We start from the raw sequence: 288358 nt of genomic DNA on the forward strand, positions 1-288358 counted from the left end.
TTCTTTTTCCATTAGGCCAATGATGAATTATATTGTTCTCTTGTAACTATTTCCTCTGCATTTCTTTTTATTACTGATTTGCCATTCCATGGAACTGCCATTTTTAGAAAAGGCAGCAGTGAATGTAAAAAATGCATAATATGTCCTTAGAGGTCTGTAAGTAGAATGCTGGTGTAGGATCTGTAAAAAATAACATCTTTGAAGGTCACAGAAAATAAATGCATATGATAATTTTTTAAATTTTTGCTTCAGCCATCTCCAGGTCTTAAATTTTAATATCTCCAGATGATTGTGTCTATGCATCCAGACTTATCAGGGAACCAAAACACTTCTATAAAATAGTCAGATGCCTTTTGTCTAACTACAACTTTTTTAAAAAGAACCAAAGAATAAGGGAAGTTATCTCAAGTTGCACTCCAGACCTGCATCAAACACAGCTTGACATCAACAGCCCTTCCTCGCAGAACAATTGCTTGTCTTACAGCTTCTGAAAGCAAGCCACAGATGGAAAATCCAGCAAGGGAGGAGCACAGCTTACATGCTGAAATTGCTTTTTCTGGAAACCCAAAGAAACTGCGCAGATGTCTTTAGCATAGTACTGCAGACAAGAGGGGGGAAATGGTGAGTATATACACTTTAACAGCTCCCCTCTAGAGTAAGAAACCATACTATGTTGTCATTCACACTCTTAACATCTCTTGAAGAACTGGCATCATAGGAAAAGAAGTGAGAGCTCATGGCTAGATCACTTCTCACTGTAATAACAACCATCTGGATGTTATGAGATAGATGTCTCCATGATACTCCTATAGTGGAGTTGCCTCTAGTGAATCAATCCCAGGACCTGAACTAAACCCAGATGCCAGGGTGTGAGAGCTTTCTGGTGAAAGACCACTTGTAGTGAGAATTAAGAGGGTTATTGAGACTTCATGTATATCTCTAGTAATACAAAAGGCTCAGGGCTGTGGAAAATGCTATTCAGACTGTCATATGCTGTATCCCAGAATTCTTGGTGAAAGAACTGCATTTACCCTGGGTGAGGTCTCAGAGACTGTGGTCTAATGGGGTCAGACATGGTGACTGCATCCAAACAGCAGTAGTGTCTGGCCTATACCTCTTCCTGAATTACACCCAGGAATTACTTGGGAGATAGCTCACTAGCCTCAGCCACAGCCATCACAGAGACTATTCTGGCAATTTAACAGTGGAGGCAGTTAATTTCCTGGGAACACTGTTTGATTTACTAACCTGGACGGAGACATTGGATACTATTTAGAAGAGTGAATGAGACTACCAGCAAATGTGCTGAGGAATATGGCAGAGATCAAAGGAGTGGAGCTCAGGTACTGACCTGGGAGTGGCAGAGGATTTGTGGGATCCTTGATTTCAGATGATAATATGGATTGTCACTGCACTTTTTTTTTCTTTTGAGTTTTCATTTTAAATATTTTTCCACCTGCACGAGCCTGTTACAAATCTAAGGGAAAATTTTTCATTTTCATTAAATGTTTTTTTACTCTGTGACTGATACTACAAGTATTTTTTCCAGGGTGTGCTCATGTTCAATGGGCAGAAAAGTAGAAAAATATGTCCTTCAATGTTTAGGGAAGTAAATTGGCTATCCTTGCAATCTCAGTTCTCCTAGACACATCAAGGAGAGCTTTGATTGCATAAGACAAGCAGAATCTGGACCAGTGCATGTGTAACAAATTATTTAATCATCATCACTTTACTTGGCAAATAGATGGCTGCTAAAAATAATAGTTGTTACTGTCTTCCCCTCAATTCCACAGTAGTTCTACAATGAGTACCAGAGATGCATTAGTACAGCAATTGAAAGTTTCAACCACAACATTCTCCTCAAAGGTATCAGTGCTAAAAATGCCAGGGACTTAAGTGGAAAGGAACGAGACTTATTCCACTACATGAACCACAAACTTTTTCTGAGCTAAAAGTTTGCAAAAGTTGTCATAAAAAATAGCTACTGTGCACCTCACTATACATTGTGTTGTCATTGAACTGCTTCTCAGCCAAATAGTTCAGACTATTGCTCAAAAAATATTTTACTTCTGAAAATTAGAGTGAGATAGAAAGTCTCCAGTGATGAAGGGAATTTATCATTAGCTTCAGTATCATCTTTTGTTTTACTCAGTATTTATTTAGGTTTACATTTACTGACAGTTTAGGTAAAATGTTTTACAATCTGGTGACAAACTAGTAAGTAAAATCTCATTAAGTAGTTGATGTTCACCAGTGTATTGAAGAGATCCACAGACAATGTATAGGATTTATTTGGTACTGAATTTACTGGACTTGATCCTGCTCAATACATTTAATTTTTATTTGTATAAATTGCAAGGGTTTGCAACACACTGCATATATTTTTCCAATAAATCAGAAGCAAGAGGCATATGTTAATGTTGCCCAAAGTGTTAATATTAAGTCATCTAGAGCTATACAATGTGCTCTTTTCACCTCTGAGATAATTTGCATTCCATAATTTTGTTATGAAGAGAGAACATGGTATATTACCACCACAAGTGGTTTCTTAGGTCATCCTATGGGTCGCACAGTGTTCTGATGTGATCCTGATGCATCAAGCACAGTTTATGTATTAATGAAATGATGGAATGCTATATTTAGGCATTTATAGGAAGTCTAAATGAAGTGGTTTCAACCTGTATTAAAGGGGGCAGTGTTTAGATAGAATATGTTTTACTGTCTTGATTCTTCCTGCTAGTAAACAGGAAAATTAACATTTTCATAACTGTAAAAATCAGGGAATGTCTAAGTTCCTTAGAAATTACAGCTTGGGGTACTAGAGGTGGTATGAGAGCTCTTTGTAACTCTTGATTTGTAATTTGTTCTGATTTATGTACTTTTACATATAGGTAATGATATGAGTTCTTAGCAAACACAACTGAAATTTATAATCTAGGTCAAACCTAGTATGCATGGATATTCCACCACTGCCTTTTTACTGTTCTCATTATTCATTTTTATTCAATAACAAAAAATGCCTTTTTTTCTGTAAGTAAGGATCTGCCCCAAATCCTGATGTCCCATGGATGCCAAAAAAAGTTGTACCCAAATGTCTGTAATAATTATAAGAAAGACCTTAAGACTTGTGCCATACTTACTTTCATTTTACAGTCCAATCTCTTCAGACTATCAAAATGTCCTCATTTTTCCTTCCCTGCTTGAGAGGCAGATAATCACCTTTTACTTTTCTGAAACTGAAAAGAAAAATGTGTGGAAGTAATATAAAGCAGAGTAAAAGAGCTCTTTTGTTCTGTTAGGAAGTTCTAACTGAACCTCTTTAGTCACAGCTATGAGAAAACCTGGCTGAAGTTTGAAAACTGAGATGCCACTGCTAAATTGACTGGACAGCTATAATGGTTACATTTGACTGAAAAAACACTTCTGAAAATACTCACTGGACATCTGTCAAGAAGCAGCTCCTCGCTCATGATCTCACATAGGAAATGGGATTGGCATACATTATTTATCTGCTGAGTTTGATAAAGCCAAGACTGAAAAATGATTGCATAAAGAAGACTGCAAGTGCCTTGTTGCTATGTTCAGAACAAATTTCTGCACGAAATTGTTGCCTTATCCTGAGGGACTGGGAGGAAACTCCTGCAGGAGCTAAATGCAGTTAGTCAGATGCTGGACTACTCGGTGAGCATTTAAAAGGCCAGAATGCAGAAGAAACTGTCTGTTTGGAATATCGCCTTGGCCTCACTGTTCTGCCTGTGTATTCTGTGAAAGCAAACAGGACATGGGGGAACAAATACATACCACAACATCTACACTGCAGAGGTCAGAGAGTGGTAATGTCTTGCTTGCAGGTGTTTACAGTCCACTTTTGCAATATTTCACTTGTAGGGAAGAGATTAGCTTGATTTTTTTGGTGTGTGTGTAACATTTTTTGTTTCATTTTGAAATCTACAGGCCACTAATTTAGCACAGAAATTCAGTATCACTATTACTCTGTGCATTTAATAATTCCAGTTCCCAAAATTAACTAGCCCGTGACACAAGCAGTAGGTCCCAGCTGAAGTAGCCACTGTCACTAGTACAATACAATTGGTTGACTTTTCCCAGAGCTTTGAAAATCTTGAATAGCTGTACCAACCAATGAATACTTTGTAAAGCCTTTGGCCCATGAAAAGCAGAGTTTTCATACATTATTTTCACTGTTACCTTGTATCTTATTTCACTGGAAATAACTATGAGCTTGTGACTGCCCTGTACTTGACATATATGTGCTTGGCCAAACAGAGCAGCCTATCAAAGGAAAAAAGAACACTGTGGTCAGTGGCAACTTTCACCACCTTCTAGAAGGAGGCAAAACTGAGTCGCTGGGAAACCACAAAGGTAATCCTCCATGTGTTCCACAGCTGTTGTTCTGAAGGAAATGAGTCCGTCTTGTGGGTACTACGAATTATAAAGATAAGCTTGGACAACCACAAGAAAGCATTAAAAACGAAATGCAGCCTGACTCCTGTTTTGTTTTCCTTCTGGAGATACACAGCTCACTGTCTGTGTCAGTGTTGCTTAACCACAAATTGCCTTCTCATCTTCTGCAAGCTGCATTGCTGTCAAACGATAGTGATGACCCAGCCACACTGTCTAAAGATGTCAGGGGAAGAGAAAAACCAGACTACTACAAGTGACACAGCGAATACTCCTTTCCTGTTACAAATTCCACATTAAATCTAAGTAATTACTTGGCTGCAGTGATACTTAGTCTACAGGACAATGCATTTACAGGCATTTAGGAACAGCAGTTTACAATAATGCTTGCATATGGGTTTGATATCTTGTGTTGTTAAAACAAATCAGCAAGTCTAGACTGTAATTTGCTGAAGCAATTTATGTTTTTTTCATGACTTTTTTTCTCCAAGTAGAGGTGAATACATTCCACTATCTCAAGAGGAAAGATGGTAGTGCACATTCTTTTCACTTCAGCTGTAAGACTGATCTGAAACAGAAGGATTAACATTGTGATTTTAATACCACATTAAAAACTGCCCTAAACTATTAAAGTTTTTTTCCACTACAATATTCAAATACTTTGGGAACCGCTGATTAATCATGAAAAAAACACTGTTACAGCCATTTCTTCACAAATTAGTAAATTGAGACTGTCAATATAGTAAGTCAGTAGCAGAGCAGGGAGCAAAAACTTATATGAAAAACCCTCAGCTGTCTTACATTCTTACTGAAGTCATCAGAGTATAACAATTGGCAGAAGCTGAGGGTTTCACTTAGCTTTTCACTCCTGGATTCCTGCTCCACTAGCACGGCAAAAAAAATTGCTTTTTCGTATTTCTGGAAACATTGCAACATCGCTTTCCGATAATCCTGCCAATACTTTTCTTCCAGGTGAGCAAGTACTTGCAGGTGATTTTTTTCACCCTGTTTTCCAACCTTAGTGCAAGTTTCACAGAGCATCAAAAAAGTGTAAAACACAAGAAGACACTGCACTCGTTCTCCTTAGATATGATTGCGTTTCTGAAGAAAGTAGCATGATATAGAGATAAATAAACAAAAAGCCCCCAGGCTTTCCAGAGCTAGGAAATACTATCCCAGTGAGAGCTTGATTTCCTAGTACCTTTCATCCAGAAAAAACAGTCTCCATTTTTATATGGATGGTGCCAGGCTCTCCTCTGTGGTACACCCTGATGCCAAGTTCCCACATGGATGAAACTGTTCCCAGATAAAAGACCCAGAGGGGCTCTGAGATTTACAGTGAACTTTACAAAGCTATCACCCACATGTCTGTCCACAACTGTCTGTCCCCCCCAAAATGGAGCCTCCTCAAACAGTGTGGACCATAGTTTCAGGGCATTCACTAGCAAATGAGCACACTTAGCACTGATAGAAAAGGGATTTATGCAGATTAGCCATTAGATGACTATGAATCAGAGGAAAAATTAGGTCATATCTTTGTTACAAAGTTTTGTAAAAAGAAAGCAGGAATTTAGCCAACAGAAACCTTTTCATCTGCATGGACTGATATGCTTTCCAAAGCTATTAATTTATTGCACTGGAGATCTTTATGAACATGATGAAGTCTTGTAATATACTACTATCTTTTTTTCTTTATTTTTTAATGCTTATGTAGACATACATGAATTACGTTCTAACAACATAATGTTTAGCTAATTGCTTTGGTTTACTGTAATTGTCATACTGACAGATGGACTTTGAAAAAACCCAATGCATTTACTGTTCCTAGAAATCACCAGATTATGAATTTACAAGGAAGAATGTCTTTTTGTTAAGAAGGTAGAATGTCCATCATCCTCTATTAGTACAAAGTGGCATAACTCCACTGAAGTCAGTGATTTGCTACAGTACCCTGTTTTCATTAAAAGTAGAGGTTTGTTATGAAAGACATAACTATATACAGGCTGTTTGTTGACCTTAACTAATACCCAAGCTCCCAGATGTCCATCTCACATTTTCCAGTGGCTCCTAATTTCAGTGCTTCAGACAAGCATAAATACATTTTATGGTAGAAAATGAAAGAGTTACTGTTTTAGAGAGCACTACATGAGAATCTCACTGCATTTTGCAGAGCATAACTAATCAAGCCTTTGAACCTTCCAGGACCTGGGAAAAAGAAGTTGGATTGAACTTCTGTTTCAAATAGACTGCAGTTTGTAACAAGCCACCTCATTTCAAATTATTGCTCTTCTGACATTATTACACTTTGGGCTGTATTTGGTTTTATTTTGTGTTGCCCATATGGACTGCAGTTTCTCTATAATTTAATGCTTAAAGCATCAGTTCTAAGAAAGGATCTTCCTTCCTGTAAGAGATATGCATGTTTATCGAGGTTATTATGAAGCAGACTTGAGATTCTACAGGTTGACACTTAGAATTCACAAAATGGGTAAAAAAGCCAGTTTTGATGATCTAAAAAGGCTGTAAAAAAGAAACTATGTGATTATATTGGGACAATCTACAAGTATCAGATGAATTTCTCTCCCCTAATTATTCAGAGAGATGTCCCAGGTTATTGACTTGACAGTCATAAGTAAAAATGTCATGGGGCTCACACTGGTGTTTGTAGGAGGCCACTGCCCACTTAAGATGTTTTTGAAATTTCAATGTGCCATTCCAGGATGTGTGTCATGGCCTCTTCTCAGAAGAATGAAGTCACTTGGCCTTTGGCCTCAGGACTTCCAGCAGACTCCAGGAAAGGACTTTCTCATCAGAAGTCATAGTTACAACGTCTTCAATTACCCTCCTAGCTGTGCCAGACTATATTAACCCTTACTAAGCACATAGATTGCCTTGCTCCCTTGAATGCCTACACTAGGGAAATCTTTGGAAAGGCATATGGCAATTGTAACAGGGACCCCCAGCAGGAGTGATCTCAGTCTCTCCAGTAAACAGTTCATGCACAGAATCTGGTTTATTCTTGTGCCTTTCAACACCTTTTCTCTAACACAGAAGGTTTTTAGATGGTATAAAAATCAACTAAATACGAAGTCCCTACAGTCAAATCAGAAGTAATCCTCTCATATTCCTATCCTCCTATGACTTCTGTCAACAGTTTGCTCTTCAGTGCAGGATGATGGTGCTGGAATGTGACTGTGACACCACAACCACTGACAGTCTGATCAGACCAAAGCTGTTACTGTCACAGGCAGGGTAGATCTGGGCTCAGCAGGGATGTGCATTTAACCTCCTTGAGCCCTATGCCAGATGAGAAGGTAAAATGAGTCTTTCAGATCACCCCAGAGTGCTCCCAGCAAGCACTCACATTTCTCAATATATGACAATCACTATATCTGGCAAGAAGCAATGTATTCAAACAACTATTTCTAACTAGACCCTTGACTCTTACCACTGTATTAAAGGGCTAAAGGTATTAGATTTGTGAATGTATTCAGATAAATATTTTACATGGTGTTTTTTCCATACTCCTAAACATTTCTGACAGCATCTTTCATGATCTCCAGTCCAAAGGTTTTTCCAAACCTCTTAACATCCAGAAAGTAAGAGAGGTCCCAGGTGTCATCTTTTGCCCTTTTCTTTGCTAGACTATGTAGAAGATCAGAGAGAATTTATTTTCTAAGAATTTGAAAAACTAGCTAATACAAAACCAGAAGTACTGATTAATGAACATCTCCATGTAATACAAGACTTCTTTGTTCTTCCACTTTCACTAAGTAGTGTGCAAAATTACCACCGAAAACAATGGTTTGGTATGTAGATTTACTGCAACAGGCGCCCCAGGGAAGTGATCAGAGCACCCAGCTTGACAGAGTTCAAGAAGAATTTGGATGATACTCTCAGGCTCATGGTGTGACTCTTAGTGGTGGTCCTGGGCAGGGCCAGGAGTTGGACTCAATGATCCTTGTGAGTCCCTTCCAACTAGGCAGATTCTGTGAAGTGGCACTGATGTAAATGCAGAGCAATTATATTGAATTTCCACTAAGAGTCACACCATGAGCCTGAGAGTATCATCCAAATTCTTCTTGAACTCTGTCAAGCTGGGTGCTCTGATCACTTCCCTGGGGCGCCTGTTGCAGTAAATCTACATACATACCCGAGCTGCTAAGGAAGAGGTGGGTTTTCCATCCCAGTTCCTCATATCTTCTCCATGCTCATGGAGGTAAAACCACAGATTGCCGCGTGGAGTGTACCCTTTCTCCTTAGCCGGAAGACGCCTACTTCTGATGGCAGAGACTCTCGTTTGTTCTGGAGAGATATGGAAGAGTCCTTCCTTAATCTTCTCTTCCAGTTCAGCCAGTTTTGTTTCCACAGCTGAGACATGGGCTCGTAATGGAGCAGTGACAGTGTCTTCATAAATCCTGAGTTTGCTTACCAGTGCACCCACCTTGTCTTCTCCCTCTCTCCACTGCAATGTTGCAAGGTAGCGAGAATACATTTCTGGCCCAAGTCATGCAAATTTTAACCACATCTGGGATGTGCACTGGACACCATCTGGACTTTTAGGGAATCTCTCATCCTCTGAAAAGATTACCTCCAGTACGGCTAATTCCCTTAAGCACCGGATACCTTGTTCCATTGTGTTCCACTGTCCTTGCTGTACGTGGAGGTCCTCCTTACAAAGATATCTCTCCCTCACGCTTGACAACAGTCACCGCCAGAGGCTGAGAGTTTCCTGTCTCTTTCCAGTGCCCTGATCAATGACCACATCTCGAGACAGGGATCCCAGCTGCCTTGCCTCACTCCCATCTAGAATTGTATCATTGGCCGCCGCATCCCAGATTCGAAGCAGCCAGGTCAAGATGGACTCATTTGCCTGTCGTGTGAACTCTCTCCGGAGCTCACGCAACTATCCCAGGGATAGGGACTGGGTGATTATTTCTGGCTCCATTTCTTCTGCTTGAGGTGAAGGTCCTGACTCTTCCTCGTCATTCACTATATGAACTGATTTGTTCTTTGATTTTCTTTTCTGGACAGGGGCAACTGCTATCAGTTTCTGTTGTCCTTCCGGCTCAGCCGTGGTTTGGGTGGGCATGGTGCTGGTTGATGTATCTCCTTTCCTCTCTGGCTCAGCCGTGGTTTGGGTGGGCATGGTGCTGGTTGATGTATCTCTTTTCTTCTCTGGTTCAGCCATGGTTTGGATGGACATGGTGCTGGCTGATGTATCTCTTTTCCTCTCTGGCTCAGCCGTGGTTTGGGTGGACATGGTGCCTGTGGATTTGCTCCTTTTCTCCTCCTCCTGATGATGCTGTACCACACCAAGCAGTGTGCGGTAGGCAGTGGCCAGGGCCCAGCAGGTTGCTGTGAGCTGCACATCTCTGGGACTGCCAGAGCATCTTCCTTTCACATAGCTTAGCATTTTGGCAGGGTCCTGCAGTTGTTCCGGGCTGAATTTCCAGATCATTTGAGGAAAGAAGTTCTCCAAATACTGGCCCATATCTTCCCACTTCCCGTGACACTCAACATCATCCGCTCCCAGGGCAGGCCTCCACTGGGTTATACTGCTGGGTTTTTGTGAGTTGAAAGCAATTTCCCTTTTGTGTCAGTGTTTTAATTGTAATATTATTATTAAATTTTAGGTCTGACTTATAATCTCTCTTGTGGTGAGTTCATTTCCCCTGCCGGTTCGCCTTTAAACCAGCACAAGATGAAACTGGAAAGTTATTTATATATTGGATCCTGGAACCAAGTATTTGGTGGGAAAGGACCAAACCTTCCTGGGCACTGCAGCCACCTTGGGCTGTACTGAGCCTTAAACTAGCCTGCCCCCTCCAAAGTTCATATTAAGCAATATTTGAAACTGCTCAGTGGGTTATTCTGAACCTATTACTGTGCCAGTCGTGAGAATACTTCCGAAGAAAAGGACATCTAGCAGAAAAGCTTCATTCCTTCTCTATGAATATGCTTTTTCAGCTGCTCTTTAGACTTGAACTCCCTGATCAGGTAATGCTTACAGATGTCTATTGAGCGTAACATTTTCCTTGTTACTAAGAGTTTCACTTGGAAACAATCACTCGACCGAACTCTGCCCTCTAGAGCCACAGTTTGCTGCTCAGGTCCACAAGCAGCTCCCGCATCTCCACTGTAGGGTCTGGCTCCACAAATGGTGATTCCAGTGCTTGCTTTGTCAAATTTGCATTCCTGTCCTCAGTCTCTGCCTCGTGGAGTGTTTGAATGAGCTCAAGTACATTGAGGTGCTACTGCACATACTTCCCACTGCATGGTGTGCACACAGCAAAGACCCAGTGGGGGCAGGCAAAGGGGGAATGGCTTTGTAGATACAAAGTATCAACTCTGGCATGCAAAGGGAAGAACTTTTTGTATGTCATTCTGTGGCTGTAAAACAAGATATTCTTTGAATTTTTTGGCAGGTCCTTTAAAACTAACTGGAGAAAGGCAGCCACTCCTGGAGGGAGCTCTGTGTTATTCTGGTACTCCCCAAAGTAACTTTGAGTTGAAGAAGGGTGGACCAGCCAGCTGGCCTCTGCCTGACACCAGAAGAGTAATGAGGCAGAGAGGGACAACAAACTGCAGGCAGACTACACACAACACATAAGAAACACGAAGCAGTAGAACCAGAGAGAACTGTGTGAGTGCCTGCTCTCTGAAGGACTTCAAATACTAGTATGATCCCCATCAGATTTTGGTTCATGTTTCCATGACCTGAAGCTACCAAAAATTTTTCAATTTACATAATGCAAGATTTGCAAAGTATTCAGCAAGATATCCCAGGGCCCACCCTACAGTGTTGATATAGGTGTAAGTGCAGCTCTTCAACGTAGTCTTGTGCTGGTAAGTTCAGCTAATCAGCTCTGCGTTGGAGGAGCCAGTCTATATTCAGATGCTTAACAGAAATAAACTCTTCCATGAAAATAAATTCTGCTCCTATTCATATAGGAATAACACAGAAACATAGCAAGCATACTTCAAAAAAGCCTCCTGACTCTTTGTATTGGAAATAACTCCTGTTCAGTAGCAAAATTTACATTAGACCAAATTCCCTTGCTTGCTTCCACATCTGCTGTAAGGCTGTTTCAAAATTCACATGGATGATGGTAAATGTCTTCCTTCAGATTCATAAAAAACAAGGTTGGTTAGTACAACCTTCATGTTTTAACATATGTGATAAGTTTCTGACAAGGCAGAAAGAAGCTGATTTTAGTAGATCACTGAAGAAATAATCCTACATGGGATACAAATTTTGCAACAGGAATTGAAGAAATAAATATAATCTGATACCAGACTGAGAGAAAAGGAGTATATAACAATGCCAAAATTATAAAAAGAGAGGAAACAGTCATTTTTGGAAAAGATAGTCCTTGATATAACTACTTAAGTTTAGTTGGCAAATGGAGAAGTGTGACACTGATCTGGTTTACTCTTCCATCAATCCAATAGATATTCCTATAGTGCTGTTTTTTTTCTTTAATTTGTTATTTCCACTTGTATGGCTTGTGAAACACCATTTGATTACCAGGGCAACTGAGATTTTGGCACACACTGTTGCCAGCTGTTTTGGAATTAAAAATATGACATGTGCTACATCTGGTGACGCTGGAGTGGAAAACTACGATGGAAAAGCACAATTTCTCTTTTGGAGCTGCTGTGAAGGGTTTACAATATCTAAGACCCCTATTCAGTAAAGGGACTGTTTAATGACCTACCCATAGAGATAGTCTTATAATCAGAGTCAAAGATTGATTTGAATATTTCTGCAAAGCTGGTCCATTCTTTCTAATTAGGAAAATTTACATGAAAGAAGAGAGATGCTTAAATGAGTGACTAAATTAAATTAATGAATCAATAAATGGCCTAAAAATATTTTTTCATTAATTTTTGTGACACAGCTATGACTATGCCAAGCAAGGCATCATGTGTACTCAAGCCCAATCAAGTCTCATACCTATGACTCAGTGCCAGAAGTAGCAGCTGGCCTTCTGGAAACTGCAATGAATAGCCAAGGGATATTCTGGTGTAAGGCTAACACTGTAGACTCTACCAAGTAAAAGAGAATGAAACAAAAAATACTGTACTTTTAAAAGTTTGAAACTTAACAGCCAGCTGAGCAGCATTATCTCTGCCAGCCCCAGAAGTGACTATTTTTCAAAGTGGATTTTTGTGTGTATGTATGTGGGTGATCAAGGTGTCTACATTGATCTGTTTTTCTCCTAGTCCTATTGTTTTATCAAGAGAAAAATCATCCCCAGACAGAAAAACTAAGCTAGTAACAGAAGAGACTGACATGCAGTCTACAAAAAGCATATGTTTGCTTTTTACTTTCTTTTTTAAACAAAGGTAGGAGTCTCAGACTGTAGAATAAGACTGTCAGACACAGTGATGATACTCTGGATCCCTGAACTGATTCAGAGTGACCATTCAAATATGTGAACTTCAATATAGGTGGGTGCTTGGCACTCAGAGGACAGTGCCCTCAGTACTTACAGGAATCTAATAGGGAGTCTGAGAAATCACAAGGTCATTTATTAATTCAGACACAAATGTTCCTTTCAAATTATGTCTTAGATGGCAAATTTTTCTCAAGGCTTAATGTTGATACACATAGGATCATGAGAGTAACTGATAGAGCTGAAAATAAGGATTTTTTTTTGATTGTGCTTCAGCAATTTGGTTTCATGAGTAAGCAAATCCACAGTGAAAAAAAATCCAAATAATACTGATTTGGTTTTCCCCCTCTAGAAAAGAAGTCTCAGGTAAAAACCAAGAAATAACTGGAGAGGATAGTAACAGCACCTCCCGGGAGCAGTATGTTTCAAACTCTTACCTGATACAGACTTGCACAATCTTTAGATAACTGCTGCCTCCTTTTGCTTCAATATACGTTTAACCTACCAGATTCTCAGAGCCTTTATTTTGCAAATTTGCTGCACAATAAGCCATCTTTACCAGGAGAAGAGAAAAACTGCTTACCCTTCCCAGCCTAAACCAGGAAGTCCTTGGAGTTGTGAGATATAGTCTTTGACATAAATACACAGGGATGGATCTGCACTTAGGTATCCCATTTTCACAACTGGACTCCCAACTGCCCAACAGACATATGTAAAAATGGCCTTTTTTTGCACTGCTTTGACAAAGTGAGCTGTTTGTCAGAACCTAAGGGCCTTATGAGGTGCATTTGAACTGTGACTCTCCTCAGAGCAGTGAGTTAGACAACTAAGCCTGGGATGAAGGGAAAAATTTGGAACAGTGCTTTTCCTTCCTTAGCAGTCTACCTCTAACCAAAATGAAATCTCGGCATATTCCTTTCTCCAGTTACATCTTGCAATGGAGATTCTCCTTGGCTTTTCTGCTCAGTTTTCTATGGTTACAGTTGGTAATACTACAGTCAATCTGATTTTTTAAAAGTTTGGCCAATGCCTAACCTGAGGCAAATGGCCAGGTGAGATAGTAAGTAAAATGCATTGTGACCAGAAGATACTAATTATAGAAGATTCCACTGTGATTCATAAGTTTTTGCCACCAGATAATTAAAACTAAAAAGGACTAGAATGCTATTCCTCTGGCATTGTTGTTTTTGTATAGGAAGAGAAGTAAGAACAAGTTAAAAATTAGCAGTATCATGTAGAAAGAAATCCTTGGATGCTTTTGAAACTTTTACTCCAAGTCCCTAAGACACTAAAGGCTCTGCAGCAGATGGCTTCCACCATAGGGGTCCTCAAGGCCTCCTGGAACTCTGTATTTGCAACCAAAGATAACCATTAGTTTAGTTAAAAAATAATATAAATATAAATTTAGCTTTTTCTTTGCAATCTAACTTTCATCATTTTAATTTTTATATAGATCAATAAATTTTGGTAACACAAAGCTAAGATGTAGGGAAAAAACAGCTGGAAAAATGTTTACAAACAAACAAAACAGAACACTGAAAGAGTCCATTGATGATAAATAATAAAGGACTAAAGACTTACTTTTCCATGGGGATGGAGGAGGTTCATGTGTACACTCATGATGAATAACCAGTGATTGAAACTCTCTAATTGCTGTATTTGAGTGATATTTTAAATGTCAAAGCTTTATCAAATGTTCTGTTCTTTCTTCCAAAACCTGTTAAGCTTCACTGTCCTGGGCTCTATACCGATGCTGGAGAAGAAAGTGGCATCTCAATGCCTTGCCAGCTTCTGTGCTGAAAAGGGGATTTGTGGAACTGTGCCAAGTTGGGGAACACTCCATTGACCTCGAATAATGTGACACAGTGAAGTCAAGCTGTTGTTACATGGCACAAGACAGCACTGAAGAAAGATGTAGTGTGGACATGAATGATCCTCAGCTGCCCACTGACCACACTTTTGCTTCAGAGATGCATCCAGGGTTCAAGGCTTGTAACCGAGGGAGATGGGTTTTTGGACCTGAGAGACGACTCCACAGGAGTTAGCAGCAACAGGCCACTTTATTCATACGCACACACACTTAATATACACCTTGTAAACTGTATTCTTCCGAGGCTGCTTGACACTTTGGCACTGATTATTGGCTAACAATGCTGTTTACATTACAAAACTTCTTGTAATTGGCTAATTATGTGCATCTGCTGAGAAAGTCGGCAGCAGCCATTTCTGATGTCCTTAATTAGTTCTTAAAGCTACATTACACTAATTTACTTAGGCAGTTCAGCATATAGCTTGCTTTTTAGGTGAAATACCATATGAAATTCCAACGAAGGCTGGCACTCAGTTCATTGGAATCACCATGCCTCCAAAAGCCAGAAGGATGAAAATATTTGGGAAAGAATTCAGGAAATGCCAATAACCAAAGCAGTCACCTTCCCAGCCAATCCTGTGACCTCCTTATGCATTTTAACATACCATTAATGCTTTTAGTTTAGGAGGAACATTCTAGGTACATAAATAGAAATCAGAAATATTTGAAAAGTACTATTCTCAGGAAAAAGTGTTGCAGGTGGGAGGCCTGCACTTCCAAAAATGTATCACTCCTTGAATGCTACACTGTGTAGAAGAACTTGGCCACCTTTATTTTTAAAACATACAAGTGTACAAAGTGAATTTCTACTTTGCTCTGAAATTAAGCAATATTGATTATGGTTTTATAATGTAGTTAAAAATTTAAGATTTCTTGTAACTATAGAAATACACTGTTTTTATGTGACACAAATGTATGCATTTTTCAGAACAAAAGTGTCAAACAAGCAAGTTTTAAAAATCAACTTGGCAATCCCCTTCCACTCCACTTCTTTAAGACACACTGCATCTTAATTAACTAGACTTGAATTTCTTGAGATTGATAGTATTACCATTTTAGCAATTCTCCAGTCATCACAAAGTTTACTATGAAGATTAGATTCAATTTTACAGTGACATACAATAGAAGTAAACAAAAGCACATCTTAAAAATTAGAAGAAAACAAGACATGTATGTTCTTTAACATACGCCATCTGGCTGCTATTTCAGGATAGTATAGGCAATGTTAAGGAGTTCTCCAATGTAGTATTTAATTTGTTTTTATTTACCTTATTTTGTAGTATCACAAAATGTGCCATAGTCTTTGACTTTGATTTTTCAACAGCATCTGCCTGAGTAGATCCTTATTGAGTCCCCTTCCTGAATGAGAGCTTGGATACTGTAAATCGATCCCAGTCATCTCTAAAGAGAAATTGGACTTTTCCACTGTCTGCACTCGAAACTCAGCACCTCCAGATGGAGCACGCATTGCAGCCTTCGCTTCAAAACAGCTGTCAAGAACATGTGCCAGACTTTCAACTGTCATGCCATACAGTCAGGATCCCACATGACATACACATGGCAAAATAGAATTAAATAATGGTACATGATATGAGAAGAAAAATGCAGTGAGTTACAAAATGGTGGTGGCTATGCTCACTGGCTTTACAAAATTCAAAATTTCTCTGCTGGAGTGAATTTAATGCCAGAGAACTCTAAAAATCATGAGGTTCAGATGTAGCTGCGTTTATTCAGAGAATACCTGCCTAACAAGTAGTTAAATGCCACCCTGACATCTGATCCTGTCAGATCTCGAAAGTCAAGCATGGTCAGCCCCAGTTAGTACCTGGATGGGAGACCTCCTGGCAATACCGAGGGCTATAGGTTCTAATCCCATGGACTTCCCTGTCACTGTCCAGGCTCGCTCGGCCGTGGCAGATGAACCTTAGGAGTTAAAGGATGGGGCCAGTTCTGTGCACGCTGTGCCTCACCTAAAAAATCCACTGCGCAGGCTCAAAGGTCACATCCACATGGGTACAGCCCTTCCAAAATCTTCATTCAGAAAGCCTGGCCATGATGATGACCTGCCTAACATATTTTTAAGAAAGGTGTCCTAAAATTTATCTGGACAAAATACCTCCTCCATTTAATTTATCTGTTGCTTACCGTGCATGTAAAGCTCTTCTGTTCATGGCTGATGAAGCAGACCATGTAACTTGTGGCCTCCACATTGTGGTGTAGAAAAACCCTCTGAAACTGGCTTTATGTGAAATTTGGAATGATTTCATCAGTTGCTAACACTCTTCCTCAATATAAGTAGAATTTTAGTTAGTAGTGTTTTTGACGAGGCAGCTTAAGCTGACAACTTGCATTAGTCAGACATACAACCATTGTAAAAATCTTCCAAACCAAAAGGTTTGGCTTAAGAAATGAGGAACTGGTGTTGGCAGGTTCAGAGATATTTTCTCAACTTTATCCAACAGTTCATCTGTGCCATTATAAGTGACAGAAAGTAATACACTGAAATATATACTGATGGCCTGACACTGAAAGAGTCCAAAGAATAAGGAAAATGTAGATGGTCCTGATTAAGCAGTTTTATTTGTCAAATGTTATGACATGAGGAGCAAACCAGTTGAACTGAAACTCAGGTAAATACTTTTGCATTGGATTTTGAAATAAATGTCATCATAAAATGAGTATGCAAGATAAATAAATTGTGAGAATTATTCCATTAAATATCTATATGACAAAGCATTTTGTTTTGTGTGAAGGCACTGTATGTTATTGGTTATACAGTGTCAAATAAGGAAAAGTCCTCTCAGAGTCTCTCTAGACATTCTAGACATTGCTTTTATACAAGATCAAGTGAGATGATCTAATAGTCCCTTGTGACAATAACATTTAGAAATCTATGAAAAATTTTGAGCTTCAACATTTCCTTATCCCCTACCCCTCCACTTCTTGATTTTGTGTTTATTTCAAAGTAATCAACGTTTTTATTTCAGATTTTCTTGTATATTTAAGCACATTCGTAACCGTGGTTGTCCACTTTCCTATAGTTATTCTTTAATTCAGTAGCCTACTAGTCACAATTTATATGAGGGTGGTGGTCTAAGTATTTAAGCTTCTCATATACTATTTGCAAAATTAAATATAATGTTTAAAATGAATAGACCATCAAAATCCATCCACTTTATATTTCAAATGAATACTGTATAGATTTTTCCCTACCCCCTCATTATCCAACTTGCCTGTTACCTTAAAAACTTATCCCTTGTCCTTACAGCAGCCTTCCAGTACCTAAAAGGAGCCTGCAACAGAGCTGGAGAGGAACTTTTTACAAGTACATATAGTGACAAGACAAAAGAGAATGGCTTTAAGCTGAAAGAGGGTGGGTTTAGATTGGGCAGTAGGAAGAAATTTTTTACTGTGAGGGTGGTGAGGCACTGGAAGAGGTTGTCCAGAAAATGTGTGGATGCCCCATCTCTGTAATCATTTAATGCCGGGCTGGATGGGGCTCTGAGCAATCTGGTCAAAGCTGTCTCTGCCTATGGCAAGGGGGTTGGAACTAGGTGATCTTTAAAAGCCTTTCCAACCCAAACCATTCTATAAGTCTATGAAATAAGAATCCCATTAACTCCTGATGGACCTAATGCCCTGCCAGGTTAGGTTTAAGCAGTGAGATAATTTCATTACTACAGTATTTTAGGTATGCCCTGCTAACACTAAATTTAGACTCTTACCACTCATTATATTATTTGTTCTCTCTTAATGTAGCCTGTCCTTTTACTCCTGCCAAACAGGACTCATCTACTTGTTCCAAATGAGAACCTTACATGTCCCAATTAACTACTATTTCTTGATCATCAATTCAGTAATATTTCACTCTTTCAATATTTCAGTCTTATTGAACATCAGTAATGTTGGTCAAGGCATTATGAACAGATCTGCCTAACACAACAGCAACTTCTTGGTTATAGGCCACCTAAAACTGAAAATGTAGCTTAGTGGCAGGGTGGGCTTGGGGTTTTTTTCCTGTTTTTGAAAGATTGTAATAACTATATAGAGCAAATACAAAGTTTGGACATTTGTTTGTGTTTTTTAATTAACTCAGGGAATATACTGCAGTAATAAGAAAATGTGTATGTTCAGGTGCTACTAATATCAGTTTAAGAATGCACATAAAGAGATGGGCTGAAGTAGTTTTGTTTTGCTATGTATCCACTTAACAGCAACTGGAAGCACTCAAAGACAATTGCACTTACGTGACTTTTGCATACCAGTTTCACAGACCCAAAGAATTATGTTTAAGCAAGCTGCCAAACCTGGGTTTGGTGCCAGACTGAGTACTCTTGGTTTATCACCAGCTGACCAACTGCTGCAATTCTAATACCCACTTTTTTGCTATACGCTCATATTTCCTTACAAATAAGATTCCACAATCACTGCAACACATCCCCCTTTTCCAGGGGTTAAACTGTGACTGAAAAAGTCTCTAGCCTACAAAGCTACAGCTAATATTCACCTGAGTTTCTACCTGTGCTTATAATCTCCATAAGGCATTGGAATCACTAAATTTTATGGGTATCTGTATCTAAACTTACAATATTCACTGCAGCCTGACACTATCCCAGTTGGCTTCCAGCAGAATTCATGCCAGTGGGCACAGTCTGGATCTGATTTGGAGGATGCAATGGAAATAGGGATCATTAAAACACCCCATTATCATATGGTCTGGTAGTTGGCTACAGTGCTGTTCTACAAACACGATTTAGTACAGATGTTTCATTTAAACTCTAGGTTTATAAAGGTGCACATTTTTTTGGTTTACTCTCTGATTATAACCACAGTCTACTCCTCCCGGGTAATCAACTGCTAGAATTTGTCAAATGTTGTCATTTAATATGTGGGTCTCTTCCAATGCTGTGTTCGTTGCATGGAATGCTCCACTTCCATAGAAACAGATGTTTTAACTTAACAGCAGAAAGAGCTAAACAAGTGCATGTGAAAGCTCAGTGCAAATAATGTGTTTCATTTCTGTTATTTATAGCTGTCCACAGCTATCATAATTTTTTATTTGAAAATTATTAAATCAATTACAAGAAGTTTATTTGCAGATACTGCCAAGAATGACGCATGCTAGGCAACTGCTTCTGGAGGAAAGTGTCTTCTTCTGAGTCATTACAGAGACACTTCAGTGGAGTCAATCCATTTCTGAAAGACTACGGTATAACAGGGTCTATACACCAGGCCTCACATTATACACAGAAAAGAACTATCCTCTTTAGATCTCCCAGCCCTTCTGGCCGATATGTCAGGTGTAGGGGCAGTGGAGCTTGTACATTCTTAACCCCTCTGAATGTTTGAAGAGGGCAAGAGCAACTGAAATGATGGTTAGAAGGAAGACTCAGGAGAGGGCTCTGGCTGGAAAAAGGCTGAGCTGAGAGGATGGGTTTCTTCCTTCAGTTTTATTTGACTGAAATACATTCCACTTAAACTGGGAATTATGATTATATGAAAAACTAGTAATAGTCTTATCTAAAATACAAGGGGAAAATGCTTTTTTGGAACAAAGAACTATTTACACATACCACAATGAAGAAACAAATCAGCCATCCGAGAAATTCTTTGCTCTTTTAAATCCTACCTGACTAGTTTCAGGTCACTGTAGGAGCCACTGATTTTTATAACAAAAATGATGTTTGAAAGCAAGCCATACTGCATACTTTCCACAGCACACAGACAGAATAATTCCTAACAGTGCTGTAATATTCCACATCCAGGGGCAGATCATGTGAAGAGCGAGCTGTGTGCAACCAAGGTAAGGGCTTATAGCTGATACTGTCTAACATCATTTCCCAAACAAATCCCATAATTTCTACACTTGAGCCATGGGCAAGACTGAAAGCCTGAAAAGTTCACTGTGTTCTCTTTCAAGGCCACCCAAAATGCCCCGAACATGTACTCCACCCACCTATCCAGGGGTTTCTGTGCAGTAGTCAGAGCCAGACCAGATGAGAGAAATATCTGTGTTTGGAAAGCCTCTGCAAATGTGGGACACAAAAGCAGTAAACAAATCAATGGGATGCCAGACCAAATGTGTTCCACATTTGTGAAAATAGCAAAGTTGAGTCAGGAAGAAAGGTTTATGTGTCTTCTCCTCATACAATCCTTCCCAAGGTACTTTCTTTCAATCCTCCCAAAATTAAATCCATCCCAGACAGCAGCAATATTTGTGAGTATGCAGCATTGACCAAATGCATTGCAAAGCCACTGACAGCTCCACATGGCTTGGCATGAAACTCAGCTCAAATGGCTGAGCAGGTGTTTCCTCCCACAGTCCTCCTCTGCACACAGGCACACCCTGAGTGACACGGATGTGCCACCACATGGCACCGCTGGAAGGAACACATGCCACTTGCAGTGGACCCAAGCTCAGGAGCCAGGCTGGCAACTTCTTTCCATGCAACTCCTAAATCTCTGCCTCTGTCATGAAATCCTGCATGGGAAGATGTCTGGATCATTTCTCTAGCCATGAGGAAGATGTTGGGACACCTGTCTCCATTTGTGCCATTGATGGAAAACCTCTTCAAATAACTTTTGAGGGACTTGTAAAACCATGGCAATGAGCTCACCTCCCTTAAATAGGTCATATAGCATCTAGTAGCTCCACAGTTTGGTCTCCAGTAGCTATACTACAGCAACAGGAAGCAGGCATACAGGCAGTATAGGACAGAACTGCTGTTCAACATCACATTCATATTAAACATTAAATGTAAAAAAAAGAAATTACTGAAAAGTTTGTTCAAAGTTTCTAGTAAATTGTATTTCTATTAAAATCTTGACATTAAAAAAACCCAAAACACTCAGGGCTATTAATTAAAACTATGTCTTGGCACATCCTTAGTGAGAGATGGGAATTTTTGAAAGCTGGGATATCTGGAAGGCTTTTACAGCTCTTTTCACTGTATTCAAACTAAATATTTAATGTCCCCACTTAATAAGTGAGCACAGACCAACCCAACCCTGCAATAAAGAAAAAGAATGACGGCTGATGGCTTAAAAACTTACATTTTAGACAAAAATAAATAAGACACCATGACTGTTTGGCAGCAGTTCAATATGAAGATATATTTTATTAATATATTATATATTAAGGGGCATGACTATTTTATTTATTTAGTTGACTCAGCATTTTCCTTGACAGCAAATTTTCTACAGAGGAAGTGCTATAAATCTGTTTAAAATTAATTTTTATCCTAAGAGTAAAAGGTCAATTTATGGTACAATTTACATGAATGAGAGTAGTAATTTCATACTTGAAATTTAGAATTTCATTGTCCACCTGAGTCACATACAATTTTCTTAATCTTTGTTGAGTGACATAACCTTTATAAAGTGGGAAGAAGTGCCTCAGTAATTTACTGGGACTTTCATTCATTTAGAAGTATGGTTAAGAAGGAAGGTGTATTACACTAGCACTGGATAAGCAGATTAAAGGAATACTAGGGCATTACATAGTTTCCTTGCTTTCTAAACTAATAAAATCATTATTTTCCTAGATAAATTGTCTTCATATTAAAAAATATGCTCTCTTCCTGAACAAATTAACAAAAAACCCATATTGTAATAAAACTCAACTGATTTGGTAGACCTCAAAATCTAGAAATCCTTTCATGCATCAGCTATGCACAGTTTTGCCTGTACATTATGGCCACATATATCTTTCTCCCCTGATATGGTTATTTGCCATAGAGTCAAAGTCCAGAACAAGGATTTGAGGATCTAGCTTGAAATATTAATGAGAAAAAAGTCTTAATCTGGGATGTTAGGTGTGGCCTCTTCATGCTGTTCTTTCTATTACACCTATTTTCTGTTCCCTAGCTAGCTAATCCTCCAGACAAACCTAAAATGTGAGGAAAAAGTCTTAACAAATTTACACCTTCCTATCTGTACCTGGCATCATAGCCATGTGTCTTCTCCCAAGTATTTCCACATTCTTCAACTACTTTATTTGCTGCAAAAATTAATGAAAGTATTGTCCTGCAGAAATCCCAGCCTTTTGAGGGATTTGTGCTCTGAACATGCAGGGCTTCAAGAGAGCTTCTTGCCATCCTTGTCTTCTCCAAGGGGCTCCTTTTACTCTTCTGACGTGCATGCCCATGTCTTCAAGGTAAAGCCTCACAAGCAAGTCTTTGCTCACTCCCCTTCTTGACTATTTTATCATTTTACCTACATTTTTATCCTTGTTCTCAATTCCAAAAATGTAACAACCTACACTGCAAGCTCCAATGCCTTGATCTGAAAGTCAAGACAAAGAGAGAGCTTATATGGAAAGCACTTGTACAAGGCAAAACTATCTTATTACAGTAATTTGATAACAACCATTCTTACACAAAATTGAGTTTGTCTATCACTCTCACTGTTTCCATTAGCTCAGTTTCTATTCTTTTTTCTTCTTCAGTTACCACTCCTCAACACTGTTATTTTGCAGCAGAGTTAGATGCAAGAATAGGCATTATCTGCACATATGCTTGTGTCCTCTCGGCAAAGCCCTCCTGCCCCTTTTAGCCTGTGCTTGCACTCAAAATGGAGATGAGGAAGCTCATCTCCTTTGTGGAGCACCCAATGGCGATCCTGGGAGGGGAAGCACCCAGGCATGCATGGGAGGTACCACCGGCAAAAGGTGCCAGACAGCTGCAGCCTTTGAATTGTCTCTGCTACTGCTGCACACCTTCCTCAGCCCTGCCCCAAAGCACCACCTGCCAGTACTGACACACGTTTAAAATTAACTCGCTGATCATTGTATGAGTCAGTCTGATCCTCCTCCACTACTGTTTTTAACATGCATTCACTGAACTGCAAGATTCAAGACTCCAGGCATGACTGTCATTCCTCTTGAGACCTCTTCACATGTCCCAATCACATAATGCTCTCAAAAACATTAATTACATTAATTGGGACACTGCTGCAACCCATAAATAGATGTGTTTATATTTTACAAACAATTTCGTTCATATTAGTGGTAGATCTAAAAAATGTAAACAAAATGTGCAGGATGAACATTAACTCAGGTAAGTCCTAGACAAGATGTCTTCAAAATCTTGAGTTCTATTTCCTTCACATTTTTTACTATCCCCAAGGAAAGGTTTTGTGTTCTGTGAAAAAACATTTGCCTCAGCATGCCATTCCCTTCTAGTGATTCTCCTAAAATCCAAATCCTCACTCAACATGCAGCACTGTCAAATCTGGTAGTGCTGCAGTGGTTTTGATGGGATGATCAAGCAGTTAATTCACAGGAGACAGAGGTAAATTAACTTTTTTCTAAACTACTAAAGAGAATGAGGTAAAAAGCTTTTTTTTTTCATTTTCTGTTTAGAATTTCAGAAATTAATTTGTCTATTAAAAGTCACACAAAACTAAATGCTGTTTTGCTGACACCGGCATATCTGGGAAAAACTCAATTGGACAAAAGTCCACAAAATATGTATTTCCAAAACAGTTGCTTTTACACTAGACAGCTGCCATTTTGAGGGTTTCAAGATAATATTCTGTGATATTCTATTTGATATTTTATTTTAAATTATTTTATCATACCTTATTAAAAGCACAAGAATTACTTTAGATTTTCAGAATCTTTGAAGGTATCATCATTCAGTGCATGTAAAATTTTCACTGAAACATCTTTTATTTCCTTCCTTAGCCAAAAGACCTTTGTTCAAAATAATGAGGCAGCTGGACACATGGATATTGCATGTGCAAAATACATCTTACCACCACTATACCTAAATTAAGCAAAAGTAAAAAAATTCAGAAATATTGAAATTAATATATTACAAATGCAAGAATTATGTTCATAATTTAAATTAAATTTTAACATACCCTTAATATCCTTTTCCTCAAAATAAAATTTAAAGTAAATATTTCAGTATAATCCAAAGCAACATTTTAATAAAATATATTTTTGTGAAAAAAATTTTACTCACTTGTATAGGGAGTAATCAGGAAATAAGTTTAGCTGTTAGCCCCAGAATTAGGAGACAGAAAAATCCACTTTTCCTGTATTACTTATTTAGAAATATGAATTCCAGTAAACTGACATTATTCACTTTTACTCCGTGCAAAATTTTATAAAATAAAAAAATACATATAAATGAAAAAATATTGCAATGTAAAACTGAGGGAGCTATTTCAATTTCATACAACCTTTTTTCTTAAATCTTAGAATCTGGAATTTCTGGGGTTTGTGAGAAATACAGAAACATCGACAATTTTTTTTTTTCTGGGAAACTCTTTTTACCTGTTTGGGTTACAATGACAAAATTCCATTCTGAGATTCCAAAATCCTGCTTTCCACTGCTGGAAAATTAAAGCTCTGGTTTTAATTCAATGGATCTTTGGATTCCACCCCTCCGAGTTACCAAGACCTCAGTGCAAATCACTCATCTCTCTGTCTCATCTTATAGAAGTGCAATGAAAAATGATTTCTTTGTGCATTTTAGCTTAGGATAGAAGTGTTCAGGTATTAATCCGATCCTCCTTTCATTTTCATGGCTCAAAGAAACAGTTTATCCTTTTAAGGAACGGACTAACTGCTTCTCTCACCTTACTTTTTGATTTGACCACTTGTGATTACATCTGCAATCTTTCAGTCTCCCGCAGAGCCTTCCCAGTGTGTCCCAGGAGTCAGCATGTTCTCCTGGCTGGACTTGCAGCTGCAGGACACAAAGCAATTCAAAATCCTTTTGAGTCAAAGCCACCTTGTGACATATCAGCAGCAATAGCTATGAATTTCTCTGGAATTATAGTGCAGGCAATATTTGAAGGGACATTCAGAACTTGATTTACAGGCAGCTCACAGTGTTACAATCACTACATGCTTCACACAGCTCTGTTCAGGATTTTCCATGTAAAGTACTTGGAGCCATGTTACCCATGCAAGATGCATTATTGCAGTCCTCTGTAACACTTCAGCCCCAGGAGCTGCGGGCTCATGGCTCAGCCAGGAGTTTTACTTTAATATATATATATAGAGTTCTTTAATACCTCGAGATAACATCAAAAGAATAAGCCACATACTGGTTCACAAGGGGTTTCTTTATCAGTTGAGGGGAGAAAATAAGGAAACTTGGCAAAAGTTCAAAAAGGGCACTACACAAGCTAGACAAAATGTTCCACCACAGTATCAACCCAGCACATATTGATCCACAACACTGAAGTCAAGATCCAATCAATCCACAATGCTTAAGTAAAAATCTATTCAATTCACAACACTTAAGTCAAAATCCAATCCCTACAGCTCCAAGCCACCCGAAGCAGCAAGAAAAGAGCAAAGAAAGAGAAGCAGATGGAGCAAAAAGAGAGAAGGAGAAAGAGGGAGAGGTAGATCATATAGCTACCACTGGAACCTTGTGGCAGACCAGCTCTCAGACATTCAGACAGCAGGGCCGTGACACATGCCAAACATACGCATTTGGGTTTATCTGCTCTGGTCTCTGCAGCCAAACTCCCCAGATGGCACCTCTGACTTTGGGATTCCAGGGCATGGTGAGAGGCCATGTTCTCACTGTCCCTGCCAATCTGAGCTGGGTCAGGGGCTCCTGATTTGCAGAGAAAACACTCTATATGCAATAAGGTTATAGAAAGGTATGTTTATACAAGGCCTGGGTGCATGGGGGATAGCTTCTTCAAAAACATGCACACCTGGCCGAGTTAGCAAGTAAGTTATACATATTCATTATTTCTTCATGCATGAACATTATTTTCTTAGGAAAAGGCAGGGTTATTATAATGAGTTCTAGGAACTGATTTCCATCTTCTCTGCCCCGTACACCTCCTTCTTGCGCCTGCGGCTTTCCTCCTGGTAATTAAGGGTGAGGGTCTTCTGGTGTTCTTTGGGGATGAAGTTTGTAGTCTTCCTCATGTGAACTTTTTACCTTTGGCTCAAAACTGCTCCAAACTGGATCTGTTGGAAACTATAACTAGTCTAATTGGCAAATTTCTCTAATTATCCTGTTCTTATGACATGTCTGCTGATTTATCTTTGTTTCATATGGTGTCTAGCCTATTTTAGTTAGCATAAGAAATCCCTAAGCCCCCTTAGTATAGAAGCTTCAGGGACAGGACTCACGTATCTGTAACTTATGATTTTTGCCATATGCTAAGCTACTTCATATAAAGTGATTTTATAACACCTATTAAGCAAATTCTATAATAGATGTATTGATTAATAACATTACCAATCAATAAGGATAAGTCCCTCCAATCACTCCAAGAGCTGTGGGGTGTTACTGGGCTGTTTGTGACTGACAGCAGGTCCAGGATGAGGAGACAGCCGGTCTGCAAGACACCAGCATCCCAGCTCACCTGTCAACAGCACAGTGGAAAGAGAGAGAAAAACCTGTTCCTGCTGGGAAAAGAGAAACACTACAATCTGACTTTGCTTGTTATGAAAACATGGCCACCGTGTTTTGCACCTTTGAAAAATACAGAGGCAAATCAAAATGTTATTATTTGTTCTGACAGTTATAATGTCCTTTAAACCTGAAATTTGGCCTGCTCAAGCACTCTGGCCTTACAGTTTTTCTTAATTCCTATGCAAAAATGCATTAGACGTGCATTTGGAGCAACTGGAAGTATTCCACTGTGCAGCTGCAGACAAAGACAATTTGTAAGTTGGTTCCATCATCTGACTTCTGTTTTAACTTGGTTTAGAAGAGTCAGTCCACCAGCTGGTGGCCCTGCTTGCTCTGACAGTTCATCACATGCAATACCCAGTTAAATTCCCTACCTGGTTCAGAACTTTGTAGAAGTCAGCCAGGAAAGTCATCTTCATACCAGTGAGGCACTGCCTGCCCTGCACTTCCATTAATGGCCTTTTGGAGAATTCAGTAGCTGTCTCAAGCCTTTTAGGGAGAAATATGATGCTCTGATTTAACAATGTAATTTGATTACATAGAAATCAATCTCGTTCAAGGATTTGATAACTGCAACAGAATTTCCTACCAAATTTAACAAAACTTCTACTTAAATCATTCCATAAGCTTGTCGTTAAACACTTTGTTAAATGAAGACCTAAGCAGAAGAAGACAGTGCCTTTTGTTCTCTTTGGAATAACAATCTGAAATGCTTCAAATTAGGTTTGCAGCCCCTTACATCTTTTATGTAATTCCCTAAATCAGAACAATCATCTGCAGAAAAAGAGAAATTATGGAAATTTCTCAATCCAGAACCTGTTTCCAAGCTGCATTTTTCTTGAACAAGATTCTAAAGTTGTATATTACAACTAAATTAAAATTAAATGTTTGAAGCCGTGAGGAGTCAAACTGTTGCCAGTGTGCTTAGCACACTACTCCTGGAATGCTTGCAGTGTCAAATTTATTTTTTGCTAGATAACTATGTCTATATGGGGAAATTCTTGCATATTTGTAAGGTCTACCTCTTCTTTAAGATGTCATTGTTTTGGTGGGAAGAAGGTTATTTTAAGAATAGGAGATAATATAAAAGTACAATTTCCTTTCATCAGACTTATCTCTCTCCCTCACTCTTCTGCTCCTAGCTCTGCATCTAAATCATCACTTTCCTCCACAACTTGGAATAAATGTGTACAAGTTGAAATACTTGTTTATTTTTGTGGATGTGCAGAATCATTTCATGACCTGGGATTTAATGATGTCCATAGATTTTATGCAGAGATGGATACATTTCACTGGAAATAAAAGGCAAGAGGAAATCTGGTTATCTGTGTATTCCTTTGTACACCCTTGGCATGTCTCAGTATAGTAGATGGAAGCCCCATATTTAGATTAACACCTATATTATAGTGTTGGGTAAAACAATTGTAAAATATGCTGTGTAACACTTTCGTAATTTTTTTCATTCAGCTAAAAAAGCCTGTTCTACAACACACTGCTGATGGAAAGGCTGTGTTTTGAGCGAGACATTGCGTTTCTCAGCATGCCCTCACATTCCACAACATTTTTTGCTGGTCTAAGAACAAAACATTAATTTTCTTGTAGACTCACACATTATCATACTCAAGCCCAGGCTCCCAAGGTGCAGTTCAGTGGTGCTTCACCTCAGTCTTGCCACAAAGAAGGGCTTTGCATGCAAAGACTGAGACAGCATGAGATGCTGGAGCGCAGCAGCTTGACCTGAGTGGAGAGCAGCTTGCATTGCTGTTGCAGTGCTGATCACACTTCCTTTTAAGCATGGTGCATAATAATGTTGTTTTTCATGAAATTATGAACTATTAAATCTGTGTGACATATAGATGAGAGGAGAAATGTTCACAGGCCCACTGTCATTTATGGACATGTGGTGCACAGATGTTACATGAGATTTTTCTTTCCTTTACTTCTGAAAATTTGGATTCCATTTTCTCTCCTTCTCTCTAGTGTTCAAACTCTATATTTGAGGCTTTATTAGATGTCTCAGCAGGGTAAATGCATGATTAATACTTATTGATGACAGAAAATTGGTTTCTATAAGCGGTGGAGTGAAAAATAAATATGATGGGAACACTCGTACCTACGTAGGACAAGTCTTTAAGACTGTGTTAGGGTTACCCATGATTTATGGGGATGTCACCACTGTCCCTAGATAGGGAAAACCTCTTAAATTTATCTATTGTAATCATCACTTTTCCTTCAGGAGTCTGGGGGAAAAGTATCCTCCAAGAGAGAGAGAAGAAAGAAAGAAAGAGAGAGAGAGAGAGAGAGAGGAAAGAAAGGAAGAAAGGAAGAAAGAAAAGAAAGGAAGAAAGAAAGAGAAAGAAAAAGAAAGAAAGAAAGAAAAGAAAGAAAGAAAGAAAGAAAGAAAGAAAGAAAGAAAGAAAGAAAGAAAGAAAGAAGAGAAAGAAAGAAAGAAAGAAAGAAAGAAAGAAAGAAAGAAAGAAAGAAAGAAAAGAAAGAAAGAAAGAAAGAAAGAAGAAAGAAAGAAAGAAACGAAAGAAAGAAAGAAAGAAAGAAAGAAAGAAAGAAAGAAAGAAAGAAAGAAAGAAAGAAAGAAAGAAAGAAAGAAAGAAAGAAAGAAAGAAAGAAAGAAAGAAAGAAAGAAAGAAAGAAAGAAAGAAAGAAAGAAAGAAAGAAAGAAAGAAAGAAAGAAAGAAAGAAAGAAAGAAAGAAAGAAAGAAAGAGAAGAAAGAAAGAAAGAAAGAAAGAAAGAAGAGATGAAGAAGTGGAAAGGTGGCTGCCAGGAGGCATTGCATGGACACCCAAATATGCTAGTTTTTTGTAGAAAATCTGAGGAAAAAAAAGCAGAAAAATCTTTTAGGCTAAAAACAGGATATAAAGTTCTTTTAACTCAAACTTGCTTGCTGCTGAGGACTGGGAGAAGCCCTGATGCCCTGTCAGTGTGTCACCCTTTCGCTGCACAGTCTGCACAGAGTGTCCTTACCACCAGCTGTGGCAGCTCCTCTGCAGCCTTTCTTGATGATGGTAACCTTCTTCACATACAAGGATAGTCATTGTGATGGTATCAGTTTTAAACTAGTGTCTCCAGAGCTCAGAGCACTGTTAGTTTTAGCTATGCAAGCAATTTTCTTCAGGTCTGTTGCTAGCAGATCATCTTCCATCTCTGCCCTTCACTTGGCACAAAGAGGGATTGACAGAATTATACAGGGGAGTAGAATAAGGCTCCAATTGCAAAAGCCAGATACAGGTGGGAACAAATATGTTTTAATTCAGAGATGTTTCCCTCTGAAGCAAATCTCTCCCTTGACAATCTGAAGCAGGATGTGCCACTGAGTGTTTCCAGGCTGAAGAAGGGGAGTCACCCAACCCAACTGTCCTCCAGTTTCCTAGTGCTGGAGCAGGTATGTCAGGTTCAACAGCAGGGATGAAGGGATGAAACCTTTTGAGTTTCTCCACCTTCCAAAAAATTCTCAAACAGGCATATTCTCAGACATACAGAATAACAACCTCCTACCATCTGAGATTACTGAACAGATCTTAATTTCTTTTAGGGTTATCAGTAATTTTCAAACCAGTAAAAAACTGGAGAGACAGTTGCCCCTGTATTTTGACAGAGCATAAATTTTCATGCCATCCACAAGGCATTTATCTGGACTTCTGTAAAGCCTTTGACACAGACCCCCACAATACCCTTCTCTCTAAACTGTGGAGAGATGGATTTGATGAATAGACTGTTAGATCGATAAGTGGTTGGCTGGTTGCATCCAGAGGGTAGTGGTCAGTGGGCATCAGTGCAAGTGGTGTGGGCATCAGTGCAAGTGGTCAGTGGGCATCAGTGCAAGTGGTCAGTGGGCATCAGTGCAAGGCCCATATTGGGACCAGTGATATTTAATAGCTTCATTAATGATGCAGATGAAGGTATGGAGTGCACCCTGAGCAAGTTTGCAAATAACATCAAGCTGAGTGGTGCACTTGACACACCAGAAGGTCAGGATGCCACCCAGAGGGATCTGGACAAGCTCAAGCTCAAGCTCAAGAAGTGGGGCCATGGAAATCTCATGAGATTTAACAAAACCAAGTGCAAGGTGCTGCTGCTGGGTTGGGGCAACTCCCAGTGTCCATCCAGGCTGGGGGACGAACAGATGGAGAGCAGTCCTGCCAAGAAGAACTTGGGAGTGCTGGTGGAGAGCAGAGACTGGACATGAGCCAGCAGTGTGTGCTTGCAGCCCAGAAAGCCAAACATATCCTGGGCTGCATCAAAAGCAGCACGGCCAGCAGGTCAAGTAAACTGATTCTCCCCCTCTACTCTGCTCTGGTGAGACCCCACCTGGAGTGCTGCATCCAGCTCTGGGGTCCCCAACAGAGGAACGACATTGACCTGTTGCAGTGAGTCCAGAGGAAGCCACCAAGATGATTAGAGGGATGAAGCACTTCTTCTATGAGGAAAGGCCGAGAGACTTGGGATTGTTCCGACTGGAGAAGAGAAGGCTTAGGGTGACCTAATTGCAGCCTTCCAGTACCTGAAAGGAGCCTAAAAGAAAGAGGGAGAGTGACTTGTTCCAAGAGCATGAAGTGACTGGACAAGGTGTAATGGCTCCAAACTGGAGAGTAGGTTTAGATTAGATATTAGGAAAAAAATCTTTACTATGGGGATGATAAGGCACTGGAGCAGGTTGCTCAGTGAAGCTGTGGATGCCCCATCCCTAGAGGTATTCAAGGCCAGGCTAGATAGGGTTTTGAGCAACTTGGTCTAGTGGAAGGTGTCTCTGCCAATGGCACTAGATAGTGTTTAAGGTCACTTCCAACCAAGGCCATTCTATGATTCTGTAAAGGCTGAGATGGGCGTTCATATTAATTCCAGGTCAATGGTGTTGTGAACTCAATGAATAACTAGATTGGGTAGGTTTATGGTGTTACCATCTGCGATGGCTCTTGTGATGGCCTGGAAATCACTTACAACCTCTGAATCACATTATCTTATAGATTAGTCATAGGCATTTATAGCCAACCATCTTATAGTTTAGTTCCATAGGACAAGGATAGCTGGAGAAATGTGCTGGAAAGAATTCATGTCAATATATCCAGATCAAACATTCAATGTGCAAGACAGGTGTGCACAGGAATACCTTTCTGCCCTTCCAGACCTTATTGCTGTAAATTCATATCCAAAAGCTGACTGACTCTGCAAATGTGCATATTTACAACACTGAATAACAATACACCAGTATTACAAATATTAACAACTTGCCCAAAATCAAATCTAATTTTCTTTTCTACTTCTCTCTCTTCACAGTAGCTCAGGCAGTGTAGTTCTCCCAGGTGGATCAAGATGATGGGCAGTGTATTTTTTTCCATAGAGGCTGACTCATTTATGCTAATTATGGTTAGCATAAAGTTATAGTACATAAAAGAGTTCAAATATTCTTGCTTTTTCTGGTACACATCAAATACACTGCCCTATGTTAATAAGATGAAAAACAGGAAAAGTCCTCTCCTTCCCATAGTTGATCTGAGCTGGGCATAGAGATGGAGCTCTGAAACAATGTAACTGCTTCCGGCTGGATCCTACAGAGCCTACAAAGGACTGGTTCCTCTTAGGCAGACTAGAAGAATATAAATTCTTCTTATGTCATGACAGTGGCAAGCACTCAGAATCTCCACCATTGGGAAAAGTTGTGGAGGGCATTGTAAGAGCATGTAATAGAGAAAAGAGAGATTCTCTTAGGAGGATTTACAGACTTATAAAAGATTATAGTAACTAGATGTGCACGAGAGCAAACTTCATCAGGAAAGTACAGAGAACTGTATGCCATAGGTCATTAAAAAGTGGACAGGACAAAGTAATGGAAAATACACTGTACCGAACAATTTTTCATTAGGAGCAGGAAGGACACGATTAGACACTATCAAGTTGTAGCAGGTTAGGCTTAGCTGTTGCCAACCCTGGACTGGCTCCCCTTCCCCCTCCCAGAACCTTCCCAGCAAAGGAAAGGTAGAAGGAAAAAACCAGAAAAGACACGCACTCTAAAGAAACTGAACTGAATAAAAAGAATAAATTATATTTACTAACATTTACAAACCACACTGTATACACAATACATAGGATCCCACCCCCCAGGGGAGAGGGGAAGGGAGAAAAGGGGATTGATTAGCCGGAAAATAGGGAAAACACCAACCCAACCTAAAGAAACCGAATGAATCAAAACAAACACAATTAAAAACCTCAAGGAAGGGGAACAAGAATGAAACAATCTCACCCAGGACAGGAGAACCACCAGGGACCAGAGGGACCAGACTCCAACCACCTCCCACAAGCTCCTCAGCCCAGCATGGGAGACAGCAACCCAAACCACTCCCCCACTGCTACGTGGAAGACACCTGTGGAATACTTGTAACTTCCTTAGATACAATGGTTACTGAGGAAGCCATGGGTCAAACCATTACACAAGTAATTTTTCTCACTATGCATGTTCTTTATTGCTTTTGAAAATAATCTGGCTTTTCAGATAGATCCTTGCAGTGGGACGGCAGCCTCACATTCACAATAGCAGTTCACAAAGAGTTAATGGGGAACCCTTTAAAAAATGCATCTTTGACAAAAAATTGCAGGTTGAAATGTGTTCCTTTTGTTTTATCTTTCATAAGCAAATACAAATCCAAACTGTAACTTTTAATGGCATGCATGTTGTGCATAACCGGAGCAGTTTCATGTAAATATATGAATGTATTTAAACAAACAATCTAAGGCAGACTTGACACAGAGAATGAAAATAGTGAAAATCAATATAATCCAGAGTTATACTAGTGTGTGCTCTTGCAATATACACCTACAGGGACTCGGTTTAAAAGTGTTTTGAAATATTTCTTTCTCTAATATTTATTTTAATGGAAACTTTTCCAACTGTTGATGGCAGATATCATAAGCTTGTGGTGATAAGAAAAATGGTAAACTTTCTGTTCCTGTGGAATGTCTTGTTTTAGCTGCATGCAAAGAAACACCATATTGTAAAACTGAACTGGACGCCTGTCAGTGACACAAAAATATGGAAGAAATGTAATTATTTCCATAATTCCTTCTTTGAGTTAAATAAATCTACTCAGACATGTAACGCCTAAAAACCCAACAAAGCTGCAGATGTTAAGAAGTTAAACAGTTTGTGCTTCTTCTGATAGCAAACCTTACTAAATGTAAACTGATATGGTTTATGCAAACATATGAAATACAAAATAGTAGGATCTTTTAATTAATTCTGATAGCAACCCTTGAATTTAATCTGTAAATATTTAACCAGGGACAAAAGGTACTGGTTTTTACAGCATTTCATTAAAAACAAACCAAATAACCTAGTACACTCAATTATATTATAGTGCTGGCAATGACTGCTGCTCTATCCAATATTTTCTCATAACGTCTGTTACTTTCTCCCATTTTGTGATTGCCCTGAATTTCTCCTCTTATTTTATCAAAACCAGACATGAATCAGTTTAGTTTATTTCTTTCTCCAGGCCAAGGATGAAAAGGTAGTATAATTCCCACTAAATCTTGGAATACACTTTCTTTTGTACTAGCAAGTATTTTCTTTTTCTAAAAATACAACATTTATCCAATGTAAAATAGAAACTGAACTGGCAATACTGACTGAAACCACATCTCCAACACAATTCCTTTACATCTGCTTTTATTTCTTGGGCTTCTTCAACCTTGCTCAGATTTTGGCTCCATGTAGCAAGTAAGCAAGAATTTAGCAAAGGATAAAGATATCAACCTGCAGCAACAGGCAGAGTTCCTTGGGAAGGTTCCAAAGATACTGTCTGCAGGGTCAACACAGACATGGTGATGTTCTCCTCGAATGTACTGTCATGGAAGGCATCTGAGCACAACGGACAAGAAGCCACTGTGTAAAGACAGCTACAGCACACTAATTACAGACAGTTTCACAATTATTATTTGACTAGTATTGCTGACTAGTAGCTCAGCTATTACTGACACTGTCACAGTATCACAGTAAAACACAGCATGTTCTGTACTTTATGTGGCACATGAAAAAGGTGCAGAAATGTAAAAGTTTCTTGTCCCACCTGTATAAATATAATTTTATTTGGCTGTACGTGTCTCCAGAATATCAAAGCCTTTTAAAGCCCAAAACAGTCTGTCTGCATCTCACCTAAAGAGATCCTTTGCTAGACAGATTCACTGCAATGAAGAGGACTTTCAATACTCTCATATGAGGATGGTACTTAATAGCAAGAGAGAATCTTCTCTGCAAAGTTCTCCTGTAAGTCACTACCAGCACCAGAAACAAGCTGGACTAACTCTAGCAGTTCCTGAAATAACTTTAATTAATACAAGTTTGTGACAACTACTGTGGTTTTCATGTTGCCACTGATGGCGTTTAACTGCATGATTGCACTTAATAACACTAATAACAATCCCCCCAAAACCAGAAGCATGCTCCACAAAACAGCACAACAACCTAAGCCTCAATACAAAATCCAAGCAACATTATAAAAGTCAAGTCAATGCCTCCCTCCAAGACAGATCATATTACCAAGACTAGAACAAAATCTGAACACATTAGTTAACACAAAGCAAAAAAGAAAGAATGTAGCTGCTTCCCACTAACACACATTTTAACTGAGATAAGGAATGGAACACCTTAAAGCAAACCACTAACAATGAGTCAGCAATAAAGTGCAGTGTAACAAAACAAAACAAAGAAGCAAAGAATATAAAGAAAGATATATATTTATACATATACCCAGTAATTTACAAAGTGTAGGGCAAGGTAAAATTAGTATCAAACTAATGAAGTATAATTAGTCAATAAGGTATCTATGAGGTAAAAGTGAAAGATGTTAATCCATAAAATATTAGGCATAAGGTGCATAAGGCATATAATGTATAAGGTATAGGTTGCAAGGTAAGGTATAAGACATAGGAAAAAACCATAGTAAATGGTTGCTCATTTCTACATTGTCTGAGGGAGTGGGAGCAGACAGGGCAGCTCACTGGTTACCCCTGCAGAGATGATGGAACTTCTCTCCCCAGTGTTTGCTCATTTCCGATCTCTTTTTATACCTTTTCTTTCTTATGCAGTTTGATTGACTATAGCCAATATTAATTTTTGGGTAATAGATGACATAGGCCTAAGGGTCTGCTCCCTGTGTTCCTGTAGGATGTTGTGAAGAAAGGCCATGCTATTTCCATAACACTCCATGCATTGTTAATCCTATCAGTCTGTTGCTGGGAAATCTCCTCATTTTATTGAGGACCTTTGGGAAGCCACTGGTGTCTCTTTATCCCTTCTTGTGTAACCCCTTACCATCTGACAATGGTTTCTGGAAATGCCCCCTCCAGGTGCTGAGGTGCTTCCTGTAACCCACTCAGAACAGTCATCATGGCCTTGAATGGGTCTCTCCCCCTACATTATGTATGGATGATCTTTTCATACATATCTAAGGAAAGAGCCATCTTTAGAAAGGAGGTAAAATTGAACCCAAAAACCTGAACCCATCAGAAAAATATGTACAAACTCCAGAGCTCAACATGATTGGCCCCTGTGTGCATGGCTAGCTGGAGAGAGGCAGCTGAACAATAGCTCTGAGTTTGTCACAAACACAGCAGTCCCAAGGCAGCAGGAACACTATTCCCAAGGGAAGACAGGTGACCATGGCTGGCACATAGTGGAGACTAGTCCACAAAGCAGGAGGAAGAATCAGACCTGAGACAGAATCCCTCATTAAATCAGCAATGCATGTACTCATCACAGTCAACACAGCAGAACATGAATCCTTTATCCACTTTATAGAACACCAGAAAGTGATTTTTCAGAGCAACTGCATTTCAGATATTAACTTCAGGCTCTCACTTTTCTGCTTTGTTCTCCTCCAGTCAATTAAACAAAGACATGTAGAGGAACCAAGAAAACAGGAAAGCTGAAACAGGAAAGTGCTGTCATGATTGTACAATAGGCTGCTGGTATTTACAAAATTCCATGTATTCAGATTCAATAATTTCCATATGAAGATCCTCACTTAGTATTAATTCTGAAGCAGTATGGAGGATAGGGCCCCTCTTCTAATAAATAATTTGCAGATACAAAGAAAAGTACAATCCTTGCCCTGAGGAGTTTGGAAATAATATCCTGCTTGTATAAAGTGAAATAGAAATGTGTTTATTTTTACTACACTAAGTGCTTAACACACAATAACTAAACCAAAACTATTATTTCAAAAGGATTTAGAATAATATTTTAGTTATCTCAATGTTTATAGAATTGAAAAAGCAGCAACTACTAATGACAACAGTCTCAAATACCTGTATTTTCAATTTGGAAAATCCGGAGACTGGTATAATGATATGCACTTGTGAAAAAGAAAATAGTTGGACAGATGAGCTCTTCCATTACAGGATTTGGCCTAGAGGAGTACAAACAAACCAGCATTCTCTTCTGGGCAATTTACACCTATCGGTCTCCAGAAATTTATATTGTTGAGGAACTTTGGGAGTTTTATTATGCCAAGTCAGAAAACACAACAAGCTATTTATGAGACCAGCAAGGAAACAGGAACTACATAAAAGATTGAATAATACTTTATTCAGGTTGTGTAGGAATACAGAATACTAAAAATAAAGGGAAAAGGGTAAGATCCAAGCAGTAAGTATTATGGGAATTGACCTACTCTTTTCAGATAATTTTTATCAATATAAATGGTGAGAACCATCCATCCTTCATTATCTGTCAACACAGGCTACGTCTAGCTCTGGAGCAATGTTATCACGTCTGGTTATCTCATTCACAGAGTATCTGCGACATTCACAGAATGAGGGCCTACAAGTTTGTTGTTAAGTTACTCCCCACTCTCACAGCCCTCCATAACACAGATCAGCACAAATAAAGCACATCAAGGAAGAGATTCAAGATAGGTGCACATACGTTAAAAAAAACCACCAAAAAGTCCAACAAAAACCCAAGATATGCTATTTCATAGAATTATTTAGGTTGAAAAAGACTTTTAAAATCAAGTCCAATTACACAATGGCACTAAGAGCCGCAACCAAACATTTCTTGAACGTCTCCATTACTTCCCTGGGCAGCCCATTCTAATGCTTGACAACCCATTCAGTGAAAAAATTCTTCCTCATGTCTAATCTGAACCTCCCCTGGCACTGCTGGAGGCCATTTCCTCTTGTCCTGTTGCTAGTTGCCTGGGAAAAGAGGAAAACATTTGAAAAATTCTGCAATATGGACAGCATGGAATAGCTAGTGTGAGGTGAATATGAGGTGGAGGCAAGACCATCCCCATGCACAGAGGTGCTGGCCTCCCCAAAAGTGATCCCTAGACTCCCTCTTTTCCTTGTTGTGCTCTTCTGCTGCTGCAAGCAGTACCGGAGTCTCACATGCATGGAATTGGCTTCCATGTCTGTCAGCCAGAGCCTTTGCAGGATCATCCATCCCATGGAGGACCTCCAGAATAGTCACTATAAAAGAGCTAAAAGAGGAAAAGACTCAGAAGAGAAAGGAATACAGAAAGCAGAGGAAATCACTGTTTTAATCTACACCACATGTACAACATGGCTGAGCTACAAGCTCCAGGGAGTCGTAACTCTGAATGTCCTGACTTATGTGCATTTAAAATCTCAACTGTAGCATTACAACGTGGGGTGGGTTTTTTTTGCATTTAATTTCACTTTTTACTTTGGGGAAAAAGAAAGTATGAAGAAAGTACCCTTTGCCGTGCAGTCAAAGAGACTACATGACAGACAGTCAAATAAATATCATCCTCACATTTATTTGCATGATTAAGCCATCAGACAGTCAAGTAAATGGAATGGAGTGCATTTATTTGAATAACCTCCAAGGTATTTTTGGGGCACATAAATAAAATGGTGATGGCAAGCCATGACCCTTAATTTACTCATTGTTTAAAACAGTGCAACTTTAGAGTAACTCCTCTGAAATGAAGGTAAAATCAGTGTAAGAACAAATTAACATACATGAAAACCTCTCTGCTTTTCCCATCCTCCTCCTACACAAGACAGTACAGTACCCATACATTCCTGCTCTGTAAGGAGATAAGGAAGCTTAAACAACTTCTGAAGAGATAAAGAAGAAACATGGACAACTGGTTCTACTGCTCTCATAACTTCAAGACATTTTCTTCTTCAAAAGCACGTAATACCTGCATCGTGTGCTGACATTTCCACATCCACAGAAGACCAAGATTACAGCATTGATAGACCAGAACACACTGTATGGAATACTTGACATCCACAGTATACACATTTTAAGGTTTGGGGTTTTGTTTTTTTCCTTGCTTTTATCTTGGGTTTTTTGAGAGACTTCTGGACTAACTCTAAGCTTGATCCGTAGACTAAGTGCCCTAGTGTGACTGGAGTGCATTAGGTGTACTCTTGGAGTCTATACTCCAATTTAGCTTCATCCAACCCACCCCACAATGAGTAGCACAGTTATTAAGGATGATCTGGGGTGTTTTTTCAAAGTGCACTCCTTATTTGCATGAGAATATCAACATTGGCACACACTGTGAAGAAGAGGAAAGACAACTTAAGCTGATGAATAATGCCTTCTTATATTTTTCTCAAAGCAAAAGAGTAAACCTTAGAAAAAGCACCCAGTTCTCATCTCTGCTATGGTGTGGACAGATTAAAGCATCTATAGCTGTGAAAGCTTCAAGACATAATTGCAGAAGTGCTTTCAAGGAAGTGTATATTAATTCAGACAATACTTATAGTCCTTTATGACTCAGACTCTGATGTGATGCTTAGTCATGAGTCCTGTGCTTAGGGAGTGATGACAGAAAATGGTTTAGTATCCAGAAGCATCCAAATACCAAACAGATTGTATTTTTACCATCTGAAACAATAGGTTAATTCAACAATGGTGAGAAATATAGACTGAGTTTTGTTTTACATCAATAGTGAAGGGAGTTTAGTTCAGTTTTGGAAATCACAAAAGTGGAAAAAATGTGAAAATTACCAAAATGATGATTATAAGAAAAGAGATAGTATTAAAAAGTTTTATCAAGTTAAGGAAAATATTCTTTAAGTTTCCTGTGCTGCCTTCAGCCTTATTTTCCTTGTGGGCAGGCTCATGATCAAGGCCATGAAAATGGCAATAGTCATAATTTCTAGACATGGTGAAACCTGGTGACTTACAGTGGAAGCACTAACGACTGCAGAAAACTGCCCTAAGAGCTGGGTTTTCTGCTTTCTATCATGTAAGTTTCCTAGAAGAGCAAGATAGATGATTGTCAATGGACCACATTACTCTTGACCCTGAGCAACTATAAAGAGGAACTCCCATATAGGTCTCCCGTGGAGAGGTGATCTGTCAAAGTCTAGCAAGCTAAGCAACATGGCAGGGCAGTGATTTCAGTGCCAGGTGGCTTTAAATTTTCACCTGTGGTACCAAGGCACCAGCCTGTAAGCCCATGAATACAGGAAGCTTGTATCTATCATGTTCAACTGGCACGGCACCTTTTGGGTGATGTGTTAAATATTTCAACTTTGACAAAACAAATGGTTTAATAAAGAGATTTATTCAAATATTTATGTCAAATATTTAGTCCCTCTGAGGACTAACTGAGATTAAAACCATTATAATTAAGAATTAAAATTTAATCCTGAAATGAGTGGGACTTCTGCATGAGTAAGAATGTACTCCAAGCTACACTGCCATGCACTTTTACAGACTAAAAGTGGCAAATGCTGTGAAAAATAAGAGTGTACTTTGTCAAGAAAGGAAATTAAACCACACTGAAAATATTTAAAGCAACATATTTTATCCTAGTAACAAACCTTAATTATTCTATCACATTACCAGGAGGGCTTTCATTAATCCCTCTGAAACAGATCATATCAGTCATCTAATAAAATTTTTAATGATCCATCTAAAATGAAAGTGAATCAAGCCATAACTTCTCAGGATTTCTTGTAATCCTCACAGAACATGATCCTCTAGTAACACCTGAACTGTAAGCTTAGCATATAGGTTGTTACTTTGAAAGTGTCTGAAATTCAGTAGACATCAATTTCAGAGCAGTTTTAAAAACCCATTTATATCTCCTTGCTGAAGAGGCAAAAATTCATTTGCCAAAAAGAAAAGTCAAGGGAGGGCCAAATGCAAAGAAAACAAGAAAAACTTTTGTTGCAAAAACCTTAAAACCCAGTTTTGTTGTTCACTACAAAATTAAAGCCTGATCACTTACACTTGTTTAACTTCACTACTGTGAGCTTGCAATCAGTTAAGCAGATGCCCTGTGGCAAGCCATGAGTGAGCTTTGCTCAGTGGGGCACTGACTTGAGTCTTACTCCTTTAGTATCAATTTTCATGAAATGAGTAAGACCTTAATAGTTTTGAAACCTCTAATCCTCAGTCAAATTTGACTGAAATTGGCTACCAGTTCAGATATTATTAGACTGTTAGGCGAGCACATGAATGGATGGAGGAACAGAAGAGCACTATAATCGAGTAATTTCCTTGTAAAGAGTTTAAAATAAAACAGGCATATTGAAATTAGACTGCAAATCAAGGAAAAAGTTTATACTGATGTTCCTGTTTGATTATCAAGAGTCTTCAAAAGATGATGATGGAAATGTCATTCTTTGAAACATTTCAAACTTCACTTGTCAAAATATCTGTGAATATATGATAACAAATTACCTATGGTAAAAGCATTCTTACAGTGAATAAGTATTTTCAGTAGAATTGTTAGACTATACACAGAAATAGTTCTTTGTCATATCTCTCTTCAGGTAGCAAAATACATATGCATATATAGCATACGGAAGTTTATAAGGATTCCTTCAGAAAGTCTTCTTAAGGTATGAAAAATTATCACTACATGAGAACGGAAACTCATCAGGTTTAAAAAGGACAACATCTGTCCCTGTTGAGCTATATACTGAACCATCATTTCAGAGAAATACAATGAAAATAATTGAGTTTTTTACTATTTGTATCTGAATGACTCACCCTCAAAGTCAGCCTGGGTGTCTGGTTCTATGTTCTTTGTCATTAATCATTCTGAGGAAAAACAATCTTAACTATCTCCTCAAAGCACATGAATAGCTTTATTGTAAAAAATGCACCCTGGCAGTTAATGAAAATTTCTTTACTTGTACAGGTATCTTCCTATGTTCATTGTGTGTACACTTACAAACAAAAAAAGAAAATACCCTTTATTCAGTCTGTCAGTATGTAACAAACCTGTTTCCTTATGAAGAACCCAGTTCAGATGAGTTTCAGATTAGGAGCTGTGTTTTATTTCACAGACCTAACTATAGCAGTCTTCAACTGATCTGAGCCCCACAGCACTCATGGATATATAGTGATGAGATCTGGTAATGTAAATGCGATGTTCATTACAGGATCACTGGCTGGTAAGTGGTGTTAAAATTCTGGGATCACAAAAGCTAAAAGTATGATCATGTAGTTTATTGCAAAAAGACTCAGAAACATACAGTGGTAGATATACCCACACAGCCATACATACTGATTATATTCAGCAAATACTACCTCTCTTTTGAAAAAAAGGCAAAAAAAAGCTCTTCGTATATCAGTTCTGATTTTCACTGGTTTATTTTTATACTGAGGTTTTTATTAACAGCCAGGGCAAAAAGAGAAAGCAGGGAATAATACAGCAAACAAAAGGAAATCCCAGCTGGCAGCTCACTGGTAGGCAAGAAAGAACAGTTGCACTTTCAGCAAATGGCTAAATTGCTGTACAGTGATGTGGGCTTTCTATATGCTTACCTTTGTAGTAGCTACAAGGTAGAACAAGTACTACTGCTTTCCTTAAATTAATGAAGTAGGTGAAAGAACAAATTTAAAAGTCTAAAATTGCTCTTAAATTCTTACCAGAGGTAGGAGATAGTTTGTCTTTTGAAATGTGAATTCAATCCTATGAAGGTGCTACAGTAGTCAATGGGCACCACACATTTTCAGCATCTTTGAAAATAATGAGAAACTTAATTATAAGCCAAGTATAGGACCACAAGGCAGAAGTCCAATCCTGCTCAAGACAGTGGTAACCTCTAGCCTTCAAACCTTCCCATTGATGGGAATATGATCAAGATTTCACCAGTCATTTAAAAGAGGCTTCACAAGTTACTGCAGCCATGTCCTTCTGGGTTGAGCAAGCTCTCAATTCCAAAAGTTGGTTGGTTTGATTTTAAAGCTTAACAAAAAGCCATGTGAAAACACAACACTGTCATTGAGAAGAAGATAGAAGGGCTCTACCCAAGCAACTCCGTGCCCCCATACAGTGCACTTCTCCCATGTGTGCCTGCGTGGGCCTGGCACCAGGGCTAACGTGACTTGAATAGACAGCAAGTAATTTCCTTCTCTCTTGGCAGCACCTTGTAAGAGCAACTGATGATTAGATGACAGAAGGAATCCTGCTTGTGAACCATGCCAGACTTCTGACAACAGTGTTTAACTACCCATGTAAAGAAAAGTTTACGGGATACAGAGACTTAGTTACAGTACATTGTAATGAATCTTCCCATCCATGCTGCCTCCAAGACCATTAAAAGAATTTTCTTTCAATGCCAGATGATGAAAATTCACCAAAGTTTCCAGATTTTCTATGCGCATCTGGCAAACTGTTTTATGGGACTTCTAGTCAAAGACTCCAGAGAACTGCTTGGTTTTGCAACTCTTCTCTTAGGGACAAATTCATAGCATCATCACAGATTTTTCTCTTTCTGATCACAGTCCTGCACAGATGTTCTGACACCAGGAACTTTCAAAATAATCAAGATCTGCAGTCCCAAGCCACAGGGGACACAGGGATGATAGAAAAACTGGAAAGATTAATGATGCCTCCCTTAGAACAATACAATGGAAAATGAAATCTAGATTAAAACAAAGGAGGAAATGAGGAAATTTTACTTGCGAAGAGTATTGAAAGCCACCATTTCAGCCAGCTATCCTGCATGGTGCCTTTGTCTTAAGTTACCCAGTAAGAGTGAAAACAATTTTTAAATGTATTCTCTGCATTTTGGCGAATCAAATTACTCAACCTACTACTTAATTACAGTTACTATTTTGTGTCATGAATAATTCTAAAACTAACCTACTAAGAACAACTTCCTCCAGTTTAAAGGCAAAATTCTTACTGGCATGCAGAAAGATCTGAAGGACTAGTCAACAGGGGCAGCTGATGAGTCATTTGATTTCTCGTCCTACTGAAACAGTTACCAGAGCAACAGTGAAAGTTGTTTTAGCATGAATACACCTGAAATGAAATTTTTCTCCTCCTTGATCAATGGTACATCAGAAAAAATATGTCCAAAATTCTCTCTCTTTTGAGGGAAGTTAGACTTGAGATGTCAAACTCAGGATGCTGTGGCACATTAAACAGGGTTTCAGAGATGGCCGCTACTTCCCAAGCTCAGGTTTCAAGGTTTTGTTGGAATTCAGTCATCTGGTCTTTTTTTGTTGCTAAAACCCACCATGATGATTGTGCCAACAACCTTATTGATGGCCAAGGTGATTAGAACACCTAAAACTCAGAAGAAACGGGCAAGGTGACACCTGATCCAAGACTGCTCTCCCATATTTCCATGGGTAAGTTGCACATACATTGTACTTGAAGCATGTAAGACATATTCTGCAATCTGCCCTGAATTCCAAATCACATTCCTAAAATCACTGAGGAGAGGGCAGTTTTTAATACTGCTTTGGAAAAGGTTCATCTCTTCCAGGATACACACTGGCCTGAAAGAAGAAATATGCCACTTCCAAACATGTGATAAGTAAAGACAAAGGCCTTCCAAAACTAGAGGGAAAATAAAAATGCCGGATGGTTCTTTCTACTATTCTGCTTCAGGTTGATTGTGTGAGATATCTGCTCTAAGTCCTGTGCTAAACAGCTGGAATTCTCTAGAAGCTGAAATGCTCATCTCCATGATGCTCCCACAATGCAACATTTTACAGAGTGCTAGATCTACTGCATTACCTCCGAGCTCTGAAAGACTTTCTGCAATACTGGAATGTGCTTCCTATAAAAATATTTCTGATTTTCTACAAGGGAATCTGTGGATTTCTAAATCAACAGTTTGGATTGTTATAATAAATCTGTATTTGTCACACTGCCTTTCTGTTTAGTATGTTTGCTTTCAGTGGTAAAATCATTTTTAAGGAACATTAAAGCAAAAGGTGATCAATCAATCACATAAAACACGAAAAAATCTTGCAGAAAGATGGGTACATACTTGTAGCATGATCAGGGCCAAAAAAGTATTTCTTGAATTAATTTTTTTTACACTCCTTTCTCTCAACCTATCAAACAATTCCTTTTTTTACAGTACTGGAAAAATATCAGGAACATTTTAATCATTAATTAACATACCCTGAAGTTAGTTATTCCTCATTTGCAACAGATACAAAGATCTGCAGAAACAGAAGGACTTTCCTTGGTATAATTTTTCATCAATAAAACGATTACATTTGAGCCCATGCATTTAAACGTGCATTAATCAGTCTTGTTCACACTAATTCAGCGAGTAATTCCATTACAATTAATGAACCAGATACTCTTTCAGCTTCATCTTGATACAGATCCTACAACTCTTAATTTCAGCATAGCTAATGTAAATAGGATGATACACTGTGCTGTGAGCAGTGAAATTGAAAATACAAATATACAGAATTGTATTCCCAGCTAATTTGAACTGATGTTTAAAATCTGTAAAAGTGAATTTCATTTTAGTAAACTGAGGTGGCATGTTGTTTATAAGGCAGCCTGTTGAATCATCCCTTACTTTCAAGTCTGCAGTTTTAGGATACAATTACAGTTCTGTAAGCAAACCTTAAAAGTATACTGAATTATAAAGGGACAGAATAGCTAGTAATACGCATGCAAACATGAAGATGCTTTGTAAGACGCCCTATTGCTGTTTTGTATTTTGCACAAACTAAGGTGTATTGTAAACTCTGAAACCCTACTATCTGCAACATGTTCTGCTTTAGGCTGTTTCACGTGAGTTTCTGTTATCAAGCGGGCAACCAGTCACCTTACTGACTCTTCTATGAAAACCAGATATAGCTTCTATTTATGTCAACATTGTGTAAAGCAGGTTCAGTGCTTTCATTATGGATATCATTTAATTTTGTATCTTCGTACACAGCCCAGTGTTTAAAAATCTACACCCTGTTACCCTCAGGTAGGACAGAACAACACACAGATGGAAAGAAATTTTAATTTCTACAACAGCAATAGCTAGAGCCAGACAGTTTTTGTTAAAGCTCAGCGTTTACAGCTATTGAAGGCATCTTCAGTTCTGGTAGTAACAGCTGTGATTTCTACACACATTTTGCCAATCAGAGGACAAGCATATTCATCTGAGTAACTACTCATGCCTCAAAAGGGCTGTTTTAGCAAGACAGACATCCTTTTAAGGAAATAGAGAACATTATCTTTGCTATAGTCTTGACCTAAACCTCAAAGAGCAAGGCCCCTGGGGTCATGATTTCAAGCAGAACAACCCACACCTTTCCCCTCAGTCATGTATTAGATCTTTACTTTACCACTATGGGAATAGAAGTATGAAGAGGTTCACTTCTACTGTCATATTTCTCATGAGTTCAGCAGTTCCTAAAGTCTGATACATAGAAAGGTCTTGTTGCAGACTGATTATAGGCTGGTTGCCAGAAAGATCAAATAAGATATTTAAAGCTTCATCAACCATATGGATGTGCCTTGCTGTTTTAGAGGATGTATTTTTCCCTGAGGATTTCCAGCATTTGAAAGTTCTTATGAAGTAGATTTTTTAAATAATTTCGGGTAAATTTTGGATGACTATGAGACTCAGCACAGAAGTCCACAAAACTGACAGTAATCATCCAAGTGCTAAGTTCTTTGATGTTAAACTTTTTTAACTTGTGTATGTTCATAGAATGGATAAGGTTGGAAGAGAATAGAGTGGGTCATCTGGTCCAACCTCCCTGCACAAGCAGAGTCATTCTAGAGCACATGGGACAGGACTATGTCCAGAAGGTTCTTGAGGGAGACTCCACTACCTCTCTGGGCAATCTGTTCCAGTGCTTGGTCGCCTGCACAGTAAAGAAGTTCTTCCTCATTCAGGTGGAACTTTCTGTGCATCAGTTTCTGCTCACTGCCCCTTGTCCTATCACTTGGCACCACTGAGAAAAGCCTGGCTCAATCCTCTTGATACCCTTCCTTCAGATACTTTACAGACATTGATGAGGTGCCCTCTCAGTCACCTCCTCTTGAGGCTGAACAAACCCAGGTACCTCAGCCTTTCCTGGTAAGAGAGATGCTCCAGATCCTTAATGATCTTCATAGCTCTCAGCTGGACCAACTCCAGGAGCTCCATGCCTCCCTTGTAATCAGGAGCCCAGGACTGCACATAGCACTCCAGATGCAGCCCTCCAGTAGTGGGGTACATTTTCAACTGCAGATATATTTGATAGCAATTATTAATAAAATTGTGTTTAAGGTTTCTTGCACACTTGATTAGCTACAATCAAATATTTCTTGAAAAGAAGCAGCTGATTTTGTCTTTTTGTCTCACGGGTGAGCACCAACAGATCCCTCCTGCCTCTCAACACACATATTTTGCAACTGTATCTTCAAGTCTTCCTTGTATTTGTTTTCTGTATTTGTATATCTACTTGTATTTGTTTTCTGTTGGACTAGAGACATAACGCTCTACATTTTGCCACTAGTTACATACATGATGGGCTGACTAACATGTAAGTGTTGCTCTACTTGGCTGCCAGGAAATCCAGATGAAAATCAAGTCTCTCAGCCAGTTCAAAACTCCAGCAAGGAATAACCATCCTTGAAGCTCTCCCTATTGATACCTGAAGGAAGAATGTGATGAATAGAACTAGGAATTTCTCGTGAAATAGAAAAAATGTTCTGAAAACATTCTAAATTTTAGGGAGGAAAATGGAAAGATAAAATACTATAAGAATACATACAGTATAATGAAAATCAGCCCTTAAAATAAAGCCCCCTAATCCTCTAGAGAAAAATATATATGAAGTGCATGATGACATTCACCAAATGTACTTCTTCAAAATGTGTGATCTGAATAATCTCAAAAAGCAGGAGCAGAAGATAACAGTGCTACAGAATCTAAACTATTATCTCCCATAATCTTCAATATAAACAGCAGTTTCTTCTAAAAGCAAGGCTGTGCTCTTGCTTACGTGCTATGAAAGATATGTACACGGTAACCCTGAGTGCCAGAAATAAATGTCAGGAAAAACCCTACAGTTTCTATTACTTCATAGCAACTTCAGAGCACACAAGCAGCACAGGACCAGTGCTACAGTCTTTATATTCCTTAGCAATGGCATCATTAACTTCAGAGGAGATACTGGCGTACCCAGTTCCATTTCAGCCCCCAAAAGTCACCTTATAAACTTTCAAGATAGCTGAACACTCTTTCATATGAATTATATTTCCCCTGTAGACTGATTCGCATTTTATGCCCAAGTTAAATAGTATCAAAACCCTGAGAGACACAAAATTTCATAGAGACTACATCCTGCCTTGTCTTTATTCCCCAAAAGCGATACTGAGTAGAGGCATACAAATGTAATAAACTAGATTTTGGCAAGTTTTGCTCACCAGTTAATATCTTTTAAAGTAAAACAAGTATGTTCAATCAGAACTGAAGCTTGGAAACGTTACTGGGAACCTAGGTCTAAAAGGTCTACTGCAGAAACACTAGTGCAGTTTTGTAGTAACTGCTAATTTATTGCACATCATAAGTTTTTCTTGGAGGAACACTGATGACAAAAATTTGCAAGTCAGTTATATTTTTACTGAAGTATCTGGAAGACTTAGGGATAACTCCTACCCAATGAGCAATACATGATGCAACACATGCATTTCAGGAATGGCTGTCCATGTGCACAGCCTCCTCCATTTCACCCACTTCTGCATTTGGCACTGGCACAAAACAGGGTGTTGGTAAAGGCAGAAGTTCAAAAGGAAACCACAGCCTCACTAAAGAGCAGAACAAGCACCGCCTAGAAACAAGTGCAGAGGCACAGGCCATCCACAGCAACAAGTATATGGTATAGAACACATGTACATTCAGTATCTTCTCTGGGGACACCCCCTTGTCGTGGGGGAGAAGCTTGCGTGCCCTCTTGCATGCAGCAAGCTCCAACAGAAACTTCGAGACATCCAGAACAAATGGTGGCTCAGCCTAGCAGAAAAGACACAACTATGCACAGATTTGGGTGACCAAAGAGGATTCTATGAGGCCCTGAAAGCAGTGTACGGACCCACACACCAGGTTCAAAGCCCCCTACTCAGTGCAGATGGTCAAATGCTTCTAACAGATAAAACCTCCATCCTGAACCGATGGTCTGAGCACTTTCAGACTCTCTTCAGTGCCAACCGTGTAGTACAAGGCTCAGCAATTCAGCACATTACACAAGAACCGGTGAAACATGAATTGGATGCAGCCCCTGCTATGGGAGAGATACTCAAGGCCATACAACAGGTGAAAACTGGCAAGGCAGCTGGGGTTGATGGAATTCCACCTGAAATCTGGAAGCATGGAGGTCAAGCACTCCATGCCAAATTCCATGAGCTTGTTGTGCGTTGCTGGGAACAAGGGGAACTACCACCAGATCTCCGTGATGCAGTCATCATCACTCTGTACAAGAAGAAAGGAGAAAAATCAGACTGCTCAAATTACCGAGGTATTACTTTGCTCTCCATTGCTGGTAAAATCCTTGCAAGAATACTTCTGAACAGATTAGTACCCACTATTGCAGAAGACCTTCTACCTGAAAGCCAGTGTGGTTTCAGAGCCAATAGGAGCACCACAGACATAGTGTTTGTTCTCAGACAACTGCAAGAGAAGTGTAGGGAACAGAACAAAGGTCTCTATGTAACCTTCGTTGACCTCACCAAAGCTTTCAACACCGTGAGCAGAAAAGGCCTGTGGCAGATCTTGGAACGTTTAGGATGTCCCCCCAAGTTTCTCAAAATGATCATCCTGCTACATGAGGATCAGCGTGGACAAGTCAGATATGGCGATGCACTCTCTGAGCCCTTTCCAATAACCAATGGTGTGAAACAAGGTTGTGTTCTTGCACCAACTCTATTCACAATCTTCTTCAGCATGATGCTCCAAAGAGCCACAGCAGACCTCGATGAAGAAGACGGCATCTACATCCGATATCATACTGATGGAAGCCTGTTCAACCTAAGGCGTCTGAAGGCCCACACCAAGACCCTGAATCACCTTGTCCGTGAGCTGCTTTTTGCTGATGATGCCGCCCTTGTTGCTCACACAGAAGCAGCTCTGCAGCGCTTAACATCCTGCTTTGCAGAGGCTGCTGAGCTTTTTGGGCTGGAAGTCAGCCTAAAGAAGACGGAAGTTCTCTACCAACCTGTACCTCAAGAAGTCTTCCATCATCCTCACATCACCATAGGCAATTCAGAGCTTAAGTCAGTCCAGCAGTTCACCTATCTGGGAAGTATCATTTCCTCAGACGGTAAGATTGACAAAGAGATAGACAACAGGCTAGCAAAGGCATACAGAGCCTTTGGAAAACTCCATAAAAGAGTCTGGTCCAATAAACACCTGAAGAAAAGTACAAAGATTAGTGTTTACAGAGCCTTGTACTGTCTACTCTTTTATATGGGTCTGAATCCTGGGTCATCTATCGCCACCACCTGCGGCATCTTGAACGCTTCCATCAGCGCTGCCTCCGTTCAATCCTAAACATCCACTGGTCTGATTACATGACCAATGTGTCTGTTCTTGAACAGGCAGGGGTCACCAGTATCGAGGCCATGCTGATGAGAACGCAGCTGTACTGGGCAGCACACGTCTCCAGGATGGAGAATCACCGCCTTCCGAAGATTGTGCTCTATGGTGAACTTGCCACCGGCTGCCACAAGAGAGGAGCCCCGAAGAAGAGACACAAGGACTCCCTGAAACAACACCTCAGCCTTGGCCATATTGACTGCCACCAATGGTCCACTCTGGCCTCCAATCGGGATTCATGGAGACACACCATTCACGACGCTGCTGCTTCCTTTGAGAATGCACGCAGAGTCAGTCTTGAGGAGAAAAGACAATGCAGAAAGAACCGTTCCTTGCCAATGTCACCTAGGGAGATGTTCCGCTGTGCCTTTTGTGACTGGACCTGCCTATCCCGTATTGGCCTTTTTAGCCACCAGCACGCTTGCAGCAAGCGTGGGTAGTGCCCTTCTCAAATCTTTGTTCGCGAAGCCTAGCCATGATGATGACATTCAGTATGTGCAAATCTCTTCCCATGCATGAACACACAAACCTCCCAAATCCTTCCCCTACTTTTTCTGTTTTGTTCAGGGAGCTCATCGTTAGCAGGCAAGACTTCAACCTAATGCTCTACTTATATATGATCATGAAGAAATTTACTGTTAAAAGTAATACCTGAATGCATGAACCCCTGCAAGCTTAATTACAGGAAGAAAACAGTGAGCATCATTTGCTCACTTAGGTACCTGCACATGCATAAACCTACACAATGACTGCTGGGATAACTACCGTTTATTGAAAGTGTATGCCACAGCTTTTAGATGTAGATGTGCTTACACAATTTGAAATGTAATGTCAAAATACTGTTGCTGTTGTTGTGTTGTACTTCCTGACCAAATTTGCTTAAACTGTGATGCATCACTGAGATTTCCCTCCCCTCCTCCAGGGATATATTCAGTATCTTGGGAACACACTGCCATAAGCAATGGTTCTTTTCAATATCAATATATAACAATATATTCAAGAGTTTTCACTATCTGGATTTGTTCCCAGAATAATTTCAGGAAATTTCTAAGCCTTTCTGTACAAGTAAGCTTTTCTAAAATACTCTTTGGGAATAGTCTGCAGAAGCAGATGGATCACAAACACTGGAGCCCAGCAGGAAGTAGATTATTAGCAAAGTCAGCATTTGCACTCCTCTACTTCTTTAGGACTTTTTGTTAAAAGCTGATGAGTTTTTGGTGTGAAAATAATATCATCCATTTTGGTCTTCTGAACAGTCTCTTAGTTATATCTGTGGTATCCAACTACATTTGTTCAATACCTTCATCCTTACCTTCACGACATTTCCAGAGTTTGTGCAATTGATACAATGCTCTGCCTCATTTGATTATACAAAGAATTAAAACTCACATTGCTTTCTTGTCCATGTCAGGACACCAAAATGATTCTTGAACAAAAATGTATCTCATTCTTTTTTATGGAAAAAGAAACTGTCCTCAGAGATGCAGTGAGAGGGTTATTGCAGAAAATAAATTGGCAAAATGCAGAAGTCAGTAATATATGAAGACATATTAATTCCCATTCCCTCGGGAACTGTACCATGTTTTACTTGCTATTACAAAAGATCAATAGGTATGAATTATACTATGCTGGAGGTGAATACAGAAGCATATTAAAACCAGTACCATTTTAACTGGATTTCCCAGGTCCTACTCACTGAATCAAGTTTTATTCTACCTCACATATGTTTATCAAAATTTTTCAACACTGAAAAAAAAGGATGGAAAATATTAACAGGAAAATTGTTAATAAAAAAACAGGTGTATATTTGGGGAATAGTTTTTGATTCTTAAATATTTCTAAAAGACTGTAACAAGAAGTGATTTTTAAAAGTATTTCATATTAAAATACTTATTTACTGTATTTGGCTTAAACTTATACTGTAACTACAGTAAATTCATATTTACATCTGATGTAACTATGGATCAAAATTTATAAGGAAACATTTGCTTGAACATAAGTACACTTGCAAGCATTCTTTCCCACTAATATTCAAACTTAAATCTCACACTATTCTGACACAAACCATTGATGCACAGCTAAACAGCTTGGCAGGCAGGAAAAGCAGTATTTCAACAATTCTTCAACTTATTGTTGTCTCAGCATAAAAAAGCCTGTACTTACTTTATGAAAAATATTACAAATCTCTAGAGTGCATAAAACAAATTGTTTTTAATGCAGCAGTTTTGGCTCATATTAAAAGCATGTGGAGATTAATTTCTTTCTTTTTGAAGGTTACATGATTTAGCTCTGCCAACACTTAGAGAAAATGTTCTAATGCTCTTACACACTCCATAAAAACACCAAGATCCCAAAGTTATCTTTTAATGACAATGTAGGTATTATGTGAAACACTAAACACTTAATAATTAAAATTTATGTACTAGATTACTTTTTGCAAGCTTTATGATATAAGCATGAAACTTAATTTCTACTTTCATTCTAAATAAGTTCTGTTCATAAACCAGAATTGCTTTTAGGATACAATCATACAGTTTGATCTGATATCAGCAACAAAGTGTCAATAAATATGTGCATTTTAATACTGTTTTGCAAATGAATATTGAATAGAATACTGCCACCTTTTGGCTATGATCTGGCCTTAAAAATGAGACTTCATAAAATTTCTAAAAACATTCAATATACAATGATTGTTCTGAAGAAATCAGTCTGTCAACAGGCTAATGTTATGCTTATCATTAACATATTGTTGATGTAAGAATAAAACTTGTCATACTTAACTGCATAGTATCCTATTATTTCTCGATAATGAGCAAGCACTTTCACAAGGGCTTTTGTCTTTAGCAGAAAAGATGCGGGCATAGCTTTGACAGCAAGCTAATGGAATTACTACTTTACAATCATGGCAATTCTTCTACTGCTTAGAGTAAAATAATAATACTTTTGTGCAGCTCCTACACTCGACTTCATAAATACTGAATCACAAACTGATTCTCAGAAAATTCTTACTGGTGAATTGTTGAGGCCAATCATAACATAGCATTTTAAAATGCTTATATGGTAAAAGATGAAAAGCACAGTAGTCTGTCAAGCAGCCTCCAAAAGAAGGACTTTAAACTCTCTTACCATGAACAAATGATGCTACTAGAAAAGGCAATGCAGAAGAATACAGTGCCCAGGATTTGGGGTTAAACCCTAGCAAGTGTTCCAAGTCATTGCAAATTCTCCCAACTGTGGGATAATCGGGTTTCAATTTAATTCATTTATGCTGAATAAATTACAAAAGAGGATTTGATCCATCTTTAGGGAAGAGTTTCCTGATTAAACAGTTCAATAAAATAAGCAGTCCCTTTTTTGTTTCAGTATTTGTTTTATGAATTGGGGTGACTGGTTATCAACCTACACAGGAAGACTATAATTTCTCTAAAGGCCCCTTTAAATCAGATCCTATAAGCCTGCAAGAGGTTTACTGTGAACTCAGCTAGCTAAACTCTCCAGTTTTGCACTGTCAGAGAAATAACTAGTAAGCTAATGAAAAATACAAAGAAAAACCTAGATTGCTCTAATTAAAAGGAGAAAGGTTCTTACTCAACATCCTGTAAAATGTTAATGTCATAGTTAAGTGGAATATGATTTTCATTTGTAAACATTGTCATACAATTATGCTTTAAAGAACATGTTAAAAAGCAAAAACCACAAATCCTTTTGCTACTGTAAATGCACCATTCTTTTATCAGCCTTTCCCCTACTACTGCAAATACTTTATTAAATTCTAACAGAGTTAAGTAGGGAGAATTCACTGGACTGGAAGCTTAATTTCCACCTAGAAGTATAAAGATTTGAAATGTATACTGACAGCATTTTGGAATTGCAAGACATCATTCACATCCAGAGAAGAACAAACAGTAGGATATACTTTTAGCCAGCACTACAGTAGTTTCCCCCTTAAAACCAATCTTATTTAAAATATCTGTATTTTTCCAACAGCAGCTATTGACACAGGGAGTTTTTATACACAGACTATCCTACTTTTTTGACTAGAACTGTGCAGGCTCAACTGAAACTATTCATACAAAAAATCAGTTTTTCATAATTAAGCAAGCATATGAACAATTCACTTTAGACTCTTGCTTCCCCATCTATCCTATTCAAAACTATTTTACCAAGATAATCTGAAGAGGACAACTAGGAAAGTTTATGTAATGCTTGTTTTCTTGGATGCAAAATTTTAACCAGCATTTAACTATGACAAATAGCCCTCACTAACCTTTAGAAATCTGCCTGTAGGGATAAAATGACAAGTTATTCTCACAATGGGATTTATTAAACTCTTAGAATGCTGCTTTAGCAGGGCTCTTCAGGAAATACTATTTCAGATTATATCAGCACTTCCACTTTTCAGGACCTAGTAACTCAGCTTGAAAAAATAACCAACCAAATAAAACAAAACAAAAAATCCCACCCACACCTTCTCTAGGGAAGGATCAAAATGAATGAACATTGCTTCAAAATTTAAATGGTATATGTTTCACAACATTCTGTGCCTGTATGTAGCTCACAATGCCTGTATTTCTGAAGTACCAATATTGTAAAAGATTAGCATAGGCAACTGAAGTGTTTTCAGTATTGTGGGAGGGGAAATAAAATTGGACCTCTTTAAATATCTTAAGGTGATTTAGTATAGAGGGGAAATTGCTGTGCTGCTGCATGCAGTATTATCTGTTATGTTAATGCTGTGGTCCAAATCCTCTATCTGTTTCTGACCCTCTAAAAACCACTGAAGTCAACTGACAAATCCCACTGGCTTCAACAAGTTTGGATCAAACTCTGTAAGACTGTATCATGCCACAGAGAATTCGTCTACAGGATATAACAGACATTTAGAAATGCCAGTCTTGTTAGGCAAGAAGGGAATAATTATTGTGATCTAAGACATCGTAGTCTGTTTACTGAAAACAGTAATGGCGATCATACAGACCAAGATTGTGTTAGAAGCACAATACTGAGAAAGGAAAGGCAGCTTTCCCTTCACCTTCCTGGCTGAGGCTGCATTTAGATGGGGATTCTGAGCCAGCTTAGAGATGCAGGAACAGCACTACTGCATAGCTGTTGTTCTCAGAGGGAAGAGAAGCCTACAAACACAGGGTGATCATTTGACAGGAGTGCCTAAACCATTGCTCCTTCAACTGCATAATCCTAAAGCAGCCACGTTTATTAGGTATCTGCCAAAAAACTTGTGGGAAACTCAGTAGATGTTAATAACAAGTTAGTATAATCACTTCAGATTCTTCTTTAGTAGTAACAATTTCTTCTCACTGCAGGATGCATCTTTCCTTTTTTACCCACTCTTTTCACTTGTTATAAAACCTTTCAAGATGCCCTTAAAACTAAATCCACTGAGAGTTCAAACTGTTGAGGCCATACAGTATCGTTGATAAACAGCAATAGAAGAGTTGGAATATGTAAGAAATCCTGTCTATCAAAAGCCTTAACATAGAGCTGGTAACAAATTTATAAAGTGTGACTCAGAAACAAAAGGGAAAAAAAATAAAACCAAATCCAACTTTGCCTGCTCACTGATTTCTATATCCTACACCCTTCAGGCAGGTACACACAGATGTGCTCTGCTTCAAAAGCATTGAGTTCACCTCACATTTTGTAAGGCAGCAATCTCTCTACTGTGGTACTTTCTTGCCCTGTCAGATGTGTCCAGACTGGTCTGTAAGCTTTGTGGTGTCTCTTGGTTCAAACAGTCTAAAGAACCAGACCCTGTCTTTACACCTGGATTTCCCATGAAAGGAAAAAAGTGGACTTGATAACTCCTTCTCATATGGAAAAATTGTGACAGGGGGCATGGAGAATACAGAGCTCTTCATGAGCACAGAGAATTTGTTTCCTTTCCTTTCCATGAGCTACTTACATCTATTTGTAATACTTCAACTCATGTCCTGTTATGGGACTTGTTTCAGCAAATGTTTTAGTTGCTGTTTCTCTTATCCATTTTCATTCCTATTTGGATCTGCTGTACATCTCCCACATCGTACCCCACTAAAATTGTCCTTAGCTTATTTCTTTGAGCTGACTTTATGTAATTTATTATCTCCATATGATCATCCAGTAATATTCTTACACAACTTTATCTCATGTATCAATCATCCATTCTACGTATTGTCCCACAATTATCACAATGAATGTAGGCTACTGCAGCTGTGGAAGAACAATGCCTTCAAAGACAGCTCTCAAACAAAAGGAGAGAAATGAACATCTTCACCACAACCCCCGCCCCCGTGAGAAATTGTGCTTTCCACTGTCTTAGACTCATTACCGACTGGAGGCCCCTACAACAATTAAGTACTCCAAGAGACCAGAGTGAGGTCAGATCTTTTCCTCTTTCCCTGGTCCTGCCACCAATCTATTGTGCTAGCTCTCAGTAAGTCTTTATCATCTCTCTGCTTCAATTTTCCTCCTCAACAAATGCGCCTAAAATGTTATCCCTCCTAGAGAAGTTAATTTGAAATGAGTACAGGGAACACTGTAAGACTGGAATGTTTTTCTTGTGGTTAGCATGGTGACGCAGTCCACTTCCCATGGACAAAGCCCAAGAATAGCGATGGTTTCTTTTTGTATTTTCAGGCATCTTTGGTGCATTACTGTGGCAGGAAAAAATAAAGAAAAAACAATTAAGCACTAGGAGGCAGGTGATAACTGTGTCTATACCTACGTGAATATGTGAAACTGAACTTTTTAACTCTCAGGAAGACTGTTGCTTCCTACTGGCAACCAGTACAGTCTGGCTATAAATTTTGATAACATTGTGACTGAAGAGTGGCACAGCCCAACTCCTTCAATTAATGCAGAGACAAAACCCCCAATTAGGAGGCTGATCATGCATTGTGCTTTCACACAGACTGCTTGAGAAAATGGGAGGCTAGGGGCCTCAAAGAAGGGTTCCCTGAAAAAAAAAAAAAAAAAGAGATGGCTTTGGAGAGAAGAAAGGGGCCTGGAAAGAAGGCAATGGAAATCCCAGCTGGAGGAGGGATCCCAGGGGTCAGGAGGTATCGGTGAAAACAACTGCCATGGGGAGCTCAGGGACCTTGGTGTCCGCAATGCCTGAGGCCAGTAGCCATGAGGACTTTGTCCCAGCATTCCTGGATCAGCCATGACCTCCCTGCTGGGAAGGAAAGCGAAGACCTACCAAACATAATACTGTGGGCAAGCAAGTGCGTGTTAGATAATCTAATAAAGTAAACTCCCTAATCTTGTTGATTCTTGAATTAACTCAAGTAACCAAATCCACTATGGGTTGTTGGTTTCTTTCCTTGCCCATGAGCATTACAGGGTAGTATCCTGCAGCCTGTAGCAGAGTCTCATCCTTTCTGAACAAATGCTGCCTCTCAGACACTGATGCACAAAGCTGTGAATGTATCAGACTGATCTGAATACAACTTGTAGATTTCGTCATGGTGACCATGACTATTACCATGATCTCCTGAAGACAGGAACAATAAGGCACCCGAATGTGAAATGTACTGCCTGTATTTGTACCAAATGCTCATCTGATATTCCCAGATTGCCCTTAAATCCACTTTATATACCCCAGAGGCTCCCACAGCAAAGGCATCTAGCACTACCCACAAGTATTCACCATCACCCTTTCCCAAGCTCTTCACCTCTGTGAAGATACTGAAAGCAGGCAGGACTAGAATTGCCAGCCCCAGTCCTGTCCTACAAAAGAGTGGGGCAGGAGAATGGACACAGGGCTGTGGTCTATGAGACCCTGTCCTCCATGCTACTGGGGCCAGCCTAGACTCGACTGAGCAGGCTGACAGCAGAGTGATTAACAAGAATACTCACAATTGACAAATTATTCCTTGAGTAAGCGTAGGTACATATGCAGCTGCCAAGGAAACATAGTTAAAGAGTGCCTCTGTTTTTAATTGTAAGACCTTCCTAAGTTACCTGAAATGAATGTCCACACCATTTGTCCACAGTGGCACACATGCCTTGCCCACTTGCTTGGACAAAAAACCAACAACTCTCTTCTTTTAAAATTTAGTCTTGCAGCAAGATCCTCTATCCTTCTGGGAGATTAAATGACCTATTTAGCAACCTAAGCCAGGGTGCAGAGTGGTTTAATTTATAAAAAATAAAAATATATACATGGAAAAGTAATGAGAAGTAGAGGAGATGATACAGCTTTCTTCCACTTTGTTCTGATTCTGAACTGTTTTTTTGCTGTGAAGTTTTTGGTCAGGTCCACCACCTGATTACAAAGCTATGGATTTTGAACCTAAAACAGATGGAACATGTATGAAGCATTATACATCTCTCCCTGTTTCTCCCCCTAAGCTCTTGGGCCAACTTACTTGAACATTAGTTTATTGTGGGATTGATCCATCTATTTGTGCTCCAGTTACCAGGGCATCCAAGAAGGTTGTGCCATGCTTATGTTAAGAGCTGTAGACCTCTGGGTCAGAGCTGACCGGTTCCTAATGAATCTAGACGGCAAACAGGGCATGCAGTGTTTAAATGGGGGTCATGCTTTTGCTCCGGTATTTTACAATACTGTACTTATGAATCAAATTTAAGGTTGTGAATGTTTCATATTTGCAGGCCTTATTAGAGCAATATAGTCTCCATGATGTGCAGTAATTACTGAAAGGATGATCAATAATGCAGTAACAAAATAAAGAAACTAATGCAATACTAAATAAAGCGGCAATTAAAAAATACAATTTAATAAAAAGATGAAAATACAATGAAAACTAATTCCTCACTAACTGGTAAACTTCTGCAGGTACAACCTCACATACATGAATGTGACAAAAATTTGTTTTACCTTCCCTTACTCATAAAAAACTCAAAGAAACTTCAATTTCAAGAAAAGCACCTATTTGTTACATAATGCTTAAAATTTACAACTCTTTTATTCAAGTCCTTATAAAACAAACATCTTCTCTATTTTCTATATTGATGCCGTGAGAGATCCCAACAAAGCAGGACTCTGAGCCCAGTTAGTGTGGGATAAGATAAAAAGTGAAAGTCCTTTAATATCAGGCCTAGGGCCTACAGGAATACATACCGACACACACGTGGGCAAGCTCTAATTTCCATGGCTTTTATAATATGGTCTACCCAATCCCCAGTTCACACAGCTCTTGGTCCAGCCCCTTCCCACCTCAGTCCTACCCCCTTAGAATTTGAGTCTGGGGTCGGTGAGACCTCCTCTTCATCAGTCTTCCTCTTCCTCAGCACACATAGGGCTCTTGGAGCTTTTCCAGTGTTCTTAGACTCAAGGTTGTTGGCTCATGTTTATGTTTCATTCTGCAGGCCTTTCTGATAGTCTTCAGTTTTCTACCTTGAAAACAAGACTAAACAACTAAAAGAATTTGAGCTACTGATATGTGGCATAGGTTGGCACGTATAAACAGTGAACTTAAGCTGTTAGAAATATTAGCACACTAAATTTGCTTTTTACTACAGTTACAAGTATTTCTAAAATCTATAAAAATCAAAAAATCAAAACCCCCTTAGGCATCAATATATTAAAACGATTTTTAAAAGATTTTAAAATACTGAAACTTGGAGGTAAATGTCTTAAGCTAAGATAGTTTAAAGCCACACTCCCTGAATAATGGAGAGGGAAGCAAATTTTCAAATCCACAGTCAGAAAACGTATCTGAGACAAAAAAAAAAAGACCACTTAACAGAAACAGGGGTCATGAAACTTATGGCTATAACCAGATTTATATCAACTTCAGATGGTTTTCAAAAGATTGTTTAAAAAAACTGGTGATATAAATAACTGTATCATCTTCAACTTAGATTTTCAAGTACAATCATTACACAAATGTTTCATACTTCATAAATGAACCTCAGCTAATCCAACAGTCAAGGACAGAGAACAAATATAGAGTAAGAGCTGCTCACTGTTCATTGGCACATAGAGTTCTTCCCAAATGTAACTTATAAAACAATATTCACTACAAGTTGTTGTACACTCATTATATTAAAACTCTTCCATAATAGTCTATTATTTTTCCCAAATACTTCCTGGACATATAAAATATAAAAATATTTCCCACTGGGAAAATTCCACCCCCCACCACCGACCCCACCCCCTTTCCCTGTTATTTCCCTTTTCTTCTTCTTTCTTTTAATAATAAATCAAAATGGAGCAACAATTTCAAGTTACTTAATGCATGACTTATTGTAGCCCTTAATCTATTTTGAAAAATAGCTTTAGAACATGCTTATTTTGAAAAGCCTAATTTTTGATCTGATCTCCAACTCACATGTGTACTTGAAGCCCAATGGTTTTTCTCCAAATCTTTCTCCTGTGAACAACTTGGGATTGGAAAGCAAAGCTGGTTTCTTTCATGCTCATCCATCACCACCAATAATAAAGATCTGAGATTAAATTATGCCCTTCGTCACTGATTCCAATACGCGGGATAAAAAGCTTTACTTACAATTTCTTTTGCCTTGTTTTGTATATTTGAAGTACACTATGTCATACTTACAGAGCCAAGTTAAACTATAGTTCTGCCTATAATAGTTCCGCCTTACAACAAAACTTTAAAGTCTCTCTTGGAAGCACCGAATTGGACAAGCTGGTAACACTGAAGATGCATTTGTTATTTTCAAATAAAAGTATACTTTTTCTGCCTTTTCTTGTTATCTTGGCAAACAAAATCAAAATTGTACCACAGAGGGGCAAGGTAGAGACTGTTTCTGTGCAAAGGTTCCCCACTCCATTCCTTTGATATTATCTAAAAAAAAAATCAAGGTAATAGACCATGAACAAGCCCTAAGCCATGGATCGCAGTTTTCATCACAACTATAATTTTAACCCTATCATGTGCCAGTATATTAAGATACACAATGTAATCTTTAAGAGGACATCAGTCAGCAGAGATATCGATGTGTAAGAGATTCACCTCTTAAATGTCTATTCTGACAGATATTTTGTATCTTATAAGCTATGAGAAAGGGAATATTTTTCTGCACAAGTGGAATGTAAACATAAATACCCTTTTCCTATAAATAACTATCTCCTTGCTTTGTTCTTCCCAATCAACTTTATGGAGAGAAGGGGAAAGTGTTTTATTTACTTGTTTTACAAAAACCTAAGTTTGGCTGAAATGTTGACAGACAATGTACTAGAACCGACTGACTGATTTATATTCAAATATTCACTTGATTCAAGTTACCAGTGAACCTTGGAACACAATAGTTTCACAAGTTGTTTGGGGTTTTTATGAGAGAAATATTTCCAAAACCACAAAAAATATCACACTGAAAGTTGAGGATAGAGTCTAACACCGCTCTTTAGTAAAGTACCACTAGGTAAGCATTGCTGCCCTCAGCTTCTTAATATGGTCAAACTTTCAAGTGAGGAAAACATGCCTACACATCCCACAAGTACAAATGCAAAGTAACTCCACTAATTTAATTATCATTCCATTATACAAACTTTTTACTAACATTCTTAAAGCAGAAAAAGTGTATCAAATAATTATAAAGTTTTTATGTGGTACAGAATGACAGAACCAACTAGGCTGGAAAAGATCTTTGAGATAATTGAGTCAACCACACCACGGCATGAAGTGTCACATCCAGTCTTTCCTTAAACACTTCAAGGGATGGTGACTCCACCACCTCCCTAGGCAGTTTGTTCAGTATCCAATCACCATGTGAAGAATTTCTTTCCAATGCCTAACCCAAACCTCCCTTGGTGCAGTTTAAGACTGTGTCCTCTTGTCCTATCACTTGCTACCTGGAAGAAGAGGTCAACCCTCACCTGGCCACAACCTCCTTTCAGGTGAAGAGTGATAAGGTCTCCCCTGAGCTTCCTCTTTTCCAGCCTAAACACCCCCAGCTCCCTCAGGAGTTCCCCACAGGATTTGTGCTCCAGATCCTTCACTAGCTTTGTTGCTCTTCTTTGGATCCATTCCAGCACCTCAATGTCCTTCCTGAATTGAGGGGCCCAGAACTGGACACAGTAATGAGGTGTGGCCTCAACAGTGATAAACACAGGGGAAGAATCACTTCCCTAGTCCTGCTGGCCACACTATTCCTGCTAGAATGCCATTGGCCTTCTTGGCCACCCAGGCACACTGCTGGGTCATGTTCAGCTGACCATCAACCAGCATCTGCAGCTCCTTTTCTGCTGTGCCACTTGCATTTTGGACTTTTGTTTTCCTCATTTTTTTTTCCAAATAGTTTGAAAGAACAGCAACAAAGTAATTTTTTATGGTGATTCAGCAGAATTGTGAGATAATCTTAGTGTAAATTTGAATGCGATCCAGACATAGTTGACAGTAATGGATTCTTGTAGATGTCACATTCTGGATTTTAGAAATACTTCTGTTTTAACAAGTATAAAAATATTTATGGAATGCAGGATTTAAAACTTGTTTTCATATATAAACAAAGTCAAAAGAAAAACTACAAATGTAATTTCTAAAAACAAATAAATTAAAAAAAACCAAATTTCATAAGGCTTGAATCATATCAAAGAATGTAGAAGTTAACAGATTCAATTTCCCTTTGATAATGTGAGAAGAATTATATTTTATTATGATCTCTTAGTGATTATTTACTTCTAACAATTCAAAGAATGTTGGATTCCACTGCTGTGTTAACAATAAGATAAATTACAGCCAAACATGTAAATGGAATCCTTTAGACAAAATTTCCTTGCTATTTAAGAATTATGAAATCAAAAGGCTAAGTCCAAACAAGATACATTCCTGTTGATTTTCTTAAAATATTCTTCTAGATAATTCCAGCCAAATGGCTTTTATTTCATGAACCAAATTTTTACCCTAAGTACAGTGAACTGATTTTCCAGAAGAGAAGAAGTTCACTGCGTTAAAGTACTTCAGCCTCAATCCTTGTCTATGTCAAAAATAAAATTTGGCCTAAAGGTTACTATGCCTTGTAGAATTCCTCCGTCAGGTGTCTGTGCAAGATTTCAAAATAAGTTCAAATTTCCTGTTATTCAGTTAAGTCTGGCTCAGACTGTTTTGCCATGAAAGTCTAAATGTATTTTAGAACAATTTTCACCAAGGGGGCAACAGCTATTTCACTAGATGATATGGATGAAGCAGTTAGACAATCTATTTTCCCAGAACAGTAGTCCTCAGCACAGAGTATATTTTACTTTGGGAATTTACAACAATTTTCCTGACACTTCCCCTCAGCACAGCGTTGTATTGGTCTTGCTCTAAAAAGCTCTCCCCACATAATTCTCTACACGTTTTCTCTCACTCTTCTATTTTCTTGCAGTCACTCATCAACTGCAATATAGCACTTCCCAGCGCCTTGGATGCTTCAGCCTTTTGTAGGGCTGAGGGTCTTCCCCTGGCAACTGCTGGCAGCTCTGTAACTCAAATCCCATGAGGAGGAACAACCAACAGCACGTTTCAGAAGGCCTTGGTGGAAATCACACAGTTATTATGACAAAAGTAATACAGGGGAATAGTTTCCACCATCTGAGATGATGTATGTCATCAGCCATACTTAGGTACCTTTTCAAGTAAATGATATCTACAATTACTATGAAAAATACAAGGATGTCTTGCAGATAAAGAAGGATTCTTTCTTACAGATGATATTCTGAGAAGAGCATTACTATTACACACACCACAGATCTATATATATACAAGTATTAATAACTGGACTCATGTGAAGAACAGACTTTATTCATTCTGCATGCTTTTTTCCTCTTCCAGGACACTTTGGACCACTGTAATAACTGAGCTGCAATGAAGACTCACCTCTAAAAACCAGCCTGTCACATCCTTAATTCTGTAGCCTTTACATCTTTGTGTTAAGATAGGGAAAAGATCACTAGCTGCCTGAGGAGTGGCTTCATAAATGTATGACTTCCTTATTTCTCATTCCCATTAAAACAAACCAGCCAAGTTCAGAACTAACCTGTACTACAACTATATTAACTCATTAGTCTGCATAAACAGCTGCCATAGACGTAGTCTGTAGTTGTATGAATCACTAAGCAAATTATTATGCTCTGCTTGGGAAAGAAAAAGTTTCCTTGCAACAAACATTTTAGTCATGCTTAATAAAGAGTAAAGAGATATAAAGATGTAAGAGATATATAAGTGTAAAGAGATGAACCTTGAGTCACTAGAATGAACTGTGTGTCCCCACAAAAAAACAGTAGAAAACTTACTAAGTACAAAATCAAAACATACTTTTTAGATCTTTCAGTGTTCTGGTGAGTTAACAACATGGTGAATCATAAATTCATTTAGGTTGGAAAAGACCTATAAGATCCAGTCCAACCATGCTAAATCCACCATTAAATCATGTCCCTAAGTGCCATGTCCTTTAAATACCTGCAGGAATGATGAAACCTCAAACACTTCCCTGGGCAGCCAGTACCAATGCTCCCTTATTCTGGCTACAAGAAATAGGTAAGTTATCAGCAACATTAGCAATTCTTCTGTTTCTGTTGCTGCATTCAGCAACACATTGGTGCCCTTGCTTGGATTTCCCTGGGCAACCATTGTCCAGCAGCTCCGCAGCCTCCTGACTGCATCTCCTGTGGCATGGCCTCACCACCGAGGGTTCAGAACCATGGCCAATATGGACCAACACTTAACAACCTTTTCACTTGGTGCCAAGGACAGCTTAGACCCCTTTTCAGATCCTCTTTACCAGATTAAATCAAGCCAAGCTCCCACATGGAGCACAAAGCCGAGGGGCTGGACTCACACCTCACAGCTTCTCTGTAACACTTTCAGGAGACATTCGCTTCTCCAGAAATCCCACTCCATTAAGCTGGACCTTCCTCAGGACACCAAACATCCTCAGCACCTGCTCACACGCTGCACTGGAGCCTTCGACCAGCCCCACAGGGCCCGGCCACACACCAAGCACCCGGATGGGCCCTACAGCACCCAGGGGCACAGGAGGGGGCCTGGCAGGACTTAGCCAACCCAGGGGCACAGGAGGGATTGCCTCAGGACTGAGCCCAGCCGTTGCGCCCACCCCGGGGGCACAAGAAGGGTCCCTTCAGGACTCAGCCCAGCCATTGCCCCCACACGGGGGGTACAGGAGGGCTCCCCTGAGGCCTCAGCCCAGCCACTGCCCCCATACAGGAGGGATCCCCTGAGGCCTCAGCCCAGCCATTGCCCCACACGGGGGGCACAGCACGGGCCACCTCAGGCCTCGGCCCATTCGCTGCTTCCCCCGCCCCCCTTTGGCTCCTCCCCGGGCCCCGCCCCCTCGCCCCCTCTTAACCCGCCCCGGACAGCACTGCGTAGGCGTCGCCGCAGCCGCGCTGGGCAGGGCGTGGCCGCGCAAGCGCACCGCGCACAAGAGCCGCGTTCTGCCGCTGCGCTTCCCTTCTGCCGGCGCCAAGATGGCGGAGTACGACCTGACCACCCGCATCGCGCACTTCTTGGACCGGCACTTGGTCTTCCCACTGTTGGAGTTCCTCTCCGTCAAGGAGGTACGTGGCTCTCCTAGAGGCGGGAGAGCGGTCTGCGGGAGCGGGAGAGCGGCAGGCCGTGCAGCTGACTCCGGTGCTTCCCATGGGCCTGGGCGCCGCCCGGGCTGGGCCCGGCCCGGCCCGTGAGGGACTCGAGGCCTCCGCAGGGCGGAGCGTGGGATGAGGGCCTCATGGGTCGAGGGTGAGGCGTGTGGGTCTGCCCCGGGAGGGACGGGAGCAGGGCCGAGAGGAAGCCGGGGGGAGCCGTGCCCTGCTCCTGCCGCTCCTGTGCGAGGCAGCGTAGAGCTCCTTCTTCGCTTTCTCGTGCCTTTCCCTCCCTTGACGTTCGGGGAAGGGAAGAATCAAAACTCTCCATCGCAGCCGCACCCGCAGTCCCATAGCCTGGGACACCCTTGACAGCCCCGCGGCCGCCGAGATCAGGGCGGTCTGGGGGCTTGCCCCAGTGCCACTGATTAATTTGTAACCCTTGTCATCGCAAATCTGTGTTGAAAGCAAATGCATGTCCCTTTTAGAGTTGTCCCTTGTTGGTTTTCTTACATATGTAGTTTGAAGTTACACTGCTACATAGAACCCAATAATCTTGAAGGTAGCGTAGACGGATGAGAGTTTAGCCTAAAGTATCTGAAGCGCTTGTCTGACCTATTGTAAAATGAAAGCAAAACGTGTAAAATGATGTAAGTTTTGAATTTAAAATAGATGTTATTTTAGGCTTGAGAAATGAACTGGCTGACCATGCATATGTTGAGACGTGACCTAGCCAGTTGTCACCTCTAGTGTGTGAATGTCTGTCATCTTGGGGGCATTTTTACTCTTTTAGCATTTGTAAGTCAGCTCAAGTTAACTAAATTACATTTTTGTAGTGTTAATCATGAATAATACAATGTTCAGAGCCCAATTAAACTTGCAGCTTCTATATTTGAGATGTCCATAAGTGTGGCGTAGCGAGTTGTAATACAGCTCTTGTGCAGATGTGTTTTTGAGAAATACTCTGGATTTGGCCCTCACCTACGTTTTGAAGACTTAACAGCAATTTTCAGGTTTCTGCTAAACTATGGGGTAGGAACTCTTAACAGTTTGACAAGTTTAAAAGCACACCATCCAAAAATACAGCTACTCTAAATTTGTTCTTATGCTTTAGACCTAGCAACATATTTTAGATTAGTCTGTGCTAAAATTAAATTATCTGCAGTCTAATTTAAATAATTTAACTAGTTTTAGTTAATAATAAAATAATTTAACCAGTTTTGTTTTGTGGAGAGTATTCAGTACTTTAAAAGAAAAGTATGACAAAAGTTTTATCCTTTTGAAAAATACAGATATAATTTTTGCAATAGGAATTACTGTTCCTGCTAAGCCAATAGTAATGCTACTTAACTTCTAACTAGTCTTTGAAGTTCCTGCTTGCATAAGTAGCAGGAAGTTCTGGTATCTTGCCAAGATGGAAAATGTAATGCTTTATAGTAAGCACACTTAATGACAAAGCTGTGAGATTTGATGTTCTTAACAATTCAGTTGTGCAAAAGTCCATGAACTGTGCTGTAAAAGTAACCAATTAATATGAATTGAAACTCTTTAATGTTATTCAAATAAATGTGTTAATAATTCCTTTTTCAGATATACAATGAAAAAGAACTACTCCAAGGGAAATTGGATCTCCTCAGTGATACCAACATGGTGGATTTTGCTATGGATGTGTACAAAAATCTTTATTCCGATGAAATTCCACATGGTAAGCTGCTCATTTAGCCTTTCTATCTAAAATAACAGATAGCTAGTGGTAATTTCCTTGTTGCATTCAAAAACTGGAATACTGTTTAGTTTTGGCCTTAACAATACTGAGAGAAATGGAATTCCCCAGTCCTGGGAGGTTTGGGTTTGTTGGTCTGTCAGGAACTTCATCTTTGAGTGATGTCTGTAGTTTTCAATGCTGATTTAGAAATTCCAAGCTCTTTAAAGGTGTAGCCTGATGTTGCATGGCCCTAATTTTTCATCTGTCAAGTTAAATATTATTGCACAGTGATTTGGTGTCATTAGATTCTTTCTTTAAAGCAGCTGTTAGTTAAGACTGGAGTTCCTCTGTAAGTAACTATTAATCTGGCTGATCTTTACACTTTGGAGAGAGAAAGATGTTTCTGAAAATGTGTGTTTTCCTCAGTTTTGTCAACACATAAATTGATATTTGTCTAGAAGAAAATAAATTATATTTAAGATTATAATGAATATAAAATTTAATCTATTACTGTCTTATCCATGATTTTGGGAACTTTCCTGTTTACTTAAATTTCCATCTTCTTGACAAACATTTGTGGAGGGGGAGAAATCTGTGGTATCTTCTTTCTCTAATTTTTATCCTTTATAGCTGCTTTGGTTTTGAGTTGTTTTCCTGTTGTTTCTTTTTTCTGACTTGTTTTTTAGTTTGTTTTGTCTGTTTGTTATTCCTGACTTAGTCTTTGAATATCCACTGTCTTCCCATTTCTCCATTTTTTTCATTTGGAGTAATTCCTCACCTTTTTCTAAACTATGGGGATTACAATCTGCCTTGTCTGTGGCTTAGGAGGAAGAGACAGTCATCCTTTTGCATTCTGCCTCTAGGTCTTACTTTTTCCAGGCTCCTTAAACTGCAGAGGTGTCGGTTCACCTCTTTGGAAAGACATGAAGAGAACTGATAGACTTGGGACCTTGGAGTCAGTGATTTGACCAGGTCTTTACCAGCATTAGATGGTGTAATGGGCACATATGCAGTGATGGGTGGACTTGTAACATTTATTGAGAACCAGGGTTTTGAATGTCTCTAATCTAAGAAACAGTTGCAATGATGCCTTTGCTGTCAGGTTATTTACCAGTTCTGCTGATCAAAAATGTCAGGCTGTATCAAGGCTGTAAAAATTCTCGAGGTTTAGTTTCACAGAACCACAGAATATGCTGTGAGGGAAGGGACCCACAAGGATCATGAAGTCCAAGTCTTGGCTCTCCTCTTTCTCTCCTTGCTTCAGCCTTTCTAAACTGTTCAAGATCATTACTGTGTTCAGTAGGAAATAAGTAGTAAATAAGGAGTAAAATACTAAAGTCGTAAACAGCACAAGAAATAGCAAGCGTGTGTCTTTGGTATTCTGATTATAGCCAGTTATTTAAGGAGGTTGCCTAAGGACTAAAAGGTTATAAGGTCACAGGTACAAGAAAATTGAATGAATTTGGTCCCTGGGAGAGCTTGGGCTTTATTATAAACCAGCAGTTTCCACACTTGTAAGGTTTTTCTTATGCTCTTTTCAAACACATCTTAAGATTTTACACCATTGGTTTGGCAGGTTTTTTTTTTATGATGACTTACCATTGTTTGATCTGTGGCTTTTATTCAGTTAACATAAGCAGAGCTAGTTCTTGCACATGGAGTCAGTTGTTCAGGGTCCTTGCTTGCACAACTTCCTATGCAAAGGTCTCAACTTACTCTGGGATCTTTCTGGGATGTGCCATCCTTATGTATCAACACCTGTCAGAATGTGTGTACAGACTGGTGGTTCTTGTGGAATCACTGGCTTCATTAGAAGTTTATGCTGGGGGTTTTTTTTAAGACCTTTCCGTTTAAAGTACTCAAAGCTAAGTTCAGTTAATGTAGTTATACTTAGAAATGTTCCTGCGCAATTTATAGTTGCTTTTGTCTTGTTTTCCATGAGATCAACTTACAATTACACATCCAGGAGATGTCACAGGAAAAAAATTTTTGTATTCTTAGTAAGTCAACTGAATGGTATTTCTTTCATCTGTTTCCGCTTCCTCTTTTATAATTTCAAGAGTCAACTGAAGCTGGAGGTAATTTCTCCTTATTGGAACACTTCCTATCAGGCAAGTCGTTCTTAGATATAGGTTGGGTCACCGTTATGGTGTTGGCCACTTTGGATGTCCTGTTCAAATACCTATGTAGCCAAATCACAAATATCTGATAGGTTCACTGTGGCATCAGATGTTCTGGTGAGTGGCTTTCATGTTTTCCTGCACTTTCTGCCGGGTATTTGTTTTTGGCTTCTCTGATCCTGTTTGTTTCTTGTGTCACATAGCCAGTGTCAGGGTGAATTTTTTCCCTTTCTTATTTTTAAGATACAGACTTTTCTGAATTTAAGTCTTCATTTTATTCCATTGTAGCACTTGGTGAGGAAGTTTGGATCTGTGTAAAATAATCACCCTGAACTGTTAGTTGTGTTTTCTACCAATTTTTCATAAAGGGCTTACTGTTCCTATGAAGCATATAGAGTGTTCAAAATTATAGTTTTGGAGATTCAGCTGCTTGAAATTTTTCCCTGTCAGTTTACAGTTAAGTAGTCTGTAAATGTGCTTTCAGAACCTGATCATCAGTGAGAAGAAAATCAATCTGAATAGTATGATGGGACTGTTTACTTTTCTCCAAGTTTACTTGAAATAAGTGATCTTAGTTAAAAGGACTGTTTCTTCCTTAGTGGAAGCCTGAAGATGCCTTGTCTAATACAGACTCTGCTTCAGCTTTACCTGCTCTTAAGTGGTCTGAGGAGGAGGAAAAGAGCAAAATGTTAGAAGCTTTTTATTAAGTCAAAGAATTGTTAGATACCTCTGGGTTTGTGACTTGATGAGGGGACAAATGAGGTAGGAATTGGGAGATGTGTTCAAAAGTCAGCAGTTCAAAACTTCAGACATTATGTTAAAATCTCTTTTTTTGTGTGTTTAGCTTTGCGTGAGAAGAGAACAACTGTTGTTGCACAGCTGAAGCAGCTTCAGGCTGAAACGGAACCTATTGTCAAGATGTTTGAGGATCCAGAGACCACGAGACAAATGCAGTCCACCAGGTAACTTCTAACATGGTTTCTCAGGACGGCTTGTTGGTACCTTTTAGTTGTTGTTGATAGGAATGCTTTCTGTCTAGCGACTGCAAAGGAGGACACTTCTATTTTGATACAGTATTTAAGTAGTGCTTGTGGTCAGATAATTCATATTGCTGGACACATTTTGCTCTTTTCAGTGCTTTTGCCTACTGTGTAAAAGACGTATCTGTTGATCATAATTGTTCCTGAGTCATCTTGGAACAAGTGACAGTCATCATTCAGTGCAGTCCAATCACAGCCAAGATTGGTTTGGGGGAGGTTGAGGGGCTTTTTTATTTGGGTTTTGAAGGGGGTTGGTCTTTTTTGAGGGGAAATATGGGCTAAAGTGATTCAGTCTCTTTTCTGCCTTCCACGAAGGATTATGGGGTGCCATCTTAGTCTGGAAGGCTTTGTGGATAAGCATCTGTTGAGCCTCAGAGCCTTCAGGAGTTCTGTCCTCTTCCCTCTTACTCTCCCCACCAGCAAACTGTTCCCAACTTGTTGGTGTAAGATGATGCTCATAATAGTCTTTTTAAGATACTTCCAATTTCTTCTTAATTTGCTTATGGGAGTAATGAAAGTAAAACGAGTTGTCTGCCCATTATATCTAAGGATTATGAGAGTTCTTTCATGGCTAAACTTAATTTGACTCTCTAGAAGAGTTCAGTCACTGGGGAGTGACTGCACCTTCAGCAGAGGGCTGGGCAAGTATTGGCCTAAGTTACTGCTTGTTACCTTTACATAGGAAACATTGTTTAACTGTTTTATATGCCTGACAAACTCGAGAATATTAATTTGATCTTTTCTTCAGCCTTACCTGCCCTAAGATTTCAAATCGAGCATACTGCACCAGCTAGAGCACTTACTGTTCAAGTTGACTTTGAATAAACTCAGGTTTATTGTTGGCAAGCTTTATGCATCTGTTGATATGGAAAGCTGTAACGTGACTTCTGCAATTTCTTAGAAAAAAATTGAATATACAAACTCTTCTTTCTAGTTTGCAGAAATCTTTATGAGTATACCTTTGGGAATAAACCCCGTGGAGAATATGGTTCCCTGAAGGGGGAGGAACGTAAATAGAATTTACTTTGTTTCAAATACATGTATTTCTCTTTTATTTCCCCTCTTTTTTTCTCCACAATGTTTTCTCCACTCTTCACATTGTTTTCAGAATTTGTTATTTAGTTACTTAGAGCTTGGTCAGTGCAGAAAAGATGAGGTGCAGTGTATTGTGTCTCAATGTGCACTAAAACAAGATGTCAGTAGGAATCATGAGATCTGTTAGCTTTGTAGCACATCAGAAAAAGTTTATTTTCTATTCTGATATCACCAGAATGTACTTGAGCTTCTGCTTTAAGAAATGTTGTTAACTGAATAAGCTGCCTTGGTATCTGATTCAGAGTGGCAATTCCTGTCAGATAGTTACATTAAGAAAAGGAATTGCATTTGCTTTATGAATTGGGGTTATGGAAAGCCAGAAGCTACTCACTTTTGGAAGTATAGCTTTGATGAAAGGCCCAACTGCCATTAGTTAACTGTCTTGTAGTTATTAACTGGGATTGTCTTAAAGGAAAGACTTCTGTGTTATCACAACTATTCAGATCTAATGGAGTGTATAGAGATTTTGTCTGATTCTTGCTTTGCTTTTAGCCAGCTTTTATAATAATACTTGGCCTACAAAAAGAAATTACTCAAGTGCCAGCATTTCTTGGGAAATGTGCTCTGTTACTTCACTTTTGATACATGGAAATTGGTCAGTAGTACCTACTTGAAGTTAGAAGTGCCTTGTTTGAAAACAAGAGATAGAGTCAAAAAGTGCATGGAATATACCTTGCCTAGTGCTCCAGAATATTAGCTCTACTACTCACATGCAGCAACTTTTGTTTTAGAACTGGTATGTGATTCTTTTCGTAAAATGTCTGGAAGCTTCACAGCTCAGAAACTCTGGTTTTGGTTAATGGCCAGTAGTTTTTTTATCCAGATTATTTGGGTTAGATAGTAATGAGCAGAATCAGGGTGATAGATGTCCTTCTGTCTAGACCTTGAGCAGTGTGCTGTAAATAGTACAAAGCAACTTTTAATTCTTTGCCTTTTACACTGATGATATGGAATCTCTGTCAGTTCAGAGCTACATGTTATCAGGGCTTTCGATCACAGCTTTTGATCCATGGCAGCACTGCTTGGAATATCAAAATCTGGGACATGATGTGTAAAGGAGACTTTGCAGGTAGAAATTCTTTCCCAAATAAGCCAAAACACTTCACTTTTGTAAGCAACAGTTGGAGGATGTTGACTTTAAAATTTTAAAGGAATACTAAGTATTCCTCATTCTTCAACTATGTTCTACTGGAGTAAATCCATGTGATTATTTACTTGCTTTCACAAGTATTACTAGGGATTGTCATTCTTGGCTTACTTGTCAATTTCCTTATAGAATCTTATAGCATAAGTTCTAATGAAACATACTCATGTCTTTGCCATCAGTTGACTTCACAGTAAATGGGGAAATACTCCCTTGCATTTGCTTTTTGCTGTATTTTTGTCCCAAGGAATTTATGGCTTGCGTTCTAGAGGCTCAAACTTTCCTTTGATCTAGATAATACTGCTTGTCATTTTAGTATTAATGTTGAATAAAAAAATAGTGATTCAGAGATGTGATCATGGGGGAATTAGATGTTTAGAGCTTGTTAGTATGGTTATTTTGTATAATTTTGTGTTCAGGTTCTTGCTAACCACTGTATCTCAGTGCTAACAGTGGGATAAGTTTCCTTTCTGCTTCTGTTTACTTGAGTCTTTGCTGTTTCTTTTCCTGTTAAAATCCAGGCTGTCCAGAGTAACTGCTCTCAAATTAGAACATGAAAGTGGGAAGAGCTCTAATTCAGAATTTAACTGTCATACCAAAAGCTAAGGATGCTACCAAAGTTTAAACAGCCTTCCACCCTGTAACAGTAGTTATTGTTGCAGGTGCCATTCTTTATTTAAAATTAGAATAATTTTAAGATTTTGAAACAATAACACTTTAGGAATAGATGGCTCTATATTTCTGCAGCTGCTTTTGACCAACAAGTGAAGGAATATCACTTTAAATTTATACTCAGTTTTGTTTCCGTTACCTTTAAAATTGTCTTGCATTGTGTACTTTGTTGCACGGTAAATATCAGTTTGCTTTGTAAAAACACTTAATATCCTTTTATTATAGAGATGGTCGGATGCTGTTTGACTATTTAGCTGAGAAGCATGGGGTAAGTTTTTTATCTGTTGAGTTCAGTTCCAAGTATCTCTACCCAACCTCTCTCACAGCTGTCAGCTTTGAGCAGTTATGGACTTGTATTTTGCCCTGTCTCCTGTCAGTGTAACTAATAGGCAAAATTCCTATTACTAACTCATATATGCCTTTGAACTTTCAGTTTTTATCCAAACAAAGCTGAAATTTAATGTTAGTTGGATTTGTGTAACTAAGATGTGCTTTACTTTGCAATGCACAATTTCACCTTTTTCTGGTTTTGGTTTAATCTTTCATTCTGTGGCATGGATTGAGAGTAAATAGTTTTCTATTGTGTTTTCCTGTGTACAATGTCTTTGGAAAAACTACAGATTTTGAAGCTTGCTCTAAAAATTGGCTTGTGATAGCATGTTTCTTTTTTCCTGGTGAATAAAAGCTTTTATTGTATTCCTTTTCAGTTTAGGCAGGAGTACCTGGATACACTCTACAGGTATGCAAAATTCCAGTATGAGTGTGGTAATTACTCAGGAGCTGCAGAGTATCTCTACTTCTTTAGGGTTCTGGTAAGTTTTGGTTGGTTGTTTGTTTGGGGTTTAGTTTTGTGGTTGTTTGTTGGATGTTTTTTTAATTAAATACTTGCAGCACTGAATTGTGTGTATTTTTTGAATATAATACTTTTTTGAGCTTTTTGAGGCAATTACTGTGCACCAAAGTTGGCAATAATTGTTAATAATATTTACTATTGTCCAGCAATTCTGTTATTTTCAAGCTGAATTCAGAATTGTTCTTCAAATGTGTAGGGCTTGTGGTAACAATTTTGGAATACAGCAGATGAATACTTGCTTTTGTGAATACTTTTTTTTGTGCACAGATGTAATCAACAGTAGTGAGAAGCTTGCAGGTGGATTTAATGTAATTGGTGGTAATGGTGGACTGCCAGCTTCTTATCAGAACTCTCATCTGCCTTCTCTTGAATTTTGTGATGCATTTAAGAACATAAGTCATCTCCCTAGGAAATGTAAACAGATTAAATGATCCATCATCTCTGAAGCAATTCTTTTCATGTTGTTGTAATCCATATCATTTGTTACTGGTGGAACTGAATTTTGAGAATGAAGATTTAATGTCTTGTAAGAATCTCAACACAGTAAATTTATTGTTGGTGGTCAGTGAATGTGTTGTATTACTTACAAATGGAAATTTAAGGTAACAGCTTGGAAATCCAGATACTGTAGCTAGAACAGCTGCAGTACCTGAAAGCGGTTATTGTAAACAGATTAACTAGTTTTGTGATTTGGAACCAACACAGAACATGTGAACCTCTTAAAGTGAAAGTATCTGCTAAATGGGCACCTTGGTTGTCTGGAAGATACTGACTTCCAAACTGTGTGTCTCTGGACATGTGGAGTGATTCCTGAAAACATGTACTGATTCATATGTTGATGCTTTTCTTGCTGTCTACTCTCTATTCCCATCTACAAGTAATCTTAACTCCTTGAGATACTACTGGAGTAAAACAGAATAATTCCTGTAATTCACTATAATTAGAGAAATTGGGAAATGTACCTTCAATCAGAAGAATAGGGTTTAAAGTAGGAATGAGTTGAATTCTTAGTCTAAATTTTGATGCTGAAACTAAACTTTCAGTGTTACAGGTTCATTTTATGCACTGAGAAGGGAAATGAAAGTTGCATATGTAGATTTATGGGCAGCTCTCCCTATTACTTCATGCTTTAAGTCTGGGCTCAGTGTTATATTCTTATAGCGCAGGTCACTAATTTAAAAAAAATTATTGGTTTTGTGCTGGTAATAGCTTGGTATAGATAGGACTTTGTTACTAATTCTGACGGGGAAAGATTTGTTTAAAGTTCTGTGTGATGAAATATAATCTATGAAAGAACTATTGTAACTGGTCTGAGAAGAGAATTTGACACTGTGAATGACCTAGTGTAATTCATTCCTGTATAAAACTAACACAGCTTGACCTTAGGGCTACCCTTCCAGGAAACAGATTCACTGCTGCAATGTTGCAGTTTTACCCAACATTTCAGCAACAAGTACAGTTTTGGGCACAGCGTTAGCAGAAAGAACTTGGAATGCTAGTTTTTTTTAAGGTGGTTACTTACTCTCATGAGTTCTTGAGCAATCTACTTTGCAGTAACCTTGTTTAAGTAGTTTAGAAGCAGTTCTATATGGTGGGGAAAAAAAAGCTGTTTTGGAACCAGTGTGTTACCTGGTTCTCAGCCATTTCATTTTTTTTTTAACTTACACTGCAGCAGCATGGAGCTTTATTTTGACAGAATTTCCTAGTTTCTACTTCAGAAGCTTTACTGCTGTTTTCTATGCCTAAACTGCTGTTTTATTTTTTTTTAAAGAACACTTAATTGGCAAAGTTAGGACCATGCAGATTTGATACTTTTTAAATTAAAAATACTGCCAGAAAATACCTTTCTTAATTTTAAACTTAAATAATATTTTTAAAAAAAATTCTAAGAGTGTGATTTTGTTACTGTTGTTAAAAATAGGTTCCAGCAACAGACAGAAATGCTTTGAGTTCTCTTTGGGGAAAACTGGCGTCTGAAATCCTGATGCAGAATTGGGATGCAGCCATGGAAGATCTCACGAGACTAAAGGAGACGATAGATAATAACGTAAGTAAAATCTTAGTCATGTTATTGAGGTGAGAAGTTGGAGGTACCAGTATGCAAATTTTATTATAAATTACTTGTAGTCTTGTTTAGGAGCAGTTTACCACCTTTTCACTTGATACTTTCTTATTAGCAGTGGGAGAGTCGAAGGGTGCTTGTGAAGAAATAATGAAGCCTTCTTTTCAAATTTTTCTTCCCTCTCAATACCTTAAAAAGAAGCTATGTCTTCAAATCTTTTTCCAGTAAACAAAAAAAAGTCTTAAGGATGTGTTTTAGGGTCATGGTGTCACTGTGTGAAATTGTTTGCTTAAATTTCAGATACTTCTAACTATTCATTTTCTGTAAAGAATAAAATGCATGTAAATAAGCTATGTTATTATCTCCTAAAGATGGAGCTTTTGACAAAAATGTAAGACAGCTTATGTTTTGAAACAGTGTTCAGCTATTCAGCTTTCTTACCGGTTCCTGAGCTCAGATGAGCACCAAGAACACAGGGAGAGAGGCTGCAGTACTAATTGAGAGCAACTGAAAGGATTAGGGACCTTTCAGTGTTCCTCTTTGCTCATGGGCTGCATCTGAAATGGGACAGTTTTAGTTTCCTGAACTAGAGCCTTACAAAGGTGTGAGGTATTTTGGTTTTTGGTGTCCCTCTGTTGTTGTCTGTGTGGCAGATAAGTAATGTTAATAAATTTTCTTTTGTAATTTTGTCATCTTTTTGACTCTATATGGTTGTAATAGACTATTTGACTCATGCATTAAACTCCAAGATATTTTAGGATATAATCATAGTAGTTGTCATGCTCTTTGGAGTGGTGATTGCTTGCTGTGCAGTTCATTCTCAACATGTTGCTTTGCAGTCTGTTTGAAGTGCTGCTGAAATTTTGAGCGCATACAGCTACTTGGAGCTGGACCCTTATTTGTGCATTGTTGGCTGATTTGAATGAAGTTATTTACGTTTTTATTTGTTGGGTGAAAGTGATTATGGTGTTTCATCATTGTCAGAGGGTGTAGGGCAATAAAAAGCATTCGTGAGGCTTTAAAACTTAAAACAGAAAGCCTGCAGAAGCAGAGTAGTTTCTCAATCACATCTGAAGAGGGAATGCAAGAAAAAAATTCAGAATTAAAAAAGGGAAGTAATAATATAGGTTAGTATGGTGGTCTTGGAGAGCTAAAATCTCTGCTCTTGCTGTAACAATGCAAGTTTTGGCAAATTATTTGGAATAGAATACTGGAAAAATCATTTTACTTATGACTTTCAGGAGATTTATCATTGAGATGACAAGTTAAAAAAACTGGAGGTCAAACTCGGGCTGAGAGTGATGATAGTCACAAGGAGATAGTGGAAAATCATAAAATTTTGAGCAATTACAGGTTTATGGATTAGTATTCAAGCAAACTTTGTGTTGTATTTGACTTAAACTAATGTTACATTTTCTTTCAGTCTGTCAGCTCTCCGCTGCAGTCTCTTCAGCAAAGAACGTGGCTCATCCACTGGTCTTTGTTTGTGTTTTTTAATCATCCTAAAGGGAGAGACAATATCATTGACCTTTTTCTCTATCAGCCACAGTAAGTTGTGTTGTACTATATGGGGGAGTTCTTTGATCTGAATGAAGGCAGATGATGAATACGTAAACTTGTTGAGCTTAGGGCTGCAGGGGAAAGTATTGCCCTATTTTGTTTCTATAACTATTCTTGAGGAAAAGCTGAGACTAAAAATAAGAATTGTAACACTATATTTGTGACAGGACTGACTTATATGTAGATCTAGGAGTCTAGAACAGCTTAAGACTGAGAAAGAATATCCTGAGTTGGAAGGGACCCCCAAGGTTTCTGCACAGGATTATCCCCAAGAGACACACCATGGGCCTGAGAGCATTGTCCAAACACATCTTGAACTCTGTCAGGCTTGGTGTTGTGACTCACTTCCCTGGGGAACCTGTTCCAGTGCCCAAGCACCCTCTGGGTGAAAAACCTTCCCCTAATATCCAACCTTAAACCTCTGCTGACACTGCTTCATGCTGTTCCCTTGGGTCCTGTCGCTGGTCACAGGACAGTCAGTGCCTTCCATCCTGCTTCCCCTTGTGAGGAACCTGCGGACCAGTCCCCTCCAGGCTGGACAGACCAGGTGCCCTCAGCCACTCCTCGTACACCTTCCCCTCAAGGCCCTTGACCATCTTCTTTGGCATTCTTTGGACACTCTGTAATAGTTTTATATGTTTCTTATATTGTGGTGCCCAAAACTGCACACAATATCCCAGGTGAGGCTGCCCCAGTGCAGAGCAGAGTGGGACAATCCCCTCCCTCGACCAGCCAGTGGTACTTTGCCTGATGCCTCCTAGAACACGGTTGGCCCTCCTGGCTGCCAGGGCACTGCTGTTGACCAGGACCCCTCCGGGTCCTTTTCTATGGCACTGCTTTCCAGCATTTCCTTCCCCACTCTGTTCATATATTCAGGGTTGCTCTGTCCCAGGGATTGCCCAGCCTTCTGGTTTGTCAGGATCTCTCTTCAGGGCCCCTCTGCCTTTGAGGGAGTCAACAGCTCTTCCTGATTTAATGTCGTGAGCAAACTTCGGTACACCTTTGTGTCCTGCATCTTCTCTGTATTTTTTCTTTCCAGGTATCTCAATGCAATTCAGACCATGTGCCCACATATCCTCAGATATTTGACTACTGCAGTCATAACAAATAAGGATGTTCGTAAACGTAGACAAGTGCTCAAAGATTTAGTCAAGGTTATTCAGCAGGTAAGGTTTGAAGTATCTGATACTTTCTGCTTTTTTTAATGAGACTTCATAATAACTTTCTTCTAATAATATATGCCTGGCTTATGACTTAAGGTGTTTTGATACTTGTTTTTTTTTAGTAAACTGATTTCTTCACTGAAGTAAAACGTGTCAGTCAGTGGGAGGACAGTATTTTTTTTTCCTTCTTTCGTGTAAAAGAGCAATGAGTACAATAGAGTATGCACTCATTTTTATTTTATTTCTGTATGATTAAATGCAGAAAATTCAGTGAGATACATGAAGTGGCTTTGGATCTGATTCTTCTTTTTGAGCCATCCCTACAAGGAATTGTGTGACTAAGGGTTCTTTCTTGCATTTTTAAACCATTGAATTGTATGTGTTGATTTGTGTTCACCTGTATTTTCTTGGAAATTGTTATATTATTACAATTAAATGAGGATGGTAGACATGTGTATGTATATATATATATATGGAGAGAGAGGGGAGACGTATGTATGTACATCTATATCTATGTGAGTGCACAGTTACTACAACTACCAGTCAGTTATATCCACTTGAGCCATTGAGGTAACTACCTATGCAAAGCACGATCAATGCATGAATCAAATTCTAAGGACACCTTAATCTGTTTTTAACCATTAGTGTTCACAAAAGGTAGTAGCATGAGAAGCCATTAGTTAGTATAAAGTGTTGAAACTCATCTTTTATTTTAATCTAAAATCTGATTGTAGCCTTGAGCTTTAATGTAACATAAACTTCTAATACTTGAAGTAATATTTCACAACTTTTGTTTATCTTGTACTATCAATATGAACAAAAAAGATCATTAGGGTGTTCCTCTTGAAAATACCAACTTGGGCTTTGGTTTATGGTTCGTTACATTAACTCATGATGTGGTAGAGGTTTTATAGATTTGAAAGCATATCAGACAGGATAACAGGATAACTGCTTGTGTGGTAGGCTGTTTGCTCTAGTGATTATAAGTGATTGTTTATTGAACTGATAGGTAAGCAGTTTGTTGATCATCTCTATTAAATATAAAAGATGATTAATCCAAAACTATTTTGCACAGTGGATGTTAATTATGTGGTTAACAAGTACAATTTTGATGTGAAAAACATTTACCCATAAAACTGAATTTTAAACCTAAATAATGAGCCTGTAAGTACAGTTTCTTGGGGGAGGAAAAATAATTGATTGATAAAGAAAGCATCTTTCCTAGTACCTCCCTTAATCTGCTGATTTTACTGTATGCTGTAGCAGATATTGACAGATACTGATTTAAGCTGTCTTAAAATATGCATTAGAGACACCTGAGGGAATGTTTTATTGCATCTGAATTTACACAGTTGTGTATAGATCCAATGTTACGTCTGCCTGGTAGTTGAGAGGTTTGAGTAACTTGAGCAATGTCGAAATAAATGAAAGTATTTTGTGTGAGAAAGTAGCATTTTTGTTAACTATGTTGTCCATATATGTATAAAGGATTTGGCATTGGAGTAGTCTTTGAATACGAAGACTTTTCTACCATATTTTAGAAATTTGGATGTTTGATACAGAGCCAGTTCTAGTCTCTTGACACTTTGCTAATCCAAAGATTGCACCATTAAATGCTGAAGGTGGAACTGCACTGGTGCTTGTTGAACCAAATGTGGTAGGAAGTATGTTTATGCAGCTTTTATAAGAGGAATTAGGAAGTTCAACTTTTTCTTTTTTTCAGGTGATATATGGACTTGTTTCTACTCTGAATTTTTTTAAGAATATAAGGAATACTCAAGTGACCACGTGGCTGTGATTTCTATTATTGTTCCTGGTTTGTTTTGACAGGAATCCTACACATACAGGGACCCTATTACAGAGTTTGTGGAATGCTTGTATGTTAATTTTGATTTTGATGGAGCACAGAAGAAGCTGAGAGAATGTGAAACAGTAAGTTTCATTTTCCTTTAAGTAAAAACCTCTAAAATTCACAATGGCCAGCTACTTTGTTAGAAATGGTGTTTGATTCCATTGCCAATGTTTTATGATGAGCTTTAATTCGTGGTTGTGTGGCGTTGGGTTTTTTGACAACTCATTTTCTAACACTTAAATGAGTCTTACCAGTAAGGATACAGCTTTAATGTTACATTTAAGAAGTTCTAGAACAAGAAGCAAATAAATTGTCATGCATTTGGCTAAGCTTCAGGTTTTCCATTAATGCTTGAGGAATACTTGAAGAAAAGCTCAGATCTGTCTTTTGTTGTGAAAGATACAGCATCCTGGAGTCATGAATTTCTGAATCTTTTCAGCTTCAGTAGGATGTGTGAAAAGTGATGTGAAATAACATTGAGATAGTTAAATACTTATTCTTGGATAATTCTTACTTAATGTAATATGAACAGTTGAAAGATACCTAACACTTGGCTGGAATGGAGTAAAAGTTAGTATTTTGATCAGGTGAACTGTGGGGGTGACAGTGTGTATATGGCTCTCTTATGGTCTGAGGTGATTGATGAATGCATCCTTAAGGACCAGAGAGGCACCTGTAGAATGTGGATGCCTTGTAACCAGTGGAATCTTTCCTTGTATGTTGGGTGAACTACTGACCAATAGTGTACTGGCATGTTACATGCAGGAGTAGATAAAAGTGAAGCTGTTACTAAAAATAAGGTCCTTTGTATTCAGTGAGCCTTCAGATCACACTGCAGCCCGAGTTGTCTCTGCCTCCTCTGACCGCTGCTAAGCTAATCTACATTACCCCAGTAAAAGGTGACCCCAATACTGAACATTAGTACCAATTCTTAAAGCTCCTAGTTTGTTTCCTTTGATTGGTATTAGTTACCTCATTGAGTAAATAACAAGGCTTATAATTTTCACTGCGTAGGGCTGGTGGCCATACAATCTGAACATCAGAGACACGTGTGCACTGCTAAGGAAGCTGTTTTGCATGGTGTGGAGAATGCTGATCAAATTGCAGATTGAGAGAAGAATCCTACAATAATACGAGTGCAGAGTCAAATTTTGCATTGAAGAGTTCTTCAGTAGAGTTAATGACAACAGTAGGCCTTATTCTCTTCCTGAATCTGACCACAGTGGTCATGTTAGTGTACGATTTAAATGTAGTAAGATGCAAAACAAGGAAAAATTTTGCTAATCAATCGCTTTTTTCCACATCTTGGAATGTAGCAATAATTGTTTTGGGTGTGCTGTTGTTGATCTTAGTTATTGAGAGTGTCTACCAGCAAATTACTATTTCCAGTATTCCGTTTCTGCTTACACTTGCAGGTGCTTGTGAATGATTTCTTCTTAGTGGCCTGCCTTGAGGACTTCATTGAGAATGCTCGTCTCTTTATATTCGAGACTTTCTGTCGCATCCATCAGTGTATCAGCATTGGGTAAGATAATGTCTTAAATCTGTCAGTTCAGAAAAATCAGTCATGGTTGACAGTGTTCCAAACAGTGTAAACTTTAGTAGTAAAATACTCAGGTGTCAGATAAACTCCTAACTGAAATATCATTCGGATAGTTTTCTTTCTAGTTTTATATACTTAAATTACAAAAATCATATTTAAAGTTGAATTACAGTGTTTAACTTCAAAACAACCTCTCTCCTCCACCCTGATGCCCTAAAGAAGCAGGGCTTTCACGTTAAAACTTTGCCATAGTGTTAACTTGGATCTTTACTGGGTTTAATGAGAGCTTTCATACCCACCATCACCAAAGTCCTGTTGTCTTCATTTGAAGCTCAGTTCCACACATTAATGTAGTGAGTTGATATTAAGTAAATTGCAAATACAGTCATTGCTTAAATTTATTTATATTTATATGTCTGTCTTATAGGTATGTTCTTTGAAAATAATAAGAATTATATTGGTTTTTTTCATTAATTAAATAGAAAACAATGGATGTCCTTCCCTGTGGCACAAAGTGAATGAGCCAGCTATAAGGGCTATGTTCTTATATCTGTTGTTTACTCAGATTAATTTTATAAATCCAAACTGTTCAAATGGATCAGCTCTGATGTCTCTTCAGAAAAACCCAAAACAAATGCTAAGTAGTAAGACATTATGTGTGTTTGAGATCTCTTTCCATTTGGCCTTTGCCACGTTCCCCATATTTCCACATCACTTAAGTTTAAAAGGAAAAAGTGAAGAGAGAAACTCTGAATGCTATAAAAATCTCAATGGTAGAGAACAATGCAGAGATCCTTGAGAAACAAAAATTAGGACTGTTAAGTTCATCAAGATCAATGGAGTCTTGTTACCAGTCTGCATCCAGAGCAAATGTGTGCATACAATCCTCTGAGGAAGTGATTTAACACTGCCTAGTTTCAAAAGAAAAGGACTTGAGAGAAAGTTGTCTTAGTTTTGGAAGGGTAGCTTTTTTATGGATAGATAGAGTTGGAGAAGGGACTGATTCTTGCTACTTTTAATCTCCAGTCACTGGGTGAATTTAGTCTTCTTTACTTTTGGAAAATACATATTATCCTTTGTATCAGCTTAAAATAGTCAGTGGTTTTGATGTAGAAGGGAAATAGTGAATTGGAGCATTTTAATCAGCTGTGGTGTTGGATTTTAAGCATAGTCATAACAAGAAATGAAACTAGATGGTATGAACAGAACTTTTCGATACTTAATGTGCATTTCTATAACAGGGCTAATGTTTTAAGCAGATGACTGCACACAGGCATGAAAAGGGTTTGGATAAGTATTTGGAAGAAAAAATGTAAGGATGAATTTCTGGGAAGTAGAAAACACAGTGTAGTGTCTTGCTATTTTTTATAACTTACTTTTAGTGCTGTGAATACTGCACACATTCAAGAACAAGTTCTCAATGAAACTTGATGTTCAGGCTTTTTTAACTGGAGACTTGATATCTTTCTAAGAAGTCTGCTTCTCTTACCTGTCTCCAGTCAATGAGCAAAGATTCTAAAGCATGTGTGTTAAGTATTTTTCAAGTCGTTGTCAGAAGATACTGATAAACTGTGGGCAACATACCAGTGATTCATTATGGTAGAAATAGAGCTTGCTTTAACAAACCAAAGTTTATGGTAGGTGATTGTCATTTAGTTAGTGTTTATTGCTCATTTTACAAGTCATATTTTTGTGCTGTGTGGTATTTCAACTTTAAATATGATAAAAAATAGTGTGGTTGGCCATCCTTGTTGTATAAGTGATTCCTAAATATAGGTATCAGTGCTCTTATTTTGTAAGCATTATAATTTGTTCTGAGACAAGTGATAGATTTTGAGTTGAGACTTTTGTCTCAGACTAATACGGGTATTCCTCTCACATGGAATCAATTATCAATAATGAGGTGTATCTCAGTAGGACACTGTTTCCAATAGTGGACATATGTCTTACATTTCTCTGCAAGCTGTAACAACCACGAGATTTGGGCTGATTGAGTGAGGTGCGTAAGTATTTCTTAGAGCATTTCAGACTTGCTTTTGAAGAAATTAGCCAGCTGAAATGTTTTAATTGGGTGTTTGACTGAGGCATAGTTCTTAACATTTCTTTGTCCACAAGTGATCTCCACTGCCCTTCCTGGAGCTGAAAACTAGAAGGTTGTATCACAGTGCTTGATAAGTACTATTTAGCTACTGAGAATGAATTTGAAAACAATTAGTGGGAAACCTGCTATTCTTTATATTAAATGGGAAATAAATGTATGTTTATTTTTTTAACTACTTAATATCTGCTAGGCAGCTGACATTTTTCCAAAGAAGATAGTTGCTTTATCAGTTTTAAGTTAAAATTTATACATCTTAAATCATCCTGCACTTGGTTTACTGTTTGAAATATCATGTTTAACAGGGAATAATAGTTGAAGTTAATTCTGAATATGTTTTGGTTAGTTTAATATGCCTGTATTTAAATTAAGAGCTGAATGTGCTTCATTCCTCTTCTGTACTGCACACCCAAGAAAACCATATAGAAGATGGACTGGTTCATATATGAAAGATGTGTGGAGTTCAGTAACGTTGCCTTTTAACTAAATGAAAAATAACAGTTGCTCCAGCATGACCCATATAAGTGAATTTCCTTATAAAACAGAGGGACAGAAGCTATTCAAAAAACTATTTTACAGCTGTTTTGGAGAAACTACCCTTTGAAATTAATTGTGACTCGAAATGGTAGACTATTCTTTCAATACTAGTAAAAATGTTCCATTGTAATTCACTTATTTTTATTGAATTAAGGTGGCAATCTTTATAAACAATGGTAACCTATAATGCAACTCTTGTTGCACCCGTTCCTTAATGGTATTTGTGTGTATATGTAAATCTAAATGTGTCACAATTACTTGAACTGTTCAACATATGTGAGACTAAGCTGTAGTTTGTATTTCTTCAGAGTATTAGATACATACTCTGACAGTGCAATAGGAGAATAGTAGTGTTTGTTACAGAATTGTAATCAGGATAGATCTTCAGTACATTTACTCTGGAAGTATTGAGAATATTTTCTTGGCCATATGTATTACTTTACCAGGCAAGTACCTCCATGTGGTACAGCCATGGACTTAGGATAGTACTGGCTGCTTCAGTGTAGGCCTGCAAAGAGACCCTAAAATGAAATCCAGTTGCCGGAAGTGCCGGAGGAGGGTCATGTCTTGTGTCAAGGCATGATAAAGTTTTAGAAGATTTTCAATAGAAGATAGTTGTTACCCAATAACTTTGGTTATATTATAATTTTAAGTTCATTTAAGTCTCAAAGCTAGAAGTTGAAATTAAATATATTTTTATATCCTTTTTATTCTGCCATTTTCATTCCATGATTTTTAATTTTTCCAGATAAATGTGGTTGAAAAAAACCACCTGTACAGAGGTGTTATTTCTGTTGTGTTTCTGCATATATACTTAATGTTTGTTCAGTTAGCTCTTTTTGGTTTTTGTTTTTTGGGGTTTTTTGTTGTTGTTTTTTTTAAGCCACTTCTGAAGAAGCTGAGCTAACAGTAAAACTTAGACATAAGAGAAAAAGGTAGAATTATCTGATAGGTGATATAAAATACTTTATAATTTCTGACTTGGAATGACTCTTTAGAAGTCTGTACCCTCTTTCCCTCCCATTAACAAAGGGATTTTATGTTAAAGAAAAATACAGGTGCAGTAGGTGGAAGGGACCTCCTCAGGAAGTCACCTGGCTTAATCCTGTGAATCCAATTACACCTTTGAGCAGGACCCACTGCAATATTCTGTTATGCTACTTAAGGCCTTGACTAGTTGATTCTTGACTATCTCCAAGAGTGGAGGTTCCATACTGTGATTCCCAATCTATGTTGGTTACTCCCCAGTGTAGTGGCAGTAGCCTTTCTGTGGCATCTGGAAAAAGTGTTATTTTATTTGCATCCTGTTATATTTCTAAAAGAGAAGTATGAGAATTACACACTCCACACTTGCCCCCCCATATTCTTTAAGTTTGAAATGTTTTTAGTGTCAAGTCAAGTGCTTAACATCTCTGATTTGGAGTAGTAAAGCAGTTTGTGGCTTTTTTCTATTTAAATACCTCATGTCCTGCCTAGATGACCAATAATTCCAGAAAAATTTACATCCCTGGTATTTGTTCTCACTTGCATTCACAATTGTTGATTCAACCTCAGATTAACAGTTTACTGGAACAGTATCGGCTGAGATTTTGGATTTTGCTTCCCCTTACTTCCCACCAGGTCAGACACTGTTACTCATTTGTTGTGTGATTTTGCTGAAGTGAGTCAATGCAAGTCTGGTCCTTTATTCACCCCTCTTCATGTTTATCTATTACAAAAAATTGAATTTACTTTTATATTTGGGAGAAGGGTGAGATATCAATACCGTATAGGAGAGAAGATTGCATATATACTGGCAGTCAAGCCAGGTAGATGAGCTAACAACTGATAGATTACAAAGTATCTGCTTGACACAAATAATCAGCAAGAAGAAAATCAATTCTTGAGTTGGAGAAAAGTATGTTTAAGCAAGATCCTGTAAAATGGTGAGAAACTAACCTCTTGTGCAACTCAGCGTATCCAGCTGGCTCTTTGGTCCTGTCTGTAGCGCTTACCTCATGTTTGTTACCTTAGTCTGAAAGCTGATGGAAGAATGAGCGTTACAAATGCCTGGTATGAGCCAACTGCCAGCAGGAAGCTGAAGGAGTTAGCTGGAAAGCCACAGGAAATGCTATTAGAAAGAATTATTCATGGACGAGAGTGCTTGGTTTCATTAAGAATTTTCCTTTCTCTGCTCTCCTCCACCTTCCTTCCTTGACTTGCAAGTAGTTTGAGCACAGTGTATCTGTCACATCACAGAGCTCTGTCTCATGGCTCTTGTTCCTGAACTTCAGAGTGAAGTTTTCTTGCTAAACATTTTCCCTGAGTAATTAATCTAAACTTTCTTGACTGCATTTAAATAAGAATAAAAGCAATTCAGTTGTTTGTTTTATAATGATGATGATGGTTTTATGTTAATGGTGAAATTACTTGCATGAAAACAAAGAATGTTCATATAGGCAAGATTTTTGTAGGAATATATGAAAATTGTGCTCATCAAGATTTAAATGCATTATGGTGCAGTTATGAATGAGTAACTATGTACTTCAGAATATGAATTTCTTATTTACAGTGTAAACAGTGAGGTTGGGAATTGTAGAGGAGAGCATGTATGGAAGTTTTAAAGTCATTTTAAGTCAAATGAAAATAAGCTTCTTTGGTATGTGATATTTACTGAATGCTAATCTTGAACTGTGCCAAATTTTGTGTTAATTGGTGTTCCATAGTCCCTAGTCATGTGTACCTACGGAGAGGTTCTGCTTCAGCGTTTGATAAGTTTGCTATCTTTTAGTATGTTGGCAGATAAACTAAATATGACTCCTGAAGAAGCGGAAAGATGGATTGTCAATCTAATCCGAAATGCACGATTAGATGCCAAATTGGATTCAAAGCTGGTAAGACTGTATATGGAATCACAGAATCATAGAATGGTTTGGGTTGGAAGGGACCTTAAAGATCATCTAGTTGCACCCCCATTCCATGGGCAGGGACACCTCTCACACTACCAGATTGCTCAGAGCCCCATCCAACCAGGTCTTAAACACTTCCAGGGATGGGGAATCTATAGCTCCTCTAGGCAATCTGTTTGAGTGCCTAACCACACTTACAGTAACCTAATCTTAAGCCTCATCTCTTTCAATGTAAAGTCAGATGGATTTAAGTGAATTTGTTGACTTTTTCCTTATATTTCTTTTACTTAATGGGCAAAGAAAAACAAACAGTAGAAACCAGAGCTTTTTGTTTCTATATAAAGTGTAGTGGACTTCATTTATTGTGTTTTGATCCTGTGTGTAAGATGATCTGTGAAAGTTCTGGAAGCAGAGCATTACATTAAAGGCTTTTGCATTATGAGTGATTGTTAAATTTCTTCTGTCTTTGCTGGATTTTAGGGCCATGTAGTCATGGGCAACAATGCAGTCTCACCTTATCAACAAGTGATTGAAAAGACCAAAAGCCTGTCTTTTCGTAGTCAAATGTTGGCTATGAACATTGAGAAGAAACTGAATCAGAGTGGTAGATCTGAGGTTGGTAAAAGCTATGTTTTCCTGAATTCCTGCTGTCTTTTTTTGTGAGAGATCAGTTTAAGTATAATTCTTAATTTTTGCCTTTATTTATCAGATGTACCTACTTCTAGCTGTAACACTAGGAACTGAATTAGAAACTATTTACTTTCTTATGGTGAGAATTAAATAGTGGTTCTTGCTTTCTTCTTGCCTTCCTCCTTATCACTAGACAACTTCTTTTGTCACATAACTGTTTCTGTCATTTGGTGATCTACTTCCTTTAAATGGTCTCCTTCACCACCTGAAAAAGGCAGATTGAAGTGTGACACCTGGGAAAGCAGTTGTATTACTTTTTCTGAGTGGATCGTACTTTACTGTATGTGCATATGTAGTATTGAAAGAAGAATGAATGGTGCTTAAGACTGGAACATGGGGGAGGAGTTGTGCAAAACCATAACTGCTAAACCTATTTAATGAATAGAGAATATAATTAGTCACTGAAAAGTTTAAGCAGAATCGGTGAAAACGAGAAAGTTGGCAAGATCATCTGCTTTTGCCTCCCTCTACATTACAATATTAGAAGCTCCATGAGGGAGGACACTGTTAAGGTGGATGGCTTTGAGGTCCACTGGGGACCCAGCCATACATCTTTTAAGACAAGAAAAGCCAAACAAAACAAACCACACAGTAAAAGAGCTTAAACATTAAAAGTTTTATTGGGTTCGTCACTGTTTGGCTGAAATACTAATGGAAGTTGAACAAGCAGTGGTTCATTAGTTTATTCTGTTAACAGGAAGTCATGTGACATTTATGTGCTGTTATTTTCTTTTAAAAATATAGCTGCAAAATTATTTAGATTTATATTGGAATCTTCTAGAACTTTTTTGTTTTTGAAACTACTAGCTTGGAGGACCTAAACTGTTTAACTTAATTACAGTATATATTTCTGCTATATCAATACTTGCTTTAAACTTATAGGATATCCTTTACTAATTAACAACATCCTCACTTCATAGCTTATATATACAGTGTTGGAAATCTTTAATGTCTTACAAATTTCAGTAAATGCTAGATAACACAGTATTTTTTTCTAATCCTTATTTATTCATTTTTAGGCACCTAACTGGGCTACTCAAGACTCTGGCTTCTATTGAAATATTTCTGCAGTGGGAAGAAATCAGTTTATTTGACTGAAAACAACATAAATATGTAACTTTTTTGAGAGAAGGTAATTACATGTTAGCACTAACATTATTTGAATAAAATTGGCTACTTTTAACAGTCTGTGTGTCTGACTTAAATACATCCTCATGGGGCTTTTTAGCATCATAATATTCTACATCATTTTGGGTCACATTTTGCAAAATATAAATGTCAGTTCTGTTGGATTCGTTTATACCAAAGGATGCTATTGCTTTCAGAGCTGTCTGAGTTTGGAAGCAGGGATTTACAGCTTTTTATTACCTATTTGAAATATCACATTTTTAAAAAATTAAAAGCGGGTAGTGCAAACAAATGGATCCCCACTGAACATTTGGTCAAACCAAAATCTTTTTCTGCACTTCCATGTTTTTGTTACAGAAGAAGTAGCCTACTTACTACACCTAACATAGTCAACATGTAGAATAGACCTCTATGTTCTTGCTTTGTAATCTTTCCTGTTTCAAATCTCCTTTCCTGTTTTTTCATCTTGTCCAGTGTTGTAAATTTTATGGAGCAGAGTTTTTTTGATTGAGAGTTTTTTGATTGAGAGTGGGGATTATAAAAGACCTGATGAATAAAAGCTGCATATGGTTTAAAGCTTTTATTCTGAAATCTGAAGTTCTTAAGATTAATGATGCAAACATAAGAGAGCAAAACTCTTGTTCAACTACTGGAATTAGAAGGGACCTTTTAAGTTTATGGGGGTTTCATCTACTGTTTCACACTTCCCTGGGTTTTCTTAGCACCTTTGCACTGCAGAACATACCATAGCATCTTCTAGAGGAAATCAAAAATCCTTTTTTTAGAATTCTATCAAGTACCATTACTGATCACTGAGGTGATGAGGATGTTGGAAAGGGAGAGACACTTTCTGCATAAATATTCTGTATTTAATGTTGAAGGGAAAAATCAGTGACTCACCTTTGCCTTATTTCAACTCTGTACCTGTTTTCCCCTTCACTGCTTAAATTCTGGGTTTCATCTACATGTGTAAAGTTGTTTTAACTTGCCAACCCTCCTGCACTGTCTAAAATTCCATGTTGGCTGGGAAAGGAGAAACTGAGCACTCAGTAATGTTCAGGCTTAAGGCTAAGACAAGTTTTTACTGTTTTCAATCCCTTTGATGAGAGAGTTCACAGCAAGACTGGTCTTCAGGGTGGATGGAGGCAGGATTAGTGGCAGTGGACATAAATTGAAATGTGGGAATTTCTATTAGATTTAAGTGGGAGTGAAAAAGAATATTTTCAGGTTTTTACCTTGAAGATGGTCAAGTTCTGAAACCAGTCACCCAGAGAGGATATGGAATCTCAACCTATGGAGATCCATAAGTACCTGACCATCCCAATAGATGTAGACCTGCTTTGAGGAGGAAGTTGAACTTGGACCTTCAAAGGCACCTTCCAGTCTAAATTAATTTATGATCTAATATACATACAAATAACTTATTTTAAAATATACTTTAATACAGCAGAGCAATGGAAATGGCTTCCAGCAGGTGACTTAATCTGACTTCTCATTGTGTCACAGTCTAATTCTGCAATGCTCACAGTTTTAAAAAGAGAACGGGAAGCAAGGGACAAAAACTGTATCTTCATAATTTGGAAGTGTTGTACCACTTCCTAAGGGACTGTAGAGGAATAGGTAGAACTGGGATATTTGTGGGTTGGGGATGTAATTAATGATTGTTTCTCTAAACTTTTTTCCTGGAAAGTATTAGGTTTTAGTAACCAGAATGTTCAGTAGGCACTCTGGTTCTGCAAGCAGCTTCTCTTACACTTTTTCCTGTGTAAGCTTCTAGGCCAGTTGTTCTTGCTGTCATGCAGCGCTTTTGTGCAAACCCCTTGTGCTACAAAACTGTGCCTTTGAAGAACTGATCTAGTGATAATAAACTTGGTTTATTGTGTTTAAATTATGTTTTTTGCCTTATGACTGTCAAAGCATTTGTGTTGGCTGAGCAGCTGGAATTTAAGATGTGGTGGAAATTAGCAGTTAAAGGTAGATTGCTGCTGAACTATAAACACCAGTGCAAACAAGCTAGTCTACAATACAGGGATTCACTTTATTGTGTGTAGGATTAGTTCCTATGATGGGGATAGAGTCTGACTCAGTGCTGAAGTTAACAAGTTGCTTTTGGAGAGCAGTTTCCCAAGGCTGCGCATGCTCTGTGCCAAATTTCTTATTGTTCCTCAAATTTTCTCTCAAGGGATTGACTAAATTGCAAACTGTAGATTCACGATATCATTACAGCCCCCAAACTGTCACTTTAGAACAATCCAGATTGCGTAATAGCCATGATCCTTGGTAACACAATCACAGAAGTGTGGTTGTGTAATAATTAAAGAATTTTTAAATGAGATAAAATTGGAATGTTTTTTTGTAAACAGCAAGGAAAGGGCCCACATGCAGCTTTCCCCTTGACAGGAAAAATTTGCTTAAAAGTACAGTTTTAAAATCATCTCAAGAGTGCAGTACTGTGTTATCATAGCTTTCTGTTCTCCATTTTTCTAACATTTTATTCCAGGTGTATGTGCACAGAAGAGGTGCATGCAGATTGTAGCACTGCTGAAAAGCTTGTTAGTTTCCCCTCATACTGAGTCACATGTCAGTTACATGAAGGTTTTAGGCTTGAGAATTTAGCGTGAATGTGTAGACTTTAAAGGAAAACCTCAGTTCAGAATGATAATAGTACCTTCTGTAAAAATATTGGCACCAAAATGTATTTTAGTCATCTCTGAACTTTAATGCCTGCACCAATAAGCTGCTTTAAGCTGCATTAAGGGTTCAGTCCAGCTCACAAGAAACCCCAACACTTTTACTACCCTCACATTCAGTAAAAAAACCCAATCGTTACTTTGTTTCGTCCTTAGGAAGCTCCAAGGGTGAAGTTTATTCAACTTGTAGATGAAAGAGTAATGCTTTGTGGGTTGGTTTTGATTTTTTGAGGGGATGGTGCATCTGGTTTTGCACTGGCATTTAAATCCTGGTGCAGTCACCAATGAAACTATTGATTTAAGCACACGGGTGGGTTGCAGAACAGGAGTTCAAAATAATTTGTCACTTTCCAGAACAGACATTTGCTACTCAGTTTACTAACATAGAAATCATAAAACAGATGTAGAGTTCAGAGCAAACTGTATACACTGGTGACATCTCAGGTACCTGCAACTATGTTGTACCTGCTGTTTCCAATTTTCTGAAATTATGATTTCAGATGAAAGGAGTTTTAAGCAAATGATTTATTTTTAGTAGTTTGTCAGTCACCCCTTGTTATCCCTGCATATAAGTTCTGAAAATGTTCATGTCACTCTTTAAAATAAAAACCAAACTATAAAGGTGGTTATGTGGTTGGAGAGAGGAGTGTGTGTGTTCTGATGTTAACTTGCTGTTACGCAGTTGGGGTAGTGTTTCTAAAAATCATTTTTGTAAATTGATAGATCTCCCTGTTTTTGATGGCTGAAAGGGGAATGCTTCATTCAAAATGCTGCTAGGAAGGATTTTATTTCCAAGTGCCTCTTGGTAAAGTAAATCTTTTTGCTTTCAGTGACTCAGTAAGAATGCAGGCCCCTCATTTTTTTTCCTGTTACATGAAAGCACTGCTGTTCAGAGAGGGAAGCTTGCTTGAACCTGACTCAATGAGCCTATCATGGGCAGCAAGCACATGCTGTAACTGCCTTTGGTCTGCCCCTGCCAAAGTTCACCTGACAGCTTCTCATGGTTAAATGTGTGCTTAGCTGAGCTTGTTGCCGTAGGTATTTGGTAGCATGCTGTCTTCCTTGCATGGGAAATCTGGGAGGTCTTCACAAAAAACTGAGTTATGACTGAATTACACAGAGAGAGGAGAGCAGAAACAGGAAAGCAAAGGGTGAAGCTGGCCAGAGTGTGAGTTTGCAGTAGGTTGGCAGTAGATGAAACTTACTTCAAGCACAATTGCAATTCCGTCATAACTTTCTATTGACTAAGCTTTAGCAATCTCATTAGTAGCACTATTTTATAAACATCCAAGAATAGTTCTCTGAATTATATGAAGATAAGGTCCACTTTGTGCCTCTTGTTTTGGCTTGGTTTTTACAAAAATATTTGTAGCAACTGCTGAAAGAAGCCTTGGAAAGGGGAGAAGACGACCATCTTAAGACTTCGCTCTCCTTTATTTTTTGGAATGGAGAATGAATGAAGGGTGGAAGGTGGGAAAGTCTTGTATTTTCCATGCTGCAATGACTCTTTTGAATGAAGTTGAAATTGAAATTGAAGTTGAAATTTGTTGATAACTTTGTTATCAAGTTCCCTTCTTTTGTAGTAAATAAAGATTATCATTTTCCCTGTAAGCAACTAATGTACAAAGCTGTGAATCTCCATAGGTTAAAATACCTCATCTATCTTTTTTAGAGAAAATGTGTTGCCATGTTTGTAATAATTTCAATAAGCGTGTTCTCCATTTCTATTGTAGAAATGCCATCAGAAATTAAGCCTGCAAAAACCATTCAAAGATCTTTAATAGGAGGGTTGTGGTAAAGCGAACAGGACTGCTTATGATAAAGGGCTCTTTTTGTAGCATGTGTGAGTGGAAGAATGGCATGAGTGACTTCTAATCTTCCCTCCAATTTATTTAACCTTTAATATCCAGGAGGAAAGCAAAATCAGATGCCTCTGAGCTGTACATTAAAGTAAAGGTTTAAACTATATCCCACCTGCAGCTTGGAAAGGCAGACCTATTTTCTACTTCAAGTCGTCACTAGGTTTTATAGCCTAAGACTCTGTTGTGGCAACAAAAGGCACTGACTGCTGGAACTGTTGTGAGTCAGGAATAAGCAAACATAGGAGATCAGCAGAAAGCACTGAGAGCACAGCATGGCTAAAAAGTGGACTTGGCTTCCCTGATCCTTTTTTAACTGGTGAGCAGAGGCTTTGGAACATGTAGTATCTTTGTAAATTAAGATGCCAACAAGCAGGTGCCTGCCTCCTTAGAACAAGGACTGCTGAGGCCAGGGGATAGCAGCATGGTAAGGTGGTTAGTACCAAGAACAGGCCACCCATAAACTACACAGGAGGTGCATGTGAGCTGCCTGCAGCTGGATTCATGAATATGAGTGTCCTTAGAAAGGATGGCAACTGGCACCAGGAGCTAAGTTGTGAAACAAATTTGTTGCCATGTATGAGCAGCCAGCTGACTAACTGTAAAATAACTTCCTTCTGTACTTGTATTATGCAGCCCTGACTAAATAAACTATAATTTAAAGATGTGAAAATATGAATCTGCAAGCCTCCTAATTAGTGTTTTCATTTTGTGTGAGAATGTGCAATTCTTTGCAAAGAGCAAAACCACCACTGCTGTACAGCTGTCCACAGATATTCCATTAAGTTGTTCACATAGAGAATGGTCATTGTTCCTTAGCAGCCTGGGTGAAGGAGTAAGCTACACACCTTCATCTTCCTTAACTTCACATCACACACACCTTCAGAAACACTGTTTCTTCCTCAGTGCATTCTCAGTGATAGGGAGGGTATTTTGAATTCAGGCAATGTACAATTCCTATCTCCCCATATGAGAGTAGTAAGCTACATGGTAGCAGACTAGAGCAGGCATGACAGACTTCACCCATCTGCAGTGCACTGGTGGAATAACCTAAACTTCTCCTTCCTCTATGTCCCAAAGTATATTCTGTTTGAGAGTTTGTGTTCATTATGTGCAGTATGACCACTGGACAAAGCTGAACTTAAGTAACAGGTGAAATCAAAATGCAGTATGCATATATTCTACAGCTTAAGGGGTTTAAAAATGTATAAATTAGATGATTGTCACATTGAATCTTGTCTTCATCGAGCTTACCAACACTGAATATACTAAGATGGCCATGAAGAGAAATTTTAATGCAAAGAATGTAAAAGTTTAGGCTTGTTTCAGTAGATTGAACTTGTTGCAGTGAACATCCTCTGTAAACGTAAGAATTTGTCCTTAAAAAAAATGGGATGCTTGTGAAAGCTTGCACACACTGCAGTGGTGGTTTGGAAAAGTGGTGGCCAAGCTGCTCAGCTTTGACTGCCTCGACTGAAGTGGCCACAGGCAGGAAGCTGCAGTGTGGGAGTTTGTGAGAGGTGAGAACCTGCAGGTTATATTCCTTTCATAATGACCCTGGGCAGTATATGCAAAAGCAACTGTTTAGGAAAACTATCTGTTCAAACTTATATTGAGAAGGTTGTGTTACCAGAGAGGTCAGAAGTTACAGTATTTAAGGCAATACTGTGTTGCACCAAAGAGCCGTTCATTGAATGTGTACAAGTATCAACCTTGTGACTGGCTACTTGCAGAAGGATGAAGATTCTACATATAACTTGGACACAGATTTCTTGTTTAATCTCACAGCAAAGAAGTGTATTATTTGTGTTCCCTCTTAGGAATTAGAAGTCAAAGTACCTTTTTGGAGTTTGGGGATGTTAGTTTAGTTATTTCTATATGTTTTCATGTTGTTCTATGGTAGGAGCCACATAAATGCGCTGTGTTATTTGATAATAACTGTTCACAAAATACGTGATTTAGGGTTTTTTTCCTATTTCTGATGTTTTAAGAAGCATTTGTCTTCCCATGATGCCAGATTGATGTATTTTTGAAGGGAAGAAAGACTTTATCCTATGTCACACTGCAGTTTATTCTCACTTATACAAACCTAGTGTTGTATGATTTCCTTGATGTAAAATCCCTTTTCCTAATTATTTTTTAAAAAGAAAAAAGAATTTTTTTTTGTAATACCAGAAATTGTGAGGTTTGAGCAGTGCATAGAATAAAAAGCAATTTGTTTGTTTCTTTTCTGCAGGTTTATCTTTGGCCTAACTAACGCTCTTTGTTGAGTGCTATGTTTTCCTTATTGCATATGTAGGAAAAGACTTATTTGAAATTTCTTTCCTCTCTATTCCTCACTTTATAGTACTTTATAAATCTCTGGAGGTTCTGAAACTCACTCAGGGCAGACAGCTTCCAAACCTTTGAAAACATTTATTGGAAATTATTTGTAGGAAAAATATAGTCCAATATGTTGTATGATTTGAATGTAAAATAAGTGCTACCAAGATTGGGAAAGGTCAGATAATTTCTGTGAGTCTCCAGAAGGTTCAAATTAAATTAGAAGAAACAAGGACATTCATCTATTTTGGCTTTCAACAAGGTTAGATATTAGTATCTTGTACCAATTCAATCAGTGTTTTCAAAGAATGTACAGTTTCAGCTAAAATTACTTGCACAGCTTAAAGGTACTAATAATTTGTAGTGTGCCTGCTAAGTGAACAGGATTTATGAGAAGTCAAACACTTGTGAATATTGAATAGTTACTGGTATGGCGAACTATTCATTGAGGAACTTAATTTAGACAGCTATGTCATTTCAAGTCTTGGCTACATATTGTGGAGTGCTGTAGGAGCCCTTTGGATCAAAAGTGCTTTATGTCAATAGTACGTTGAAGGAACACCCCTAATGTGAAATGAGCTTTCCATTTTGACTTCACTCAATCCTCATCTCCCCAAAAAACTATCTGACTGCATCTCGTGTATATAATTTATCTGTCAGTTCTGTCAAAAAGGGGAGCTTATATTACTTGGAGAGCCTTCATGCCAACTTCGAAATGAAAAGCAATGCACACTGCCAGTACAGCAATTGCCTGCAAGCTGATTGAATTTCTTTTTTCACTGCTACTCAGCACCAAAACCATCTTGATAAAAAAACAAAAGTCATCCTCCTAAAAACCTTGTTAGAAGTCAGCAGAACTGAAAGCTGATAAAATACTATTTTTTTTTTCCCGGGGAAAAAAAAAAGGCAAAATTTTAGGTTAAACATTATTAATGGGCTATCATGTATTGCTTTGCTCATGTATAGAGTCAGACTCAGCAGGACTGTTGAATGTGTAGGCAGAGGGAGGCACAAAGAGGTATATGTTGTGTTAGCTTAAGCCCACGTATTCCAGTATCCCACCATGTTCTCTTTATCTTCATTTGCCATACAGCGACTGAGCTGGTCCCATGGAGGGAGCCAACACAGCCCTCCCCTTTCACTGCTTCTGTCTATTAGTGCTCCACTTGTGAGAAAGTAGGATATAGAAGGGTATCTGTCAGCTGGCAGGCTCCATCTTGGTAATGAAAAACATCCATCCATTAGTTAAATACCCATGATGCAGGATCCATCAACTCAATGTCACTGGTTCCAGAGCAGCACGAAAATTGAGATGCAGTGATTTCCCGTGGTGGGTTTTTCTGTCTCTGTTGTTCTCAAACTCAGGAATCATGGACTCCTATGAGGAAGTAAAGACAAAGGATGTGAAGAGAAGATGTGGAGGAAACCTCCACTTCAGAAGAATGCATGAAAGGGATGTCCAAAGAAACAGGATATGGCAAATGGAAGAGGAGGCTGGGGAAAGTACAAAGACTGAAGCAACATGAAACATATGGAAAAGAGAGAGAAAATCTGTCAGATAAGAAGAATCAAAAAGTATAGGCAAAGTTAGGAAGAAATCAGAGCAGAGATATGGACAAGATAAAAATTCTAGATAACTCCAAATATGGGGGAGAAGTATTCAATTTGCATCAATGTGCAGGGCTAATCAGCTAATGACTTTGGCTGAAATGTAATTTCTAAATATCTGTTGTTGGTAGTTAGTGGTAACAAATGGAATGTAAAACCTGGGCAAAGCCTGATGGGAAAAGAAAGGATAAAATATGCTCTGCTGTTTTTCTTAATTTTATCTGTTTTCTGTGTATTGGCTCATTAGGAATCCCGCCTGCCTGCCAAGACACAAACCATTTTGGTTTTGCATAGCTGCAGCCATATGGGGGAAAAGAGATACGGTGTCCTCCCTGAAAAAAATTTGTTTTCTCTCTAATGTAAGATAAGATATTTTGGACACACCGTGCTGTTTGCGTGGAAATATTACAGTTGGGGAGTTAAATGGCAAAAACAGAAATGGAATAATAAGCTTGAGGGAATTAGTCTGGTTGGCAGCTTATTGGAGGTTTTGGTTAGTATTTACGACAATCCAAAGGTTTCTGGTACCACAAGCGTCTTTCTTTTCTTTTTGGTTTATTTGTGATGAGAGAAAAATGACAGAAAAGATCCAAATTTAAATTTCCAACATACTTATCTTGTGTTTGGAATGGTGATTTATTAAGTGACACCGAAGCAGGCTTGCCACTGGCAGAACGGCCCAATGCTGCTCTCGCTATCCATCAGACAAAGGCTCCAAGATATAATTTGCATAGGAACTCTTATACAAAATGCCACAAATAAATAACATGATGTGGGGATGGCCGAGAGGAAGAAGTTGCTGCAGTCCAAACCTCCTAGAGCTAGAGGAGGTCTGGCTGAATGATCCTTCATTTCAACAAGGGAGAGAATGCTTTTCATACTGGGGCAACCTGCCAGGAACGTCTAGGTTGATCTAAAATGAGGATAAAAATTTCCAGAGCATAGTTTTCCAAGCACTATAGGTGGCTTGTCTGTCTTGGTGCTGTCAAATGGCCTGGAATATGGAACTAGAAATATAGTTGTTGTATTAGTCGGGAGCTTCCAACTCTAGAACTGCTTTCAAAATCCTTCCACGTGCTGCTTCCAGATGCATCTGTCAAGCTGGTCAATGGAGATGGTAGAAATAAGGGCCCTAAACCTATTCTTTACCTTATCCTGATCTGCCCCTAAAAGTTTTAGTAAATAGCTGTGTCTGAACAGAGCTTGGACAATCCAAAGTGTTTGCAAAGCTATGGATGTGCTTCACAAAACAGAGGTGTAACCATCACCTCTGAGGGTGTACCCATGCCAGCCTGAAGCTACCTGTTAAAGAGATTAGTAGCAATGAGGATGCTTGCTACCTTGCAGAACCTGGTGCAGATGAAGAATCTTAGGAATGTCTCGGTGTCCTCAGCAGGTGTGGACAGCCCACAGTGAAGCCCAAACCACTGGTGCTCTGCTAGCACCTGTCTGCTGGCTTACACTTGGACTTAATCTGTGTGTTAAAAATCCCCTTAACTATAGCAATGTTAGGATTGCCCTGTAAATACCAGAAAGTAAGGATGTGCCCAGACTCCTACAGCAGTATTTTCCTAGCCACACTGTGTGATCCCAAAATTGTCTTGCATTCAATTGAACAGCATAACTTCTATACTTTTATATCGGCGGCATCAAGTCTAAGGGAGGTTTCCTGCAGTGTTTACTCAGATCCTGTAAGACTGAGAGAATGATGTTTTCTTCATTTATAATTTTTTGTTTCAATCAAAAATCAATAATTATTGATAAGGAAAGAAACCAGAAGGAAGAGAAATGTTAGTTAGCAGACACGTTTAGTTTAACAGGCAGAAATATGTAACAACACAGCATTCAACCACCTTTCTTCAGCCAGGCAGTGAGATCGCTGTAAATGGGGAATCTCTTTGGTAACTGTTACTGCATTTATCACCACTAGTGTCCATTTGTAATCCCATGGGTTGAAATAGTGATAGAAAATCCTTTCACTTTTGGATGCCGACATCCCAGATTTAAACCTGCTATGCCTTCCACAGCTGCAATCTAATCCTTGAGACTTCTGAATTCCCCACATGGTTAAATTCCCAATTTCATACATGTAGGCTGAGCTTTGCAGGAGCTTATGGTGTGTTCCTTCACCTGAATTCTATCCTACATGGTGGGCACTGTCTGAGACCTGGCCTAGCAGGAAATCAAATGAAGAATATGAAGAGGGATATGTCTGCTCTATAGCCTGAATGCATGCCAAAGACACTCAGCAGCAGGCTTGCATCCCCCTTCTTCCTGGTTTAGAATACAGATTTGAACCTCAACATCTCATCTCTCAGAGAGCACCAGGGTGGCTTTTCCTTTCTCTGATTTTGCAGTTCCTAAATGATTTTTGGATCAGGGGTGCCCAGGCAGGTTTGAGAGACGTTTCCTTATAATCATTGTTTAAGTGCTTTGTTCAAAGCAAACCCCCTATCTCTAAGAAAAACAAGAATGTATTGATTGAGAAGCCAGTAACCCAAACACAAGTGCTTTCCATACCTTGTGTACAAAACAGTTTATGGAAAGGGGGTTTTTATTAACCAAAACTCCCCAGCAGTGTAAACAGAGCGACAAAGTGGATTTGACTTAGGTATCAGCTAGTGATATCTGAGACATGAGATATCTGCAACAAGAATCATTCTTAGCATAGCTATGCATTTGTTTACTTCAGGTAGTTGGCTTAAAGGATGTTTTTCTTCTACTGCTTGTTTGAAGAACTTACACAGTATTGCAGGATTTTGTATGATGTACATAGTTCGGGGTTTAAAATTTTTTTTTACTAAAAATACTGTATTATTTTCATTAGCTGCTCTGATGTGCTCTGATGGGTTTTCTCAGTGAAGGTACTACTTGCTTTTATGAATAACTCTCTGCTTACCGAGTAACTTGGCTGGAAGACTGAAAAAGCAAATCATGAAAATTAATATGTGTATCACAGTGTCAAATGCAAAGACAGTTGCAGACAATTTGGGATTTAATTAAACCTGCTGCAGTGTGGTCAGCCAAATTTCTCACCCAGTATAAACAACACTACCAAGTAAATGTTGAAATAATATTTGTCATGTCATTTTTATGTGGCCTCTGTTCTGCTGGGTTGTACATTCATGACAGTTTATCAGTCTGATTAGACTGTCCACAACGAGGTCCAGATCTTTGTCCTCAGGCTTCCTGAGAAGTCTCAGACCTACCACCTCAGAACAAATGTCCATCCCACTTGGCCCTTCTGTGCCAGCTCAGAAGAACCACCACTCATTTTCCCAGTTCACATGGACTTACTGGAGTCAGCCCAGCAAAAGGATATTTCACGGACTAGAGCATTTCACTTAGGAGGAGAAGCTGAGAAAGCTGGGACTGTTCAGCTGGGTGAAAAGAAGGCTCAGGGGGATCTTACCTATATGTAGGAATAAACACTCAATGGGAGAAGATGAAGAAGAGAAAGCCAGACTTCTCAGGGGTGTCCAGTGACAGGGTGAGAAGCAATGGTCACAAGTTAAAAAACTAAATTCGATCTGAATACAACCCCCCCCCGCCTTTTTAACTGAGTATGATCAAAAACTGGCATAGGTTGCCTAGACTGTTCTTCTAATATATTCAAAAGCCATCTGGGCAAACAGCTGTTGCTACATGAGCAGGGAGACTGGAGCAGATGACCTTCAGAGGTCCATTCCAACTTCAGCCATACTGCAATTCTGTGATAATCTCTTGTACATGAGACCACTGAATGGAAATGTGCCAGTACCAAACAGTGTAACTTACCCATATTTAATAAAAAACTGTGACATTGCTATGCAGCTGTGCCAGAACACCAGAAATTGCTAGGAGTGTATTCTCCAAGATTGGCATGATATGAGTCCAAGATCTTCACTAATATTAACCATCCACACAAGAACAATAGTTAGAAATGTCCAAAATAAATTGCTCCCTGCAATTTCAGTATGACTGCGGCCAGGATCTGGCACAGGACTGGCCAGGGCTCAGTTCTGACGAAGATCTGGAAGAAAACTTGGTTTGATGGGTCCTCTGAAGATGGAGTAATATCCTGCTTCTGTTGCGAACATCTGAATCATACCTTGGGCACAAACATGAGTGGAAGGGGTCTTTTAAGAATCATCTTCATTTAAAGGTAGTTTGCATTTTGCATTTCTCAGGAGCAAAGTGCGATATACAAATGATATATGGTCAGAGAAAGAGAGAAAAGCGTCAGTGGTATGGAAAGGTCTGGTCTAAGTCTTGCCAACAGAGTTTCATACTTCTGCTCTATTGCTGCTATTACCACTGGTAAGAAGGATGTTTTGCTGCCTTCCTTACCCAAAAGTTTAGGATTGGCACTTCAAACTTCTCCGCTCTTTCCATATTCCTTTTCAATAATGGCTGATTTTACAGTTGTGAGCTGTGTGTTTCCTTTCTTTTGGCAGCTGCTGGATTCCCTGCTTTTTGCTCTGGGTAAATCACATCTAGGCACAGAGAGAATTCAAATTCAAGAATTCAAATGCATGCACAGGCATGGCAGATATTTCTTATTAAAAAAAGAAGTGCATGGAAAAACTTACCTAACTGGACTGGTTTTATGTGCTGTTCTGTGTCTTTTCGATCCGCTTCATGTGGATGATCATAATTGAATCATCAAACATCTGACAAATAAATCTAGTGTTACATGTGAATTATAATCTGAGATAGCAAAAAAATGTCCACACAGGCTTTCACAGAATTGCAGTCTCTTTGGCTGACCCAGCAAGCAGTCACTTGGCTGCATCATCATTACATTAGAGAAGCAAGTAGCAATACAAAGTGTCCTGATTTGGATTTCCTTTAGCTTGGATGAGAAGACACTACAGTCTGAAGGCTGCCTGAGGTGTGTCAGAGTGCCTGAGTGAGGATCAGCAAACACTAGTGCTAGTGCTGGTTCACTTTTTGACCACTCTCTCATCCTTGACTTGTGAAGGGCATTTTTTAAAAGTCATGAAACTCTAGGTGGCAACTTCATGGATATTGCTTGCAGAAAGACTGTGTCATGGGCTGATTCCAAAGGCAATGTATAGCTCTGGGCTCTCAGGCCCCCATTCCAGGGTGGTACCTTGACATATGTAACATTTTATGCAGTGACTGATGAACATATACATACATATTTTGGGGGTCAAAAATGAGGAAGCCATGCATGGATCTTTCCTAGACTGTGGGCTCCTTTCTCCTGCTTCTCTCTAGTCTAACAAATCCTGATTTCCCGGGATGGTTTAAGTTACTTCCGCTCCACCCTGCCTTCCTCTTCTAGTTACTTAGGATAGTTTCAGAGATGTAGGTTTTGATATCATGAAGCAAACTGGGGGGAAATAGTCAGTTGTGCAGTATGAGGATGCTGTTGCTGGTCTAACAAAGAATTTGCCACAGCTGTGTTTTGCAAGGAGACCATTCCTGAAGATTTTCTCCAATTCTGTCTAATAAACCACACTGGTAGGGGTAGAGCCGTAGACAGAAAATAGTGATGCACATCTTGTGCTTGTTCTGCATTTAATGTTTGAGAATGTGTCTGTCAGAGAGGGTCTCAGCCTTCCACATTTGCTGGTTTGAGGTAGAAGCAAAACTCTGTTCCTCCAGAATTTTTGGAATCAAGCTAAATGATGCCAGAGTTCAACACCCCCATCTGAGGAGCAAACCAAGAGAGGGTTTTATTATTATTACTTTCATTTTGTATATAGGTGCAATAATTGTGGTGAAATTTAGTTTCAGACATTCAGATATGTTCTACTTGGTTAATCCTTAAATTTCTTCAGGGATTTAGCCCCTAGTCTCTATCCCATTTATATAGAAGGGATAAGATATAAGGTATCTTATCTTTTCCTAATATTTAAAAAACATTTGAAGTTTTCAAGGTGACCCTTTTTGCTGGTTTAAAGGTAAACCAGCAGGAGAAATGAACCGAACACGACAGAGATTATAAATCAGAGTTACAATTTAATAACAATATTACAATAAATGCAATGGCGCAAAGAGAAATGGGTTTTAACCCACAAAACCCAGAAGTATAACTGAGCACCCTGTGGCACAAACACAATAGTGTTTGTTAGCCCCTGTGCTGAGACCTATGTGGTTCCTCCGAGTCCAAAGTAAAAAACCTGTTGATGCAGATGACAGTCGCCGTCTGGTTGAGAGTGGTGGTCTCCTCCTGTCGAGGTTCTGGTCCTCCTCTGGGTCCAGTGAGTGGTCCCAGAAGTCCTCAAACCCCAAGATTCTATATGCTCAGGTTCAGGTGGGAGCACCCAGTACCTCCCCCAGGGCAGGGAGTTCCACAAAGGGTGATCTAACTCTGTGAGTCAAGGGGTACTTTTGGAATTGTTTCTGGCCCATTAGCAGACACGCCCCCTCAGGCTGCAGTGTGAAGGTGCTAACAACTCCACTGAGGGGAGTTATCACAACTCCTGTCTCACAGGCTTCTTCAACACCCAGTTTGTAGCCTGAGGGGTCAGGTGTGCCCTGGGTAGCTGCTGCAAATTGTCCATTGTCAACAATTCGTGAGAGATTACATAGAGGGTGGAAAATACAGCTTTGGTCACACCCACACAGTGGTCCTGGTTGCTGAACCAGAACACTCTTTGAAAAGAGGGCAGCAGTAGCACAAGATGAATTCCCTTCTAAAAATCCCTTGTCTGAAATTGTCCCAGCCACATCCCTCTGAATCCCTCTTGAGGGGCAGATAAAATGTGGATTTTGATACTGCAAAAATTGCTTACTGTGCAAGATGCTGTTCCCCAGAAGTACTAAACAGTGAGGAGTGGACTTGGGCCCAGCAATATTATTAGTTGTATTCACCAAGCCAGCTATCAGTCAGAAAATATTTAGCTGCCAGCTGTGGGCCAAACCATCAGTGGGATGAAGGAAGGTTTGGGAGTGTCATGAGGGCATTGCATGTAATCAGTAGTTGTTTTTAGACTGAGACATGTGATGTGTAATATTCCCTTTGTTAATTGTCATGCTGGCTAAAAAAACATCCAAGCTTAGTATTTTCCCCAAGGAGAGAAGCTGACATGAAATAATGAAAATCATCACTGAGGTCCAACTGATTTTAAAATACCCCTTAAAGTGATGATAAAAACTTCAGTGTTGGGTTCAGGGAAAGGAAAGTGAAATATATGCATTTGGCATGGCCTCACATATTATTCTGCTTTAAAGGGCTCAGTGGAGAGAAAAAAAAAAGTCCAAAAGAAAGTAGAAATTAAATCTCCTAGATTATCGTATGTATTATTTTGTCAATGCAGGACTGAGTCCTTTAATACTTATTTAAGCTTCCCAGCCCCTAAGGAGCATGATTTATGGGCTTTCTGCTGATCATCAGAAGGTAGGCATAGTTAAAGACTACATCTACTTATGTACTGTGGTTCATGCTTTTGGCTCCAACAGTCCACTTCTCTGACCCTCGGGTACTGGTGAAATGGCAGACATCTCAGTTTCTCTGCCCTATTTTCTAATTTAATTTTACTCTGAAGAATGATACCTTAAATTTGCACCTTTTTTCCCCTTATGGTTTAGCTCTATTTTACTCTAAGGACAGAAATTAGTCAAATTTTTGTTCCAGAAGAAAGGTATGATATACCTTTCCAAAACTTGGAATGAAATGAAAACTGGCATTCAGCTCCCATCATGAATGGTAGGGTATGGAACGCAAACAAAACAATATTATACTGTGGCTTATGCACTTTTTAAAAATTAAAAGCTGTACTTTGTGGTTCTCAAGGTCTGAAAATACATCCTCGGTTACATCTGTACAATTCCTCTGACAAAACTGATTGTAAGCTCTTCTGTTGCCCTTTCACCGAAACCCTTCATTTCTGTGCTTGGATATTTGTCACAAGAACATGTCAGGGGCTGCCATTCCAAGTGCAATGAGCTCATGCACACCTTTCCTATCACTGTCACTATCTACAGCTCCTTTGGTGCAGGATCACTGACAGATCCAGGCTCTCCCATGAGCTGGGCTAAAGGAGATGACAGTGTTTCAAGAGAGAATGCTCAAGAGTTCTCTTTTAATTTGTTTTCCTGAACTTTGTTTGTTAGATATATAAGACAAGGGGTAATCAACGATGTGACAGTAGAGAAGTATAATATTCTGCAGACTATAAAAGTGTCTTGAACATGTGTTTTTATATTAATGGAGACAATTTTACTTCTGAAACTCAGTGTAGATTAACTACACAAATTATCAGGATTTTATCTAAGAATTCGTAACTGTCCAAAATTCTTTTTAAACTCCCTTCTTTATTATCATTTGGCAGAGATACTTCTTGTTTATTCCAACAAATATTGCAATCACTTTATTGCTAAATAGATACACTGGAGAAACATGCGCTTAACATCACAACATTTAACACTTAGCCTTTATTAGCATTAAGTAGTAAAGGTCTCTAATTTGTACTTGGAACACATCTCTAAAGCCAGTTACTAAATTAGAAGGTTATTCAGACAAGATGTTTAATACAACACATGTCTATGCTGAACAATGCTTCTGTTACAAGAAAATAATCTGCAAATTCTGACATTCCAATTAAAAGTTTCCATCATATACTTTCATCTTAGTGAGGGATCATTCTGAGTGCCACTTTTGATCACCTGGGCTTCTGGTGGTAACAGTTCTGTGTTTACAGATATCCAATCATCTCTTCTCCCCTTTCCTTCTGCAACCAACAGAAGCAGTGGGAAAACAAAGTGGATGTATCAAAGTGATAGTGTTAATCTCAAGGACATAATTTTTAAAGAATATCTTAAATATTTTTCTCTATTCAATGTATAGGTGTTAAGGACACAGAGGAAGAGCAAAGTAAAAATAAAAGGTAAACATACATTTAAAACATACTATATTAGCATATATTTTAATATATTTATTTTATATATATTTAATTAAGCATATAAATATGTAACTGACACCAAACATATAAATATATATATATTCAAATATAAAAGAGAGCTTATAAGAAGATGGAGCACACAGAGAAAAGTGAGGAGCAATGACCACAGCTTGCAATGAGGAAAGTTTTCTTTGGATATATGGAAAAGATTTTCACTCTGAGGATAGACAAGAACTGGAAGAGGACACCCAAAAAGCCTATGAAATCCTCCATCTTGAACATTTTCCAGCCTCAGCTGGACAAGGCTCTCAGCAATCTAACCTAACTTTGAAGCTGGCTATGCTTTGAGCAAGTGGTTAGACAGATGATCTTTCAGGTCCCTTCCAAATTCAGTTACTCTATGATCTTGTGTGGGTGGGTTTGTATGTATATGAGAGATAAAGCAGTGATTGTATAAAGCTTAGGGCAGATGATGTGAAATCTTTGTAAAAGAACTATGTAAAAACTAGTTCAGTTTTCACCTTTGCATTCCACAGGTCCTTGTGAAGCCATTTTGCTGAGGCCATATTGGAGCATGTTTAAACCTACATATACATTTTGCAAACCTCTACTCTATAGTTAGAGTGCCATGAAAAGTGTTGCAAAACAGAAAGCCTGAACTGGCTTGGCATACATTATATTTTTAGTAATTTTCTGATCTATATGCTGGCAAACGAAAATCACCATTCTCCAAAAGAAGTGGATTATCTGCAGCTGTCAAACTGGAATTTGAACTCTCAGATTTAGACTAGGATATCCACACATGAACACACTGGCTCTTGCACACTCCAAGAGAAATATGATGTCCACAGCTTCCAGGCAGGAACTGGTTGTCTTATGCCAGTCCAGACCAGGATAGGAGGATATACATGATGTAGAGCATATTATTGTTCTTATTTTTTTCTGTGTTTCTTTCCCTTTTTTTTTTTTAACAGAAAGAACTGAAAATTAAAATTGAGAGATGTTACTCCTTTTCATTTGCTTCTCTGAGCTGTGAATGAAAACATACAGCTCTAATGAATTGATGAATTTGTTCCTCTTCAGGCAGAATGCTCCTGGACACTGTTGGAAGCAAAGTCTGCACAAGGAGGTAAAAAGCTGAGGAGGGTGATCATGTTTCAGAGAGGGAGAAGAGTCAGAATGAAGACAATCTGTTGATCTCCTCTGGGTTTGAAAGGAAGCTGCATGGGTGTCTAGAGGTGCATAGGGCAGTCTTCTCACCTTGTTTTGGGAGCTCATGGGGTTTGTAGGATTCCCAGATCATGAAGGTTGGTGGGGACCTTGGGAGGTCCTGCAGCCTCTTGCTAAAAGCAAGAAGAATCAGCAGAGGCCAGACAGGCTGCTCAAGGCCTTGTCCAAAGAAGGCAGGTTCACAACTTCTCTGGGCAAACCTCTTCCAGTGCTAATTCATCCTCAGACAAAAAATGTTCTATTATACCTAGCACAAACCTCTCTTGACCATCATAAATAGCTAGCTATGTGCTTGAGTTCTTGTCCTTCTTTAGCTCCATGTTTTTTTCTTGTTCTTCTCACCCTTTGTTTGTTGTTATCATGCCTTTAGAAGCTCAGCCAAAGGGGATACTCTGATGATCCTCAGCCACCTTTCAGCTCTCTGACGGGGCTGACTAGTCTCTTCAACATATCTCTTCTTTTCTCCATCTACCCTCTGTCTTTGTGTAGTCTACTCTGAAAACACAAATTAAGATATTATTTCTGTATTTGTAACTAATCACCATCTGAGACTTACCTGCAGATTTGACAACCAAACTATATCTGTCTATATCTAGTAAGAAGACTCTTTCCATGCAGCCTATTTTAAAACATTTTTCCAGCCATCATAGTGTCAAAGCCATGATCATATTCTTTTTGCCAAATATCTTGCTTTTTGCAACATTGCATTCTGTGAATTAAATCCAATTTAGCCTGCTGTCTATCTAGCATTGTGTTCTTGGCCATTAATTGTAGTGCTTTTTGTCTTGCATGCTTCCACTGATTCCTCCCCAAAACAGGAAGCATAAGCTGTTTTTCTTCTCTTTGAAAGCATTTCTTGCCTATCATACATGATGCATTACTGAGAGTTTACCTCCAATCATCATTTGATCCAGGAGGCAGGTCTCCATCATTTAAATTCTGGATCATTCATACAAGTGCTTTTATGCTGTCTCCTTAACAGCCCAGTATGCTTACAAATAGCTCTTGGTAAATATTTTTTAAAAGTGTAATTGCTTATAATCCTTTTAAGTCATCATAGCTATGTTTCCTACTAAAGTTTTGAAAATGCTGCTCCAGATCATCTACCTGCCTGTTGCAGTCTGACAGCGTCTCACTGCCTGCACATGTTTCTGTCTGCTCCCTCTGGATGTAGCACACATCAAGCAGTCTCAACAAAGCAGCTATGTCCTGTACTTAGATTGCATAATAGGATGCTAGCCCATGGCTACTGCTGCCAGGTATTGTGTGGGTTGCTTGTGGGTAATCTAGCGTGCCTGTCTCAAGCTGGAGGTTGAATCCCAACGAGGATCGACTGCAAGTTTCCTCCACAGAGCTGGTTCCCACCAGGGCTATGGCCTACCCCGTTGCATACAGGAAAAACTCAGTTCTCTGGCTTACTCCTGCTAACAAAGCCTAGGAAATTCACTTGGAGATACTTTGCTCATATTTATTTTCCAAGTCTGGGAGACCTTCAAAGGAGCCTAGGCTGGAGAAGGGTACAGGCTATGTTTCCTTAAAAAACAGGGAGACATCCAAAGCCTTTTTCCCCTGAAACTCTGTACTACACTGTGAGAGACCTCAGCCATCATCAGTGTCAGTAGGACACCTTTCAGAAAGTTCATTTATGATTTCATATATTTCAGATACATCCAGAAATGGAGTTGTGTTAGTGGGAAGGTCCTGATACCACTGTTTGCTCAAAGGACTCCAAGACTCACCTCCAGGTAACTGTTACAGAGACAAAACCCCACAGCTATGTTTTTTTTGATGTGAGACAGAAAAAGATCAGTTCCTGGAGTCCTCACAAAGGTGGAGCTAACACCTTTGTTTGATTTCCCCTTCTTGTAGTCTAATCTCTCTATTCCTTGCATCTCAGCTTGGGAGGAGGAAGGGTGGTACACCTCTTATTTCTGTATCAGAAAACTGTGAGAACATACTCTAAAGATAGTCCTTCTGCAAAAAAGTCTTAGTGTGAGCTGTCTGTGCATATAACCTGTAACATGAAGTTAGAGTGGATATGGGGACTGCACAGCTTGGACAGCTCCAGTTGTTGGTAAACATTCTTCACTAAAATAAATTATGGCCTCTGTTGCAACAAGTTTTATCAGAAAGTTTCACTGTGTAAGTACATTGGGGAAAATAAAGTCCACAAACCACATACACACATGCCTTATTTTTTGGCACTCTTTCCCTTAGAATTCCACTCCAAATCCACTTGGATACCACTTACACTGAGCTGGACTGACCTTGACTGACCGAGTTCTTAGGTCTGTGTTAATTAGTTGACAGGTCACATCTCTGTAATTCTTCGATTATGACAACACTGAAAGTACAGGCAGTCTGCATAGCACAATAGGATCTCATACACTGTTACCCCCTAATAGAAATTATAATAAATAAAGATTTTTCATCAGAAAATACTCATATCATAGAATCATTGAATGATTTAAGTTGAAATGGACCTTAAATTTCATCTAGTTACAGTCCCCCTGACATGGGCAGGGTCACCTCCTGCTAGACCAGGTTGCTCAAAGCCCCACCCAACCTGTCCTTGAACACTTTCAGGAAAGTGGAAACTTCCCTGGAAATTTCTCTGGGCAATCTGTGCCAGTAGTCTCACCACCGTCAGAGTAAACAATTTCTTCTTAATATCTAATCTAGAACTACTCTCACTTTGAAGCCATTCCTCCTTGTCCCGTCACCAGAGGCCCTTGTAAAAAGTCTCTCCCCATCTTTCTTATAGGCTCCCTTCAGGTACCAGAAGGCTGCAATTAGGTCCCTCCCAGAGCCTTCTCTTCTCCTGGATGAACAAACCAAGTTGTCTCAGCCTTTCCTCTTAGGAGAAGTGCTCCACCCCTCTAATCTTCTCTTGGTGGCCCTCCTCTGGACTCACTCCAACGGGCCAATGTCCTTCTAATGCTGAGGAACCCAGAGCTGGATGCAGCACTCCAGGTGGGATCTCACCAGAGGGGAGTGGAGGAGCAGAATCACAACCCTCAACTTGTTACCCATCCTACTTTTTATACAACCCAGGATACAGTTTGCTTCCTGGTCTGCAATGCATATTGCCAGCTCATGCTCAGCCTCTCATCCAGCAGAACCCCCAAGTCCTTCTTGGCAAGGTTGCTCTCCATCTGTTCATCCCCAAACTGTAATGATAGTGGAGGTTGCACTGAACCAAGTCCTGTACCTTGTACTTGGTCTTCTTAAACCTAATGAAATTCTCATGGCTCCACTTCTTGAGCTTGTCCAGGTCTCTCTGGATGGCATCCCATCCTTCAGGACTGTCATCTGCGTCAATCAGCTTGGTGTAATCTGCACTCAATCTCTACTGTAATGTGACTTTAAAAAACCTTTACATTTGATACTAATGATTAACCTAGTGTACTGCTACTACGGTACAGTAGGTAAGTGTACAGAAGGGGAGCTCAGGGGCTACAGAAATATCTGAGAGCTTGGGAAACTCAGGATCCAGTTTTGACACTGTCTCATACACCCCTTTGGATTTCAGGCATTATTTACCTTCTTTGTAACTCAGTCTTCAGTCTGGAAAGTGATGATACTAATGGTTCTCTGCTCCGGAGGAATATTATACTGATAAATACAGTCAAAAGTTCTGAGGTCTCAGGATGGGATGGCAAACACCATACAGTCAGACTTCATTTATCTGTGGTTATATTGTTCACGCCATGGATGAAAAGCCAGCTTGGGTCTAACACGATGTATTAGCTCAGGCACAGTGCCACATGAAAGCAGTTATGCTCTTTCTAGGGCCAGCTCTGTCGTGGAAAGAGTACATCTGCTTTTGTGAGAACCGAGCTGGCTCCATCCCGAGGCAGCTCAGGTATTTCATCACTAGAATTATTGGGGTCAGAGGCTGGGGGGAAGGAGGGAGGAGCAGAAGCACCCAGCACAACCCTGGTGTGGATCCCGATGGGTTTATGAGGTCTGACTTTGCACCAGCTGTGCCAGATTCACAGTTTCCCAGCTTTTGCACCAGCTTCACAGCGCCCCAGGTCCTGTGGGGCTTATTAGGTCAGGCACAACGGGTCCATCTCCTCAAGCAAGGAGTCATGGTCTGTCTATACCTGCAGTGCCGAGGAACTGGTTGTGAGCGAGCAGCAGAGAAATAAATGGCACTGTGGGGTCAGTGTAGCAGAGGCTGTGAGGAGTTAACAGACACTGCATCAAAGCTGAATTCACCTGGAACCTCTTGGCTTCTCCCTTGTTTGAGCCTTCCTTATCTGTACTGTTGGGGTTCCCATTTTACTACCTCTACAATACTTTTGCCAAGTAGACATGTGGCTAGAAGGCACTACAAATCACTTACTGAAGTCACACTTTAGGACTTCTGAGCCATCTTGCCAGGACAATGAAAGTGGTGTTTCAAAGAACAGACTTTGGAATATGTGAGATCAGATTTTAGGAAGCCAGAAGGAAAAGCGGGAAAAATAAATGACTCAAGGTCTTAAAACTGGGGTTGGAAGAAATAATTATCAAACACTGCAGGAAGAAAAGCAAAGAGAAGGAAGAGAAAAGAAGGGAAAAGGAAATAAAAGAGGGGGAGAAAAGTGAGGAGGACTAGCTTTCCCAAAGCTGTGAGCAGGGAAGAGAAAGGGCGAGGAGGCTTTGCGAGGAGTAGGAGAAGCCCGCCGAGGAAGAGCCTCCAGGCAAAAGCATCAGGGGCTCTCGGGCCAGCCCGGCGCTCGGGCCGGCGGGGGCGGGGGCGCGGGCCGGGGCGGGCGGCGCTTGGGCCGGTCGGCGGGAGGGCCGGGGCCACAGCACCACCCACGGACCACGGACCTCAGACCCCGCCGCCGCGCATCCCTGCGGAGCCCGCACGGCCGCGACGCATAAAGGAGCGGGCGGAGGCGGGCGGGGGCTCGGCACGGACACCGCCTGCATGTGCCCGGGAGCCCCCGCCGAGCCCGCGCACCGCCGGCTGCCGCCGGCCCGCGTAGGGCTGACCCGCGGCGCGGGGCCGCGCTCCGGACCCGGCGGCGGGACGGGATGGCCGTGGGGCCGCGCCGCGGGAGGTACGGGGGGGCTGGGGGCGGCTTCGCCTCGCCGTGCCCGCGACCTGAGCGCGTGTGGGCGGGGAGCCCCGCGCCGGGATAAATAGCGCTGTCCCCCGGCTGACAGCCCGTCCCGGGGCGCGCGGGGCACGGGCGGCAGCGCTCGCCCGCCGGTATGGGACATAGCTGAGGCTCTCGTTGGCTCCGCGCTGGAGTTTCGCTCCTACCCCGACCTGGGCTCTGATTTTACTCTGTTTGTTTTTGGGGAGAGCCGGAGCAGGGGGAGGACCGCGAGAGCCCGGGGCCAAGCCTTTCTCCTCTCTCTCCCTGCAGCACAGGGAAGATGCTGGAAGCGGCGGTGAGTTCACAGTGCCCGAGAAGGGCTGCAAGAGGCGCGTAAACTCCTGCGGTCCCGTGCGGCAGCCGCTGCCCTGCGACCCTCCGCCGGTCGCTCCTCGCCCTGCACGCCGCCGGCATCGACAGCCCTCGCCGCCGCCGGAGGAGGCTGCCCACTCCAGTGGCCCAGGATGCAGTTTCGTCTCTTCTCCTTTGCCTTGATCATCCTGAACTGCATGGATTACGGCCACTGCCAGCCCGGCCGCTGGAGACGCAGCAAGAGAGGTGAGTGGAGCCGCCGGCTCACCCGGGACATCTTCGGGGCAGCGGCGGGAGCGCTGCGGGGCAGGCGGGCATCGCAGTGGGGCTTGCGCGCCCGTCCCTCCCCGAAGGGAAAGGGCCACTCCCCGGCAGGTGAGACGTGCCCCGGGCCGGCACGTGGGGCAGCAGCGGGGGCGAGCTGGGGCCGCGGGGCAGTGCCGGCGTGGCGACCCCTCGGCGGGGCTGCCCGCCGCCCTCCTGCTGGGGAGGTCGGGCCGGGAGCAGGAGAAACGGCGTGAGCTCCGATGGGAAAGGACCGGCCCGAGCGTGGGGCTGCTGGGGACGGGAACGTCCGGCCCGAGCGTGGGGCTGCTGGGGACGGGAACGTCAAGGGGTGGGCGCACGCCCCCCGCGGCCCCCAGTCCCCGCGGCGTGTCCTCCCCGACGGGGCCGGGGTCTCGGTGGGAGCTCCTGCCGTGGGAGGGGCCGCAGCGAGCAGGGGACGTCGCTGATGCCGCCGTCGCTCCTCGTCCAACAGCTCACAGCGGCCAAGGGCTCGCTGTTAGCTCGCGCAGTTAAGACTCAGTGTTCATGGGACGGACTTGCAGGCTGCTTTCCGTGGACCATCCCTAGAGCGACTGCGTTTCCAAGGCAGAAAGGCGGCTTCTCCCCTCCCATCCTCCGCCACCGCCGTGCTGCTCCCGCGGGGCTCGGCTAGCGGGAAAACCGTGGTGGCGGAGCCGACCGAACCTTCCCTAACGCCCAGAGGATTTCTGTGCCGCCAGCGTTGCTGAAAACGTGCAGATGCCTCTGAGGAGAAGAGAAAGATGGTGCGTTGAGGCTTGATCAGTTTACCTAAAGGGCTGGTGTCGGGGTGCCGGAGCTCGGCAGCTGGAGCGGTGCAATGTGCCAGTACAGCTCCCGTGTGGACGGAGAAGTTACTGCAGCGCTTCCCGGCTGGCAGCCTGGCCGGGGGCTCGTCAGTTTCTTTCTTTACCTTTTTTGTTTTGTTTTGTTTTGGGTTTTTTTTGGGCCAGTTCAACTTGTTATAAAATGCTTTTGTTATCAACATATTTTGAATTATTTTGCTATCCCTTTTCCTGTTATCTTTTCGGCCAAGCGTTCCCTTCCCGTTTCTAAAGTTAGCAGAAAATCAGGTGGCTCAAGCCGCTGAAATCCGTATTTCTGAAAGAATTGCACTTTTAGTGGTATTATCTGGAAGGGAAGTGACTTAACATCTCCAGTGTTAAGCTGGAACAAATAGTAACAAAACCATGAGAAGAAAATAGTTTGCACTTTCATGCATATATCACCTTCAGAGTAGGTACAAATAAAATTGTAAAGCAATTTAGTTTTGACGGCTTTTCGACAGGTGGTTTCCAGAATTTAATTTTTGTGTGTGTGGCTAAAACGATAGTAGTCCTTTAAAGTGACCAGACTATCTGTGCTAACAAAGGGTATACTGTGTCTTTAATTAAATGTGGAACTACTTAGAGTGCTGGCTAGACAGCGGAGGGTGATAGTGGTATTTCTGCTTTACAACAGAGCTTAAGGACTGCATTGTGGGAGTACTGAAATGAATAGACATCTAACTCTAGTTGTGTGAATTGTCCTTTACGAAAACTTAAGCTGGTTTTAATTGATCTCATGTTCACTGGTTGATCTTAGACCAATTGTTGTGCTTGTTGAACAGTTGGCTTTTCCAAAGGAGATTGATTTAAATTAGTTTTTAGTTTAATTATTGGATAAATACCATCTGTATTGACAGTTGACTTACTGGCACTATTTTGTGCTGTCACCTAAGGGTTTTGTTTTGAGCTTTGGAGAATGCAGTCTTTTTCAGCTATAAGTCTAAAGAAGTAAGCATAGCTAATTCTAAGCACTGAAAGCAAAATCTAAGAATGTATTCAAATTATAATAGACATTGCCATGACACATGCAGTCTGAAGTAATGCTTTCGTACAGGACCCAAAATTCCAATAATTTCACAATTTTTCTATATCCCATCTGCTAATAATCAGGCAGTCACTGTGGGGTACTGGCAGTTAAAATTTCTCTGGCATTCTCTTTTGTCTGTTACATGATCTCAGATGCTTCATAATATCATTTTCTTAATGAAATACAATTTTTGGCATAGATCAAGTCTCCTGTGTGGTAGGAATCAATTGCATTCAGTCTGGAATTATGGGCAAATATCATGTGTAGCTGGTTTTTTTAAAGCAGCTAAATGTACAGTAAACTCTAAGTATATATGTCTGTATTGGCATTTGTGGGGATTTGTAGCTGGTGTAGAATAGTAAAGAAGAGTTAGTAAATTTGGAGAGATGTTCCCAGAATTCTTTATTCCTCTTCTGCTTGCAACTTTTCCCCAAAAGAAGGTTTGCAGCATAACAGTAGAAGCAGAATGAAAAATTTGGGTTTAGAATATGATTTCTACCTGGCATTGGATTGTATTTTGTTAGTCAATGTTATTTAATTTTTGTTTGTTTGTTTTTTTATAAATGCATAATAGTGAACAGGTTCTTCTAACTCTGCTGCTGCTCTTGGTTACTTTTGCAGCTCATTAGAATTTTGCTTTGCCTAGTTGCTCAGAGCAAAACCTTACTTTCCTTACAAAACCCAGCAAATTCTCCGTCTAGAAGTCTCTGCCCTGAGCTGGTGCTTACAATCTTTTTGCCTTTCTTGAAGAAGAGCTTTTTAAATCTATTTAAATGCTACCTAACTTAAAGGTCAGTGGTGTAATCTCACAGCTGGTTTAGCCTAATTTTTCCTTTCTTGTTGAATTGTACAACTTGATTTTTTTTGTTTATCTTGGATACCTTCTTGCTTGTTCATTACAATGGAAATTTATCTCTTCTTCAGGTTTCTCTTTAGCAGTCGGTATAAGATGGTTAACTCCATGTCTTAGCATTTCACTGAATATCACAGGGTTCATGAAAGGCTAGTATTTTTTCCCTTGTTTTTGAGGCATAATGAAAACAACTTTCCTAAAGAGAACCACGAATCAAAATGGGGGTACATAGAAATCAAGACTGCCAGGCTGGCTTCCTGTGAGGAGGGGTGGTGTTCTGCAAAAGCATTGACAGAAGAGAATATAGGGATCATTGGAAAAAGCCATCAAAAAACAGATGCTAACAAACTTCCTCAAGGGAAAAAAAAAGTCAGCGTAACAGCAGTGCCTGAATTGATGGGAAGACTCAAGAGTAATACAAAGAGGCTCTCTGGAGTTGGTGAGACCAAGGTTGGAATAATGAGATGTGTGAATGGAACACATTGACACCGGGGAAGTGGAAGTTGCCTGTATCCAAGAACTCAAAGAAAACCTGTGTTTCTCAAATACTTGTCATTTTATTTAGTCCATATACATGGAGTGTCATAAGGGCTAAAGTGAATACTCGTCTCCTGGATGCTCACACTCTGTATTAGAGATACATAAAGGAGTAATACCTGTGGCAATGGGTAAATACTAAGTGACAGTGGTGATGTCAAAATATCCACAGTGGAAACAGGAGTACCTGGGGAAGGAAATGTCTGAAGTGTTTCTCAGACCTCAATATATCTGTGTGTAGAGTGTTTATAGGAGAATATAGATATATGGAGGGGCTCAGTCACTGGGATCAAAATTTTGTCAAATCTTTGTCCTAATGTAAGATGGGAATCTAGATCACAAACCTATTAATAATACAGGAAGCTGTTACATGGATTTTCAACTAAAAGAAAAACCTGTTTCAGTATTGGGGGTTATCATTTAGCTTCCCTAACAAGATATTTACCTGAGACTGGTATAATCTTGGAGCCTGTCTCTGCTAGATTTTGTGTTCAGGCTTTGGCAAAACTAGATGATTTGAGCATAAGGGAAAAAGAATCTGTGTTGGATTTTTTTTTTTACTTGACTGAAGTAAAGACCACATCTACTTTTACAAGGACTGTACTAGCTCCTAAAAGGTAATTTATCTCAAAAACAAACAAATCCAACAATATCCAAGTATTTAATCAATTCTGTCCTCCTCTCTTTGAGCTTGAAACACATTTTACATTTGGAGGATGGTAAACTTCTCATCTGTGGGTTAAGGCTTAGAACCTTATGTGAAAGCTGTACTTTGAGATATGTTTTTTTCCACAGGTGTTACATTAAATACTTGTAACAGAACTTGTGAAAGAACTGAGATGTGTTAGCACTTTAAGGGTTAATTTTCCAGGTACTTGTGATCAGTAAGAAAAGCTTTAGAGGGTAGTTTATGTTCCTCAGACCCTTACTTAAGATATTTAATTGTTGAGTATTATACATACATCATTACTACAGCGGTAAGAATATCCTAACATTGTAACCACTGAAAAGTCAAAACTTTTAAACTTTTGGCTACTTATACCTTACGACTGAGCATCTATGAGGAAGTTTCTTAATCTGCCAGAACTCAAAACTTAGATGTGAGTGACTGAATATTGAACTAATGAATAATGTAGCATTACTGAGGGTAAGCAACGTTCAAGTGAATTGTGAAGATTTGCAGAAAAGATGCTCAAAACACCAAGAGCAGGATTCACCATTGAAACAGACACCTACGTTTGGGTGTTTGATTCAACTTCCCAAAGTAGGTTTGTAGTGCTGCTTATGATATTCAAGACACACTTCTGGGCTTGGTATGTACACGACCTTCCTGAGCAATCAGAGGCCAGGATATCCTGGAGCAAGTCATATGCATCTGACATGTTTATGTATCTCAAGGTCCGTTATTTTGGAAACTGGAAATGGGGAGCATGGGCTTGCACATTGTTATTGTGGGTGTGCTTTACCTTGCCTGTATCCATCCCTTTAGCTTCCATTATAGGTCACTTGGGGTTAGGATGGATGTGCCTGCTCAGACCTTGAAGTCTATACTTACATCCTTTTGTATTAAAACCTGCGGTAAAATCGACATTGGGATGAAGAACTCATATTTGTATGCTTGATAAACTTGGCTTAATTTTACATTTTACCTTTTTGGAGGAAGGAGAAGATGTACATTTTCCAAATGAAAACTGTCATTAAAGTAGCTCAAAACGCATGACAGATATCCTAAGTGAGTTTCTACACTAACATAAGGACAGTATGGTGATAACAGCAATAATGCAGTTTCTCAATTCAATGTGTCATTTACAATATACAGGCCAGAATAATTACTGTGGTAAAGTATGTTAGTGTGGTATTGTTTACATAAGCTGCCTTTAATGAAAAATAGGAAATTATTTAAAAGGTAGAAAGTGGAAGAGGTGTTTGCTATCAAAATTCAAGGCATAAAGAAATAGTGGTCTTTCTGTAGGCTGTTTGTTGGATTTTTTCTTTCTCTTTCTGCCAAGAGTCTGACTATCCTATGGAGGACTACATTTAATTTGTGATTATCTACCTACTTTTTAACACCAGAAACTTTAGCTAACCTTAGATTAGAGGGACTGTTTAGTCAAACCTGCAGACCATCACTGGCTGAAAACATTTCCCAGTGCACTGAATATCAAACTTGAAAGCTTATACCTGACCATAGCATCCTTTCCAAAAGTGTATCCTTGATTATAAAGTCAAGGATAGGATTCATGTGATTACATGAATGTCTACATTTTCTTTTATAATTCATGTAGTGCTAGTTGGTACAGTTCACTGAGCTGTTGGTACAATTTTACTCATCCTACAGTAGATGCTGGCCTTTGATCAGTTAAAACATATCCCAAATTCTATAAATACTAACAAAGATGACTTGATTTCCTCTGTCTATAGTTGAAGTGTAGTTCAGATGTACACATTTTCATTATTAGCTCCTGAATTAACCTGAAATCAGCCTGAAATGAGAAGGGATCCACCACATTCAACCTCCTCACCTGTATTAAAATTATGTGTTGATGCAGCTCTTAACATTAACAAATAAAGCCCCTGAAAGTTCTAATTTCTCCTGCATTAGAGATTTATTTAGTTGCAGATATTTTTAAATAAATTAAATTCCTCAGGCATGCCCTTTCTTTTCACTTCAAAGTTTTGTTTGGGCACAGTTGGAGAACCTTCTGTATTTGTCTAGGCTCCAAGTATTTGCTAATCCGTTTCTTAGTGAAAAGCATGACTTCATATGTGTTGGTTGTGGATAATGCAAAAATGTAACAGCTTGATCCTTTCATCATGGGCTGCCTTAGGCATTGAAATTAGGTGCTGCCGTGGTTTGTGTGCTCATTGTCTTTGTAGTACTTGTTTAGCAAATGCAATGCTTTGGTAAGTGTCAGTGTGGTGCTGCAAAGTAATTTTGTGCACGAAGAGTACATCTATCACTTTTTGGGACTGTACTCTTGGGTTTAAAACCTGTTTCCAAGTAATTTTTAGTGTAGAGCATGGAACATGTTTTGTATGTCTTTGTGATTCTTGTATTCTGACTAATACATCTTAGAAAGTGAAGTGTCAGTTGAATATTGCTTGTAAGAACCATAAAGCAGATGCAGAGCTATTTCTCCTGTCTACATGAAGGTTTTGTACAGCAAGCTCCATGGATAAAGGCCACTGACTGATCAGAGTTTAGTGTTACACTCGTTGAACCTTGTGTAGCTGTGGACAGTAAGGTCGCTCATAAGCCTGACTTGAATTCTAGCTGTGCCGCTTTATTCTCTCTACATCAGGCTGTTGAGCTCTCACAGGGTTTGAGAGCTTTGATGAAGTAAACCATCCTGTCCATTTTCACTAATATTTTTTGAAAACTGAGGAGCAATGAAGTTGAAAGGGATCAGGGTGGTTTTCTCTCCAGTTTATGTGCCCAAAAGGCAGATAATGGTGCAACATGGTATCAAACACAGGAGAGGCAAGAGGGAAGGAATGAGTTTGACAACACTCTAATTAATGCCACCTTTCCAATGCAGTTTCTACAGTGGAGATGGGGGGCAGGAAGAAGGAATTACAAGAAATTGGTATTTCATAATACTATTTCAATATTCTTAATTGACACGAAGTTATGTTCTGAACATAGAATGGAGATGACAACTGTAACTCATAAAATGATAGAATGTCATGATACTTTCTGCTGTAGATCTTTTCCTGAGACTACAAGGATTTGAGACCTTAATTGTATGTCTTTAAGATTGCTACATCTTAGCACCTTGATTTCAACCAGCTACAGATATCTCTGACCTTTGTCTGTCAAACTGTGGTTCATGGAGCAGCTGCTATCATCTTCTGGTACAGATCACGTTGCCTCATCCTTGTATTTGTACCCAAGTACTTTTGAATTAAACACTCCAGTGAATTTATATAGCTGCTTTCATCTTACTATATTTTGAAACAATTTCTTGTTGCTTAAATGCAAAGCTGTTGCTGCATGTGACGTTTCTTCTTGTTTATGTACTTGAATGGGCAAATTGTGAAATGTAAAAGGATACAGGAAAAGGAGGAAAACTGCAGTGTGGGGAAGAGAGTAATTTTTTTAAGTGAAAGCAAAGATGCAACTAATATTTTAGGTAGGTCAATTACATGATCCAGGGGAGTTTTTTAAGATTCCCATCTGTTAAGATCTGATGAGAAATGCAAAAAACCTTCATGCTCTTTTTTTTCAGTAATTAGTTATGTATTTCTTTTTGAAATGCCAATTTCTTTACAGCCAAGCACTTGATGTATCTGTAAGACTGTAGTTTTATGAGGGAATGCTGTCTGCTTTCACTCCTTTTGTGTTGTTTTTATGGGATGTTTGTGTCACTGTGTCTGGGGATATGTAAGTAATTACAGGTAACATACAGAATATTTAGAAGAGGCATGCAGTTTTGTAATTGTGTTTCAAAAAAGCTCCCACTTTCAATGGAATTATGTGATGGTATTTGAAGTGTATAATAGGAAATTTCATGTATGGTTAATGTAGAACCAAAATATTATGAAAGTTCCTCTACTAAGGTTTTCTGTTTTTAAAAACATTTCTTTCTCTCTAGGATTTAAATCTAAAAATAATCAAGAACATATGATTTAGGGATTGAATCTCAAATTTATCTTGCAGAAACTTTTGTCTATATTTTTTTGTGAGCATTGTCATGATTTTCTCCATCTTGATGAAAAACAGACCCTAACATAGATGTAGTGAGATAAAGGGACCTGAAAGATAGGTAATGTTTGTGATGTTGGCTTTTAGGTTGGTGTGGTTTTTTAATCACTGGGCAGTTTCATGAGCAATAATTCCCAAGCAGCAATGAAGACAATGTTTGTGCCTTTGTATATCTTGGAAGAAACTTGTACTGCTTTTACACTGCAAAGAGACAAGTGTTTTTGTGTTAGAGAATTGCAATGGTGTGATAAAATATAAACTTCCTGATCCAGTCACATTATTTTCTTTTTGAGCTGAAATGCTGTCTGAAATATGTCCCACACAAATATAAACTCTGCAGTAATGTATGGTCTTCTCAGCCGTATGGTTGCCACCTTGGGAATACCGAAAAATCCTGAACCAGCCACATCAGACAAATGGCTGTTGTGCATGCACAGATTAATCCACATATGTATAGCAGCGCTGACAACACCCATCAAGTCTGTACTAAAACTTTCTGGGAAAGATGGAAACTACCAAAACAGCAACTATGCTTAGTAAAGATAGATGTTACTGATTCTCTCTTACTTCTTTCTGGAATTACTCAAAAACTTTGGGAGATAAAATACGGTCTTACTATAAACTTACCAGCTTACCTGGTGATTCCACTGGCAAGCATGTGGCTGTGACTCTCTTGAATGGGAGTTAGTTTTGTCATCTTTTGTTTTATCTATATTGAGGTGGTACTAGAGGGTCCCAGCTGAGGTGAGGGCCTACAGGACTGGCCCTGCTTAGAGGACAACCGCTGAACTAAGATTGCCAAAGCAGAAATCAGAAATCTGTCCTGCACTTCCTTCCAATGGCAGAAATGTTCTTTGGCCTCTCATGACTAGTTTCGACCTGGTTTACATCTTCTTTTACACAGTGCATGCTAATAATGTGATGGTCATAGATTCAGTTTTGACTCAGCAAGAGTAACTGTAACTTGGCACAATCACTGCGGTGCACCCAAGGCACTCCGAGTTGTGTTCACAGCACAGAAACACAGCAGGTTTTAGTTTGCTTAAAGCTTTCACCAATTTTTGCAAAATAATTCCAAATAACCTCTGATCTGAGATACTTCACTCACCAAAGAGCATTTCAATTTCCTTGTTTGTTATCATCAAATTACATGTTTTACTTTCATCTACAGTATTCTCAGGAGGTGGTTTAATGTCTAAATTTGGTTTCCTATCCTCTCTAAAATGGTCAGTTTTCTCTCCCCTATTTTGTTGAGTGGTCACTTGTGAGCTAACTTTCTGAGGGGCATCTGAGGGAAGCCACCTTTTGGAGTAGGGTAGTTGTGTGCCTTTGCTGTTGTGATTGACATCCTGCTGATGACAGGCTAGTTCTTTAACTTAGGCTCCTTTCCTGGGCCATACAAAATATACCTGGCCTGCACACATCTCTCTTGGCCTTTAAGTTGTTCAACAAATGATTTTATGTGAATAGATTGCCTGTTTAGTTCTATCTGACATGGTTCAGAGTTGGAAATTTTGCATTCCTGGTAAGAGGGTACCTTCAGAATGTCAGAGGGTTTGCTTCCATTGTTAGTCTTTGCACAGGTAAAACTTCTGATTGATACATATGTACATCAATGGCAGTGGTAATAGGAAATAAATCTCTCTTTTACGTAAATGCTAAGCAGCTTTCCAGTGTGCATTGTTAATATTATAGCATGGATGTTAATAATGTAAGCATTTAGTTGAAATGGTGCTTCTAGACAGGCTCTCTGGCTTCACACTCTGTTATTTACAGCACTATTGCAATATACTGGAGTGCAGTATCTTTACTGATGCTGAGATGACAGTAGGTCATGGTTTCTCTTTTTAACCATAATAAGACATCAGAATTACAAGTGCTTATCATAACTCTTTTATTCAGTCTCAGGATTTGCTGAATTTCATCTGCTGCCCTGGGCCTTCAAAATTTTTTTGGGAATTGAATTTTAGGAAATGCTTTTAGCTGTAGTTGGGAAATAAATTGAGAAGAATAGCCTACATTTATGGGGCTGTTTTCTTTTGTTTTGTTCTTGGATTTGGTTTTTTTATTTAAACTAACTTTTTTTGCTATAAAGCTTACTTTGATTCAAATTTACTCTGTTTTGTTTGTGATTCTTTTAATATAGATTTATGTAGAAACAGATAATTATGAACTGCTTCAATGAAAAATGTGTGGTGTGAAAGTGAGAAGTAAATCCATAAAATCATATATTTAGGTTATTGCAACCTGTAGGCCACCTGGTGCTACACACCAGGGTATCTCTATTGAGTATCTCTAGTGCTGTACACATGTGCAGTAGTCAAAGTATATACACATTTTGAAGGGTTCAGGTAAGCAAAACTGACACAGGAAGGCAAGGAAGAAGAGGCATAGAGTAACCTTATTATTAATGTTTTGGGACAAAGTTGGGTATTGGATCTCTAGTTCTGATTCTCAGGTTTGTCTGTGTTCACTGGAATATGTAGCACCTCTCTGTTAAGGACAGGTAACTGTACACAAAAAAAAGTATTCCCTCCATTTCAGATTGGAGTTCAGCCTCATCTATATCTGAGCAAAAAAGCCAACAATTTGTCAGTTACCTGCCTGCATTTGTGTTGCATGTGCTCCATCTGTCTCTTGCATGGTTTCAGCAACCCAATACAGAGACTTCTGTATTGTGTCAAAGGGAGTTTAGTTCTGCTCAGTTTTGAGTACAAGAAGAGGAGGGTATTGTCTGTTCTTCTGCTAAAATTGTCTTGTTATTTGCATCTTGTGCCAGCAAGTATTCTGGAAAATACCTCCCATAGAGGGGGACCTCAACAACCTGGAAATCAAAAGAAATATCACAAAGTTAAACAAGAAGTGCAAAGTCTTGCACGTGAGAAAGAAGAACCCCACACACCGCTATACTCTGGGAGACATTCAACAGGAAAGCAACTTGGCAAAAAAAGGCCCTGGGGAACATGGTGGATGCTGTGTTGAATGTGAGCCAGCAATATGCCCTTGCTGCAAGGAAGGCTTATGGTGTTCTGGGTTGCATTAGAAGGATTGATGCCAGCAGATGATTATTCCCCTTTCATCAGTGCTGCTGAGGCACACCTGAAATTCTTTGTCTATCTCTAGTCTTCTCAGTACTGGAGAGAGTTCAACAAAGGACCATAAAAATGATTGAAGTACTGGAGCATCTCTCCTGTGACGAAAAGTTGAGAGAGCTGGGACTGTTCACCTTGGAGAAGGATCAATGGGATCTCAACAATGTGGCTGAAGGAAGGGTTCAAATATGTCAGGAGCAGCCTCTTTTTAGCAGTCTTCAGTGACAGAATAAGAATCAATGGGCACAAACTGAAACACAGGAGGTACCCTCTGAATATCAGGAAATGTTTTTTAGAGTGAGGGTGACTGAGTACTGGCACGTGTCCAGAGATGTTGATGAGTCTCTGTCCTTGGAGATACTAAAAAGCCATCCTGACATGGTCTTGGGCAACTGCATCTAAGTGCCCCTACTTGAACAGGGTTACTGGACTAAATGGCCCATTCCACTTCCAGAAGTCCCTTCCAATCTCAGCCATTCTGTGAAAAGTGGTCTGGAAATGTATTGGGGTACCTAGCTTTGCCTACTTTTTTTTCTGGTAATGGTCAGCTGTGGAGAGGAAACTGAGTCCATTCATTCCTTAAGGAATCCTTAGGATACGTGACTGAATCATGTTTAGTTGCAAAGACCTTAACTTTGTTTGAGTACTAAAATCAACCCAGAGGAGCTTCCTGGTATTTAGCAGTGAGACAGAACTTCCCAGCTCTGTCACTTTCCCTTAACAAGAGTCCATTTCTAGCAGAAGTCATGAAATAGCACCTGCTTCACCTCTTCCCTTTCTCTTATATTCTTGCTTCCATGCAGGAGAAGCTCATGATGCATAGCAGAAATTAAAGTTGAGAGATGAAATCACAGGAACAGTGAACAGTCAAGTTTGGGTGATCTGAGCCATTTATAATAGGGTTCTATGTCATGCTAATTTTGCATCATATGAGTTCCTTGCTCCCCTATTTTTCTTCTCTCAAGTATGTGCAAATAGCAGAGAGTGCACTGTGAATGTAATGATAAAGATACTAGACCTAACTCTGATCTCACTCATTTTGTTCTGAGTCTGGGAGTGGTGTCAATGTCTCAGCCACAGTGGATACTGCTGAAGTGGTTCTTGCTCTGGGCTATTGTTTTCTCATACAATATTTCTGTCAGATGCTTCAGAAAGACTGACAGTCAGGCACTTCTCTCTTTTAAGTTGTTTGCTTTGCTAATGCTGTATTTGAGAACTTTCTCATTGCTTTAATTCTTTCATTAGACTCCTGGAAGAAGTCTTGCTGCTTCCAACTTTTATTTCGGTTATTGTAACATTAGCAGTAGGATCAATATGTAGGGTTTTTTTCAGCATTTGGAAAAAGGCTGAAAGGTGACTCTATTAAATCTGAATTTAAAGACAGAATTGGTTTCATATAGTTCTCTCTTAATAGCTTTCCAAGCAGCCGCTAAGTGAAACTACTATATATTGAGCCTGATGTAACATGAGGCTCATTGAGTAAAATAACATTAGTCTGTGCTACTTAAATACACTCTGGAAGGCTTAAGGAGGAGAGAAAGGAAAATATTTGAAGAGATCAGCTGGATGTGGTTGAATACATGTAATGTCACCTGAGAAGGATTAGAATTTGCCAAAGCTTGACCTGAATGAAGACCTCCCTTTAGGGCTTGTGTTCTTACCAGATCAGCTGCAGGAATTTTTCTATGCACAGTTTTCTACCAGCAGTCATATAGGGAAAGAGTCCAGTGATTTAACTGGCTGCTGTATCTCGGCTATAATAAAGTTAAAAATAAAAAAAAAATAAAAATACCAGTTTCTGGTCCTTATTAGCTACACCTGGCTTTTCCTAATTATTAAAGTCAATATTTTTGTCATCTATCTTCTGTTGCTTTTTCTTTTTCTGGGAGCTCAGTGTACATACTCTAGCCAACAAACAGCTACACATGTAGTTCACATCTGTAGATGTGGCCAGCTTCAAAAAAACACACGTGCTGACACTTCAAATTCCAGGAGAAATTCCAGGAGAAGACCCAGTGGAGTGGTTAGTAGCAATGTAGCAATGGTACTTCATCCACCATGGTATTTGTTTTCTGATTATATGGGATTAGCAAACCCAGTGGCCTTATTCTTAATAACATGACTACTGTGGTTGTGTCTTGAAAACCACGTGTTGTCCTGTTTTGTGAATGTGTTGGAGTGCTCAGGATGCTTTCCCATGCATGTCTCTGAAGTGATGGATATCTCTTATAGGTGTAGAAATAGAGTCCTGGGGTTACAAAATAAAGAAAAAGAGAATGACAAGTGGGGATGCTTAATATCTTTGAAAAAAACAAGTCTCTAGTGATTTTCTTTTTTCACTCAAGCCTGCTATGGAATTGGGATAGGGGTTGAAGAGAATGAAATGATTGATGTGCCAACACCTCTTGACTAGACAGATGTTCACCACAGCAGGCTTTTGCCATTTCTGCTAAATCTGAGGTTTGACCTTGAATTGTAATACTTTTGTATTGCAATAATAAGATATAAATGTTCTTATTAAGATTTTTTTTTTCCAGAGGAACTACTTAATCTCATGCTTCTATGTTTAGACTTGAGCATCGCAGACTGGCAATACTCATACTGTGAAGATGAATTTGCCTTTACAAAGAAGGGGTTTCTGATACCTTTCTCTAAAGCCATTATGGGCTGCTGTTGGAGTGAGCAGTGCTTTTGCTCAGTATATCAATTTTCATGTAAAATTTTCATTGCAAAGTTTTTTTTTTCTACAGAAAATGGTAATTGATTTTGGATTTTTGTGAGGTTCAGCATAGCACGTGCCATTCTGGGCTTGATCTTTCTTAAAAATACCTCAAGTCACAATTAAGTCTGGCAGACATATAATGAGTAAAAGCATACAATGAAATGTAACTCTGTGGAGGAATAGCATGTTTCTCAAGAGATTTATATTGAAATGATTTAATGTCAGAACTATTTAGATTTATCCTTCTCTTGCATTTAAATTTCATATCTGTTGTGAAATTGTAACTAAGCTGTAACCATTTTGTTTAGCCACAATCATAGTTGACTTGTGTTTCATCACTGCTTGTTATCAGGTTTGTTTCTTGATTTTACCATTCATTCTTAGTTTGTTACAGAAATGCTATCTCCTCTCTCTTTGTGGTAACCATGTAGAGATCCCCATGATATTCTGCAGAATAATTTCTCTTCTGTTTGTGCATGTTTAGCTAAGAAGAAATCTGATTAGTTGAATGCTCTTGATGGTATTCAAGTACATCCTAGAGCTTTGCATTTGCTGTTTGATGTTCCATTTTACAGCTTTACTTAAATGCTCTGCAGGGATTGTGGTTTAGTTGTGAGAGCATGAAATTTGAATCCAAGGTGCCTGGTTCTCTTACCAATAGAGCTGGTCAGTATGTTTAAAACCAGATTCTTTTACCCACCACCCCATAATGGATTTCTGTACATGTATCTACAAAGAGGTTTTTTGCCTTTTTTTTTTTTTAAATAAATGTTGAGCAGCTTAAGCAGGTGTTGCAAGTCACTCTTTGCCTCACTTCCTCTGGTGTAGAGAGTAGTGTTTTATCACCGTCCAGTTAAATTATATCAGAGATTTGCATGGCTAAGATCTCCTAACTTGCTAATCTCTAGTCATGTATATTATGTTAGGAAGGATAACAAGAAAATAAATAAGTTTCCTGCCTCCAAATTTATTGATTGAATGCATACTGGCATGTAGAACTTTGCATTTGTGGGAATGATCTCAGAACTCTAGAAAGTGCTTTCTCTGTCTGATTGAAGCCTTCTGTGTTCTCATGTCTATATGAGATGGCAAAACCTATATGACTCTGCATCACTGCTCTTCAGGGTGCAGAAATTACTGCCTTGTTTTCATGACTAGATAGGTGTCTGAAAGTATTTAAATGGGGTTTTATCCTGACATTTTATCAAGTTTTAGATGCAAAGGGTGGAGCTCTTCCTATGCAGGGAGGCATTTGACGTAGGCTGACTTAATTGTTGTAAGAACAATTTATATATTCATAAAACCCCAAATTGTTTTGTTTCATTCCAAAATGAGGTAATTATGTTATCAGATTTTGAAAATTACAAGGCTTGTGACACCTCAGAACTGGGATGTGAAACTAAAATGTTTCAAAGAGGCCTGCAGTTGGTTATTAAGCTGAACACATTGTTAAATTTCAAAAATTTAAAGCATTCTCAAAATTAAAAATGTATACTTCTTAAAATTAAGAATATAAAAAAGTATATAGCATGTTTGTCTTTGCCTCTTCAGCACTTCCACTGTCTTTCCTTTTAATTCTACAGTCTCATTCATACTGCAAACATAATCTATGTAATATGAGCCAAGTGGCTTTTAGATTTTTAGAAACATATGACCTGTTTTTAAGACTGTACTTGCATTTCCACAGTATTAACAAAAAACTCCCTCGATATGCCTTTGCCAAATACTAACTTTAATTTCTGTTTGAAATGTACTGAATGCTGAGCAGCCAAAATGCACTGTAAATTCAATACATTTTTAATTTTTGCCTTCTTTATAAGGGAATTCTGATTTGAATTTCAAAAAGCTCTATAGTCATCATTCTTTCACGATGAGACCCAGCCTGCTGCAATTTAAGTGTGTCTGAAATACAGAAGGTACTACATTTAATTTAATTTTTAATGGTATTCCTGCAAGATGTGGAGATAAAGCTATATGTATCTGAAAATCAGATATACTCCATCTGTTCTAGTTCAAGATTTCTATGTCTGGTCCACTGTGTTTGTTTGAAGTCTCAAACTCTGATGCCTGGGGTTCACAACTGGAAGGATGACAGAAGATTTGGTGGATATTTTGAATGTGGCGAGTACATGCAGGATGTAAAGTATGATTGATGCTGGATTAAAAGAAGGTGATGTCCTGCAGCTAAGTGTAAGTTTGTGTAGGGTGGAAAGAGTCAGTTTGGGTTTCTTTTTTCGTATATCTTTCTGTAACTCAGATACATTAATATTTTCAGAGTTCTAATTTTTCAATCCAGTGTTTTTCCACTATGTTTAAAGGCAACTATTCTGCTCATTTGTCTTCTCCATTTCTAGTTAAATTGTTTTGCTCCTCCTTCTCTGTCATATGCAGCTGTGGCAGCATGTTTAGCATTTATTCTTTCTTCTCTGTTTTTTCAAGTGTCTATAGGCTCTTTTGTCTTGCCTGAAAATCCAGGATTTTCTTTAAGCTTTTGCTGAAACTTCCCTATTTAATTGAAGTACTATCTTCTTCTCCCCCAACCTCCAAAAAACCCTGTTCTTATTGAAAATGGTTTCATTGGTTCAGTTTCATTTTGGAAGATAACTTTATAGGAAGTTTAGAAGAATTTTAAAATTTAGTATTTTGAATTTTTTTAAGAGTTCTGTGAATTATGGTTTTTTTCAATGGTTATGTTCAGTCCACATCCTGTATCCACCTTTCTTTTTCTTGAAAATGGGACTGCACATTTGCTCCTGGCATAGGCTTGTCGCAGTGTTACAGTGGTGAATATTCTGCACAACTTAGAAATTCAATTATGTTATCTAGTGTTCTGCTTTTGTTTGCACTCTGTTACAGATTTTTTTGTTTGTTTGTTTGGATGTTTATAACTTGGAAGATCCATTCCTTAGATTTACGTATGTTCTTATTTCTGTCCTTTGGAATCTTTCTTCCTAAACAGCAACATGATGGACTTTAGAGCAGAGTATTTCTGTTTTTTTTAAATATGCTCTGTAAGTTCCTTGCATCAAAGACATAAGGAGAATTCTGATCCTATGAAATGAATGGCTCATCTTCTTCTGACTTGAGTGGAATGAGAGTATTACCATTGGTTTACAAGAGGCATGTGAAATGCTGTGACAATTGGATATATGTGTGAAGACTCAGCCAGTGCTCTGCCAGTACTCAGCCAGGGTTCTGGTAGGACCATTTTCTTATTTGCTCAAGACTTTTCACACCATATATACATTATTAATGGCGCCTTAGGTACATTAGATATAGCTGAAGTGAGCTGGAAAACAGGCTGTTTCCAGTACAGAGCCAAGCTTGTTACTAACGCTCAATAAAAATGAGAGAGTGGCATTTCCTTCAAGTTTCTGAATTTTATTTACTCAGCTTAGTCTTAGCATGTAAAATCTTATGGGCATGAATGAGATTAAGTAACACATGCTCTAGTTAGCATTGTTTCAGATTTGGCAATAAACAAACTGCTCTTTCCAGCCTCTCAGTAGATAAATGCTTCATATTTTATTAGAGCAATTTGGCTCCTGACATGAACTGTAAGCCCATTAATCCTTCAATATAGTGATTAAAATTGGAAAAATACAGGATGTAAATATGTTCTTCATTATGCACTTTAATGCCAACCAGATACACAGTGTGCAGTCTAGAACATGATAGTTGGAGTGTACTAAGCAACTAGTAAATTGTTGACAAGGCTCATCTGCTGTTGGTTTATGTTGGGGTTAAGAGCAAAACACCTTAAGAAATTTCAACTGTTTGACATTGTGTTGATGCCTGTCACATCTTGCTGGATGGACATAGATTAAGTAGATAGGGCCAGTACCTTTATTACCTTCAGCTCAATATTTTTCTTTGAATCAAGAAACAAGACAATGTAGAGAACATGTGAAGAGTTCTTCACTAAGTCTGGCAGAGGAAGACTCCTGAAGTATCAGAGTGGCTACATTTTTACATTGGCAGTAATAATAAAAAGTAATTCTGTTGATGCAGCAGTAAATCCAATATCTTCTATTTGACCATGTTCTTTTAATTTAGGACTAGTTTTCCTTTTCAAATTTAATCTGAGAGTTGCATGGATCACTTAAAAACGTGAGAAAGAATAAATTCCTATTGATACCATAGCATCTGCTGCAAGAATCTTGGAAGTAATAATAATGGTCTCTGTTGCCAATAAATGAGGTGTTCAGTGGGGAAAGTGGTCCTCTAAACACTGGTCTCCAAACTGGAATGTGTGCTCTAGGGAATAACCTGTGTATCTCATCTGCATATGTAAAAGAATCTTGAAGACCTTTTGAATACAGTTTTAATTTTCCCGTGTAATATTTTCTTCTTGGATTGTCAAAATGCTAGACTTCTCAAAATATGGGAAGAGAAGAATATTGATGAAAGGTCCTCATAATATCAAAATCATAAAATCATTCACCTTGGAAAAGACCTCTAAGATCAATGAGTCGAATTGTTAACCCAGCACTGCCATGTCCACTGCTAAACCATGTCCCTAAGCGCCACATCTTCAGTCTTTTAAATACCTGCAGGAATGGTGACTCAAACACTTCCCTGGGCAGCCAGTACCAATGCTCCCTTATTCTGGCTACAAGAAATAGGTAAGTTATCAGCAACATTAGCAATTCTTCTGTTTCTGTTGCTGCATTCAGCAACACATTGGTGCCCTTGCTTGGATTTCCCTGGGCAACCATTGTCCAGCAGCTCCGCAGCCTCCTGACTGCATCTCCTGTGGCATGGCCTCACCACCGAGGGTTCAGAACCATGGCCAATATGGACCAACGCTTAACAACCTTTTCACTTGGTGCCAAGGACAGCTTAGACCCCTTTTCAGATCCTCTTTACCAGATTAAATCAAGCCAAGCTCCCGCATGGAGCACAAAGCTGAAGGGCTGAACTCATACCTCACAGCTTCTCTGTAACACTTTCAGGAGACATTCACTTCTCCAAAAATCCCACTCCATTAAGCTGGACCTTCCCCAGGACACAAAACATCCTCAGCACCTGCTCATGCACTGCACTGGCGCCTTCACCCAGCCCCACAGGGCCCAGCCCCACACTGTACACCTGGACAGGCCCTACAGCACCCAGGGGCACAGGTCGGGGCCTGGCAGGACTGAGCCCAGCCATTGCCCCCACACCAACATGGCAGAAGCCGTAAGCTCCTTGCCAAGGCTCCATTTGCATCCCCTCTGCCAGGTGTCCCAGGACCAGACTGCCTGCTCACACAACTGCTCACAGCCATGATTTGTGATGTTTCTAAAAATTTTCAAGTCCATAAATGGATCTGTTATCCTGAAATTGGTTCTTTCAGCCGTTGTACATCAGACCCACTGTGTTCTGCAGAGTTTCATATTGTTTCTATTGAAAAGCACCACACATTTTGGTGAAGTTTCCCTTTCTGCTCCATGAAGTTTGTCCTGAATATATTTCTATGTATTGACTTCCAAGCTAGACAGATGTTTATTACATTTGTGTAAGTGAAAGGACAGTGCCTTTATAAATGGAATAATTCTTTTTTGAGATCACCTAATTAATGATTAATTAATTACTCATTTAATAATAAAGCAAATTTTGGGTATTTTATTAGTGTGCTGCTGTATTATTTTCTTCCTCTTACAAGACAGCATAGCAGAAATTTCAGATCATCAGTAATGGCTTTTGTAAGAATGAGTCAAGTTCCATGGCACTGGCAATTGAGCAGTAACATGCAGTGAAAGAGAACCTGTAGCCTTACTTTGTCCCTTTCATAAGCCTCAGACCTTTCTTTTCAGACTGAGATACCTATGCTTCCACAGTACAGAGATGCTAATTTCAAGAAAGAATGAGGGAATCAGTGTAGTTGATGAAGAAAAACAAAAAAGTGTTTTCTATTGGTTGTTGAGATTAGGCAGAGAAATAGGAAAAAAACCCTTTTTCATGAAAAGCAGACAGCTATTATAGAAAGTATCATTTAGTAAAAAGAAAAATTAATTGCCAAACAGGATGTCAGTCTAGAAGCTTACAAGCAGCCATAGAAAACAGTACGAAATTCATTGGTATGGGATTTTGGGGTGGAGTTTTTATTGGATCGGACAAAGTGCGCTGTGATCTCTTTGGAATGAGACTTCATGGAAATATTAACAGCCTGCTCACAGATTCAGAAAACATTCCTGTATTTGAAGTGGTTTAGCAAAATTCATTTATCCATTAAATCGAGAACTGTGTTTAGGCTGCAGGACCTGATGGTCCACATAATGTGCACTGGGCTCCTAGCAGTCATATGTAAACTGTCTAATTGCTCTCAGCTGTGTTATAACAAATAATTGGAAACTGAATATCCACCAGCAGCGGTACCTGTAGCTGTAGCAGTAGTAGACATTCTTCTTACAGTTCCTTTAGAAAAAAATGAGATCCCTCAGAAAAAAAGTTGTTTAGTTTTCTTTATATTTTTTCAGCTACTTTTAAAAACTGCTGTTGCAGCATGATTTGACTGCCTGTTGTCTATGTCGCACTGTTTTCTTTGAACAAAAGCCAGTCCTTTTTTATGGCAAGTACCTCTGCCATTTGAACTACTGTCAGTGGGGAGAGATACATTTCTGTGTTGATACAATGATGATTTTAACAGCTCGCTGATGCAGTGGAGGATGCTCCAGAAATATTCCTGGATACAAAGGTCATTGCTATGAACTGCACATTGTGAATCCCAAGGTGTTGTAAGGTGGGCTACTCTGTCTTGTCCACTGGGTTGACTCTCATATTGGTTAAAAGACAGTAAATACCTACAGTCGCATGCAATATTACCTCTTGCTCACTTTATGCATGTGGGATGCAAAAGAATGAAAAAACATTGCACTCTGTGTTGTGTAGAAGGATTGTTTCTGTCTTTGTAACATTACCTGATCTGTTGGAATTCTCCAGATACTGAACTGAGGAATCCAAATCTGCTCAAATATATTACAAGACCTAGGAAAGTACCGTGAAGGTAGGGGTATGGCATTAGTTAATGGAGCTTTGCAGTCCTTGCAAAAACATAAGGGACTTTTTTATGAAAAATTGTGAATAGCTGAAGCAAAGTCACAATGAGATCCCTCGAAAACCATCACTATGTGCATTTCCATTTTAACTCAATTATGAAATGAGATTTTTTTTCTATAATAGCTGTGTCTGAGCAGATGTAAGTATTTTGGTGTTGCATAGTTAGCCCAATAATTAGCTGATGATTACTCAGCAGAGAAGCCAACAGATCAAGAATGTAAAAAGTACAGTGACTCATCTGAGAATATTTTCTGTGTGTTATATTTGACTGTTAATTCTTGGTGATATGATTGATGGATCAAGTAATCAATGTTTTATAACAAGACAAAGGATATAGTGTGAAGACCTAGTTTTCAAAGGAAAGTATTTTCTTGGGTTCACCTGGAGAGGATCCTTCTATGTATCTCTTTCACATTCAGAATGAGCTGATGAGACCTAAACAAGAAGGATAGTGCAATAGTGTCACTGTAAAGTTGCAGGTGATAGTATCTAGTTGATTAAGCATTTAACTGGGAATCTTACATTTCCCTAAGTCTAGCATCAGCTGTGTTTGTAGTATTTAACAGGTGCTGACATGTATTAACTGTTAGCATCTTTTGGGATACTGCTTTGCTCTTAGTTACTTGGGTAGGATGCATTGCAAGAACATGGTCCCTTGAATCTTGATCATGCAATCTGGTACTTGCTTCTTGGGTTCTTTTATCTTATCATAGCTCTTACCTTGAAGTAAGATATAGTGGTAGGTACTTTGTAGGTTTGTGGTGAATTTCACTGAATTCAGGAACCACATGTAAGATTAAGGCCTAACTAATCTGATCAGGAAGTTCTAAAGAGCATAAATAAAGAATTGAAAGAGGGAAAAGATGATGTTGGTGTAAGGCAGCAGAATGTGGCACCAAATTAAAGGAACTGCGTAGAAGAGAGTTTTATTATGGAAGGGAAATCAGCTGAGTTGATTAGTTTCATATGTGGGGTTTTTTTAAAAAATGTTTATATATAGAATTAAATGGGCTTTCCTTACTTGGGAATATTGTGGTAGAGCATGATTATACATGTGTGACAGAGTGTAATAATATATACATAAAAAAAAGGACAAAATATTCTAAATATTGGGGGGTTTACAGGAGAAGCACCTCTTCATTGACTTTAGCAGCAGCTAAATTGTGTGTGCTTGACTTAATTAGTGTCAAAATTATTTGGATGTTGTCATATTAATCTTTTATTTTCTACAGTTAACTGAAATGCAGTTCTCAATAGTGTTTAAGTTTTAGGAGCTGATGAAAATGTTTGTGCATCTTATAAATTGCATGCACTGTGTAGAACTCTTATTAATTGGTGGTGGAAGTTACAATCCATATTTTAAATAAGTAGCATAATACAGCCATTCAGAATTACACCACAAAAAAGAGAAGGGTTTAATGGATCCCATATGTCTGCTTTTAGAACTGGTTAAGTAAAACTTTGTTATACCACATAATGGTAAACCATCAGTGCTATAATGTCCTTGGGGTCTTTTAAGAAGCCTCTTTATAGACACTCTTCTGACAAAGATTAATTCATTAATGGATTAGAGCTAACTGTAATATAGTTTATATTATTACAACAAGCAGACTTCAATGTTGGTTGCAATGTCTCTTTAAATTCCTGGAAACTGAAATGCAATAGCCTTGCTCTTGAGCAAAAACTAATTTTGAACAACAAGCAGCTTTTCAAGTACGTTATTTGCATTTTAAAACAATGTTTCAATGCATGCTTTTGTTTATGATCTTCCAGAATAACGGTGAAAAAAGAAGATATATGTAGCAAAACATGAATATAGAATGCAGTCTTCCTGTGTCAGTGATAATATTTTATACAGCAATGTTAATAATTAGTTCTTAAAAGTTGTTTCATGTCTAAACACTTAAATAAAACAGCTCTATTTATAATTTTTAAGTTGTAAATAGCTTAGGTATCAATGGGTATCTAGCCCAGGGCCACATTATGTAAGTGGTCTGATTGCCTGTGTCTCCTCCTCACCACTATTCCCGCCCCCCCTCCCAAAATAGCTGTATGTGTGTGCTGCCTGGCTCGGCCACTGACTTAATATTGAACATCTGATCACTGGATTCTCTATCAAAATTCCCATGGGAGCATGTTAAACACTGTAGCAATGCCTCCTTTACTTCCACCGCTCAGGCACAGGCTGGTGAGGAATGTGCATACCCACATCATGTCAGGATATGCTGCTTCTTGATTCACGCCTAGCTGGGTCTGCTGCTCTGTGGATCAAAACTGCCAAGTGACATCAACACATCCTCAAGAGTGGGGACAGAAAATATCAATGAAACCTGAGGTGGGAATTCTGGACTTTCGCATAAGTGTTTTGGTAGAAAACAAAGGCCATGGCTCTATTAAAAGGGCATGGACAGGAATCTAATCTAGTTTGAAATTATATGCCTTAAAATGACTCATGCTTTTCAGGAATGTGTGTGTTTATAAGTGTGTGAGCACATGCAGGGGGATTACTGCTTACTGTTGAAGTTCTTACCATGATCTGTCTAGCGGTCAAAATGAAAAATTTTATTAAAATGCATATAAAAATAATATTTTCCATGACTTTTGGGGAAAACTAATAAATTTCAACCTTTTCATTACTTTCATTAAAAATTTCTTTCCTATTGAATTATTAATTCCATGAACTATTTAGCTCCTTTAAAAACAGTAGACTGACTTTGAAAGGAGCTGTTTTTACTACATATAGGTGACCCTGCCTCCTAAGTCATATTCAGAGCATGTAGTTCTTCTGTTCAAAGGAAGCAACCCATGTACAGATGCTTGTCCCACTTCTGTGCTCTGCATGGATGTTCACATTTCATCTCAGGGTTGTTACATGTGTCTAAGCATATTGGGCTGACCTTGGTTGGGTGTCAGATGCCTGCACAGCCGCTGTCTTGCTCCTCCTCATCAATAGAATTTTGTAGGGGAAGTAAGATGAAAAAGCTCACTGGTTGAGGTCATGTAGGGAGATCACTTACCAAACAATGTTCTTTGCTATATGGGAGTAACAGCAGCGGTCATCTATTTTTAACTGCTGGAGAGACAGAAAAGGCATATGGATCATCTTCTTGGGTGATATCAGTGTTGCCTTGTGATAATGAAGTAAAACAAATTGGAATTGCTGATATTTCTATAAAGCAGGGAAGATAAAGCAAGAAAAAGGAAAAGTTCTTCATAGTCTGTAAAGTAGTTCATGCATTGCAAGGCTGTTTTACAAACTGACTGTGAATTTAGACCCTCCTTCATCTATTTTTTTTTAAGAAGAAGAAGAAAGAAAGAAAGAAAGAAAGAAATCCTATTGTTTGCTCTTTTTTTTAATCATAAGAATCCAGGACTTGGGTATTTGGAATCCCATTCTCCCAGCTCTTAAATGTTGCTAATACCATGTCTTGGAGATTCTGCATTTCATCCAGATTGCTGCTGGAAGGGAGTGTGATATAACTGCCCAAAAAAGAAATGAGAGCTCTCATCTCGTCAAAGTTTATGTCCTCATTTCTCCTTTCAAAAACGGCAGATTATTAATTAATTTAGTTACTCTTCAGCTCACTTTTTTCATCAAGAGGTAGTTACTTTAGCAACAAACATGCGCTCATTATTTCAGATGTTGGGATTTAATAAATGCTTGCAATTACCTTCTGCACATATGTAATACATTCTAGCTTTTTATAAGGCTGTTGGTTACAAATGGCTTTGAAATAACTACCATGCCTTCCAGCTATAAAATCCCATAATAATTATTCATTATATCACCATCACTTTTATTATGTCAAAAGGGATTCTTCCACACCCCCTCCCAAAGCAGAATAATGTTATAGAAGGGGTGTATTTTGCCTATATTAATTCAGGATTGTTCAGCCCTGCAAAACAGCTATATCATCTTTGTTTTAGGGGAAACTGAATGGAGTGAGACAGTTGCTCCATGAAACTTCAGTAATTGGATTCATGTTTAAATAACTTGGGCAAAAAAACCCCCTTCAGCTTCCTAGCTTAATTCTTTTTATTATCTGCATGTAATCTGAGTAGGTTCTAACTAGAAGTTCTCTAACAATTAGGCTAGCTGGCTTTATAGCTATAATTTAGACATAGTTATACATACCTCTGACAATTCCCACTTCCTGTTACATATTCAGAACATAAAAGACAACGACGTTGAGATGGCAATTTGTTTCTGAAAATGAATTCTGATTCTTTTAACCCCTCTTCCCCTAAATTTTAGAAGTAGTTCTGGAGCTTAGGGCATTTATTTGTGATTTGTTTTGTTTTGTTCTCTTTTATGTTTAAGACTTCAGAAAGAGTCTGATTTTAACTTAATTTTAATGTGGTATATGCTGTTATAGCATCCAACTGCTTAGGCATAATTTAGGCTTTAAAATATGCTCATTTAAACTGCTTTGGTTCCAGAGCATCTGATTTAGATACTTGTGAATTCACTTCTTAAATAAAGTGAAAGCATATTGTGTCATACAAGATTACTTTTTTCTTCATTATCTGATCCCTATGAATTTGAACTTGGGCTTCTGGGACAAAGACACAGTTGTTTGTCTGCTGATTGAATTTAACAAGAATCTGGTGTTCTCTAAGTACAAGTGCCTCATTTCCTATAACTTAACAGTACTGTAATGCTGAACGCACATATGTACAAAAAAAAGCATTAAAACCTAGAAAATCCCCTTAAATCTCAAAGCTGGAAATTCAACCATTGGAAGATAATTGTACTGAAATTTAAGCCCAAAGTAATTTTCTTACATGGTTAAGGCGTTTTAAATGTGATTAATAAACTGCGGTAAAAGGGGTCTTTAAAGGCAGCTTCAGGGAGATGGTATGAACTCATGCATTGAGTGATCATAGTTCCCCCCCAAATGTACAGCACAAAGATTTTCAAAACTCTTGAGAAATAATAGGCAAAATAATCTGTATTTTACTGCAGTTTTTCCATTCTTTCTGTTAGATATTTGTATAAATGAGGTATTTTTGGAGCTGCTGGCCAATAAACTGGTACTATGGCAAGCATTTACCCTAGATGTGTACCACCCTTGCATTACAGCAAACAGAGTACAACATTATCATAGATAAAAGTTAAGAGAGGGACGCATTTCACTTAGCTGTAGCCATCTGAAGGTTAGATGCAGGCTGACCTGGCCGTTAGTCAGTGAAACAAAATGGACAGCTCAGCAGGGCTGTTCCGCCTGCTTAGCTTTTAGCTTCTTCTGTAGGCTGTGGAACGTGATGAGCATCTCCAAGAGTAATTTGTTGTATCCCAAAGGGCTGACCAAGGAGTGAATCCTTAAGGTTATAAGTTAGGTGAGGTGACTTCCACCCCTGGATCACTCAATATTCTAGCTTGTTATTAGGGTGTACTTGGTTTATGACTTGAGAGTGATCCAGGATCTTTGTGCTGGAAATTAAATCATGTTAGAAACTTCATTAAAACAGAAAATTTCTTTTAGTGTAGATGCATAAAACAACATTTTTAATTTGTGAAAACAAATACCCTTGTGAAGATCGTATCAGAATCCCCACAGCTGTGCCCAGGTCTGGGAAGTTCTGATAGAGTCTGAAGACTGAAATTTCAGTGAGGTTTTTTTTTTTTTTTGAAGTATTATTCCATTGTGATAACAGAAGGGATTATAGTAGAAAATCAATTATAAGATGAAACTTAACCTTGTATTTTACAATGTACAACCTGCCCAAGTCCTTTCTTGTTCTTCATTCCTATGTTTTCTAAACCTTGACTTCACAAAAGCAGATTGGAATCAATACATCCTGCAAACCTTCAAGTGCTCAAAGCTAACAGAGTTCCTGTGGGTGACGTACTTTTTCTCACAACTTGCCAACAGTTGACAACTTAGTCAATACTTACCAAAAGAAATTTGGTTTTCTCCAGTTCTGTTAAAGCAACTTAAAATTTTAACATTATTCAGCAATAGTGTTTGTGGAGCATCTTGCCATGGTATGTTGAATTTCAGGGTTGCCTAGAAAAATGTTAGGATGTTCTGCCAACTTCTAATCTTGGTTTATTCACTTGCACAGCAATATTAACCTCTCCATAGTATTCTATATGTGTAAATAGGTTATTGTTTTTCTTTAGTTCCTGTCTGGCTCTCCACAGTTAACACCCTGGGCTTTGTTTTCATAGGTGGATGGGGCAATGGTTGGACTCTTAAATGTTTTGCTTTTGGCACTGCTGCTTGACTGGCTTCTGCCTCCTGTTTAATTCCTAATTTTTTAATTTGCATTATAGTTACTGTTCTTTATCACTAATAGTTATATTGCGGTGATGTGTTTGTTTTAGAGTTTTCCACAGTGTGCTATGGTTTGTTCTTTGTATAGTCCCATATGTTCACTTACTGACTTGGGCAGCAAAAAAGGAAAAGAAAAAAAAATTAAAAGAACAGAGTATATATATATTTTTCCCAACATTTCTAGTCAACGCAAAATACACTTTGGAAAACACAGTTGTTTCAACAGACGCTCATAGCTCAAATCTGGGTAAAATTTATGGTTTCAGTGGGGCTCCAGAGAACACGTATTTTTCTGCCAACTCTAAAAAGACTTGAAAATGTGTTGAAATCTTATATGTATTGTATTTGTTTTGTCTGTGTAGGCCAGTGCTTCTGTGTGGCCCCTGTATTTCTTGATCTTGGTCCTCTACAGCTGACCTTGTTAGGTGGATTTTATATCTCCAGTACTGATCAAAGGGAATTTGTAAAATGCTTTATAAAAGTGCCTTAAAAATTGGTCTGACTCATGTTTCATGGATTTGAAGGATTTATTGAAATTATGTTCAGCAAATTAATTTTCATTTCTATGAGGAATTTGAATTCAGTTTCTTGAGTGTTAGGATTTTTTTCCCCATCGTTACTGCAAAAAATAAGTTTTTCCGAGGGTATTTATGTCTTAAATAAGTGGAAACCTGAGAATTCCCATTTTATGCTCTGATTTCTTATAACTGAATTTGTAATTTTTTTCATGGTAAAGTTACTGGTCATGTGCAAGGGAAAATACTTACCTTGCATGCACATGTACATTAAGGTAAGATTTTTAGAGTGGCATGTCTTTCAACTGCTTACACCTCATTAGATTAATCATTTCTTCTTCTAACACCTATTATTACTGTTAGTAGTTGTTAGTAACTTTTACTCAGCGCAGCTAGGAAATTGTTAGGGTGTTCAGCTGTGCCACTTCAGTTGTCAAGGAGGGAACAGATACCTGTTATTTGATGTTAAATGAAAGAATCTCTGGACATGGTTTGACTGATTGATTGATTGATTAATTGTCCCAAGCATATATATTGCCTAAACTCCCCTATCATTTCACTTTGAAAGTTACTTTCCATACCCATATTTCCAAACAAATTCAAATTTGGACACATGTAACTGGTTTTAAATATCTAGTCAAACTAAGCTGGTTTCAAGACCATTGGAAGTAAGGAGTGTCAATACACTATCCATTTTGACTGTGGTAGAACTGTTTTCATGAAGTTCCTTAGTGAGGTGGATTAAAAAAGTGGAGCTGAGCTGCAGTCATCCTTGTCTCTCCATGATGGTGCCTTCTTCAGAAAGTTTCTGTTCCTCGTCTGTGAAAATGTTCTGCACAGTAAGTATGTTAAGATGGGAGATCTTAGAGGAATGTACTTAAAACTGCACCACATATGTCGGCAGATGTTATTTTGTGGTTTAGAAACATTAACTTATTTTTTCTTCTCTCCAGCTGTATGCCAGGATCTCACATTTGCGCACTTTCTGGATACAGTCAGAAGTTTATGTATCAGTTTATCAAGATCCAGTCTGTTCTCTCATGAATTTGGGCCTAATGTTGCCAAAGACACTTAGATAAATTTGGATGAGCTTTTTCACTTTTGGATACGTTTTTATTTGTTTGTTTTGATACATGATATTTTTAGATTGCAGGTGTCTGCAAGACTAGCAACCAGAAGTAGAGGAGACTAATCCTTAAACAGTTCAAAGTCTAAACTGATACAGTAACTGCTGTTAGACTCTCTAAACTACTTTGTAACCAAAATAATATATTTAACTCTCTGCTTGTTTTAATAAATGCAATTTTAGTTAATCATCATCTGTATTTGAGAATGAAGTGATTTCGGGTATTGAAATAGGAGTCCATGTCAGTTTGGGCTGTCATCGGCCTTTCTCTTTAGTCATACTGAGTCATGGTCTCCCCCTTTTTCTGTTAGCAAATAGTTGACCTGTTCAGCTACAGAGATTGTGTGTGCATGTACAGCTTTCCTTTTTGGACATTGTTTCCTGAAATTTCTGTTAATTGCTATCTGTAAGGTCAAGTGCTTTTCCTTACAGTGTCTTATATTGCAGTGAGAAAACATACCTGTCAGCAGGTGGAGATCAATGGAAAAAAGAAAAGTCAACTGATTTGCTAAATCCTTTTTATCAAAAGTGACCTTTTCAGAGGTTTTCAGGAAACCTAACTTAATTTTTCCCGTTCTTATTTCCATTTCACCATATCCTGTTAATTTCTGCTGGTGGAACAGTTTCTGCAGAAAGGGAGTTCTGCTGAGCTGCAGAAACCTTTTGTGAAAAACATAAATGGACGGAGAGGTTGCAGCTGCCCAGTAACCCTTTCTGTGCCTGGGAGGGCCTGACAACTCCTTGCCTTTCCAGATGATTGTCAGTGTGGGAATCGGGAATCTTCTCCAGCTGGATGAAAAACTTCCAAGATTTCTCTGAGCCATGCTAAAGTGTGATCTATCCACGTGTTACTTCTAAGCAAGAGGAAAACTTTGACGATTCACATTTGCAGTTAATAGTTTCAGTCTTTCTGATCTGGTTCCAAAGAGCTTTTTTCTGGATCTTCTATTTAGAGGACTTCACAGGTTGATGGGAGATCTGAAGGCTAGGATTTTATTTAGCCTAAGGTGGTCTCATCTTAATTACTGGGCATGTGAACTAGATGTCAGTTTTGGGTTTCTTCTTGGGAGATAGCAGCAGCAGCTCAGGACAGCTTGAGCTGTGTTGGATACCAGCCTTTTCCATTTCTGTCTCCTTTGCCCCTCTGAAAAACAGCAGCCTGCTGACTCCTCTGTCTTCCTCATTTGAAAAAACTGCAATGCTCAGATTTCTCCAAGGCTGTGACTCTGTGAGGTGGCAGATGCTCCCAGCCCAGCTGGGAAGAGGCATCTGGCTGGGCTGTGCTGGCTGGTTTGCCTCCTTCAGGAAAATGACACTGGGCCAGATTCAGGTTAACTTCCAGATGATTCTTACTAGCTAGTCTGTGCCAACAGCACACAGAACTGGCAGCTGACATCTAGGAGGTGAGCATGGAACTGCACATTGTTAAAGGATATATGAAATTTGAAGAACCGCTTAAAGCATTGACTAGACTTTCACAATATACAGAATGGATCCAATAATTCATCATCAGTTCTGCAGCTGCAACTGGGATACGTTGGCTGATTTCAGGGCCTGCATTATGAAAAAGAGTATTAACAAACTCCTTTGCTGGCTTTACCTTGCTGTTTATTTTACCTTCCCTGTTCCATGAGAACTTTGTTCTACATCCTCTCCTCTGTACATCACCTTCTTCAAGAATCTTTCCTTGAAGCCTGAGGAAGTGGTTTAACATTGAATACAGATGCACGCACACAGACACGCACAAGCGTAACATCCCCTAGACAGAAAAGGGGTTTGACTTCCTGTACACAGTGGGATTGATGGGGGTGGGAATGGCACAGTTGCTAAAATGCAAACAGCAGAAAGGCAATTCCTAAGGTATATAAAATTCGTATTATTTAAATGATTAAATCAGCTGAATGTGAGTGTGTCCCACTGGTTCAGGACAGAGTCTAATTGCACAAGCCACAGCCTTTCCAACAGCCAAAGCTGGATTGTGGGGGCAAGCATAAAGACTGAGGGGGTGGGTAAACCCAGAAAGCAGTAGGAATGGTTTTAAGCACCTTACTACTCAAGCGTAATTGCCATTTTACTGTCAAGTAGAAGTAAAGATAAGGAACCTAACTGCAGCATATGAAATTTCTTTGTGGAATTATTAACTGGGCTTCCTTGTTACTGAATCTCTGCTTCTCCTTGTTAATACACATCTTGCACAGTAGAGAACTGAAGTAAAGATCTCAAATGCATCCTGGCCTGGAGTAAGGTTGCCTGTGGTACTTTTTTTCTCTGATAAATGAGGTGAAATAGCAGTGGTGTGAATGTGATAGATTAATTTTCAGTTTTGAAACCTTTATTGTCAATAACTCCCTCATATGTGTTCCCCTTTGGTAAAATTATTGCATGCTAATCTCCTTACAAACTTGTTGAAATTTCTTCTGAATGCCCTTAATGTTACTAAGTGCCTTCAGACCAGCCAAGCGTATGGCTCTCTGGGGTAAAAAGCTGATGTGACCTGCTTCTCTGCTACAGAAGCCATTTAATTGAATACTTGGCCATGTACATGTTTGAGTGTCTAGCTTCCTAACTGAGAGATTCATAATTCTCTCTGCACTTAATTAGAGAATGCAAGCCTTTCCACAGAGGTCCATGCCATGCTAGGTGGTTGTACAGGGGCTGCAGTAGGACCTGGTAGGACAGCATTTGTCTGGAACTTTCCTTCATGAGGAAAGGAAAAGTATCAACTGGTGCTGGTACAACAAAGAGTTTTCTGATGGGCCAGTTGAAGGCCCTAGAGGTGTTTGTCCCTGCAGCAAACTCTAGTAGTACCTGTGCCATCAGTAGGAACAAAGCTATGAAAAAGATGACATTCATTTTTAAATAGAAAGGAAAAGGGAGTTACCAACTTGATGGCAATCAGCTGAATGAACCCAGAAAAACACTTCAGCCTTCTCATTATCAACCAAGGCATTTCTTGCTTCTCAACCAGGTATTTATGGAGAAGAAATACATTCTTGAAAACATGTGGTGTTGAAACTACTGTCTCTTTATCTGAAATTGCTGCTGAGCTTCTTGGTGGTGCAGATTTCTAGGAGCACAACTGGGACTGAAAGAGTTATGACAAGCTTTTCTTTCTCTCCTAATTACCATAGTCTTCAAAAAGACTGCCCCAGTAAGCACTTATTGTTCTGTATTCCTTTTCTCTTGCATTTTTGAATATGATAAACTACGTTTCGCCCTTAGATAAACTTGTGTCCCTACAAAATTTTATTTAGATGTCTACATCCCTAAAAATAATACATGAATGAATCATTCCAGGCAAACCACAGCTTCCTGAGGTAGCAGTGGCTATAATGCAGTTTCTAGTTCAAAGATTTTGTTTTATGAGTGATATAACATTGCAGACTACATCCAGTTTTACCATATTGTTCTGTTTGTGTTTTTTAATGATTTTTGGATGCAAAGCATGTGTCATTAGTTGACTAATATAAACAGAAGATCACTAAGGTATAATTTTTGTGGTATGGTATGTATGCCCACTCCTCTACTTAGCAAGGCATTTTAACCTATATATTGTTTCTAGTCTAAAATGATCAAAATACTGCCCACAATTTTAGTCATATATTTTATCACTTACATACTGAAATTGCTTTTACTTTTGCAGACTATATTTAAGACTGAATATTTTGGTATAGTACCTGACTCTTGGTACTAATTGTTTTCCTGGTATCTAAAGCCTTGTTTGCTCAAACTCTTGTGAAAAGGAATCTAACTGGGATTCAGTTGCTTAATGTGTTTAAAAAGGCATCATAAATAAGTTATGATTTCAAGTTCATTTGTCTGGGACAAAGCCAAGCATGATATGTGTTATGTTTCAAAATTAATTCTGCAACATAGAGTGGAGGAAGGTAAGGGAGGAGGGTGAAATGGTAATTTGGCAATATCAAAGCACTTAATTTTCTTGACAGAGTTCTCATATTTTAAAACAATTCCATTGTTTGGACAGAAACCATACACTCTCTAATTACTGGCTATAAAACTAAGGATTTAAGAGCTATGAGTGTTACAGTTGGAGGAAACTATAATTAAGGCTCTGTTTCCTTAAGGAAACAGATTGTTCAGACAGCTTTTATAAGGAGATGGTAATTATATTTGAACTTATGTGTATTGATAAATGTTTGTTCTCTAGTATTCAACTAAGTTAAGCAGTAAAGTATATCCTAATTAACTTCTTAATTTGTGTTTTCCTATGTGCTGTTTCAGCTCTAAGGTGATTTATCCAGTAGTAGTTATAATTTCTTTTGATTGTAAATCAGAATTCTTCTGTTCTACATCTTTTGTCTTCTGATGAGATGGAGATGTGTAGAATGAAGTAAAATTTAATGGATACAGTTAAGTAGTTCTAAAATACTGCACTGTGTATGTATTTGCAACCTCTTGTAACCTGTCTGCTTCCACAGAGTCAGAGAGACTCTTACTACTGAATACAATAGCAGGAAGATTGTTAGTCATAAAATAAATGTGGGTGTACTCGAGCATTGTCAGTCAGCAGGTCATTACATGCAACCAAGTCTAGACCATCTTGGAATCACTGCAGAAACCACTGGTATATAAATCCCTCTTTGTCTGATGGGCTTCCTTGGGGCAATATTTTTCAGTCAGAAAAGATACTGTGGAGGCTGAAGCTGGGAGTGGTGATTGTGGCAGCTCCTGCGCTCTGAATCTCTCACTTTACCATGACATTCTGATTTTTTCAGGACTTTGGCTGCTCCACTGTGGGGAGAGCAGATTGCATCTTGGTGCTGATCACTGTGGGCTTCCCATTAGCCCACTAAAATATTATGAAAGGACATGAATACCTGGGAAGTCCTGTGATGCCAGTTCCAACTGCTTGTATTCCTACTCTTGGTGCAATGAAATACTATTGTCAGGTGGGCAGCACCAGAGCTTGGCTTATCTATGAAATATTTGTTCCTACTTTATTCTGCACTGGAATGAAGACTGACTTATGAAGATCTTCTGTACAGTGGGATAATATTTTCTGTACATCCTTGCAAATGAGAAGGACCATTTTTGTATCACAGGAATTTTAATTATGAGGTAGATTCAGAAAAAGAATTACATAGGCAACAGAAAACCTTAGAAAACTGTATTTAGGAAGTCATCACATTAGTGATGTAGAAGTATAGCATGATATATAAAATTCCCTTCTACTTCATATTACTTTTTCTAATCAATTCCCTGTTTCACATTTGTTGAATTGGCAGTTTAGTTGCTTGAAGAGTCAAGCATTTGTGGTGATTTTGTTTGAGTTTTAGTGGGGCAGAATTGATGTCTCTAACATTAAATTCCATTTGTGAGTTAGTGTAATCAGAACATTTTGTGTGAGTTTGTGTAATCAGATAATTTTGGATGGGAGATTGTTTGGTTTTTAGTCAAATTCTTCATAAGCTAGTTAGATCTGTCTGTAGATAAACTGTTTGCTGCAGTGCTGTGAAGAGGACATGTGGTCAACAGGTTAATGTCCCAATAGACATTGGTGACAAGTGGTACAGAATCTCAGGGGCCTGTACTAGGAGCAGTTGTGTTTAATATCTTCATTAATGACACAGTGGGATCAAGCGAGTTTGCAGGAGACACCAAGAATGACATGCCCAAGGGAAGGGATACGACCCAGAGGGACCTGTGAACTCATGAGATTTAACAAGACCAAGTGCAAGGTGCTACACCTGGGTCAGGGCAACCCCTGGTATCAGTTCAGGCTGGGGATGAATAGATCGATTGCAGCCTTGCCAAGAAGGACTTGGGGGTGCTGGTGGATGAGGGACTGGACGTGAGATGGCAGTGTGTGCTTGTAGCCCAGAAAGCCAAACATCCTGGGTTGCATCAAAAGCAGTGTGGGCAGCAGATCAAGGAAGGTGATTCTGCCCTTCTCTACTCTGATGAGACCCCACCTGGAGTGCTGTGTCTGGGTCTGGGGCCCCCCACATAAGAATGATGTGGACCCGTTTGAGAGAGTCCAGCAGAGGACAACAAAGATGATTAGAGGCATGGAGCACCTCTCCTAGGAGGAAAGGCTGAGAGACTTGCTGTTGTTCAGCCTGGAGAAAAGAAACCTTCAGGGAGACCTTATAGTAGCCTTCTCATGCCTAAAAGGGGCTTACAAGAAAGATGGTGACATGTTTTACCAGGGCCTCTAGTGGTAGGATGAGTAATGGTTTTAAATTAAAAGAGGGTAGATTCAGACTAGACTTTTTTTTTTTTTTTACAATGAATGTGATAAAACACTGAACAGGTTGCTCAGAGAGGTGGTGGATGCCCCATGCAAACAGGCTCCCCAGAGAAGTAGTCATATCACCATGCCTGCCAGAGTTCAAGTGTTTGGGCAAAACTCTCAGGCACATGGTGACTCTTGGGGGTGGTTCTGTAAACTCCATGATCCTTATGGGTTCCTTCCACCTCAGCATATTCTGTGATCCCTGGAAACATTTAAGGTCAGATTGAAAACAGCTCTGAGCAACCTGCTCTAGTTGAAGATGTCCCTGCTCATTGCAGGGGCTTGAAACTATATCATGTTTAAAGGTCCCTTCCAATTCAAATGGTTTTATGATTCTCTGAGATTGTTTAGGCATCCTTCTGTCTGTTTTAACAGATATGAATTAACTAATTTTTAAAAACTAAAGTGACTGTGTTTTACAATACTTGCAACAAAGCAGAGCTAAGCATAGCATAATGTTTTTGTGCAGGTATATGCCACACTTATGTTTTTCTCTCCATCTCTGGAGATGGAGGCAGCTGTTCAATGAGGACCATAGTGGAGAGTGAGGGAAATATGTGCTATTTTGTCACCTGGGATTCTTTTTCAGTTTCTAATTTTTACATTTAACCCACCCTGGAAAAGCTCACAAAATGTTAAAACACAAAGTGTTAAAAATTACTTTCCAGGTCACAGGTTATGTTTTAAACCAGACTCATGTTGTTATGGTTCCTGATAATATTTTTGGAATTAGAAACCTGTCAGTGTTTCCACTTGGAGAGGGAGCTATAACTGGCTATAAAAATATATTCCCAGCCAAGACATGCCATGTGAGGTCGTTGCTGAAAAGCAATTAAAGTCTGGCAGCTTTAAAATTAGAGGCACACCAACAAGATTGGGAAATCTGCTGCTTTCTGTCTGTGCTACATTTCTAGAAGTCAGAAAAATGTATGACAATAGGTGTATAGTGGCTGTTTAGGGTCTGCTTTTATGGGTTGCTGTGCAGAATCCAGTCTGGGTGGATGATTTTGTTTTGTCTTTAGTGTTAGGTTTTCTTTTCCTCTGGATGTCATTTCACAAATTATGCTCTTGATAGATATTTTAACACCTTCTATCCATTTCCTAAATATTTTGTACAATTGGTCCTTTTCCTTTGGTTCACCACAACTTTAAGTAGCTCCAGCACATTCTTCCAATTTACGACGTCTCCCTGACTCACCAGCTGGACTCCACACATAGCCTTGGTGCTTCAGGAAGGAAGACTTGGCATCAAGTGAGTCTGGGGTTAATGAAAGCCTGGAGTGGGAAGTTGTAAAAATCAGATGGTTATAGTAATTGTAAGGGGCTATACACCAAGTTTAACAGCTCCACAGGGAATGGTGATATATATGCGGAGTGTAGGAGAGAGAGAATGGGCATAGAAAGCTCACATTATTTTTATGTATATATATGTTTGTTTATATATATATATGTATATATACTTTCCCCCCTCCCCTCTCATTACTTTTTTGAAGGATATTTGATACCTTTTTGCCAGAATCTTGGTCTGACTTGACTGCACTGTATAGCCAAATAATCCCTACAGAAAGCTTGCAGAGAAGGGAAGCTGTTTCCAAGATCCAGTCTTCTTCTCTGGCTGCAATGAATATTTAATTTTGATAATCACACGTGATTATCTCTCCTGCATTTTCCATGGTGATTTTAAATCATCTACCTTATCTTTTATCTTGATCAGTTACTTATCTGTTTTGTGTTCAGGCAGAGCAAGATGAACTTTTTTTTTTTTGAAGGAAAACTGCCGCAAAGTTAACATCAATTTGTGTTTAGGGGTGCCTCAGATTAGGGTCAGAATCACATGAGCCAATGCTCCTGCTCAGGAGGTAAGTCTGCTGGTAAAGGGTTTACTGTAATCACAAACTTTTCATCACTGGCTATCTATGATGAGCAGTGTGGAGGCAGTTGTGCTAAGCCGGGAGTCGGCAGCTCCACATGGTGGCACTGGCAGTTGCTGTGTGTTCAGGGCCTGATGCTTCCATGCTTCTCCCTTCATGGGGATGATGCCAGGTGCTTGATCTTAGTAAGCTGGACCACTGAGTCCTGTTGCATGACCCTAAATGTAAGGACACCCTGATGTTACTTACTAGGCATAAGAGGACACTAAAATTAGGAGTTGCTTTGTGTTTAGGGTTATGCTGTATCTTAGAGTGTAATATTAGTTGCTAAAACTGAGTGTTTAGGTGACAGTTAACAGTACTGTTTTGAGGCATGGTGATCATATTTTAAAATAAAAAAAAAGAGATCTTGCAAATACTAAAAATCTTTAATAAGATGAAATCTCCTGTGAGACTGTCTTGCATACATTCTCTGTTATTCTAGCTTCATAGTGTTAGAATGTGGTTGTCCCAATGGCTTTGCAAATTTCACTATCAACCTAAATTTTGTTTTTCTTTACATTTTTAATTATGAAGGCCATGTTTTTAAGTGGTTGAATAGAGAGGATAATGAGTATAAAATCTAAGGGAAATACAAGCACCTTGTATGACATGATTTGTTTTGTGGCGCCAGTTCTGTCAGGGATTATATATGCATATGTGTGCATGTACATATGTATACACCCTTGCTCATAACTTGAGGAAACTATTCTGCAAGTCCTTCAGACACAAGTGTGGAGCACCACCATGTTGGTTTTGCAGTCATGTTTCGGAAAGGAGCTATACTTTGAAGAATTTTCTAACTGTCTCATTTATTCAATTTTTTAAAAATGTGCATGTTTTCTGTATGCTTCACAATGTCAGGAAAATAATAAAAGCAAACAAAAACCCCCAACACCATAGAGATTATGTAACTTGAGGTTAAGTAAAGTGTTCAAATGTAAATTTAAATATAAATGTGTTTGATGTTGGTTTTTTCAGAGGCAAAGAAAATGTCAGAAGTTCCTAAAACTGTGCCTCTGGTTGTGGAGATTATAATGTGGTTATGGCTCTCAGCTGAAGGTTTATGTGTTACCAATATGCATCTAAATATTTTCTTTTCTTCCGTGAAATAACTGTGAAGAAAACTGGTGTATGAAGGATATTTTGAATGCACTCTCCTTCCCAGGACATGAGCTTTCATTACTATATGCAATGAGATAAATTTGTTCTCAGTCATTTTGACTTCTTATTTTAGATGCCAGACCTATCTACACAAAGACCTTTTTTTTGTACACACAGTTTTGTGAATGAATAATGTTAATTTTTGAGGGGGAGGGTGGGTCATAATATGGGATTTTGGACAGATATATATGACAACACATTTAGTACGACTAAGTTTTTAGGCTGCTCTCGTTAAATGACAGTGTGGCTAGGATATTCTTTACTCACATGATGTTAATTTGGCTCTCCACAGGCTTTCCTAGTAATCCTGTTCTTAAAGAGTTTTTGCCCATCATTACAGAGAACTCATACCATTTGCTGTCAGTGAGAAGATAATTTTTCTTTCTTCCAGTTTATCATTTTGAGTAAAAGAAAAAATCTAGTATTGGGAGTTGTAATCATGAGATGACTTAGCAAGTTGAGCTAAAGACTATAGTTGCACCAAGGCTGTACTACACAGTCCTTCCTTTCTGGAAAACTATCAACAAACATTTATCATTCAGAAAAATGTACCAAAAGACTCAAAACTGGAGTGTTTCTGGCTGCCACTGACTTAGTTGAAATGATTGGAGCCTATTAATGTACAGCAATGTTGAAAATAAAAACCTGTTTGAATATCAAAATATCTATTTAGCTGCAGGGTTTTCAGTGCCTCATTTTAAAATTTTTATGCATTTTTCAGTAGCTGTTTTTTTCAGGGACTTATGCAGTATTTACTTCTGCTGGTCTCAAGAATGAAGGGGTTTGCGAGCTGATGGAAGAACTTTAGAGGAATAATTTCTTTTCCATTAAATACTCCAGAAATTTTTTTCTTTTTTTTTTTAATAGACTGATCTCTTCTTCTCTCTGTCTGACCCTCTCTGTTTCTCTAAAGTAAAATGTAAGCCCATGTAACTTCCCACTTTAGAGCCACTGATACTCTTTTTCTTCTGAGATAGAGAAGCTCTATTATCTCAATTGTAAGAATGAGGAGAATAAGAAAAGCTAAGCTTTTTGCTGAAGTCATAAAAACAGCTGTGCCTGAATTATTGCTTGAACTTAGGTGCATCTTATACTAAGCTGAGGACTTCCTTGACTAGTTATTTCCGCCTCTCAGAGGTACAGCCTTTGTAATAAAAGGAAATAAAAAATAAGGTGATTTATTTAGCATGTCATAATTTGTTTTACTAAGACCAGAAATGCTTGTTATTAAAATATATTGACAAGTATTAATACCTTTTACTCAGATGTATGCAGACTAAAGACTCAAACTGGCGCAAAGTGCTTAAATTCCCAGGTTACTAAACTATGTGTCACAGCCTACAGCAGTGACCAAGTAGTCATAAAACATTTGAGGTCCTTGGAAAAGTGAGAATTAACTACACAAAAAAATTCCAGACAGTCCAAGCTAGTAAAACATGCCACATGCTGCAAGTCTGTGCTGATTAGATGAAAGAAAATTCCTTTCTGGGTGTAATCTGATAACTAGCTTGAATCTAAGTATGTTGAGGACATATATAAATTAGACATGGGGTTTTATTTTGATTATTTCCCTCTCCTCATGGTCAGTCTCTGATCATTCTGAGGAAGAAAAACAATTTTATTTCATTCTTGGGAAGCTTTATGTGCTGATTGCTTGTTAAAGTTGGTAACCTTTTCAGGTTACTGGCTGGGACCCTGAAGTATGAGACTGTATGTGATTTATAACTAATGTGTCCCTGCTTTTTTCAAAAGGTATCTCTGGGGGAAGATGTTAATGGGTGTCTTGGCTTGCTTGTATTGGCCTCTGGTGGATATTGTCTTGTGCTTTCCTGAATTTAATCTCACTTGAGCTGAGCTGCATTGCTACCTAAAGGCCTTTTCCTCTGGTGAGCTTTTTTCTCTTAAGATGACTCACTTTGTGTGGGAAAAGATACTTCCAGCTGTGAAGATATCCTTTTAGTTTCCTTATATGCGACTACAGCATATTTCCAAAATGCTTTGTTTCCATTTCATTCATTGATACTTTGTAGATCACAGAATGTGCTGAGTTGGAAGGGACCCAAAAGGATCATTGAGTCCAACCCCTGGCCTCTGCACAGGACAATCCCCAAGAGTCACACCATGTGCCTGAGAGTATCATCCAAACACATTTTGAACTCTGTCAGGCTTGGTGCTGTGTTTACTTCCCTGGGGAACCTGTTCCAGTGTCCAACCACCCTCTGGCAGAAGGACCTTTTTCTAATATCCAACCTTAAACCTCCCCTGACATAACTTCAGGTCACTCCCTTGTGTCCTGTCACTGGTCACCACAGAGAAGAGATCAGTGTCTGCCCCTCCTCTTCCCCTCACAAGGAAGTTGTAACTGCAGTGAGGTCTCCCCTCAGTTTCCTCTTCTCCAGGTTGAACAGACCAAGTGACTTCAGCTGCTCTTCATATGGCTTCCCCATAAGGCCCTTCCCCATCTTCATTTGTCCTGCTTTGGATGCTCTTTAATAGCTTAATGTCTTTTTTATATTGTGATGTCTCCCTTCATATGTAGAGGAATATAGCTGGACATTCAGAAAACTTTCCATATCTCCCTATGTTAACTGTTCTCCTCCATCAGAAATGTATTGCATGTTGTGTAGCTCAAGCTGCCTTCTACTTCAGACAAGTGCAATCGGATATCTGAGATGCAGGTCATGGGACCACAGGGTAAGTCAGCCTGGAAGTGATCTCTGTGGCAGGAGATTGGACCTTCCTTAGCAATCTCCTACTCAAAGCAGGGTCAGGTGTGATGCCAGACAAAGTTAGTTGGGACTTTATCCAGTTGAGGCTTGAAATGGCTGTGCCTTCCTTTATGTTCAGGAGTATTGTGATGCCATTTGGAGTCCTGGACTTACTGAAACTGAGCAACTGTTGGAGTAACTACATCATTCCTCTACCTTTGAATTTCCTTCTTGGACAAGGAGAAAACAGTATTTTCTTCCTACCTAGTGCTTCAGTAGAGTTTAAGTGGATTCAGCCCAAGAAACTAGCCTGGAAGCTTTGTAAGTGCTATCAGTTTTCTAGTGCAAACATAATCATTAACAACTCTCTGTCACCTGTTGCAGCTGAGAAAATGCAGAGCTGTGCCTACACAGTACCCAAATCAGTTTCAATATGGACTTATCGTCTCTATCAGGTGATTACGAGTTCTCTACAATACTGTGAGAAGCAGTTTTACTTCTATGTACTTCAAGCTTTGTTCTCGACCTAATGCCTAACCTGAAACACAGGTTGCCTCCATCAGGCTTGAACATCTGGCAAATCTGCTTGTACAGATCCCTACTGAAGCTTTGCCCAGACCTTTGCTCAATGAAAAGATCTGCACAACACTTTTTCTGGAAAACTTCGGATACTGTCAATATAACCTTACGGGCATTTTAAAGTTTTCTACTCAGCTACTTATATCTAAGGACATTGATCTTACAGACCATTCACAGCTACCTAGATCTTGAATTTCTTCATTCTTAGAGGCTACCACTTTCTGTAACTTTCAGTTTAATCATGTTCTTAAAAAAAGGAAAAATCAAACTGCTCCATTTACCTGCTGTTCAATATTTCAGCTGTTAGGTATTTATGAAACACTAAGCAGTGTGTTCACTGCTTTATAATCTGGAGGAATAAATTATGTTCTTCACTATTCAGATTTACAATCTCAATCAAACATGCCAGTTCCTGTTGATCAATACAATGTGATAGTATCGACAATTAAGCATGTGTTCATTAGTTTAGTGGTACCTAATATACCAATGAAAGTAACTGTGTAGTCTTTGCCTGTGTTTATTTCTGCTGGAATTTCTGTATGGGTTGTCTAGTTTCAGAGTACAGATATATGACTTTTAAAATACATTTAATTTCATCTTCCAGGAATTGAAAAGAAAGACTTGAACTCCTTCTCTACCTTTTTTCTGTTCCTCAGTCTTTTCTACCTTTTTAGGAACTGCTCAGTAAAAGTATGAAAAGGTAAAGTGAAATATCATGCATCATACATAAAGTTTTCTTGTATGTCATTGTACTTTGTGTCTTAAGCAGTGTTCTGGATCTTCACCTCTTTAGCTCCAATGCTACCAATAATGTTTTGTCTTCAGTGGTTTGGGTGAATCTGGATTTGGAACTGTGTTTTTGTTGGAGTGGCTTTATGTTGGATCCCTGCAGTTTTAAGTGCTTGGAAAAGTTATAACTTACAAAGTAAAACCACCATCAAAAGGAAAAAATTAAATCACTGTTTATTCACCTGCATGCTAAAGATGAATCTTATTCACAGCAGCTAGCTGAAATATTCTAGATATTAAAAGACTTGGGAACAGTGATTTTTTTAAAATGCCTGGGACTTTGTTCCAATAGGATTTGCATCCCAGATGTTGATTTGCAGTAGCAATAGGCTGGATGAAATTTTTACTGTTCAATGTGCTGTCAGATAGTGTCACACAGAACATGTACATGGGGAAAATGCATTTCTGTGCAATCTGTGTAATTACAGAGTAGGCTGTGACAGCCTGTGCATTTGTGAATGATGATAGCATTGCAATATGAAATGAAAAAATTTGAGACTGGTGTCCAAGTTACTTTTAACCACCTGGGAGGTAGAAATACACTGCCTTTTGGTCTCCACTGGCCAGGTCTCCCCACCAGCATGGTGTTATGAGGAAAGTAAAGGAGTGGTTATTTTTATAAATTTTGGTTTCCCCTTACAACTTTCACACCAATACCATATTTAAAGAGTTGATCCAAGGTATAGTAAATCTCTGGAAGAAGTACTACAATTATTTTTCTGTATTGGAAGTGGAACTACCAGCCTCTGAGCGTCTGCTCATGCTTCCCAATGATATTTATTTTCAATGGAAAACAAATGAAATTCCTGCTTGAAATAAGCTGGGGGATATGGTGATTTTTATGTATTGTCTTTCCTGCTTATCTCTTCTCACATAAAAAGTCTAGAAAGAGCTCTTTTGCCTCATATATAGGTAAGATATAGCGGATATAAGTGAAAAAGAGATAAAATCTTAGCTGAGGAACTTGATTTTCAAAAGCCTGTTTGAGAGGACATAGTGATTGTTTTTGAAAACTGACGATTCCTGCTGTTGGTGGTATAAGGTGGGCTCTGTGCAGGCACAGAACTCTCTGCTGAGCAGCAAGGCTTTCCAGTAGACGCAGTCCTTTGTGCCTTACTGTCCGCAGTGAGAGCCTGGTGAGCTACTGTATGGTGGCCTGGTGGAAGGGAGCTGTAGCCACCTCTTCATTGAAATCAGCCTGCTATGCCACTAAGGCAGCAGAGCCCCACCACTGCATGAAGGGCATTCTGGAGAGAGCTGAGCATTGGGGTAGATCCTGGGGGAAGGGCAGACTGGAGGTCTGGCCTCTGCCCCATCAGTTGATTTGTGCAGTTTTCATCAGATGCAGTGAAATCTGTAGTGTTGCCAAAGGTAGTGATTGTGGTGCTTTGCCTCCATGTCTGAATTGCTGGGGTCTGTAGAACAACAATATCTTCTTTTTAAGGAGTGGCTTTGGGGTATCTGTGTGTTTTAATTTATAGACTTGTAAAAAGCTGGAAGTGTAATTAATGTAAAATCTAAATAAACCAATTTGGAAGACAAGTTATCCTTCAAAATTACTATGTTAAAAATCCTCTTTAGTTTTATAATTGGAGTTTCTTGAAGTTGCTGTACATGAAGTTTCTGACATTTAACCAAATTGTCTGAGGCTTATAAAGTATCCTAAAACCCAGTGGAAGTTTATTCAAAGCTTATATCATGAATATTTTTACAAACTGAAGATGACAGATAAGATAAAGACCTCTCAGATTTGGAGTAGACAAAACTTCCCAGAGCTGTGTAAACAGTACAGCAATGGGCAAGTATTGTCCATGTTTTGGTACTGTTAGACTATAGGGTTTCTACAAAAGCATCACTCTATCAAATCATAAGGAGATGAAACAGAGGCCTTGAAGGGACTTTTCAGTGTGATGACAACTGAAGCAACCAGTTTACAAATCAACAACTTGAATGGATTAAAGGAAATAGCTGGTTAATTTTTTGGAATAATGCAATTTCTTACTGTATCTAAAATGGCTTGGCCTATACATTAAAACTCAGGATTGGGATGGGCAATGTACACATGACTGAACATCATGCAAAACTTTCAAATACCAAATGTGAGTACTTGAAGGGGAATGAAGAGGGGGAACTAGGCTGCAAGATAAGTGACTTGTGAGTGGTATTTGTATACTGTTGGCTGGTAAGAGGGGTTTTTTGGTGGTTTGGTTTTCTGTTTTTATTTGGTTGGGTTTTGTTTGCTTGTTTGGGTTTTTTTTAAATTTTTTTTTTCTCCTGAATGGGCTTTTTAGCTGGCCTATTTGCATGAAGACAGCGAAAGCGTGATTTTTTATTTTATTTTATTTTACCTTTTTTGTTCTGGGCGCACTTTATGGCTGTGATGATTGAACATTTTATTGCTAGTGTTTCAAGGGTGTGTTGGGTTACTCTGTCAGTTACAGCAGGAAGACCTAGAATAAAACTGGTGAATGTGTGAACAGAAAATAGAAATAAAAGCTAATATTTTTACAGGAAGTGGGACACTTTCCTCTCTGTCTATTTCTTTACTTGTTTTTTAGGAAGGCAGGTGATGGAGTTGTGTTTGTGACCTGCAGCAGATGTTCCATATTTTTTTTTCCATCCTGTGAATTGAATGAACTTCCCATGGCTAAAATGTAAATTTTTGACAGCTCTGGATTTCTGGACTGGAAGGGCGAGTTCCATCACTGGGGAACACTGGGGAAATGCAAGAGGTCTGAGTGAACAAGCTGCCCCTTTTTCAGGGGAAGAGGAAAGTTTCACACAAGGAACTAAACAGAGAGGAACTGTGGAGGAGAATTCACATCACAACTAGAAGGAGGAAGCAACATTCAGTAGAATTGCAAAATATCATGTTGGTGATTTCTTGAGACTTGCCAGGGTGCTGAAGGAGAATGATATCAAACTGATCCTCATAGTGACTATCCCTACCATGGTGGTGGGGAAAACAATACAGAGAATTCTGAAAGTATTCAGCTGGATAGCTGTGAAGCAACAATAAAATGTTTTGATTTGAAAGTGGAATAAAAGGCCACTGTGATTTGAATATAGATGGACTGAAGACAAGTCTTTTAAAGCCTACAGTAGAGTAGTTTAAGCAGAAAATTATGATTGAAAATACAATGAAGACCTCCAAAGGAAGGGAAGAAATGGTTCCATAATAAGCAGGAAAAATTGCTCACTTACAAGCATAAGTTTGGTGAGATTTATACCAAACTTGTTGAAGAGAAATGCCACCCTACAGTTAATCTGTCTACAGAGGAAGAGTGGAGAACGTGGGTTTTCTTATTTGTAGACAGCTTCAGAGAAAATGATCCTGAGTGATGAAGGCTCAGTGTCCTGAGAAAGAACACTGAGTGATCTCGCTGTAACTGGCTGCTTCCTACCCAGAGCAATGTGGTATTTGGGAAATGGTATCTGTGGTCAAAAAATTTCCATAACACATGAGTGTTTAAGGAGAGCAATATCTAGGAAAAGTAGAGAAGTTACATCATATCTGTATTTGGCACTTGTACAATTGCTTTTCCAGTGCTGAGCCCTTTTCTTTTGGTAGCCCTAAGCCTGTTGATAAAATGGTAAGGCATTGATCAAAGGACTGGATACTTTGCCTTGTGGTGAGACATTCTGGAATCTTGCTGTGTTTATCTTACCCATGAGAAGACTAGGACTTGACCTGATCAGAGGGTCTGCATTGGGAAAAAAAACATTTAAAAACTGTTAACAAACTGGCAGGCAAAGATATAAAAAGGCCCAGTGGTTACTATTTGAAGTTCAAAATTCCACTGCAGATTTTCAACAGTGTGAGTGATTAGCCCCTATGATATCTTAGCAAAGGTTGTGGTGGTTTCCTTACCGCTGACAATTTAAAAATTAAGATTGAATGGTTTCTTAAATGATATGTTTCAGTAAAGCACAAGTTCTGTGGCTTCTTTGTACAGGGCATTGGCCTAATTGTTCTTAAAAATCCCCTTTGACCTTGAATCTTTTAATTCTCTTAAAGATATTGCTAGAAAGAAACTAGTCTTTTTTGTTTTGTTTTATCATTGAAGTTTTCTGTCTAAAACTCCCTTTGCTTTTACAAAGTTCTAGTGAAAAGTAGGTATTTTGCTTGGCCAGCTTCTGTTCATAGCCCATCAGATGTTTTTTAACTATAGTGAACTTGCAGTGTTCCAGTCTTAGTACATTGGCATACTATGTAATATTGGTGTATCTATAAGGCTGTAATCCTTGTTCCATTATTTGGTACTCTGAAGACATATGCCAAGCATAAGTATATTTTAGTGCCTTTTATTGAGATAGATATGGGGTATCTTCATAGCATTAATTGAATTCAGGATTATGAAATCTACTCTTTCTGCAATAAGTGCAGCTTGTAATGATCTTTTGGTTGCTTCCCTCCTCTGAATACCATCAGAACATCTCATGTTTAGAGTGATAAGTGTCTTGATCTGTGCTAAAATCCAATTACCAGTATTTATGTGGCTGCAATCCCAATTGGAGCAGGAGTGCTGTTAAGCTGAATGTTGCATCAGCAAGCCCAGTTTCTGACTTCAGAGAGCTCAAAAAACCAAAGTCTGACAATGACCAGACAGCCAGCAATGTTAGAGACATGAGCATGTTAGCCTGGCTCTCTAAAGAAATATTGTTCAAGGAATGAGTTTTTCTAGTGTTTGTTTCTCTGCCAGGCTCTCATCTTTCTCCAGGTGATTTTGGATTAATTTGTCCATTTCAGCCTGTTTTTTACAGAAGCACAAAAATACCAGGTTCTTCTGGTGGGCTGAAGCACGAGGTTCAAAAGAGCTTTGTGACACCCAACAAGTGGGTATACAAAAAAGACACAAATTAGAAGCAGTTGTGCTATGGGCTGCAGAACAGTAAGATCACAGAAAATCAAATGCTCTAAGTTCTCTTGCCTACAGAACAACTTATATTCTTGTAGGGAACAGGCTAAACTCATTTTGCACTGTTGATTCTCTTGTAATTTCAAATAGTCATAACAATTCACTTAAAACTGCTTCAGCAATGTGGATTAAATACATTTGATCTAGACAAGAGTTAAAGTAATTAGCTGACATTTGATTTTACTTGATATGGATCCAAACCATGAAACTTTGAACACCCTTGGGTTCAGAAGTGTTTCATTCAGTGTTTGGGTACTAGTCTGTGTTCTCAAGTAACCTTTTCAAACTTGGCAAATTTAATACCAGATTTAAAATAAAACCACTACATAGGGAATGAATTCTGTAAATGCTTTTTCTAGATGTTCTAGACAATAGTTGTAGAAGCAGAAGGAATAGAAAATGTGTTATATGTATTAAAGTGTGTGTTTGTGTTTTTGTGCAGTGTTCACACTTGTATACTTACTTATGTGGCTGTACAAAACATTACTTCTGCTGCAAGGTCCTTACAGTCTTAATAGACAACCAGGGCAATCATGTACTTTGAGAGCCAGAGGATGGTGCTAACTTAGAGCATGTGTGCATTTTCAGTTTTATAATGTGATGACAGCAGCGCCCTGACACTGGTTAACATTTGTGGGCCTTGTGGAAGGAGCAAGTCTCCGCGAGGGATTTGGCTGGAGAAAACCTGCCTGCCTGGCACACAGAGCTGAGGAGGGTGTTTCAGGCAGGGCTGAAAAAAGGATGAGTAACACGAGGTTTTACATTGCAAGTGATGCAGTAGGTAACTTGTAATGTGATAGACCATGTTTTGTAAGCTTGTGGTTTTTTTTTTTGCAGTCTAATGTAGAAGGAAAATGAAGTTATAAAGAAATTTAAAGGAAGTGTATAGATGTTTCTGTTGAATGCAGAGGCGGTCACTTCCTCCTTCAAAGAGCAATTATATGCGAACTGAAAAAAGCTGTATGTGATAAGAACACATTCCATTTACTATGTTAAGGAACCAACAGGGGAAGGGAAGACTTTGAGGCAGGGAGGATTTTGTAGGATTTAATAACCACCTATGTATATAGGTACAAAAGAGAGACAATTAAGTGGATATCTTCAAGATGGCATGCTTATGGGACACCAAACCAGTGCTATGGTATTTGATTTGTTAAAGTATATGTTTATTGTCCAAGTAATTTATTAGTAGAGCTTATAGTGATTTCCTTGCTTTGGGGCAAAAGGAAGTAATAGAAAGATTTCAAAGTCACAGCTTCCCATGAAGCTCTTAAAAGAATATGATCAACAACAATGTGGAAGAACTCTGATTCAGTCATACACACCTTACAATAACTTAGGCATATGTTATACACAGATTTTTTTCTGTTTATTGCCTAAGAGCACAGTTTTCAGATTCTTTCATGAGGTTTACTCTCTGTATTACAGCATACAAATTGTATTATCTTCCCCTTACCACTGTATAATTCTGCAGTGATTTTAAAAAAAAAAAATTCTTAATGTGTTGAAAACAGAAAAGAAAAATATCTGATGCATTTGGGGGTTTTTATTATAACTTAGTAATTGAGAGACTAACAGGAAAATTCATTGCTATGTGACCATTAATTATGTCACAATTTTAAACTCTGCTACCCAAATTCAATGTATGAGTTAATAATCATTCATTTAAGTAAAAATAAATGTGTCATATATATAATACCTCTTATCTATGGATTTCAGAGCAGTTTACAAGTTTTAAATCTCACAGTGTTCCTATAAGAGGGAAAAAAATGCAGACATAGAAATGAAAAAAAAAATCTTAAGGCTGCTCACGAGATAAAGAAGGAGGGGTCCAGATGCTATGGTTGGGGAAACCTTTTTGTAAGTTACAATTATGTGATCAATTTATACAATTTACAGAATTACTATATTACTAAAATCCTTCATATATTTTGAGTTGACCTTAGGCTATGAAAGATGTGCCATCCCTCTCCTGAATAAAAAACAGCACAGGATAATGGAAGATCATTTTATGCTGTTAGCTCATTTTCTTGTGAGATCTATGGCTGAAGCCCAGAGAAGTCAACATAATTAAAGTTGCCAGCAGAGCAAAGAGTTATCAGCAATGACATCTTACCAGAAACAGAAAAAAAAGGTGCTTGAGGAGAGTAACATGTGGGCAGTCATAAAGGAAAGTTGGACAGTAGAGTTAAACTGAGACAGGTTTTGGAGCCAAGAAGTCAGAATTTTCATGGAGTTCAGTGAGAGAAGGTGAACAAGATACCTACAAGAGTACCTGACATGTATTTGCTCCAGTGCCTAACCCCTGCTCCCCAAGCCACGGTACTGAAAATCATAGAATTGTTCAGGTTGGAAAAGACCTTTAAGATCACTGAGGACAGCTGTTAACCTAACACTGCCAAGTCTACCACTATACCATGTCCCTAATCCCCACATCTACACATCTTTTGAATAACTCCGGGGATGGTGACTCAACTACTTTTCTAGGGAGCCTGTTCCAATGATTGACAACCCTTTCAATGAAAAAAAAAATCCTAATATCCAATCCAAGCTTTCTCTGGCACAACTTGAGGCATTTTCTCTCATCCTGTTTCTTGTTACTAGGTAGAAGAGACTGAAGTCCACCTTACTAGAACCTCCTTTCAGGTAGTTGTAAGGAGTCATAAGGTCACCCCGAGCCTCCTTTTCTCAAGGTTAAACAACCCCAGCTCTTTCAGCCGCTCGCATGGATTCCTTGTGCAACAGGCATCGAAGTGGTCACAGAGTCATAGACTATTCTGAGTTGGAAGGGACCCATACGGATCACTGAGTCCAACTCTTAAGTCAATGGCCCGCATAGGGGATTGAATCCACGACCTTGGCATTATTACAATCAAGTTTTAATTGACTGAGCTAATCTCAACTCCTCATGGGACTTGTGTTCCAGACCCACCACCAGCTTTGTGAGCCTTCTCTGGACACACTCTAGCACCTCAATGTCTTTCTTGTAGTGAAGGGCCCAAAACAGAACACAGAATTCAAGGTGCAACCTCACCAGTGATGAGTACAGGGGAATGATCGCTGTCCTAGTCCTGCTGACCACACAAGTTTTGATACAGGCCAGGATGCTTTTGGCCTTCTTGCCCACCTGGACACACTGTTGGTTCATGTTCAGCTGTCTGTCAACCAGCGTTCCCAGGTCCTTTTCCACTGGCAGCTTTCCAGCCACTCTGTAGCATTGCATGGGATTGTTGTAGCCCACGTGTGGGTCCTGGCACTTTACCTTATTGAACTTCATATGGTTGGTCTCAGCCCGTGGATCCAGCCTGTCCAGATCCCTTTGCAGAACCTTCCTACTCTCCAGCAGATCAATGCTCTAACCCAATTTGCCATTTGCAAACTTATGGTCATTGATAGATTATTGATAAAGATGTTAAACAGGATTGACCCCAGTACTGAGCCCTGGGAAACACCACTAGTGACCAGCTGCCAACTCCATTCGCCACCACTCTCTGGGTTTAATCATCCAGCCAGATTTTTTATCAAATGAAGAATAAGTCATGAGCTTGAAGCCCATTTCTCCAGGAGAATGCTGTGGGAAAATGTCTAAAGCTTTACTAAAATCCAGGTAGACAACTTCCATAGTAATACATATACATGGATCAATTTGTCCAAGAAGAAGATGAGGTCAGATAAGAAGGACCTGACTTTCAGAGCATGCTGGCTGGTCCTGATCCCATGGTTTTCCTGTGTCCTGCATGATGGCGCTTAATGACCTCTTCCCCAGTGCTGAGGTCAGGCTGACAGGCCTGTAGTTCCCTGATTCCTCTTTTTGAACCTTCTTGTCCAGGGGTGTCACATTGGCCAACCTCCAGCCAGCTGGGACTTCTCCAGATGACAAGTAAATGATTGAAAGTGGCTTGGCAAGCTCTTCCACCAGCTCCCCCAGTCCCCTGATGTGGATTCCATCTGGCCTCATAAACTTACATGGGCCTAAATCGTGTAGCAGGTCACTGACCATTTCCCCTTGGACTATAGAGGCTTTTTTGTGCTCCCTGTCCTTGTCTTCCAGCTAAGGGAGCTGGGCATCAGAATACAACTGGTCTTACTCTTACAGACTGAGGCAAAGAAGATATTAAGGACCTCAGCGTTTTCATTATCCTTTGTCACTGTTTCCCCCCACATCCAATGAAGCATGGAGATTCTCCTTAGCACTTATTTTGTTGCTAATGATTATAGAAATATTTTTTTATTGTCATTTATGGCAATAGCCAGATTAAGTTCTTGCCTCACACTCCAGGAATCTCCTAGGCTTTTTCCTTTCTGCTGTGCTTTATTTTGAGCAGACCCCCATTAAGTTGAAATCCCCTACAAAAACAAGGGTGAGCAATTGTGAGACTTCCCTAATCCACTTGCAGAATATTTTGTTTGCCTTTTTATTCTGGTTGGGTGATCTGTAGCAGACTCCCTCCATGATACCTTCCTTGTTGGCCTTCCCTCTGATTCTTGACCACAAACAGTCAACCCTATCCTCTCCATCATCAAGCTCTAGACAACCAAAACACCCCATAACATACAAGCCTATCCCACTGTCTCTCCTTCCTGGCCTATCCCTTTTGAGGAGTTTATAGCTATTCACTGCAACATTCCAGTTGTATGACTCATTGCACAATATCTCCATGATATCAACTGTGTCATACTTTTCCTGCTGTATAGAGACTTTTTGCTCCTCGTGTTACTCACGCTGCATGCATTGGTGCACTTCAGCTGCTCTATTGATCCCAGCACCTGTTTTGTGGGGGAGAAGCCCTAATTCCTACATGGTTATTCTCGGGTGCTTCCGTGGTTTCTAACACAGGAATTACCTTTACATCTTTGCTACTAAATGGATTTCCATCCCCTACCTCCCCTGAGATGAGAGACTGAAGGATCTTGCTAGTACCTTGTCCCTCAGTCTTATCTCTAGTGAGCCTTCTTTTATTCATTTCTCCCTTGAAATGTAGTTTAAAGCTCTTTCAGTGAGCCCTGCTAACTCCTTTGCGAAGATATTTTTAAGCATTTGAGACAGTTTTACCCTGTCTGTTGGAAGCAGGCCTGTTGTTTTGTTACTGTAGCTATACCCATATGTATAGCCTTTATCTATATCCATATCCATATATATATATATGGTAGTCTTTAGAGACTGAAGTTGTAGCAAGGGTTGGACTTGATGATCTCAGAGGTCTTTTCTAACCAAATCGATTCTATTATTTAGCTATATTTATGCTGTTCAGCAATTGGCCCTGCACTAAGTCAGCAACATATACATGAGATCCTGATTTCAGCTGTTTCAGACTCCAACAGCCACTCTGAGTGGTATTTGCCTTGTTTCTGTTAATTTTTTTGTTATGATTCAGCCTTCTCTGAGGAACCTTGAATAAGCCATAGGTACAGATCTACTGAAAATCAAATCGAAGGAGGCTAAAAGGCAATGCAGAAGTCTACAGGATTGCCCACCATGTTTTAAGCAAAAGTTTCTTTGGAGTATATGATCGCATATTATTTGATGTGGTTACATATAGGTAATCCCTGCTGACAGTGAGATGAACAATGCATCAGGCCTAGCTCATCACCTGTTTCTTTCTCTTCTTGACTGTCTTTGAAGACGTGGATTGTGAATGAGAATAGCTACAGGTCGAACTGAAGGAAACGTTATATCTCAGGTCTTATGGGCACCAGGAGATGGAACTGGTTTAGGAGTATAAGGCAGTTGGTCTGGTAGGGTGTCTCATTACAAAAGGGTTAACAGACTGCTGAAGAATCATACATACACCAAAAAGGATAAGGACGCTATTCCCATCAAGAGGATCTTGTCAGGTGAGGCGGGTGCCAGAGGACTCCAATACTCAGAAAGTGTCCCACTGACTGAGCTGTTTCACACCAGATTGCTTGGCTTCATCCTGCCTGCCACCACTAGTGTTATTTTCTACAAGATCAGACTTGAATGCTGTCATGCTGAACTTAGTGAGTTGTGTGTGGGGGATGGAAGCAGAGAGGGAATGTGAATGTGGTGTGCAGATGTGTGAAGGTGAGAGTAAAGCTTATCAGCTACTGCTTCCAGAGGGTGGTGGGCTTCCCCCTCCCCCCCCTCCCAATCCGCCCCGGCTCTGCTGGTGGAGTCATCAATTGAAAAACCTCAGTTATCCAGCCATACAAGGTAAAAGTACCAGATCACTACATTACAGTGTGAATATAAGAATTAAACATAGTCTTTGCCCTTTCGGCCAGCTGCTCTCTGGGTGGCCTCTATTAAGAAACTCTTGAGACCCCAATGACATTTTTCTTTGTTGCATAATATTTTTCTTTTGTTTCCAATAAACAAGGATTAAACTGACAAATTTCTGTACATTCCTGTAGGGAATTTAATATTTAAAACAGACCTGTTAAGTTATGCTGGTTTCAAGAATGTGTTGAGCTATCCTCCCTCTGCTAACCTGCTGTATTTATCCAGCCTCTGAAAAGGAGTTTACAGCCCATGGGGACAGAGAAGCATTCTGCAATTCTGCAGAAAGGCAGGATAATAAAAGCTCATGAGGGCAAAAAGTGATGCAGATATCAGACAAGGAACTTAGAACAAAAAAAAAAAAAGAAAATACCAAAATCAGAGCATAGACTTGAATGCACAGCAGCTGGTGACCTAAAATGGTAACCTGCACTAAATGCCCTCCTTTGGTAATGTCTCTATGTATGGGTTTCAGTCCACTTTGGGTAGAAACTTGCAGAAAAGGGCTCTTAGAAGTTAAAACTGCTACTCTTTTTTTTAAAAAATGTCTTGATATTCTTACTAGATCAAGAAGAGTCTGCAAGAAGACAGCCGTTGTAGGATCTGAGAGCTGGGGGACAGCACATGTTGTTGGTGCTGTGCCTGTTCTGCAGAGACTTTTCTACTCTCACTATTGCTCACTTCCCAAGTTGGAAATTGTGCTAATGGTGTTGCTTCATTTCCATGGGTATATCATTCCAGGTACATATATCAGGGTGATGAAGTCTTGTATTTTGTTGCTATTGTGTGCTTATGTTCCCAGCTTCCAACTGGAATCCAGCATTGCATTTTCCTTAACTTTTTACTGGTGAACTTTATAAAGCTTGATCTCTGCTTGTCTGTACCTGTATTTTGCATGTGTGTAAATTCAACAGACAATTAAAAATATAGAGATTGTATTTTTTTTATTCAGTGCCAGTGCAGATATTTGAAAGTGAGTACACTTTCAGAACCTCTCCTTCAGTATTTCTTGTGCTAATACAGAAGATAAGTAACACTTTAGAGGGAAGAGGACCTCTAGCCAAAATAATTTTCAAATTATCTTTAAGTGTAATTTATCTTCTTATTTTGCAGCTAGCTATGGCCCAAATCCAATTTGCAAAGGTTGTTTATCTTGTTCAAAGGATAATGGGTGCATCAGATGCCAACACAAGTTATTCTTCTCCCTACGAAGAGAAGGAATGAGACAATATGGTGAATGCTTGCATTCCTGTCCATCGGGGTACTATGGACTTCGAACACCAGATATGAACATATGTTCAAGTGAGTTATTTTTTTGAACCCTTACATTTGCTTTTGTAGGAAGGCCATAATTCATGCTCAGTTTTTAAGATGATATGTTGTAGAACAGAGTGATATTTTCACAGATGTTTCCAGATCATCATAAAATTTCTTTGCTGAAGAATGTCACAACTCATTCCAAGATATTTAACTTTCAGTAGATTAAATAGTTTATGCATCGATCTAATATTTATTGTTGTTGCTATTTCCATTATTATTATTTTAGTGAGAAGGGAAATTTAGGAAAGAATGATGATTTAAGGAGATACTCCTAGTTTTAACAAACAGGAATTAAGAATGATGTTAATGGTGCCACAAGTAGTACTAGTCACTACATACACTAATATATGGGTGGGTTACTTGTTATAGTTTTTGTTCCCATACAAATTTCAGGTGACCAGACACTTCACACCAGACATGCTTTAATATGTAAGTGTTGCTAATTTAATAAAACAGATGTACTATTAAAAACAAACAAACTTTTAGTGAAGCATTTTGTTTGGAACTTTACAACCTGCTAATGTGCAACAAGATTCCCTGTTTGCACATTTGTGCCTAGAAGCACAACTGTTAAAAATCAATGAGTGTTCTGGTATCTCACGTTATTTCACCTCTGTCTGGCAGTTGTGTTGATTCATACTGATTTTTCCAAATGCTCATATGTCGAGTATTATCCATATGGGTTATTAATCATTGCTGTTACCTCTAATTTGTGTTTAGGGGAGAATGTTTTTGTCCTGGTCTAAGCAGAATCAGGTCACCAAATCTAAGAACCTGAAGTGAGAAACAACTTTTCTTTGTTTTCTTCAATAATCAAGTGTCTGTTAAACGTACAGCGCTGTCCCACTCAGTGTTGTGCCATGTCACAGGGACACACCACATTGTAAGAAGTGTGTGCTGGCTTTCAGATCACACATAATCTCGAGGCCCACAGCAGGTCACTCAGTGGCAGTCTGGACCAGATGAGGAGAACTTATGACCATGCTTGGATCTGTCCCAAGCCATCCCACCTCTTCCTCCTCATTTACTTTGTGGGCTCCATGCAGATAGTATTCATCCCAGCTGCTGTGTAGTATTGCTTAGTGCTTCCTAATCTGTACCAAGGTTTTTATGAAAAAGTTAAAGGAGAGCAGTATATGGTTTATGTATCCATTCTGTAATGTAATGTAGAACCTTGGCCTTAATTTTCATAACTCATTTGTGAATTCAACAACTGCTTTAGTTGAAACCTTTCAAAACTGGGCTGCAAAAACTTTCCCATGTGAAATGTTTTTGGATATATTTATAAATTTGGGAAATAGATTAATTTATCTGTAGTAGCCTGTACTGTGCTTGTGAGTTAGGAAAAGTAGCCTGTGCTAGCAGTATTCTTTCTTAAAAAGAAAACAAAAAGTTAATTGCAGAAGGTGGAGGGTGAATTCAATATAGAATTTTTTCATTCTTACCACTGACAGAAAATGACATTTTCCTCTGAATTACAGGAGTGATTTTGAAAAGCATAAATGCAGGTTGTGTCCAACTCATACTGGCATGTGTTGAGCACTTGATATTTATCTCACCCTCATGCCTTTGACAGTCTCCTTCTGTGAGAATAATGATGCAGTTGCATTTACCAATCAGTCCTGGTTCCCCCATAATGATTTTTGTATTCCATAATTTTATTTTAGCATAACTGCCAACTGGTGTATTAATAAATCACATCTTTATTTTTTTTATTGATTTGGCAATCCTGCATGGTACATAGGAAGCGGAAGCATTGTGAACGCACAGACATTTTGAGGATTGAAGTTGAGTTGAAATAAATGTCCTTAAAAATAGAACAGGTTTCTTGCTTCTTGATGTTACATACCCTGAGGTATGCTTGGTGCAGACTCCGTTGCTCAGACAGTACTATCTCAGCTAAAAATAAAAAAAAATTTGGCTATGTTAAAATCCTCCTGGGAGTTATAGGGCTTGAATTACATAAGTTGAATTGATTTCTGCCCTTTTAGTGTCTTTATAGGCACAAAAGCTGTTTTAACATTTTATTACTGGAACACTTGCCCATTTTTTTTAGAGAAGCTATAGAACATATTTTTATGGAAAATGTTGACATGATTTTAAAAGCCAAACATTGTTAGTTCCAAATGTAACACAATAAATACCACAGCCAAGTGCAACAGCTCTAAAGTGATAGAAATTTTGAATTTCAAGACAAAGTTTCTTTTCTACACGTAAGCAGTATCTGTGACATGAATTTGCTAAGTGACTCTAGACTGTTTTTCTAGTAACAGTGAATCATGACATTTGAGACTTCTTTTCTCTAGAAATCAAAGTAGAGTCTCCTATTGGACATGATTTTCTTGAACACTGCAGTATGAGAATAGAGTACTTTTGGACATGAAACTGGAAAGTGTTGAGTCTCTTCTGTAGAAGATTTCTACTTTGTTAATTTTCCAAGAAATTTTTAATAATTAATGACTTTGAACTGAACTGCTCCAATAAGAGAGAATCTCATGAGAAAAAAACCCAACTTGAATTAACGAGTAAGATGAAATATCACCTCAGTAGTTTGACTGAGTAATGGATCAAACTTATCTCGAACCTTTCAGCTTAGTCTGTGGCTATAGTAACTGTTATAGTTTTAGGGGGAGGAACCACTCAGAGTATAGAAATTATAGCTCCCTTCAGCTTTAGTTCGCCTTCTTTCTCCTAGGAGGACCTGACATGGCTAAAATGATAATTTCCTCTTCCATTCACCTGCAGTAAAAGCAAGATAAAAAGAAGCTTTTAAACAAAGTGAACATTAAGTTAATGTAATTAATTCAATGCATTAAGAAAAATAATGAATTTTTTAATGTTGTTATAAAATAACAAGACATCATAAATGTCATTGTTGAACTATACGTATGGAGGACCATGTGACTTTTTGAGACTGTTATAGTCAGTGTAATTGTAGCAGTCAAGGGGTTAAATTATCACAAAAATCTGGAGAGGCTTAGCACAGAAGGTGGTGATAGCCAATGACAGATTAGTGCGGAGTGCCAATGGGCAGTGCGATCTCAGCTAAAATAGTAAAAATTTAGATGGCAGCATGAAGTTAGATCTGTAGCACCAATGCTCTTGTTGTGAGCAACTGAGGGAGGGGAGCAGGGGTTGGAAGGAGTGAATGTCATGGTCATGGGAGCAGACTGGGCTTAGGTGAAGTTACAGAAGACACAGAGAGATCTGAGGCAAGAAGAGTAGGATGCCGTGAGCCAGAGCTCAGTGTGAAAGACTAGAGTTATCAGGTGCTTTGTACCAAGCAGCAGTTGACACTCCCTGGGATAACCAACCTCCTTAGGCCCAGAAGCTTCTCTGGAAAGATGCCTCAACAGAAAGAATGAGTTTGACCTTCCAAAGGAAAATGTTTTAGTCAACCATCAAGTACTACTTTGACTGCTTAAACACAAGGAGATGCCTCAAGCAAGGAGCCAATTCTAGTGCAAAGGCTGCCAAATCCTTCAATTTAGGAATGCCACGTTTTCCTTCTCTACGCAAAATATGATCATTTTCTGTTAGTACTGCAGGGATTGAGTACAGTTCAGGGCAGCTGTCTTTCTCAGCTGGTGGTTGCTGGTTTCCACTCATGCAGGTCCCCTCACTTCACTTTCCCATAATGTAATTGGTCTTCACTGGAGCCTGATTTCACCTGGAGCAGAACTTGCTCTGATTCATCGTTATTAAGATTACTAGGAATTGACAAGCTCTCTTTTCCACTATGTGTACTACAAAATATTTTTGTTATGAAGATAGTTATGGATGGATAGCAAATACATTTATTATGTTTAGAAAGGCACAATGAGACAATGGAAATGTTACAGAATATGGATATTACATGAATGGAAAATGAGAATCATTTAAAATTGTCAAGATTATGCATATCAGTAAAAATACTTTAAAAATAAGCAACTACTTTTTATACTTGAGTTACATATATTTTGATCTTAAAATTCATGCTCCTGCACTTAGTATAAGAAATAATCTAGTAAGGGTTCTTCTTAAGGTACGTTAAAATTCAAAGTACATACATCTCAATATGAAGCATTTTATTTTTTATTTTAAGTTTCAAAGGTGGTATATTTCCCTACAATTCAGCTTGTTCTGCATCACCTTATAAGCTGGTGATCCATTTAGAATGGAAGAATTGTATTTGTTTTGGTAATGTTGCACTCTTTATAGTGATAATACAGAAAGAAACTCTTTATGGAGCAGATACTGATGTTTTACAGTAATAGGGACATGCATCTGAGTTTAAATTTAATTCGTTATCTAAATTTGTATTTTGAACTCCTGAGCTTTTTAATCCTTCTCTGAAATGTAAGTATGTCAATTCTTTAATGCTCATTTTAAAAGAAGAATGAGTAGGAATGGCTTATCATGACGGCCTGGAAGCCAAGGCAGGTCATGTAAATCTTTTAATATCGCTGTGATTCTTAAAATATATCTCTAATTTGAGCATGATTTGTAATCTGAGCTTTGTCCTTCAAGAATTGTTCAAAGCACCATTTGTGTAGTTTTCTATAAATACTGTAAGTTTCATATACTACTAGTTGGTCTTCAGCTACGGTATGGTTTATTACTGAGTTAAATTATCATTATGATTAGCACCCAGTAACCCTAAGCATTGTGATCAGTGTCACTCCGGTGAAGTAATATTTTAATTTTGGAATTCTTACAGTATTCCTAATATTCTTTCAGTATTTCCTCCTAAATTGCATATCATTTTTGTAGTAATTTATCTTCATAGGAAAAAAAACTGAAAATCAGCTGCCTTGGTGGGAATCTCCACCTGACTTTCACCCAACCTTTACTCCAGCCAACTCTCACCTACTAATGCTTCTAAAATATAGTTAGGACAAGGACTCTACTGTGGCACAAAAGAAAATTGGCATAGAAAGTAAAGCGAAAAATATAACCTTGGTCTTTTCAGAATGTCTCATGTGGGTGGACGAGTGGCAATGTTTTTTCTGAATATTTAAACACACAGGATGTTCAACTCAGGCGTTGCATTTAATAAAATACTTGCAATACACCTTGAGCGTAACAGACCAGATTGGCAATTATCTATTGTGGTACATCTCCAGAGCAGCTCACCTAAATGCTTTTGCCTTACAGTGCATTAATCTGGGGAAGTGGTTTTGCAAGGTCATTGTGTGGGCATTGACCTCCTGTTCTTTTGGGGACTGGTTCAACATTTGTGAAAAAGAAATTATTATTCTTAGGAATTTCCTATAAACTGAATGGTGGACAAGGAGCCCAACTTGTGCCACTTATAAGAACACAAATTCTAAAAGCCCCTTTGAGAGGTGCTGGCCAGTAGAGTTGGTAGCACGTAGGTTACCTATGGTCTGGTTTAAATAGAGCCATCAGAGCTTACCTTTAGCAGTGCAAGATTTCAGAGTGATGGTCACATTCCTTTTAAGCAAGCAAAGTTGTACCACCATTTGAAACATATTTTTTTCTTTTCATTCAGTCTACCTAACTTATTGTCCAATACCACAAGAAACCTGATCTAAAAAACCTCATATTACTCCATTTGCTAACAGGCAATAATTGTACAGGCTCACATTCACACACACACACTGTTTAAGTGTTGTGACATGCTCTATTTTGGCTGGCTGAAGTTCAAGAATAAATATTAAAACCCATTTTTTAAAGATTGGCTAAATTGGAAATGTTGATGGGGGATATTTGCCAATTGCTATTTCAGAAGACCTTATAGTTTGTGCTTATTTTTTATTGTGAAACAATAAGAATAAATGGATGACATAAGAAAGGAAAATTATTGGGATATATTTGCATGATGTAAATAACAAATGCTTCTTCCTGTGACTTCAGATACCTGAAGACAGGATAAAAGTAATATAGTTTATATAAATTATGTTAGCTGAAAGGTAAGGGTTTTTTGAAATTAGTTGTGAAGTGATTATTACTGTTCCAAATACAATGGCTTATGCTTTTTAATCTTTGGTACATTTTATCTTGGTACTTTTGTTTAGGTATGTGTGGTGTATCTATGATCATTGATTATTAGTCCATTTCCAGGTGGCCATATTTTAGTATGGAATAAGATATTTCTGAGTCTATCTATTGTGGGCTATAGTTCTCTTGAATTTCCAAAGAAATACAATATTTCATAAAGGCAATAGTTGTTTGTTTGGTTTGGTTTGTTGTTTGGGGATTCTTGTTTATTTGTTTTGCTGTTGGTTATAGCTTCACGTCTCTTAGTCTTTTGAGAATGGTTGTTTTTTGTGGATTAATTGTTAAATCCAGAGGGGAGTTAAATCCAGAAAAACTGAGACTTTTTGCACAGTAGCACATGCATATGTATATACATGGGTATCAGATACACTCCATGAAAGTATCTATTCAGCTATTTATACGGTCAACTCATGAAAAAAAAAAGTATCCCGCTTTAAATGATAAATAATAAACTGTAAACAATACATATAATACATTCATATTTCCCAAAATTATTTGTTGCATCTGTTTCATCTAAATTACTTAAACACAAAAATTATTTACTGTATTTTTCCTCCAAAAATATATAATGAACTCACATATAAGTAAACTAGGGGTTTTAACTATAGCTCTGTTTCAAAAAAGTAGAATTAAAAGAATGTAGGGGAAAATGTGGTAGACAATTACGGTTGCATTAATTTCTTCTCTAGAGCAGATATGACAGTATTCCTTATTACAGCACTTCTGGGTTTGCTATTTTGTTGCCTTATAAGTTCCTTCATTTTTAGTGTTACCCTAACTTTGCTATCCCATTGTTCCTTATGATCCTTTTGATTCAGGATGCAGAATAGAAAACTGCGACTCCTGCTTTAGCAGTGACTTTTGTACCAAATGCAAAGCTGGCTTTTACTCTCACAGAGGCCGCTGCTTTCGAGGATGCCCTCCTGGATTTGCAGCTTTGGAAGAGCTTATGGAATGTGTGGGTGAGTCTTCCACCATGGCAATGCTGCTGAAGTAGCCCTTTAACTGGGTGGGCATGCTCAAATATGGCACTGTTTTGATGGTGATGCTCATTATTTCTTTTCAGGAAATATTCATTAATGAATTGTTCCTTGATTTCTTTGCTATTACTATTAAAAACTTTAAAATACTGCATTATTGGGAATGCCACTCTGTTGTACCTCACAAAGTTCTCTCCTCTTAGCTGTACAATCACTTTGTCATGAGGATTTATAACTCTGAATTTGTAAGATTTCAGGAATTGTGTCAGAACGAACTCCTTCTTTTAAGAGTATTTGCATTTCATTATGGAGAGGACCTGGAAATGTGAACTTTTGAGCTTTTCTAATCCAGGTGACAGTCAAATAGGATTTATTTATCACTCATCTTCTCTTTTACTTTATCAGAAGGCTGTGAAGTGGGTCAGTGGAGCGAGTGGGGAACTTGCAGCAGGAATAACAAAACATGTGGATTTAAGTGGGGCTTGGAAACAAGAACAAGACAAATTGTGAAGAAGCCAGGAAAAGACACTATACCATGCCCAACCATTGCAGAATCCAGACGGTGTAAAATGGCCATGAGGCATTGTCCAGGAGGTAAGTGTAGTCTACAAAAATCTTTATGAGCTTTCCTTAAATTAAATCCTATTTCTAGCTGAAAAAAGAGCTATTTCATCACAGCTGAAGAGGAAATGCTGTCTGTTCTGCCGGCCAAGGCTGAAGGGCAGCAATACTACAGCAGTCCTGGTTTGTATAGCAAGATTCCAGGGAAATGCTCAGTGTGGGAGTGCTCAGTCCCTCAGGAGACTGTGAAACTGTGTTTTTCCTGGTGTGGTACCTAGGCCTTTTCAAAGAGGTGCCTCATGGAAGAACCATAAAGGTTGCAGTTTGAACTTCAGCATGAAAATTATACTGATAGTGGAATAACTAATTGTTCTGTGCATAACAGAAAAGATTAGGATTCTAAACCTTTCTGTAAGTGGCACACCCAGTGTTGGTATGAAGGTATTTAAATAAAAAGAAGCTAGTTGTTCATGGCATTCTTAGCTACAACTATTAGCTGGAATATGTTATTTAGAATATTGTAGACTGGGGCCAAACTCTGACAGATGCGGTACAAGTAGAATAGTGATAGATACCAAAATTTTCAGCATAAGAACAACTTATGGCAATTACGAGTAATTAAAAGGCATACTGAAATTTCTTTATCAAGGTATTGTAAGACTTGAGTAGTGATGCTGATTTGAAAAAGGAAATTGTGTTTCAAATTTGTGCTCAGTTTTTTAGATGCTGAAGTGGAGACACACCACTGGTAGGGAATTTTTGTTGTGTTTTTATTTAAAATGTTTTCAGTTGTCCATCCTGAACACTTAAAGAGGTTTCAAAATTTGTAGAAGAGGTGAATGATCAACACGTGATAAGGATGATGTTCCTTTTAGAATCATAGTATTAAAGAAAGATGCCGGCCTGAATGGACTTCAGGAGATCTCTGGTCCAAATTCCTGCTGCTAGCTGGGCCGACTGTGAGATCAGACAAATAAAAAAGGAATAAAGGTTTGAAGAATCTTGAGAAAAGCCATAACCTGGTGAATAAGATAAGCATGAAACAGTCTTAGGAAAGGTACATGAGTAAATTTGCTTTGTGTTCTAGGATTGTATAAGATGTCTTTCTTGGCGTGAACATTCTGCCCACCAGTGTGTGTGTGTATATTATACATAAAGTTTTAGCTTATAGATTAAATATGTGCAAGCTTCCTTTTTGTCTCTAGGACCTAACACACTATGGAAGGGTATATAAAGTTGATTCTCTGTCATCCAGGTTAACAGTCTATTATGCACTCTGCCTCCCTGTCCCACACCCTGTACTCACACACACATCCCTGCACACACAGTACATGGTCACAGTGGCATTGGGATGCACTGTACAGCACAGTTAATCTGCAGCCTAGATAAACTTCTCAAAGACATTGAAGAGTGGAACATACAAAATGAACATCTCTATAGGAAAGAAAAAGAAAAGGTAAAATGAAGGCTGATTTGGGCTGCTGTGGCGTCTGTCATGATATCTTTGAATGTGAGTCAGCTGCCCCTACATCAAGGTAACTGCACTTACTAGTGCTTGCAGCCTGCTGATGTTCCAGTTACTTCTAACAAACTCTGAAGCTCAAATGGGATTAATGATCACATCATCTGAGGAAATGAAAGGAAATAAAAAGAGCCCACATGAAGTTCTATAAAATCTCCAATCAGTATTTTCTTTGCTTTGCTTTTTTTTTTCTTCTCATTCATGAAGGCAGAGAAAAAGAATAAAAAAGTCTCTTTGCAGTTTCTTTCACTCCAAGGATTTTTGGCTTCATTCAAATACATGAAGTTTAGCTTGTAGTGGAAAACTTAAGACAATTACAGAATGTTTTTGATTCAACATCATGTGGTGCAGATTTAGTCCTTTATGTACCCAGTGAGTGTAGAGGCAGGTATTTTATGGATGCAGTGCCCAGGTGCTATATAAACTCCTGGAAAGCAGAAATGTGGGTTTAGGCTTAATAATTTAATTAGGATACAAATTATTCAAATTGTTGTAAATAGTTGAGAAGTGTGCTTAAGTGGACCCTAGTATTTATGAATGCTGTAGCATTTGGAGCCATCAAATGTTCATACCATTTTGTGACAGATTCTCTTGGGTTGTTTCAAATTTTCTTGACCAGCAATTCAGGTCACAGCTTAAAGATCTACATCTCAAGTTTATCTTTTCAAAAACACAGTGACTTTCCTAAGAATTAGGATATTTATTGCTTAGTCTATATCAAGACCTTTGATCAAACCTCTGCAATTTTTTCACTGTGTATTACAAAAGTGGTTGCTGTAAATACAAATTCAGTGTGAAAGCTTTGTAGTACTCTTTCATGGGCTCTGAGAAATCCTAAAGATTAAAGTCCTTTCCTCCCATGGTGTGGAATTCCCTGGATGTGTTTTCAGAGATAAAAATAAATATGTACAAAACTGCAGGTTTGAACTCTCCATACTGAATGCCAACGCTTAATATTGCTTCTGTGCCATCATATAAAATATCACCCAGAGTACAAACTCCTTTTTCTCTCCTAAGAAATTCCTGGGAGAGAATGTGCCATAGGTATGTCTTCCCCAGAGCTGGTTATCTTTGCAGGTGAGGATGCCACAGAGATTGGTCTATATAAAACTCCAGCTTTGTAGTATGTTTAATTACTATTATATACAGGGCTTATCTAAGATCTCATTTCTGTATCATATTTTAGTTAGTTGATTGCCCCATTAGACACTCAGAATGTTTTGTTGCTTATTTGATCCTTGTGACGTAGTAGGAACCAGACACACAGGTTACAGAGAAGCTCAAGTGAAGCAGGTCCTGGCTGCTAACGAAGAGATTCTGTATCTTTAAAAAGATATGATGTTCTCCTAATGTTAGGAATTTTGTAATTGAACTTTTAAACTGAGAAAATAAGAGAAAAAAATGTAAGGTTAGCACTACTAGGGAACGGAAGAACCATAATCCCTGTAAATGTTGGTTGAGAGGCTCTTAATAAATCCTTTCATCCTAATGTTCTCAGAACAGAAACTCACACAAATATGGAGAATAATTACTGGATTATATAGCTAAAATGATTGTAGATTGTGGTGGATTAAACTGAGCACAGGAAGTAGGGATATTTTTGGTAGAATAGGGTCAAATAAAGTGCTTTTGTCACATGCTTTCTACTTTTGTACATTTTACTTTTACTATTTATGATCCACAATAAAGGAAAACTTCCGAAACAGATTTTTGCTTGTTTTCAGTAAAAGTACTAAGTACTTCAGTTGCTACCCATCTGGCCATATGGCTGTAGTACAACTCTAGTTGTGATGAATATCACATTCCCAGTTTTAGAGATACCTGCTGGAATGCAACTGAAAGATGATTTCACTTCTTTCCTACTGAAGCCAGCAACATAAGAGTAATTGTTACTTAGTGATATTTTCTTATTGACAGTAGCAATTGATTTAACTGTTATTAACATATGGGAATGTCACATTTGTGTATCTGTTAATGCTGTGTGTGTTACCTTGTAGCTTGTGTGTAATATGACTCATTCTTTGAGAGGTTAGACTTAGAGAAAGGAGACTTGGATCATTCAGGCCACTTCCTACTCATGCCAGTGTCTTCCTGGTAAGGAGCTTTTGTCTCTTTCGTTCAAAAAGATAGAAAACAAGAACTTTTTAAAAAGAGTGACTGTATTTAGCTGTGGGGAAATCAGCAGGCAGAAATGTTCAATGGACTGATAAATCTTGCTGTCTTGATTTTTTTCACCATATATTTACTATAAATATTTTATTTTCACTTCTTATTTTTATATTCCTCATGTTCATCTCAGTAATTGCTTCTCTTTCATTTGTGCACTTGGGGAACCTGCAGGTTGTTCTCATTTTTCATATTAAGTATTACACAAGCAAGAAAAGCAGCTCTATTACTTTTAGTCTTCCATTAGTCTGCATTTCTTCAAGGTGTCTGATACATGACTATTACTCTGTGCCAAACTCTATTACTTCTGCAAATGCACTGGCTCTCGTCCAGCCTCTTATCCACCAGCACCCCCAAGTTCTTCTAGCTCACCAAAGCCTTCTGGTTCCCCGGCTCAACAAATCCAGTTCCTTCAGTCTCTCTTCACAGGGCAGGTGCTCTAGTTCCCATCCATGTTTGTGATACTGAGCCAAACTCTATCAATGCATTTCTTGAACTGGGTGACCAAAGGCTGCACATGGTATTCTAGGTGTAGTTTGGTCAATGTCAAATAAAGGGAGATGATCACTTCCCTTAATCTGCTGTCAGGCTGTATTACCAGGTCAGCAGATTGAGGGAAGTGATAACTGCTTTCAGGGCACAAAACTGGCTCACATTCAGCTCAGCTTTCATCAGGACCCATCAGGTCCTTCCCAGCAGAGCTGCTCCCCAGCCAATCAGTATCCAGCCCATATTTTTTGACATTACTTCCTTCCCAGGTGGAGCACTTTGCACTTGTCGTTGTTGAATTTCATGAGGTTCCCTTTAGCTACAATGAACCTTCATAAGGGTTAAATGAAAAAATAAAAGAGGCCAAAACAAATGTAGCACCAGAACTCAGTGAATGATCTTTGTCTTCAGGCAGTTGATCACATTCTTTTGAGCTTTCTGATATATCTACACTGCAGTACCCAATGTTAAAAAGTTTGTAAGCCAGAACTCTTTTGAGACCTTTATTTGTATATTGTACTTCTAGTCTGCCTTAACTCACAATACTTACCTACACTGTGTGCCCTTTGAAAGTCAAGCCTACAGTTTTCTCTAGATGGGTCCAGTAAACATAACCACTGTATTTTCTGTCTCCTATTGATCATTTTATGCTGCCTGAGTGGCAAGGCTGGTTCAAGAACAGCAAGAACTGTTGCTTCCTCCATGAGGACAGTCAAGCACTTGGCTAGATTGGTCCAGTAGACTGTGTAGCACCATACTTGAAAGTTTCCAAGACCTGACTCAACAAAACCCTGAACAAACTGGTCTGAATGGTCTTGATCCTACCGAGAACAGATGTTTGGACTGGGGACCAACCTGCATGATTCTGTGTCTAAATGGCAGAACATACTGTGAGTTTAGGCTGAAAGGACTTCCTGGTTTGGGTTTGCAAAATTTCTGATATTTTCTGCTTCCAATTAAAGAGAAGCTGGAATGACCAGTTGTAGCGAACAAACCAGATCTTTACTGTGATTGTTGTAATGCTGAGATGTCTTTATTTGGCCCGTTTTAAAGTTGTTGAAATTATATACACAGTATATGTAATGTTTTGAATATAAAGCTGTTGGTTTCATGCATTTCTGAGATGAGTCTTAATCAGAGTGAAAGCTTAGTTCAAAGTGCTCATTTCTTAATTTATTTGTTATTATTTGACCTGTTCACTTAATTGTCTTTGACTGAATTCTGCACACCTCTAAATTCAAAATCATACATAGGATTTAAAAGATCCATAGCACAATGAACCTCTCTTTTAAGTTAATGCATTGTGGCAGTCTAAAAAAACATTGAAAGACCAGCAGAAGAACTGTAGATGCAGCTATAGGACTGTATTTTAAAGTTGCTATAACTTTTCAAATATTAAAGTCCAGTCTAATTTGTTGACACTTTTAGTAAATTGAGGATTTTGTTCCATTGTTAGTTGTCATGACATAAACGCATGTGTCAAGTTAGAGATAAAAGAACAAGATCCTACTTATAAAAGATTATAAGTTGATGTATGATCTGAAGAGGGATGGTAACAAACAAAAAGCATTGTGGCATTGGGAAAGATAACAAGATTTACAAACAGATTTTACTTCTTTGGTTAGTACTTCATGAATCTTGAAGACATTGAAATATCATTTATCACTGTAATACTAAAAATTAGTGGTTACAAGAGTTATCAGTATTTTAAACAAGACTGCAGTGCATTGAATATACTGTCATTGCCTACTGCAGCTCTCTGCTAAGTTTAAAGTAGATTTTGTGTGCTCACTGGACAGGTAGAAGCTACATTAAGCATAGCTCCACTGAGTACTGGCTCTGCTAGAATACTGGTATCACCAAGCAGGCTTGCCTCCTTGATGTATTTTGTGCATGCCAACTGCACTCTGGTCAAGAAGGCTTGGCCTTAGCTTGCCTGAAAATATAACATATAATTTTCAGTTACAGATCATGATTCAAAGCTTTTGAAGGAAAAAAGAAAACCCACTTCAGCATCAGTTTACAAGAATAAAACTCCACCACGAACATTTAAGTGCACAGTGCAGATTGAGAAAGCAGTAGTAATGAGAAAATATTTCTGTGAATATTTTAGTTGCTTGCTATTCGGCACATTTTGTGAAGTGGGAACAAGAAGGGACAAGATAGTAGTCCAGTGTAGTTTGGACACTTTCCAGAAAACAAGAACTATTTTATGGTGTGGCTTAACCCTTGAAGCCTGGGATGCTTGTTATTACATTTGTTCAGGAAACAGGCTTTTGTCAGCTGCAGATTCTGCTTGTCTGGATTGTCAACATCTGCTTTGTACAGAGAATGTTGTTCTGTGAGTATTAAAATGTGGGTGTTTTTCTATCCTTTAGCTGATCACTTTCAGAAGGGATTGCAGCATTTGAAAACTAATTGTAAAGGAAATCTAGACCCTGAAGAAAATGAAACACACAATACTTGTTTCAGTGAGAGCATCTGCAAATAGACTATGTATTTTAATTAAGGCACATAGGCAAGAGCTATAGTTACATCATCAATAGTCAATAAGTTTGTACCAGCTTCTAAAAAGACTGCAAATGTTTTCATCTCTGTTTAGCAATAATAAAAAAGTGAAAATTGAATCATAAATAGTTTCAGGTTGGAAAGGACCACAGAAGGTGATCTAGTCCAGCTTCTTGCTCAAAAATCCTGAGAAAATCAGTATGAGCTATTATTCTGACCATCCTCAGAAATTAAATATTTTCCCTTTCTTTGTTTATAGTTCTGTTCCTCTTCATGTTCTTATTTCTGAGATCATGATTTACAGACTATAGGAAAAAATGTTGTTTTTATTTGTTTCAAAGTGGAAAATTCAGAAATGCACAGGAAATTTGTAGTTACATTTTCATGACATTTGCATTCAATGATAGTTAGATGTGCATGCTTGCAAATACCTGTATTGGAGCACTCTATACCTGATGTCTTAGATTTGCAGATAAAAGTTAGGCAGTGTACCTCTCAGCTGATAGCATACTACAAATAAATCAAATAAATCAAGAAACTTTGATTTTTCTTTTTTTTGCAATAAAATATCATATTTTCAATATTTTTTTTCTTAAAAAAATACCCCTACACTGGTATTTCTTGTGCATTTTTCTTTTCTTGCCATAAGAGCAAATAGCTCTATTACACATGCATTTGATTAGTATTCATTAAAATGGGGTCAGGTATAAACTTAGTGCAATTTTAAAGAATAGCTGTTATTTTTCTATTATATTTCTGGGAGCAATCAATTCCTTAGTTATTTTCCAAAAGGAAAATGCAATCCAATTAGACTAAAATTTGAAAAATAGTAAAAAAGTAACTTTTATAAGCCATGTAAACTTGAACATGTTTGAGTATCAGTTATGTTTAATTCTGAAAACCAAGTACTGCTGTTCATCAAGGAACAACATGCAGCTGTTGCAGGAATGTCTCCTCTTTGCTGTTTCTAGATTACATTACATTGTTTGGTGATTGAGGTGGCTCTCAAAGCTCTGTGAATGAAATATGGCTGTTGACTCATTCTCCTCCTTTTTCTATGTGTTTGAAATCAGGTCAGTTAAAGTAAGTAGCTGAGTAATTACGTGCTCTGAAAAAATATCAACACTTACTGAAAATAACCCTTCTGAGATTTAGCTAATTTTGGTAACCTAGAATTTGGGTTTGTATTTTCCTTGAAAATGGTATGGTTGGTCTTGTATGGGAACCGAGGCAGTTTTTTATTAAGTCACAGTGCTCCTATGAAACTTTCTTGCTGTTTTTTTTCTGGATAAATATTACTAGGGGTTACAACTAAAATTTTTAATATTTCTGGGTTTGTGTGAATATGGTGAAATAATGCCATATTTATATTTAAACCTGTAACTTAGCTTAGATAGATATAAGTAGCCTAAATTTCCTTGGAGTGGTGTTGAAGTGTGGTTTTGGTTTGCCTTTTTAACTGATAACTTACGTTTTTAAAGTGCTTAAGAGACTTAGTTCTCTATGACTGAAAGAGAATTTAAAAATGCATAAACTAGAAAAAAAATTCTGTCTAAAGTGACCTTTAGAGGATCCCTTTCATGGCATTAAGAAAACACTTTTGTGGAAAAGCATTGTCATCTAATTTCTGTTTCAGTCTTCCTTCTTTAGTACTTCTGCCCAAAGTGTATCTTGTATGGACTGTGTATACCTGAGTGCAAGATTTAATGTCTATGTACCCTATCAGGACAATTGAGACTCTGAAAATTTATCTATTGTTTTACCATATTGACAGGATATGTTTTAAACTTATTTTTAAAGGCTTATGAGGGAATTACTGGCAGTGCAGAAAAGCCAACTCAAGCACTTTTTTTCTCTTCTGAATATAAATTATCTTTCAATCCCCCTTTTTAATTGCATTAATAGGAACTATTTTCCTGGGAAGACCTTACATAGATTTTCCAGTCACTGAAAGGTTGTATGCAGAATTTATTTGTTGCCATTATTATATCTCAGACCAGATAAGCACTGTCAACATGTGTGTTTTTTTAAGTATACCATATTTCAGGAGTAGCATGAGTATTGTGTGATGCAGTGTCTCCTATGGGAGTTATCTATTTTTATTGAATAAATGAGTGTACCAGAGTGTAAATCCTTGTAAATGATTAGTGTATGAGTTAAAATGGTCCCATGGCCATTATACAATTCAGGGTTGTTTAAAATTACTGAAAGAGAGCCAGCTGCTAATCCACATAGAAATACAAATGCTGAAAAGAGCTGTAGCTGATCCAGGTGCACAGATTGAATTTGTCAATAAAAGGTACTTGACAAATTTTATTGTGTGTGCCCTTATGAAGTAAGTCGCCTTGGTTTTTTGCCTGTTCCTCCTGAAACTACAATTCACTTGTAGGAGGAAAAGTCATGTACATACTCATTTCTGATTCTTGACCAAAGAGCTGGTTTTGTATACTATAGAGCAAGCCAGTTCAGCCACAGCACAGAAACTAGCAAACACTCACTTGCCCAAGATTATATTTTACTCCCTTAGGATCAATCGGTAAATGACAGTTCTATGCATATCCTCTCCCAAACCACAAGCCTGAGCATGGCATGTCTGAAGACCTGTCTGCTTCAGATGTGGCATGAGTACAGAGCCATTAGCCTCCCTCATTTTTTAAGGATTCAATAAGGCTTTCCTTGCACGAAAGTATCTTCTTGAGTAAAGTACCTATTAGGCTATAGTATACAGATAGTGTTTTTTTTCACAACATGGATGCAAGGGCCACAAACTGACTGTTCCATGATTTTCCCAGGCTCAGGGGTGAGGCTGACAGGTCTTCATTTCCCAAGGTTTTCCTTTCTACACTTTTTCAAAACAGATACAATATTTCCCTTTTCTGAGTCACCTGGTACTTCACCTGACTGCCATGGTTGCTTGAAGATCATGGAGGGGGACTTGGCAACTACATTAGCCAGTTCCCTTGGGACTCTGGGATGCATCTCACCAGGTCCCATAGGCTTATGTATGTTAAGGTTCCTCAGGTGGGCACAAACCTGATCTTCTTTTACAGTGGGACTTTGCTCCCCCATATTGCAGCTGTGGGAAGAGAGGTTGCCAGTGAAGACTGAGGCAAAAAAGTTGTTGAGTACCTCAGCCTTCTCGTCTCGTTACTAGTTTTGTCAGTTTTGCCCATCAGGGAAGTACACTTCCTTTGACCTTCCTTTTCTGGCTGACATACATACCTGTAGGAGGAGCTGATCTTGTTATTCTTTATATCCCTTGCCAAGTTCAGCTCTAGTAGACCAAAAGTACCACACTTACACCTGCAGATCATGAGCTCCTCTGCATTATGGAAGGCATCCTTAAACTTCTACCAGTTCTGTTCTGCTCTCTTGTCCCTGAGGGCAGTTTCCCAGGGAGTCGTATTGACTAGTTCCTTGACCAGCTGGAGTTTTGCTTTCCTAAAATTCAGGGTCACAACTTCACTCTTTGCCTGACAGACATCCCTCAGGACTATGAACTCCACCAGTGCACGATCACAGCAGCCCAGTCTGCCTCCAATCTTGATGTCACTGATGAGGTCACTTATGTTGGTGACCACCAGATCCAATAACCATGTGCATACTCCTTGTACAATACCAATGCAAATTAAATTATCTAAGCATGCATCACCCTCCCACCTGCAGGAGGCTAGCAGTGTACATGCAACTAATTACGCCTGCTTGGCTGTTAAGGTAGGAACTCATCACACTGCTGTAATTCATTGATTGTGTTGGCCTGTCTGTACCCTTAATAATAGCTTTCTTATTCTGGAGAATAATTCTGAATGTTCTGTAGCAATCTAAGATATTCTAAGACAGGAGCCCCATAGGTCCAGGCTGACTTCAGCAGAAGTTTTTTACTCATATCTGACAACCAGAGAAGACAAATGTAGAGGGAAAAGCATACAGGGAAGAGGAGGAGGGAGAAAAGAATCTGAGAATTAGTTATGGCTTCTTCCTGTTCTTTGTCTCTTTAGATAGAAAAAAAATCACATGGGGAACATATGGGTCCTAATTAATGGCTTTGTTAGCCAATAGTAAAAGGTAAAGCCTATCCACAACTGCTGATTCACTGACTGGTTTCCAAAGTGTTTTAAAGTCAGACACACAAAGTGCAATTCTACAGCAATGTCTAGTTTAGAGGCTCCCAAACCAGTGCTGCATGAGGTAGCCCAAGAAACAGAAAGTTTAAAAGTGTCAGCATAGTGCTGTGCTAGAGTTAATGACTTCTACTGAGAGACAGGATTTATTAGATCTGGCATGGTGCCGTGCACATACAGTGTTTTCAGGTCATGAGGTACTATATTTGGGATGAAGGACTGTGATTTGCTTTATGTGTACATAGCTCAAGAGTACTAACTTGGGGGATGCATTCTCACAATAACTCTGGAAGGGAACACTGCTCAGTTCATAAATGCAGCAACTTCCAGTACTGTGCTGTAGGCCAGATTTAATTCAATTAACTTGAACCAGACAACTACAGGAGTGAAGGGAGAGTGCCAAAACAGAATATGTAAAGGAACAATCTCTCCAGGAGCTATCACTTGATTGAGTGGCCACCAGTGTTAGAGTTAAGTTATGCTGTGAAAGTCCTTCTTAAGGGAGCTTTTAGATATGTCTGCATCTTTACCTCTCATACAGGTGAAGGGAAATGAAAGAAAGATTTTTGGGGTTTTTTTGTTGCTGTTGGTGTTGCTTGGGAGTTTGTTTGGTTTTGGGTTTGGTTTTTTTTTTCCTTTTTTTGGGGGGTCGGGTATGTGTATGTCTTTTTAGAGCTTTCTGAGTTAACTTGAGATAATATTATATATATATATATTTCCAGCTGGAAAGTTTGGACATCACTGATTCCTGTAGTACACATTGCTTTTCACCTCAGGAGTGCATGCAAAGGACTTCCTCTTGAATACTGTATTTCAGTTCATTCTGAAGAACTACAAAACTTATAGCAGATAATGCTTGGTAAAGGAGTGGGAATGTGACCAATGGAAAAGAACAATAGAAAGCAGGAACTGGTCATGATGATCAGGACATCCCCCCTCTGCACTGATTTTATCTGATATTGTACCCATTAAGAATGTGTAGATTTAAAAACTTTTCTGGGCACAGTCTTAATGAATTAGCCTAAAATGAGTAGTAACATGTAAATAGCAATGCAATATCATGGGGGTTTCTCAGTACTGTACCTGTGTCAGTATAACATTCTGCACTAAATGATCAAACATAGAAACAGTATTAATCATGATGGACACAATAGTGCACCAATGTTTGGTTTCAAAAGGGGCTTCTTTATGCCTTTATGCAGAGTTCTCTCTCTTGAACACATTTATTTTCTGTGTATAAACAGGCACAGTTCAGATTTTTAAACTACCACTAGTTCAGATTTTGAAGGAGCCACAAAAACCTGGTCTAAAATGTCCTCCACTGAAGTAGTATCTTACATCATCTTTGCCATTTAATGTGAGAATTTATCAGTTTGTTTTTCTTTATCCAGTGTGAATCAGGTAGAAGGCTAATGGAATTCAAATGAGGCCTGAGTTTACACAGCCTTACACAGCACCTTCAAGTCTGACACTTTAACCTTTTGTTGTACACATCTGTTTACTGTGTATAAGTACTGCGGACACAGCAAAGGTTTAGATCATCTTTTAAGACTGTTCTTGTCGAACTTGATGAGCTTGACTGTTCATATATTTGCACATTTTAAGCCTTTTAACTCAAATTACAATTTATTAGTTTCCTATGAACATTCCTCAGCTTTCTTACCTGATAATATGCATGAGTGAAATGACTTCTGCAAACCCGGTACCAAGTCAGAGGCATCCAGTCGCAAAGAGCAGCAGCAGTAGGATACCAAAGGAGGCACTTTACAGCACATCAGATTAATTAAAAACTTGAAGAAGTTCCAGGAATAGGCATGACTTGCAACTTAAACATAGGTGGTTGAACTATCATGTAGTTTAAAGACCACAGGTTTTTCTGGTGACATTGTCCCGTGTGAGCACCACAGCACACATTAGAGTGAACTCCTGATGAAAATGGAAGCCAGCTCTCAAATTATTCTGCTTCTCTGTAAGATACAAATGCAGACATCTACAATGGGCTGCCAACTGTGTTTATACAAAGAGTTCAGCACAGTAGAAAAAGTACTGCAGAAACTGTAGAAGATTTTTTGCTTAATTCATTGCTTTAATATTGCACAATGGAATTTTAGCTGTTGACTAGAGGCAAGTGCCAAACAGTTTTGATCAGAACTGGCATAGCTGCCCTGAAGCTAGATTGCATCTATCTTTGATACTATAGGATCTTCAATACTGACAAAGCTGCTACATTTATCTGTTACTTGTCATGACAAATGTCTAAAGGTTTCTTTAAAAAGCTACTTATAAACTACCAAAAAGATGGTTAAATTCCAGCTTTTAATTTTTACTCTGAATTTACGGATCAGATTATTTTGTTACCTCCTCAATTACCATCTGTTCCTTATAACATCTAAGACAGAAGAAACAAGTTCTAGTTCTATGAGGTTTTGCAAAGAAAGACCACAATTTGGTCAAATATAGACAATTTTAAGCATTGTGAAAGTTTGTGCAGGAGAGATGTACTAAAAATCATTTTGCAACTCTGCCATGTAGCACTAGGAGTGATATATATGAGTATATTTAAGTGTATTTACAATAGGAAAAAAGAGATTGCATTTGACAAGTAATGGCTGAACAAGTTTCTGAGCCATAAAAACTCTACAGCTGAGCAAGTACTGTGTCAGGTTTCAAATCACTGCTCTGACTAGGCAACAGGAACAGCTAGAGTAAGGTTTCTAGCTAAAACCAAGTACAGCGGCAGAACAAAGGGAGGTGTGTCTTGAAACAAAAGGAAGTTGGTTTCAAGATCATTAGAGACTGTGTTAGTGTGATAATACAAAATACTGACATTCTGATGTAATGGTCAGAATCACTTTCTAATCATCATCATAGATGAGTCTATAAATATTCTCTGCAGGATGTATGAATAGATGCTATCAGCTGTAATTTGCAGCATTCAGCATGTGATTATTCTGCCACCAGACCTGCTTAATTGTCTCTGCAATCTAATGCCAGCTTGAGCGTAGGCTGTAATACCTCTTGAGAGCAGAGGAAGCCAGTGGATCATGATCCCTACACATATAAATGGAAAAATCCTGCTAGATAAGTTTCATTTTTTTCTCACAGCTGTAACAAAGAAAAAGAGAAGAGGATTTGTCATTTCTGCAGAACTCAGAAACACAGATGACCCAAAAAACAGTGAAGTGTTTTGTGAGAAGGTTTATAACATGCTGAGTATTTCTTTCAACTGGAGTTCTTTTATTAAATAAGTAATTGTTCTTAAAATTTCAAACTATTAAAAAAAAAAGTTGATTCATAAATCTTTTCCAGAATCATGTTTTTTTGGGTGCAGTATGTTGTGAAATAATAATATATTACTTTTCTCTTAGTTTTCTTCCAAACATCTGAATTATTTTTTTTCAGGGAGATAAAAGAAATTCCATTTCTTTGGAAGAGACAATTCTCCCCCTTTTATTACAGTGACATAGTTTTTGACTATCTCATACTGTGGCTCAAGCTTATAAAGCATTCACCTTCTAGTTTTTTGGAGGAGATAATTATCTGGAATAGGTCAGTGGTGCTTTATAGATGAATGTCTCATAATGTGTCATAGCATTGATGAGTGTGAGCTTCTTGATGGTTATTGTCAAAAGTCAGAAGTTCTAGCAAAGTTTCATTGTTTTGTTGGTTTAAAAAAGATGCAAATCTTTCTGTTTTGTAATCATTATTTGTTTCATCAAGTAATGGGATCTCAGAACTTAAAGTGGATGTAAAATAGGAGCCAGCATATAATTACAGTCCTTCTCACTTCATTGTGCAATTTTAGAACCTCTCTAATTCAGCAAAGGTTGTCCTAGAAGAAATTATTTTAAAAATAAATAATAAGAAGAAAACAAAAGAAATATACTTTCCCCAACCAAGTATAGAACGTAAATTTAAATAGCATTGCTGGAGTTGGAGTCATAACTGTCTGCATCAGCATGTGTGCTTCAAAGCTGGGAGCAACATGTTTCAAAACAACCACTTAAAAATTACTATTCTTTGTTAGACAGTTGTCCAAGTCAGCATCTCTGTATCATCTTTCAAGGCTTTTAAGGAAGGGTGTGGATCTATTGATAGGGGTGTGTTTTATTTTTCTATGTGAACCAAAATTTCACCTAGCTGTACTGTGTAAACTCTCTAGAAGTGAGGAAGACTTCTTGTTAGCTCACTTGCAATTGAATAGTTTTTTACCTTTTGTACCACTTATGGCAATTTTTCTAATGTCTTTTTTCTAAGACAATAACAAATCAAAACAGGGGAAGATGATTTTTCTGAGAACAGTGTGTTGTGCAAACATCTGTCTTCCCCCTCAATCAAAAATGACTGATTTTTGAAAGAGACTTTTGTAGGGAGTGAAACATTGATGCTGTTAGTGTCACGATGCTTCAGCTGCCAAAGGAAAGGGACAAATGCCCTGAAATCTGTAAGAGTATTTGTACCCTGTGGATATGTTGAGAAAGCTCAAATACTTCCTTCAATAGAGCTCTTTGAACTGTGAAAGTTATCATGGATCACTTGCAGGAATTGTTATAAAAAGGCTTTACCTTATCACTTCCCAAAACACTTAACTGAATAAAGTAGTAATGAGGACATTAATTGTAGTTCCCTGTATTACTTTCTTGTGTAGTTTTTGTTACCATTTTCCTGATTTCTTCAAGCTCAGCTGCTGGAACCACCACATAAGAGCACTTTTAATGTTTTAGCTCTTTTTTCCAGTCTTTGTAGCTGCAGGCAAAAGTTGGAAAACATGGACATTTTGAATATTTCAACACCAGAAATGAAATGAAAAGCACTGGAAATTAATTATTGCATTAAAATCTAGTGGTTTTAAATTCTGCTTGCAGCTGGCTCATGATTTTTGCCTCAATGTGGTTGTCAAACTTTTACCTGATATCCAATCCCAAAGGGAACATATTTAAAGGTTTAGAGTTTTCAATGTTTGCTAAAACACTGTGCCTAATTTAGGTATTCATGTGAAAATTCTGATGTATCTCTGTGTGAAAACATTTAACTTATAATTTGTGAAGAAGAAAATGTCTTGTAGGACTACAGATTTGATTTTCATTGTATTTACTTAAAAACCTAGTCAGCAGCAAAAAAATCAGGTGTTATTAGTGAAGAAACAATTCAATGCAACTGACCTTGCATACTAATTTGAGAAGATTAGGAATTCACATTCTGTATTAGGCTCTGAAAAATGAGCTAATGCAATGCATTGTCACCAAGCAAAATAATAGCTGGTAATTTACTTCCTTGGTTCCTGTCAGCAGTTTTGTTTGTCTTGAATAGGTACAATTGTGTGTCCAAAAAGAGATTGCACTAACCCAGTTGTGATATAGTCAGACTTTCCAAATCCTGTATTAAGGACAATAATTTCTTGCTACAGATAAAAATATTTCAATCTTCAGTTATATTTGTATTTGGCCAGTAAAAAGTGTCTTTGTTTTAAAAATATGTAACTTGCGGTCTTTGAAGCTGAGTTGATTGAAGATATCCTATTACATTAGTGTTCACATGAATATGATGTTCTGCTAAGCCAAAGTCAAAATTAAAAAAAGCTCATTTTAATGGGCCATTGAAGGGTAGTGATGTCACTATGATACCACACATATGAAATTTTGAAAGGAAGTGCTTTCTGATTGTTGAACAGTCCTGAGCTGTCGCAAGGCAATAGTCTGGCGGGTTTCAAGCCTTAGCCATTTTACAGAAAATGAAGTGATAGTAGTCACTGCCGTTAGCCATATGACTCAGTAGTAACTCAGAGGAACATTGTTTACACTTGGCAGAAGTTGATACTAAACAAGCTCCATAATCTCAGTTTTGCTAGCAAACATATTTTCCCATTAAAAAGGAGCTAAAATGTACTTTGGGTAATCTTACACTTCTGAAGATAAGTGCAAGAGATACTTTGTCTAGTTTGGAAGTTTTGGAGTGGTTTTCTGCCAAATTTATAAAAGTAATTATAATAATAATCAGATCTACATCTTCCTTGCTTGGGGCTTCATACGGTGCTTATTCAAGTCTAGCTTTATTTTGATGGAAAAATACCAGGAAATTGAGTATCTGTGTATATAAGGTTAAAATATTGAAACATTTTTGTCTGAGTCTCTGTAGTTCAAGAGCCAGTGTTTGTTATTCTGCTTTGATTTTTATACCTCTCGACATATTTTGCTAAGATATGGAAACTTAGATTTTTTTTGTGTGCTTTATATTTTTCTGATTAAGTTTGGTATATTCTCATATTTTTCATTTATATCTAAAGGTTACTGTGTCATCCCCAAAAGCAATGGAGAAATTGGGACAGAATTGTCTGTTTATGTGTAATATAAATACTAACATGTATGCATACTTGCATAGAACTGTTTGTATGCTTCCAAGCTTGCTACTATTTCCTAAATCCGGAAGATGCTTGCAGATAGAATAATTTTAATCTTTTGCTATTGGTGTTTATTTTAATATACAGATGCTGCTGTTCAGGCTTTCAAAAATTTGTTCCACAACAGTTTTGTTATTATCATGCCCTATGGAGTGCTGAGCACTTTTGAACATTTGCTTCTGAGGAGTGTTCTTTCAGAAGGATGAGTGTGTTCTAAGAGATTCCTCCAGCTTTTTTAAAAATCCCTTACTGACTTCTTGTTGGACCTGCTGTTCTAAATCCCTCAGAGGTTTGTGAAAATGTCTGTCATATTTGCCCAAAGTAATGGTATCGTAGAGTGTGCTGTGAGATTTTTGTCGTCTTATATTTCTCCACGCTAAAATTCAAGGTTGTAAAATGCTAGATTGCAAATAGTCTCATTAAATCACGTTCTCTTGTTTTTCTCAGAAGCAGTGTCCTAATTTATGAAATACTTCTGACTATGTTGCAGTTACACATATCAGCCCAAGTGGGACAAATAATCTAGTGGTCACATGTGCTGAACACTGCGAGGCGTCCTCCCTGACCTTCATTTAGACATGGAGTTTGAAACAGTTTAGCAATAAAAATGTTTTTGCACTGTTTTTTGGAATTGCCTGGTATCAGGGAAAATATACTCAATGTACTTTCAAGTATTTAAGGCCTTATTTTTACAGGAGGAAAATCAAGGGATGGAATAGCTAAAGGAAGAGTGAGAGATATATTTTTTATTGTAGCTGCCTGTGAACTGCATATTAGTTTGGAATAATGACAGCACAGTATGTCTTTGAATACAGGCTGACCACACCCCTAGAATCCTAACAATGACCTCAAGACTATTTAGCTTTCCATATCATTGCAAAAACTCTTGACCATGACTTAATTTATCTTACCATTAAAAAGGGATGTAAAATCTCTCCTTAAAATCATGTCATAAGAACAAGCTTTCTTCCAGGCATTTGGGGCTTCCAGTACTGGCTAAAAGTAGTAATTGCAGAAGAATATGAAAATATTCAAAATTGTGGTTAACGGATTGTGTTTTGTTTTGTATGATTATAATGTTATTGTACTGTGTGTAATTGTGACACTTGATATACAGCTATTTTTCTAAATGTCAAGATGTGGCTACTAAATAACCCTAAAACTCCATTTCTTGGTTACTACAATAAATGATTTTCAATGGAATAATGCAGTTTGGAGAGGAGACATAGCTATTGCTCACAGTATGCATTTTTCTTGGGACATTATTTCTTCTGGGGTGGTTTTTTTTTTCTTTTACTTAGCTCTCTAACATAGCCACAAAAATTTGATATGTTTTCTTAAGTCACTTGGGGAAAAAAAAATAAAATTGATAGTATTTCATAATAGTCTGTTCAAATCTTATGCATAATTTGTCAGTCTTGTATTGAGACAAGATTTGATATTCTTGTTTTATGGAGCAACTCTCCACTCAGAATGATTGTACAAAGACAGATCCACTCTTAAACAGGTGTTTGCACAGTGTATTTTGAAAATGAGAGCTCCAGGTATACATCAAACTGTGATAGCTTCCTCAAAAACTCAACTTTTGAAGTTGCTGAGCTTAGAAGATGTGCATAATGCTATGAGTTTTCTGTCCTTCAAAAAATAATTAAAATATTTCATTTAAAAAGCATTATATTAAATAATTAATTACTTCATTTGTTGGGTCATTACAAAAAGTGTGTCAAGATGTCATTCCTTCTGCCTTTGGTTTTGCGTAATGACTACCAGACTTCTATCACTTTTCAAAACTGTTTCTGGACATCTCTAGTTTCTCTGCGTGCTTTCTTCTTCCGTTTTTGACACAGTTCTCCCTGTTTAGCTATATTCCTCCCCAGTTCCCTGGTTTCCTTCTTCTTCCTATGCTTGTGTTTTATTTTTCTTTAGTAAACAAAGGTTTCCAATCTGTATGGCTCATTAATGCTTTAATTCACATTTTCAATTTGGCAAGCTTTCAATCTCGGTACAAAAATTAATGGATATAGTTAATATAGACTGATAACGTAATTTTTATCAGTCTACCAGAACTTTTGAAGTTTGGTGATGATACCATTTTGTATTTAATATGTAATCTAAACAACTTAAGATCTTACTAGTGTGTGTAAATACCTTAAGGGATAGTGGAAGAAGGACAAAGTGGTGTCCAGTGACAGGATGGCAATGGGCACAAACTGAAACATGGAAGATTCTTTTTGAACATCAGGTAACACTTTTTCAGTGTGACAGATACCAAGTGCTGGCACAGGTTTGCTCACAGAGATTGTAGAGCTGGAGATATTCAAAGGCTACCTGGACATAGTCAGGGGCAAATGGTTCTGCTTGAGAAGAAGGGTTTAGACCAGATCACCTCCAGGGAGAGGTCCATAACCTCTCTTTTTAAGCTCAAAGTCCCTTCCAACTTCAAGCATTCTCTAACATGCTTTATTTCAAAATACAACTTGAAGAGGTAGTAAACATCATAAATTGTTATACTATCTTAAAAGCAAGAATGTTAACTTCATGTTTTTTTTTATTAATTTTATGTTTCTCCATTATAAATAGAATAGAAAGTAGTGCAACGTGTGCTTTGGTGCTATGTAATTTAGAGCACCTGACCTTTTAGTTCAGGTGTAGACCTTGCTTTGCCAGGGAAGGGCAATTCATATGACTAGATGACTGAAGAGAAGCTGTAAATCTCACTACTAGAACATTGGGGGCGATTGTAGAGTAAATTTCTGAAATCTATGGAGCATTATGGGAAAAAAAATTAGTCAGAACTTACCTGAGATATAGTCCTGCCAGCAAAAGATCTGCGGTTTATTTGACATAGCTGAAAGTAAAACACAGTTCTTTGCTATACTGTGGATACTCTTACAACTGAGACATTAGCACCATTTTAGATTCTTTTTTACTATTCCAAAATCCTTTGTATATTTTACAGTCACTCCATCAATCTCTGCCTCTCTGCTACAATAATAATTACAACCAATGTAATAAGTGACTAGAACCTAAGAAGATTCTATCTGCCCTGAAATGTCAGTATAGAAACCTGAAATCCCTTAGCCCCTTGGACTTTGATTTCTGAGTCATCCTGCATCTTAATCTTCTCAAAATAACATTTACAACTGAATATTTGCAGTTTTGGTTGTTGAGGCAAGGGGCACTGTGTAAAATTATCTTTTATAATGGTTATTAAACTCACCAACATATTCTGTGTGTAGTTTCTTACTGCAAAAAGCCAGATGATTTGGCTGCTTTCTGTTCTGCTACGCATCTGCAACAAACTCTTTCCATTTGCATTAGCACAATAGTTGGCTGAATAAGCTTGCCTCAACGCAGAGTAATAACAGATGCCTTTCTCTTTTCTGACCCCATTTAATCACAGTGAAAATAATTTTCTGTTTCCTTTCCCAAAGATGATAGGATAGAGGTCTTACTTCAGTGTGTTGTGTTGTCTGATGTAGTCAGTTTATAAGAGAGAGAGTCTTAACAGTGAGCTTATCAGAAATTAACATCTTTACATGCTTGCATGTTTTGCAACTAGCATCCTGGCTGTCTTTCCAAACTGTGAAACTTGGAAGCCCTATGCAAAAATATGCAATCACTTTCAGTAGTAGTGAACATCAGATAACTGAAAATCAGGCACTCTGACCCTGATTTGTAAAGCATTTAAATTAGAGATGGAGTGATGCACATATTTTTGGAGATAAAAATTTTTCAGTGGAAGTATCTTGATGGCTACATTTTGCTGTAAGTTGGCATTGCAAAAGAAGTAGGTTCATGTCCTGTCATGTCAGGAATGGACCTAATGATCAGGACATAAGATAATAAATATACTGATTTTAGCATAAAAACGCTGTTATGGTGAGCTGTACCTCCACAGTTTTACTCTCTATTAGTCTTATCTCATAAAGCAGTTCATATTTTACTTTATTGTTTCTGGTCTCTTGTGTCTCAGGCAGTACATGTGAGACTTGCAAGTTCAATTTATATCTTATGCCTTTTCTCTTCATAAACCTAGACTTCATGCATTTTCAGTGTCATGCAAAATCTGCTGTTCCTTATGTGCAAAAGAAATTTGTCCTGATTTATTATCAGCTGAAAAATTAGGAGCCAAAATGTAATAATTACATGGCCTTAACTAGATTTGCAGGATTAGCATCACAAAGTGACAAAGAAGTTACTGAGTGGTGGAAGACTAGGCTGAAGCTTTCACTTACAAGGGTTCTCCCAGGACATACATTCCCCAGCAAAAACCTGTTTCCAACCCCTTTTACAGTAAGTGCCTCCATATGGCAATGGACATGCCAAGCATCATGCGTGGTGGGAAGCTTCTTGTGAAAGGGAGCATATATTTTTGTCCTACTTTTAAACTGTTACTGACATGGTAGTTTTGGGCTACTGTTACAATAGTGGTTTTGGTGGATCCTTGGTTGACCCAGAGCAGCCGCTTTCATGTTTTTGTATTCTGATGCCACCAGCTGACTATTGCAGCCGGTAACATTATGCACATAGGCTTTTAAGGATTTGTGAAATTCGAGGATCAGCACATTGTTCAAGACTTATGGCCAGCATGGAATGAACAAAATTCTGTTAGTGATAGTAACTTATATCTGATCTGTTGTTTGAAAGCTCAGTTATGTTCCCAAGCAGTAATTCTTGCATGTAAGAAGAGAATAAATCAGTTCTTCAAAGATGACCAAAATTTCATTGCCAGATGGAATTTCAGAACAACATCATTTATCAAAACAATATTTTTGAAAAATGAGATCAGGTCAGCTAAGTCCTTCATTATGTAAATTATGGACTGAAATTAATCCCATCTATTATAATTTTTAAAAAAATTTAAAATCCCTCACTTCCAATTTTATAACGAAATGTTCAGTGTTAGTTTTAGCTTCTGTTCTTGGCCTATTCATAGATCTGCAGTCCATTACAGTGGCGCCTGTTAGAGCAAATACTGTAAAAGTTTGCCAGTTTTTCTATGATAAACCATGTTTTCCAGGAATTCATACTTAATAATAAAAAATCCCCCACATTTGAGACTTGGCATGGAAAGCCTTGATTCAGAAAGATTTTACTTGTATGTTTATCCAGATATTAAAAAATAAATCAGTCATCTAATTTATAAAATCAGAGGCATATCAAAATAATGTATTGTTTAAAGATCAGAGAATTGTAGTTGTTAGAAACAAATAATATGACGATCACTTAATATTAACAGACACATTTCCTGACAATGAATAATTGCTTTGTTGCTCTTACCTTATAAATCACTCTTAAATATCTCTGTGTGTTTTGTCTGTTGGGTAGATCCATAGTTTAAAATGTTCAAATTCTTTTCAATATTCTAGAAATGTTCAAATATCTAAGGTATTTTTCTTTAAAATCTAACTTTTTATCAGTGAAAATTTAACTGTATAAACAACTCTGTATTTCTGGTGGTATGATGTTGATATTACATTTTAATGTGCATTTTAAAACTTATTTTTTCTAGGTGGCATGCTTATATTACTGGTTGGAGGATTTTTGGGTTTAGTTAATTATGTGTAAATTAATGCAAGCTGCAAAAGTTCATCATGGAGATATGAGAGTCAATCAGCTCTGTTACTCTTACCTAGATATTTCCATAGTTCTGCTAAAAACAAGCTATATCACTTGCACTTTCTAACTAATAATCCGTATAGTTGTAGTGATTTACACTGCCTGCAGTAGACAGACAAACGAGGGAGAAATGCTTATTCTGTACTACAAAGTTTTCTTTTCAACTGTGTTTTAATGCTTTACGTTTCCTGTTGAAATCAGGTTTGAGAAAAGAGCTATTGTCTAAAGTTTATTTACAGAGAAATGAACATCAACAGAATTACATGTTTAGAGCCTGTATATGTGGAAAGAAGTTTAAGGAAGAACAACTAGACAGCGTTGGGGAGTATTGATTTGGCTACTCAGAAGGAAACTGGAAGATGTCATGCATAACTGGCAAGGGCAAAAATTCAAACAGAATTTTGAAAGGAATCTCCTGAAGTCAGTAAATGAAAGAAAATGTTTTCAGTTTGAGTTAGAGTGAAGGAAACCGGCTATAATAGTGGTTTAATTGTCTCACTAGGGAAAATAAACAGTTGAGAGGATACTTGTAACTAATTTGGTTAAGTATGTCACACCCTAAATGTTCCAGTTGTCGCCCATTATTAATCTTACAGGACAGTTTAAATCAACATATGGAATAGATTGTGATGAATACGCTGGCCAAGAAATGAGTATTTACTAACATGATGAAATAATTAGCATTCAGTAGAGTTCAACTTTACCTCAATGTGAGAAGCTGATAATCACTTCGCTGAGCTTGGTCCAAAGTAACACTTCCTTCCAGCACTCAAACTTGTATCAGCCAGTCCAAGTATATAGCCAAAGTCATACATTTGTGTTAATTTTCTTCCTAGTAGCTGGTACAGTGCTGTGTTTTGGATTTAGGATGAGAATAATGTTGATAACATGGTGATATGTTGTTGCTCAGCAATGCTTGCACTATGGCAGGCACTTCTCATCTTCTTATGCTGCCCTGCCAGCAAGGAGTCTGGGGAGCACAAGAAGCCAGGATGGGACACAGCTGGGACAGCTGACCCTCCCTGACCAAAGAGACATTACAGACCATATGGCATTACGCTGAACAACAAAACTGTGAGGAACTGGCTGTGCGTTGGCAGCTGCCTCTCAGGGACTGGCTGGGCAATTGAATTGGGCATTGCTTGTTTATTACATTATTTATTTTTGTTATTGTTATTTCCCTTTTCTTTTCTGTCCTAGTAAATTGTCTTTATCACATCCTATGAATTTTACCTTTTTTCCATTTCTCTCCCCCATCCCATTGAAGAGGAGTAAGTGAATGGCCTTACAGTGTTTAACTGCCTGTTGGGTTAAACCACAACTTGCATATCTGTTTTATAGGTCCATGTATTCCAGTCCAGGGGTTTATCACACATGCATCTAGATCAGAACTGCAAACACTGTTCAGCTTGAAAAACAGCTGTAAATTTGAAGTTAGTGAAGTCTAAAGGGTTCAGGTAAATGTTTCACCATCTCTTGATCTTCTGCAAAGAATGTTGAAGCAGGAAGGTACCATTCTTGGGAGATGTGTTAGTTGGCACAAGAGACATGACAGGAAACCTGCTAATGTTTTAGGACAGTATTCAAACCTGTGCTCTGGCCCTGTTTATTTTCATAATACCAGAATGGTTTGGATTGGAAGGGACCTTAATGATCATCTAGTTCCAACGCCCCCGCTGTGGGCAGGGATGTCACCCACTAGACCAGATTGCTCATTTTATTCCTAAGATGTAGCCCTTGCAGCTGGCTGCCAGTCTAGCAAGGGTTATGGCCTGAGCTGCTGTAGAGTGCTTCAGGTTGAGCTCTTTATGATTGCCAGCCTCAATATCTACTGATGGAAGTACCCCATGGCACACGAGGAACTATTACTATCAGGCATTTCCAAGCAAAACAAAAAAAAACCAAAACCAAAAAACCCAAACAAACAAACAAAAAAGCCCAAACCTCTTGAATAATTTCAGTCTCTATACTGCCACAAAATAGTGAAGGCAAGATCTCACATACATTAGAAGCTCACCCAAAGTAGCCATAAGAATGTGATGATGTGGAGTAGGAATAGCACATACATTTATATTTTTCATATGGTTAATTAAACCCATAGAATCATTCTGTACATAGTAAGGTTTTATGGTATTAGAATAAAGAATTTCTTAAAAAAAAAAAAGAAACTGATAATTGCTTCTTTCTGTACTCCTAATCAACAGTCTTTGATGTACATATGTTCTTTAAGTACATCTGTACTGTAACTTCCAGAGTCAGGAAAAGCCTTTTGTGGCAAGTAGCCTTTAAGATACACGCTATGTTTATTTCACATATTTTTTTTTTCTTCTTGAGAAAGTATCCACACATTTTTCTCCAACTTTCAGTTAAATTTTCTGTGATTATATACTTTAAAACATTTCTTGCAGGAAAAAACCTTCAGTTTTTGATTTAGTTTTGACAGGTTGTTTAAACTGATGGTGGAGAGGTTATAGTGCTATCTTTCTGGCAGATGTATATCAGAATAAGAAGAGAACCTAATTTGTCCACTCCTCATGTATTATTAGACACCATGTTATATTGCTTCTTATATCACATGATGCCGAGTGTGTATCCAGCTCTTGTGTGTATGAGAGGGAAGGCAGCATGCTGTGATGTCGAACACATCTACAATGCTAGGCTGCCATAGCAGAGGTTCTGCAGACCATCAATGTCTCTTACCTCTGGAAGGAGTAAAGAAACCATTTTTTTGTGTGTTATTTGGGTCAGTCCTAAATACAAAAAATATATGGTTTAAAATACAATGTGTTTAAACACTGATGAGCTTAGGCCTGAAATATGTACTCATTATATAGTGTATTTAAGTAAGTGGAACAGTTCATGTGGATAAATTGTCACAGGCTTATTTTGGTTTAGTGAAATAATTTTCAGATAAGCTTTTTTTCGGTTCTGCATAGTTGCTATATGTGAGGCCAGCACTGCCCAGCTGTAGATGTTACTGCAGCTGTGCTGGAGGAAGGAATACATGTGGACTCATCATTCAGCCTGCACAGCTGGCCAGGTGGCTCCAGCAGCACAGGAGGCAGCTGAGCCGTCCTGCAGGCATGACACTGTGCTTCTTTGGATTGGCATTTGTTTGTACAGCTTATTCTGCCTGAATAGCTGTGACTGATAGTGGTGGTGGGCACTAAGGAACAGCTTGGGTGAAAATGTCCCCAGCGTCTCCATGTGGATTCAGAAAAGTGGTATTCCCTGTAACTGTAGTAATACCTGTTTCAGTCTGAAAGTTCACTCTAATTAGGTTTCTGATGGCTCTTCCTAGACATACATTTCTACAGTGAAGGTAAATAACATCTGGGCTCTGTGGCACCTTCTGAGTGATCACATTTTGCCTACTGCAGTTTCTGATGTAAAAGTTGTTAGAGGTATATGGTTAAGTCCAGCCCAGGTTATTTTGTAGGCAGTTTTTGTTTGTTTATTTTTGTTTGTTTTTGTTATGCCATCAGCAGATAAGTTTAACCAAAAAAATTACTTTCAAAGTAAAATTTTATTGTGTGAGATTAAGCCTGTACATTCATAAATGGAAAGCTTCTGCAAAGCCCATTACTTCTGGATTCATATTAGCAGCTGTAGAAGTGAAGCTAACAGAAGCATCAAACTCATGCCCAGCTCTACATACCACACTTAAATGTGAGATTTATTTATCTTTACCACAAAATAGCATTAAAGCATGTGCTGTCTAAATGTATAGAAAAAGTGATGATGACCTTAAATGTTTCAGTAAGCATTGCTGTTTGTTTCAGTCAATTTTATAAATATCTCTTAGAAAAAGAAATGACCTGAGAAGAATGATAAACAATACTGTACAGTAGACCCAGAGAAAAGTCCAGGTTTCTTTGTAAAGCAAACACAATTGATTTTCATCTGGTTAAATGTAAAGTTATCCTGGAGGTTCAAAGAGTTCTAGAACTAGGAATGCATACCTGCAGAATGAGGAATAGCATCTAAAAAGCAGTGTTTCTCAGAAGAAATCACAAGTCCACTACAGTGTAGAGAAAAATTTCAAATGTAACTGTTTGCTGTATAATTTTGGTAATAAGGGAAGAGCACAACAGATCAATTTCAGAACTCTGACACCCAGGCTAAGACTCATATTTTCTAAAAGTAATAGGGAAAACTGAACAGATAGTTCAGTTGGAAATTCTTCAGGTACAAGTCAAAAAAATTTCCATGACAACTACTAAGTAAGCATTAAAGAAAGCTGCACAAAGTCTGCCATATATTTAACTTATCAGAAATGCAGTGAGCAACCATTTATCTGTAGTGCGTGAAGATAAAATTCTGGTCTAGGACAGAAAGGAAAAATGAGAAATAATTTAAGTTGGGAATTGGAGAGAAATTTCTGTTGGTGGAATGATTAACTCCTGGAACAATTATCAGAAGAAGTGTAGACCCTCTATCTCCCCTTGTTTTCAGATTTAGATCAGATACATTGCTCCAACAAGTTAGTAACCTCAACAGCATGTGAAACCAATGTTTGATTTCTCACATTAATGTAAGAGATCTCACTAGAGGTTCTCTTGACTCCAATTCTCACTTGCAATCACTGCATCATCTTGTTTTAAACAATAAAACATGCTTTCAATTGCATTAATCCAAAGTCTCTACAAAAGACATACATTACCTAATTTTCCTAGCTAGGTATTTTTTATTTATTCTACAGACTTTGAAAAGTATGCAGGTATGAGTTATTAGGTCCTCATAGGCAGTCTTGGGAAAGTACATCTTGTTAAGCCAGCAAGAAAGCTCCTGTAAAACATTTAGGGTTAAAGCCATATATTCTAAACCAGCATGAGTTTAGGAGGGGCAGGTCCTGTCTGACCAACCTGATCTCTTTTTACGATCAGGTGACCCACCTGGTGGATGAGGGGAAGGCTGTGGATGTGGTCTATCTGGACTTCAGCAAGGCCTTTGACACTGTCTCCCATAATATACTCCTGGAAAACCTGGTAGCCCATGGCCTGGACAAGTGTACCCTCTCCTGGATTAGGAGCTGGCTGGAGGGTCGGGCCCAGAGAGTGCTGGTGAACGGAGCTGCATCCAGCTGGTGGCCAGTCACTAGTGGTGTTCCCCAGGGGTCTGTGTTGGGTCCAGTCCTCTTTAACATCTTTATTGATGATTTAGATGAGGGGATTGAGTCCATCATCAGCATATTTGCTGATGACACCAAGTTGGGAGGGAGTGTCGACCTGCTGGAAGGCAGGAGGGCTCTGCAGAGGGATCTGGATAGACTTGAGAGATGGGCTGATTCCAATGGGATGAAGTTCAATAAGGCCAAGTGCCGGGTCCTGCACTTTGGCCACAACAACCCCCTGCAGCGCTACAGGCTGGGCACAGAGTGGCTGGAGAGCAGCCAGGCACAAAGGGACCTTTGGGTACTAATTGACAGGAAGCTCAACATGAGCCAACAGTGTGCCCAGGTGGCCAAGAAGGCCAATGGGATCCTGGCCTGGATCAAAACTAGCGTGGCCAGCAGGACCAGGGAAGTGATCCTTCCCCTGTACTCTGCATTGGTGAGGCCACACCTTGAGTATTGTGTTCCGTTCTGGGCCCCTCAGTTCAGAAAGGATATTGAGGTGCTGGAGTAGGTCCGGAGAAGAGCAACAAGGCTGGTGAAGGGACTGGAGCACAAGCCCTATGGGGAGAAGCTGAGGGAGCTGGGGCTGTTTAGCCTGGAGAAGAGGAGGCTCAGAGGTGACCTCATCACTGTCTATAACTACCTGAAGGGAAGTTCTGGCCAGGTGGGGGTTGGTCTCTTCTCCCAGGCACTCAGCAATAGAACAAGGGGGCACGGGATTAAGCTCTGCCAGGGGAAATTTAAGTTGGATATCAGAAAAAAAATCTTTCCAGAGAGAGTAATCAGTCATTGGAATGGGCTGCCCAGAGAGGTGGTGGATTCACCATCCCTGGAGATTTTTAAACGCAAATTGGACGTGGCGCTGGGTGCCATGATCTAGTAAATGAACTGGAGTTGGACCAAGGGTTGTACTTGATGATCTCGGAGGTCTTTTCCAACCCAATTGATTCTATGATTCTATGATCTCGGGACATCTTTTACATCCTGACTGGCCACATCTTAAAGACAGTGATTATCTTTCGCTGAATTTCCTGGGGTGTTACCTTGTACTGCGTTGAGTGGCACAGGTTGATCCACATCCATGCATCCATATGGCTCAACTCAGAGCTTCCAAGTCAGGGATGTGCCTGCAGGAGCAGCCCTGGCCTCTTCTGCCCTTCTGGGAAGGACAGGGGCTGCCCCAGACCAAAACATGACAGACAGTTGTGGGATGGTGTCTGGATGTGTTCCCTAACACTGTTTAATTTAGGTTATATAGGTGGCATTACTCTGGAGATGTCTGTGGCCATAGTGTGTGGGATGTACAGGCAAAGGGAATGCCTAAAAGCCAGATTTAGATCATCATTCTGATCAAATGTCTGAGGAGAAGGGAACAGCATACACCGTATATACCAATGTAGTTACGGATAAACAGAGCCTACCTGCCCATATTTAGGTAGGCAGTGTGAATACTCTCTGTTTCAGTACCTTGTCAAGTATAAATCAAATGAGTAACAGTGAGCAGTGCAGGTGCAGCAGTTAATCTGGTACACTATTCGCTCTATGAGCAGAATGAGGTAATAAGTTTACATCATATTAGAAATAATATGTTCTTATTAATCTTCAGTTGTTATTCAGCAGGAGTCTTCCTGATGGATCATACTTTAGTTTGTTGTCAGGTATTTAATTTAGCCTCTTTTCTTTCTGAAGTTAAACAGGATTTATTGTGCAATACTTGAAGAGAGGCAGAAGTGATAATAAAAAATATTTTTAACTGCTTTGGTTAAAAATAGAACCGCCCCCCTACCCCCCCCAAAAAAAAAAAAGAAAAAATTATTTCTTAGGTCTTGACCAGAATTCCTAAGGGGAATTAAAAAAGTACTAACTCTTCACAACTGAATAGTATTTCATGAAAAAATAGTTCTAAAAAAGTATAATCTCTCTCTGCAAGAAACCCTTAATTGAACAAAATGCAGTTTTCAATATGAAATTAAGCCTTGGGGGTGTCACCAAAAAAATGTTGTTTCAATAGAATTAATTTTTTATTCACAATATGATGAGTTAAAAATAAAATTAATTTACTGGGGAAAATGAAGAAAAATAAAGAATCTGTTTAAAAATACTGGACAGAAGGAGTTTTAAGTCAAATTAGTGTCCAGTCAAACCTAGAGGATTTCAAGCCGATTAGTTCTTAGCTATAACTGTTGCCTGTAGAGTTAAAGTGTATTTACATGTATTTGCATACTCTTGATAGTGTAGAAATATTTACTGTTTGGAAATTTACTTTTTATTGCTTGTGAAAGGAAGGAAAATAAAAAAACTGCAAACCTTTTATTGGAAATATTTTGTTTGGCTCTGCTTGCAAAGTATCTGGTCTGACATGATGTTGGCTAAGATAAGAATAGTTAATACCCTGCATGCAACTGATATTAATATCATTTCAATTCTGAGCTATATTCACATTAGACAAACATTTTGTCTGCAATGGACACTCACCTGTTTTCACACAACTGGACACAGGACACAAAATTAAAGCATCTCTACTATTCAGTTAAATATAAATCTCCTATGAGAATTTCCAAATCTCCTTATGTTTGCTTGTTTTCCTCTTCCCCTAGAGTGCTTTTTCTTGCTTTATTCTCTGAGTAAATGTATGTGAATTTTTATTTCTGCCCTCTCTCTATTCATCAGTGAATATGCATAATTCTACAGCAAAAAAATAAACTTCTTTGAAATTATGGAAGTGGAAGCCGATTTTCAGTTAATATCTCACTGCCATCTGCTGTATATGCTGCAAAACTGCACTGTGAAAATGCATTGCATTTCAGCTATGTAAGATGACTTTTCCCAGTGAACTGCCCTAAAGTTAATGAAAAATCTGCTGAACTCTCAATACGCTATGACGTGTAAATTCTACTGTTTGTGTAGGAATCAGTGTTTTTTAAACAGATGACAATATCTGATGTCACTCAATATTTTCCAGAAGAAAAGAACGTCAGATTTTGGTATCAGTTAGGTTAAAGTAGTGTTTGGATCTTTTAAGTTAACTTTCATCTCAGTAGCTGCTGTCTGGTGCATGCAAACACCAAGTGTATGTAATATTAAATGTTGGTTGGGATTTACCCAAAAGTGTGCCATTATTAAGGAGAAAAAAATGTTCAGGATTCTGGATGCCAGGAACTGAATAAGACATCACCCAAGTTTACTTTGCACTACAAGTCCTTTTGTAATTGTTTGTGTAGAAATAACAACATTTATTTAAGACAGAAATTTCTCTGTTTTAATTAGGAAAGCTGACATCAAATAGACAAGAATGTACACAAACCATCAAACTGTGTGTTTGCATAAAAGAATTCCTTTTCTTAGATTATTATTAATTTCAGTAGGCTGGGGATACATATTTATACCATTAGCTATCAGTGTTGCTCCAAAAAGTATAAAGGAACACCAGTGAGCTTGCAAACTCAAGCACATCAAAGCTGAAGAAGTGTCTTGATTTGCTTTTTATCTGTATGTGTTGTGATAAATTTTATAATTATGCTATGAGATTTTTTCTATTTTCATTCAGTGATTGTTCTAAGTCATGATTTGCTCAACATTGCTTAACTCTTGCAAATGAAGAAAGAATAATGAAATCATGACTTTCTATGGTGTCCATTGTTACCATGTTTCAGTGCTTTGTAAATGTTGATGAACCCATCCTTATAAATTCTAATCTTTGGGGATTTGAAATGGTGGTGTGGGCCGCTGATGTACTCTAAGTGATCATATCATCCCTTCTGGTGTCTTCAGAGGTAAATATGTGTTCACAAGGCTTTTTTCAAATTACATCAGAAATTCACCTAGGAAAATGAGGAACTACTTTCTGTCCAATCTTCTCAGCCTTCTTACTTTTCCAATGCCACCATGCAAGACCCTATGTCTTTTGCTCCCTGCCCAAAAAGATATTTTACTTAGGCTCCTATAGCCTTCCTCCTATAGCACACACTGAGCACAGCCAATTTCAGCCTAAATGTTAAGGTATTAAAAACCCCCACAACTGCAAAAGCTGTCATGAATTAGGTCACAGATGACATTGGTAGAGATGCCCATGGTGTGCCATTTGAGAAGTTATTAAAGCTCTTTTTGTACTTTTCCTGTAGGCCACTTGTCAGTCTTGGTTTGTAAATCATGCTTTAAGAAGAGGATGCCTTTGTAGCAGTGGAGATTTTTTTCCAGTCAGTGTGTGTTTATAAATAGATTTCTGAACAATTTGTGCATTTCTCTGGCAGTTTCAGTATCCAGAATTTTTAACCAGCTGAAACCCCTGGGAAATAAATTACCTCTGGGGAGTAATTTCTGAAATGAATTTTTTGTTTACTTGGTTACTGGCTTTTTGCAGGAAGTGTTTGTGTAGTTTGCTGTGTGGTGCAAACGAGAAGTAAATGATGAGGCATCTGCGGGTCTGTGCCTGACAGACATCCTACCAGAGAAGGGTCCTCCAGAAGCCCATATGAGGAGTGGCTGAGGCAGCTGGAGTTGTTTAGCCTGAAGAAAAAGAGGCTCAGGAGAGACCTTATTGCTCTCACAACTACCTGAAAGGACGTTGTAGCAGGGCAGGGGTCAGCGTTTTCTCCCAGTTAGCTAGTGACAGCATGACAGGATATAGCCTCAAGCTGTGCAGGGGAGGTTCACGTTGGACAACTGAAAATTTTTTCTTGGAAAGGGTTGTTAAGCATTGGAACAGGCTGCCCAGGGAGGTAATGGAGTCATCATCTGTGGAAGTGCTCAAGAAATTACTGGATGTGGCACTTAGCGCTATGTTCTAGTTGACTAGGTGGTAGATCAGTCAAAGGTTGGACTCAGAGTTCTTTTCCAACCTAACTGATTCTGTGATCTGTGACATGGTTTAGTGACAGACGTGGTGCTGATGCTGGGTTGATGGTTGGACTTGATGATCTTAGAGATCTTTTCCAACCTTCATGATTCTATGATCTGCCATCTTTCTCTTGAGTTGATCTCTTTGACTGGTAAATCACTGAGTCTTTCCACTGCTGTCATTAGTACCCTGATGTTGTCATCCTTCAGTGATATGCCTTGATAATAACTTTTCTAGCTTCTGCCAGGGATGAAATGCTGCCATATGTGAGGTCTGTGGTAGAACTACAGCTATAGGAGCATGATGAACAGGTGTTCAGCATTTAGCTCCTAAAAAATTAAAAGGTGTATTTAGCAGAGTCTGCTGTTTTCCCAGGACTCTGTTGTGCCTTAGCTGCTAGCAGTGAAAGGTCTGCATATGAAAATCCAGGGAAGGGAAGTAGGCAGACACCTGTAAATCCCATTACTCAGTAATCATCAATAGAAGAGGAAAATGTTTTAAACAAAGAAAGGAGTATTAAACACTCTGATAGCTCAAATATAATGATTTGTGTGTAAAACTGCTGAAAATGGTGAGGGAATTACATGGTGGAATGAAACTACAGATAGTTGTTTGTTTTTTTCCTCTTTTGTTGAATGTTTTAAATTTGCTGCCCTCCTGTGGCTCTTTACTGTGTTTTCTCTGCTGAAACTAGATGGATGGAGTTTGTTAGAAGAGCAGTACATACAGCAGTGTTTATATAGCGATGAAGCACAATTCAGATACTGAACTGATGCTGGCTGGTTGAGTTAAGGATCTCGAGCAATGTGGCTTGGACTCTCCATGAATCCATTTGCTGCATTTTAATTCTGTAGAACCAGGAGTGCCCTGGATATTAGGAATCTGCTGCCCAAAATCTGTTTGGAGAAAGCTGCCCTTGCAGCTGTCAGAAGGTGATAAAGCTCCTTCTAAACCCTGTAATGTGTATCTCAAATTGACCAGGTGGGTCTACCCAGAAGGAATATGCAGTATTTTCAAAGACCTTTCAGCTCAGGGTATGAGACAAACCGGAGAACTGAGCACAGGCACATGAGCTGTAGAAGGAACACCGGTAAAATTGTACAAAAGCAACATAAAAGGAAGAAAAAGAACCCAGCAAGAGCCAAGTTAAATAATTTTTTTATAGCTGTTACTCTTTGCTGTATATATTAACATAAATAATGGGAGTTTTTTTCAGGAGTTCTTGTTGGAATTGCATTATTATCTATATGTTACTGTACCATTACCTACATGTTACCATTAGAACTTGTGGTACGTGGTTAAGTAATGATAACATTACATTGCATAGGATATATATTAGTCCCTATCTACCTACCAGAACTAAGCAGTCCAAACAAAAGTTTCATGAATAACACTGTAAAGACTCCACCCATTTGGATAACTTACCTAGAAAAAAAAGGACTTACTCATTGGTAATTTATTGCAGTAAGGTGTGTGAATTAATGGCTTTGCCAACATCCCTTCTCTAAAGATAACTTGTGCAGAAATGTAAGCTACAGAATGATAGACAAGCTTTCAAGGATTTTATTTGCTAGATAATTGATCACTGAATTCAACTACATTTCAGATCTTTCTTCAACCCTGTATGTTTCAGTGTTTACATATGACTTTATAGAGAATTAAACAAACTCTGTAAATCATAGTCAGAGCTGACTCTGATAATAAAAATTGACACTGATAATAAAAAATGTCCTTTTTTAGACAGTGAAAGATAAGAAAATGCTTTTTAAGTAAAAGTTAGTTGGTATGCCAGGGAAAACACAAGCAAAGTAAATATAGGAGTATGATAACCCAAACAGTGTTCAGATATCCTGGTCTTTGTGTGAATTATTTGTGTTTGCACCCCTTGGTCCTAACACCAAAGCCTTAAAAAAATAAAAACTGTAGTCATAAAATTAGGATTGAAGATGAGACCTGATCTGGAGACCTCTAACTTGGAAAGGAAAAATAAGGTACGTGACTATCTGCCAGATGACAAGCAGGTGAGCATCCTTCCACCAGGAAGAATGTAATGTCACTTAAAAGAGTGGTGCTGTCTGTGGATCCCAGGCAGCTGCACTGGATTATTTGCTTGCTTAGGCAGTACTTCTGATCAGAAGGGGTTTATAGGCTAGCATGGGAAGACTTAATATCTGAGATATTCGTAGAACCATAGAAGGGTTTGGGTTGGAAGGGACCTCAAAGATCATCTAGTTCCACCCTTCCTGCCATGGGCAGGGACACTTCCACTAGACCAGATTGCTCAAAGCCCCATCCATCCTGGCCTTGAACCCTTCCAGGGTGGATCATCTACAACTTCTCTGTGCAATCTATTCTAGTGCCTCCTGACCCTCACAGTAAAGAATTTCTGTTTTAGCTAATCTAAACTGACAGTCTTATAGTTTAAATCCATTCCCTCTTGCCCCTTGTAAAAAATCCCTCTCCAGCTCTCCTGTATTTTCACTTTCTGTTCTGTACAGTAGCATTCTAGCCTGGTTTTGATAGTGATAAAACCTCTCTAAAGAGACAATGCTTTTGCTCTCTCTCCTTGTTTGCTTCAGTCAGGAATTACCTTTATGTGCAAGAGCAGGTTCTGTACTAACACTCTGCTGCTAAAAAATCCACTCCTTTTCAACTGTCCAACAAAGCCAAGCATGACAGAGCCCTGCTGCTCCCTATGGAGAGAGGGACTTGGGGTCAGGGCTCTTGCTCTAGGGAGCAGTCAACATGGCAAGGTGTGAGGAAGTTTGTGCAAGGCTCCCTGCAGATGAGATTGCCCACACCTGACCCATGACACAGAGCAGAGGTAGCTGCTGCCATCCTGGCCCGGGGGCACTGTCTCCTCCATCAACTGTTCTTGCTTCACTGCCCTCCAGTCAGGGAACTGTGAGAGTTTGTGTCTTGGATCCTCTCAGAGGATATACTTTATGCATCATAAACATCGTGTTCTTAAAAAGACGTCTGTATTAAGGTATTCAGAAGATACCTCTGTTCACTGTGCTTCTGCTGATAAAATAATATCTGTAATTGAAATCTGCATTTAATATAAGTTCTCGTGTGGAGGCCTAAGTAACATCTTTTGCTTGAACTCTCGAGTCTTTATAGTCACTTTTTCTTGCTAGTGTCTAATTTCTATTGCATTCTATTAGCAATATGGGAATAGATATACCTTTTATATTTAGATGACATTTGAAATTTGGTACTCTTAACATCACCAAGTCATCTGGACTTTCTCTGTGTGGTTTCATATTGTCCTGAAAATAATTAAACTTATTCTGTACAACAGGATGCTTTGAGATACAGTGAGCAGGAAAAAATCTCCTAACAGAACTAATTATCAGCTGTCGGAGGCTCAGGGATGCTGCCATTGCTTAGGTTGCTACCCCATGGCACATGGAAAAGAAGGTAATTTGCCTTTGGTGTGCCTGAGGACAAAAGGAGGTACAGGGGCAATTGCTGAAGAGCAGCAGAAGCATTGTAATGTGCATGTTGCACAATGACATGTCAAATCACTGAAATCTAGTTCAGTTCATTCCTATTTTAAGGATATCATATGAGGAGTATGTTGGCAATTTGATTTGATGTTTGTGTTGCAGGAGCTACTTTCTAAGGCTCAGACAGAGATACAACTCTTTTCTGTGTCATTTTGTCTGTATGTCTCAAAGTGTTTTAGAGGAAACATAATAGGATCTTTCACTGCCTTAAACTTAGAGTAGGCAATTAATCTAGTTCTCTAAAGGAGATCATAGAGAAACTAGATGAGACACTGACTGAGGTTTATATTTCTTTTACTAATTGGTCTGTATAATGGAAAACCTCAAAAAGCCAGAACACTGAGCAAACTGGGTAACAAAAACCTGATAAAGCTCTGATTGAATCTGCTGGTCTTATTAGAATTAATTGACCAGCAGAATTGGTCACTCTTTTCAATTTCTCCTCGTCTACTGCTTCCATAGTATTTTGAAGATATGGGTTAAAAAATATAGAAGATTGAAAGTGCAAGTTAGAATACATTAAAATATTAATATACTATTAATATTAATTTATTAATACAAATTGATCCAAGTTCTGAGGCCTTACAATGTACCAACTAGTAGAATTTCATTTAAAAAAATATGTTGAAATTTCTAGAATTTGAACCATCTTCTTGTCACGCCGCTTTGTGTCAAATATTCCTTCCCTCTGACCTCATTAGGTGAACCTCATCATTAGATACTGTGTTACTAAAGAGTTTTGATTAAAGGCTGCTATGATTAATGCTTGATTGGACTGAGGATTTATTGTGTAGGATTAACTAGATTTAAAAGTAACTTTAATGCGAGACTTTAATGAGAAGCAGAAGTAAACTCCAAGGACCCTTATCATTTTTAATATGGACTAAACTCATGTGCTCGTTACGTTAATGTCCTATCCTATTTTATATACAAGTATGTGCTGGTTTAAAGGTAAACCAGCAGGAGAAACGAATACAACACAAAAGAGATTATAAGTCAGAGTTACAATTTAATAACAATATTACAATAAATGCAATGGTACAAAGAGACAAATTGGTTTTTACCCCACAAAACCCCAGAAGCATAACCCAGCACCCTGGGGCACAAGCACAAAGGGGTTTGTTAGCCCCTGTGCTGAACCCTATGTGGTTCCCCCAAATTCAAAGTCCAAAGTGGAAAACCTGTTGGTGCAGCTGACAGTTGCAGTCTGCTGGAGAGTGGCGGTCGCAAGCTGGTTGAAAGTGGTGGTCTCCTCCTGCCGAGGTGTTGGTCCTCCTCCCGATCTGACGAGTGTCCCCTGAGGTCTTCTTACCCCAAGATATGTACTCCCAGGTCCAGGTGGGAGCACCCAGTCCCTCCCCCAGGGTGGGGAGTCATACAATGGGTGATCTAACTCTGTGAGTCATGGGGTATTTTGGAATTGTTGATGGCCCATTAGCAGACAGGCCCCCTCAGGCTGGGTGTGAAGGTGCTAACAACTCCCTGGAGGGGAGTTATCACAACTCTTATCTCACAGATGTCTTTCACACCCAGTTCACACCCTGAGGGGTCAGGTGTGCCCTGGGCTGCTGCAAATGGTCCATTGTTCTTGGGAAATGACTACAGGGGGTAGAATGCATAGCTTTGATCACCCCCACACAGTGATAAACTGGTCCCACCTGCTGAACTAGGACAAAGTATTCCAATAATTCCTATACAATAGTAGCCTAGTCAGTGTACTGCATATATGTATGTGTGTATATATATATATATATATATATATATATATATGTACACGCAAAGTTGTCACTGCTAGTGTTTAATAACCTTATTTTTTTACATTGATCACATATTTTTGTATTTGGTACTGCAAAGAAAACCCAGACCATTCTCACACCCAACAGCATTTGGTCATCTTAAATCCTACTAGACTTGATAGGATTTAAGCATATGCTTAAAAGGTAATGCATTGCTCAGTGAGGGCCTTTGTATTTGACATTTTTCATTCCATGATATCTTTGCTGGAGATAACCGAAGGACACTGATTTATTATTAGAACCTAGCAGGAAAAATTTTCCTGTTCCAGGAGCTTGAGAATTTCATGATTTTCATTATTTTTCAATGAATTGCCAATAGTAAGAAGCATGAAATGTAATTTTTGTTCCTGCACAGTAATATACTATGAGAACTAGGCACAGTGTACTAATAAGCAATAAAAGTTCTTCACAGAGGTGGTAATGTTTCTGCCAAAGCATGTAGAATGGCATCCAACCAAATACTTGGGGGTTGCAATGCCTAATTTCTCATTGAAATCACAGATATATTGGACATGACTTAAATAGGATTACTCACTCAAGCAAATTTACGCAAGGGTCTAAGGCATATATCCAGCTTCCAGTGAGTTAGGAGTCTACACGCTCATTTGGCTCTGAGCCTTGGGCACTTACATAACATTGCTTGTGTGACTTGTCCTGCCAAAAATGAAACCTGCATCAACATGGTTACTCATACCAGCAAAATTGTGCCTGTGGACAAGTGATGACAGTTGGGGATCCTTTGGTATCACATTCAAAACTTGTGTTTTCACTCATGATTGAAGCTCATTAGCCAGCATTACCCTTGCAGTCCCTATTGATAATTTCTGTACCACTGAGTTGTTTTTGTTGGGATTTTTTAATCATTTCCGTATTCTTTGACTCATTGTTATTATTTGTTTTTCTTTCTTCCCCCTCCCTCCCCCCCCAACCAGGGAGAAGGCCAGCAAAAACAAAGGACAAAAAAAAGAAGAAAAAGAATTTGATGGAAAGGGCTCAGAAGCAGCACAGCATCTTTTTAGCAACAGATAAAACAAGTCAGTAAATACTTGATTTTCTTTAATATATTTTTTTGCAAAGTGCACAAAAGCTGCTATATGCTCCTGCCCATGGATGCACTACAGTTCAGCTGCTTTGACAGTATTGGTGGCAAATAACTTGTGAAAATAAAGCCCACAAGCTCGTTTGTTTTATTTATGTATTTTTTATTTTATTTTTTCCTCTAATTTTTGACCTGAAGACTTCAAGGTCAGGAGCACACTGAGTTGAATCAGTGGAAGTTGTCCTGAAGTGCATCAGAGATAATGTTCTGAGTGCATGGTCAACATGTTGACCAGAAAAGAAATCCACGTAGCACCATTAAGCGGACTTGTGCATATTTAAATAAATAAAAAAGAGGAAGTCTTAGAGGTGTAGGTACTATTACATTTATGGCCTTTATTTCCTATATTTGTACATTTCAAGAGTAAATGGATATGATTTACCTACTTAGTATTAATGTACATTGTTCTCAGCACCTGCTATATCAAAACAGTTGTATAATAAAACTGCTTTAAGACAACACACCACAGGATTCACTGTTTAGACTTACAGAAGCACAACAGGCTCTATGTGTACATATTACTCTCTCTACATATAAATGAACATACTTACTGTACATCTATGCATTTGTGTGCGTAATACTTTATACATGTTTAAAAGTATGTCCTGTTGGTTCTAGTAATATACTTTAAAATAATCCATACTTTTTTGTATGTATCAAGTATCTTCTCATATTCCTCAATAGTTACAAACTGGATTTTTTTTCTCATTTGCAAAGGCCACTGACTTGCAAAACTACCTTACACTGACCCTCACTGTGGAGTGTCAGCTCTGAACTACTCTTGCCACACGACTAATCCACACATCTTTTCTGCTGTTCTGTACTTCTATCTCAGACCCCACATATTCTGTCTCAGAAAAAGAAGTATAATTTTTTTAAGACAAGGCACGATGACAATAGATATTTTGAGTGTCACAAGAGAAATTATATGTAAAGTTCTTGATATCTAAGATTGTATGAGCAGTTTGGGTTTTTTCTCAAATATTATGCAGTGTTTTATTTCAGTTAGTCCTGATGCAGTGAGATACAAAAACCAAATACTTGAATAGGGGAAAAACAAGAGAAAAATTGCATGATGTCAACCATTCAAAAGTGCAGAAAACACCAATGTTCCAATATTGCCAGTTATTTGCAGAAGTTTATCAATTTAATCTGCAGCTGGTGTTTGCTTTGGGGTTTATTGAGGAGTTAGGGGGGAAAAGGGTGGAGGCAATTTTTGTTATAGGACATTAAACTGCCTCAGGATGTGTAATTTGCTAATCTAGCATTCAATGAGATTTTTTTAGATACCTGATGGGAAAAGCTCACACTAAAATGGCTGTTGTTTAAGCTGTCACTTAGTGAAATTATTTCTCTTCTATAACTAAAACCTGCATATGACCTACACAACAAATGAAAAAGTAAAACAGACACCAGACCTCAACAAACCTTATTTTGACATATACTTTAGAAAAATACCACAAATATTAGTTTTAGTTTTATGAGTAACATGCTTTTCAAATAAACTAGGGAAATAAATCATCTATAAGCACAAATGTATCTGTATTTAGCTATGACAAGTGTTGCTACCAAAATGTGTAGTAGTTACACACATATGAATGTTCCATGAAACTGCTTGTGGACTTCCACTTAACTATAAGATTTTCACCATATGTTCATATTTACCTAGAACATAATCATGTTATGGACAGTAAGGTTGTTCTGATCCTGGGCTGCTATTTTGGACATAAAATGCTCAATTAAAAGAAAAAAAAAAGAAAAAAAGGAACTGTAGCTACCTGTTTGCTTATTGGTTATCAAATTTGGTCCTAAGTGCAGTGAATGCCCTCACACAAGCCTTTCAGTAGAGGTTACACACATTGTATTAGGCATGTCATGGAAAGAATGCTACAAAATACAATAAAATGATGTCACAAGCTTCTGAGTAAAATATTTATGGTCCTTTTTAATTGAAATACTGTATGTGCTTTGTGTACACACTGAAGAATTGGAGAAGGTGTGTGGATACAGATTTTCTCCCACTGGGGTAAAAATGTGAGGGCTTTCCAAAAACTATTTTATTGATACTTAGGTTTGAAAAGACACTGAACATTAGATATATATTGTTTTCTTCTGTCCCAGTCACCCAGTTTTTCACTGAGGAAGGTGTTTGGTTACAGATTCATCAGGCACCAAGCCTGTCAGAGTTCAAGGAGTGACTGAACAATGCTCTTAGTAATATGGTTTAGTTTTAGGTAGTGCTGTGGAGAGCAGGGATTTGGACTCAATGATCCTTATGTGTCTTTTCCATCTTGTGATATTCTATGATTGAATGAATCTATGACCCTGAGAGATCATCTTGTCCAAATATCTGCTTGAAACAGTGCTAACCTCGAAGTTATGTTCAGATTGTGTTTGTTGATAAAGAAGACCAGGTTTCAAAGCTGGATAATATGGAAACAGCCTGTGCCCACTATGCCTCTTATTTTCTTAAAATTTTATCAGAAACAGGCTTGTAGAGATCTTTGTTCTAGTCTGGTAAGCAGCTGACTGGGTAGAGATGGGACCTTTTTCCCCTTTCAGAGCTGTTACTGCTTTTTGAATCTGTTTCGCTCAAACAGCAGAGGGATTCAGAGCACTAAACTTCTGCATTCACAAGGCTTTTATGGCCCTAGTGTAATGATTAGCTATGGGAAATTTATTTAAAACTACAAAGGATTTAAATTAATAGGATATTGAGCTTTATATGCTGTAGTCACTGGTTTTAAAAAGGTGTTGCATTGCTATGATGAGCAGAAAGTGCTTTTTCAAAAGCATACATTATTTTATATTTTATTCACCTGTCCCAGAAGAGACAATTGCATACTGCACCGTGTGTTTAGGATCACTCTACTCTCAGCGTACCTTATTTTATCCTGACCTCCTAACATCAGTCTCTTTAAATTAAAAAACAAAGCAAAGCAAGCAAACAAAGAAAAACAAAAACAATCCCAGGTACAGATTTAAAGCAATTATTTTGTGTCTGACTGGTCTTTATTGCATCTCAACTGTTCTTGCTATTAAGAAATTATTGTTAGTTTTTTTTTCTCATTCCTGGGGGGAAGAAAAGGTTGCATTCTACATCATGGTAATACAAACCTTCTGTATTACAAATATCAGTATAGGGAAATTGTTCTTCTCTTACACCTATATGCTCAATATGAAGATGCCTGTGAAAAGTGAATACGTGTTGAACTTACATGATGTGTCTCCATTTATCAGTATGAGATTTTGTTACAGAAAACTACAGAGCAAAAAAAAATCATCTGAGTTAGCTAAAAACAAACCAAAAAGCAGTCAAATGCTGCGCTTTTTTTTCTTCTCTTTTTTTATAAAAGTAAAAATATTTGTAAAATCTTGATTGAAAGCTTATAAAATGAGGACACATCTTTTCCAGGCAGATTCAGATCAAATTCAGTGCTTCAACTTTTTTATTCTGATGAAATAGAATATAGAATAAAAATAACTGGATATTACTGGCACAAGTGCTGTGCTGTTTTAAGTGGGTGGTGTTACTGAAGGCTGATAGTACCACTTACCAGAGCATGTGTTTTTCAATTCCAACTGCACATCTTTCTCTCTTTACCAACAAAATGTATTTGTCTTTTGACACCAGTTCTCTTTCACTTCCAGTAGTGTAAGCCAGCATGAATTCCAGTAAGCTCTAGACTTATTTTGGACTGACACCAAGAAGAACAAAATGTACCCTTCCAAAAGAGTAACCCACTAACTACTGTCGACTTTTTGTTTAGTTCTTTACTGAAAGTTCTGTGCTGAACCTGGCACTGTTTCTTTAACGAGAAGGCTCTTTCCAGGACTGAGGAAAGGACATGAATTTTAGGAAGTATTAAAGCAGCCTGACCTGCAGGACACCTGGGGAAAGGGCAGCCCAGTGTTTGAAGTTCAGTACCTCTCAGGAGTGAAAAACACTCTTGAGTATGGTTAGAGAGAGCATCTGAAGTGAGACCAGCCTGTAGCCCATTGCCTAACTCTTCCAGACTTCAACTGATTTTTTTTTTAAGCAAACTAGTTCTGTTTATGTCTACTGAACATATGTCTTCAACTCCAGTGAAGCTGTACACTTAGTTAAGTGCCCAGTAATGTATTTGTTGTCGTGCCAGCTGTGAAAGTGCTGCCCAGCATCTTTGTTTTCCAGTGTGTCTTCAGTGACACTCATGTAATCCTGCTGATTAGAACTGGACAATATCAATGAAGCTAACTAACAGTTCATGGACCACAAATGAATAAACATTGAAAATGAGGCTCTTTTGATTTTCCCCTGTCACTTTTCAAATTAGAAATTGGGCTCAAGAAACAAACAGGGGCAGTTAGAAAATATGTCTTGTCTTGCAACTCTTTCTTAGTTTCCCTTCAGACTTTAAGGGGGCTTTATGAGAAAGTTAAGAGTTTTGGGGCTTTTGATGGGTTTGGATTTTTTTCCCCAAGTTCTTTTTCTTTTTAATCAAAATCTTCAATGAAAGGTTATGTTTGCTTTCAGTTTGTGAGTAGACTTTATTGCCATCTAGAGAAACTAAGGCCCACAACTGCAAGGGGGCTCCTAATTTTTGCTCCAGAATTGTTTCAGTCTTTCATTTAGTTGCATTTTAGTTATAGCTACATGAAAAATCTCAGGGACATGGAGTGCAGCCACAGAATTTCTCTTGTCATGGTTTGGTACTCTTGGCCTCATGTTCCTTGTTATGCTGTAGCCTGTCTTCAGCAGTAGAAGTGAAAAGTTTTCTACCATAAATGTGTTCTAGCCTGCAAATTCTCTTGGCTGAGACATGTGGTTTCTAACTCTAAGGTTGATCCTTGTAATTTATTTTGTGGTTAGGTATTTTCTCTCTAGAAAGAGTTAATGAGAAATTTGAGGACTAAAGGTATATAAACTGTTGATGAGCGGAATAGGCAAGTATGTATCCTCTCACAGCCATTGTCTAACACAGGAATAGGTAAGTGCATAGATAAATATAATAACCATCCCTGATCCAGTGATTGCAGATGCTGAGGGAGTATGAGATGAATGAGCAGCAGATAATGGCTCATGTACATTCCTTACATAGTATTGCCCATTGCCACTGTCGAACAAAGAGTATTAAGCCATTGGTTTGACTCTTAGAGTCTCTTTTTAGGCTTTTATGTAAAAAGGTATATAACGTTTGTTGCTCTACTAAGATAGTTTAGATAACAGTTTTTCAGCCTTTTTCTTTCTTCATAATGAATTTATAAATTCAGTCAGTTCAATCCCATTTCAATGGAATTGTTCAGAATCAAAGTCTTTGAGCAGTTCTCTTGGGACAGTTGATAAAGACAGTAACTTTAGAAGGCAAGGTAAAAAGTTCTTCTCAACTAAAGATGTATTTCACTTTGAACTTAAACTGTGACCATTTGTGACAAGGTGATAGCTCATAGAAATGTGGCAACCCAAAAAAGTAGAATGTGGAAGAAACACTTTTCAGTCTTAATTTTGCATGCAGTTATGATAAAGATGTCTGAACGTTGAATGATAATGTTTCTAGAAAAGTGTATTAATTCTTAGTAGTTCCCTGGAGAGCTTCATTCTTTCAGATGTGAAGTAAAATGTAAGGTCAGATGTGTTATCTGGGATGTTTCCAAATCCACTTCTGATGCTGGTCAACAGCAAAGAGGTCTTTTGTGTACACAGTACTGAATCTGCTTTCCACTTCTTGGGAAAACAGCAAGGATAGGTTGATTAGGTAGATTGAAATGTCCAGAGAAACTGGAGGAAGTGAGACTGTAAATTTGACTGTGATAAGATCTCCTTTACTTCTCCCCTTTAGGTGTGCATAGGTGAACCTGCTGCCTTCTAGAGAATAAGTCCTTTTTCTGGTTTTCATGCAAAAGTATAATTGCAAGGGCAGTTTTTCATCAGTGGGTGACAACAACTGAAAAACTAGTATAAGGTTAATAAGCCCTCAACTTTCTGAAAATCCCCACTTTTTTTTTTCTGATAGTATTATTTTAATGAATCCTGGATCTCTGGATCATGGGAGAGATAGAAAGCATATGTACAAACATGAACTACTCAACAGCATTGGAAACCATTGTCTTGGGTTCAATACCTTACGTATTCAATGCCAGTTCAATGCCAATTATGCAAATTGTTGCATAGAAGGCTGTGAGTATCATAATTTTTAGTTAACATTTTAGAGAAAATGCCGGGCTTTTAATTTTTGCTTTCTGTTTGGAGAAAAAAAAAAAAAAGAAACTATTTCTACCCTCAGTTGTGTATTTCAGTAAATGATTCAAAGGTAGGTGACTCTAAAACAAATGTTACCAACAGTGGGAAAATCCATGCCTCATCAAAAATTTAGCTTACCCAGAAGTCCCAGTGGCTGCCATTCAAAAATATTTTAGAAGGATAGTGACAACTTCTGGGGATTGGAGATGCACTCTTGGAGGAGGAAACATTCCATGTTGAAGAGGAATGTGCAGGTACACGTCTGAGGGACTATGAATGACGGATGCTGGGGCAGCAGAGAAACCTGAGGGACTCTGGCTCACTATGTCACTGGACGGGTTTTGATGGATTTGGTGTAACCCACAGCAGAAGGAAGGAAAATAGAGACTGATGACAGAGTGGGGTAGGGGTTTGTGTGAAGATTTTTGTGTGTGTGCGTATATTCTTTTTCTCAACACCAAACCTTTTAAGTACAGGTTTGTGTCTGTTGGCACTCCAGTGAAAATGCACAAATCTTTATACTGTATTGCCCACTATGCAGTTTGAAGTAGATTGGTAGAATTAATAGTGCTGAGGTCCCAATTTTGCATGCACATTTTTCTTTCTGTATGTACTGGTTTTGCAATATTTCCAAATATTAGTTTTAAAATTTACTGAGTCCTTGTAGGAGATGCTGAAAACAGCCTACATAGAAAAATTAGCACTCATCAGATGAGATGAGATTCATAAACCTCTAGCTTGGGGAGTTGTGCCAGCCTGGGAGAGCTTTCAGGATTGGTCTCTTGCTTAATATGAAAGAAACAGGAATATATATCAAAAAGTTTGTAGCAGGAGAAAAAATGGCAGGTTGAGTTAATGTGATATTACAGAGAGAATCATGGCAAAATGTTTTATTCATATTTCAAATGAATTGAGCACAACTGCAGTTTTAATTTGGAAAGTGTCCATGCCCTGAGATGCTTCACATGAGTGCCAACCTGAGGGAACTAAGGGAACAACACTCAGGTTAGAGAAGTAATAAAAGGGTTTTGAACAGATTAGAACTTTAGACAAGACAAGTTTTTTCTTTTTCTTTTTTTAATCTGAAAAACCCATAAAGTTACCTTTCTAAGGAGACAGTAAAGGAAATTAACGGTGTTGGGTTTGTTGGCAGCTTAGCATTTATTTTGGTTCATTACTTCCTCAAAGTTTTATCTGAGGATGTGTGCAAATATTCCCAGGTACTTTACTGTCCAAAATTATGCATTTTGCAAGAGTGCTGCAGAAACAAATGAGTTTCAAGCTTTGATTCAAAATCTAACAGGAGCACTTAAAAAAAAAAAGAGTGCTTTTAATCAGAAACTCATTTAGTGTTTTCATTTCGCTATCTCAAATTTTGTGTCAACTGGTAGTTAGTAACAATTTTTCAGATAGTAGTGGAGATCTAGAATAGAAACAGATGCTTCACTTCACAAATATCTGAGTTCATAAATGCCCCCGTGTTGCCGGATCTCTGATGATACTCTTTTGTCTCTTAGGTAAGATTCAATTCAAATCCATTTAACTATAAGCCTGGGTTTCTGAGGGGTCCTTGGATGAACATGCTGTACTTGAGGCTTATGCCACAGCAGAGCCGCTGCAAAGCAGCACTCCTGCAGCTGCACGCTGGCACTTGAGCAGATGAGGTGATGCAGCAGGTTCCTTGGCTCAACAAGGAGGAATTACTGTAACTTGTTGCAGCTGTGGGGTATTGCAGACTTAATCCTCTTCCCAAGAACCAGTCACTCGGGTGAGCACCGAGGCCACAATGTTCTGCAAAGAAATCTGTTTGCGCAGGGCTAGTCTGTTTGACAGCCTGCACTGGAAAGCTGTCAGAGTGAGGTGTGTTGTTAGAGGGAAGCGTATGAGGGAAAGTGGTTTTCCCATCAAGAAGATTTTCACATTTGGCTTTCCCCCTCAGATCTGTGGGTCAGATTTTGCAAAAAAATGGAATCTAAGGATTCATGTGGCTAAGTCCCAAGCACTGTTCTCTAACTCTCTTCCAATTGCTTGCTAGACATCTGTGTGTGGATCACATTCACTAAACGTCATAATTCTGATTAAAACTAGTGAAAAAACAGGAATTTCTCTTCTGGATGTTAAGAAAATAGTACTATCACACAACTAATGGTGCAGCCATTCTACTGCTTTCTGCTACTTCTGTTGGGAACCCTCTGGAGATCCTGAGTAAATAAGGGAGAGACACATGTTCGGCTGTAGCCGGAGAACAGTCAGAAAGTGCCATATCTACACGGCACTTTCATGTTATGCACTTGTAAGGGGAAAGGAATTTGTCCCCAAGGCTAAAAGAATTTAAAGGATCACTGGCAGAAATGCCTTCCTGAGATAAAGCCAAACCAAGGCCTCTAATGATGCTGCTGCCTGCCCAGACAATAATAAACTGGAGTGAATACTTCCATGTCTATAAAGAGGATGTCAATGGTCATCAAAATATCTGTCATAGTTTAGGAATGATATTCCCCAATTTAGTACTCCAGTAAAATAGATCATGGACTGCTCCCCTCCTCACTTCCTACAGGAGGCACAAAAAGCAGAAATCATGGGTCAAGATAAGAACAATTTACTGAAAAGGGCAATGAGATATAAAAGGATTAAAGTTCTAAAAGAGGATATAAAAGAAAGGGAGATTCACATGGAAAAACGCTCACTGCTGGCTGCACAACAATGAGACAATGGTGAACGGGCTCCCTCCACCTGCCATGTTTGCTTGACCAGAAGCCTGGCCCTTCTACTCCAAGGCCAGAGTTTCTCCCTCTGCCCCTGGCAGTGATGTGAGGTGGTATCAGAAAATGTCCTGGTCCCAACCAAAACTAGACAATGTCCCAGACAGTACTTTTCATAACTGAGTCTCTACCTTTCTCCTCCATGAGATATGGAGATCTGGGCAGGATGAGACTTACCAAAGAAGCCAGGCAGGTTTGAACAAGACTTATGCTTGGGAATTAGAGCTGTTCACCCTGTGAAGAAGGAGTTCAGGCACCCTGGAAGTGCTGCAGAGGGAATCCTCTCTTCCCTTCACTTTTGCACAGGAGACACCAAAACAGGCCTCTTCAGGATATATGCTGTCTGCTACAATACTTAGTAAAGCTGGGGTCCTTCCTTAGGATTATTGCTATGTATTCAAGCAGTTGTCAAGCCTGAAGAGTTTGAATTTTTCAAAATGTTCAGTTTCTGCACGAAAGCATCAATCAGGCTCATGTTTGTTTGCCCTCATGCATTTTTCCTGACTTGCAGTCTGCTTTTAAAATCCTCCTACCCCATGGTGTCCTTTAATTCAGGCTCTTTGAACAAAACAAGTGGAAATATTCAGGCCTTGCATAACAAAAATGTTTATAATAGTGAAAGATACCAAGAGTGTAACTAAAACAATGGGAAAGATGTATTAGCTCGAAGATGCATTAATAAATGTAATGTGAAATAAAGTTGAACCTTCAAGAGGTAAATATTTAAATCAAGCCAGAGAGGGCTCAAACTGTATAAAACTTTGAGGAAGTGTGGAGTGTTGTGTCGAACAGAGTTCTGCAAAGTGAATGCTAAAATTTTGCATTAAACTTCATGCAGGTTTCTGTATGTCATAAAAATGAATAGAGGTCAAAGAAGATGATTTTCTTTGTTGTGTAAACTGGAAGCCAAAGCAATGCTCAGAGGGCACAAATGACTGTTGTTTGCCCTCCATGCCTGTAATAAATGCTGCCAAGAGAATAGCAGCACTTCATTTCTTTCTAGTCTGTCCAGGCCTTTCTGGATAAGACACTCCCCAGAGGAGAAGGAGGGCAACAACATTCCAAAACTCTGAGCAGAAACATTTTCATCCTTGTTAACTTGAAAACTTAGTGCAGTCCACCATGCTCTTATTATCATTTGCCTTAGCAACTGCAGAACTAGTCTGCATGAAGAAGAGAACTCTTACCCGGAGAAGCCTTGGCAAGTCTTCAAAGAAAGCTCTAAAGGGAGCACAGGCTTCATCTCCATCCCTGCAGAAGGCCACAGAGTGATTTCAGTGAAGCCTGTAACTGGAGAGAGGCATGGTGAAGATAGAGCAGCAGCAACAAAGAGTTGTGCTGAAGTCCCTTCTCTTACAAATATCAAATACAGATATGCCTTCAAGAAGTGTGGAAAAAAATCCTTTTTAACAACAGTCCTTGCTACAACATTATCTTCTATTTCCTTCAGAGAGATGGAGAAGGGGACTACTTTGAGCACATCACCTCCCAGGCTTACTTGAACATCTTCATCTGACTGTGCCTCTGTTCCTCTGATTTTAATTTTTAGCATTTGCTTAATTATAACTCTTTTGTTTCAAGAGGAGTATGTTGCCTGCCAGATTTGTATTAATGCAATAGTATTCTATTGCTCAAAGAGTTGTCTGAAAAGATTAATATTTTACCATTATGTTTTAGTTTGAACAAGCAGATTTCCCTACAGTATGTTCTTTACTCATTGCTGTCTTTGCTCAGGTAGGAATTAAAAAACACCTTTTTTTGATTGCCTGGAGTTTCTTCTTGCTTAGTCTCACGCCCTACAAAAAAATACTGATGTATTCATTTATAATACAAAACTCTTAATTAGAAATATAATTGATGAAGATAGAGCAATAAACTCTCTTCTGCACCATGTGATTCATGCACTTGTGAGTGCTTGCTGAGGAACAAAACTAACCAACCTTTCTTCTCCTGGAATATCACCAAGATTTCCTAAAGCTTCTGGTCTGTGGCTTGTACCACACCATGTAGGCTTTGGGCTCTAATGCCAGCTCTGAATTGCTCTTGAAATGCCAAGTTATTAAATAATGGTCCTTTACAGTTAATTTCCAGTTAATGGACTTGCTTTTCTAGATAGTATTTCATCATGCACTTTTCTGGATCAGCTGCCCTTCAGCCTCACTGTGCTGATTTGCTGTTGTTTTCCCCAGGAAGATATCAGGACTATCAGCACTGTAGAGAAAGACTATTACTAGTCTTTCAAACTTAGTCAAGAGGAGATTGCATTCCATCTGTAATCTCTAAACACCTTGTCACTGTCTAGCAGGGTATAATAGAACATTATTATCTAACAGCTACTATGTTCATGTATGACTTCTTGCTAACAGTTTTGCATCAGAAGTTTAACAGATTAAATTTCACAAAGAACACACACACACAAGTCTTTAAAAGATCTTCTCAAAGGAACAAGAACCAAAACAAACAATTTTTGAAAATAAAGCAGTTGATCAAAATTGACCACTACTTCCTTTGAGAGCAATCAAATGAAGATTTGTGGGAAAAAGACATCCTCTGGAGGCAGCAAGATTGTTTAATATTTTTAATGAAAGTCTGTCTTTTAATAAAGGATTTAATGTACTTCATTTTGCCTAAATTCTGGTTGGAAAAAGCCTTTCATATGCAAGCAATGATGAGGATAGAATCTTTTTTCGTAGTTCCTCACATTATAAAAAATACTGTAAAGGCAGCAGTTATACATGCCAAAAATGGATTAGATCTCAGAATTTTTATAAATTCAGATTCAGTTTATGCACAAAATAAAGGACAGTTTCTATTTTCCTCATAACAAACATTATCTGGGAAATCAAATATTATTTGATTGAAGAAAAATGGTCTGCAGCTTAAATAGAGATGAGAGATTTTGCTCTCATAGCTTTTAGAAACAAAACAGTGTCTCATTTCCAAAACCACTTTGGCATATATCTACGAAGAAAGAGTCAGATTTGGGGCTTTTGCCTGAATAGAATTTTTATATATATACATGCATATATATATATATATATATATATATATATACACGCACACACACACAGACACACAGACACACATATATATATATATATATACACACACACACATATATATATATATATATATATATATATATATAAATTCTATTCAGGCAAAAGCCCCAAATCTGACTTTATCCAGGACACTAAAATGTGTAATCATATGTTAATTTCTTTTCTCTATGGATTAGAATAAGACCATTTTTAATAAAAATAAGGCTGACCCTTCATGTTTATCTCTGAAAAAAAATCAAACCAGTAATATGTGTGTGTATGTGTTTGTTTCAATTTTCTTATGCAGAATTAGAAATTCTGAGTTACTGTGGGAAACCATTCTCTTGGCACTTCCTTCTCTGCCAGAGCCAAGCATAAGAGTTATTGCAGCGATATTAGGCAGCTCTTGTGTTTTCCTTCAGTTTTCCAGGGATAGTTCTAGGAAACATAGAGATTTGAAAACAAGATTATTTTCGGATGGGAAATGGCCCTGCGGGGTGGGAATAAGAAACGCGACTCTGGGGAGCGCGCGGTGGCGGAGCGCGAGTGCCTCCCGGAGGCGGCGGGGGAGCCCTGCGCCTGCTCCTGCTCCTGGTCTTCATCCCGGTCCTGATGCTGCTGCTGGGCTGCTCCTGCTCCAAGCTGCCGTCCTGCTGCTGCTTCTGCAGCTCCTGTTCCTGCTGTTGCTTCCTCTCCCGCTCCTGCCACCCCACTGCGGGAGCGTTCCCACAGTGTGCTGTGCTACCTCGTCGTGCATGGCTCCCAAAGGAATAACAGGTTTATGGAGGCCTTTCCACACCTTAGGATCGCTGTGTTTGCTTCATATAAGGGGTCCGAAAAGGTTATGGCTTTTAAACTTTTTACATATTTCCATCTTATTAGGCACAGAAGAAAACAGCACAGCAATTCATACAAAGTTTCTGCAGGGCAAGGAAAAGGGGCCATTACAGCAGCTTAAGGCAACATATGTACATACATAATTTCTTACAAAATGTGAAATACTTCACATCAGAAGAAAAAAAAATTTCCTTGTTTGCAAAATCTCACTCTCCAAACTTAGCAGCACAACAGAAATTTCAAACTGACAAAACATTTAAGTGTTGCCTAACCTCCATGGGTAAGTCTTCCTTGCTCTGGATTTTCCAATAGCCCTCTGGGCCTGGGATTCCTGAAGGCTAGGCTTACCAAAGAAGACTAAGGCAAAGACATTAGGCACCTTGAATCTATATCCTTTGTCGCCAGGATCCCTATTTCATTCAGAAGTGGCTCTAGGTTTCTCCTCATCATATCTTCATTTTGCTACCAGTAAATCAGTATATTTCTCATTGCTCTTCACATACCTCCCCAGATTTAACTCCAGATGTATTTGTCTTTCCCATCCCTGCATGCTCAGGCTGTTTTTCTATTCCTCCTGTTTCACTTGTTCTTGCTTCCACTTCCTGTATGATTTCCTTTTCCTTTCCAAACTGCCTGTTCTTGATTTCCTCCAACTGAGCTTGGAAGAGGTGATATTCAAAAAATCAACCAGCTCTCCTGGACTGCTCTTCTCTCCAGGACAGTATCACAAGGTATTTCTTCAAGCAGACCCCTGAAGAGACTAAAGTCTACTCTCCTGAAATCCAGGGTTGTGATCATACTGTGTTACATCCTGCTCTGTACCTTGATCCTTCTGTAATGGAAACAAAAGCAACTTGAAAAAGAGGATAGATATATCTCATGTTGGTTACTGCACAAATATATGCTATTAAATTAATAATATTTCCCTTTTTTTGTCAGATTTATCTATTTTAATAACTTTGATTAGTCTGTAGTCTAACTACCTTAGTACTTGTTGATGACACTACTATATTCCTTTAATTAAGAAAAAAAATTACATCCATGGTAAATGATGGATAAAGGAAAAGCCTTTTATATAATTTTCTATCCCATTTACTTAAATCTCAGCTCCATTTCAAAAGTCAAAACCTCAACATAGATGTAAATCAAAAAATACTACCTTTCTTCGTAAAGTGCTGAGTGTATTCTTGGCAGCCTGAGAACTGTCTACAGAAAGCTGAAGCTGGTGCTTTTTTCCTCACTTTCTGCTCTCTTGACTTTTGCTACAACTTGCAGTTTGTTCATCCTGATAACTCAGAATGAGTCCAGAGGGGACACATTAGATATCTGCCAGATAAACTTGTCCTCTGAACTTAGGCCACAGCAGGGGCATTTGGCCGCTCTTTGTAGCTCACAATAACAAAGCCATAAGGATGCACTAGCAGATAACAAGGAAAGAGGTTTTATTTCATAATGGTCAGGTTTGATTCCCTCTTTCTCAGACAAGTATGTATAAATGTACACGCTAAAGGAAACAGAAAAGGCAGAGGAAGGTTTAAAAATTTTTTTCTTACCTGTCTCTTTCAATGTTAAGAGACACAGGAAAGTCAACAGGGAAAATGAAGTCTAGCTTCAGACAATGAAAAAAGCTTTGTTTAAGGTTGCTTCTTTTATATTTTCCCTTTCAAAACCTGAGGTAAAGCTGAGGAGAGAATGACATTTCTCCCATCCCATGTCAGAAATAATCAAAAGCCAGAAACCAGGGAGATCAGGAGTCTCAGAGCAGCTGCCCAAGGAGATTGTAAAGAAAGTCATGGAAAATCAAGAGGTTTTCAGAGCTATAGAAATTTGCTGCGGAGATATTAAAGAGCTAAAGAGATGGAAAGCAGGAGGCCAGTAATAATTAGGAGAGAAGAAGAAAACCTGGTTTTAAGTAAGAGAGAGGTCCGAATAGGCATCAAGAGAGGGAGGATACACTTAAATGTTATGATTCAGGATCAAAATCAGGATTTCTTAGAGATCAGGATAAATCAAATATTCGAAATACACTGCCTACTTCAGAGACAAGCTTAGAGAGTATACTGGTCAAAATCAGAAATCCTTACAGCTCTGCAGTTCATGGATTTCCAGAGAGAAACAACTGGCTGATGGATAGTAAAAAGATGAAAAATCAAAAGACATTGCTAATCCCTCTTTTCAGGACAAGAAGAAACATTCTGAAAGACGGAAGGTCTATTTCCTGCATATCTTGCTCCACGTGTCATCCAAAACAAATGAAAGTCTGTAGATATTCTGGCTGGCTTTGTCATCTCAAGGAATTGGACTAAGTCACAATAGAGCTCTTAACCCATCTACCCGATAAATGTACAGCTATGACTATTTCTGCTATCTATCTATCTATCTATCTATCTATCTATCTATCTATCTATCTATCTCCTTCCTATTGATTGATAAGATAAATGCTTCCTAGTGCAGATGGAAATGTGGCTAGGACAGATGAGAGACAGGTTGGACTCTGAAAATAGCTTTCCATTAGTTAGTGGCAGGCGAGTTTCAGAGCACTGAACCTGAAGGAAGGTATGCATTGCAAGAGTCAGTCTTTATTCCTGTGGTGCTGTTGGGCATACATGGGACAAACTTCATTGGATTGGGAAATACCATCTGACTGTAACTGGTGGAGATGGAGAGAAGGTAAATGTCCTTCAGACCCTTAATACTAAGTGCTAAACTCTTGCCCAAAGTCATCAGAGAAGGAAACAAAGATCCTCAGCTCCTGTTACCAGAACTGTAACATGATCCTACAGTTTGGGAAGTGAGCTGACCCTTTCTTGCAAACTGTCCATAAAATCATTGGCAGGTTTGTAGACCATTGGGTATAGTGTTTGTTTCATCTCCCTTGCACAGACGGTCCTCTGAAACTTCCAAGAAACCACCTCTAGGGAGCACTGCAGACTGATGGCTCAGGAGCAGCGCACTGCGCACCTCCCGGGGCAGGTACCGCAGGTCAGGAAATGCCCTTTCTTGCTGCGGGCACCAGCCCCGCGGCATCCCCGTGCCAGAGCTCTCCCGCAGCACCTGCCTGCTGTCAGACTGCCGCTTACGGAAACGCTCGCACCTGCGAGGGACTGAAAAATAAAGTGCTGGGAGGTACCAACAGAAAGACAAGTTTATGTGGTGAGAGTAGGATTATTTAAGGCCGTTGCAATTGGAACAAGAGAAAACTGTTGAGCCTACATGGCTACAGAGCCTTCAAAATGCCAAGGAAGGAAGACACTACTACAGGCATGGCCTCGTTTGACAGCTTGCAGATAAGTGCTTTGAAAAACTCATTTCGTTGATATAATACAGCTAGTGGTGGTGCACACTCTGCTATGATTACCAGATTTTACTGGCAAATATTTTCTCCATGAGGTAGCTACATGAAGACCAAGTAGCATCCCAGCCAAAAGCAACTGAAACAAACTGCACTTGTTTTGTTTAATTTTGTTTTCATTGACTTCAATCAGCTTCACATTCTACTGTTTTCATTTTAAAAGTGCATCTGGTCTCACAAAACATTACAAAGCTGGGCTTTTCTTCAGAGAAAAATCAAGATAAGCAAGAAAATCAGAATGATTTGTAAGAATAGTAGAGTTTTATTTTAAACCCAAGGTAAAGAAAGCTGTGTAATTCCTAATAATAATGAAGTATATTTAAAAAGTTTTAGGTTGATTTTTATGATTTGCATTTAGACAAGCATTAGAGACAAAAAAGATGATAATTAAATGCATGTGCAATTTTGGGGGTGGAATAATTAGTATCTTCCAGAATTAGCTGTATGAGAAATGAAACAATGTATATGGAATCTTAGCTGTGGTTGCATTAAATGATTTTGTGTTGTGCATTTGCAATAAATCTACAAACTCTTCAAGGAATAACTTGTTCCTTCTTTCTTTCCTTAAAAAATAATCTGGTTTCATTTATAACATAAAAGTGATATGCATTCTTTTAATTTCAACTAAACTGGCAGCTGACTCTAATTTTTGTGTTTATAGGAGTAAATGAAAAGAACACAACATGGGCTCTTCAAACCCTTCATTGTAGTAAGTGCTGCTCTACTTACATTGGAATACTTGTCAGAAAAATTAATTCTTAGATAAACAATATTGTACTTATAATACAATTAGGGAGTAGGTGATGCTAGAGCAGAGACCAAATGAACAAAGGAATGAAGTGACATTCCTAATGTTCCATCCCCAGTGCAAAAGTTGTTGATTTAGTAAGGCTCTCACACAAGTGATGCAAGATCCATTTCCAAAAGTGCGCTCTGTTCCGTGTGAGGGTATTTGTGGGTCCTTGTTGATGTGATGACTTTCAGAGCTCAAATCTCTTGCTGCTCTGCTGGGGTCTGGCTCTTTCGATTTGGGATTGTGTTCAGCTCTGGTAATTTGCTTGGTTTTGTTTTGGTTTAGTTTGGTTTTTTTTTTTTGTTTTCTTTTTTTTTGTTTGTTTGGTTTGGTTTGGTTTGGTTTGGTTTTTTGTTGTTTTTTTTTTCCCCTCAATTATAAAAGTCAGCAGAACTTCTCCAGGACATCTCACTTTAATGAGATATTACTCATAGGAAATCTTTTTTCCTTATGTAATTTGTTTAGCAGTGAGAAAAAGCTGAAAATGTCACATGCTAAATGAGAAGCATTTCACATTTTTGTACAGTGTTTAAAGGAACATTTACACAATTTTTCCTCCTATTTCTTCATGTTAGTTTTAGGAGAAAATATAAAAAAATAGGCTATTATTTTGCTACAAAGAGGTTTCTTTGCTGAGTGCTGAGAATGACTTAATACCCAGATGGGAAAAGTCACATAGTTCAGATTGCAAACACTGGCAGATAGCATTCAAACACGAAGCTGATGTGAAAAAGCCATTACATGAGTAAAAAATTATTTTTTTAAGCAGAACCATTTTTCTTCTGGAACACTGGAAACAAGTACCTGGTTCCAAAACTAGTTATTTTACAATTCAAACTCATTGCTAGAGTTTCAGACTAGACAATAGAGGAAATTAAATCAAACTGCTGTCACTTCTCATCTTGGCTTACCATGGAGCTTAAGCTTAGCTGTATTTTTGATATTTCTATTATAGATTTCTGTTGAAAAAAAAGTATCTATCCACCCATCCTAGGATGAAGTCTAACGATTTGAAGGAGGAAGCCTACTGCTGAAGGCTGGCTGAAATTTCTGTTGTTACTCTTTTTGTCTTCAAACTGAAACTGTAAGAAAAAATGCTCAAATTTCTGTTATGCCCTGGTCCCTCCTTCACAAGCAAGTGCCTCCATCTTTCCGTTTCCTTTTGTGTCTTTGTAAATAGAGGGCGATGCTGATGTTCAGAGTTAGGAAATAGCAAAAATTCTTTCAGACTGGACTTGCTCCCTATGCAGCAGCTAATACTTGGACAAATTGTTCAGGGCTCAGATTTACTACTGAAGTGAAAGGAAATTTTTAATGAGGAAATTAAACTCTCTACTTTTCTTAGATTACAGTTTTAAACTCCCCAGGGAAAATATGAAGACAAATTGTTATGCAAATGAAGAAATTAAGTGGACTAGAATATCCAGTACATTTTAAAAGAGCTTTAATCATAGATTGTTGATTACCAGCTGCATATCCTACAAAGTTCTTTGAGCAGTATTAATCTTTCAAAAAGTACAAAGAGTTAGGAGACAATGGGGAATATAACACTTACATGTAACGTTGACAGCTGTGAATAGCAAGAATGGTTAAACCTCAGTAACCAGGCCATGCAGTAAACTCCACCATCATAGGCTCTTTTAATTCCTTTCATGAAGCAAGCGTAGGCATTCTTTTTAATGCAAAGTTGTGTGAACAAGACTATAATTTCTCCACATGGTCTAATAAAAAATGACTGATTAGAGAGCAGAATAAATATACAGAATAAACCGGAGCATGCATATATACTTGACTCACATAAAACACATACAGAATTGTTAATTAAGTGCATTTAAAAAAGTAACTTACGCCCAAAAGGAAAGAAATACTATTTAGAATAACTTTTAGCTGGACATGGGGAAAGATCTCCATTAGTGGTGCTTTTCATCCATGTATATTCTTTAAATATCCATTAAATAAGAATCATAAAGAGATGGAATTAAAGGAGCAAAACACAGCAACAGTTTCATGATTACTCATAAAATCACCAAAACTGTTTCAGCATTTCAATTTCCAGGGTTAAAACTTTCAGCAGGTGGTTTAGGATCCTCTGGTGCACATTTTTGTCTAACATACTTGATACGTCTTTTTGTGCCTGGACTGGTGCACCATTAAATCCTACTCTGGATGCTGAACAATATAGTATCTAAGCATGTTCTGGTTCTTCTTCATAATGCCAATGAACTTTCACAGAGAGGCAGACACACAAGTCAGACCTTGTTAACTAGATCTCTGTGAATAATTGTCTTGTTTGGGGAAAATTCTAAGAAAGACTAAGTCCAACTATAAGTTGATATAGAAGTTTAATTCAAAGAATTGGTCAGTATTTTGTTTAAAAAAAAGTCATGGGGATTTTCAACAGCTAAAACCATTTTGAATTGTCAAAAGAACCCCAGAGAAGCGTTTATTTGAAAAAGTAACAACAGATGACATTTTTTGAAACAATTTCTCCTGTATGAGACAAATTATTTCAAAACTGAAAAGTTAGGTCAATTGCCCAGGAAATACTCTTGGCCATCAGAGGACCAGCTGATGATTTCCAGGGCAATTCACTTTATAGTGTAGACTTACAATGTTCAGTTCTGTTTGTCTAGGGCAATCACATTGCAATGTTTAATGTAAGTTTCATGTAAACTAGATGTAAGATCCTTACTTCTAATGAAGTAATTAAATTCCAGGCTTTGCAACAGAGACAAGTGTGAAATGGCCTACGTTTTTTTTCTAATGTTCATCATGCCAGTGTATTCTTTGTGCATTACAAGTCCAAAGGGAGTTTCCTTTGTTTATGAATTTTTTTCAGTTTGTTCTGACATATGAGAGGAGTTAAGCTGTCACATTATAAGAACAGAAAAAAGCCCCACATGATTTACAAAACAATCTAAATAAAACAGTGTGCCTGTAAATCACAACTCTTAAAAATTGTTATTCTATACTTCAAAGACTGTTGAAAAACAAAATGAACTTTATAAAATAATTTAAGTTTTTATGACAAATTGTTAGGGGACATCTGTTGTAACATCTTCTAAAAATAATTCTTTGCATTTTTTCCAGTAGTTTCTCCAAAGATTTAAACATGCTTTGCAAATAGCTGCTTAAGTAGTTAATCCTTATGAGTAATCAGTGTATATTGCTGATGATTATATTACTGCACTGAAGTAATCTATTCGTATTGTTTTAATATCTAGACAGAATATTTTTAAGAGTGAGGTTTGTACAATTCCAGAATTGGAACATAGGTAAGAAATCAATTAAAAAAACACAAAGTCTAAAAATCTGAGAGAGAATACTTTATTCTAACAGTAACTATTAGTGTAATATCTGAGGACCATCCTGTCATTAAATTCAATGTTACTTTTGTTTCTTTTTTCTTTTTCCATTTTTTAAATAGTTTTCCCTCTAGTTGTATACTTTTTCTTTTTCTATAGAAGAGTGGATGAGCTATGGTTATGGATAAATTCAAATTGAAAAAAAAAGTGGTGTATTTAGCAGCACTCTTGCAAGCAATTTGCATATTAGTTGGATCTTTTTCTCTGTGAGAAATTTTCTTAGTTTTAATTGATTCTAGAAAAAATTCTTTCTACTGGTGTTCTAGTTTCCTGATTACCACTGCTCCAAGGAATATGCTCATAAAGCAGAAGAGATAGTGTGAAGGTCAAAAAACTACATGATCCCAGCTATGGGGAAGAAAACTGGAATACTTTATTGAACACTTGGCCACTTTTTAAGGTTTCAGGGAGACATATGCTAATAGATAGGAAGGGTTATGGTAATTTCAGGAATTTATGGAGGGAAGACAGCAGGGGTTTACAACACAATCAGATAACATTCATTCTAGACTCTTTTCTTATGTTAAGGCAGGGACAGCTTATCTTCAAGTTGAGCATTACCAAGCCTCCTCTGTTCTTGGTGATGGAATTTCTCTCAGCCTTTGTTGACTAAGGCTTGCTGTTTAAGATTTCTAGCTCTTTTTGCTGTAAGCTGGATTTCAGATTCCTACAAGATAGTACATCCAATATCTAGCATGAAGTTCAAAAGTATGAAAACAACCTCTTTTACAAGAAGGGGAACGGAGCTGGGCATCAAATTTTTCTATCACTAGTTATTTGTTTCTGATTCCATTTCACATGAACAAATAATGATTGGAAACCTGGTTGCAAACCATACTAGTGAAGCTTCATATCAAGTAAAAATATATGTTCTTTCAAAATGTCTCATCCTAATAGGTGTTTGCTCATACATACACGACCATTAATGTTGTATTTTTTTAGTTTATTCCTGAGTATGCATAAATAATACACATCTATGTCTCCCATGATTTCATTAAATGTTTAGATTTTGAGATGCCATTTTTCTAGGTCAATTTAACATGTATATTCTTCTCTTAGTCTCAAAACTTGTTATGATAAGGAAATAAAACATCTCTTATGTTTGTTTTCCATGTATTTATTATACTAATCTAAAATTCCAAATTAATTTTATTGTCTCTTAAAAAAATAGGCAATTCTGCCTTCACCTGACCCTCTTTATCTTACAAATTATCCTTAAGTACCAGTACACTTCCATGAAGTGGGCTGCTGTTGTGACTCTTTCAACTGAACAGGCCTTCTTTTGTTATGAAGGGAAAAAAATCATAAAATCATAAATAAATTTCTAAAGTTAGACTTGGATTTACATATTATCTACCAAATGCCTTTCATGTAAGCACTCCTATGTATGGTATTCAAAATATGTTGAATTTGTGACTGTCTCTCTGATTAATTTTGGTGGTTAGAGATGTAATCTAAACAAACTCTCAGATAGTTAATAAGATAGGTAGATAGACCAATTGGGATGACTAGCTCTGACATACTGGGTTTTTTTTTCTGTATGTATATATATGAAGCCTTTCTTATATTCTTCCATACTATAGGCATGAGATGAAAAATATGAAATAAAAGGAGCATGAAAGATCTGACATAAGATTTCATAGGCTTGGTGAGCACAATATTGCAAGTTTTTCAAACTTCATCCATCCCCACTCAAATTAGTGGACTAGAATATTCTTCAAGCTGACAAGACAGATATTTTTTTGTAGTTCAGTATTCAAACATTCCAAAAGAAAGATACAGGTTGAATATTCCTTCTTATATTGCCTTTTTTACCCTGTAACTTTAATATAAAAATCTGGAAGATGCATAAGTAGTTTTTTGGTTTGGAGTTTTGTATTTTTGTTTAATTTTGTTTTTTAGTATATTTGGAAATTTCTTAGGGGTTTGTAGCACTAAAGCCCACCTCTATAGGAAATGAGTTTAGTTTAGAGTTAAAGAATGATCTGAACATAAAGCAATAGGAATTATTCTTACAACAAAATGATAGTACTAAAGTTGTTTTTAAACCTACTTCAATAAACCAGTGCAATTTGCCGGTAAGAAACAAGTCTTCATTCAGTCAGCTTAATCCCTGGTAGTACTGGTTCAGAGTTCTTAATAATTGTAATTCCTTATTACTTCTTAAGCATGTTTACCTCCTAACAACATTTTGAGATACAGTTACATTGTTATCTGCAAAGTGAAGGCCAAAGTTCTTGTTGGCAAGTAGAACGCCTACCTACTCCCTTCAAAACATTAATATTTCTAGTCTCTGTGTCCATAGCAGACCATGGTTTGGAGAGCCAGATGGAATGCTGAGGCCATCCAGCAGTTTATAAACAAACATTTAGTGTATAATAGTTCTTACTTTTATCTTGAATTTCTGGAATTTCCTATGCTTCCACTTGGAAACACTTCAGTCCTCTAGTGAACTTAACTAATACAGTTTGTAGATACAGAAAGATTGTCACCATCTATATACAGTCAAGGGAATGATGCTGAGTGTTAAGTCATGTTGAAAATAAACTTATGCAATGGGAAATTCTTATATCTACTTGTAGTATTCCTCTCTTTCAGAGTGAAGGAACTGATAAAATACATAGCAATCCTGTGCTTGGGGACACTCAGCTGTTTCTCTATATAGACAATTTTATTATCAGCTCTAAAAGAGAAAAAGCCTTTAATTATCTCCCTGTAAGAAACAGCTTTTGTATGCCTCTGACCTGTTGTACATCATTTCATTACAGCAGTCATGATTCTGTCTGTAATAACTTTGTGCTCTGAATGATTCTATCCTCCTGTAAGAACAGTATCTGCACTCCTCAGATGAAGTGCACAGCCTGTGTCAGTTCATCTTTCAGCACTCATCTTATTTTTGTATAGATGCCTTGAACTTGTCATCATTAGTGAAATAAATCCACATTCTTTGGCTCTTAACTAAAGTTTTGTGCAGGAATTTCTACTCCTGTGCCTTTGACAAACTTCCTAGCTTAGCTGCATGGTTTCAGTATGTTCAATATTTTTTGTATTCCTGAATTCTATTTCTTGACTTCTGTTTATATATTTAGTTAGTTTGTACCTTCCACCTTTAAAAAAAAAATTCAGTGTCTGGCAATGTCAGGATTAATCTTTCTGTTGTCTGCAGTGGGCATTGCACTAAGACCTTTCTTACATTCATATGGTGTAACTAGTCTGTCATGGCATTTTGTGTGGGTGTAGTATTCTCAGAGTGTTTGACTAGTTTCTTCTAAGTCCTGCTTTCCAGATTAAAGGAGAGGCATGGATAAAACATAGAGTTGAAAAGGTATTCACTCATGTTTTTCTCCTTTTAGTATGGGTAAATAGTTTGTATGATGACAAACCCTATCCATGAAAGGAACTAAGAGTCTACAGATTAGAATTCTTGTTTGCATCTTGGCATGCAGTCCCACATTGGGGAAAGTGTCATGGCTCAACTTATACCGGTATAGCTAAATGCTCTTTTCCCTATACCCTATGTTTTCCCCAAACCATTCTCAGATGTTGCCTAAGGGTGTTCTTTGGTATGAAAAAAGGTGCCAGGAGACTTTCTGGCAATTACACTATGTGAGGAGTTGTATGTTCTGTCTGTAATACCAGCTCTTAGGCAAAGAAGGTAAATTCATTAAATCATAGCATATCCTGAGTTGAAAGGGACACACAAGGATCATCGAGTCCAAATCCTGGCACTGTGCAGGAGAGCCCCAAGAATCACTCCATATGCCTTGTAGTAAATGAAATCTGAAACCAACATGTATCCTTATGTGAGACACAGAAGAATTTAGATGCTCTGAAGAATTGCAAAGAATTCTTGAGTTTTGAGCAACCATTGATCCGTAGAACTTGCACAGACTTTTATAAGACTTATTGACATTTATTTTGTCTGTTTAAGAACTAGAAAGTGAAGTTCTCTCCTAAGATTTTACATCTGTTCTTTGACAGCACAAACAAGTCCTTTATTGTCGAACAGGCAGTAGAGGTTGTGTTTTCTGGCTTGTATGTAATACTAAAGCATCTGGAACTCTTGCTGGAACTTGGGAGTCTTATAATCAATTCACTTTTCCAGACTGTTAGGATTCAAATCCACAGGAATACACCTAGGTTCTCAGACAATGACAACAGGAATGGGTGAATAACATCACCCACTGAATCATAGAATCATAAAACAATTTATGGTGTTAGGAACCTTCAGAGGTCATTCAGTTGATCCCCTTGCTCAAAACAGTTCTACTTAGACCAGATTGCTCAGGTCTATATTCAGAATATCTCCAAGGATGGAGAAAACATCTCTGAGTGATCTTGTCTAATATTTAATAGAAAAAGAAGTTTTCTAATACTTAATCAGAATTTTCTATGTTCCTAACTTGTTCTTGACTCTGTGACTGTGCATTTGCAAGAATCTGTCTCTGCCTTCTTCACAGTATGTATTCTCTACTTGTGCAGGTGTAGACAGCAGTAAGATCTTCCCTTAACCTTCTTTTGTTAAGGCTGAACAGGCTCAGTTTTCTCAGCCTGTCTTCATGCTTCATGTTCAGGCTCTTGGCTGTCTTATTGCTCTTGCTGGATCTGGTCCTGTGTCAGTATCCTTGGACTGAGGAGCCTCACAACAGACACAGTACCCCAGATGTGTTCTCACAACTGCTGGACAGTTGCTAAGGGCATGAACTTTAGTCTGTATTTGGGTGTAAAGGTTACAATATGTAGAACTTCACAAAATAGAGGGATTTTTTTTCCTATGAAGCATGAATGTCCATAAACTTATATCTGAGAGTTGCCATTATCACAATATCTGTTTTATTTCCTGAGAATGAGAAGAATAACGCTATTAGATGGCTTTAATCTGTTGGGTTTTTTTATATCTCTGGTTGCCTCCATCCTCATCTTGGAAGATGTAGAAGAGGCTGCCTTCTCATTTTGAAAATGATGGAAAATATAGAACAACAGCTGGAATTATGATTTTAATATTTCAAGGATTCTGGTGTGTCAGAAATTGATGCACCTTTAAGTATTCATGAAATAGTTTTTGAACTGCCTTACACAATAAAAATATGACCAAATCCACTTTGAAGTGTTATAAAGAAGTACATAGAGTGGTTATGAAAGGTTAGACCCTGTATCATGCTTCAGTCTTGCTGCTGATTTCTACTCTGTCAGTTTGGGGGAAATTGTCTAAAGTAATTGTTTTCTTATCTACTTGATAGACTTAAAGAATATTTACAGCATTTCTTGAGAGATCTCAGTCAGTCAGTCTATAAATAATACTAAAGAAATTATTAATTCTTTTTCCTTCTGATTTTCCAATAGTTGAAAATAAAACTGGAGATCCCACCATTTCCCATGAACAAGAACGTCTCTGTATTTCAAGATCTGTCTGTATTTCATCTTTTTGTAAGTGACAGGGACAATTCAGACAGGATTTAACTGTGTTGGAGTTTTATTGTGTTACACTCCTAGGGTGTAAATGAAAAAAAAACCCAAACTACTTTTGTACTGTGACTCAAATAATCACTAGGTAAGGCTGTAGCTATTTACTCCTCTGAGTTTGCTGTGATACAGAACTGAACTGTGTTTTGATGAGTCATGGGTCCCAGTGTTACATATGTCAGACATTTTACATTTGTATTTTAAATAAATCAAACAATAAAATAAAAAAAGCGCTTCCATGTGCCCTTCCTGTCTGGTTTGTCACCAAATAAGGATGGGTGAATTTCTAATTTCAGAAAGGCAGCCTTTTGAAGATGTTTAGAAAAGGAGTGGGGAGGCTAAGATCAAAGGGCCCCAGAACCTGTTCTGTGTAGTCAGTGAGTACTGTTCTTGCACATGTGGGTCAGATCAGAGTGTTTTTTTAGAGGCAGAAAATCTTCTCCCTAAAGGCAACGAGAGCTCTCTACACACTACATTCTCTTGGATTTATGATGTGAGTTCAATGTTATATTGAAGTTAATTGTTAGTGACCTTAAATATACACAATCTTAGACAAAAACTACACCAAGCTAAGTGAAGGTCACAAGATGTAGCTATAATTTGGAGTAATAAAGACATCCAAAGGGCATGCAGAACAAATACAAGAAAAAAGGCTGTGTAAGAAACCTGCACAGAAAATGCACAGGAGAGACATTTAAGCCTCCTCCTGCCCTCCTGCTATAATCTGTAGTGATGCCATGTGGCAATAATTTGATTTTTTTCATAGCAGCTCAAATATAATTAGACTGTTTTAAAGAAATGTATTTCCATCCAGCAAACTTGAATCACCCAAAATCACCCAAAATTTTTTCCCAGTAGTGCTTCATTGCCAATGAACACTAAACCTTCTTGTTATGTTCTAGCTAAAAACACCAGCCTTTGAACAGTTTTATATTTTCATGAAGGAATGAAACAAACAGTATAATCAGCAAATCGGTATGGCCATATAAAGCACACAAAATGAACAGCATTGTGTTTTCCCCTGAGCATTATTGAATATTAAACCTCCTTCATTTGAGACCTTTGTCACCTGCCCAGAATGAAGATACTGTAGCATGTTCTGAAGGTCCACAGACACTGTGCTGGGCCAATGAATCGATCTACCTCATGTCTGCCAGCCACTGCCAAACAACAGATCTATCTGCCCTTATGTTCCAGTTAAACCAAGCACATCCAACCTCTCTCCTTTATTTTGAATAAAATAAATTTGATTTGCCCTTGCTCACAAAGTGAAAGATCAGTTGATTCTTTAGGCAAGCAGAAAATCTCTCTGAATAAATCACTGAACTTTGCTGAGGCTCAAGAAGGTCCTGGATTCACTTTGGTTCAATTATTTAGGTAGCACAGCCCCTGGATTTTCCCAATTGATATATTACATCAAACTATAGTACATCTATAAAGTAGATGGAAAAGAAGTCAGTGTTTCTTGCCACATTCCCAGGTCAAATGCTTCAAGCTAGAAATTTCAGGTGAGTGTTCAGACTTCTAAGAATGAGATTTGTGGCATTGACTTTGATGGGAAATCATGTTACAACTGCAGGATTTTTTTTTCTATAATTGGTGGTGCTCCAGAAAATGTAAAAGTTCTGCAATCACATAGAAATCAAGTGACATTTCTTATCTTTCTACATTTGCTTCTTCATGAACTATTCAGAGGGTATCCTATTCTCTGGTATTATCTTAAAACTATAAATATACAACTTCTCTATGTAAGTCTGTTATTTTGCTATTCTTGTCCCAGATCTACTTCCCTCCCCTAAACTGCATTTTACAGCTCTGTATAACGTGCCTTGTTTTTTTAACCTTAAACAGCAGAGGGCAACCTGAGAATGTCTATCCTAACTGTTCCTACATCTGGAGATGCTGTAAATCCAGCAGTTTAATGTTTGCTACCAACTACTGGTACATTAAATAGATGTCAAATAATTGCATTTATTGATCGTGAATGTGCCAGTCTTGTTATATTTCTCAGGGTAAACTGAAATTTCATTTGAGCTTAACTGATTATGTGGTTTCAATAAAAGAGTTACACTTCACTCAGCATTAGTTTGCCATTTACAGAACAAAATTTTCAAACAGGTGGAAGAACGGTGTAAAAAGAATGGGGAAATCGCACCATGGAAAGAACAAAACCTTACAGAAATATCCTAAAGTTAAAAGAAAAAAAAGGATAAACCTGTAAAATTAATAAAACGCTTACAGATTTTTATAGACATTTCCTGACTATGTCTTATAATTCTCTGTTTGCCTCTACAGGCTTGAGTAAAAATTTTGTATTACTTTCTATTGTAAAGTTCTTGAAATAACATACTCAGTTTAGAGGAATTGTAGAATCTTTGTCTAAACATACTTGAATGTGTTACTATGTTATATTAAATTTAGTAGAAGACATAGGGATATAATTTAGAGGCAGTGAGACACCAGAAGACATGAAATAAGAGCCCAAGAGAGAAGAACCCATAAAATATTAAATATTATGAGTGCTTGACAGCAGTGATTGCCTTATTGCTCGTAGCCTGATTCTAATACTGCAGCAAATTCATCTAAGATCCATCCTTTAGATCTTGGAAATCATCTTCCTGTTGCTGTATAGTATCTTATTTATATTTAGCTGTGTTTCACCGCATTTCTTTAAAAAATGTTTGAATTTTCAAACGTTACAATAACTTGTTCAAAGAATATTTGCTGCTATTTTTTCCCTGAGGTCCCTGCATGCCTTCCTTTCAAGCTTCTCTGAGGTTTCACAGGGCTCATCCCTTAATCCTACTTCTATTTTCCCCTCCCATGGATCTTTGCAAACACAGCTCCAGCTATCACCTGATGCCAATGACTCAGAGATTTAGTCCTTCACTCCAAGTTAAATTCAAATTCTTCTCCAGCATTCTCAATGCTACTCAATACCAGGGCAAGCTCACAATCACCCAAACAATTCTTAATCATTCCCCTTCAGTTTTCTTTGTTATATTTGCATATCAGCACTCTCCTTCCTGGACTTGATGCTTGTATTAACCTCAACCTTTCTAGAGCTTCAGGTCTCATCTCTGGAAAGAATTTTCCCTTTTCATCCAATTGGAAACAAATCTTGAGTTTTAAGTCTCATGGTTTTGGAACTTTAAATTTACATCAATTTAAGATAGTGTTGTTGATCCCTAATACATTTCATACCTTCTTATTGCAGAGCTTCCCTTTCTTCTGGCAACAAATGACAAACTGCCTGTCTTCTATTGTAGGGAACTTTCTTGGATGACTTACTATATCTTCAGTGATGCTGAGCTTCTGAATGCTTATCATTTCTGCCAATGTCCCCCCTCATCAACTCATTACATATTTTTTCAACCAAGGATTTTTATGTCATTTGCTCTAAATATTAAAAGCCACTTAGATTCATTCGTTGTGGTTAATGCTGTTTTCCTCCTTTTTTTCCCCAAAGCATGAGCAATAAGGCAAAATTAATTTTGACCAGAACTGGCTTCTTCACAAAAATCAAGGCACTATATCCAGGTAATCTGTTCTGAGTGAGGAGTTGGTAAAACATGGCCAAGAGTTGGATTAAGCCCTTCCATTTCTTTCCCTTCCTTCAGAAGATAAGCATTTACTGTTTCAAGAGATCCATATCTCCCAAGCATTGCGATTCAGCCTGGCTTACAAACCAACCCCCATTTTTTCCATGGAGAAACTGAAATTCTGGGATTCACTCTGCATCAGGATTTACTCACTTGCATTGCCTCTCTCTGCACATTTTTGAGAACATTATAACTGTTTATGTGTAACTGTCTTTCTCTGGGAAAGCATTTAAGAACATACTAACTTTCAACCAGTTCGAAATTATTACATGTTTATGAAACAAACAAGACAGTAAAGGGAAGGAAAAAGTGATGAACGCAGTAGATACACTTTTGCAGACTAGTAAGACTTCATGATAAGGATTCCGTCAAATTGTTACCACATTTGGGTGACTGAAAGCAAATAATGATAATTTATATTCATCATTTCACAGGACAAAATGAGAGTCTCTATCATATAAAATCTGAACGTATTTCGGAGGTCTTGGTTTGTTTTCTTTTTTATCCAGTGGTATGAGATATTGGACAGACATCACTTTTCATAAAAGTCTACTAAATGTTTGTATTTCTTAAATGTCCTTCTTAATATAATATTGGAAAATCTATCAACATTTTGTGAAAATATTGGCAAGACTTCCATTGGCACAAGTGTTAAAACAATATTACTTAGAAAACAAAACTTAGTGAGGTATTAACATGAGAGATTAAAATAACTTTTTGCTTTCACTTGTTGAAGGTGTAGTCATTATGACCATCTAGAATTTTCCACTCACTTTAAAACTGTGTTTAAAATGAGCTGTTTCATGGCTTTTTGGCATAGAGCTACAAAGCATCATGGATTTTGAATTGCTGTAAACCAGCAAAGCTGAGCTGATCACAGCTCATTTGTTGTTGTGCCACTGTGTTTATTCTTGCAGTGGCTCTGGCATTGTTGCCTGTATCATGTACTGTCACCAGATTTCTGGTGGGAAATTGCTAGCTGGTGTGTCCAGTTGACTTTGGTGTGACTTATCTAACTTCAGTCTGCCTTGCCTGCTGTCAGCTGCAAACACAGGTCTTGTTTCTACATAAGCAAAGCTTCTTATGCTCAGTTTCTGAGCTGTATGTCTTAGTGGTGACTGCCTTGAACTGCCCTTCACTGTGGTGTGAAGAAGCACCATGATATGTAATAACTTTGCAAAATCAGTTTCTGCTCCTTACTTTTAACCCCAAACCCAGTGTCAACAGGGATCTGACAGGCTGTCCTTTTACCCAGAGAACACAGTTACTCCAACTATCTTGCATTGAATATTGGTGAAGGCTGCACTAGCTGTAGCCCTGAGAACCATGACTGATGATAACAGTGCCGAGCTAGTCTGTGATCCAGCTGGAGAGTACGACTTCTCACACTGCACAGATCTGCTTGCACTGAAGTTATGCCCCTACCTTCTAAATCTGTGGTCTTCAGGCTTAGTATTTGTAATCCTGTAGTTATTAAACAACTATTTTGAAATTAAGTTTCATTATTCTCTATGATGTGTTTTGAAAGAAACAAAGTATTTTTAGTGGATGTTTTTAGTTTTGCAGGCATTTAAGAGTGGAAATTTTCAAAAAGCAATGACTGTAGCCTTATGTCAGAGAGACAAAGGGTATTGTTAGAGAGAGACTTGGATGGATGATGAATTGCATCCTTATTCAGAATGACCGTATTTTCGCCAGTTGAAGAAAAGGCTATTTATTTTTATAGGACAATGAAAACAAGGATTTTTAATGAAACTCTGTGTGGAGTCTTAATTCGCTGGCAGCTTCTTAAATATATTTAGTTTTCTAAGAATATTACAATATAAAAATTTAATAAAATACAATGATAGAAACAGACTAGTGCCAAAACTGGGGTTGAATAACTTCTTTCTGAAATTCTAGTAGTTTAGAATATATTAACGATACTGTTTCCTGCTGTATTTATGCATTCATATGGTAAAACGCTCAAGTATTTTTTTTTGCTTAGTATATAAATATTTTTAGGGCCCAAATACAATGTGGGTGGGCATAATGTGATCACTGACTTAATGCTTGCTACCTGAAAATGTGCCTTGCTTACAGCTTAGAGGGCTGTGCTCCTGTGGACTCAGAGGACAATTCAGTTCTTATGCTTATTTAGTCCTACGTCTTTTATTAGCTATAGCTGTTTATCAGTGTGTATTGTGCCCTCACTTGTTCAGCAGAAGCTGAGCTAACAGCACTGATTAATGGCCTTATGTCAAACCTGGCTGCAGAGAGAGTGGTGATTGGTCAGTGTAGAGCAATCAATGTCAAACAGCCAGATGAACATAAGGCAATAAGGGTGGAACTGAAGCATGGAGTAACCCCTTGTACCATCAGCTTGCAGTGTAAGAAGAGAAGTTGTCATGCTGTAGCACACCTTTATGGTGATCAAAAGAAAGTTTGTATGTATGCTTGTGCTTACTACGCCTTCTGTTTTGTAGTTTTTCCAGAGTTAAAGATTTCAATTTGCATATTGGCTCTGGACTACGGATTGATAATGTGTTACAGGAACTAGTTAAGTTTTATTTTGTCTGATGTTTCTCAACACTTTGTTGTACAGTTAAATGATGGCTCTTGAAGTTGTGAGAGGCAATAATATATCACTAGACCTAAGCCTGAGAGTGTTGGAACACTTTCACATACCCACACTGCTGTTGGACCAGGTATGTGCTATATACCTTGTCTGCCCCATACACCTTGTCTGCCCCATACACCCTTGTTTCTGAAGCAGCAAACACAGGTTCCTCATTGAAAAGAAGATGCAATTTGCTCTGACAAGGTCCTTGGTACAGATGTTTAAGAATCCACCACCTCTGTGTGACTGTTGTCTAGTCTAGGCAAACCTTTCATAACTTTAACTAGTCACAGTCCACATACAGGTAAGACCCGACCTTTATTACTTATTGGAGGATAAGTGGTGTTAACCTCACCACATTTTTCACAAACAATTTCAGAGTCCTTCACCAAGTACTCATGTTCATGGTAGATAAGTCTGTCATCAGAAAATAGTCCAACGCAGCATATCTATTCTGCTTGTATGAATAAGATTCATGATAGCCACTACCCACTGCAGGATCTTCATGGGATGTGTTGGGAACTGAGAAATTTATGAGATCAGTGCATTGCTTAACCTTTCTTGTTTTTCAGCTCCTCGGGTTCAACAGGTTTCATTGCTTCTGAGAGGTTTGCTGTGAACAAATTGACAGTAGGAAGATTTTCTAGTTAAGTCTACACAGCTTCACTGAAATTTTTTGTGTGGCATCCCAAATAAAATAATAGTAAAAAAAAGGTTAAAAGTCATTGGACTAGATAAAAGTGTGTGCTCTGCACTCTTATTGCCTTATTGCCTTATAGTACAGTAATATCAACACATTGCTCTATATTGTTAAAATTATTTACCTGGTTGGGCTAGTGCCTGATTGGTGCATGTGTATCATCTGACTTCATGCATGTTATAGGCATTCCTCCAACTTAAGAAACCAGCTGTATAAATCACCTCTTCTCTGGAGAACAAAACACTGCAGATCTAACTTGCCTACCCTGGTGGCAATGGTGAAGTCTTCACACTGGCATCAATGCATTCACTTGCAGAAAAATGTGGATGTTGAAGAAGAGAAAACCTTAACCATGTCTATGGAACTATCTTCTGCTTCCCCACTTGCCTGAAACAGTGGGGAACCTTTCTGATAATTTCAAGACAGAGAACTGCAGTGGCTTATAATGGTCAATATAGTAAAACAGGTTTAACTAGAAACCAGATCTGAGATCTCTGCATATGAAACACGGTAAAACCATTAGACATTTAAGTCAGAGTGTGATCAAATTGTACTAGAAAGCAAATCATATTGATTTCGTTGTGTCTGAAGAAGGTCTTTCTTCCCAATCATTTTCATAGTCTATGTAATGTGAAATCTTGTAAGAATAGAAACAATTTAAGTAGCAGTGTTCTTACTAATCAGCTCCAGATGATGGTGATGATGACATTTATTACTATTTAATTATTTATTTTTAGCTGACTGAATTTCTTGGACTGCACTTTGAGATAAAAGCTGTAAACTTCCCACTGTACATAATAAGGACATAATTTCAGGTTGAAGTGGCACAGTGGGCTCTACACTGGTCTTTGATGTCTGGAGAGTTGAACTCACATTCTGCCTTTGATCTCAAGTGAAAATAAGTTTGGTGAGTCTTGTTTTATTTTAGCCTCTTCTCCACAGTGTAAGTGCTCCCACGGTTCAGCACAATTGGCATTCTCTGTGGAAGAGAGGCCCTAGGCATGGGGTGTTGTGGGGTCAGTGCTGACTTTTGTTGGCAAAACTGAATGGGGGTGCTTGCATAACAGCTTGTGTGATGGCTGTTTTATATTTAGTGCTGCAATGCAAAATAAATTTACATTGTTAATATAAAATATAGTTCCAAAGCAGCTTGCAGATAGAAATCTTGGTTAATCCATATTAAATATTTTATTATATTATCTTAGGTAAAAGACTTTTCACTTGACATGCACACTTGAAATCTCTCCATCACATGCTCCATCTAACAGTAACCCTCTGATAAACCCCTCAAAGCCTGCTAAGACCACACACATTCCATAGTTCTACCTAAAAACAAATGCAGTGAATCATGATTAATTCTGAATATTGAGTCATTTTTTTAGCTTTGCTTTTACCTATTTTTTTTCCAATAAATTCTTCACAAGTCCTGCTCTGTCACAGTCCAGTTTCTAAAACTAGGTATTCTTAAGCTGGTCACTGTAGATGTGGTACATATCCAAGTAATATCTCCTGAGATTTAGGAATGGAGAATCTTGTTTTATGGTGCATCTGTATAAGAGAACCTGACATAATTTGACCCTCTTTTTAGGAGCTACTGTGGTACATAATATAAAAATAAATATTGACAAATTAAATATATATGTGCAATACAGCACAGTTAAAAATATTGATACTTTGAAACTCTCACTGTAGAGCTTGGCAATGTAGAAATTTAAGTACAGGGAGGATTTTTGTGTATGCATATTTCAGAGTTCATTTTGCTATGCACTGTGACCCAAAGGAGTTTTGAAAATGAAAGTAAAGAAGCAATGATGAAGACTTGCACCCCCTTATTTACTGTTTAACAGAGCAAAATCGATCTTAACTCCAATTTGTTGTTGGTCTGTATGACCACTCAAGTCTGTATGTCACTGTTACCTTTGCAATCATCATGTGATATGAAGTCATTAACCACAACTCCAAATTGTCCCTCCTACAATGAACTTCGGAGCTTCCTGTGATGCCATTTTCTCCTTTTTATTTTTTTTTTTAAAGTGAGTAAGTAGATAAAAAGGTGGAACATCCAAAAAACCAAAACCAAACCAAACCTATTTTTAATAGTTGCCTGGAAGTGGATGCTTCCACAGGTTAAGAAATGGGGCATCATGGGTAGGGTGAATATGTTCAGGCAACCAGCAGCTGGGGACTTCTTGAGCTAAAGGTCATATTGGTTGTTTTGGTCACACTGATGGCTGCTTAAAAACCCTTCTTGAGCTGTGCCAGAACTCATGTCTCACATCTTCATGCTGTTGACTGAGCCACTTTGGAGGAGAAAATACAGAGTATTTTTGTAACTTTGATGATATTTTTTCTGTTAAGGACACAGCAGGACTCCAACAACAGGAAATCAGTGTTCTGCTAACCTCACAAAGTCAGGAAGCAGGACCCAGCTAGATTTCTCAGGACCATGATACCAATCCGTTGCTGTCTGTTACCTTTTTCTGCCACTCTCACTGGGGACTTCCTTGCCTTGCTTTTGTAGACATACTGATCTTCAGAAAAAAGCATCCAATGACTATTCCTAACTCATTCATCCCTCATGTTACTTGTGTTTTGTGCCGTGAGTTTTTCTTCTAGTGGGATGGTGCCTAATTTTTTCATCTCTCTATTTTCAGGTGGCACCACAGCTGCTCCTCCCATGGACAGATGAAATACACATGAAAATCAGGTATTTTATGCATGATATTCAATGAATTTTAACACAAACCTGTAGTATTTGAAACAGCCTATTTGCCACTTGTGACTAAAAAATTGTTTCCACATAGTAAAGCAGCAACCTGTCAGAAATCAGCCATCCCTCATCCGTTCCTCTTTAACACACAAGCAACAGGTCAAGTGAAGACAGAAATTTGAGGGATTAACTCTGTCAATTACAGTTTCTATAAAACTCTTCCCAGTTGAGAACTTTTCCATTCATTGTAAACAAGGTTGAGGAAACCATACTCATTCCCTAAGAAAAAAGATGTTCCTTCACCTTTTACACTAACTAATGGATACATAACTTTCAACCAAAAGGTTATTTGTATTAATAAAAGGTGGGGTTTTTTTTAATTAATCATAAAACCAGATATCATGCTAATTTTGTAACATATGATTAGAGCAATGTAAATGTTTAAGTAATTTAATTAAATCTATTAAACCTTTCTACATTGTGTAGCTAGCTATTAGCAGTTAATTATAAAACACTGCTTTTATGATGTTGTTAAAGCTAATTTCAAGGAGTTATGCCTGTAGAACAGGGAAGGCACCCATGCAGGTTGAAAGGTTCATCAGCTGTTTGACATAATTTATGATAGGATGGATAGTCCTTTTAGAAATACAGGCAGTCTTTCTCTGAATATCTAGGAAAGGAAATGTGTCAACAAATACGAAACCAACACCTGGGACTCCAAATAAGAGTTTATGCTTCAAGTAAGTTCAAACTCTTATAATCTTTACTGTGTAGACAAACCTGAAGTTTGTATACATTGTGGCTGGCATGGAGTTTCTGGATTTTGCTATTTATTTCTTTCTGAGCACTAAAGCTTCACTTGTCCACATAGAGGAGTGTGAGAGGGCTTAAAAGATCCTTTGACTCAAGGGCTACTGGTTGTATGAATCCCAGTGGGAGCACCAGAAAGCACAGATCAGCCTACTCTTTCCCTCAGCTTTTGGGAGGTGCAACAGACCTGAACTATCATATCCCTTCAGTTCTGCAGGACAACAGGTGGCTGGACTATCAAAAAGGAATAACTAACCCATGGAAAGCTGTAAGGTGTTACTGGTGAATATGGGTAAATGCAAGAAAGTTTTATCCATCATGCCAAGTCATAGACAAATCAGCTGTTTAAGCATACATGAAGCTGTGGTAGCATCACATCATATTTTGGAGCTGAAAAGCTCCAATCAGAAGACTGACATATTTGTTTGTTGCCCTATCAGATCTATTCAGCTTCTAAACCAGAGCAGTCTCATCTGATGGAATGTTTGTATCAGTCTTGGAATATGAAGAGAGCTGAGGCTACAGTTAGTCCTCAATTTCCTGCTCTTTCCTCAAAGCAGATAAGAGGCTGGTGTTAGGATATAAGTGTGAGGTTTGGGAAGAGTCAGTTTATTTATTGGTTGCATCTCTTTTAAAATTGAACAACTTTTTTTTAAAATATATTTGTGAATTTTGACCACTTTGAAATTTACCTCAATGTCTCCTGTCTCAGTTTTAGCTGTGGAGTTGACATCCCATGACGCTGATGAGTGTTGATACTTCTAGACTGTCTGAATTCAGCAAGGACGATTATGGTGCCAGGGAAGAAAAGACTAGGAAACAAAGGAGAACCTGTCAGCCTGCTGGAAGGAGACTCTGCTAATCCTCTTTGGGGATATCCATGCTGCTTTTTAAATAACTTGTTTGGAGTAAGGGTGATTTTGTTAAAGATAATATATAAAGTAATTTTTCATAAGCAGTGAGTCCAGTGAGACACTGAGACATGGAAACAAGCCAAACAAGCATTAAGGAAGGAGCACTAGCTAGACAAAGCTGAGAGATAATGTAGGGAACTGATGACCTGGTAGCTTTAGCATTGATATAAACTAGCAAAAGTCACTTCCCTGCTCTGTAAAAAATTTCCTTTGTGACCACATGCAAACTGCCAAAGGCAGGTATTACAAAGAGATTATCGTTTACAGTTTAACCTTAGGCAAACACAGTCTCTCTGCAAATTTAACAAGAAATTAGGTACCTAATTAGGAGCACTTGTCTAAATACCTTTGTGAACACTGCCTCCAGCACACTTGTGCTATACTGCTGAATGCACTTCTACTCTTCTCAGAGGTGTTGTAGGATTGAAGACCTTAAACAGTAGGCTGATGGGGAAACATGTTGTGGACACATCTGTCTCAAGATCAAACTATGTATTAGATGTGCTTATTTTTTCCCATGAACTATAATGACAGGTTGTGGATGTCATACATGCATGTCTATAGAACACATGTTGATGTTAGGACACATAGGTCCTGTTCCATGCAGTTAAATAAATCATAGAAGTTAGTATTATGAAATTATTTTCCAAAAATGAGTAGGGAATAAAACCTACTGGCATATACCCATTGAAATTATTTCTGTGGAGATCATAATGTAGCTCACAGAAGTCACACAGAAGCTTGTAGAACATCTGTGTTTAAATAGGATTTCATTCTCTCTTTTTGCTGCTTGATCATTAACTGCAAGTGAATGCAATTATTTCAGGAGAATCCTATTTGTCTTTTTCTCTTTTTCTGCCATAATAAATTGGATCCTTTTCATTGCCTGTCCTGCAAGCAGTGGGTGGTAAAAGGCATGACCACAGTCTCAATCTAAGTGACAATGTGACTGAGCTGGTTCTTTACCCGTTCTTTTGTTAGTTTCTTGTGTGGAATTGGTAATGCTTTTTATGTGTTATGCACTAACTTAAAATAAAATGCACACAGTTCACTTCATGATAAGCCTGACAAGACTCATATTAAGATGGGACTGAGTGGCTGTGCTCAGGCTGTGTTAGTAGAATATTTGTGTTGCCAGAGTATAATCTCCTTTGAATTAAATACTCAGCAGACCTATCTGACAAACCCACTTTTGCTAGTGTTTTAGTTTGGTTTGTAAGGTTGTACTTGTCATGAGGCAGGATCATACTTCATTGACACAAATGTACACAAAGCTTTCAGGAAAAATCACTCATTAATTATGAAAGGGATGTGAAGAGCCAGAGCAATGAAATAAACATTATTTAAAATAAAACAATACTTTTTTTATCTACATGTGGGCATAGCGGGCCACATGTGGGCATACACTCATCCATTAGTAATGGGTAGTTGTGCTCTGACAGGAACCTATGTAGGTTGTGTGTGTGCATGTATATGAAAACTGGAAGATTAAATTTCTTGCACACTTACTGTTTCCCACTGTAATGGCCACTTATAAAGTTCTTAGAACAGTGAACTCCTAGTTAGCTCATTGCCAGGCTTGTAAATTCAGCCCAGGCTTGGGGAAAGGAAGAACAACCTAGTCCACATTATAAGGTTCTGCATTTCAGATTGTCAATAATTCCTTGGAGTCTCATCAAATACGGAAGATCTGCTAACGGCTCTGGTGCTATAATTACCTACATCTCTAGGGCTTATAGACTTATATCTGCTAAAAATAAGAATATGGAAAGGCCTATGCATAAAGAGAAAAGATTTGATACAAAATTACAACAATGACACTTCTAAATGTACAGTTCATTCTGAAATTTGGGCTCAAAAACCTGGAGCCTCAAGGTGTTTTGACTATCCCAAGAATGGTTTATCTTTCGTTATTCTGTTCTGAATACTACAGTATAATAAATATTCAGATTTGGATACCAAAGCCATCACTGAGGTGTATTTGTGCTAATGATTGGAATGTATCAAATTTGTCTCATTTATATAATTTAAGAGGTCAGTTGACAATTTTCTGTTACTTCTAAGAATTAGCAGCTACTGTAGCATCTTGAAATTTTTGCATTCTCACATATAAGACTGAGCATAGTCAGTCAAAAGCTGAAAGGTTTTGGAGAGCAGTAAAACTGAAGATGAAAAACACACAGAAATTCAAGGATAAAGACAACTTGCTTAAGTAAAAGGTACAAATAAATGAACATTAAAAAAGCAATACAAAACCCAATTTTTGAACATTTTATAACCACAGTGCAGCATAAATTTTGGATAAGCTTTAAGTAACATTATGGTACTCTAATCAACTTGATCCCTTGGCATTAGGGGGAAAAGTAAAGTATCTACATCCTAATTCCTAATTATTTTTAGCCATATTTGTTTTTTGTTTTTATGAAGTAAGTCCTTCTGCTGCTAGAAAAAAAAAAAAGAAAGTTATATATCTTATACTAAGAATCAGGACATACTGACCAAAAATTCAGGTCTATGAGGCATAAGCAGTTATGAGAGACTTCATTATACTTTCTTTTCCCTTGTAAACTTTTGTGGTCAGAGAGGATCTTTGTATGAACCAGAGGAATTTTACAAAAAACAGACATTTCTATTTCCCTGGTGCCCTACTCTTTAACATGCCAAGAGGTTTTAAAAACATGAATATATTCTTTGCTTAATATAACCCTGTTTATTACACCCTGACAAAAATGTGCAAACTGTTTAATCCTCTAAAAAGATTAGGGAAATCTGTAAGTTAGAATCAGTAGAGAGATGTGTAGCAACTTGCTTAGATGAAAAACTGTGTAGTTTTTCTTTTATTTTCTTCCCCGCTCCACACTTTCTCTCTCCCTCTCTCTTTCAGAAGGGTAGTCCTGCACATATGCTTTACTAAGAAATATCTCTGTATTATCATAAGTAAGAAATGGTTACTCTAAAATGTGCTTCTACTGAATGTTCTAGTGATATATATGCTACCAGTGTACTTTGGGTAATGATCTAAACCATACCATAGCTGGAAATCTTCAGATCCTGAACACCTAATACATTGCAATAATATCATATACACATATATGCAAAATAGGAGTACACACACACACACACAGATATATACATGCATATATTCTTGTGTATATGCACACTGAAATGAGGACGAAGGCTCATACATTCTTTAGGGTCTTTGTAGAGATCATAAATCAACTTATTATGAGGCTTTCCATTTCAATGTTATGAAATGGAGCCAGAAGTTTTTTAACATAATATGATGTGACTTAAGGCAAACATGGAAAACATAAAAAGAATGTTCAGCTGGGAGACAATTTATGAGGTCCAAACAAGAAGTGCTTTCATAAATCTGCTTGCATGTGTTAGGATGAAGGCAACAAATTAAAGGTTTGTTCAAACATAAATAGACAATATTTTGCATAGGTAAACATGACATAACTTCATTGTTAAATGATGATATTAAAGGGAAGAAGTAAACAGAATGAAAAGTAAACATATGCCAGAGATGATGAATGCAATCACAGTGGGATAGAAACAACCATGGAGTAGTGCATGTCTGCTGGCCTCTATCCTGAAGCAAATAGTGCTTGCTTCAGGTGGCCAAAGGAAGCTGAAAAGGGAAGAGTTCATGAAAGCTCTGCAATAAGCAGAGGGAGATGAAGAGCAGTGGCAGTGAGGTGCCAAGTGTGAGCATAACAAGTCACCCTCTTCTGCAATACCAAAACCATTCACCTCAAAGCAGGAGTCAGCACTGATAAGGACTTTAAACCTTCAATTAAAAAAAAAAGTTTAAAGAACCGAAGTGATTTCCTCAAGTCTGACAATAAATCAAGTAACAGAATCTGGAGCTCCTTACTGCCAAATTCATATTTATACTTCTCAAAAATAATACAGAAAATAACTAGAAACTTACAGTCAAAATAATTCCAAAACTCTGATTATTCAATGTCAAATTACTTACACGTTATGTCTGAAGTTGGACATGCAAAAAATAGCTCATAAATTTCTTTCCTTCTTTGCATTTATTCAGCTTTAAATACAGATGATATTTTCATCAACTTTCAGAAAAAAATTTCCAATTGGTAGAAAGCAGATTAAAGTATGTTTTCAGCAAAAGTAGTAGGTAGAAAATACTGTCTGAAATGCTGAAAGATTCCTGACAAATAATCTGAACAAGGCAGGGACAAATAGTTGTAGAACCTTTTCCAGAAATTCTTTTCCATGGTGTGAAATGCAAGAAGTTCCTGAAACCTTTTTTCTATTTTTTCCTGAAGAGTTTACAACTTGGAGGAAAATGTAAAGAGTAATAAAAAATAACACGACTTTTAGAGACAACAGTGAGTGGAAGATCATGATACTTAAGGAGGAAAGACTGTCTTTAGGTCAGTGCCCTCTTTAGCCTTTAGAATGTCAACATCCACTCTGAAACTCTCTGTAAGGTGCAGAAGCATTTTCCTACATATTTTTAGCCTCTTGCAGTAAGTGCTGCCTGTTTGTGTCTGCTGTCACAGTGCAGGCGGAAGAGGAAAATTGGCTGGAGTGGGGTTTATATACCTCTAGGATGAAACATGTTAGAGCCACCACTGCTTTAGGCCATCGTGGCTACCAGGCTGCTGTTTCAAGACATAATGGAGAATTTTGGAAATGCTCATAGGGCAAGACATCTTACTGACAAAGTAGTCATAGTGAGGAATGGTGATAGTGCAAGAGGCAATGACTTTAAACTGAAAGGGGGTAGATTTAGTTTGGATATTAAGAGAAATTCCTTACTGTGGAGGTGAGACAGAATCTGGTTGCCCAGAGAGTTTGTGGATGCCACATGCCTGGAAGTGTTCAGGGCCAGGTTGGATGGAACTTTGAGTAACCTGGTCTGATGGAAGATGTCACTGTCCATGGCAGGGGAGTTGGAACTAGATTATTCTTAGGGTTCCTTCCAACCCAAACCATTCTATGATTCTATGATAACAATAGGGACAGCAACTTTCTTAAAAGCATTTAAGAGTACTTTGAAAGATTAGGTCCAAAAGTAGGTTGTTAAACAACTAGCATTTTGAGAATGTTTGACTGACTTGAATTGTGTAGATTATATTTTACCTATTAGACTTTTAATGTTTAGTTTAGCCTAAAAAAAGAGTTAAATAGATTGTCATTGTTTAGTGATTGAGAGTCTACTGATTCCAGTGAATTAAGAACACTGATTTTAGGATAAACATGCATAGTTTGGCTCATTTATGGATAGAAGTTTAAGACACAACATTTTAAAATGTCTTAACTCACACTCTAAGGAGTAGGTGCAGAATTATTTCTAAGCATCTGGTTTAGAAGGCAGATAGTGTCTTTTTATATGGATGCTTATGTTAAAGTCCTCTCTGCTTATTTTCTCAGTTCTCATGGTAGCGATGTGTGCAGAAAAAATGAAAAAATAGCTCTGTAAAAAGACAAAAGAGCATTCAAGTTTTCATGTTTCAAGGTAGTATCTGTAATGGATACTGACAGGATTTTTGGGGTTGTGTGCAATAGGAACAGGATTCATTTACAAAATAAGAAGATGTTGTGAAGAATTTAGTCAACTTTTCTTCAAGTCTCAGTCTTTCCAGTGTTCTAAGTTTAGCTGTTGTAATATAGATTTTTAAAAAATAATATTTATCACAGCAAACTATAGAAGAGAACAAATAATCTGCACTATGTCCCTCCTGGCTCTAGAACAGAAGTTTTAGAAATGAGTAAAAATACACTCCCTGTCTTCTCTGCTTCCGTGTTCAACACTCCTATCTACATTCTCACACATGTTATCAATCACTCCACATCCATCTTAATAGAGTCAAACTTCACTCTCTTGCCTTTCAGCACCATGCATACTCTACATATTCCTGTGGGTCATCAACTTTCCTAACTATCTTGCAACTTAAACCTTCAGCTGAAATCCGCTTAATTGAACAATGGCCCTAACAACCAAAACCAGGCACAATCTGTTAATGTCTTTCTCTTTTTAGTATAAAACAGTAAATGATGTCACGGTAGCCCATATTTTTTGTAATGATCCATAGATATCATGCCTTCCCATGTCTAGAGGAGCTTCCTAACAGTAGTTTTCTTGCCTCCTTCTTCAATATGTCTGAACAGATTTAAATATAACATTGTGCCTGAATGATTTCAGAAACCTAAGGCCTCTTGTGCAAACTGCTATTATTTTCATTGCATTGTTCACATTATGCCATTACAAGCAACAGTGACAGATGCCATGCTTGTAAGCCAAATATTTTTAAAAAAGAGATTTGAGAGAGACAAAACAACTAAAAATGTACTTTTTTGTTTGTTTTTGCTTGTGAGTTACCATCAGAATATCTTCATGATCCTGCAAAACCCTCTGCTGTTTAGACTACAAGAGAAAATGCATCTTCTGGAGCATCTATTTTTTGGTATTATTCTTTGGATGAACTATCCCAGACAGACTTGGTTTTGGATAAGTGAATCCCCCTCTAAACAAATAGTATCAGATGTGCAATGTGCAGGCACCAGCCTGATCCCAAGATCTTACTTGCTGTAATCCCAAGATTCTACTTGCCTCAAAAATAAAACCTAAGATTCAGAACAAATTCTTTGCTTTATAAGTGCAGCAGTTGTCTGTCACACCTTTCATAGACTCTTTGGGCCACCCAGATGAAACAGTCACAAATCAAACTGGAACTCCCACCATGCTGTTAAACACTCCCCAAAGATAAGAGCAACAGGCCTGTAACATTGATTATCTCACCAGTAAGAGACAGCAAGGGGTCTCACAGTATCTTGTTCTTCTGACAGGTTGTGTTAAAATAAAACAGATTATAGGACAAAGAAGTTCAAATATTAAAGAATAGTCAAGTCTGTGTGGCTGTTGTCCACAAAACCGGGAGTGTACATGTGACCAAATAAAACTCAAACTGAACTGATTCAAAGACTGGTTTATCACATGGCAAAAGCATTTAGCTTTGGTGATGGGCTTCTGCTTCAATAGCAGGAAAAACCACTGACCTGGTTTGGGAGAGACTTGGGCTATGAGTGAATTTGTTTTGTGTTCCTATGACTGCTTTTGGAAAAAGGAAAATACCTCTCCACTTTTGCTTGAGTTAGAAGTACTCCTAGTTGTTTTCTTTGGAATGTTGAAAGTTAAATCAATCAATTAATTTACTTAAGACCCAAGCAGGAATGTCAAGAAAAGAGGTTAAATGGGTGGGCAAACTAGCACAACCTGCTCATCCTTTCATTAGGTCAAGGATATGATTCTTGAATCTCTAATACACTTGAAAAATCCTTCCTGAAACCTCCAGAAAGGATCCATTTAACCCTTATCTCTGCCATCTACCTGCTCTTTTTGCTATGCATGACAACCAATATTTCAAAACTCAGTATAAGTCTCAACCGGGGCTCTAAACTGCAGTCCTCTTAACTTGTGGTTCTCAGATCAGCAGGCTGAACATTGGCAAAGGTTTCATAAGGCTGTTATGAACAACATCTACTACCCTTCAGCTTTATTTAAAAGCATTTCATGACAGAAAATACACCAAAATGAGGGAATCCTCTATGGGTATGCCTTTTCTGTTTTTTGATTTGTTTTTTGGGGGGGTTTGTTTATTTTTTTTTCCATCATATATACAGCATGCATTGATATTTGTGCTGAGAACTGATATAGTCACTGTGTTGGTAGTAATAGGCCATAGTGTTATCATAGAACATGATGAACAAATTTCAAATCATTTGGCAGTAATGTTCCTAAACTCACTGCTTTGTGTATGCATTTACACATACAGTGATGCCAAAGATATTTTTATATTTCATGTGAAAACCCCCCAATAAAATAGTGCATATTGCTATTTTTTACTATGTTTTATGTCCTTATTTCAGTACCAACATTGCTATCCAGCAGTAACAGAAGTAACCAACAGTAACCAACTTGTAGTGTACAGCATGAGTAGTAACAGCTAATACTGGGTATGAAGAAGTAATAAATTTACCAGTGTTGCAAGAAAAATAGTTAGGAGAGTAATAATTTCCTTTCTGCTTTTTCCAGATGAGCATAAACTCATGATGAAGAAAAGTTAGAAAATCAGTATTGCCTATTCTATTTTAGCCTTTCTTTAATGAAAAAAAAAAGTCCAAACAAATGAAGTTGAAGTATTTTCTTGTTTTCATCACTAGTAGTTTTGATGTGGTTTAGAAAACAGAGAGCAAATGAAAAGACACAAGACTATCACATGGATGGTTTCCTGACTTGGAATTTTTTGAATTCTCAATATTGCTAGTCATTCTTCAAAATAGTAATTGACACCAAAACACTCCTTTTAACTGCAATTTGAAGAATTTCTTGTATGTGACATAATGGCTAAATTGCAAGGTTCTGCAATACCTGGAATAGTTTACTTCTTCTGTCTTCTGTTGAGCAGGGTAAAAGTTCCTTTGCATGATAATTTCATATAATGAGTTAACTTAATCTATTAATAAAATAACAATTACACCAAATGGAATGTGACATTTCTTGGAAACTTCATTCATTCTTCATGTTTTCTTTATTAATATTTCAAAGATTTTAATCTCAAATAACTATTTGTTGCCAGTTGTGGCTGCGGATTGAAGTGACAACTTTAGCTCGTCTGTGCCTTCATTCAGTCTTTTCTAACTGGTGTGCTTTCCCTTTCCACTCTTGTGTGGCACTAGTAACATTTCTTTTAAAAGAAGACAACTTGACACTGCAGATCTGGCTAGAGGCCTGCTGCACAGCCTTTCTATGCATTTGTTCTCACTTGTCAGAGTGATTTTTACCATCCACAATCAGAGTCTCTGCAATCTACATGGCTTCTATGTCATAGGTCGGTGTTCCCAGGCGTAATTGTAAGAATCATACATAAAGAACAATAACCTTCCCTAGTTTTTATTAAATAATATGGTAGCAATGCAATCCCATTTCTTTTCTTTTTTTTTTTTTTCCCCTGGAGAGGATTTAATAAACTTCCTATCAGTGTTTCTAAGTCTGTATAACACTAGACAGCCGTGTGGCTCTCCACTTTCAATGTGATTTTGAAGGCAGGCTCTGGAAAGCTGATAACATGTTTCATGACCTTCGTGTCTGGAAGCAGTTTCCCTTGATTGAAGTCATACAAGTTCAGCTAAGTTGGAGTGTGTTGTAAATATTTATCTGGCAGTCTGACATATAAAGTTGTTCTGAAATTACAAAGTACATTCCTGTCTTTCATGTATTATTGCCACTTTTTTCAATACACTTGTGAGTGATATTATTTAGAGAACCTTCTATAAGTGACTTATCATTGCTTGTTAAAGTTCTCACACTCTGTTGTATGGTCTTTTTTTTAGGATGGTAGCTCTTGAGTTGTATTACTTTGCTATCTTTTAAAACATAAATGTGTTATTGTTCCCGAAGTGCAACAAGAATTTGTGCAATGAGGTAAGCATGGTTGACACATTTAATTTTAAAATCTGATTTTGTGGTACTTATTTCCATGTAGGGATCCAGATGTTTTCTATTGCTGGCAAATGTACGGTGATGACAACTTTCTAATCATTAAGTCATTTGCCATTATCTATCAAATAATTACATATAAAGTAATGTTTCTGGGTAGAAATTCTTTCCCAGAAAATAGGAATTAATTCAACTCCAATTTCGCCTGTATTTCCTTGATTTTTTTTCACTTTTATTCACAATGAATTTTGTACTCTAAGAGGTGCTGCATCTGAAATACACATTTTCTTTTTACAGAGGCATAGGACAGGTTCAATGATGTTAGGATGAATAGCATTAGGAGGGACCGTGCACGGCTGCTGAGCTCTCATTTGGAGCTCTTGCAAGTTCAAATATTGCTTTGTTGCTAAGCATATCTTGCAAGGCTTCTTAGTGGGCTTAAATGTGAGCCACTTCTCTGAGTTTGTGAATAATTTTTATGGGAAGAGTGAGGAAGGAAATTGAAGTGGACAATCAGCTATTTTCAGTAAACATGTCTAATTTGTACCTGTTTAAGTTGAAACAACCAGTGATAGGTTGAAATAGATGCAGAACAGCTTCCCTAACACCTTGTTCTCCCTGGCCAGGAGCCATAACAGTCCCTCAAGCTCCTTACTCCAAAACCCTTGTCACTGAGAGCTATTAGGAGGCAGTTACTGACTGACATGCACTTCCCCTGATTGTTATAATGGAATAGTTTACTTTTGGCTTACAAATATAGGAAAAGTTTTGACTTATAATACTGTAATACTGGGTTAAGATTTTTCTAGTTTTGGGTTGAGTTTCTTTGTTTTTGTTGGTTTTAGTTTTGGTTTTTGATTGTTGTTTGTTGGGGTTTTTTAATAATTATTTAAATTGTATAAAAGCCAGAAATTATTTTTAGAAGCCTGCCTCAGGCTGAATTGAATACATTGCTACTTCTTCAATACTGACTGGCAACAAAATGAAAACTACTCTGGAAACATTAGGAGAGAGTATTAACATGTGAAATACCCCTTACTTCTAATTTAGTCAATAAGGCAGATGTACACTATAGATACCTGATGCACAAGGAAAAATGTTGCTATTAATTTGCAAAAAAATCCCAACCCAACAATAATTCCGTGTTACTGGAGCATAAATTCTCACACTAAATGTTAGAAACTAGTTAAAATGTGGTCATATAGATCTGAAAATTTAAGAAGTGTGTTCCCAGAGGAAGCAAACTCTGTGTGCAGAAAAATGTGAACTTTCTTATGGTCCTTTGGTTGACTGAGAGGAAGCCGAACCTGCAGAAATAAGCTAGTTTGTTAACAACTCTTTGGACCAACCAAAGGGAAGATTGCTTTCTGCAGCTTGTGATAGTTGGTTAGAGTGGTGATTGTTGCCAAAACCTAGCGAAACTATGAAAAAAACAGTAGAGGAGGAAAAAAGTAAAATTCTTTTCCTGTTCTATTTAACTAAAGCAAAATAGGCACTTCTGAGATAGTGTAATGGTATTCATTATTCTAGACTAATTTGATGTTTTACACTCTATACCACACACTTTGCAGGGGTTCATAGCATGCAAAAAAAACCCTTAAAGAAATCACTTGCTGATACACACATAAGTAGATAAGTTTTCACCATTTACAAGAGATTGCCTTTGAGAGGACATAAAGTTCAATAAGAAATCTGGGATTTCCCTTGCCTAGCCAACTGCAATCTTTGGAAATTTGCAAGAAAATAATTTTGATTTTAAAAAAATATTTCATTCTAAATTTTTCTGCATTTAATTTCTAAAATGAAAATTGCTGCTTTTCCAATATTTGAATTTGAGTCTTTTGAATCTTTAACGAAACATGTCTTCAGAATATCACTGTTAAAACCCTTACATTCTTAATCAGAGAACAATATATGTAATTATCTGCTGCTATGACTTTATAAAATAATTGTGCATTGCTAGGCTGGTAACTTGCCGATGTCTGATTCTGCAAAGGGAATCCCTACTGTGACATGTTTCTCCATCCAGGACTATTTTTCTTCTGTGGGGCAAAGCATATTTGACAACTTATTTGCATTGGACAAAACCATGTGTGTGCATGTGTGTGTGTGAGACAGACTGCCATTTGATACAAACCAGCAGTATGAGCCAGCTAAACATGTGGTCTTATATGAATAAGCATTGAAAATTTATCCTCCAACATATATCTTACAGGTATTCACTCAGATATTGATTCAGTATGTTGCGGTAGTTTCACTTTCCATGAAGGTATCACTCAATGACCTGAATATAATCACATTAGCAAGACCACAAAATACTTAAAGCAGAATGAATCATATTGACTTTATACCCAACAGAGATGTGATAATAGTTAAAGGTATGTGTAAGGAAGACATCTCAGAAAGTACTTAAATGTTAAAACTGAAAATTTAAAACTGAGAGCTTGGTGTTTTGTTATGGTCACTGGCAGAGTATTGGTATGGATTTATTTGGCTAGTTGCCAACCCTCCCTATGCATTTCTTGCTCCTTTTGTTACCAGGTAGAGATGAGGGTTTTTTCCTTATTGTGTTTAGGAAGTATTTTGCAACTCTCAAAAGGGAAAATGAGCATGAAAAATGTAAATTTTAAAAGTTATTACTCTGTTTATGTAATTATACTGATTTATTTCAATCAATGAAAGGCCTTACAGGGTAGCAATGTATTTTTTTTTTTAGCTGAACTAGGAGATACAATATGAGAAGCAGAGTATTCTTGTGGCTGGGGTTTTTTTGTATCTATTTCACTGAAAATATCTGATTCTGTTTTTTGTCAAAAGCTGATTATAAAAAAGATGGAGCCAGTTTAATCCAAATGGTTCATTTCTGTGCTCCAAAATGTAAGTTTATCACAGAATGCTGGGGAAGATCAATGCAATAGATGGCTTTGTTGATGGCTATTTTGCCACCACTATAGTATTCAAGGTATTTTGGTTTAATCACTTTGCAGAACTGTAACACAGAAGGTATATCCAACAATTTCACATTTTATTTGCACCAGGATGTACTGACACTGCTATGAAATTATTTTATTTACTTCAAGTAGACATTGAAGTACAAACATTTTTCTAGACATAGTAAGATTTGTTTGTCATTCTTTACATGATGAGTGTTTAACAGCAAAAGATCTTTATTTCCATCACTTAGGTCTCTGCACTTTGTCTGGTGTTAAGATTTCAAGCCTTTCAGATCCTCTTTGATGTAAGTGCAATTCTTCCTGAGTTGCTCTCCTTCAAAAAATTGGGTAATTTACTGGTTTATACAGGTATTCTTCCATTTAAGTTTTGCTCCTCCTAGTGTCGTAGCTAAATAATTATACTGCTATTCTGAGGTTACGGAAATCTCTTAAACAAAAGCGTTGGGTTGAATGCTAATGAAAGAATCAAGTAAATATTTTATCTACATTTCACATGTGATAAATACTTCAATACCTATCTCTCTATTCCAATAGAGTTTGAGTTCTTGTGATAGTACAGACATGTAGAAATACATATTTTCTTACTGTATGCTTCTCTCATTTTGCTGTTTTCTATTCCTGTTTTTACTCTTTTAGTTCTTGCATTAGCATACCATGGTTTAATGCTCTTGTCACACATCAGTGATGGTGACGTACTCCATTCCTGTTACATGCAGCAGATAATTGCTTTATTCTTAAAGGGGGAAAAAAGGAAAAAGAAAGAAGCAAAGAAAGAAACAGGTTCAATAATTTATTAAATTTAAATGTAAAAACATCTTTATGTTAGCAACAGGAGAGGTCAAAACTTACATCAGAGATTAGGCCACTGTTTTTAAATGTGTGATCTAGTGATTCCTTATGATAGTAGCATTCCTGTCAATTACAGGCTCAACTTGCCCAGCGAAACTTCTTTCATCTTGCACAACAAATTCAGCCATCATTAAATTCAGCAAAATTTTTATATTGCTAAAATAAAAAAAAACCCTTCGGACATAAAATATTCTTCACAGAGATTTAGTGAAATTAAATTTTCACCTTCAAGATCTTATGTAAATTCAGTAATATTTTGTTCATGTCTCTGGGCCTCGGTACTAGAGGGTTAGGTACTAAATTAAGAAGGACTCTATGGTTCTCTTCAGTTCTCTTAACTCTTTCAAAACATATTCCACCTTAACATCAAGTCTTGTTAAGTTTGTAATGTCAGAGATCTGAGATTTGGAGGATTGTAGGTGTGGGACTCAATTTCAAGAGAAGAAAATATAATCTATCTTCCCGCTGTACTTTCTGAGAACCAGTCTCAGCCGGATCTTGGCAGCATTAAAGATATCCATCACTACTAAGTATGCTTGTCTGGAAGCAACACACTGACCTGTCTGTTTTAGAAGCCCTGATTTAAACTCTTCCACTTCACCACCACACACGAGGGTCCATACATGAAGTCATATACGTACTCCCAGAGAAGCACTTTGTAATCTCATTAGTGCTGTAAGCTGATGGAGGTGGACATGGCTGTGTGCCTCTCTGTGAGCATCCCCGGGGGCTGGCCCGAGCAGGTTTTGCCAGACACAAGGAATGTTGATGAAAACTTCACAATTATTACTCCAGAAAATTATAGACTCTGGCTGTCACCCAAAATACAGCAATTTACTTCTGATGACTAATGTTCTGGTAGCAAACTGCATATAATCTATTTTGATTTACTGTGGTTATGGTATGTCTCCTCCAATGGCTTTTTCCTCATTCTCAAGGAACTTATAGGTATGCTTCTCCTTAGATTTCAGAAGTGCATATGTAAGCTAGAGAGAAATATGCATGTGATTAATCAGCGGATGATGAGAAATCAGTACCCTGTTTCATTATTTTATAGTGATTAAAATTTCCTAGTTATTCAGACAAAGAATTGCTTTGAGGTGTGTAGAAAATTCAACATCTCAATAGCAATGGGGATAGCTGAGCGGGGATGAGGTTTAGTAGGGGAAATTTTTGTTTAAGTCTTCTTTGTACAGCAAATGAAAACTGGGGCTATCATTTACAACAACAGAGGGATGTAGGATCTGTATTTATCATAATGGCTTTTTCTATCAGTTCCACCAAAAATAACTTCAAGGAGTAAAAGAATTAGAATGTTAACTGACCCAGAGAAAGAAAAATAATTTGTTGTTTCTACAAACAGCCTTCCACTGTCTCTCTGCAGTAGTCTGAGCAATACTCAGTAGGATAAGAAGTAGATTTAATTTCTTTTAAAGACCAGATGAAAATATATGCAGAACTATCCTGTGAAATAGCAGGCTGATTGATTTGATTTTGCTTTACAAATAGAGATGAATTATACATTACTATACAGCTTCTGAAGGATGTTATGGTGCTCTTTACAGATATTTAGAATTATCTGACAAACACATAAGATGCATAAAGACTTTTTTCTTTTGAAGTGTTTAAAGCAGGAGATGAAGATGTAAGTGCTAAATGTTGCTTATCTATAGGAACACAATGATCTATGTGTTTTAGCACTACTGTGTTTGTGATATTTGAAGAAGAATCAAAATATGGGTTCCTTCTTTGTGTGAGATGCATGTTTTTTATTTTCAGCTCGTGTTTATACATATGCACTTAGAGGTATGAATGAATGGGACTTGGAGCCTGACATGAAGTGAGGAAGATATATAGCACAAGCTAAACCTGCAATTAGCAGTGTTTATTGTTTCTGTCTACTGCTTCTCTCCTATAATAGAGATAGGTAATGGTTGGGTGAAATGCATGGACATGATTAACCTGTTTTCAGCTAGAGAGCAATAACATCACTGGAATTTAGCAAACGTTACTTCAAATGGTTGTTGTGTTTTATTTCTTAAAGTTAACTGTCTTACTGAAATAAATATATGATACACTGTGACACTCCATCTGTGAATCTGTCTGTGTCTGGAGTCTTTCCCAGGACCTCCTTGAAAGAAGATTTTTTTTTTATGTCAAGGGATTCTTTCTCATTAAATAGCTCTAAATATTGCAGATATATTCACCAAATGGCTATATGTCATGGTATCCTATCGTTTTTATCTAAGAGATGGTTTAGTGAAAATTTGGCTCATTTCTTTTCATCAAATCAAGCTGTAAGCAACAGCTAATGAAAATTAAGTCTTGAGAGGCCTCAGGAGTGCATGATTTTCTATCTAGACTGATGTTTAGATAAATTTAATACTGCAGTTGCCAAGCATTTTGATTGGTATGGGGAAGATGGGAGTGGCTACATAACTGCTGCACCAAAGTTAGGAGCCTGCTTCTCTCTCTTGCTCTTTTACTAGAGCAGTGGAACCTCTTTGACCCACACTGGTGACAGAGCAATTTGTATGACCATATTTTTGTGATTTAGAAAATATGGCAGACTAAAACCCACCCAAGAATACTGCATTATAGGAATAATGTTGAACTAAAATCAATGGGCAAGTCCTGCAGGGCAGTCAGTTCAGAAAAAATATGAGAACACTAACTTCTTTGTCTAGTGAAAAAAATTGAGGTCCAGGCACAAAAGATGACAGAGTACAGGATGCCATCTCCACACAGCCCATTCCTATCATGGCAGTGGACTCTGTGTTGCTGTAAATAATAACCCAGACCTGACTTGAAAAGCTTCTGCAAACATACAAAAAGAAACAGCAAGGATGTGTTAATAATTTTGCGCTTTGATTTGTAAGCAAGTCTGTGCTGATCTCTCTCCCTTTGGATCAGAGTTTTCTGCAGTCTGATAACTATAGTTTTACTGCCTTGTTTAAAGTATTTCAGAATCTGCAATTTTTTCCCATGAAGATCTATGGTATCTATTCAATTGTTGCATGGACTTAAATCCCAGTGTATCTACGTGGGCAGCTTCTATACAATGGTGAATCTGGAGACTAAGGAGGCACAGCAACATTTCTGCACTGCTGTTAGGCACTATTTTTAGATATCTTTAGTGTTTTAGACTCTGCATGTAGACCTATATCATACTTGAGTTATTTCTGCTCTTTAAAAAATCCTGCAGACTGGACAGTCTTGAAAAGTTTTAACCTGTCAGGTGTGGCTGGCTTCCAGGAAATTATGCTTTAGAGCATGAAAAATGTCTTCTGAGGGGAAACAAATGCACCAGGGGTAAAAGAGTGTCACTAGCTTGTAACGGAGTCATCATTCTTTTCCAGACTTTCTAAGGGGGTCTGGAAAACAAGATATTGTTTCTAGACTGCTGCACTTGGAATTGGTGCAATTTGCTGCAGGGTTTATGGGATCAGAGAGGCACGGAAGGCTTCCTTTAAACCCTGACACCAGATTTAAATGATCCTTCTCAGGAAATAAATGACAAATGTGCATCTTTATGAGCATAAGAAATAAAGGAAGAACTTTATTGGCATAAAAGGAAAAAAAGGTGTTGGGAGCTGGTGCAGCTCTCCAGCCTTACCTTCAAAGTCGTGATCATTAGTGACTACATGCTTAGAACTATCAGAGTTCAATGTTTCTGCTACAGATGAGCATGTAGTCATCTCTGAGAATATGTTTTCCAAAAATCCTCATGCTCTAAGGCAAATTATGCATCCCAGCATACATTAATAGTTAAAAAAAATAATAGTAGAGCAGGCTACTTTAAGCCAAAATTATTTTGCAAACTCAGAACCTGTATTGTATTTTAGCTTTAGTTCTTAAGGTCTGCAGGTGGAAAAGGGAGACAATATTTTCCTAGATATGTGTAAAAATCAAAACTTAAGTGTTCCAAATAAAGACTATTTTAAATTTTAATAATGGTCAATTTCATACTTATTTCCATTGGAATTTTCATGTTATTATTACATATTTTATTAAAGTATTTGAATACTTTTCTAAATGTTAGCAAACCTCAAATTTCTATAGAACAAATTTCACAATGATGCAAGGTTTTAATTTAAAAAATGAACAGTTTAAAATGAAATGTGTATATATATATCAGAATTTCTTCCCTATTTCATTTCCATTTTTAACAAGGAGGTTGAATAATCCAAGAACCTGTCAGATCACAAATCTATTGGACTGAAAATACCATTTTGTACTTTAGACCCATAACTGCATTCCCAGCTATCTGGAGTCTAAAGGAACAAAATTAAGTTTCCACATATGCTGAAGAACAGGACTTGTAGCTTTCCAATCAGGGTAGGTAGGAAACATTTCTGAGGACAGATGGGATGTCAGACCTTGGGAGTTTGCATTTTCTATCTATCGCTGCACCTGTACAGATATTTCATGACAGATGCTTAATGCTCATAGAGAAAAAAAGAACTTCACAATTAACTACATAAGAACTTTTTAATTAACGTGTATAATATTCCTGCAAAGGCCTTTGGTTTATAAAACATTATTGTTATTTTACAGTGCATTCTCGGTGATTCAGCTAATAAATCCAGTGTTTCAGAGCTGGTTCATTTCATTCAGTCTGCTTCTTATGTGCTTCTTTCTAAAGGTACTTTGGAAGTAAATATAAATCCTAAAGGAATGATATATATTAAACTGGCATTTTGGTTAGCAGACATATGTTTGAAATACACTGTAGACTGAAATAGAAGGTATCTTAATTGAGATCTACAAAGACTATCTCCCTGGTTATGAGAGTGCCAAATAAAATACATTCTCACAGTGTCAGAAATGTACAAAGGCAGGAAAATCCCTTGCTAGGGGGTTTGACATTTGCTTCTATTTGAATTTGAAATGAAAACTAAAAATTACAAAGGTCTCTGTGGTAAAAGATTCTATTAAAAATTAAATTACAGACTAACTACAATGCTGAGTTTAAAAAACTGTAAATTAAAATTGGAATCCCTTTAAAAATGAAATTTTTTATAATTTTGAAATACTTTTTATATTTTAAAAGTGTCTTTATTCCCATTTTAGTATTATTATATAGTTATATTGCAATTATATATTCATTGTTACCTTTAATATTTTTTACTTAATTAAGCTAGTTTTTTCAACTTTTTTGAATCCAATTGCTTCTGACATAGAGCTTATTTTTTTTCTCTTCAGAATGTCTTTTGTTTAGAGTTTTCATAGGAGACTCTAAAACTTTGAACTAGAAAGTTAGATGACTCCTCGTCACAGTTTAGATAGACATCTGTTTTTAATATCTGGATGACAGCTTGGTTGCATTTTGGTGCAGTAATAAAACAGCTGTTGCCCTATCTTGTATTGAGTGAGGACCTTATCTTCTTGTTGCAAGTACTTCTTTCCTCATTTGAGGTTAAAATGGAGCAGTTTTACGTGTTGAATCAAAGTGTCAAAATTTATTACAAGAGATGAGATACTTCAAAGTAGAAATTCAAATAGAACATTTAAAATATTACTCAGAGCTTCCATTTAGACTTTTAACGTTACATTTTAAAATGTAAAAAAATCAATATATGGGGCCTGTGATTTAGAAACTGTTAAAACCCAGAGGAACTCATTCCTGAGCAGTGTGAAGTATATTAAAGGCTATGAACTGTGAAGGCCCAGCTGTGCTGGGGAGCTGGGATTTCTGTGGCACCCAGTTTCCCAAGGTGGTGGCTTATGATTCCTCACTTTCAGGCAGCCCAGTTGGTTCAGGAGCTGCAGCAATTGCAGAGAAGGCCTATAAACTATCACAAAACAGGGTTCCTCTCTTTTCCAGTTGTCTGATAACGAAATAGTTGCATTCCTACAGTATATGTCATTCTTCTAACAATTCAGTATTTTTTCCTGGAAAAATGTTGCATTCTCTAACCAGCCCTCCTAGGGATGTAGCTGTCTAATCTCTCTGTAACACACAACAAACTTGTTTCTCTACTCACTTAAGTGTAAAGGCCTCTGGTCGCTTGTAGCTTCTATATGCTCATGTCATGATTTAGTGTGTCTCTGTTTACAGCTCCTTACTGTGGACCATCGCGAAGGCTGAAGTGCACACCATTGGTTATCCACATCACAGCAAGACTGATTCTACCAACCAACCAAACAAACAAAAAAGCATTTAAACTGGATTTTCACATTATTTTCTCCAGAGTGGGAGCTATATTGTCATTACTCTGTAAAAAAATACAATATTGGCGGTGTGGCTTAATCTAAATTTTGGCTTGCAGAAATAATAATAACTCTGTGGTGCTCACTGAATAAAGATATCGAATATGCAATGCAAAATATCTAGTTTTCAACTGAAATTTAATGGTAATCTTCAATACCTTGCTCTCAGACTCCACTGAGTTCAATTGTTTCCTTTCAGATGCAGATCAGTTACAGTACTGACTTTCAGAGTTCAGTTCTTTAGGTCACTAGTATAAGTCTGGAGATCTCTTTGGGTTCTTGGTGTCAACTGATATTTCAATTGTCACATAGATATTAACAAGAACTTCAGTTTTGGTCTACTTATTGGTCAGATTTAGCATTAACCATTCCTAAATATAGCTATTGTGGTTTCCAGCTCTCAGAAAAATTGGTGTTTTAATTTTAGACAGTATAAATAGGTAACCAAAAGTCTAGACTTTGTAAGGAAAAGGCATAGCTGGTTTTATCACTACATTTGCAAATAATAAACTACTGATTATCAGGGTAGTAACAAAAATAATTTAAAAATTGATTAAACCCTGATGCCCTGAATCCTCAAAGCAAGAAAGTGCTTTAAGGCATGACTAGGATCACAGTCTCCAAAACCATGATATTTTTTTGAGAAAATAAATGATATCTTGTAAAAATTTGGAGGAGTAGGATAGCAAAACTTATTTGGCAAGAAAGACAGTTTATAAAATAAGTTTTACTACTAAATTACCTTTAACGAGAGGTTGAGAGAGCAATGAAATCACAAAAGGATATCTACATTACAATCTTCAGTGTAGTGACACTTTAGGGAAATGTACAGCATACTTTCTTCCCAGCAGTCAGCCAGTTCTCCAGGGAGTCATATATAATGCAGCAGAACTCAGCTATGACAACAGAAAAGTAATATGATTTCATTAAAACTTAGTCAATGAGTCAGGTTATGTCCCCATAAATAAAGATGGTCTTTAAAATGTCACATATATACACACACACACACACACACACACACACACACACATATATATATATATATATATATATATATGTGAATAGAAAAAAAGCCCACTGTACATATTATTTATAAGGTGCTGCACTAGTACTGTGAAGCTGACCTCAACTTATCTGGGGACTACCTTGTACTGGACAGTGGGTCAAAATATTGTGACATCCTGTGACCTGCCTAGTGTTTTAAACCCTCTGTATTTGAAGATTTGCCTCTTCGGTTGGAGAGGTCTAGCAAGAACTGCTGGTTTGCTTCAGATGCAAAACTTTCAGCTATTATTGACAATTTATATTACAATGTTGGACTACTACCCAACTCTCTAGTTTCATTTAGTACTCAGCAGTCTGCTAAAAATTCATAAACAAACCTAAACACACTAATTAAGTTCAGGTATTTTTTTTTCAATAAGTGAGATCAACCATTGTGATCTGATCTTTGTTCATTTATCTTGTTTTCAAAGCTGGCATTTAGGTGGCTGTCCTGGACTACAAATGGGGAAATGAGTTTAGAAACAAAGAATCTCAGAATAGCTGAGGTTCAGAAAGGGCACTCTGGTGGTCTTCTGGTCTAACATCCCTGCTCAGGCAGTACACCTAGATACAGCTGCCCAGGATCATGTCCAAATGGCTTTTGTATATCTCCAAGGAGAGAGACTCCACAGTCTCTGAGAAACCTGTGTCAGTGCTCAGTAACTTTCATTGTAAAATAGTGTTGCCTAATGTTTGTGCCTATTGCCTCTGGTCCTGTCACTGGGCACCAACGCAAAGAGCCTGGTTCTGTTCTCTGCATCATCCCTTCAGATACATTGATGAGACCTTCCTTGAGTCTTCTCCTGGTGGAACAGTCCCACCTCTCTCAGTTTTCCCTCACAGAAGAGAAGTTCCTGTCCCTTAATCATCTTTGTGGTCCTTTTTAAACTTCATGAGGTTCTTGTCAGCCCATGTCTCCAGCCTATTGAGGTCACTTGGGATGGTAGCAGGACCATCTGGAATATCAGCCACTCTTCCTGGTTCTGTGTCATCAGCAAACTTATTAGCAGTAGACTCTGCCCTAGAATGCTGGTCATTAATGAAGGTGTTAAACAGGACTGGACCCGGGTATTCACTCCTGGGGTACACCAATTACTAGTGCAAACTAGACTTTGTGCTACTGATCACTGTCTTCTGAGCCTGCACAGTTTTCCATCCACTTCACACTCTCCCCATCCTGACTATTCTCCTCTATGAGCCTGTAGTACCCTTGATCATCCTTCTTGCCCTTTTTGATGACTATGAGTGATGCTTGTTTCCCTCCAGTCCTCAGGCATTTCTGATCATGATTGTTTGAAGAGTATTGAGACTAGCCTTGCAATGAGAGATGCCAACTCTCTCATTACTTGTGAGTGTATCCCATCAGAGGCCAATTTGCCTAAGTATTCCCTGTCCTGATCCTCTTCTACCATGGGTACATTGTCCTTGCTACAGGCTTTCCCCCATGTTTCTTGGGCCTTGGATTTCCAAAGAGTGGTCCTACTAGTAAAGACTGAAGTGAAGAAAGCATCCAGTACCCTGGTATTTTCTTCAGGAGCACCTACATTTTTCCTAGTCTTCCTTTTGTTGCCTATATACTTTTAGAAGCCCTTTTGGCTGCCTTTGACAAGCCTTACCAGATTCAATTCTCTTTGGGCTTTGGCTCGTCTCATTTCTACATGCTCATACAGTATCTGCACTCCTCCAAAGTCCTGTATTCCTCAAGAAACCTGTATTTATGTTGCTAAATACATAACACTGAGACAGACAAATGAACTGCCAGACATCTGTATACCTTGTTGTCTCGTTTCTACATACTGTCAGGTCACTAATGGTGACTAATTTTCTCTGACGTATAGCCTAGGCACAGTATTGTGGATAAAGCGTGAGCCCAGAACCATCCCCAATAGGAAGCATGGTCAAGACTGCAACAGATGATGAACATTTACCCATATTTCGTTGTTAATTCCAGCAGCTTCTTCATCTCAAATGGGCTCATAACTTCCCATCACACCCCTTGGCATGTAACATACACTTGTAATATCATGCTATGAAAAACCCCCACTGTAGTAGGCTTCAACATTGAATTTTGAGTAAAAAAAAGCAACACATAAAGCATAACATCATTTGCTATGCAGAAACAGCACAGGATTGAGAAGAGACATAGGGTCAAGTGCTAGAAGATGTGAATGTGGGAGGTCTGTGCCACTTGGCCTCAAATCTGAAAAAAATATTTTGTAGACTGGAGGTATTTGACTATGTAAGTGTAGTCTAACAGATCTCATGTCCCTTCATGACATATTGTGGCCAGCAGATATGGGTGAAAAGATATTCCTTCTGTAACAAGACATAGATTCCCTGACAGGTCATTTTCCATTTGGTCTTCACACCTTTCTGCCTCAACAGTCTGTAAAACCCTCAGTTTTTCTACTGTCAGAACATTTTACAAGTTCATCTCTTCTATTTAGTTGTCAGAAAACCATTTTTGCTTATGTTGGGCAGTGTACAGTATCATTCTGATGAAGACCATATGGAAAGGTAGGTTATATTTCATTAAATTTATTCTGATGTAATCTGGAATTGTGGCAGATGTATTTACGATTAATGTTACATAAAAATATCTCTGTTCAGTTTTAACCAACCATGCACAAGATGCCGAATGGAATTAACATCTTGCAAAGACCAGAATGGAATTATTTGATATATTTGGAGATATTTTGGCATATTTTCCTAAAAGAAAGAAGCTGCCAATAAAAGAGTTGTATCAGGTTGAGATTTTATTATAGTAATTCCATCTTTTATCATGAATACCTTCTTTGAAGATTAGCATTGTCAAAATATTGTTGTGAATTTCTCCTTTTTTTCTTTTCTTTCTGTTTGTCACGTAAAAGATGTTTCTTCTTCTCTAAAGGAAAGATCCCAGCCCTGAACAGATGCCACTAGATCATAGAATAGAGCTCTGTTCTACCCATTTCATCTTCCTATTTTAACCGCTAGTAGGCTTAAATTAAATATCCAAGTTTCCCATTTGCAACATCTAAGCCATTGCTTCTGATAGTGGCATGTGTTAAAAGCTCCATGAAGAATACTGAGCACCAGTTGGCAAGCTTACATTGATACACATAACTGAGAAGTACATCATGACCAATATTGCTGACTGCCTTTACTATCAATCAACAAGGGGAAAGAAATTATGAGGTTACCTCAGCTGATGGACTCTGGTTTCCCTGCTTTTGGATGGTCAGAATGCCAAAAGTCATTTCCCACTGGTCAGGCTGAACCCAGGAAATAGTGAAATAATACCGACCAGGAAAAGGATATCCTTTAAATATCTGGTCAAAAAATTTCCTTCTGTCTTCACCAAGAAATACAGCTGTCATTCATAAAAATGGTGCAAAGCCTCAGAGCTCTCTTTAACTTCTTGCTGACACTGGACGAGCAGCTAACATCAGTTTCCAGAAATGCCTTTTTTCCTCTCCAGCTGGCTGGGAAATTTAGTTCCCTTCTCACTTATGAGAATTTTACTGCAGTAGGCTGCAGTTTTTCCTGAATCCCTTAAAGATTATCTTTAACTTTGTCTCTCATAAGCAGGTTTCAGCTGACACAAAATGTGGCTTTCCAACTTCCCCCTGGTTCTGGCCACTGAAGAACAAAAGAACTTTATACAGAAGTCCATTATGGTGACTTCCTCTTTATCATCTTTTTTCTGCTCTTGAAGATCTTGAAGGCAACTACAAAACAGAACAGGGTTTGGCTTGGCCAATTTTACAACCATCCATAAAACATCAAGTTAAAGTGAAATTTGGGGACAAGAGTTATTTACTAAACAAAACAAAGCCAAAGTGAGGCTCTGAAAACATCAAGTGATGTCAAGTATGTCTGTTCTTGTTAACAGCTTTCCTTTTCCAGACACCTTCTCCTATATATGTAACCTCACAAAATAACTTATTTTTCCAGGCTTCTTACTATCACTTTCTCTTTCCTATTATTTCCCAAATCAAATCATATTTGAAGATGCTGGGTTGGTTTGTTGTTTTTTTGTTTGTTTGTTTTTGTTAGTTTTTTTTTTTTCTTAAAGGAGGAAGCATTAAAGCCTTTTAGAAGTTCACTAATTTCTGCATTACTGTCGTTGGTTTTGTGGTCAAGGTGACTAGAGGCTGCGATAAAGGAAAGTAGAAAGTATTCAGTAGAAAGAAATACAATTGTAGATGAGACTGATTTTGGTAAGTCATGCAGAGGACTGTAAAAAATTCAGAGATAGATAAAGCAGTTGAATAAATGAAGTCAGTGCTATTGCAGTTGGATTTCAATGCTGATAAATATATAGAAATATTATAAGGAAAAATGGAAGTACTTTAGAGGAGTAAAATTAACAGCACCAGGAGTGTTTGGAGAATCTGATGTCACTGCAGATAGGTTAGTGAGGACTTACATTCAAGAGAGTTAGATAGGAATCAGAAGAAGGATAATCTAAGTCACCAGGGTTTGCAAGAACTGGGAAATTTTGTTAAGAAATGTTATTACCATTACACAATTATTTGATATGTTTGTTTGGGATACTCTATGTGAAATTTGCCATCCTGTTTTAAAAGTAAAAATGATACTGCAGAACACTGGGTGAACCAGAATTCTATGATGAAATGATCAAACCTATGACTATAAAAAAATGTTTATACCAAGAGAATTTCAAAGGCTATTTTGCTTGCCATAGAAGACAGCCTGCCATGGCACTAGATAAAAGAATCTAAAGAATGAAATGGAAATTGTTTGTAGCATCTGTTCTTTTAGCTCTTAAAAATGTGAAATGTAAAGAAAAGAAAGTGTAAGGAGTCTAAAATTCATGAAAGGTAATATTTTTCTACATAGAACATTGCAAAATTTTTTGACATAAAATGTCCTTAGCACCCTCAGAGGAAAAGGGAAAGATGAGAAAAACAGGAGATTTGTATTAGAAAGATTCATTGGAATTGAGACAAGAGCTTCAGAATAAGTAATAAATATTGCATCTCAGTGATTATGTGGTTTCTACTATTAGACTCATATTTATTAATATGTTTTCTTATAATTTTAATGTGAAGTGTCTGAGATGGTAATTATTAGAAATAACCTGTTATAGTGTTGAAATACCTATCTTATATATCACTAATTCTCTTTAGTGTATATGCCCCAACTCTCCAAGCTGACCCAGCGGAAAAGGACAAATTCTACACAGACCTGCGCCGCCTCACCCAAAATGTTCCTGCAGATGATAAGATCATAATCCTTGGTGACTTCAACGCCAGAGTAGGTAACAATTCTGAAGCCTGGAAAGGAGTCCTGGGCAAGCATGGCGTTGGAAACTGCAACGACAACGGACGCCTCCTGCTAGAGTTTTGCGCAGAACGGCAGCTCACCATCACCAACATTATCTTTCAACAGAAAGACAGCCTGAAGACAACCTGGATGCATCTTCGATCCAAGCACTGGCACCTCATTATATCTTAGTACAACAGAGAAATATCAGTGATGTCCGTCATACTCGAGTGATGCCGAGTGCAGAATGTCAAACAGACCACCGCCTTGTGCGCTGCAAACTTAACCTCCACTTCAAGCCCAAACCTAAGAGAGGCGGCATTCCAAGGAGGAGGCTCCAAGTCAGCAATCTTCAAACAGCCACAGTGAGAGACAGCTTCCAGGGAAACCTTCAAACTAGACTTAAAGATAATCCCATAGATCCCTCTCCTGAAGCACTTTGGCAACTTATTAAAAGTTGCATCCTGCAGTGCTCTGAAGAGTCCCTAGGGTTGTCCTCCAAGAAAAACAAAGACTTGATGAGAACAATCAAGAGATCCAGGAATTGCTGAAGAAGAAGAGAACTGCTCACCAAGCACACCTTGCTCAGCCATCTTGCCATATAAAAAAAGCCGCCTTTCGTCTTGCATGCAGTAAGCTGCAACAGAAACTTCGAGACATCCAGAACAAATGGTGGCTCGACCTAGCAGAAAAGACACAACTATGCGCAGATTTGGGTGACCAAAGAGGATTCTACGAGGCCCTGAAAGCAGTATACGGACACACACACTAGGTTCAAAGCCCCCTACTCAGTGCAGATGGTCAAATGTTTCTAACAGATAAAACCTCCATCCTGAACCGATGGTCTGAGCACTTTCAGACTCTCTTCAGTGCCAACCGTGTAGTCCAAGGCTCAGCAATTCAGCACATTACACAACAACCGGTGAAACATGAATTGGATGCAGCCCCTACTATGGGAGAGATACACAAGGTTATACAACAGGTGAAAACTGGCAAGGCAGCTGGGGCTGATGGAATTCCACCTGAAATCTGGAAGAATGTAGGTCAAGCACTCCATGCCAAATTCCATGAGCTTGTTGTGCATTGCTGGGAACAAGGGGAACTACCACCAGATCTCCGTGATGCAGTCATTATCACCCTGTACAAGAAGAAAGGAGAAAAATCAGACTGCTCAAATTACCGAGGTAATACTTTGCTCTCCATTGCTGGTAAAATCCTTGCAAGAATACTTCTGAACAGATTAGTACCCACTATTGCAGAAGACCTTCTACCTGAAAGCCAGTGTGGTTTCAGAGCCAATAGGAGCACCACAGACATGGTGTTTGTTCTCAGACAACTGCAAGAGAAGTGTAGGGAACAGAACAAAGGTCTCTATGTAACCTTCGTTGACCTCACCAAAGCTTTCGACACTGTGAGCAGAAAAGGCCTGTGGCAGATCTTGGAACGTTTAAAATGTCCCCCCAAGTTTCTCAAAATGATCATCCTGCTACATGAGGATCAGCGTGGACAAGTCAGATAAGGCGATGCACTCTCTGAGCCCTTTCCAATAACCAATGGTGTGAAACAAGGTTGTGTTCTTGCACCAACTCTATTCACAGTCTTCTTCAGCATGATGCTCCAAAGAGCCACAGCAGACCTCAATGAAGAAAACAGCATCTACATCCGATATCATACCGATGGAAGCCTGTTCAACCTAAGGCGACTGAAGGCCCACACCAAGACCCTGAATCACCTTGTCCGTGAGCTGCTTTTTGCTGATGATGCCGCCCTCGTTGCTCACACAGAAGCAGCTCTGCAGCGCTTAACATCCTGCTTTGCAGAGGCTGCTGAGCTTTTTGGGCTGGAAGTCAGCCTGAAGAAGACGGAAGTTCTCTGCCAACCTGCACCTCAAGTAGTCTTCCATCATCCTCACATCACCATAGGCAATTCAGAGCTTAAGTCAGTCCAGCAGTTCACCTATCTGGGAAGTATCATTCCCTCAGACAGTAAGATTGACAAAGAGATAGACAACAGGCTAGCAAAGGCATACAGAGCCTTTGGAAAACTCCATAAAAGAGTCTGGTCCAATAAACACCTGAAGAAAAGTACAAAGGTTAGTGTCTACAGAGCCATTGTACTGTCTACTCTTTTATATGGGTCTGAATCCTGGGTCATCTACTGCCACCACCTGCGGCTTCTTGAACGCTTCCATCAGCGCTGCCTCTGTTCAATCCTAATCATCCACTGGGCTGATTACGTGACCAATGTGTCTGTTCTTGAACAGGCAGGGGTCAGCAGTATCAAGGCCATGCTGATGAGAACGCAGCTGCACTGGGCAGGGCACGTCTCCAGGATGGAGGATCATCGCCTTCCGAAGATTGTGCTCTATGGTGAACTCGCCACTGGCTGCCGCAAGAGAGGAGCCCTGAAGAAGAGATACAGGGACTCCCTGAAACAACACCTCAGCCTTGACCATATTGACTGCCACCAATGGTCCACTCTGGCCTCCAATCGGGATTCATGGAGACACACCATTCACGATGCTGCTGCTTCCTTTGAGAATGCACGGAGAGTCAGTCTTGAGGAGAAAAGACAACACAGAAAGAACCGTTCCTTGCCAATGTCACCTAGGGAGGAGTTTCGCTGTGCCTTTTGTGACCGGACCTGCCTATCCCATATTGGCCTTTTTAGCCACCAGCACGCTTGCAGCAAGCATGGGTAGTGCCCTTCTCAAATCTTCGTTAGCGAAGCCTAGCCATGATGATGATGATGATATCACTAATTGGCTATCAGCAAATAATAATTGCTACAGATGGCAAAAAAGAAATAAAACTAAGACCTTACTTTGACACTGATGATGGATCAAATGTTCCTGAATACAAATCCATCTGCTAGATACATCCTCATGATGGACATGCAGTTGATAGCTATGAGAAAGTGGACAAATTTGACACAGTAGTTTAATTCAATTATTTTGTAAAATATTAATAGTTTTACCACTTCTTTTGTAGTTTACACATCAATTTTATCTTCCCTTAAATGAAATGGCAGATACACTGAGATGTCTTCATACATCACCTAGCACAATAATTGATCTTCATTGTCAAAATATAAACAAGCATAGGGAATTACTTTAGTTCTACTTCGAAAACTGAGCATATCTGAATAAAAATATTGACTTTGTCTCATGTTATTGCATGCTCAAAGCAAACTTGAACTTCATCTATTAAGACTATTATGATCAGATAAGGGATTTCCCCAGGTCCCTCAGCCGTATCTGCAGATCCCATAGAGAGGGCAAGAAGAAAAATACTTCTAAACTATTTCTCACTGTTTAATAAAACTGTGATCCAAATCTACTCATGTAGGTTTCTAGGGGATACAAGGCTGCCAAATCTTTTTACTTAAGTAAATGGTTCTGAAATGGTGAGTCTATAAATAATCAAAGTGATGCTATATTCTTGTCAGTCACCCTCAGTGAAACAAATGGACCGTTTTAATTACTATATACAACATTTCTGTAACAGCAAATCCCTTCATCCCTTCCTACTCAGAGTTCTTTTCAGACCAGTTCAAATGAAAGATGAGATTTCCTACCATGCTTTATTTTAAAGGAAGAAGGGGCATCAATCCAATAAACCCTTTATGCAGCACTCAAAATGCATAGCATTTAAGGCAAAATGGGATTGTGTAATGCAATTAAGGGAGTATGATGAGGAGACTTGATAAAGTTCTCTCTCAAAGTCCTGTGAATTTCCCTTCCTTTAAAGGAGCTAGCTAAATAAAGGGTACCCTGAGATAGCTATCCCAGGAATGCAGTGACCTTTCTTGATTGGGAAAGGAAAACTTTTCTAGAATTTTAGAGGAGTGCTGGGGAATGTTTGTTCCACAATAAGAAAGAAAGAAAGAAAGAAAGAAAGAAAGAAAGAAAGAAAGAAAGAAAGAAAGAAAGAAAGAAAGAAAGAAAGAAAGAAAGAAAGAAAGAAAGAAAGAAAGAAAGAAAGAAAGAAAGAAAGAAAGAAAGAAAGAAAGAAAGAAAGAAAGAAAGAAAGAAAGAAAGAAAGAAAGAAAGAAAGAAAGAAAGAAAGAAAGAAAGAAAGAAAGAAAGAAAGAAAGAAAGAAAGAAAGAAAGAAGGAAAGAAAGAAAGAAAGAAAGAAAGAAAGAAAGAAAGAAAGAAAGAAAGAAAGAAAGAAAGAAAGAAAGAAAGAAAGAAAGAAAGAAAGAAGAAATAAAAAACCACCTATAGAAATGAATTATTCCTTTGAAGAAATCTAAGAGACATTGCTTAGTGTTTACATGCAAGAAATTGTTTCAATATTCATCCTGTTACCACAGGAAAAGAGTCTGTATCCTATCTGTGAAAACACCTTATCATGTTTCTCAGTTCAGTGTTAAAATTTTTAATTTCTTAGTCTGATGAACTTTTCCTAGAATACAACAGATGATGGTAGCATACAGAACAGAGTTTCTTGAGATTCTTCTATATTTTGTTTTTGAACTGACAAAATTCAGTCTTCACACAAAAACATATTTCTACCTAATGGTCATATAAATGGACAGTGTGCTGTCGGGGCCAAATTCCATTTGAATTGCTCAGCCCATTAACTTTTTTGAAGTAATTTGAACAAACAATGTAGGTAAGGTAGTTGGGATTTGTTGACTTTATTAACTCAATGATGTCATCAATTATTACTTTGAAGAAGAGAGAAAACATAGCCATTTAATACTCCCATGAGTAGAAATAAAAGGCATTATTTATTGTAGCAGACGCTAATGGCTTTTCATGGGCCAATTAATCTTTTCTATGGAAGGATAACACTAAAGTTAAACTACTGACAAGACCTAAACATAATGTAATTCCTTAAGGCCATTCAAAATGGTTCTTATGAGTTGAAAAGACAGTCTGAAATCAGCAATGTACAATACAGTGAAAAATGTGTTGTTTGTGAAGAAAAAGCACAGTACCTAACAAATTATTTCTTATGACAGAAATTGGCCTATTAAAATGGATGACAAACCAAATGCTATGAAAGTTTAGGAGGCTACAAAAAGAACTGAACAAGTCTCATTCAAAGATGAAGGCTGTGTCTTTCATCCAGGAAACCAGCAGGTTGCATTTTTTCTGGAAATGTAAGGTTTCATCTGGTTGGCTGAACTCAACTGCATGCCATCCTTCTAAGAAGATCAACAAGAATTAATCGAGAGGAAAGAAAGAAGCATGAAAAGACGTTTTGAAATAATGCACTGATAAAAATTTGAAAGAGTGGAGTTTGTTTAATCTAGAAAACAAAACATTTAGAGACGGGAACAGAAGCAAATTCCACTAGACAAAAGGTGATAAAAAGAACAGTGATGAATTTGTTCTCCTTGGTCACAAAAACTGGGCAAATAGAAATAGTTATTTGATTCTAGTAAAGCAGACTTAGAATAAAACACTTAAAGATCATTAAAGATGACCTTAAAGATCATCTAGTAATCTTCTGACCTCATGTTTATAAAATTCACTTACTGTAAATACTTCATAAATATTTATCATCATCCATCATTCTTACAGGCTGTTATGTCCCAAACATCCTAAATGTATGTCCAGTTGTATGAAGCTGATAGTATATTCTGTGTTAATCTTGTCTTTTTAGAATCTTCTGCATTATTCTGTATTGAATCTTTTTAGTGTCTTTATTTCTGAATGAAGTTTAAAGGACATATAACGTTCTCCTGAAAATGGATGTTTGCTGTCTATATAGGAAGACTTGGAATACTGAAAGCTGCAAGCTAGTGTATTACTTTTGACAAAAAACCGCAATATTTTAGTACAAAATTTCTTCTCTTCATTTCAGTGTTACGATATTTTATTTAATTAATCATTTAGAAAAGAGATTTGAAGTGTTTTGCATTTCACACTAAGAATTTTTTTTTTACAATTTCTTTTTATTGAGAATAATTATGCACATTTGCTAAACACTAATGCAACTCTGAATTGCTGTCAGAGGAATAATACTGCACTGTCAGAGGAAACTGAGCTTTGGAATGAAAGTTCCTCCTGTGAGTGTGGTGGGAATGTGGAAGAAAACAAGGTCTCATAAATCACTGCACTCAGATGGGAAGCATGGAAGCAGTGCAGACACAGCTGTGCAAAAGACAGTGTCTCCACAGCAGTGTCTCTTCACAGCAGAGTCTCTCCACTGACCCCACATCCAGTATTGCAATGAGTTTATAGTGAATTTAATTTTTCAAAACTAGCAACAGACAAAGACTGTATTTAAAATAGGAATTGAAAATTCTTATGCAACTCAACAATACATTTGTTCTCTCCCTGTATAACTCAATTGTAAAATGCAAGGAACTGTATAAAAGCTGCAGAACATTTGGGCGAAGGAGCAAGGCTGTGTAATGAGTTCCCCAAGGAAAACCTCACTCATTCATGCAGCAAGGGCTCAGTGAGAGATTATGTGCATTAGAAAAATGTTTTCATAGCTATCAGTGAACAGGAAGAGGAGGAAAAATGCTAAAAACATGAGGCTAAATCTCAGATCCTAGAACTGATGCTGTTCCACCATGAACTACATCACCTTTAGTACTAGTAAAGTTCTACCACTGTACTATGAAAAATCACTTTCAGTCTCTATATATCCCTGTAGTTCTGCACCACAGAAAGTAGAGCAACAATGAAGTTCTGAGCAAAGGACCAGAGAACAGGATCTATTTTAATTTGTGACAATGAAAGCTAACACAATGTTTATAATTTTGTCTGAATTTGCTGCTTTATTTTCACTTTGTTTTCACCTGGTAATTAACACAACTTCTCTGGGTCAATTTGAGTATTGAAACCAGAGTTTATATAGGGAAAATGTTTACTGAACTATGGACTTTTTAGTAGAAATACAGCAATATTAGTATCAACACAGGGGGTTTGTAATTAGCTAGCAGTGATCCTTGGATAGATTGATACTGGAAAAAGTAATAATATGTCCTTTAGATAATAATTCTCTTTGATTTCCAGTATGAATTTAAAATACCATCATGTATTTGAGACAGGGAGGACTTTAAATTTGTAGGGAAAATTATTTGGATAAAATGTCAAATTTTTGCATGTTTGAGTCTTCTTTGGCCTATTCCATTTTGAGAAATCATAGTGGTGATCTTGTAACTACAGGGATTCTCCTGGGACTCTTAATTAAGCCAGTAACAGTCTGTATTTGTTTCTCTGGTCCTTCAGCTTCTAATAACAAATAGAAATGAAGAGAAGGGATGGATTGAAAAGCAAGAGAAGTCTTTTTCAGTTCAGCTGTGTGAGCACACTAGAGTTAGATCTGTCCTTACTTTATCTTCAGTTGTCATCTGTTTTCACCTTTCTGAGACATAAAAAATATTTGTTTTGTGGTAAGCTGATGACTACTGAAGTGGGTAAAAGAAGGCTCTTTAAAAGGCAGCAGACCAAGGGATGAATCAACATATCTCTCATAGCTACCCTGACAATCTTTGCGGCCAGTCACCAGTGGTGTTCCCCAGGGGTCTGTATTGGGTCCAGTCCTGTTTAACATCTTTATTGATGATTTAGATGTGGGGATTGAGTCCATCATCAGCAAATTTGCTGATGACACCAAGTTGGGAGGGAGTGTCGACCTGCTGGAAGGCAGGAGGGCTCTGCAGAGGGATCTGGATAGACTTGAGAGATGGGCTGATTCCAATGGGATGAAGTTCAACAAGGCCAAGTGCCGAGTCCTGCACTTTGGCCACAACAACCCCCTGCAGTGCTACAGGCTGGGCACAGAGTGGCTGGAAAGCAGCCAGGCAGAAAGGGACCTGGGTGTAGTAATTGACAGGAAGCTCAACATGAGCCAACAGTGTGCCCAGGTGGCCAAGAAGGCCAATGGGATCCTGGCCTGGATCAAAAATAGCGTGGCCAGCAGGACCAGGGAAGTGATCCTTCCCCTGTACTCTGCGTTGGTGAGGCCACACCTTGAGTACTGTGTTCAGTTCTGGGCCCCTCAGTTCAGAAAGGATATTGAGGTGCTGGAGCGGGTCCAGAGAAGAGCAACAAGGCTGGTGAAGGGACTGGAGCACAAGTCCTATGGGGAGAGGCTGAGGGAGCTGGGGTTGTTTAGCCTGGAGAAGAGGAGGCTCAGAGGTGACCTCATCACTGTCTATAACTACCTGAAGGGAAGTTCTAGCCAGGTGGGGGCTGGTCTCTTCTCCCAGGCACTCAGCAATAGGACAAGGGGGCACGGGCTTAAGCTCTGCCAGGGGAAATTTAAGTTGGATATCAGAAAAAAATTTTTTACAGAGAGAGTAATCAGGCATTGGAATGGGCTGCCCGGAGAGGTGGTGGATTCACCATCCCTAGAGATCTTTAAATGCAGATTGGACGTGGCGCTGGGTGCCATGATCTAGTAAATGAACTAGAGTTGGACCAAGGGTTGGACTCGATGATCTTGGAGGTCTTTTCCAACCCAATCGATTCTATGATTCTATGATTCTATGATTCTATATGTTACTATTCCCATCAAATACAAAATATTAATGAGTTCTGCCCACCATTGCTAAGCTGCCCTGAGAATTTTAAGGTGAATTGCTAAAATAACTCCTTGAGATATCCTTCAAATGTACATTTACACTGAGGAATAGTTAGACTTATTCTTCCAATGGCTGCCATTTGTCCACAGAGCTCCAAATTATTGTGGTGTAAAACTGCTCTCATACACTTGTTCCTTTTAGATTTTCTAATAATTCACTGAAAGACTATAATTTTTATGTGACAACTGACAAACTGTTTTGCATTCTTGGATTCTTCAAGTAGGAGAGAAAAGCAATTTTTAGCAACTACATCTTCTAGGGCCAGCTGGCTGGAAAGCAACTTCACAGAAAAGGAATCTGTGGGACCTGGTGAATGACACACTGAACATGAGCCACCAATGTGCCTTTACAGCAAAGAAGGTTAAAGGTATCCTGAGCTGCATAAGAAGAGGTTTTCATCAAGCTGAGGGAGGTGAATGTTTTTTTTCAGCACTACGAAGGCCACATTTGGAGTCCTGTGTCCAGTTCTGTGATCTCTATTACACGAGAGACATGGATCCACTGAAAAGAGCTCATTGAATTGCCACAAGGATGGGTAAGGGCTTGGAACTTTTATGAGGAAATGCAGAGAGAACTGGGACTGTTCTGTTTGGAAAAGAGAAAGGTCAGGGGGCATCCAATCAATATGTAGAAATACCTGAAGGAAGAGTGTAAAGAGGACTGAACA

At 38.3% G+C, this 288358-nt stretch overlaps 2 protein-coding genes across 3 annotated transcripts; both read left to right on the plus strand.

The window, feature by feature from the left end:
• Nucleotides 1-66229: 66229 nt before the first annotated feature.
• EIF3E (eukaryotic translation initiation factor 3 subunit E) lies at nt 66230-90596 on the plus strand. The gene is made up of 13 exons (XM_071553985.1): nt 66230-66367; nt 67982-68096; nt 71061-71178; nt 74393-74435; nt 74875-74979; nt 76942-77067; nt 78506-78630; nt 79682-79808; nt 81636-81737; nt 83073-83182; nt 88606-88708; nt 89204-89338; nt 90433-90596. Exons 1-13 carry the CDS (start codon nt 66278-66280, stop codon nt 90469-90471), a joined length of 1338 nt encoding a protein of 445 aa, XP_071410086.1. The 5' UTR covers nt 66230-66277; the 3' UTR covers nt 90472-90596.
• A 24072-nt stretch (nt 90597-114668) lies between these two features.
• Nucleotides 114669-216303, plus strand: RSPO2 (R-spondin 2). Of its 2 annotated transcripts, none has more exons than XM_071553046.1 (5): nt 114669-114762; nt 169228-169416; nt 176256-176399; nt 176823-177011; nt 215997-216303. In XM_071553046.1, the coding sequence occupies exons 1-5, from the start codon at nt 114669-114671 to the stop codon at nt 216104-216106; spliced, it is 726 nt and encodes a 241-aa protein (XP_071409147.1). In that variant the 3' UTR covers nt 216107-216303. The 2 variants fall into 2 exon arrangements, with proteins under 2 accessions (XP_071409147.1, XP_071409148.1); XM_071553047.1 differs by lacking the exon at nt 215997-216303 and adding an exon at nt 177104-177227 and having other exon boundaries at nt 176823-177015.
• The last annotated feature ends 72055 nt before the right edge of the window (nt 216304-288358 follow it).

Source organism: Pithys albifrons, chromosome 4 (genome assembly GCF_047495875.1).
Source record: "Pithys albifrons albifrons isolate INPA30051 chromosome 4, PitAlb_v1, whole genome shotgun sequence".
NCBI classification, from domain to species: domain Eukaryota; kingdom Metazoa; phylum Chordata; class Aves; order Passeriformes; family Thamnophilidae; genus Pithys; species Pithys albifrons.

Bases quoted from the DNA above. Each gene is read 5' to 3' on its own strand.
- RSPO2 (XM_071553047.1), top strand. From the start codon at position 114,669: ATGCAGTTTCGTCTCTTCTCCTTTGCCTTGATCATCCTGAACTGCATG. The intron at 114,763-169,227 runs GTGAGTGGAGCC...CTTATTTTGCAG, and splicing joins CTGGAGACGCAGCAAGAGAG to CTAGCTATGGCCCAAATCCA. The intron at 177,016-177,103 runs GTGTAGTCTACA...ACAGCTGAAGAG, and splicing joins AGGCATTGTCCAGGAGGTAA to GAAATGCTGTCTGTTCTGCC.
- EIF3E (XM_071553985.1), top strand. From the start codon at position 66,278: ATGGCGGAGTACGACCTGACCACCCGCATCGCGCACTTCTTGGACCGG. The intron at 66,368-67,981 runs GTACGTGGCTCT...TTCCTTTTTCAG, and splicing joins AGTTCCTCTCCGTCAAGGAG to ATATACAATGAAAAAGAACT. The intron at 83,183-88,605 runs GTAAGATAATGT...GCTATCTTTTAG, and splicing joins CATCAGTGTATCAGCATTGG to TATGTTGGCAGATAAACTAA.